This window comes from Anguilla anguilla, chromosome 4 (genome assembly GCF_013347855.1).
Source record: "Anguilla anguilla isolate fAngAng1 chromosome 4, fAngAng1.pri, whole genome shotgun sequence".
In the NCBI taxonomy this organism is placed as follows: Eukaryota; Metazoa; Chordata; class Actinopteri; order Anguilliformes; family Anguillidae; genus Anguilla; species Anguilla anguilla.
In genome coordinates, this window is record NC_049204.1 from 55,551,160 (window position 1) to 55,836,514 (window position 285,355).

The window sequence follows — 285,355 nt, forward strand, 5'->3', positions numbered from 1 at the left end:
TTGTTATAATCATACTTATGGACCTTGTCACTTAAGCAGGTTTCCCAGGTTTGTGTCCTCTTATGTGAATGTGTGTTATTTTTAATGACGCTTCCTAGTATAATAAAACATGTTTGCATAGCTCCATTCTGCCGTATTGTGTGACCGGTGTAATGAGCGCAGCGGAGAGACTGAATGTCCCAGGAATGGCTTTGTCCCGCTGCACGGTCAGCGCTGGACCAGGGTGACTCAGCCCCGTCTCAGACTGCAGGCGCAGCGTCGACGTTTGAGCGTGTGAGGCAGACGCTCTCTGAGGTAACCTCGTTTCTCAGCATTCCAGCTCCCTCAGTCATTAGATCATTCAGGACCACCGCGAAGAATGTTGCCGAAAGCAAAAGAAAGATCCTCCCGGCTCAGCGGTGATCAGGGCCCTTTCTTAGTGACCTGCCTCCGATCATACGTGCAGAATGTCAGTTTAACTCTTGTGTGTGCCTCCTCCCACAGAACTTCGAAATGCTTAACTCCTCTTGTGCAGTTGTTTGCAGTGAAGCACTGGAGATAGTCCGTGTTACCCAGGCCTGGATTGGCCCTTGCGGTTGGCCTTTCTAGGTCACTGCAGCTAGGAGAGGCGCTTCCCTTTTGTTTGCGTGTCGTATGAAAGCACACAGGGCCTAATGTGGGAATTCATCCTCTCAGAATGCGCTTATTGTCCATAACTAGAAGTGGAACCGTTTGCTTTCATTGTTCATGTTTCCTGAGGCCCTTTTGTCTGAACACTGTGATAGTTCAGGAGGTATTTATGGCCCCATTGTTTTTTTAATGAGAGGTTAAAAATATTCTAGGCTGTCTGTTGCAATAGCAGAGTGCCGGTGCTGCTGCCCACACATGCCCAGAGGAAGACAGGAAGCCTTCCATCCGAGTCTGTCAGACCCAATCTGTCATGTGTGCAGTGACATCACTTCACCCTGCCCGATGAGACTCTTATATAAAGGGGGGCCGATGCCTGTCTCTACTGCAGCTCTTGGTGTTCTGGGTCGAGAGGCCCTGTTAATTTTTTCAGCAGGTGAAGCTGAGTGTGAAATGGCTGTTTCACTTCCTCAGAAACGTGTGCAGAGGGGATATGCTGTGGGTTTGTGGTCCGTGCTCTTTAATCGCTCCTGTAATGAGGCGCTCAGTGCCTGCTTCAGGTTCCCGCAGAGCATGGTGGATGTCCCTCGCTGTGGGTGACTGCCTGCAGAGAGCTGCTGAGAGCTGGGAGGGGCGTGGTGGGGCAGGGCGGGGCAGGGCGGGGCTCAGGCTCATAAACCTCAGGGGTCGTGCTTCTGTGGCGAGGAGCATCAGCGCTAATGTAGCACATGTGTGGGGAGGAGTATCAGGGCTAATGTAGCGCATGTGTGGGGAGGAGTATCTGCGCTAATGTAGCGCATGTGTGGTGAGGAGTATCAGTGCTAATGTAGCGCATGTGTGGTGAGGAGTATCTGCGCTAATGTCACGCATGTGTGGGGAGGAGCATCAGCGCTAATGTAGCGCATGTGTGGTGAGGAGTATCTGCGCTAATGTAGTGGTGGTGTGGTGAGGAGTATCTGTGCTAATGTAGCGAATGTGTGGTGAGGAGTATCAGCGCTAATGTAGCGCATGTGTGGTGAGGAGTATCTGTGCTAATGTAGCGCATGTGTGGGGAGGAGTATCTGCGCTAATGTAGCCCGTGTGTGGTGAGGAGTATCTGTGCTAATGTAGCGGTGGTGTGGTGAGGAGTATCTGTGCTAATGTAGCGCATGTGTGGTGAGGAGTATCTGTGCTAATGTAGCGGTGGTGTGGTGAGGAGTATCTGTGCTAATGTAGCGCATGTGTGGTGAGGAGTATCTGCGCTAATGTAGCCCGTGTGTGGTGAGGAGTATCTGCGCTAATGTAGTGAATGTGTGGTGAGGAGTATCTGCGCTAATGTAGCGAATGTGTGGGGAGGAATATCTGCGCTAATGTAGCAGTGGTGTGGTGAGGAGTATCTGCGCTAATGTAGCGCATGTGTGGTGAGGAGTATCTGCGCTAATGTAGCGCATGTGTGGGGAGGAGTATCAGGGCTAATGCAGCGCATGTGTGGTGAGGAGTATCTGTGCTAATGTAGCGGTGGTGTGGGGAGGAGTATCTGCGCTAATGTAGCGAATGTGTGGTGAGGAGTACCTGTGCTAATGTAGCGGTGGTGTGGGGAGGAGTATCTGCGCTAATGTAGCGCATGTGTGGTGAGGAGTATCTGCGCTAATGTAGCGCATGTGTGGTGAGGAGCATCAGCGCTAATGTAGCGAATGTGTGGTGAGGAGTATCTGCACTAATGTAGCGCATGTGTGGTGAGGAGTATCTGCGCTAATGTAGCGCATGTGTGGGGAGGAGTATCTGCGCTAATGTAGCGAATGTGTGGTGAGGAGTATCTGTGCTAATGTAGCGGTGGTGTGGTGAGGAGTATCTGCGCTAATGTAGCGCATGTGTGGGGAGGAGTATCTGCGCTAATGTAGCGAATGTGTGGTGAGGAGTATCTGCGCTAATGTAGCGCATGTGTGGTGAGGAGTATCTGCACTAATGTAGCGCATGTGTGGTGAGGAGTATCTGCGCTAATGTAGCGCATGTGTGGGGAGGAGTATCTGCGCTAATGTAGCGCATGTGTGGGGAGGAGTATCTGCGCTAATGTAGCGAATGTGTGGTGAGGAGTATCTGCGCTAATGTAGCGCGTGTGTGGTGAGGAGTATCTGCGCTAATGTAGCGCATGTGTGGGGAGGAGTATCTGCGCTAATGTAGCGAATGTGTGGTGAGGAGTATCTGCACTAATGTAGCGCATGTGTGGTGAGGAGTATCTGTGCTAATGTCGCGCATGTGTGGTGAGGAGTATCTGCGCTGATGTAGCGCATGTGTGGTGAGGAGCATCAGCGCTAATGTAGCGCATGTGTGGTGAGGAGTATCTGTGCTAATGTAGCGCGTGTGTGGTGAGGAGTATCTGCGCTAATGTAGCGCATGTGGTGAGGAGTATCTGCGCTAATGTAGCGGTGGTGTGGGGAGGAGTATCTGCGCTAATGTAGCGAATGTGTGGTGAGGAGTATCTGCGCTAATGTAGCGCATGTGTGGTGAGGAGTATCTGCGCTAATGTAGCGCATGTGTGGTGAGGAGTATCAGTGCTAATGTAGCGGTGGTGTGGTGAGGAGTATCTGCGCTAATGTAGCGAATGTGTGGTGAGGAGTATCTGCGCTAATGTAGCGGTGGTGTGGGGAGGAGTATCAGTGCTAATGTAGCGCATGTGTGGGGAGGAGTATCAGTGCTAATGTAGTGAATGTGTGGTGAGGAGTATCTGCGCTAATGTAGCCCGTGTGTGGTGAGGAGTATCTGCGCTAATGTAGCGGTGGTGTGGGGAGGAGTATCTGCGCTAATGTAGAGCATGTGTGGGGAGGAGTATCAGTGCTAATGTAGTGAATGTGTGGTGAGGAGTATCAGTGCTAATGTAGAGCACTGCTCTGCACATTCCGACTCTCTTGTTCTATTAAGATCGTTTCATGGAGCAGTGCTGCGTTCCTGATATTTGTTAAAGTGCGAGGGAGATTGTTCATGGACTGGAGATGTTTCCGGAATTGCGTTCAGTCTGTACTTTATACTACATACTACTCCACACCCTTATTATGGAGCTAAAAGAGGAGCAGGGATTAGCAGTGATTTTTGTAAGGAGGCCTGGTGTAATGCAGGTAGTGACAGTGGCAGCAGGGTGCTGGCTGCCTGCTCTGTGGGGTATTTATATTATGTTCTGGCTGGCACATTGTGGCATAGTTGGCAGAACAGGGTGATACAGCGTGTGGCTGAGCTTGGCCTTGTCTGGCCCTGATGAGTGGTCTGGGGAGGGGAGGGGGAGTGGGGTTGGGGGTTGATTGAGGGGGTGCAGAGGTGCTGGTTCAGCTGCCACTGACAGCTGCAGGAGGGACGCTTCTCTGCTGAGGACCAGGGGGGGCCGGGGGTGTCAGGGGGGTCGTACTGAATATCCCCATTGAGCCGCAGCACGGCTGGGAGCAGCTCCACTCTTTCAGCTGTCTGCTGCTGGACCTGTGCCTGCTGCCCGTACGCAAACACCAGGGAGCACCCCCCCCCCGGCCCTGAGCGGCCCCCGCTGTACAGGCAGACACACCAACACACATTTCACATGTACACACACACGCACACACTCTCACACATACATACACACACGCACTCACGCATGCATACACACACGCACACACACTCTCTCACACATATACATACACACACACACTCACACATGCATACACACACACACACATGCTGACATACACTGACACTTACACACACACACACACGTGTGCATGCACACACGCACACAACACACAAACACGCACACACACTCTCTGACGTACACTTACACACGCAGAAAACCTCACACTTTGTGCGGGATGCGCACCCAGCCGCCTCCCGGTGCCACGTCGCCCCAAAGCGCTGCACGGCCGTCTGACTGCTCAACAATGGGAGAGTGAGCGCGGATGTGTTGCCAGCGCGGGAGTGAATGGATTATGGAAATGGGGCAGGAGATGGAGGGAGAGAGCGGTCTTTTGCTCTTTTTCTCTCGTTCTGAAGGGGTGTCACGGGCTCACTGGTTTTTTGTGGTGCTAAACAGGAGGAATGAATTTTAATGTTTATCGGGGAGGTACTTTTCTGTGTCCGTCATCAGGAAGCGTTCCATGGCTGCTGCTCAGTGCGACAGGCAGCCACTGCAGAGATTTCAGTTTGTGTGTGAACTGTGGGAGGAAGCTGCAGTACACACTCTGCAGGAGTAAACCATAACAGCCTAACAGTGGAGTATTTTGAAAGCACTTTGAATGAGAAATTTGAATGCTATAATGAGACACTCAGTATGTCCTTTATGACTTATTACATTACCAGGATGGGAGAAGAATAACAGAAATAACAAAACAGTTTGTAACCCAAGCAGAAACATCTAGCACCAGTAGGCAGGTTTCTTTACTACAGTCTGGCCAACCACTCCATTAAAAACCTGTTTTCCCTGGCGAGGACCTCTTCCTCCCCCCTGTCACTCAGCAAACAGCGCTGGCCTTATTGAGATACAGAGCCAGATGAGTCCGGGAAGGTTTGATTGACTTCCCTTTAACCCTTAAACTAAGTGCGTCTGATTGAATCCCACCCGGGCGTGTTGCGCAACAAGATGAATAATCCTCACCGTAGAATTTAAACACACTTCCTTGTAAAGCCTCATCCACTTAGCAAGAAGAAAAAAAAAACATCCATGGCTTTTTCTTCCTGGCAAAGTGCATTTTATAATGAAGAGTACAGCAGAAACTGCCCAGTAACCACAGGACATGCATTTGGATGTCATCTGCAGTGATGCTGTAGAGTGCTGGTTGAGGGGCCTTGACAGTTTCCCTGCATGACCTGCATGCATGAGAGTGGGATTGCAGGAATGAGTCAGGCACACGCGTCACCGATTCCAGACCATTCTGGGCGGAGGTCTCAAAGGGAGCGCTCTGAAATTCAAATGAAGAAACACCGTTTAAAGAACCCTGTTCTTGGGGATCTACCATCCTGTAGGTTTTCATTTCAGCATTAATTTGGCACTGCTGATTCTACTAATTAGCAGATCAATAAGATCTCTGGCTGTTGAATGGCGTGTGCTTTGTTGGTGGAAAAACTGCAGGATGTTAGGTCTCCTGGAACCGGGTTGGGCAGCCCTGGTCTGGAGTATTGCATCAGTAGGCATGATGGGAATTGATAAACAGCAGTTTTTTGGTTTTGTTTTTGCATTTAGCGTTTTGTTGTTTCTTCCATTATGTAATTCATCAGTTATATAATTTTGGGTGGGGGGGGGGGCAAGGCTGGATTTTAGCGACTGTAATTATGCCATCCATACCTGAAGGAGGAGAGATTACTACATTTAAGCAGCTTAATTTATTTTTTAAAATAACATTGAGGGACATGCATCTTTTTGTAGGATCATCTTCTTATGCTAAACAGCTGTGACAATTCTCAGCTGCATTATTTTAATTAAGCACAATTTCTAAATTCTTGTCTGCGCTTAAAATTGACAACTTGGCTATTTAGTAACATAAAAATCACTATTTCAGTATGAATTGGCAGTTCAGCAAAACATTATTGCTGCTCATTAAACTTTAAAACCGACAATCGATTCTCCAATATGGCTGTGCACTTCTGTATCCGTAATGGTGGTCATTTAGTCTGCTGAGAGGACAGTGACTGTGCAGGAATGGCCTGGTCTTGTTGAGGGGACTGCTGACTGGTCTCTGAAAGGCCCACCTGAAGCTGTCCTCTGTGCCATTTAGGACTGATGGAGATTGGGAAAGACCTCCATGGGGCCCCCATCCGTGTGATTCAGGGCTGGTGGGGATTGGGAAATGCCTCCCCCCCCCCCCCCCCCATGCGTGTTGTTCAGGCGTGCTGGTGGGGATCGGGAAAGACCCTGTGGGTCCCCCATGCTTGTGGTTCAGGGCTGGTGAGGATTGGGTAGGACCCCTGTAGGGCCCCTATGCTTGTGGTTCAGTTCTGGGGGCGATTGGGAAAGGACCCCCCTGCCCCCCATGCATGTCCCTCTGTCCCGGACCCTCCTCTGGGTGGCAGCCAGGCTTGGCACGCTGCAGGCTGCTGTTCATGAAAGAGGCCCAGCCATCTGTTGGCGAGGAGAGGGGGCTGGGGACAGCTGTATAAGAGCGGGGCGGCTCGCACGTTTCCACAGGAGACCGTTCCACACACGCCCTGCTCTCCTCTCTCACCGGGGGGATTTTCAGAGACCTGGGTTGCTGTCTGAGACGTCTGCGTTTGCCCTGGAAATCGTGACTTCTAAAGCCACATCAAAGTCCGTAATGGGAGGGGCTTGGGTAGAGCGGTGCTAATCGGTGGAACTTTTCTTCACCAGCATTTTTTTCCCCCCCCGAATGGGGGTAGGCTTTCACTGCGCACAAAGATCGGTTAGGGGTGGATCTCATTGCCGCTGTGCTGGAGTCGCTGTGTGTTGGAGGGGGAGAGGGCCACACGTTAACAGCCGTGGGGGGAGAAGAGGGACCGGACCCCCACACCGGAAGCTTGTGGATGTACTGGGAGCTGTGGCCGAGCCGGGTGAGCGGGACTCCGCCCCAGTGCATTGTGGGCAGGAGGAAAGGTGGGCTCTGCGTGACGAGTTTGGAGTGGGTTTAGGTCGGATCTGCCTCTCGCATTGTCTGTGTTTCCAGCAGTGTGTGTGTCTGGGTTAGGAGTGGAAAAATAAACCAGGCTGTTGTCATCGCAGTTCCTGCACGCTGTACTGAAGACGACATGTTGATGACAGGTGTTGTTTTTCTTGAGATTTATAGCGCATCCCTCCCTGCTGTCCATATTCGTTTTGTTATTGTGATTGAAGTTCATTTGTGTTTGTTGCCGCATGATTTCTGGCAGGGAGATGGATACGGTGTTTAGCTGTAGGGGGCCCTGCTTATACGGCTTGCCCTCTGGTGATGAGTTTTGGGGAAAATGCTGGGCATGTGTTCATTCCTTTGGCTGGGTGTTCAGCTGTTCAGTTCGGGCTGGGAAATGCAAATGGTCTGAGAAGTGAGAATTGCATTCAAGAAGCGTGTGACCCCTCGCCGTTTGCTGGCGCACTTTGTTTTGCATTTGTGTTTGGGTGAAGAAGCCCTGAGGCGTTAGTCTCCAGTAGAGAATAAGTGTAACTGCTGGAAATGCTGTCCTGGCCCATTAATGTGAATTTATTTGATCTGCACCGCTGATCCAGCCTCTAAGGAACAGCTACGCACAGCTCACAAACGTGCGGACTTCGGTATTTAAAATCAGGCGTGAGGCGGTGTGGCGACGGCGTTTGCCATTTGGTTAGCGGTGTGTGTGTCCCCCCCCCCACCCCCGCCTCTCTCTGTGGACACCCTGCTCTTCACGTGGGCCAGCTCTACCCATGTTTGCCATCCCAGGCTCATCCTGTTGTTGTCTGTTCTGGGTGTAGCCTCTGTGCCTGTTACATAAGCGTCAGGTCAGCTACACCTTCTTCACCCTGAGGTAATCTGAGCTGCCTTTGAAGCAGCGATTCAGAGCTGCAGTAGACCGTCACTGGACCACTGGGCTCCTCTCCACCTCTCTCCTCTCTCTTGAGCCAAAATGGACGTTTTACACGCCGAGCCAGTGATGGGTACGGTAACATTTCTCCCCGCTCGCTTCACCCTCTTTCCCTGTCTGTCTGTGGCTCGTTCTCTATCCCTCGTTCTCTTCTTCTCGTCCGTTCCTTTCCCTCCCCTCTTGCGTTGCCGTGCGCGGAGGTTCACAGCTGCCCAGACTTGCCGCGGACGCAGGCGCCCGGCTGCACGAAAGCCTGTTTGTTGTGGGCGTGGAGCCTACGGCACATTTCCTAACCCTCAGACGGAGCCACTCCCCCGGGCCCCGTAGTCTATATATGCAGGCGGCGCGAAAAGGAGAGTCAGGCAGAAACTTCCTCTTTCGGGTTAGTCACTCGAGAAGGTTTCTCTTTTTCTGTGCCTGGAAGCGAAGGAATTTATCCCAGAAAAATAGAGGGTAGAGGAGCATGTTTTTGCGGACCCTGCTGCCCTCCAGCAGTTTTGAAGAGGAGTGGCTGAGGCTGACCGGTGGCCCCTGTCCCAGGACAGAGGATGCGGAGGGGTACATGTACTCAGGTATCCTGAATTTGTCACGCGGTTGCAGCAGTCTCTTAAATGTGCTCCGGGCAGCTGGGAAATGAAGGGGAGCCGGGGCCTTGCTCTTTACAGTAGTTTAGTGGACAGGGTGTGTTCAGCGATGTGTTCAGCGATGTGCTCAGTGTGTTGACTGGGTTGAGCACATGTCCAGGGGATTTTCATCGGTTGTAAATAAGAGCCAGAACACAATTTGTGTGTCAGGTAAATGGTGGTCCAGAAAGGGAGCTTTTATTTTGTTGAGTTGCGTTACTGCTGGGACAGTTTTCACTCTTCTTCAGGCACTCCAGTGAGATTCATCTCTCTCTCTCTCCCTCTCTCCCTCCCTCTCTCTCTCTCTCTCTCTCTCTCCCTCTCTCCCTCCCTCTCTCTCTCTCTCTCTCTCTCCCCCTCCCTCTCTCTCTCTTTCTGTCCCTCTCTCTCTCTCTCCCTCTCTCTCCCTCTCTCCCTCCCTCTCTCTCTCCCTCCCTCCCCCCCTCTCCCCACAGAAGCGCTGCACCGGCCGTTCGGAGTGGACTCAGCCGCTCTGACCGAGGCGGTGCGCTGGAGCTCCAAGGAGAACCTGCTGGGCGCGGCCGAGAGCGACCCCAACCTCTTCGTTGCACTTTACGACTTCGTCGCCAGCGGCGACAACACGCTGAGCATCACCAAAGGTACGTGCTTTGCCGCGCATCCCTGTGCTTCCCCGCGCGCCCGCGAACGTGATGACGTGGGCGGGGAGCGAGCGCTGAGCCCCCGATGTCGAAACCAACGGCGCCTGCTGCGTCTGACGCCTTTCCGTCCGGCAGTTTATTTCCGAACGGTTTTCTCAACTTTCCTCTCTTCGGCCTCGTTCCCGCTCCTCTTCAAAGGGTTTTAGTTGCCAAAGAGGGGGCTGTGCCTAAAGTAGTACATAGACTTGTTTTTCTCTATTCAAAATAACGACGTTAGAAAGTTATGTAAAACATTGCGTAAATGGTTTAATTACTCAGTACCTGCAGGCCTCCCTCCCCTGCTTTGGCTGTGAGTCACATGGAGTGTGTGCGTGGACGGATCCCCACGCCCTTCCCCATAACGCACTGTAAGACGCGTAATCCTTCCCGCTGCTGTAATACCAGGTGTGCGAACGCAGCGGGGGGGGGGGGTGGGGGGGCGGTCAAGCGGAGGGGAATTAGCCAAGCTCCTGGCCTGAGTCTCGGTGTCGGGTTGGTTGTGTTGCCGGGGAGATGTAATGACCATGGCGTATGACATTTAGCGTTTCCGTTAGCGCTAAAGTGGGCCTGGCTGACTGGTTTCTAAACGCTCGCTCGCTCTGTGTGGATACTGCTCTGAGACATGGCGCTGCCCCTGTGGTACCAGACAGGCCTCTCTCTCTCCCTCTCTCTCTTTCTCTCTCTCTCTCTCTCTCACTCTCACCTCACTCTCACTCTCACCTCACTCTCACTCTCACTCTCCCTCTCTCACTCTCTCACTCTGCCTGTGGGGGTGGGTCACTGGCCGCCCATCAGAGCTGTTGTCTCCCCCAGCGAGCAGGTTGACTGTTCCTGCCTGAAGAGCTCAGTGTCATAGGCTGCCAGGGCTGACTGTTCCTGCCTGAACAGCTCAGTGTCATAGGCTGCCAGGGCTGACTGTTCCTGCCTGAAGAGCTCAGTGTCATAGGCTGCCAGGGCTGACTGTTCCTGCCTGAACAGCTCGCTGTCATAGGCTGCCAGGGCTGACTGTTCCTGCCTGAACAGCTCAGTGTCATAGGCTGCCAGGGCTGACTGTTCCTGCCTGAAGAGCTCAGTGTCATAGGCTGCCAGGGCTGACTGTTCCTGCCTGAACAGCTCACTGTCACAGAGCCGGCTCTCAGGAGACCAGCCTCTCCCGTCTCTCTGCTTTTAGTCAGCAGTTGTGCTGTCCTGAGCCCGGATGAGGTGTTCCTAATGGAGCCTTTTTAGCAGCCACTCATGCGAGCCGCTGCTGATGTCATTGGCGTATAAAGCAGAAGCAGGAATGGCTCTCGCTCCTCCGTACGGTCCGCGCACGCCCGCAGCGAATCCGTGGCGCAGAGTCGCCATCGCAGCCCGTCCCGCTTAAATGCTCAGGTCCAGCGCTAAAGACGCCTCGGTCCCGTGGCCTGACTTGGAGTCTCCCGCCCCCTCTCCCCCAGGCGAGAAGCTGAGGGTGCTGGGCTACAACCAGAATGGGGAGTGGAGCGAGGTGCGCTCCAAGAACGGCCAGGGCTGGGTGCCCAGCAACTACATCACGCCGGTCAACAGCCTGGAGAAGCACAGCTGGTACCACGGGCCGGTGTCCCGGAGCGCCGCCGAGTACCTGCTCAGCAGCCTCATCAACGGCAGCTTCCTGGTGCGCGAGAGCGAGAGCAGCCCGGGCCAGCTGTCCATCTCGCTGCGCTACGAGGGCCGCGTCTACCACTACCGCATCAACACCGCCTCCGACGGCAAGGTGCCTGCCTCACTCACTCTCTCTCTGCTCTCCTCACTCTCTCCTTACTCCCCCTCCCTCTCTCTCTCTCTTGCCCTCTCCTTACTTTTCTTTCACACTGTTTTCCTCTCTCTTTCTCTCCTTACTTCCCCCCTCTCTCTCTCTCTTCCCCCTTCCTCCCCTCTCCCTACTTTCCTTTCTTTACTTCTTCCCCATCTTTGTCTCTCCCCACTTCCCCTTTTCTTTTTTTTCCCCTGTATATCACTTCTTCCGCTCTCTCTCCCTGACAGTGTGATGTTTCCTGTTTCTCCGCCTACTCTCCACTCTCCATCTTACTTTCCATCATTGTCTCTTTCTGTTTCTCACTCATCCTTTTGTCAGTTTATTCCTCCCTCCCTCTTTCTCCTTCACATATTTGAGTCACTGGGCTCCCTTGCGTAGTTTGTCTCTGGCCCTTGTGTAGTTTGTCTCTGACCCTTGTGTAGTTTGTCTCTGACCCTTGTGTAGTTTGTCTCTGACCCTTGTGTAGTTTGTCTCTGGCCCCTCTCTGGCCCTTGTGTAGTTTGTCACTGGTCCTTGTGTAGTTTGTCTCTGACCCTTGTGTAGTTTGTCACTGGTCCTTGTGTAGTTTGTCTCTGACCCCTCTCTGACCGTTGTGTAGTTTGTCACTGGTCCTTGTGTAGTTTGTCACTGACCCTTGTGTAGTTTGTCACTGGCCTGTGTGTAGTTTACCTCTGGCCCCTCTCTGACCCGTATGTAGTTTGTCACTGACCCGTGTGTAGTTTGTCTCTGGCCCCTCTCTGACCCATGTGTAGTTTGTCACTGGCCCTTGTGTAGTTTGTCGCTAACCCCTCTCTGACCTGTGTGTAGTTTGTCGCTGGCCCCTCTCTGACCCGTGTGGCCTCTCCTAGGTGTATGTGACGGCTGAGAGCCGCTTCAGCACCCTGGCGGAGCTGGTGCACCACCATTCCACAGTGGCCGACGGGCTGGTCACCACGCTGCACTACCCCGCCCCCAAGTGCAATAAGCCCACCGTCTACGGGGTCTCGCCCATCCACGACAAGTGGGAGATGGAGCGCACCGACATCACCATGAAGCACAAGCTGGGCGGCGGCCAGTACGGGGAGGTGTACGTCGGGGTCTGGAAGAAGTACAACCTCACCGTCGCCGTGAAGACGCTCAAGGTCAGCCGCCTGACCTTCGCTTGCATGTTTCTATGACCTGACTGTATTCAGTCTGCTCCTCTCTGTCTTTTCAGTGCTCATTCCTGTCAAACAGCTTATGATGTGTAGTGTAATTGAGTTCCGGTACTGAACACATCAAAGGAATTGCAGGCCATCGTTGGCTATTTTGTGGTATTTGGTCTCCACCTAGTGGCCAAAGTGGACATCGCATAAGTGTTTCATGAATGGAAATAGAAATTTGGAGTGAGTGATCTAGAGTGTTTGACATTCAGTAAATGGAAGCCATTAATGATGTCAGTAAAAGAGCGTGTGTGCTAGTTAACCCAAACACTGTTCTTTTCTGCCTGATAGGAGGACACCATGGAAGTGGAGGAGTTTCTGAAAGAAGCCTCTGTGATGAAAGAAGTGAAACATCCCAATCTGGTGCAGCTGTTGGGTGAGTGCCCTGGAACCACACGTTTCCTAGATTCATTGTTCTTGATGTTCCTGTTGCAGTAAAGTTTCTTCCTCATGAATGTAATGTAATATGAGCATGCGACAGTCTGGGTGGTGATGGTAGAAGTGGTGTGTGACTCATCCTTCCCCCCCTCCCCAGGTGTGTGCACACTGGAGCCGCCCTTCTACATTGTGACGGAGTACATGCCGCACGGGAACCTGCTGGACTACCTGCGGGAGTGCGACCGGGAGGAGGTCAACGCCGTGGTGCTGCTCTACATGGCCACTCAGATCTCCTCCGCCATGGAGTACCTGGAGAAGAAGAACTTCATCCACAGGTGAGAGCTGCCATGTTCACACAAGCACATCAGCATGGAAGACATCTCTGCTTTTTAGATGTTAAGTACCTCATGGACCTGGCTTGTAACGCACTCACATACTGGCACATTCACGCACTTACTCATTCACGTTTAGCAGGCTGAAGATTCTCCGCAAGGGGAAGCCATTAGCAGGCAAAGTAACGGGATGCTACATCAGCGCTCTCTCTCTGCCTCCCTCAGAGACCTGGCCGCGAGGAACTGCCTGGTGGGGGAGAATCACGTGGTGAAGGTGGCCGACTTCGGGCTGAGCAGGCTGATGACTGGAGACACCTACACTGCCCACGCCGGGGCCAAGTTCCCCATCAAGTGGACCGCTCCAGAGAGCCTGGCCTACAACACCTTCTCCATCAAGTCCGACGTCTGGGGTAGGAGAACACGGACAGAAGTCCTCACACTTAGTCGCGTGTTTCATGTGTTTCAGAAGCGCATACTCATACACACACATCGTCCCTAGCCAAGGAACTTCATGCTCAGCAGGGCAGCGTTAATATGATCCACATTGCCTGGTTAGGAGTGCTTCCGCGGTGCTTTAGGCAGCTCTGAATGCCGCAGTGAGCGAGTCACATTCGCATCATGACGTGATCCTCTTCTCTTCCCGCCGAAGCTTTCGGGGTGCTGCTTTGGGAGATCGCCACCTACGGCATGTCGCCGTACCCGGGGATAGACCTGTCCCAGGTGTACGACCTGCTGGAGAAGGGCTACCGCATGGAGCAGCCCGAGGGGTGTCCGCCCAAAGTGTACGAGCTGATGAGGGCCTGTGAGTACCGACAGACACACTGCACACACACGCACACTCTCACACAGGCTGGCTGGGCTGGGGAGGCCTAGCTCCTTTACGGCAGTTACTGCTGCTATTATAGCTATCTTAAGTGCTGGTTGTAATATAATATTGGTGAAGCTTGAAATAAAAGTTCTTGAAAAAACTGAATAAAAAGGAGTGAATCCTAAGGTAATTAAATGGAGAGCAGTCCTAAGCTGTTAGTTTCTAACACAGTTTCTAAAGTACATGATTTCTAAAGTACATTCTCTTTGACCTGCTTTTATAGAGCATGGCTTGCCTGCACTGGTTTAGCTCATTTGTGTGTGTATTTCAGGCTGGCAGTGGAGCCCTTTGGATCGACCTTCATTTGCAGAGACGCACCAAGCGTTTGAGACCATGTTCCACGACTCCAGCATCTCTGAAGGTACAGCTTCACTCAGTATTGTTATTCTGCTCCATGCAGCTTGCTTTGCCAGATTTATCTGGATAGATAATTCTGCCACGCATTTTGTAGTAAGCAGTAGCTGAACACACGCATGCATGCACATACGCGCATGCGCACACACACACGTACGCACACACAAACACACACACAGGCTCAGTACAGTGCCACCTGCTGTTAATTGATGATGTCCTTGTCCCCTCCCATGATGTCCCGTGCGTAGAGGTAGCAGAGGAGCTGGGTAAGACGGCGTCTTCCTGCCCTGCCATGCCGGTGCACCCCTTTGGCCCGGACCTGCCCCTGCTGCCCTCCAAGTCCCGCACGCCGAAGAAGCACACCGAGAACAAGGAGAACATCGAGGGGGGGCTGGACGGCAGGCAGGACCCCCCCGGTCACAGCGGCCCCTCAGGTATCCCTGCCCACCGCCTCCGCAGGCTGAAGAGAGTGGCCGCAGTGTTTCTGAATGACCTCCCCTGAGGAGCCCACAGTGCTGATATCACTACAGCTCGCCTCAGCAGTGTCCATAGTGCTGATATCACTACAGCTCACACCAGCAGTGTCCACAGTGCGGATAGCACTACAGCTCGCCTCAGCAGTAGTGTCCACAGTGCTGATATCACTACAGTTCGCCTCAGCAGTGTCCATAGTGCTGATATCACTACAGCTCTTTATCACTACAGCTCGCCTCAGCAGTGTCCACAGTGCTGATATCACTACAGCTCGCCTCAGCAGTGTCCACAGTGCTGATATCACTACATATCACCTCAGCAGTGTCCACGGTGCTGATATCACTACAGCTCTTTATCAGTACAGCTTGCCTCAGCAGTGTCCACAGTGCTGTTAGCACTTCAGCTCGCCTCAGCAGTGTCCACAGCACTGATATCACTACAGCTCGCCTCAGCAGTGCCCACAGTGCTGTTATTACAGTTCGCCTCAGCAGTGTCCACAGCACTGGTACATTATGAGAGTGCGTCATCCACTTTGTAAACATGCATATTTGTGTTCATCCTCAACAATGACAAGAAACCTTCAAGAAACGCCTCTTGTACAGAATTAATGTAAATTTCATGCTTGTATAGTTGTCGCTGGGTGCAATTCAGGCCATCTGTGTTGATCTAAAGTACAAGGACCTTCATGCATCTTTGGTTTTCAGTTATGATTCCAGGTCTGTTCAGATGATTTCTCAAACAGAGGGGGTTTAAACATAATATCCAAATTGCTCTCACTCATAGTGAAGACTACACTTCCCATATCGCCTGCATTGTGGCATGTACCATCCTCATCTGCATATTTGGGTTTTCCCACGCCTTTGTGAATGAATGATTTGCATGCCTGTGTTTGTACAGTAATCTGTTCTTTGAACCGCCTGTAAGGAAGTGATGTAAAGACTGTCACCCCTGCTTGCTGGCTTGTTCCTGCTTGTAGCATGCTGTCCCCTGCACCCCCAAACAGCTTTTTACAAATCCTGTGTACTCATTCATGGATTAAAGTTACTTTCTTGTTCTCATTTCTTTTAAGTATTTATGTATTGTTTCATTTCATTATTATTTATTTACTTTGTTGTTAATGTATTTAATAATCATACATTTTGAATAAATGCCATACGTTTCACTTGTTCAGGTTATATTGAAATTAAGTGTATAAAGTATTCCTTAATTGTCACTACTTTAAATATACTCCATATATTAGGATTCACTCTTGTAGAAAGCACCGGGTCACATGATACGGCTGAAATGCATAAAGGCCAGAGGTTAGGTAAACTGCTTTGGTCAGTCATTGCCTTTTTTTGTCCAGTTTTGTAAAAGAATATAAGAATATTCCTAGTGCTTTGAACCCCCCCCCCCCCCCCCCCCCCCCCCCCCACCATCACATCCACTGATTGTCTGGACAGATTGCGATCTGTTGTGGTCACCAGAGTACTGGCACAGTAAGGAATGGTGTAAAGATTAGAACCTTAACTGAGATAAGAGAATAGATAATCTTTTGACCAAGAGGCCACATCCTACATAATTAAACCTAATTGAACACTTTAGACCTGCTACAGTATTGTGTTACAGTGTAGTGTTACACCACACTTTCGTTCATGCTCCTACATAAAGCATGAAGAAACGAGCTGTGGTGGGCTTTAAGGGTTTCAGGCTCTGATGTGGCTTCTCTGAGAGATTTCATACTGATACAAATCTAGGGCACTGGGGCATAACCTTTAAAGGATTCCCCTCCGCTGCGTTCTGGAGCCATTTTGATTCTTAACCATCTAATAACTGTGACATCATCAATTGCCATTTTACAAAAAGCGTGAAACGACTTGCCAGGTCATGTAGTAGAATCAGAGGTCCTCTGGTTGTTCAACTCCAGGTCTGACATTGGTATATATTCTGTGACCTGTAGGAAAATGATGCCTATATGGGCTGAACGGCCTGTTCTTTTTGTGTATTCTTATGTTCTTATGTAACTGTTCTGTAGCGCATTACTTCCTGTCACAGACGTTATGTGCAGTGATAATGGGGGGAAACGTGAGGCTAGCGTTTTTAAATGGTTCTCTCTGCTGCCCTCTGCTGTCCGCAGGACTGATGAGCAGCCTGCTGGGAGGGGACGCGATGGGAGGCTCCCCAGCCCTGCCCCGCAAGCAGCGGGACAAATCCCCCAGCAGCCTCCTGGAGGAGTCTCAGGAGACCACGTTCACGCGGGACCGCAAGGCCGGCTTCTTCAGCTCCTTCATGAAGAAGAAGTCGTCGTCCTCGTCTTCCTCCTCGCAGCCGCAGCAGAGCCTGCCCACCCCGCCCAAGAGGAGCAGCTCCTTCCGCGAGATGGAGAACCAGCCGCACAAGAAGTACGAGCCCACGGCCGCCTTCGCCGGGTTCGGCTCGCCGGCCCCCTCCCTGCCCCAGGCCGACGGGCTGGGCTTCTCCCCGTCCCACGGGGAGGGGAACCACATCCAGTCGCGCTGCTGCGGGGCCAGCTTCGGACAGAAGGCCTCCTCCAGCTCCGCCTCCACCGGGGCGGCCCCGCCCACAGGCAGCAGCAGCTGGGCGGGGCTGGCCGGGTTCTTCACCCCCCGCCTCATCAAAAAGACCCTGGGGCTGCGGACGGGGAAGTCCTCGGCGGAGGACGGGGGCGGGGGCGGCGGCGGCGGGGGGAAGCCCTTCCCCAGGTCCAACTCCACGTCGTCCATGTCGGCGGGGCTGCCGGACCTGGAGCGCATGGCGCTGACGCTGCCGCGCAACCGCAGCAAGCCGCCGCTGGAGCGCACCGCCTCCACCGCCTCGCAGCCGGAGAACGGGGCGGCGGCGGCGGCGGCGCGCTCCTCCGAGGCGCTCCTGCGCAAGCTGGACGAGGGCACGGCGCAGATCCGCGACCGGCCCAAGGCCAAGCTGCTCCCCCGCAGCGCGGGCGCCGCCGCCGCCACCAGGGCGCCCGGGGTGGGCGGCGAGGCGGAGGGCCAGGAGGGGGCGGGGGTGGCACAGGACAGGCAGGGCTGGTCCTCCCCCTCCAAATCGGCGGGCCAGCAGGGCCCGGCGGCGGCGGGGGCGGGGGCCACCCCGCACAACCACAAGGTGCCGGTGCTGATCTCGCCCACGCTGAAGCACAGCCCCGCCGACGTGCACCTGGTGGGCGTGGACTCCCAGGGCAACCGCTTCAAGCTGCTGTCCGAGCACCAGACGGACCGCGACCGGCCCCGGCTGGTCAAGCCCAAGTGCGCCCCCCCGCCGCCCCCCACCCTGCGCTTCCTGCAGCACCACCCCTCCAACTACAGCGGGGACGGGGCCGAGGAGCAGGGGCCGGTGGAGGTGAACGGCGACGCCCTGAGGAGGCCGGGGAGGGGGCCGGGAGGGGGAGTGGGGGGGGGGAGGGGGGAGACCCTCAGTGCCGCCGCCGCAAGTGCCTCCGCCCCCCTCGGCCCCGTCGTCCTCGCCCGCCAGCGTCGCCACCCCGACCAAGATGGCTAACGGCGCCACGGGCAGCGGCCCGTCCAAGGCGGCGCTGCGGCGGACTCGGCAGCAGGTGGAGCGGCTGCCGCCGGAGAAGGTGAGCAAGGAGGCCCTGCTGGAGTGCGCCGAGGGCCTGAGCAGCGCCCTGCAGGGCAGCGCCGAGCCCTCCTCCAGCAGCCACGTGCTGGACGCCGGCCACCAGCTGCTGGACTACTGCTCGGGCTACGTGGACTGCATCCCCCAGACGCGCAACAAGTTCGCCTTCAGGGAGGCCGTGGGCAAGCTGGAGCTCAGCCTGCAGGAGCTGCGCGCGTCCTCCTCCTCCTCCTCCTCCTCCGGGGGGGGCGGGGGGGCCACCAGCGGCCCGGGACACGGCCCCGCCCTGGACAACTTGCACACCTGCATCAAGGAAATCAGCGACGTGGTGCAGAGGTAGCCGCGGCGGCGGCCTCCCGCCCTTTTTTTTTCGGCTGTCGCGTTTCAAATTTCGGGGCAGAGAACGATCTCAAACGTACCTCAGAAATTCACTACGCATTGTATCACTGTTTACAGCTAACTCTCGTAAATAACCTGCGGGGAGCACAGTTCTTACCTGGCATGAAACGTTTATACCAAACCAGAAGGGGGCGGTCCCTCTTTTCACGAAACACGTCTTTTCTCATAGTGTAACTGACACTGGGTTGTAACACCTTTGGTCATTAGCGGTGTCCTGTCACCGATTGGCTCTAGAGAGCTGGGCCAGCTCCTCGGGCAGGGAAGGCTGTTGGCTGCAACCAACTGGGAGCAACAGTGATTGGCGGAGCAACTGGCAGGAGTCTTTGTCCCACTTCTGGTTTGGTATGACGTGTCATTACACAGCACACGTACACGCCCTCAACCCAACTGGAGTCCCTAACCTCAGACACTGTACACAGGCCCCGCCCCCCACCCCACTACATGTCTTGAACATGCATGAAATATCAGCGTTCGTTCGGTTCAAAGGTGTCGTCTGTCCTGTATAACGGCACTATGTCACTTCCTACTTTCTCAGCAGTTTGCTTTTGTTTTGTTTTGGTTTTTTTTTTATTGCAGAAGTTCTGTACTACACTACCGTATACCATTGTCTGTGGTTCCCCTCAACCTAAAATGTAATTTGCACTTAAAAATCTCAAGACTTGCTGTGGCAAATTATTCTCACACGGGGTGTCACATCACATTTCAATACGGCCTTCACATTTGTATCCATCGTTTTGGACAGTAGAGACTATGTTGCTATTAATTGCATAAAATATCAGTTTAAGATTCTAACAGAAACTCCCTTGCACGTGTGCTGTATGACTTGTTTGTAGAAGCGGTTGATGAAAGCTGAGGGCTTTATTAAAGGTAGAATGGGACACTTGGGCAGGGAGAGTGTTACTGGGGGCGGAGCCAGCTGTGGTTCATCAAGTGTCCTTGAGGGGTGGTCAATGCAGGGCATCCTGTCACGGGTCTAATGTGTCGTAATGCCTGGTGTCTCAAACACAGAAACAACTGTCCTGGGAAAACTGAAGTAGTTGAAACACAAGCTACAGTCCTTCTCTAGCACATTTGCAATTTATGGATTATTTCAGTAGAATGTCTTCATGTATAAACTTGAATTTAATTTTATTTAATTGAAAGCACAGATGTATTTTTCTTTTTTTAAGAAAGACCCTACATTGTTTCATATCATGGTAAAGTACTCGCGATTAAGTTTGCTTTCTTGGCCTCTGTGGGATACTAGGTGTGACGGTGAGAGACTGTGGCTCTGGGTTGCCTGTCACACGGATGAATGTATGCTTTCTTTAAACATGAATGTTGAAGTCATCAACCCGCAGACGGTGTGGACTGAAGTGGCTTATGTGATGAGGTGGTGTTACTTTCTGCCCGTCTTTGTTTTCTATGTCACTGGTCAGCTGAGGTGGTACATCTTTCATTGTAAGAGCCTCTCACTTCTTTCTTTTCTCTTTGTTATCTGAGCGATCTTGGCTCCAACAGAGTAACTGTGCAGATTAATGTTTCCGGAAAATAGCCCTCTTCAGGCTGCGCCACAATTGGGGGGGGGGTACATAAATCAGATTTTCCGAAACATTTGCAGTTGATGGCTTGGAGAAAAGCTCTCTTTTTGTGAAGGAAAAGCACCATGAATCTGGGAATGACCTGCAGGTTCCCTATGATACCTCAGCCTGCAGTGGTGTAAAACCAGGAAATGTTACAGCCACTGTCAAAAACAAATCCTGAAGTGCAGACGTTTCCCCCCTCGGGTGCAGAAGTTGGCCGAAGCACAGTTAAAACACAGCAGTGCATTAGAATGTCTGGCGTTCTAATTTGTCAGCAGGTTCCACGTGCAGTCACATCGAGTCATCCCAGCAGGAAATGGGGTGACATTAAGGCTACCTCGGGCAAGGCCAGCTCCCACTTACAGGAAGGCTGGATAAAAACAAGTCTCTCAGCGCTCAGCTCTTCGGCTAATTTCTAATTACGTAGCCACACATTTCAGTTTTGCATTTCTCAGTTTTGCAACGTGAGGCTGCGTGCGCGCTCTTGTTCGCTGCAGTGCTTCATGAGAGATTTGTGAAAGATAAACCGTCCCTTCATCTCCCCAAAAACTTCGTTCAGTACCACTTTGAGCTGTTTTGCCTGAACGGGCCTGTATTTCTAGCTTTGTCGAATGCATCTCTTATCAAACACATTCTACCAGTCAACTTTTGAAAAGACATGGTAATATTATATGTGGTCGCCTTATGAGAAACCTTTTGAACTAAATAAAATAAGAATGTCATATAAATAAGATGCTTCACTCTGTAGCATTTAATATGTGAAAACACTGCTTCTGACTGGCATGAAGCACCGACATTACATTTCCTATCCTAGCCACACAAGTTTTGGGGGTCTTTCCCCAGGCATCCATTTTAGAATCATGGCCTTACTTTGAAGTCCATTTCGTTTTTTCTCATCTCACGCACAGATCTATTTCCGTAACTAACTCCTAACTCCCATTTCTGCTATCAACACTATGCTGACCACAGGTCCTCACTACGTCTGAAAAAGCAGGATCACACATCTACTTACCTTCTTCAACTAAGTAATTTGGCCAAATCCACAGAAAGTTGTCTCTTTTTTTTTCAATGTGAGATTTCAGAATTATTATTATTTTTACCTACTGGATAAAATGTTGCCCAATGATTCATGGTGCCTTTTGTGAAAGATTTAATGTATTGTGCACTACTCAATTCAGAGACGTTTATAGTTACCCGTTATTGTAAATACTTTTTTGTATCATTGTTTTCAGGAATGACTCACTTTACAATGCGGTTTATGGTCAAATGGAATTTCAGCCCTATGGAATATATTTCTCTTGCCAAGTTCAGTATCTGCCAATTTACTTATCAGTTTTGCCTCTTGTATGAATTGGGTGCTTGTCACATTACATTTCTCTGCAAAGCCAGAGCTTTTGGTTAGCACTGGTGTTTGTGTGACCTGTATGCTTGCGAGAATCAGCATTGCACAACTCCGTGCCATTTCCTATTGTTCGAGTCCCAACACAACACAGAATGTTTTCCATTCTTCTGGCCTGTAGTGTTACTGCAGCTGAATAGCAGGTATTGATTAGATTTTGTGTTTTGCCCATGAGTCACCTGTGCTAGTTGTCTGTGCACATTCTGTCCAAATCTGTCTGATTTGGCTTTTGTATTTTCCATTCAAATCGTTTTTTTTTTTTGTTTTTTTTTTTTTTAAATAATCATCCAAACCTTATTGCTTTTAGTTCATCACTTGTAATAGTCAGACTGCCCTAGCATAGCAACCATTGATTTTCCAAATCATCCAAAACTATCAACAGCTTGTGTATTAATACGCCCAGATTCCTAGAACTGCCTTTTGTTTCTCCATTCAGGGAAATGATGTCAATTAAGTCACACTGTAAAAAGCTTGAAAAGAAGCGACTCCTGTTTCCTCCTTATTTCCTGAGCCAAATGCGGTCTTCCTGCTCACAAAGCCATTCAGACATATCTCAGTCAAGTCAGGTCAGGCTCACAATAAAAGTGTCCAAACATTTCATTTTGGTAATTTTGTATACCAGTGTCCAATTTTTTGCCCAAATTATGTTGTGCATACATTATTTTGTATTTATTTTGTTTTATTTATTATGTTTTATAATCATTTGAAGCCTGGAAGTCACATCCTGGGAAACAGTCTGTCTTTCTTGTATTTTTTTAAGCAGTGCTGAAGAAAATTTTCGTAAGCATCGTTTATACCAAAGGCCACTTCTTCAGTTCTACTAGTGCAATGAAAACCTAAACACTTCTTAACTGTAAATATGTGAATTTTAACAGGGATGAAAAATGGCAGATGTTAACAAATTAACACTATCAGTATTTTTCTTTCTTTTTTTTATTGTGAAATATATATTTTGTGTGTTTCTAATTTAAATCTCACATTGAATAGTGTATTACTGTGAAGTTTTCTTTATCAGTGTTAAAATTGGTGTAAATAATAAATAAAAATGAAAAAAACACCATGGTCTTATGTCTCTGTGCCCTGATCTGATGGGTGTGTCTCATTTTAGAACTGGGGGGGGGGCATCATGACATTTATTGCCAGGATGGAATCTAAGCACAGTTGACTCTTAACTTTTAATGAAATAAATGAAACCAGTTTTTCTACGTATCCTTTGGTATACAGAATTATGAGCTTTACATTCTTTAAAATAAATGAAGAAATGTGCAAGGAATGCAAAAACTTGTTATACAACATAAATATTTTGTTGAAATGTTGAAAAAGTTAAGCAATGTACAGTATCACCATTAACGGTAAAGGTATTCATTATCAGGGTAATGGTACAGTGAAGGCATGTTTTGCATGCATGTCCTTTCCCAAAATGTTTATATGGTCCTTTGACCAGTGTTACAGTCTGCATTTACAGGTCTGTTCGATTACTTTTTAAGTCTGTGGCAAATGGCATTTAATTCAGAGGTTCCAAAACTTGATCCTGGGGCACCCATGTGCATGCTGTTATTCGTTCTAACCACAGTTGCAATCCCCTAATTTTAACAAGCTGTTGTTTTTTTTTATTAGGTGCTTTTCATGTTTAGAAAAATTATTTACCATCTTAAACCACATTGTGCCATATATACTGTAACTTTGCAATGCCATAAAATGCCCGTGTTCATATTTGTGCTTATCTTGCAAACAATTGTGTAAAAACAGGTTAATTATTTTTTACTGATGAAATAAAAGGCTGAGGTCAATCAATAGGCTCCTAGTTAGTTGAACGTGTTCTTTCTTAATTTCTTCCATAAACATATCAACACAATGCAGGTTTGGCTCATTATTTACATCTTTGAATTCTTCATTATCTTCCAGATGGTAAGTTTTAGTGGCCAGGTTTCCACACTCACCAGTTAGGAGCCTATTGATTTGCTTCAGTCCTTAATTTGATCAGTTAAAAATAATTAACCTCTTCATGCAGCTGTTTTAATATAGCACAATAAGCACACATGACCATGGACATTTTATTCTTCATGGCATGCATAACTACAGTATTTCTGACATAATGTGGTTTAAGAGGGTTAGTAATCCCTCTAAGCATGACAAGCACCTAATTAAGAAAAATTAACATCTTTTTGAAACTCTTGGATTGCAATGGTCATGGAACGAAAACCAGCATACATAGGAGTACCCCAGGACCGGATTTGGGAACCACTGGCTACCTATAAATCCAGTTACGGATATTGAACGCTGGCTCACTTAAATCCACATGTAAACCATATCAGAAGACACACTATATCACATGCTATGCATGTCTCATTGTGGTGAAATGCAAGTCGCCTAAGACATTGAAAGCAACGTGAACGTGTGGTAACCAGGTTAGATAAGTTCTTACACCCTTTGTATTTTCTTATCTATCATTTTAAAACTAAGTAAATTATTCCTTAGGGTCCATGGTGCCAACGTTATTTTATTCTCTTCTTTATAAGATTGTGATACATGTAACAAAGTCATGTTTAAATTCGATAAATAAATGTCTTGTACTGTTTCAAGTGCAGTTATCTGAAAGACACGAGATTATGGGTGGGAACCATAGAATAGATCTTAGAGTACTAAACATGTTAATTTCAAAAGTTTCAGAATTCCGTTACGGATCGAAAACTAGGTTATCGCCATCCTGATTTTGACTTTCAGTTAAACCATGTTCATGTGGTCTAGAGCAGTGAGCAATCCCACCCACGTTAACTATTTAAAACTGAACTTGTTATATTACGTGACTGTTTAACCCTGATGCCATAATAGCTGCTCTTTTAACAACAACGTTAATAACTGAAGCCAGAACTCCGTCCTTGCCATTTTCACTCCTCAATCAGAACGAGAAAGGATGACAATGTGTCGACACGTGTAGCACTGCACTATCAAATGCCCAACCCTTGCTCAATGCATGATCGTCCCAGTGCACACTCTGCAAAAACCGTACATGCCAGGAAACTCAGTTAAACAGGACAATAACCTTTTAACAACGCGTTATATTCCTGTTAATTACCTTGCGTAATCTTTAATTTAACTTGTAACATGACGGATATCACACGATTCAGTAGAAGAGCACGCCCCCGAGTTAAACGCGGTGACGCAACATCATATGCTTTTCCCCAGTCACGCTCCTCCTCTTCATACTCTAGCCAAGTGTAAAGATGGCGTCCATTATGGAAGGGCCGCTGAGTAAATGGACTAACGTCATGAAAGGTTGGCAGTACCGTTGGTTCGTTTTGGACTACAACGCTGGATTGTTGTCTTACTATACGGTATGCTCTTTGTGGGAACATGAATGGTCTTAAATCCGAGAGAGGACTGACTGGGTGTGCTCTTCTTATCTGGCGACGCTAGCGGGTTTTGTTTTAGCCGAGTGAAGGGGAGAGGCCTGTTGCCAGGAGTTGGGAATCTTAACTGGCAAATCGGGGCGGGGACTTTTATTGACGCTGATCTTTGCCTATCCTGAACAGAGTTGAAGTCCAGATAGCGAATGAAAATATAGTGTGGGTTGAGCTATGTAGGAATTGTAGTAGGGTTTCTACTTCAACGGGAATGCTGCCTCCTGCTTGATCGGTGTAGCGGACTGGCTAACATTAGCAAAATGTTTCCCATGTACTATTAAACGTTTGCTGCATTTAGGGGTGGTGTCCTGAAACGTGCTCATTTTAAAAAAGGCTATGAGACAAGGAATACAGTTGTTCTGTCTATAGCCTAAAAGATAGCATTTTAACAATGTGCATTAACTGCTACATTGACAACTAAATATATTGACAACTGTCTGCGAATGTTTTCTGTGTTGATTCCTGTTAACGATAGCTAACCTTAGCTAAGTTAGCTAACGTCAAAACACAACCGTCTTTGCTCATAGAACGCTAGGGTAGTTGAGGAGGTATTATAACGTTAGTTGGAGACTCAAATAGTTGCGGTTTACGATTTTGTTTAGTTTAGATTTACCAACGGTTTGTCTTAAACTTTCATTATTTTCATGTTTTAAATCGCTTAAGACCACTGCGTTTCAAACCATACACAGGCGCGGCTGTGTAAGATCAAGAAGCCCCTGTCATCTGACTTTTTGCATTTGGATAGAAATGATAAGGGTGACATCAGCTATAATCTGGCTAAAATACAAATATCTATCTTTCCGAATATGACATTAAATTCAAACTGTACTGTTGTCGGTTATTTTCTTACAAAAATGTATACATTGGACGTCATAAAGCTCGACATACATCCAGTCTGCAAGACTACGAATGCGGTGGACCAAATATTTCGAGAATTGGAACCTCTTTCTAACGTTATCGATACTACTAACGACATCCCTAACGACTATTAGCTTGCTCGTTAACCTAGCTAGCTAGCTAACGGTTGATTACATGAAACACGTTGGTGTCAACTACCTTTACACGGCTTGCCCCGTATAAAAAAATAATGTCCTGAACCAAACGACAATTAGTCTTTAGCCTGTAATCCAACTTCTTTGGTGTACTTTGAAGTATTATAGTTAGTTAGTTATGTTTTTAAATATATTAACTGACAAAGGTAGTACACACCATAAAGGTAGTAACTCAGACTAAATTAGTCTTCCGTTGACGAGCACCTACCACTTTTTGAAACTGAAGAGACTTTTGACATTAACTAGACCTACATACTTCAGCAAGGAGGGACAAACGAGAAGCCAGTCCGATGCAAGCTACAAGTAACATTACACGTTTTGAATTTTTCTATCGCCAATAAATAGATATAACGTTATATATCACATCTCACAGTGCTCTGTGTATCCAGTTTCATCAGACTGGCAGTTTAATTGAGGTGCATCAGCAGGTAGACTGGTACTGAAATTAAGTAATAATAATTCAAGCTAAATTGTGTTTCTTTTAGTTGGCTGTAAGATATATGAGGCATTGTTATCTTAACTTGTGTTCTGCTTTTTAAGTATAAAAGCCCTTTATTCCCCAAATTGGAATGTCCAACACCTTGCCTCTTTGCTACATTGTGCTGCATGCATACCCTCTAAAAGGCTTGCATCCAGCTGCAGCGTCTTTCAAAGCAGCTGCCCACCATCTGAACCAAGAATATTAGTTTTGTTTCTTCCTGTCCTTTGGAAACATTTTTGTGCTATCTGCCTTGTTTTGTTTGAAACTAAAGAACGGGGTTCACCAAATGGGATTTTGTGTGGTGACATGCTCTCCCTTTATTTTTCAGTCCAAAGACAAGATGATGAGGGGTTCACGGAGAGGCTGTGTTCGGCTCAGGGTGAGTTCCTGGACCTTTCTTTCTGACTCCTGTCCTGGAGCATTTCATATGCAGGCAAACTGCAAGTGTATATTTAATGCATTGCTTATTTAGTTGCTGTGAAAATGTTTCAGTTGTGAATGCCTAACCACTAAGTTGGAATGGGAGAATTAGAGCATGTTAACATATGCAGTTCTTACTAGAAGTAGAGTAGACCACCACGGTACAGAACATTGTGTTACATCACGGCAAAACCTGGGACCGGCAGTTCCAGCCTATTTGTCCAATTTAGAATTTTCAAAATCAGATTTCTGAAAACGTCCTTAATCCTTTAAATACATTTCCTTTCAATGCATTTTATATTTCCTCATTGCGTGACACTTTTGACCTTTTGCACTGCATTTTATATTGACATTTTTATGGAAACTAGTCATAAAACATGATGAATGCTTTCTGGGCGTGTTTGATTGCTTTATCTCTTATAAGAGTATTATATCGGCTAATAACTGTTTGGAAGTTTGTTGTAGAATGTGGACATGTTTTTCAGATTTTCCTTTTTCCAACAGTTAAATATCTGTTATCAGTTTGCCACAATAAAACATCATCCTAACCAATGGAATTTAAAGAATGTAGGCCGACAGGTTTAAAGCATGAGTGACCAACTGAAACAATGAGCAACAGACTTGGGCTACATACACATTCACTGACCTCCACAAACAGTTCTTCTGCTGACACAGCTGTTGGCTCAGTATGTATCTAGGTAATAAATTGACAAGTGAATGTGTTTATAGTTAGCTAGTTAGTGCCGTCAGAATCTGTCTCTCCATCTCCCTCTTTCTCTTTCACGCCCATTCCTTTCTACCTATTATGGTACAACCTTTAAATGTTTAGACAAATTTTGTTCGTATGTACAGCCTCTTGAAACATTGGCTATTCAGGCTGCTCTGTAGGTACTGGAAGCGTATTTTCTGCTTTAATCCACTAACCTGCTAATGCCCCTATGCCCACCATTTCTGTTCATTATAAACTTCAGTTCTAGAATCTCCTTCCTCACACACAAACAGTTTTGGTCAACAAGGCTATCATACCAAAATGACGATATTTAAAACCTACTGAAAGTGGAAGATCCCTTTTAATAATAAGAAGAATAATGATCACAATAACAATAATATATTGAAGCTCCTTCCCTATGTTGCCTGATCCGTAGTTGTCAGTAGAAATTGTGTACCAGTAACTTAAATTAGGAATGCTTGATTTAAGACCCAACTTATCTAATTGTTTCTTTGTGATCTGGGGCCTGTATCACTAAACAGGATTACTGAGTTAGGCGGATAACTGCGCTAACACCCAGAACCCCCCCCAAATCTGGAACATGAGGTGAAGTAAAAAGCTGTTTTGAGTTTTACTCGGTGCAGTTATCCAGCTAACTGTGTAATTCTGCTTTGTGATGCAGGTCCCAGGTCTTTGGAGGCAGTGTGTATATAGCCTGCTTTTATGGACTCAAATGTGATGAAATTGATTAGTTCCAAGCTTCCATTTTCCACCCTTGAGTTAACTTACTGTGAATATCCTGAAAGTGAAAAACCGATTATTGAACAGCCGTTCTCATGCCATTCCTCAAAAAGGTTGTGCTTATTTCTCATTCGGTCAGTATCAGAGGCTCCATGTGCTAAAATGTAAGGCCAATGGGCTGCTATTTCAGTTTCAGGAAGGAGAGTTTTACTCACGACATACTGCAATGCAATACCGTCACCCGAGTTGCATACAGTCTTAAGAAATGGCTGAAGGAAACTGAGCTGTGATCATGCACAGTGAAGGTTCTTTTTACCCCCGTCCATCCCTGACCTGTTTTGTCTTATATGATATTCCAACAATGTCATGCGTTGAACACCATTTTATTGCATGGATTTTTTCTTTCTTCTTTACTTTTTAACATTCCTGTTGTACAGTTGTGCCCAGGGACCACAGATGAAATGAACCACTGATCCAACTCTGGTGCAATATCCTGGCTGCAGTAACACCCACTGTCTGTCAAATACGTAAAGAAACAAGGAAATCTTACGAGTAGAGGCACGTATAAAATATTGGCGGGGCTTCAGGAACACAACTTGTAACTCTGAGGCTGTATTTCCATTTCCCTGGTGGGGCACAGCCCCTTGTTCCCTCGAGCAAGGCGCTTACTTGGCCGAAATTACCTCAGTAAATGTCTGTCCGTTTAAATGGATTGTATGCGAAATATTAGCTGCGTAAATCACTCTGTATCAGATAATTTACTAAGTACCTGAGTATAAATGTAAATCAGTTTCTATTGTAAGTGTAACGTCTCCAGAAAGCGGGACAGCCCCTCCAGAGCAGTCAGCGCAACAAAGCCTTATTTACTGGTGAAAACTGAACCATATAAGTAAAAATGTAGTGGGTGGCAACCCCAGCGTGAGGCCAATTGTTAAATAGTATTTTTTCGATGTGATAAATTAGCAGTGTAGCTTCTGAGAGTTTGCTCCACCCTCTTTTGGTTTCCGTTTTGCCCTCCCGCAGTTAGCCTCTCTAGGCTTGGATAAAACAAAGCTCTGCTGAATTATTAGAACCTGTCACTATGTGGTACTAGTGTCTTCCAATATCTTTGCACAGCACTTAATATAACACGGACCAGTAGATGGCAGTATTTTCAGAAAGCCATTCTCAGCCCCACTGTTCCATAGCATAGCATGTACAGCTAAAATAAAATCTGATATTAAATTGCAAAGACAAACAACTAGATCTCATAAAAATGCATTATATATTATAAAAGTATAAGAGATTTTGTAAAAGTACATATACGGTTGCATTTGTAATGTTTCATAATCTTGCTTTTTGTGATGGTCAGGTGATCGGTAGTGGAGTTGCAGAGAGAGTGGAGTGCATTTTCTCTGCTGCTCTGTTGTGTAAACACGGTGTGTGAGTGTGTCCTGAGGGTGACTGCATGCAGGAATGCTGTTGACTAATACCAGCGGTGAAAGGTATCTGCCAGCTGCAAACAGCACTATGCGTGTCTTATGTGGTGCATTTAACTGATACTGAGCAATTGTATTTGGCCTTGATTTGAACGTTTGTTTTTTTGCCTCTGAAGAGTCCCCAGACTCTTAATACATGTGTGTTTGTGTTCATTTTGTTACTTGTGTTTAGACTATTCATGCTTAGATTTATTTATCCCTACCACTCAAATGTATTTGTCTGGCAGGTGTTTCCAGGTGTATTTGCAGGGATTACAGGGTCAGTGCAGCTGGTGCTTTAGCGTAAAGTCTTTGATTTTTTTTCGATGTGCTATGAAAACCTTGCTGGATGTACACGTCACAAAGATATAGGCTACACCCTCGCTCGTGCGTACACACACACACACGAGAACAAACAAGAGCACGCCACCCAGGTACATGCACTCTCAAGTTACTGTGTGAAACGGCACTCCACTACACTTGTTGTTGTAATGCCCAGGGACTGACAGATGGACACAGGTGTGTGTGTGTGCAGTTTCACTGTGCCTGTGCTTAATAAATATCAGTCAGGGTTATGAGTCAGCCCGTAGTCCTGACATTTTCTACTGCTTCCCCTTATTTTCACCTCGAGAGAACACCATTAGCCTATATATCGAGGGCAACGTTACATATTTCTCCTGGCTTTTTAAAAGTATCTAAACTTGCCGGTGCAACGGCAGGCTTTCTGAAAGCGGTTAACTGTGCACATGCGTTTTCGTTTGCCGTGTGGTAACTCTCTAGGCAGTTGGCTCTGCAGTATTTTTTCCCTCCCTGTTCTGCTGCTGGTCCCCCATGGTCGTCTCCCCCTCCCTCCCTCCCTCCCTCCCTCTCTCCCTCCCTCCCTCCCTGCCTCTCCCCCGGCTCCTCCATGTGTGCGGGAGGAGAGAGGGACTGAGAGAGCGAGTGACGTCTCTCTCTGTCTGACGGTCCCCTCTCTCCCGCTTTTGTTTCCAGGGAGCTGTGATAGGTATTGACGACGAGGACGACAGCACTTTCACCATCACGGTGGACCAGAAGACCTTTCATTTTCAAGGTGAGCACGCCTCCCTCCTCTTTCCGTCGTCCTCCCTCACCACGTTCTCTCTCTCTCACTCTCTCTCGCGCTCTCTCCTTCTTTCTCTCTCTCTCTCTCTCTCTCTCTCTCTCTCTCTCCCCCATGCGCGCCTGCTCTCTCTTGCTCTCTTTCTTACCGTTTTTTCTGTCTGTAAAATGAGGATAATGCTGCTGGTGCACCAGCGCACGCACACACTCACGCCGCACACACACACCACACTTTAAACCTGAGGCATTCGCCGTGCTGGTCTCTGGGCAGAAGCGCCTTTTTTTTCAGCTTTTTTTTTTTTTTTTTGATGAGCCACGAAAGATCTCCTCGTTTTGAAGGATTTTTCTCGCCGCGCCGCTGACGGACGGAGCGAGCGGGAACGGGGGCTGCGTTTTTTTTTTTTTTTTTGAAAGCGCGGACGGCCGCGGCTGGTGCTCCCGCACCCTGAGGGACGCTGGGAGCGACGCGGAGCCTCGGCCGCTCTGTGCCCAACGCTCGCTCTGCCGCTCCAGCACCGCCGCCTCGGCGCAGCGGGACCAGCCCCCCCCCCCTCCCCTCCTCCCCTCCCTGCCTCCGCTTAGCCCCCCCTCCTCCGGCAGCGCTGCCAGCTCCAGGAAAGTGATGCATCGTGGGCCGTTCCCGTCCAGGTCTCTAGCCTCCTCCGCTCCGTGGCCACTCCATCCTCACGCGCCCATCTCCCTCCTCACCGCCGCCCGGCTCGCCGGTCGCCCTCCTGCTCCTCCTCCATGCCCTCACCCATTGCTATGTTCCGACACTGTATGGTGTGGCTCTACAGTAGGAAGGGTAAGGCAGTGCACGTACGCATGCTAAGCTGGCTCTCTGTGACCTTTCTGCCGCTGAATCTCTCATGTCTTGTGCTCTTCACAAAAGCTGCCAAGGGGCTCAATGTGAAGCTTCGATTTTTTGTATTTCCTTTTTTTTTTTTAATTTTTAAAAATTGATTAATGCTGTTCCATTTGAGAGCTCTGTGTGTGCATGCACGTGTGTGTGTGTGTGTGTGTGTGTGTGTGTGTGTTTTTACCTATCGAGCCTGCAGTCACTGTTGATGTCTGTGAATATATTTTGTTTGTGCGCTCTGGCACTTGTTGGTAGGAGACACTTAAATTAGAAGCACTAAAGTTGGCGTAGCGTGCTGCGTCCTCTGAATCGAAACAGTCCACCCACCAGTTCCCTCGCGGTGCGTGCAAACGGAGCCGCGGTCGGCGGTCACCAAGCGTGAGGATTTCTGCACGCGCTCCCTCGCACGCCCCGCAAACGAAACTGTCCGGCGAGACGCGCACCTTTTAGCCCGAATCGGCTGGCGCTTACCGCCGCGGGACGCGGACACGCGGAGGCGCGGCTGGCCGGAGCGGGGCGGCGGCGGTGGCGGCGTGTGCGTGGGGTGAGTTTCAGAAGGCCGTCGGCGAGGGCTGCCCGCGGGCGCCAGAGGAGCGCCGTATTTCTATTTGGAGAGCCATCCATTATTCATCAGGCCCCTTTACCGGCAGCGCGGGGAGAGAGAGAGAGAGAGAGAGAGAGAGAGAGAGAGAGAGAGAGAGGGCGCGGGAGCGGGAGGGAGGGAGAGAGAGAGAGAGAGAGAGAGAGGGAGAGAGAGAGAGAGAGAGAGAGAGAGAGAGAGAGGGAAAGAGAAAGAGAGAGAGAGAGAGAGAGAGAGAGAGAGGGAAAGAGAAAGAGAGAGAGAGAGGGCCTGAGAGCCTGCTCTGATCCAGAGCCCTGCCAGCGGCGAGCCTCACTGCGCTAGAGACAGAGACAAAGCCGCCGTGCGCCCTGGGCTCATCAGAGCAGCGTACGGGGGCACGGCTCTGCCAGGGGGGGTCAGGGAGGAGAGGGGTCAGGGAGGGGAGGGGGTCAGGGAGGAGATGGGTCAGGTAGAAGAGGGGGTCAGGGAGAAGCGCTCGCTGAGGGAGGGCGCTCGCTACACACACCGTCTAAATTTGTCCAATAGAGTCGCGTGACGGTCTGCGTGTTCATTATTTCCTCATTGTTTCTGGTTTTTGTTTTCCGGGCGGGCTTTGTGAAGAATAAGGGTAACGCTCGTAGCTACTGTTTAAACAGTGCCAGCGTTGCTTGTGGTTTCTGGTGTGGTTTTACTACGGATAAGAAACCAAGGTACTTAAGCTTAATCTCACCCGTGATATGCTCTGGTTTAGCATCTAATGTTCCCAGTAGTCCATTATTGAATATAGTGTTTGCGTATTGCAGATCTATTTTTAAAAGAAATGAACAAAGATGTATGGTGTGCCGACTATGCATAGCACAGTATGTTAATTCCTATACGATATGTATGATACTGTAAATACCTGTATATACCAGACCGTAATCCTTCCGTGAGCTGAGATTTGGAAGGTAGTTTTTCCTGGGTATGGTGTGTGATAGAGAGAGCGAGAGAGAGAGAGAGAGAGAGAGAGAGAGAGGGAGGAAGGAAGGAGCAGTTGTGCTGTGTCAGGGGACTGAGAGTGATAATGGTGGGGAGCGCTCTGCTTCCTCTGCACTGCCGTTAGCCCTCACCTGCCCCTGGAGACCCGCGGCCCCGCTGCCCCCCTCTCACACGCGCACACACACACACACACACGCACACACACACACACACACACACACGCACACGCAGCTGCAGAATCCAGACCCCCGCGCCTGTCTGCGCTGCGCGCGGCCTGCGGACACCGTGTACCAGGGCAGGGCTCTGTGCACAGTCTGCAGAACGTTCCGCGCTCCCATGATGCACACCGGTGCGCACGCTTGCTTTAAACTCGCCGTCGCTCGAGGTTAGCGAGAAGAGAAAAAAACGCCGAACAGGCTAATGGGATGGAGCGCGACGCTGTGACGCGTGTTATTTATGAACGGGTGATTTCGGAAAGCGGGCGACGGGACGCGAGGGGAAAGATGGACGGTGAGCCGTTTGCGGGGGACGAAAGCGAGAGCTGAAGATGGAAACGGACCAGAATAATAACAGTAAAGAGACGGGCTGCGGCGGGGTGCTCAGCCTGTGCGCCTGCCAGTGCGGTAAGTCCTCACCCTCGCCCCGAGGAAGAGGGATGTGATGCTCGCTCTCCGCTCCCCGCCCTTCCTTTGAGATCGTCAGTAATATGATGCGCTCTGCAAGATGCCTTATTCTGGCGGCGAAGGCTGCAGAATGGGGATTAAGCCTGAGCAGCCGCTACCTTCCTGAGAGGCATTAAGCAGTAATTGGGTTTTATGAATCTGTCTCCTGCTCAATTGCATTTTCCCTCTCTCTGTCTCTGTCTCCCTGTGAGAGCCCCCCCTGTTCTGTCTTCTTGGGGCCTACTTCGCTGCATGCACATATGTGGGGATTCTCACTTGGACTGACTGCAGCCCCCAGTTTTTCACTGCTTTAAAGACCCAGTGCAATCTGAATAATTGTGTATTTATAGTTTCATATAAAGGGTCAAAACAAATAGTATTGTATTAAGCTACTTTATACCTCTGCAATTTCTAATTTTTTAACCTGAGACCAGCATTATTGGTCACTTGGAGATCATTTTTGTTCCATAATTAACCGGCTTGCATTTTCTCCAGTGGGACATGCGGTTGTTTAGTGGACTGCCAATTAGAAGTGAGCATGCACTGAGAACAGACATGTCCTGTCTGGCCTTCAGTGCTCATTCATAGTGGCATGCTTTACATCAAAAGTAAATAGTGATATTTACCTGTTAATAAATTTGGGTAATGGAGGTGATAGTAGTTATACAGTTAAATGTTGTGCATCTTTATCTTGTTGCTTAATGAAATCTTCATATGCAAGAAGAGAGAGGCTAGCACAGGGTCTTTGAGTCTTTACACGTGGAAATATTTCCATGCTGTTCGACAGCTTCTGCGTAGTCTGTGATCCTGTCTTCCAGGTATTTCTAAGCTGGGCCTGGGTTCCTATTTTAATATCACACTTTAGGTGATGAGAATATTAGAAATGGTGTCCCTGTGTAACATCACAGTTTGTTCTCAGTTATTTTTTTAACTTACAGACTGATGAGTTCTCATCTTAAATGTGCTGTACAGTCTGTCAGCTTTACCTGAATTACTCCTATAAGAAAAACATATCTAACGGACTGCAGAATTTCCACAGGACATAAATAAGTGTCTCTCTGAATAAGGTCATCTGCTAAACAGATTGGAGAGTGGGTGGGAGAGCAGACACGCTAACACTTTGACTGGAATTAGAGTTTCCCTGATCTTAGCAGCAGAGGATTGTTCAGTCTTTATGACAATGGGAGGAATAACCGCTCTTTCACGTTTCTTATTGTTCATTGGTGGATTATTCTGTCTCTTTCTCAAACGCACACCTCTGTGAGTGCATTGGTAATGCAAGTAAGGAAGCCATGTTGAATTGACAGGGTCTGTCCACCCAGACCGCCTCCCACGTGACATCGGCCCACGGCAGCGTGAGCTCAGGGGGGAGTGGCCGCGCTTGTTTTGCAGACTGAAAGTCACACGTTCGGGGTACCGCACACGTGCGGCTCGCAGACGCGTGCGAAAGCGTCCAAACGCGCGAACGACGAAAACCAGCTGGCGTTTCTGCGGTTTGCGCTTTTACGTGACGTACCGTGCCGTACGACTCGAGCGAAATCCCGCACGTGTCATGTGACGTCGCGAAAGCGGTACGCTAATGGACTAGCGCTAGCGTGTATGTGACTGTGCCAGAGCGCCGAGGCGCAGTAATAAACAGCTTGGCTACGCGGGGCCGGAGACAGGCGGCTTTAAGAGCAGAGCTGCCCATCGACGCTCGCTCCCTCGCTCTCCTCTCAGCGCTAATGCGCACATTTAGCAGCTGCAGCCCCATTGATTTTGTACAGCCGGGAGGAGCGGCCGTGTGCGCCCGGGCCCGGACTCTGCCTCTGCTTCCAGTTAATGTCTTTAAAAGCGCTGTGTGTTTGTGCTGAGCTGTGACCTGTCTATCATCAGGGAGTCCGCTGCGTTTTCCATTGTAGCTCCCCCCCCCGCCCCCACCCGAAAAAAGGACGTACACAATACACATGCATGCACATCTTTCTCTCTCTCTTTCTCTTTCTTTTTCTCTTTCTGTTTCTCTCTCTCTCTCACTCATACACACATACACTCTCTCTCTCAGACACACACACATTCTGCAAGGTGAAGTATTCGTAAATCTCATGCTGTACAGGCACGTCCTGTGTTATTCAAATCAAACCCATGTTTCTTTGTCAGATGACTTACGACTAACCAACTTTACCGAAGTCATTCTTTTCTGATAAGAATCGCCTATAGCTATAAATATGTCTGCTTGTGTATTCATTTGTCAGTACATTGTGTCAGTGACTCCCTTCCATTCCTTTCATTTTCATTTCTGTTTGTTTCTCAAATTGTGAAATGCTTTACATGCTGTGTTTGTGGACTTTGTTTGCACTGGCCCGGCCCGGCCCCTGGGGATGCTGTCGATCCTTCAGGTTTTGCTCAGGAGAAACCTTCAGCACCTCCCCTCTCCTGCTTGCTCAACCGCTCCGCGCAGAAAAGAGGACATTGCAGCAACGATGCGATAACGCTCTTGAGCAAGAAGCACTGAGCAGGTTTCCCAAACGCTGTGAGCTCTCCTGTTAGTCACCCCTGTGATGAGCTAGCAGCCTGCGCCCTGCTCACTGGTGTGCTTTGTGTGCCTCCCCCCCCTCCCCCCCCCAGCCCGTGATGCAGACGAGAGGGAGAAGTGGATCCATGCCTTAGAGGGGACCATTCTCAGGCACACCCTTCAGCTGCGGGTAAGAGCTGTGTGTTCTCATTGTGTTTTGTAAGTCTCCGTGGCGGCTGTTTTCACTGGGGGCCTGCGCGTGTTTTCGCTCGACTTCCTCGGCCTGCTCGAGCCCATTATCTTGAGAGATGGACGGCAGTTTGGTTAGTCTGCACACACACGCGTGTGTTTGCGCAGGGGTGAGAATGTGTGCATATTCTGGCAGGTGCACATCTGAAAGTGAGCCGCACAGAAACAGCCTTGACAGGGTGGGACGGTTGTGCTTGAAATGTTACTGGCTAAGAGTTGTAAGGGGAAATTAGAAAGTCGATGTCTTGCTGGTCTCATTGGAGTTTAGTCTCAGTTGTACAGTAATAATAAATAAATAAAAAACTTGTTTATATTGAGTCAGAAAGGAGAAGCTGAGTAAAGACTCTTTTTTTTTTTCCTTTTTCCCCAAGTCCATACACGCTGTTTAAAATGCCGGTAAACCCTGTCCAGTGGCACAGCATTCCAGCCTTCATGAGTGAAGGGGTGAAGGATCACCCGAGACCTGCAGGCACTAATATGTGAGAGTGAGAGAGACTGAGAGTGAGAGAGGCGCAAAGTGAACGAGGTGGAGAGTGAGAGAGAGAGAGAGGCGGAGAGTGAGAGAGGTGCAAAGTGAGCAAGGTGGAGAGTGAGACTGTAAGAGAGTGAGACAGACAGAGAGTGAGTGATTTTTTTTCTCCTACTGGATCAGACTTCTTTTTTTTTTTTTAGTTTTTAAAATTATTATTATTTTTTTTAGACTCTTCTTTGCTCTTCCACTTTCGTTTTGAATTCTTCCTCTCTTATCTTTTTTCCCTTCTGTTTCCCTCTGTGCTGTGGTCCCCCTCCCTCTACACCCTTATTTTCCCTCCTCCCTCTCCCCCGCCCTCCATGTAAATAACTGTCTGCCTGCATGTATCCACTTGCAAACACTGAGTAAGCATGTAGTCAGAGGGACATGTGACCCACGACGAATCACAGCACAGCTTACTGCAACAGTCAGCTATCTGCCCAGCCGGTCTATCCAATCAGAGCAGCTGTTGGTGGGTGTCACGCTCTGAAGCTTGTGCTGCTTTTTTTTTTTTTTTTTTTTTTTAAGGAAGTCTCTGTTTCCTCTCGTAAGTGGACCTTGGATTTACTTTGCTCAGCTGATGCGGACTGTTCCGTGTGGCCTAGCAGATCCGCGTCGTTTGAAGCCCCGTTTGTCGAGCAGACCTCGCTGGTCTGCGTGTGGGGGGGGGTGGGGAGAGGACGAGAGAGGCAGGGGTCAGATTTGGCCTGCTCTCCCTGCCGAGGCATGTCCCTCAGAGGTTTGCGCTCTGTAAGTACCACATTGCTGAAGCCATTACTGGGTGATAATGCAGTTTAAATGGGTCACGCTGACTGTAATGCCTGGGGAAAGGGGGGTGGGGGCTGAGATGTAAGCTTTTAGTGTTTATTCCCACTGCCGTGGGGCTCTGTGGGGAGGGGGGAGGGTTAGCAGCTAGCCGCGCGGCTGCTAACGCAGAGAGAAGTGGCTCTTTTGTAGCAGCAGATTGTGACATTTGCTGAAGCGGCAGCCGCCGCCTGCGTGTCCTCTGGGCTTGCAAACTGGTCTGCTGAGGCAGAAAGAGCCCGTCGACAGGAAAATGTGCTTATGTTGACACAACCGGTCAGAGGAGAGGAGAGACGTGTTTCTAATCGGCAGGCTCTTTGTCTCGGCCATTTTTGCAGTTTAGGGTTTATTTAGGGCATTCCTCTGGACCCCTCTGAGACTTTGAGATGGAGACAGAGGTTCTGTTTTATGTCTCTTTTTTTCCCCCGTCTTCTTTGTCTTTTCGTTTTTTTAATATGGGCATTTTGACTCAGAATGTCTGGAATGTTTCCTAATTTCCACGTCCATTTCTCAACCTCAGTCTTTTTTAATGGAAAGCAACAGTCATGTTCATCCATAGCTCCTGAGAAGCTGCTATTTCAGAGAAGCCTTCTGTTTTATACATACCCAGCAAAAGTCCTGTGTCATTCTCTTTTTAAAGAATCTGTATATTGATCTCAGGGGTGGCTTGAGATCATTATGACACACCTCTTAGCGGTCAGGCCACTGTTTGCTGTTTTACTGCTTGGCTGTAACGAGTGTTGTGTTACATTTGAATGTAAATCCACCACAGCCATTTTGCTGCTTTGAGTCCTGTGCCTGTGGGCCATATGGAGCAAGAAGAAACTCGAGACGCCGTTTCCTGTTGACTCGCAACGAATGGCCATTGGTGCAGGTGCTCAGACGCTAACCCCGCTGTACGCTTCGCTACGTACGGCGGCGACTCATCCTCGTGCTGACTTATGCTAACGTGATTAGCGCGCGTCAGCGTTCTGTAGCTGACCACCGTCTCGCCCCCTTGCTCCTCGCGAGCTCAGAACAAATTAGTCCTCAGGTCATTTAACAGCTTAAAAACCCACACGCTATGTAAGCAACATGGCGCTCCACAAAGTGTTGCTCTGCTGTCCTCTGTAGCTGCTGTGGCTTCGTTGTTCTGCTGTGGCTTCACTGTTCTGAGGTATGTCAGAAGTCTCGGTTATATAAAGGTCATTATTGACACCAGGAGTAAATCACGTGCCTCACAGTTGATTAGAGACTGAAATTTATTCAGTTTCATTTCAATTAGAAGACAGTGATAGTACTCGACTCTGATTGTGTTACTTCATGTATTTGGAACACACACACACACACAGTTTATGTACAAGGTACATTTCTGACTGTGCTTGTTACTATAGGAATTATCAACACTGTAAATGCCATTCTGAGAACAGAAGCCAGTTAAATTGCACTAAAAGCAGTCTGAGGGCCATGTTTACTAACGATTTGTGGGTCTAAAATAGACGCTAACGAGACAATGAGCATTTTTCCATATTTGCTAAGTTCTGTACCAGGGGATTGTGCTGGTGAAACAAAAGAAATGCGTCATCCCCAACATTTGCATGTGCGGGTAAATGAGTACGTATTTGCAAAAATATGGCAGGAGAGAATGGAAATGTATGCATATGACCTGCTACCGGTAATTTATCATGGCTGGTGGCCATTGGGGCAAAGGTAATTGCTTCTGTTTTTAACGTCTGCAAAAAAGCAGGTGTTGTACTCTTTCCAGCACAAGTTCAACATGGCCATTCATGAGAGGAAACGTCATCAGTGTGTGTTAGTAGGGGAGAGAGACAGTTTTCGAATTTTGCTCATTGGTTGAGTCATTAGCCGTTTCTATCACATTTACAACTTCATCGAGTTGGATACAATTAAAACCAAGATTGGTATGGACTGTATTAGATGTGCGCAATTGTAGCCGTAAACGAAAACGCCCTACAATGTGCGTATCGCAAGTTTTTCCTGCCGCCGTGGGCTATGCATGGCAAATTGTGGTCACTCACTCACTCAGGGACGACCTTTGAGGGACGTTTTGTGGGACGCATGCGCAGGTGGTGCCAGCTAAAATGTGTCTGCGGAAGTGAGTTGCGCCGTGGGTCTGGACAGGTTACGTGCTTGTTTCTGCACATACTAATGTTAATCAAGTAAACACATTTCCAGTGGTAACATGAGACTAGCCATATCCTCAGATTACGAAGCATTGGGCTGTATTCATGAGAAAACACTGTGCGTAAACATTGGCACACAAGCAACTTACCGTGACATGAGTTGTGGTAACGTCCAAATAGATGAGGAGAGCTGCTTTTGTTTGTTAACACCCGGGTAAGCTTTTACAAAGCAAATAGTCGACCGTACAGACAAATTTAGTCTGTGCTCACTATAAATGCCTGTGACCATGTAGCTGTTTCTTTTCCATTAATCACATTAGGAATCAGAAGATTGTCAGTTGTCAACACAGCAAGCAAATTAGCTGGACACATTTAACATTAAGCACTGAACTAACTTAAAAAGTCAAACATGTTGATGAGTAAAATTAATGTCTTAAATAAGCATTAAACACTATTATAAATGCCTATGGTTTCCATAAAATGACACTACATGTAGAGTAGATGGTTTTAAACACCATCTAGTGTCCCACCATCTAATTTCCAAATCTGAAGCCCTCTCTTTGACCTCCCTGGGTACCAGCCCTCTTGTTTTCTCTTTGGATGACTCACATGGTTTGTCATAGCAACTGAGAAGCGGCGTGACTGTAACAGCTGTTACTTTTATGCAGACGGGGACGTCAGATTTTTTGGTCACCTAGCGTCCATTTCCCGCTAGAACACACTCTGTAAAACCGTACTAACTTCTCAACAACAGATAAAGTTTTTTTAAATGATGCCTTATACCTGAAAATGACTTCCGGAACACATTTCAGGCCGCTCAAAGTTTGTTTTGAAGTATTTCCTGCACTGCTCCGTTCCTTTGGGAGGCTGAATTGCACAGGTACAAACCTGAAATTGTACATTTAGTTGACTGTTTTATCATTTATCAAGCATTACACATACATTTGTGAAATGAGAAAATCTTTTTACAAGACGTGACTCCTTCATCTTTAGGAACAGTTGCCTGTTATAGAAGCTGAGACTGAGACTCTGGAGATAGTTGGCTTTTCACTACAGAATTACATAAAAAACATTTTTTTTTTTTTTTTTAAAGTTTAAAGTTAAAAACCAAATAGTTTTAATATTTGTTTTACTGCTGAGACGTGTCACAAGGTGACAGTGCCTGTTCACTTCGTCCATGGATTCTGACACCTGTCCGAAACCCAACTTTACTAGAGATGGAGCGGAACAAAAATGATGCTTTCCTGCAATGCGCAAGACGCATCTTTAATGCGACAGTGCATTTAACTGAACCGGCTGCGGCTGTGCTCATTTACATAACCAGTCTCCGTAGATACCCTGCTAAACTGAACGCATGCGGCGGTGCAGAATTTTGCGGCACTGACGGTAATTTGCGGCATGCTTGGTAAATATGGCCCGGAAAGTGTTGTGCTTCTGGTCAAGAGAACTCAAGCCAGCTTGTTGTTCGCAACTACCTGATAAACCTATTGCCACATTTTAATTTTCTGAATTTTTTCCGGCTGTCTCTCTTCCAGTGCTTCACAGAAACAACAGTCACAAATAAGTGGCACACAGACTCGTTGGCTGCAGGATTGAGTGATTGTATTGGCCTCTGTAATACTAAATACCAATATTAAAAATATAGCCTACTAAATACTAAAAAAAAAAAAAAAAAAAATGAGAGGAAGTCATCTTTTAAACCTTGTTTTGTAGTGTGATCATAGATCCTAAGTTTTTAACCTTATTTTGTGGTGTGGTTATTGTGCCTAAATTTCATGTCCTTTTTTATCATCCAATCGTAACCGCAGTAGCTCCACCAGAACACTGTGTACAGGGAGGAGAGCAGCTAAAGGCTGTGTGCTTGTGCTGTGTCATGTTAGCAGGTGCTACGCCGCGCGGCGGATGCACTGAATTTATTCAGCGCCGTCTCCGCTTTCCCCTGCCTGCCCCTGCACATCCTCCCCACGCTAAGCCACCCATCGGGGTGTCCCGCCGCGGCGTAGCTCAGAACAGACCCGCCTCAGATACGCACGTACACAGTGTTCAGGCTTAACACCGTTTAAAACAACAGCCTCCTTCATCATGATCTCAGATCCCGACGCATTGATTTGATTTGCAGTGCCCGGGAAGAAGCAAAGCAATTCAATCAGGAGTTCCTGCTTCCTTTTGCTCGCTGCCTGGAATAAATTGAAATGGCTGCTGTCAACATGTACGTTTGCTGGCGAACTCCTACATGAACATGGCCATGTACCTTGAGAGGAAGTAGCTACCGTTAAAACAAAACTTGACTACAACAGCAAGAACTGCTGCTAACTACTGCTGTGATGGTGGCTGTTGTCTACAGTGCCTGGCTAGCTGTGGCATATCAATCTATTTGTACCAGACCTTTTGAGTACAACCGGTAAAGTGAAGGCACTTTCTTTGGCTGTATTTACTTTTGTTCCTCATAATGTGGTTTTAATGGTGCAGCGATGCTGATTAGATTTGTTTGTTCCTTTCAGAAAAGTACATTAGAGGACCTTGATTTGAACTCTTCTCACTCATTCATTGCAATAGATGCACCTAACTGCTTGTGAAATTAAAGAGCTGCACCAGTCTGTTTTCTGTACTTGATTACAAAGTAATTAAAGATGATTGCCTTGGTTTGTTTTGAGTGTTACTCATCTGACTGGCCAGCCAAGGCAAGGTAAATTCTGGCTCGGTTAGAGCTGTTTTATTTTGCTCATTGACTCTTAATTCGGTTGGATGCGTGGATGGGTGTTTGTCGGCTGGCCGTGCGCTTGGCCCGCCTGTTTACCTGGCGGATGCAGGTTTCCATGCAAAGCTGCACCTTTGATCCCAGCGCTCGCATTCTTCGGGACTGGGAGGAAACCCAGACTTTGGTCTCTGCGGTCATTACTTCCTGCTTTAACTTCAGAGCGCTGCTCGCTTCAGAGCCCATGGCTGTTTCTGATGGCTTTTCTTCACCTTCCCTTGAGGCACGCTCCAGCGTCGGCAGGGCCCTCTTCTCAAGCTTCGCAACAGCCAGGGACCGCAGGGAGTTACAGAGAGGGGAGTTTCATCTGCTGTTCACATCCATTTTGGACTCTGTGTGTGTTCTGAATAGTGCTACATTGTTTTCTTGTTGTTGTGTGGAAATAGTTTGTGGATGTTTGAGGTAACTAGTGCTTTTGAGAAGGATTTTGGTTTAAGTTACTTCAGATAGATTGTGTCCGAAAGCAAGTCCATGCAATGTCGTGGTGGTTTGAAAATGTATCTAGGATGTATGTAGAATATTGGACCACATTTGTTTGTATGCGTACATGTGTATGAGTGTTTCTGCGTTGTGGTAAATGTGGCAGTTTGAGTAAATTAATTCAACCTACTGCACTTCCTGTTGGGTTGGATCTGTGTACGCAGTGTGGCATAATGGGTATGGAACTGGTCTTGTAACCTAAAAGGTCACAGGTTCAATTCCTGGGTAGGCCACTGCCGTTGTACCCTTGAGCAAGGTGCCTAACCTGCATTGCTTCAGTATATATCCAGCTGTATAAATGGATGCAATGTAAATGCTATGTAAAAGTTGTGTAAGTTGCTTTGGATAAGTGCGTCTGCTAAATGCCTGTATTGTAATGTAATGAATCGACTCTGTCCAAAACGATGACACTCCTCAGACCTCCCTGCGACCCTTTTGGCAGCACCGCTGCGTGTGCACGTGTTTTAGCGCCTGTACTGTGAGTTTCAGCCGTTCCCTGCTAACAGATTTACCCCATTCTGTTCTTCGTTAAACTGGGTCAAGGACATGGCCGCTTTCAGATGGGTGACCAGGCAAAGCCTTGGGCACTGATTATGAGCAGGGCTGGGTCAGCTGTTCAGTTAACATGTCACAAACACGGTGGCGCTGGACACATCTCGCATACTGTTAGCGGTCGCGTTGACCGCACTGACACTCCCTTTCCAAATTGATTGCAAAACAGGGTAAATGGTTCTGAAGAAATTCGAGTTCCTGTTACGCTCTTTGCGCTCACCTCTTGCACAAATGGTTGTTTTATTTTGATGAAATTGTCGTTCTGGTCGCTTGCTGATGGTAAATTGCAGGCCTGGCACACCTGAAATTGAGGATGCTAGTTTCTATTTACAGAGTTGAACTGTGCTATAAGTCACGACTCGGCACTGGGATTTTGGCGAGACTAATACTGATTTGATGACGCACAGTTTGTACAAAATGGAGCTATGTTGCTTGGGTACTGTGTACCAGGGGAATTTAATGTAATTTCAGAGTTTTCAGGTGCTGGGTGATAATGCAGCAGTGTGGTGAATAGCTAAGACATTTGACTGGATTTGTGGAAATGAGTTTCTGAGTGGGCTCTGCAGTGGTCTACCCTGCTGGACTTGTGCTGAGTACAGTGGGTAGGCCATGTCCAGCACCCAGGCCATGTCATTCCCCTCTCAGTGGGGGTTTTTCTTCTGTGGGACAGCACACAACTGGCCAGAGCGGAAGCGTCCTGGTCTGTAGGATATCCCTTATTCCAGCTCTCTGTGATGACTCTGATTATACGCCTGCTTGGTATTCCAATGAGAAATGGAAAGTAAACAAATGAATAAATGGAAATCTTTCTCTCTGTGTTTCAGGAGGCAGAAACGGGGCTTGTTCCCAGCGTTCAAGATTTCGACAAGAAACTTGCTGAGGCTGACGCCTACTTGCAGATTCTGATTGACCAATTAAAAGTAAGTGCTTAGTTACTGTTTGCAGCTTTGTTGTTAGTTCCACTTATCATCCCTGTGAAAAACATCTGTGTTACATCTCGATAAACCAGGCCTTGGCTTAGTTTACAGGAGCTCCTTTTCAGATTTGTATCGGCTTCAGGAATACGCATCAATCTAGCTGAGCGGCCGCTAACATTAGCGATAACTTTCACACTGTACCCAAATATGAGGGTCTGAAGAGATACTTTCCTTACCCTTGAGGATACTGTATATCCACCAACATCCAATGACAGAGACGGAAACACCCAAATAAGCATGTGGATGTGTGTTCCCTGTTTTAAGCATTACCTGCAAAGAAGAACAAATTTCTTAATCAAACTGGGACATTTAACTCCTCAAAAAAAGTTTGGAAATTTGTGTTTGGTCGATCATATCTCTGTTGTTACTGTATTATTAGCATTGTATCTTATATCATTGGAAAGCCTGTTCATTTCCCTTTACAATGATGTACCATTTGTAAGGATCAGGAACAAACAAGACATGTTGGTAATTTTACGCTTTATTCATTGAACAAACAGTCAGGAGCCTCAGTAGCGGGTGGAAGAACCATACGCAGCCACAACAGCCGGGCACCTCCTCCTCATGCTGGTCACCAGCCTGGTCATGCATTGCTGTCACGCGCAGGTCAGCCAACGGGGTTGAATGGAATGGCCTGCCAACAGCCCAGACCTCAGCCCAACTGAACACTTGTGGGATCAGCTCGGGCGTGCTGTACGTGCTAGTGAGCAACGCAACCACGTTGGCTGACCTGTGACAAATCCTGGTTGAGGAATGGAATGCCATCCCACAGCAACGCGTGACCAGGCTGGTGACCAGCATGAGGAGGAGGTGCCAGGCTGTTGTGGCTGTGTATGGTTCTTCCACCCGCTACTGAGGCTCCTGACTGTTTGTTCAATGAATAAAGCGTAAAATTACCAATATGTCTTGTTTGTTCCTTGTTACTGATAGAGAGTTCAATCATCCAATCCCCCAAACAACTCAAAACAACGGAGTCAATACCAACAGGAGAATACACTGTTTGACATTGGCAGGGAAATTTGCCACATTTCACTTGGGACCCCACCCACATAATCAGCTGTGCTGCTCATCCCACAAATGCATGATCCTTACAAATGGGACATCGTTGTACAGTAACAACAGAGATATGATCGACCAAACACAAATTTCCAAACTTTTTTTGAGGACTTTACTAGTGATATTCTTTTACCATTGAAGGTACCATCATGTCTTTTGAGAGTCCACTACCTGGCAACCTGTCGTAAATGTCTTTGAACAATTGTAGCCGATGATCTATAATTGTATCATCCGCTAAGTTTCACACTTACGCCTGTACCTTTTGTTATAGTAGGCTGTTTATATCTCAGATTGCAAATGTGAAATGGCTATTAGACCCAACTTTTTGCTCACAGATCAATGTTCACAGCAATGATTCCATCCTGGGCCTGAACCAAAATGTCCATTATCAGATCATGTCTCAGTCATTCCCGAATCGGAAGACCCAGCCTGTATATTTAGCTCTGGCTCTGATGTCATAACATCTCCTGCTCTGAACATTTCTCTGTATCTCTCTCTCTCCAACTCTCCCTTCCTTTTCCTTTCTTCCTCTGTCAATCTTACAGCTTTTTGATGAGAAACTTAAGGACTGCAAAGAAGATGAGTCGCGCAGAGTAAGTGGTCCTCTCCTCTCCATGAGATACAGGAGACGTTTTTATCACTGAAAATAAAGGTTAATTGGTAGTATTACAGCTGTGAAATGGTAACGGAGGTTGACGTTACTCTTTACTATAGTGCAGTGTGAGCTGCAGCAGTACAGCAGGTGATGAGGGAGGTGGGCATTGTGGGATTGTTGTGAATGTTCTCTGATTGGTGGGACATGTTTGTGTGGTCTCTAGTGTTTCAGAGAACAAAGCTGTGAGAGGTTCATTGTTCTATAGCCAATGTTTAATGAACAGTGGGGCTGAAGTGGTTGATCGAGGGTGTTTCAGTTCATCAAGAGCCTGTAGAATAGGTGTTTTTAGTCAGATCGGCATGCACCTGCTCCAGATAGAACACGCTCCGTGTGAACAAACAAATGAAGTAATTTGAGTTTAACCTCTGAATGTCCTAGTTCTTATGTGTTCTTTAATTTTTTTTCTTTTGCAGAAAATTGAGAATCTGAAGGAAACGACCTGTGTGAGTTTGATGTACAGTACATTTGCTTCATGTAAGACTTTGTGTGAAGGATTTTGTGTTCACTGAGATGTTTTCTTTCCCCCCCCAGAGTATGGTAGAATCAATCAAGCACTGTATTGTACTGCTGCAGATTGCCAAGGTAAAGACCTTATTTCATTCATTTGCTTGCATGTTGGTGTTTTCTCGCACCTTGCTCATTAAAACACAGAATAGTACTTTGTTTCTGAACAAATGGTTCTTAGCCTCAGCACCCTTTCCTGCCTGTGTCCAATAATTGTCCAAGTTGTTTCTTGGAGTCAGTTTGTCACATGCCTCCAGGGTCCCTTCTTAGCTGTTGAGGAGTGGGTCTCACACATGCACTCAAGAATCCAGGAGCCTAAAATATACTTCCTGTGTCAAAGTTCATCAGCATTAGCCCAAACCGCCGTTTCACACCTCCTGTCAAAAATGTATTTTAAAAACCAGAAACGGTTTGAGACTGTTAGACCGGTGGAAATGTTATCAACAATTGTAAAATTTAACGGTTAATTTATGAAGCAGATAGTAAGACTGAACATCTTGTTTTCCCCCAAGTTATGTCACTACCTTTCATTAACAGATGCATCTTTTCACACAAATGTTTTCTTTTCAAAATTTGAAGGATCAAAGTAACGAACAGCAACACGCAAACGGACTGATAGTAAGTCTTAGCGTTCTCTGAACATAAAAATCACGAAATCAGTAAAAACCTCCATCCTCTTTTCCAACTAATTTTTCCTTGAAAAAAAATCAGTCGTTTTGCAAAAATCTATCCTTGTCTTGTGATTGCCATTGTATAATTACATTTTTTTTCTTCTTTTCACACCTCTTTCCTTTTCTTCAGTTGGTGGAGGAGTCTGTTCTGTAATCTCTGTTGCACTTAGCAACAAGATACTGCAGGTGCTTGGTTTTGCCCCACCTGTCACCCAGGTGTAAATATCAGGTGTAAGGGGTTAAAATTCTACTAATGGGGAGAAGTGAGGCTGTTAAGTGCAGCTGAAAGTATTGCTGCTCTTAAATTGCTTGTATAGTGTTGTTGAAAAGTTTTTTAGTTCCTTATTATGGCTGTAAGGGCACCACCTTTTTAGAAGGTTAAAATGTCACCAGCAGCGCACTACCCCCCCACCACCATCAAATTCCTGAACACGGATTTGGTCAGTGTTAATATCGACGGGTGTTGAGCTCGCAGTGACTAATGGGCGTGTTACCATCTGGTCCAGTAATTAGACTGGAAACTCATTCTGTCTCAGCAGTCTCTTAATGTGGCTCTGAGGAACTCCAGAACACTTAATCTGCAGAAACTCACCCTTAACGGCCGAATACTGAAGACATACAGACATTTAGTCAGATAATGCAAATTAGAAAGAAGTCAGGACAGTGCAGAAGGGTCCCTTTAAATAATCGCTGAATATTTTACCTGCTTGGCCAACTAAGCCAACTGAAATGTTTAGATTCATATTTATATGTATTCCATGCATGACTGATATCTTCAGACCCATGGCTCTCCAGCTGTAGCTGAATCCCTCTCCTTAGTGCACAGTGCATCCATCCATCATGCCTGAGAGAGACCACACCTCCTCTTCCAACTCAACCAAGCCTCAAAAGTCCTTAGAACTGTCCCACACTGCCCATTTTCCAGCAGCTATGGGAAATACAGTATAACAAAACAAAAGCAAGCCTTTCCATTTCTCACTAAACTTCTCATCGGAGAATTTCTCTCCCTTGCTGCATGCCTTTCTCTCTCTCTCTGTATGTTTTTCCTTGGGCACTGACTGTGGTGGGAGGTGTACCTCAGTCTGCCTCAAAGGGCTGTGGGATTATCCGGCCCTGCGCGTTCTGCGCGCTTGCGGCTGCTCGGTCTCTGGCCTCCTCTCACCACGCTGTCACTCCTGCTTTTTGGTGTGCCGTGTAATTGGAATGTGAGAGTCTGGTCAGGTGCTCTTCTCTTTGCCGTCCCTCATGGAGGCTGAGTTACACTGTGCAGTCCTTCTGATGGATTTACTGAGAACACTACAGAGAACAGAAAAGCAGAACCACCATTACAAGTGTTTGACGAGAGGGCATGGCCGTGTGTTCCGTTGAGCTGAGCAGCGGTGGTGCTTTTTGTTCCCCCTGTTTTTGTGTCACTTTAGAGGTAATTGTAGTATTGTTAGCTTGAGGAATGAGGAAGCAGGTACTTCCCTGTGGGAAACACTGGGCTCTGCTCAGTTCTTCTGTTGTGCTGGCAGCAGTTTTATATTTCATTTTGTTCTTTTGTTCGTACAGTAGCGCTTACTCCACCTTAGTTTGGGAGCCATGTTCACATTCACTCTTGTAGGGGTGCAGCGTGGAGGCAGAACTCCCATCAGGCCGTGCGCCTGCCTCCCCCCGTGTCCCCTCTCTATTTTCAGCGCGCTCTTTTTGTCCCCTCTGCAGAGCACTATCAATCCGGTGGATGGGATTTTTCAGCCCAACCCCCTGGAGTCCACTGTAGTCAGCACCATGCCCACCCAGTCCACCCTCCCCACAGGTATGAGCTCCAGTCAGGCTGCTAACAGAACCTTCACTCCCCCCCCCTTGCCTCCGCTACCCGTTCGTGACCTATATGCCGTCTGTCCCAATGCCGGCTTGAGATGATGGGACTCTCAATGAGATTAAAAATCAGTCAAAACGTCATTTGAAATTAAGTTGAAAATGGGTTGAGCAGCCATGGAAGAATCTGGTGCAAACGGTTTTGGTTTTTTTCATGCCCTGTCACAGCCTTTCGTTTCACTGTGTTATCCCTTAATGAGAGGGAGTAATGGTCATGCCACTTTGTGATTGGATAATCGTAACCATGGCTAGGGGGTAGAGCAGCAGCATCCCGCCTGCTGCAACCTGCCTATCTCACTCTGCCGTCTGATCAGCTTAGCGTTTGTGACGCTAATTCGGTGTGTAAATCTGTGTCATCTGACATGTGACTAAGCATCATGGACAGCCTGACACTTTCGTACAGATTTACAGAGAGGGAATGAACTGGGGTTACTGAGAGAACGCAGCCAGACAGTCAGCCAGTTTTTTTCACAAAATATGTTTAAAACATGTTTGTTTTTCTAAATGTGTCCAGATGTTAAGCCCATATTATATAATTGCTGCGTTGGGAAGCTGCATTTTAAATGTATTTTAATGTGACTGATAAAAGAAAGGCTGCTAGTTATTACTGGCTGAAAGTTGATCTTCAGTGCTGGTTCTGAATACTTAATATGTGATGCTGGATCACCTTTCTACTTCCCCTCTGTGTCCTTCTTACAGCGTTTATGGGTAACTAGACTCTGCAATGCAGGACAATCAATATAAATAGCCTCTGAGCGGTGTGTCGGATGGTAGCCCTTTCTGTCGGCTTCCTGTTGCTGCGGATAATGGGATACTATTCTATCCGTTGCTCTAAAACTCTGTTATGGCTTTATCCCATCCCTAACTCTGTTAGGCTGTTCTCCTCGTTTTGTAGCGCAGTAGACGGTGATCTCTCCGTGTCTCCCCGTGTGCAGATAACGCTCAGACATGCAAGGCGGAGCAAAGGCCGTCCTCTCTGCCTGTGGGTCCTGTAACCACGGTGGTGAGCAACCTGCAGACCCCCACGCCCAACAGCACAGGTAGCTGCGCCTGCGCTCCTGTACCCCGTGCCTGCGTTCGGACCTGTGACTCTGCTTTTTTTACGTGAATGTGTGTTGCTGAAAAATGATTCGTTACAATTTGCAGTTTGGTATTTTGCAGACGCTCTTATCCAGAGCAACTTACAAAGTAGCACAGTGTCAGGAGTGAACAGTCAACACTGGCAGGATCAATGATTAACATCCAACTATAGTTATATATAGTGCGTTGACAGAAAAGAATATACTACAGAAACACACGCTTAGTACAAAGCAAAAGGCAAAGTATACATCCAACTTATTACAAAGCTTGCTAGCTTTGTATAATTGGATTGAATTATAGTATCGTTGTAATGTCATGCAGAAATTATTGCAAAAAAGTTATAATGCTGTAATATGAAGACTCTTTCTGGTTTACATGTTAAAATAATCTTACAGTTCGCTTCAAGCTACATTTGGTTTTGCAAAATCAATATACATGTTTTATTTTAAAAATATGTATTTTTAATTAAAAATGGAGGCCAATAGCCATTTGTGGTGAGCTTCATTCTGGGCGTTGAAAGCATTGCTGTATTTATCATTCATGAGTGGTTAGTGTGTATTAGATAAATTAAATTAGAAGAAAGACTGAATTAATTCCAAATGACGGATAGCTTATGTATAATTTAATTGGATATGGCTGTAATATTGTCTGGGGTTTGTTCTCTCCTTGCTTGCATAATCAACAGTAATAAATAAAGAGTGGTAGTATCTGAGAGAGGAAAGCTGAGGGTAAAGAGCAGCGCCCCAAGTGTACTCTCTCTCTTCAGTCATTAGGAATCCTGAAGCTGTTAGGGTGTACGCCCTCTCCGTTTTTGCTGAAGTACTGTAAATAAAAGTGCTTTAGTTTGCAGTAAGGAAACGTGCAGCAGCGAATGTGGCGATACAGGAGGGGAAGAGCAGGGACATGAAACGGGTAAGAGACAGGAATGAGACCTTTACAGTTCAGATGGCGAGGGGAAGCTGAACAAAGCAGGCCAGGTCCTAGTGTGCCTCTCCAGTGTAGGAGGGTGAGTGTGTGATTTCCCTCTCACGTCTGAACAGTAGTGTGCCTCTCCAGTGTAGGAGGGTGAGTGTGTGATTTCCCTCTAACTTATGAACAGTATTGTGGCGCTTCAGTGTAGGAGGGTGAGTGTGTGATTTCCCTCTAACTTATGAACAGTATTGTGGCGCTTCAGTGTAGGAGGGTGAGTGTGTGATTTCCCTCTCACTACTGAACAGTAGAATGGCTCTCCAGTGTAGGAGGGTGAGTGTGTGATTTCCCTCTCACGTCTGAACAGTAGTGTGCCTCTCCAGTGTAGGAGGGTGAGTGTGTGATTTCCCTCTAACTTATGAACAGTATTGTGGCGCTTCAGTGTAGGAGGGTGAGTGTGTGATTTCCCTCAAACTTATGAACAGTATTGTGGCGCTTCAGTGTAGGAGGGTGAGTGTGTGATTTCCCTCTCACTACTGAACAGTAGTGTGGCTCTCCAGTGTAGGAGGGTGAGTGTGTGATTTCCCTCTCACTACTGAACAGTAGAATGGCTTTCCAGTGTAGGAGGGTGAGTGTGTGATTTCCCTCTCTCTTCTGAACAGTAGCGTGGCTCACCAGTGTAGGAGGGTGGGTGTGTGATTTCCCTCTCACATATGAAAAGTAGTGTGGCTGTCCAGTGTAGGAGGGTGTGATTTCCCTCTCACTTCTGAACAGCACTAATGTGAAAGGAAGTGAAATCAATGGAGCAGTGCTGAGGCTGCAGGTTGAAATCAGTATATCAGTATAAATTCAGTACGGGTCCCTTATCTCCGTAAGATTTAGCTCAGTGCTGCTTTGCTGGCAGCTTCAACCAAAGCAGTATTGATAAAACAGTCATGCACAGCATGAAATATACAATATGGAACTGCTATGGCGTATTGTGTGACAGCGCTGCATGTGTCAGCAGAAGGGTGATGTTAATGTGGGGTACTGAAGAGGCTCTCTGCGCGTGTGTTTCAGGAAGCGGGCCCTCGGGGCCCAGCAGCAGCGTTACCTCTCCCAGCCACATAAACCTGTCGTCCAACACCGTGCCCGACTTCTCCTACTCCAGCAGCGAGGACGAGTTCTACGATGCCGACGAGTTCTACCAGAGCAGCACGTCTCCCAAGCACGGCATGGAGTGAGTCGCGCCGTCCCGTCCCCCCCCCCCCCCCGGACGCTAGGGGGCGGGGCCTCTGCCTCCGCCCACGCCCGATTCGGTGGTTGATATTTTTGTGCTGTGTGGAACTTTGTATGGATTTTTTTTTTTTTTTTAACCATACTTTAGCAAGCATTTAAAAGTATTTGTCGAGTTGTAAATCAAGTCAAATGCTGCAGTGGTGCTGTAAGTGTTTGGGAATGTGAAGTGATATTTTATACAATGCTTGTGTGAAGATTAATGGATGAACGGTGCATTGTGTACAGTTTCAATTTTGTCTGAATTTAGGAAGTTGCATGTCTTTGAGCACCTGAACACTCAAGTCTAAAAGTCCTCTGTATATCTGCACTTTCCTTTGCTCTGAGTAATTAGGCTCATTTTAGACATTGATAGTTAGCATGAATGTAATTATTTGTTTGTTTAAACGGTACTTCTTCATGGGCTAAATTTCAGGCCTCCCTCCCTCAGCAGTGTCCCAGACTCATGTCTTCAGTGGTTTAACAGTGGATCAGCTTGTTTTATGGGATCGCTTACTGATTCGATTGGTTGCTTTTTTCAGTTAGTTTTTGTTGCAGAATCACATTCCAGTGGCGTGCAGGCAAAGTCAGATCATTATCATGGAGGACGCTCTTAAGTGTCAAGTTAAAAACTTGATCAGGAAATGGCACAGAGATACAGAGGAACGAGGGGCCAGCTCCCATACAGAGACAGTGTGATTGAGTTTGAGGGCTTTAGCCTCGTGCTGTGATAACGGGTCTGATAAGCCAGCCTCCCTCTCTGCCTCCCTCCCTCCCTCCCTCCCTCCCTCTTCAGTTCCTCCAGGACTGCGGCTGCCGTACCTCACACTGGCGCTGACGCTGCCCTCAAACGGCCAGACACCAACGACTCCCTCAACTCCTCCATGTCCAACGGCACCACCGATGCAGGTACTGTCCATACAGCACCCACACACAACACATGCACAAACCGCACACACACCATTCAACACCCCACACATGCGCACACACGCCACACGCACACACCATTCAACACCCCACACATGCGCACACACACGCCACACGCACACACCATTCCACACCCTGTACATGCACACGTGTGTGCACACATACAACACTCATACACACACACACACACCATTCCACACCCCACACACACACACACACACACACACCGCACATGCACACACAACGCACACTCCATTCCACACGCCACGTAGCACACGCACACACCATTCCACACCCCGCACTTGCACACGTGCACACACATGTACACCACTAAACACGCACATACCAGAACATGCACACGTGTGCACACACACACGTGCACCACACACATCTCACCTGCTCTCACATATACACCAACACATAATCCAGCGCTCTTATAGCATAAGCCACATGCATTTGTTTTTTCTCACACACCTCTTCGCGGTGTCCTGGCTCACTCGTAAAGGTCACAGGGAAGAGGAACTGGGCTGGTTCATGTCCACAGTCACAGCAGCTCCTCTGTGTGAAATGGTATCACTTCAGGTTTCTTTGGAAAGGGGACGTTTCGTGTAAAAGTCCTGCTTCGCTCGGTGCTTTACGTTTGCGCATGAAATACTTCCACTGAAAATGCAATGCCATAACCACACTGGCTGCTATTGGTCACATTTTTTAACTGTTTGTGACCAATCACAAATTTGAATAATTCACAAAGCATTTACCGAGAGGTAAGCAACTGCTTTGAGATTTTTTGTAATAAGAGCTGATAGCTGATTTCATTTTCAGCTGATTGAGTCCCTTTTGTTGTTGAATGGTTAAGTGTGAGTTATCAGCGTTAATATGGCTTTTAGCGTAGCGTACCCTCCCTGGCGCATTTCAGATGTGCTGTTCACACTAGAGTATCACGCCTGGGAATGTGGGCACCAGCACTACCCCTGCAGTGACTGCCTGTGTTAGCGGACGCTGTTTGTCTACTTTGAAGGCCCCATAATTTGTGCTCTACTCGACTATATTTTGTGAATCGTTCTTGCTACCAGCTTTTACAATAATGAAAATGCATCAGTGTCATGTAGGAACAAACAAAGGTCTGGTTTCTTTATCCACTTGATTTACTCCATGCTGTATGTAGTAGTCTTATACGTGCCGGTGGGAGTTTTTGAAGTGTGCAGACTGTGGGCTGATTAGGATAGGGAGACGCATTACACAATCGTCTGTGTGTGCAGTACACACACGAGCCCTGGCACATGATCCTGAGCTCACGTGTGTTGGTCTCACCTGCGTTTGCCCTCGTCACCGACGCCCACTCTGCCGCTGTTCTCAGACCAGTTTGACAGCCACGATGACCGCGACGACGACGGCGAGGGCGAGTCGGTGGAGGAGCACAAGAGCGTCATCATGCACCTGCTGTCCCAGGTGCGCCTGGGCATGGACCTCACCAAGGTAAGCTCCCCCTCCGCACCCCTGCACACTGAGCCTGCACCCCTGCCCGCCTCCGACCTCACCATGGTAACCCCCATCCGCTGTCCTCCGCACTGACCTCGTACCCCTGCCCATCTCTGACCTCACCATGGTAACCCCCTCCACACTGACCCTGCACCCCTGCCCATCTCTGACCTCACCATGGTAACCCCGTCCACACTGACCCTGCACCCCTGCCCATCTCTGACCTCACCATGGTAACCCCGTCCACACTGACCCTGCACCCCTGCCCACCTCTGACCTCACCATGGTAACCCCCTCCACACTGACCTCGCACCCCTGCCTATCTCTGACCTCACCATGGTTACCCCCTCCACACTGACCCTGCACCCCTGCCCACCTCTGACCTCACCATGGTAACCCCCTCCACACTGACCCTGCACCCCTGCCCACCTCTGACCTCACCATGGTAACCCCCTCCACACTGACCCTGCACCCCTGCCCACCTCTGACCTCACCATGGTAACCCCCTCCACACTGACCCTGCACCCCTGCCCACCTCTGACCTTACCAGCCGGAGGTGCTTCTGTTTAGCTTTGCATTTCCTATCTTAATTATATAGATTATTATCAGTATACCCGTAACTGAATGTATGTGAATATGGTACGGTGTTAGATGCACTCGGTCACCTTCATCTTGCCTTTCTTGCTTGTCTCCTGCCCGGTTTGTGTCCTTATATCCTCACCTGTTTTCCGTTTGATCTCGGCCTCAGGTGGTCCTGCCTACGTTCATCTTGGAGAGGAGGTCACTGTTGGAGATGTACGCTGACTTCTTCGCCCACCCGGATTTGTTCGTTAGGTACGGTTTCCATTTTAAGACTAAGATGTTTTTGCTTCTTCATTCTGTATCTCACGTACAGAGAATACTGATGTTGGTTGAGGAATATTAAGAAGCAATAGATGCTACTGTTGCTCTTGTTTGACGGACCCCGTTCTGTCTACCCCAGCATCGCGGACCAGCCGGAGCCCAGGGAGCGCATGGTGCAGGTGGTGAAGTGGTACCTGTCGGCCTTTCACGCGGGTCGGAAAGGGTCCGTGGCCAAGAAGCCCTACAACCCCATCCTGGGAGAGGTGTTCTTCTGCCACTGGGACCTGCCGGCAGAGTCCGAGGAGACGAGCGCAGCGGGGAGTGCAGCGGTGAACACAGCGGGGAGTGCAGCGGTGAACACAGCAGTGAGCGCAGCGGTGAACACAGCGGTGAACACAACGGTGAGCGCATCGGTGAACACAGCGGTGAGCGCAGCGGTTAGTGCAATGGTGAGTGCAGCGATGAGAGTAGTGGTGAGCACAGCGGTCAGTGCAGCGGTGAGTGCAGCGATGAGAGTAGTGGTGAGCACAGCGGTCAGTGCAGCGGTGAGTGCAGCGATGAGCGCAGCGGTGAACACAGCAGTGAGTGCAGCGATGAGCGCAGCGGTGAACACAGCAGTGAGTGCAGCGGTGAACACAGCGGTGAGTACAGCGATGAGAGTAGTGGTGAGTGCAGCGGTGAGTGCAGTGGTGAGTGCAGCGATGAGAGTAGTGGTGAGTGCAGCGGTGAGCGCAGCGATGAGAGTAGCGGTGAGCGCACAGGCCCAGGAGGGTGGGGGAAACACCCAGCTGTCAGCGCGAGAGTAAAAACCCTAAAAACCCAGCAGCCTCAATCAGTCTGTCTCCCTCCCCCTCAGGAGCCGGTGTCAGAGGGCCCGGTGCCCTGGTGTGGGAAGGGCAGCGTGTCCTTCGTAGCAGAGCAGGTCTCGCATCACCCCCCAAGTAAGTGTTCTCCCCCCCCCACCGCCCCAAAAATTCGCGCTTCGCTCCGTCAGCACAGTGCTGTTCACTCACCATAAGCCCTGCCGTCTCTCTCCCTCCTCTGCCAGTATCCGCCTTCTACGCAGAGTGCTTCAGTAAAAAGATCCAGTTCAATGCCCACATCTGGACCAAGTCGAAGTTCTTGGGCATGTCTATTGGGGTCCATAATATCGGCCAGGGTAAGAGACCACCTTGTTTCCTTTTTTTTGCAATTCAGTTACCTTTCATTGAATGCAAAGAAAATATTTTTAAGTCATAAAATGTTCTGACCATATTTAATTACTTCTAAGGCAGTGCATGAGGATGTAGGCTGTAAGCTGTAAGCTGGAACTTGGTTGCTCACTGCCCAGCAGTTTAGTTTCTTGGTGGGTTTCCCTGATTTCCGCTGTGCTGGTCTAGGCCAGCTCTACCCACGTGTGGCTGGTGCCGACCTGCTCATGAGCTGACTGCACTGTCAGTGGAGCCGGAAAGCTGTTTAGCTTCCGTCAGCAACAGTGCTAAACCCTGAGAAACGCATGCAAATAAATCAGAGTAAATTAGCAGATGTAATGGAGCTGCCTTGGGGCAGGGAATCTGTAGACTGTCGGGGGGGGGGCGTCCGCTCATCCTGATCAGGGCACACAGGGCTGTAGTGCAGTGGAGTGCAGTAATAAAACATGCTGCACTGGTTTCAGCTCTACAGTGCTGAAGCAGCACTCCTCCTCCTCCTCCTGAGAGCGTTGGGTAGTCATGGAGATCCCCCCTCCCCCTCCCCGGGTGTTCCTGAGCTCTGAGACTCTCTGTGCCTGTTTCCCCTGCAGGCTGCGTGTCCTGCCTGGAGCACGACGAGCACTACATCCTCACCTTCCCCAACGGCTATGGCAGGTAGGTTCCTCCTCCTCTATCGCTCCACCTGACCGGCAGGCCGTGGGATCGGAAAGGGAGGTGCAGTGACGTCCGTGTGTTCCGCCTTCTCCCCCCCCCCCCCAGGTCAATCCTCACCGTCCCGTGGGTGGAGCTGGGCGGGGAGTGCAACATCTCCTGCTCCAAGTCGGGCTACAGCGCCACCATCACATTCCACACCAAGCCCTTCTACGGCGGGAGGAAGCACAGGATAACGGCGGACATTTTGTAGGTGTCACTCTGCCGAAACATTGCTCGCGAGGTCGTTTCTGTTTAACGTCTCAACGGTTGTTTTTTTTTTTTTTTTTGCGCTCTTGTTAAAATCAGTCGTATTGTAATCAGCATGTTAGCTGAATGAATTTGTGCCCTGTGTTCGGAATTGTGACGATGCAACGCGTTTGCCTGTTTGGCAGTGCTCCCAATGACAAGAAGTCCTTCTGCTCCATCGAGGGAGAGTGGAACGGAGTGATGTACGCCAAATGGGCGTCAGGGGTGAGCTCAGGGCTTTAGAGCCTCTCTACTGTCTTTACCTCTGGCATAAGGTCCACATAATGAACTGCTGTAAAAGTAACAAAAATGAAGTGTAAACTCTAGTTTGGACCGTACTTGAAAATGTGAAGGAAAACATTAAGGCTCATTTCTGTGTGCAGGAGAATTCCTTGTTCATCGACACAAAGAAACTGGGCATCGTGAAGAAGAGGGTGAGGAAGCTGGAGGACCAGCTGGACTATGAATCTCGCCGGTGAGGATGTGTCTTGGCATTACAGGGCTTTGCAGTCAGTGGCTGAAAGAGGTCTGATTTAACTCTGTTTAGTCCTACTTCTCTCTGGAATTTGTCTGAAGAGGGTAATTGGCCGTTGTTTGATTGTGAATCGATCCCTGCTCTCTTCCAGTAACTGCCTCCCTGCTCAGCTTTGGGAACATTCAGAAATGCTCAACAACAAAGTCAAATAAAGGCCAGCCAAGGGCAGTTCTATTCCGCATGAATATAATGAGAGGTGTACTAAAACTAATGAGCAAAGCAAATCGTTTAGAGTCTAATATAAATCATACATTGGTTCAGATATCATTTTATGTATTTATTGATTTGCACAAATGAGCCGCTTTGGTATTAAACATACGGAGTGAAAAGGACTGCTTGAGAGTCAGTTCATACTTTCTGTAACTGCTGGTGTTCAAGCATAATCAGAATTATACATTTCTGTTCATTTTAAGACCTTGGTTTTTTTTTTTTTTGTTACCATGGCTAATTCCGATTGCATACAATGCACTAGGTTCAGCATCACTATGAAGATTCATACAGTCCTGTATTTTTTAAGGTTTTGGGCCTGTTAAGCCCACATCTGAAACAAAAACAGCCAGATGTTGGGACTGCTCTGATGTGGCTGATAGATGTTGGGACTGCTCTGATGTGGCTGATAGATATTGGGACCAACCTGTTGTGACTGTTAGATTTTGGAACTGCCCTGTTGTGGCTATTAGATGTTGGGACTGCCCTGATGTGGCTGATAGATGTTGGGACTGCCCTGATGTGGCTGATAGATATTGGGACTCCCCTGATGTGGCTGATAGATGTTGGGACTCCCCTGATGTGGCTGATAGATGTTGGGACTCCCCTGATGTGGCTGATAGATGTTGGGACTCCCCTGATGTGGCTGATAGATGTTGGGACTCCCCTGATGTGGCTGATAGATGTTGGGACTCCCCTGATGTGGCTGATAGATGTTGGGACTCCCCTGATGTGGCTGATAGATGTTGGGACTCCCCTGATGTGGCTGATAGATATTGGGACTCCCCTGATGTGGCTGATAGATGTTGGGACTCCCCTGATGTGGCTGATAGATGTTGGGACTCCCCTGATGTGGCTGATAGATGTTGGGACTCCCCTGATCTGGCTGTTAAAGGCTGCAGGTTGTCTTTAGTCTCTGCTGTGGAGCTGTCACCATGGCCGCTCACTGCCTCCCTCTCCATCCCTGTCTCAGGCTGTGGAAGGATGTCACCACTAACCTGAAGCTCAGAGACATTGACGCAGCCACAGATGCAAAGCACCGCTTGGAGGAGAAGCAGAGGGCCGAGGCTCGGGAGAGGAAGGAGAACGAGGTCCAGTGGGAGACCAGGGTAAGGACAGGCACATCAAGTTAACAACATTTGCATAACATTAACATTTCGCAATAGTATATCACTCTCGCTGATGTTGTTGCAACCTCAAAGGATGATTTTGGGAGAAGGGAATCTGTGGGTCCTCTGTGCTTAATTAGGGTCAATTGATGTAGATTACTGGGGAGGGGCAATGTGATGATTGACTGGCAGGTAAGCTCTATCGCCCTCTTGCTGAGGGATGACTGAATTGCAGGTGAGAACTTGACTCTGTGTCCCTAGTAAGGTATGCGTGTATAGGTATAGGAACAGCATGAGCGTGAATGTGGGGCAGTTTCGTGTGGTTGAGTAAGCAGTGACTGTGTGTCTGATCCCCGCAGCTGTTCCACGAGGACGGGGAGTGCTGGGTGTACGATGAGCCCCTACTGAAGAGAACGGCAGCACAACGGCACTGAGCATCGCCGAGGACCCCCGGATGCGACACAACAGAGTCTTAATAAGAACTCCTTTACAGACCACTTCTCATCCAAGCCTTTCGATGACCGCTACTAGAATATGTACTCGGCTCTGCATTTTCAAAATAATAAAAAAAAAACTTCTCTAAAAAAAAAAAAACTTCTCCAATATAGTGTTCCGCCGACCCCTCATCCACCACCACCACCTCCACCTCCCCCCCACCCCCCCTTCGGAAACGAGCAAAATAAAAACCGGAGCGGGAGCTCCTCACCAACACGGACAAGCGCCCGCGGCCTCGCGGGGGGGGGGGCGTCCTGAGGGGCTGTTCTTTTCCCCCACAGAGGGGGGGGCGGCGGTGTTTAGATGGAACAAACCTTGAAAACGACAGCGTTCTGTATCTCAGGGAAACCGGGGACTGAGGAATGAAGGCTGGAGCCGCGGGAGTTCGAAGGCCTTATTGGTGGAACCAGAGGGGGGCGGGGGGACAACCTGGCTTGCCTACAGCTTGTTACGGCTGTACATATAAATATATATTTATATATATTATATATATTATTCTTTTGTTCGGTTTCATTATTTTTTTTTTTTCTTTCTTTCTGGCAATAGTAACTGCTGAAGGATATGAATTCACCAGTCACACATCAGGAAGCTTTGTCCCCGTCACTGGGACAGATTGTCCCGTATGTAAACTGGACCTCCCTTTTTCCCCCGTTCAGTCCCAACAGTAATTTCACACGTATGCTGAAGAGAAGCAGAAGACCTGCGCTGGCGAGGTCGACACTATCGAAACACACTCAGCAGTGACAGACGCTGTTCTATTTTCCCACCACCCTTGAGGAACGCAGGCTGTGTGCTCGTGAGCGTGTAGCTGCACAGGGACATCGGAAAGGCTAGGTTTATAGGATCCGGCTTGGTTTGATTCATGAACTGACCTTTTCCGTAGAATTACTGTTTTACGCCATCTAAGCCCGTTGGAAAGCATAGTGGCCTGCAATTTGCCTTCCCGACTTTTGCAGGCTTAGCCAGTGCTTATCCTCAATGGTTAGGACATGCTAATGCTACTGCCTGGGACCTTGAAATTAAAAAAAATTATATATATAAATGTATATTATATATAGTTTTTTGTAACCTCCATGAATCACAATAGCCCTTAATGTCCTTGTGCTGCTCTTCTGGGAGACGTTGCTGAATTGAACCCCATGAGGGGAAAATGGGCTGAACGGTGTGTACAGTTAGCGGGGTGACAAACCTTTTCATCTGAAGGCTTTGGTTCCGTCAGCTCTCTCATTAAATTAGATTATAATCCAGAACTCTAATGTTTAATGAGCTGAAAGGTGCCAAAGTCCTGTACTGGGGAGGATCAGTTGGTTTTATGAGAAGCGGCAATACTCTTTGGTAGTCTTTTAGTGCCGATTACATCTTGGGCACAGAATCTTATAATGAAGACCCAAAAACGATTACCTATTTTGAATCAAATGTTATGAATAGCCAAGCTGGATTTTTCCCCTTCATTTCAGTCTTACATAGGCAATCTATCTTTTCTTGTAATGGAATGGGCAGAGATTGTGAACTAAAGCCATTATATTTTCTTTTTCATGTTGTTTTTTGTAAATGAATATTAAATTGAGGCCTTGCCATTCATTTCAATATCACTTGCTTGGAAAGAGCAGTCAAAATGTATTTTTTATTTTGCATTCTCTTCAAATCATAACCATTGATTGTATCAGATTCTCATGTTCATTGATGCGAAATATTAAACCTCCATAAATTTGTGTTCTGAGTTTGTCTTGTTTAGCACTTTAACAAAACAGTGAGACCATTATACAATATGACTGATGTTTACTTTAAAGGTTATCTTTCATTTATATTTACCCCCCACTCTCACGTCTGCATGCTTCTGCTTGGGCAAATGTGTGGGCCACTGAAATTTAAAGTATTTTTTAAAGTACTCTGCTGTATTGTTAAGACTGCTGCTGGTTCATCCAGTTATGGCGCTGGTCTCATTCTAGTGTATGGATAGGACCCATAGAGCATACATGTAGGAGGGTAGGAGGGGCCAGGCAGGGAAGTAGGCGGGTATTTTTGAAGCAGAAGTCACAAATCTGTAAATGGTTTCTCAAATCTGTAGAATGGATTTGCAAATCTGTAAATGGTTTCATAAATCTGTAGAATGGATTTACAAATCTATAAATGGTTTCATAAATCTGTAGAATGGATTTGCAAATCTGTAAATGGTTTCGCAGCCTAGAAAGTAGCGGGAAATAGCCTCTACTGCGCATGTTGAGTGCAAAAGAGCTTTACTGCCCATTTAATTCAACATAGAAAACCAAGAGGATTGAACAACCAAAGAAAACTTCATCAGTCAGTTTTTTGTGATCATAAATTTCATTATGTGGGGCAGTTTGTGATACGATGGTTGCTTTAGTCCAGACGTTTTGGTACGTATTTATTAAAATGTACATATTTTATTACATATTACATATTTTTACAATCTGTTTTTCATTTGAAACGTAATCATCAATCAGGTTTCAGAGTATCATTGGGGAAGTCTCGTTTCATGTTCTCTCTAATGGGAGCTCCAAAGTATTCCCCTCAGCATGAGCAGTACAGGCGTCCCTCTGGGACCTCACAAGTTTAGGTTAGCTCAGTGGTTTCCAGACTCGTTCCTGGACCCCCCCTGTGCACACTGGCTTTCATTCCAACCCCAATCACAATCCCATAAGTTTAACAAACTGCAATGTTTTTCTTAATTAGGTGCTTTTCATGTTCAGAGGGATTATTTACCCTCTGAAGTCATATTCCCATGTAGATATTGTGCTACACTGCAAACAATTAAAAAGATGTGACTTTTTTGATCAAACAAAAGATAGGGGTAAATAAATAGGCTCCTAATTAGGTTGTTGGACATGTTTAATATCTTTCATAATTCTTTCCTTAAACTTATTAATACGATGCAGGTTTGACTCATCACTTTCCTTGTCATTGGATTCTTCATTATCTTCCAGATGGCCAGGTAGGAGCCTTTTGATTTATCTTTAATTTGAAGTTTTACTTCTTGGTGCAGTTGTTTGCAATATAACACAATAAGCACAATATGAACATGGGAATTTAATTCGTTATGGCATTCATAACTGTTTCTGACTGTTAAATAATAATCCCTCTAAACGTGAAAATCACCAAATTAATAAAAAAATAACAGCTTGTCAAAATTCTGTGATTGTGACTGATTGGAACGAAAACCAGCATACACTGGGGGCTCCAGGACCAAGTTTGGGAACCCCTGGGTTAGTTAAATGAATGTCTGTGATGGGGCCTCACGGTCTGCGATCAAGTCGCGTCTCATCGTACTTTAGCGACCCCTGCTGGTCGATCAGGTGCTGAAACGTCATCCTGTTAAACTGCACGCAAAAACACAGCAATAGTTACACCTGCCATCATATGCGTACTACTGGAGTAAAGGCTTTAACCTTTCGGGTACTGACATGATATTAAAATACTTACAATTGATTAGCTTCTCGGGTGTGTGTTGTAACATACAGGTTTATTTATATCACATTAAACACAAAAAACAATTATAGCATAAAGTAAATGAAAATAGATAGACACATTTCTAAATCATTTATTGTAACCAAGAGTTTATGTGAATTACAAGCTAACGTACAGAAATGGTATATAAATAGCTCGTGTATGTATTCTGCATATTCACTTGGTCTGTCAGCTTTGACCTTGGGACTGCCCTGACGTGAAAAAAGCACCTTGTTGACAGGCATAAACCCAGGCCACTGTTCTCCAGCTTGTCCCTCATGCTAAGATCCCTTGCTGCTTCTCCCTCTCACTGCAGATCATTTTGCAAAATTCTTTGTAAAAAGGAAAACATTTTTCAAGCTTCCTGTTTTACAGCATTCTGGCCTCATCACACTTTTTTCCTCAGTGGTGTTTTCCTCTCTGTCCACCTTCTCACCTGCCACTGATGTCTCCATGCCTCCAACTATTTTTATTTAGTGTATATTTAGTGTATTTTTTAGTGTATCATTAATTAAATTGATGCAGGCTAGTCTATTCACCGACCCCCAACAAATTAGCATAGAAATATTTTTTTTACTCTAAACTAAATGACTCCTGTGTTCTTTTTTTTTTTAACCCAGTTTTTCCACTTGATCTTAAGCTCCCTAAACTCACCTCACAAGAAAGTACAATGCTAGATGCTCCCTTTCCTCAATTAACTAGAAAGAAAAAAAAAACATTACTGTACTGTTTAATTCAGAAATGTCATTCCATCGCCATGTAAACTCAACCAGAATTTCTGTATTTCTGAAGAAAAATAAAGACTCTGCAAACTACACAACCTACTGACCCATCTCCTTAATAAATTCTGATGCCAAACTGTATGCAAAGGTTCTAGCTAACCATATTAAAATGACATGATCAAGCTTGTTATTCATTCCAAACTTGGTTTTATAAAATCTGGTCTTCCATCCAACGTCTGTAGGCTTTTTAAGTGAAGCATGTAAATCAATCAGGATTTCCATTGTAAACATTATTTTTGTTCAATGCTGAGAAGGCTTTTGTTTGACTGGAGTGGGAATGTCTCTGGAGAGATAGAAAGTATACCCAATTTTCTGGAAATTTCACATACTGAGAAATTATCAGGAGGGTTATTGCTACCGATTCTATTTATTTATTTATTTTTGGTCCTTTGTCGCAGGGAGAGGAGAGCCAGGCCGGCAGTGGCAACAGTGCGTAGAGCACAGGTTTGGGTGTAGGACTGGCCCATGGCCTGAATTTTTTTTATTTTAATGCAGACAGCCAGTGAAGGGAACGCAGGAGGGCAGTGACATGGGAAAATTTTCGAAGGTTGAAAATCTGGCAGGCAGCAAAATTCTGGATGAAGGGGCTGTACTGCAGAAGCCCAGCCAGGAGGGAGCTCCAGTACCTCAATCCGGAGGTTACGGGAGCTTGAACCAGGAGCTGGGCAGCATCCTCGGTGAGGAATGGTCTTATTCGGCAGGTGTTGTAGAGTGCAAACCTGCAGGATTGCATTATGAGAGCAATATGGGCCGTGTAAGACTGTGTAGATTCACACCAAGATTCCTGGCGGTCTGGGCAGGAGTCTCTGTGGTGTACTCGATGGTGATGGAGAGGTCCTGCAGAGGGCAGGATTTGGCAAGGGAAAAGAGCAGCCTGGTGTTAAGATTTCACTGGTGAAGGAACATTCAACTAGAGTTGTTTGTAACATTTGATTGTTTTTTTAAAATCATTATTGTGCTTGAATGGGATGTGCCCACACAAGTCAAGAGCGCAGGACACGTGTTAAGTCAAAGGGGTGGACAGTGAGTGACTACATTCAAAAACATCTTGAGAATATTTCCCCAGTTGCCAAAATGAACTTTGATTCCTAACAGGGTGTCAACACCCACCGTTTCCAAACTGGTAACACTGATGTTCGCCGTAAACACTGAGGGTCAACTGCAGTGTTTTTAGCTGGAGTATAAACCCCTAGACCACATAGCTGCATTAAGACTGGAACAGCTCATCTGTGTTTCATATATTTGGATAGTTGTTCCAGTTGTAACAGTTACATTTTTTTTTACATTACATTACAGGCATTTAGCAGACGCTCTTTTCCAGAGCGACGTACAACAAGTGCATCAGTTCTGTGTAGATGTTTAAATCTGCGGTCTAAACTCCAGCCAAACACGCTGCAACTGCCTTTGACATTCTGGGCGAACACAGTTCTCTGCTGCCCCAATCCAGTTTTCACGAGATCAGTTCAATTGTGTGATAGTTAAAAAATCGGACATATTCGCAACCTATTTAGTGTCCCGTTTACGGCGGTAATTCCAGTATCCTCTGCCTTTATGAACAGAGGGTGAATCATGAACCACATCAACATGTACACGAAATGGTTACACAAACTATTCAGTTTTATAAACGTAATTTATATCTTAGGTCATGGTAAAACGTACATTTAGCAACACGCAATAGTTCCACAAAATATCCGCTGGCAAAATCATGTCAGTGCTTAACGTAGCTACGTAATCAGCAAAATTCCTACGTCAGATCCGTATGACGTACCATCACGTGTTCCTATGAACTTTAATGTTTATAGTTTTTTTATTAATTTGTTTGATTTTTATTCAATACGCATATATATTTCTGTGTTCACAGTATACTTAAAAGTTTTTTTTTTAAAAAGGAATTAAGATTGCAAATGTTTCCCATGAGCCAATGCGAGACATTCGAAATGTCTGATCCAGGATCAGTTTATTTGAGTGAAATGCCCACCCCGATTATGCGTTTTCAAAAAGTGCAGCTGATTTACGGTCAGTGCTCGAACATAAATTCTGGCCAATGGCTATCATCGTAGTTGATGAGATTACCCATGAAATTTACAGAGCTTCCTCTCTTCGGCCTCATTCCTTACAGCTTTATGTTAGGGTAAGTCACTAGTCAGTTCTGTTAGCAATGTGCTGACCTGCAATTTCTTGATTTTCTGTTCCTTTCAGGTACATAGTGGGCATTGGAATATATTTAAAGTATGTCTTGAGACATACTGTTTACCTAGCTAGCGATCTTTAAAGAACAATTCTCGGCGGCAGGCTCTTGTTGGGCCCTGTTGTACAGTAAGGGTAAATTGGCTGCCACGTGGGTTGTTAATTTGGTCAAAGTTGCTAGCCCAATGTTGTGGACAACGTTACTTAATTGGTTTCCTTACGTTAGCTCTAGCTAGCTAGCGAATAGGCTGAGTTTATAATGCGCTGATACAAGCTATTTTTCTTTAGGTTCTGCAACGTGTAGTTAGTTGTTGAAGCACGTGTTAACCTTGCTATTATTAGTCTTTTGCTGAGGACAGCAATTGTGCAAGGATGAATGTCAGTATTTATTCAACGTCTAGCGCTCACAGGCGTAAATTTAAAGGTTTTTTGACTGCATGCGAAGTTTAGATGGTTGCAGTACGATGCAAAATTAGAAGATTTTCTGTATGTGAAAGGTGCGTTTTTATTTGTTGCTGTAGTACATGTTATGATTGAGTACCTCATTTTGAAGTATAATTAAGGAAAGGATTTTAGAATAATCAGTGGGCAGAAGGGATCCGATGAGCTTGTTTTGCCATTCTAAAATCTATGTATTTCTATACAATAACTACACTTTTCCCCCCAGACCAAAAATCCCAATGGCACCAACGGATTCAACATTCCAATGGTAATTTAATTTACTTTCTGGCAATTTCATGACTTAAAAGAAACCAGTGTAGTTGCTTTTATTCTCAAAACAAATGCAGTTTCCCCAATCGATTTTTGTCTTTAATTTTACAGGCTGAGCTTTCAAAAAGTAGTCACCATGGAATCCCACAGACCCCCACATGAATGACGGTATGCTGTCATTGTGGCATTGTGTGCAAGTTGGTCTCTGTACCACTTAAACTTGTGCCACAATGATGACCTCTATTTGCTACTCTTGACCAAACAGGATGACGAAACCTGCAACCACCAATTGCAATAAATCTGAGGCACAGAATTTAAGTCACTGAAATGTGTGTAAACTTCTTAATCTAAAGACTTCCTTCTCTGTTTTAGATGGAGAAATGCTGTGTACACACTGCCCAGGTACATTTTTAATTGAATGTATAAATGAGTTTGAGTCGGTCTCTGATTTAACCTCTGTTTTGATGGGCTATACTGTTTATGATGATTGATTTATAAAAAAACAATGGGAATCTCTCTGAAAAAGATGAGGGAGAATTTTTCAACTGAAACAGTGTACCATGTGATTGTTAATGTGGCATCAGTTGCAGCATTGCAATAATGTTAACCTGTTTAACAGCAAATGGCGGTTGTACCTTGCAGACAGACATCAGGAACAGGGAATTTGGGGTAAGTCAGTCTCGTGTTCACCCTGGCAATGAGAGAAACTGAATGATACAATGATGACTGCATAGTTCAGCAGATATCCCATGAAGAACAAATAGCATTGTCTTTCGCTCCTAGCTGATGTATCATCAATTCAAAATGGCAATATTTTGGTTGAGGCTACGGTGCCTAATTCATCTCTCTCTGCAGAGTTCCTGTCGAAGTGCCAGTTCATGGAAGTGCCAGTTCATGCAGCTTCATGTGGCATCAAAAGGTATGTTTTCATCGGTTTGAAGTTTAATACTGTACTGAATGATACAATGATGACTGCATAGTTCAGCAGATATCCCATGAAGAACAAATAGCATTGTCTTTCGCTCCTAGCTGATGTATCATCAATTCAAAATGGCAATATTTTGGTTGAGGCTACGGTGCCTAATTCATCTCTCTCTGCAGAGTTCCTGTCGAAGTGCCAGTTCATGCAGCTTCATGTGGCATCAAAAGGTGTGTTTCCATGTGTTTGAAGTTTAATACTGTACTGAATGATACAATGATGACTGCATAGTTCAGCAGATATCCCATGAAGAACAAATAGCATTGTCTTTCGCTCCTAGCTGATGTATCCAATTAGTGTATTATGCCTGTGCCAATGGTTGTGCCAATGAGGTGCCTGACAATCTCGTCTTTTTCAGCTGCTGCAACATGCTTGCGTGTCTACATCTGCCCTCTGAAAGGTAATTATTTGTGCTGTAAATATGAATATATTGTGATGTGATAGTGATGACAGCATGGTTATGTTGGCATAATGGTTGCTTGAACTTTAGTGGGACAAAACCATTTTAATCCAAAGCTTGTAATTGGACCCCCTGTTATTTGTTGGTGATTTCAAGCATTTGGTACTCAGTGTTCAGTTTAGTTTTTTTATGGAATATTTAAACTGAAAACCTTGTTGCCCTCTAAAGAAATGTACCCAAACACCCTCTGACCTTTGTGATGATCACCTCCACTGACCTCCCCATGGAGTTTGGATATTAGCTCTAACTGAACGGGTCAGGGCTTAAGGCCTTGCCCCTGTGGCTGTGTAATCTTTATTTTGCTAATACATTTCAACACTCCTGGCAGGTGCACTTGTGGATCACAGCCAAGTGGAGTAGTGCAGGATCTAGCATGCTTGTCACACAGGTGAGAGTATACATTGGTGGTGAAAATGTATTTGAACTGGATAGGAACCAGTTTTGGGTTCATGATGTTTCAAATGTCTGATCTGAAAAACAAATGTGGAAACAATTAATACTGAAGAACCCAATGAGGTTCGTTTTTAGTGATTCTTCATGTTCCTGTGGTAACTGACAAAAAAAAACTCTTGTAGGCAACCATGACTGTTGGAGGAAAACCAGAATCTGGGTTCAGAAGGGTAGGTATGAGTACTGGATTTTTCTACATGTAACATGTAATTCATAGATCCTCCACTTTAAGCCTTCAATTTGGATATGTAATTTGGAGTTCGCATTATTCCATTTGATGGGTTTGTATGGGATCCCCCTTTAGAGTATATATGTAGGGACAGTGATGCCAATAGAAACCTATGGGGTACACATCAGGAAGTTCAGTTTTTTTGCTCAACATACATGCTCAGTTATGACCTTGGTCACGTTTAAATCAGGTGTACAACAAGGATAGCGCAGACTTTGGCTAAATTAAATAATGAATAAAAAAATTAATCTTTGTGGTAGGAAAAATATCTTAACAGAAAAATCACTTATTTTTCCAAAGGTAAGGGCCACTTCCTCCCTTGCTCACTTGGGTCATCTTTTTTTCTTTCAGGACAACTGCACAGACACGTACTGGGTTCTGAGGAGCTTCCTGGAAAAGTTTCATTAACAGTATTTCAATGTAAAAATGAAATATTTGCAACTAATTGTGTTTTCAGTTTTTAAAAAAAGACAATTGTTTTGATTAAATAAACAAGTTGGTAATTTGCTGGTCAGTCTTGTGAATTTCATATGGTTCAAATGTTGGTTTTGGGGTGGGAAATTTAGTGACTCTTGTTAAAATACCTTTACATATTGACAATGGGAAGTTATTCCCAATCTCCAATAAGAGAGATGACTCCACTTGCTAGATCATCATTGTTGTAAAATATACCTTGCCCTCAATAGCATAGTACCCTTTGCAGTTTAGTATCTCCTATCTTCAGACAATTAAGACACCCCAACCAGACCTCATAAGCATCCTCTGGTCTATGGGGTGTCCCATCTTTTTGAAGTTTGAGCACCTGGCAGCTGCTTCCTGTTCCTGTGGTTCCACAATCAGTTTGGAAGGCAGCTTCAATGGCTGTGTCCCAATAAAACCCACACATACAGATTGTGCCTCCATGTTTGCTTAAATTATTTTCAAAGGGTTTGTTTATCTAGCTTGAAAGATGCACCTTGATGGCTACACATGAAACAATTGCAACTCCAATTAATCAATGGTCTTGCCTTGCCGTGTAAAAACGCACTTGTAACTCACATTGGCAAAAAGCGTCCCTCAGTCTTGTCCCGCTATCTTGTAATCTAAGAGTGTGCAGCTGGTTCAAAATGACCTAAAACAGATTTTTACGAGTGCTCTTGCAAGAACGAATAATTTACACGCGTTTTGATGGTGAATGTCACGGACCCAATGTTCAGATGATGTTTGGATATTACGGATATGATTGGGACATCAGGATATGACGTAGTTTAAACGAGGAAGGATCGTGAGGTACTCCCTCAATTATGTTTTATGGTGGTTGCGTCGGTGAGCCCCTCGCTTGCTAGATTAGCTTTAATGGACACAGGTGAAAGGTGGTTGTACAGTCGCATTGTCGATAATTCTTAGATTTTCTGTGAAACTGTTCTGATCGTCCAATGATTCTTCTTCGTCTCTTGCCCGTTATTTGGGCTGTTTCTGTAAAAGCAGATTTTTTCCAGTTTGATAGTATTTCAAACGTATCAACATATTATTTTAATTATATTTACTGTAATATTTGGGAGGGGGAGTGTCAACCGAACCAGGATGATGCGACCCAACAAGGTAAGCAGGGCCGTTTTTTATTACCGATTTGATGCGAAAATAGCTGACAGGCTAGCTAGGTAGTTGGCTGAGTAATTCATCTCAAACGTGGTGGATTGTAGATGCAATGGTTTGTTCTTTGGTACGTTTTGTGCCATTGACATTGCAGATTTATGGCCTTACTGCAGTAATAGGTTATAAGGAAAATATAATTTGTTACCCTAACGTCGATATGGGGAAAATATATAGCTACTGTATTAGAAAACCTAAACTGGCCGGTTTCAACTCGTCGTGATGCTGTACCTACAAACTAGCCTACGTTGTAAATCGCCAAGTGCTGTCAATGTATGCACAGATTGCACGCTGATGTGTAAATAATATTAACGCCACGAGCTTTCAAAACGGACATCCCAGGTTAAAAACCATTTGTCATTACACTCAGTAATCAGGAATGAATACATCTCGCAATTTTAGCCCGTCATTACAAGAGAACGTCAATGAAAAATGCGACTAGTAAGTTCAGTACACTATGGCTATTTAAAGCCTTATTATTAAATAATGATGAGATCAGAATCTTCTTTCTGGGTTGTGTTGTGTTGTGATTTTAAAAAATATATTTTTTTATATGTAACACTAACAGTCCGTAACCATTGCTTGAATGTGTGCTGTGTTTTACGTGGGTACATGTGTTCTTTTTAGTGCCTTCTGGGGATTTCTGGTCAGTGTTTCCACAGGACTACATGCGAACTTTATCAGAGTGGTATTGCAGTCTTGGACAGTGCTGTGACACAGGAGACTGTCGGGTTACAAATAATATCACAGGTGTTGTTTCCCCACTTTTAATTTCTACTGTTATCATGTCCCAAATGGATTTTGAAAACCATTAAAGTTGGAATTTTCTGCTACTGGGCATTTCCCTTAGGACATACTGTGTAACGTAAATTCTGAAGTTAAGCAATTAATATCGTCATTATTAGAATGCAGTTGCTCCTGTACTGGAGCAGTAAATTAATTGCAGTTTTGGGACCTAAAAGCCACAGAAATTGCTCTTGGTTAACTAGGTTTCGTAATTGTCACCCATTATGTTCTGTGTTCCTAAATTCAGGACTGGCAAGGGATCTGGAGCTAAGGCTGCATGGGCAGCACCTGGCCCATTCTGTTGTCCTGAAAGCAGTGCAGGGCTTCATCAGCAACCCTGATCCAAACAAGCCCCTCACCCTCTCCTTCCATGGCTGGTCTGGGACTGGCAAGAACTTTGTGGCCCGGCTTGTTGCAGACAATCTGTACCGGGATGGAGTGAAGAGTGAATGCGTGCGCCTGTTCATTGCCCCCTTCCACTTCCCGCACGCCAAGCTGGTGGACGTGTACAAGGTGAGCCCCACTGGCCCAGCTCCCGGCACGCTGTCTCAAGAACGTGTTGTTTACAGTGCTTTTTGGAGAGGAGACGTGGAGGCAAATGTCCAAGCAGTCCACGGCCGAGCCGTGAGGGTACATGACGGTCACTTGGCGCATAATCTATGCGTTGCAAAATTATGCTGACAGTTTGATTGGATTGCACAACTGAACTGGATTCAGTGAGGTATCACTGAACTACACTGTTTGCAAAGCAGATATGACAAAACATGGCAAATGTTAGCTTTGGAGTAAAAAAAAAAAGTTTTTACTGATTTTTACGGGATATTGTGTACTTCATCATCATTTATCATCACAGCAGACAGTTGGCGCATTAGCTAGCTATTCAAATCAGAGCATGCGTGCTTGGGTGGAAACTGAAAGTCTGCATTTAAAACAATTGAAATTAATACGCATTTTAAATAAAGGTATCTTGTGAAGCCGTTTAACAGCTCCAGTATGTATATGGTCACTTCCTTTTCACTGTGTGTGTGTGCTTGTGTGTGCGTGCAGGCGCGTGTGTGTGTGTATATTTGGACGTGAGTTTGTCTGATGCCAGCTGCTATCCCGTGCAGGGCCAGCTGAGGGAGGCAGTCCGTGACACGGTCCTGCGCTGCCAGCAGGCACTCTTCATCTTCGATGAGGCAGAGAAGCTGCACCCTGGGCTTATTGATGCAGTCAAGCCGTACATGGACCACTATGACAATGTGGACGGGGTCAGCTACAGAAGGGCCATCTTCCTCTTCCTCAGGTGAGTGAGGAAGGTGACTGTCCATTTGCAACAGCTTTGTTGAGTGGGGGGCTCAGAGTATAAGGTCCCTACACCCAAGTACAAATGAGGGAAAATTTTAGTGTTTCCTTTATGTTCATATTTACATATGCCAGCTAACACAGCTTGCTTTTTTCTTGTCTTTTTCACATTCAATTAATTTGAAATCACTGAAGAAGTTTGGGTTAAATAATAAGAATAAGAATTGTCTGTTCTAAGGACATTTAAAAACAAAGCACCTTGCTTCAGGTACAACAGCAATGCCTTGTCTTAGAATCAAACCTGCTACCTCTGAGTTGATAGTCCTGTTCTGTAACCACTGTTCTTTCTCTGGGCAGAATGCTTCGATGTGATCGGGTCCCAACTACAAAGTTATCTAAATTTGGGGGTTCATTGAGGCCTAATTGGATTTTGAGCTGAGAGCCTTGTATTAACTAATTTAACGGTGGCATTTTTTCGTAGTAATATTGGCGGGGCAGCTATCAATGACGTGACGCTGGACTTCTGGCACTCGGGGCAGAACCGAGAGGACATTGGAATGGAGGACTTGGAGCACCGGATACGCTCTGAAGCTGTTGAGTCCCAAGGTACTGCACTTAAGGTCACACTGATAAACCTAGTGCATGTGCCAGACCACAGCAATGATTAATTACTGTGTACTCCATGGCCCCAAGACTTTATGTAGGTTGGTAATTGTGTTAATACCCAGTTCTCCTCTCTTGCTGTGCTCTAAGTACTATTTTTGGTTCTCAGGAGGCTTTGCCCAGAGTGAGCTGATGTCCGGTCACCTGATTGACTTCTTTGTGCCCTTCTTACCGCTGGAGTACCGGCATGTCAAGCTCTGTGCCCGCGACGCCTACGCTGCCCGTGGCCTGCAGCCCAGTGAAGCCACGCTGGATGAGGTGGCCAAGGCTATGGTATACGCGCCCAAGGAGGAGAAACTCTTTTCTGTTCAGGGCTGCAAATCCATTCCCCAAAGGATCAATTTCTTCCTGCCCTAAGGAGACAGGTCCAGGCCAGTGACATCACATGATGACTCCCCAGGACGTGAAGGACAGACTTTAAGAGTGGAGGAAGGGGTCGTATCGGACTGCTCTGGTATGCTACATGCCCATGGGGCATGGAATATCTCTCACCTCACTGCATTCTGCTCTGAATTGGTGGTTGGCGGGGAGTCTGGTTCGTCTTTGAGGTGATATTCACCAACCAAACAAAGGGCACTGTGCTGTTAGCAACATTATGTATTTGTTTGCATTATGTATTTGTTTTTTTTCTTTGTTTTAAAGTTTATTTCATATCCAGTCTGCTCACCAGTCGTACATTGATGTGTACTAAAGCAGATTGGTCCAGCTCAGGTCAGTTCTAAAGCCACTTGTAGAACTTAGATTCAGCATCAACAATGGCTTTTTTCCCCTATTATTCCCAGGTACTATTCATGTATTGTCCTATGCGTGACAGTGTACTATTGTATGTTTTAACACATACTGGTTTCACAGATGTAAAAAATGTAAATAATACTTCATGAAACCACTACCAGCTTCTAATGAACTAAAGTTTAGGTCATAAACATTCATTTGTGAAGTGTAGTATGTAGTGTGCACCATGACACTCTTATGCAACGACTGCGTAGATAGGCTGGCGGACTTCAGAAAGTAGTAGTACTACTAACTGGTGCAACATGCATTAGGGGAGAGTACATGCTTGTCTGAACTTTCCCATGTTGATGGATGATGTCAGTGAAGAGTCAGGCTTATCAATATAATTGTCCATTCCAAATAATGAGAAAATGATTTGTTGTAAAGACCCCCTCACACCACCACCATTTACTTTGTATAACACAGCTGCTTGTCCTTTTCTCATTATGGCAATGAATGTGTATGCTGAAAGCATATCACCATTTTTCATGATTGAAGTAGGGGTCTTCAGAACATCCTTTATATAAGGAAGGTTTGAAAGCAATAAGCCTCCCTGTATCTTGATGATGCACATGCAGAAACAATTTATTTTTCTGTTTTTTTATCTTTATATTATGGTTTTTTTTCGAAAAGGTGGTGTGGAGTCTTTTTACCGTGTGTTTGAAAATGCCAGTAGGGATTTATTTGATTGTAGATGTTACATGATCTTTTGACCATAACATGAAGTAGTAGGTTATTTATTATGGGGGTGGCTTTAAGACAGGGCTGCCCAACCCTGTTCCTGGTCCTGTAGATCTACCTGTAGGTGTTAATTTCAAGCCAGATTTGGCACACCTGATTCGACTAATTAGCAGCTCAACAAGATCTTTAACTTCTGAATGAGGTGTGGTTTGTTAGGGTTGGAGTGAACACTTACAGGGCAGTAGATCTCCAGGAACAGGGTTGGGCAGCCCTGGTTTAAGATGCAGATGATGGGCAGAAATGTGGGTTTCAGTGTTGGTGTTCATTTGTAAAAAGCGTTATCCTGAATTTTATTACTTTTTTTTTTTTTACTTTGTCAGTGGAGGAACAGACACTTATTAAACTTAGTGGTTGCCAGTTTTGGAAAGTGGCCCAGGAATATTTTCCCATATTTTAAGCTGTTGACTTTTTTAGTCATTTTATTGTAAACTAGTTTTTTAAATGCATGTTTTAAAATGTCTTTTTTCAGTTGTGATGTGCAGTATATTTTTGCGGAGATGGACACATTTTAAATTTATCATGAAGCTGTACATGGTTTTTTAATACAATTGTTGACTTGCTTTTTTCTCTATCCAAAATTTTTTCTTGAACTAAGCAGGTTATTTCATTCATTCATATTAGACTGTAGTGGGAATAATGGGATTTCATTCCATGACCTGATAAAGCGATCGGTTTACTGTCAAATGTAGGTTCAACTAATTAATTTCTGTTACTGTTTGTTTTTACTTGCACTGTCTCACTGTCGTGTTGTCAGTACTTCCAGCTTGTCTTCATTGGCAGGTTTTGCAGCTTTAAACCTAAATAAGGGCATTCATTGACTGGTGTTGTGCCAACATTTTGATTAAGCAGGCTTTTAAAGATCTAATACATTGGTTAAAATGTTTTTGGGGGGAAATATTCAAACACAAAATCAGTTGCATGACAAGGCTTCAAATGAAGGCCGTGAAAAAACTGCGCTGAACCTCCAGCACTAATGTATGTGTGATGTGCCATTGTTAATACTGTGTTTGTGACGGAGATACAACTTTGTCTTCCAGTGTTGTACCGATTTACATTCAAACTCCACATTCAGTCTACCAGATCAGTAGACACATTTGGGCTGTTTCCTGTTCTCTCTCTGAGCTGTGAAATAATATGATTATCAGAAGGAGCATTGTAATCGAGCATATAAAGTCAGACTGGAAATAATGATTCAAGCATCATCATTGGTTAACTAAGAAATTGTGAATACAGGAATTTTAAATGTGTTGTGTTAACACATTTTATGACCATTGAAAGACCAATGTTCATCAGTTGACCAAGGAAAATATTTGCCTGTGTGTGAAAGAGAAGTTTAATTGTTATGCAATCCACCATCAGCCAAGTTATGTTGTAGAAACCAGTTATTTACAAAGTGTTATTTGTTTAACAGGCGGAAATGTGATAGTTCGGCAGCATTAGGGAACAATGATTCGTCCTGCACTTTTGTGAAGAAGACCCATGATGTATTTTTTCCATTGCATTTTTAGTTGTTTTACATGACACCCTTACTGTTTTGTGACAATTGTTGATGGATTAATTATCACTACTGTATATTATATTTTACCCCTCACTTTTTATTCAAATGAATTAATTTATCATGTTTTCTGATTGATGTAAACCCATTAGCAAGTCTTTCATCATGGAGGAAAGAGACAATTTTGGGTTCCTTTGTTTTAAGCAGCTAGCTAGTTAGTACTATATTTTATTTAAATGTCTTGCTAAGTTTATTACAATGTATGTTAACTAAAAGTATAAATGTTTGTTCTCAATCCAGGTTTCCAGTGATTTTTCATTATGTTTTTTTCCTGGTGGCATTGTTTTATATGGCTGAACCATGATGCCTCAGAACAGTCAGTTGAAGAGTGACCATTGACTAAGTAATTGGCTTACTTTGATTACATCGTTCCAAACAAAAATGTAGCACTTTTTTTTTTTTTAGTTATTCAGTTTTGAGTTATTAGGCAGAAGGTATTTATTGCACTGTCAGTGATGTCAGCATAGCATTATTGGTACAGGCAGTGCTGTGACCACCTATGGCCACAGTGGACTGGCCCTGCATAGGCTGTGGCTGTATCAAACAACTTAGTGGTTTTAGCTTTTAAAACACAACTGTACCTGTTTGTCTACCTTAGAGGTGGGCATAATAATGGGTTTCCTCCAATAATGAAGCAATAGTTAATAAATGAAGTTATTGCTTAGTTAAACATAAGCAATAGACTTAGGAGGAAGCTACTAATACCTTTTCCCACTGTATTCACATGGCTAAAAGGAGAGAGGGTTCAGGATAGAGATGGAATCAGAGTGCAGAAAGGTCCACGGTGGGGAATCAAGCCCCCAGCCACACAGGGAGAATTTTGTAGAAATCTAGAAAAGAACTGTCAGTCGGCTGCCCAACGGGCGGTGTCACACGGTCTCCCTGCTACCGATGCTATTAATTTGAGTTGATTTTAATTAGGGTCCACTTATTAGAATGGAAAGGCTGATCAGTTCAGCACAAAGACCGTACAGAAAATTTTCGGAAAGATTTACAAAGATTGAAAAAGAAATGACTGTTGGAGTGTAATGCTGAATATTACGCTCTCGAAGTTTTTACAGTTTGCGGTTGTTGTACTGTCTGGTTGCCTGCTGAAGGCTTGAGGTAAGATAACAAGTCAAGATTTTGTGAGATTGTATATTTTGCCATTTCCAGGTATGCTTACAGTCTACAATTGCCAAGACTAACATTCAGATATGTAATGTTATATACATGAACCTATATACAAACATGTTTAGGTTTCAGAAAGGGTCAAAGAAAGAGCTTGGTTTTGAGAAAACATCACATTGGGTAAAATCAATTTGAAACAAAAAGTGAAGCAAAAATGCATTTTGCTTTTCCAGCCCACACATACAACAACTAATTTAGAGCAGCCTGAATGCCTAATATATGAATAGTGACCCTTACAGGTCACTGTGTTTTTTTCACTGAACTCTATGATATGCTCAATGATTTTAATGATAGTCTACAACAGATTAATATACACCACTGATGGTCTTCAAAATAGATGTTTGAAAATATTATTATTTTAGGGTACATTTCATATTGTTTTTTTTCCTTTCATATATCTTGGTTATATATTTACAGTTTACAATTTTCTTGGTTTGCAGGTCTTCTTGTGAAAATAAATTTGCCACTGCCAACTATATCCGTCAGATTGATGGTCCACCTAGTCGAATTCATTGAGCTGTCCTGCCAGAACAACTAAAAATTAATTTTGGCATGCCATGCAACTACCTAACCCCTCTAAACGAACCAGAAACCTGATGTCCAACTACTTTTCTCCCTCTCCTCTTTTTCATATGGCACGCTTCTCAATACTACCCAAGAACTGCATTAGGAAATATAATGAAAAGCAGAGAAGCACGTATTCTACCTGAGGGCAGATTAAAACAACTGGGCCTTTGCCATGGGGACCAATATGAAAGGACATACAATGCATTTTAAAAAAAACTATCGTTTAGTATTCATAATATAAATCTATAAGTAATATTTTTACTGATTTCAAATAATAAAAAGTGACAAGATAATTCTTCAGCTAAAATGGACCGTATGCCTAAATTCCTTGTGACATAAAGATCCGACTCCGTGTTTCATTGATACCCTCTTCCGATTTTTTCGCTCTGATTCCAGTTACGTCTGACTCCGGTGCCACGTTTCAGAGCCTCCCCTATATTGCCTAGCGCAACGCAGGATGGACTAGTGGGAACAGAAACATTATGGCTGCCAGTCTTTCCCTGACTCAGGTAACCCGTTTACAAACACGAATATAACGTTCAGAATGTGTCTGGTGACTTGTGTCTTGATGAGAGTTTATCAAGTTCGAAGATTAATGTATCAAGAAAGTTAAAACTGATCGGTACCTCTGTCGATTTGCTTCTTTCTAGAAGTTGTGTGACTGGGAAAAGTTTCTGCTGCATTTCTTTTGGGACTGCGTAAGGGCGTAGTTTGTGTCAATTTAGAGTGGGTGAGAACTTTCTTTTCCTTTTGATTTTGTAAATGTTAACCAGTTACTTGTCGTTGGTTCACTGTATTTTTCCGATTTGGCTTTCTATCTTGCACAAAAAAAGTTGGAGAGTTGGGCGCCTGCAGTGTGCGGCATGTTTTGTTGTGTTGGTGGACTGTCAAGATTGTTTGGCACATTAGCTACAGGATATGACTGGAATACTAACTAGTAGAAGCAAACATATAGGGCTAGCTAACGTCAGCTAGCTATTTACAAAAGTTCCAGAACACGACTTGCTTGTCCATTAACTCGATTCTTTTGAACATATTGGTGCGGAAAGTTAGCTAACATTCGCTAAATATAGCAGTGTATTCTGAGAGACGAGGAAGCACTTGCCAGTTGCACATAACTTATCCACCCAACTTCTAGCTAGCTGCAATGAGTTGGCTGAAGTTAGCGACCGTGCGTCTGTGTATGAATTTCGTAATGACCTGGTGGGGCTAGTGACCTAGCTAATTGGCTAGGTTAACGAAGTTAGCCATCTCGTCAGGCACATGGTACAGTCGGTGGCTAGTTTCATGTTCCGTATTTAGAGGAAGTATTATGAAGCGAACGTTAGCTGTTTTTGGATATTTACTGCACTTGGCAATTCGCTAACATATTTGTGTTGTGTGGCGTAGTATTTGGAAACGAGATGCTTGCAAGCCAATGTGACAGTAGCGTCGCCAACCAAGAGCTTTACGTTTAACGCTATCACCCATAGCAGTTAATTCTTCGACTAACTTACTGACGATGTGTAACCGTAAATAATACCCGAATAGCTACTTAACCTTATTTAACGCCAGCTGGTTGCTACATAGAGCAAACCGTTCGGTTTTGTAACGTGCACGCCTAGTATAAGAAGTTGATGATTTCGCCGAGCTGTAGCTTTGCGATCTCAGTCACCGCTGATTCAGTTTTCTCCCTATTAAGTTGTATTGGCTTATAGCTGTGACTCCGTTGTTAGCGTATACGACCTTAGTGCTGTTATTGTTCAGATTAGCATAATAAAGAAATGCATGTCTGTCTAACATGCAGCCCACTAGGTATACATATAACAGTCACCAAATTCGTATCGATGTAACGTTTGAACATTTGCTGGTTTACTACAACTATCTGGCTGTCTTCTCAAAGCTAAAGTATCCATCTGTCTAACTTGGCCGCACATTTTGTTATCAGTTATTAACATGATGGCTAATAGGAAAGATGGAGCTACAAAGTTATTCAACTGATGGTTGGTGAACAGCGTCCTATATGACGTGCAGTGATGCAGTGTTGTACAGACAGACAACATTGCATAGGTATGTTGTTCAGGACGCCCTACCCTAACAGTCAATGGTTCTTGTGAACACTTTATTTGAACATCATTGATTCTGGTGAACATCATGATGTGCCAGCCATTTTGTCATCTTTTCCGCGAGCATAATATTGGTGCATTCGGCTGTCATATTTACGTGCATAATTGTATATGGAAAGCTAGCTTGTCACCCCAGCTAGCTAGTATTAACTATTATTATTAGCTAGCTATATAAAATAAGGTAAAATACCTAAACGACAAATAAGACAATCGCATGTCTAACTTAGTTAATCAAACTTATATATATATATTACTTGCTGGATTCATTTATTGTGTTCTACAGATAACGCATGCACTGGCCGCGTGTGCACCCAATTAAAATTAAAATAGTTATGCGTTACCATAGGACGACTGCGCAATTTTTTCCCTTGGTTCTAGAGGTTGATGTGGTGCAGCCTTTGAATTAAACATTACTCAGTTTTGCATTGTGGTGCTAGCCTGTAGATTTCATAACCGACTATCATTTAAACAGAAAGAATTGGTTATGTATTTACTACTTGTACCTTACTTCAAAGTAAGGACTAGTCTATGCTAATATTAACAGATTGAAGAGTAGGTTTTTGGAATGGTGTTTTTTTCCCCCTCAAAATTCTAAGTCAGCGTTCTAGAACTCCATTGCTTTCAGTTACCATTAGTGATTGTTACATCAGCATTAAAATGTCACTTTAAGAACATCGGCTTGTAGTGCAGGTGTGACCGGTAGTCTAAATATATTACCTCTATGCTTAAAATGGAAGAACATCTGCAAGGGTGTATAATGAAATCAGAACTGAAATGCAAGAGCAGCTGTAAGGGTGTATAATGAAAGCAGAACCTGTATTTGGGGATAAAAAAAATTAAATGGATGCTTTTCATCAACTGGCTGTTTGTGTGTGCTATAATGACATTTTTAGAAGTTCTGTTAAATCTGAAAGGTGAGGGCATTATATATCTTGCCCTTGACACTGTGAATTGCATTGCCTGTGAGCGTAGGCAATTTGTCAAAGCACTGGACTTAAATTAAATGGATTTGATCCCTTGAGTGTTGTTGTTCTACTATTCACCAGTGAATGTACCTGATTTCCCATATTCTATTGGCAACTTTTTTGTGATGATGACAGATGTAAGGTGGGGTCATGCAAACAAGGTTGCAGATTTGGCGCTGTTGCTGTCTCTTAACGGGTATCAACATTTTATGAACTTGTCCATTGGGACCAAGCTGCTTATCTTTATTAGTGATGGGCTATGTGCTGGTAGATTTCTGGGAAGGGTGTTGAAACCCGTGTTCATTTCATATCATTGTGGACAATGCTAATGCACAGCTGGGCCTGAATAATGATATAAGCTGACAATGACCTTGTTTATTTTCCATACTTGGCTTTTTTTGTGTGTTGCTGTACCAACTGCTCTACAGTTGCTATTGAGAAGTCTTGGCAGCCTGGTAAAGATTATGACGAAGACGGAGAACTTCCCAGAAACGCCAGTGACAACAGTATGTGCTTGAAACCCCGGAGGAGAACGATGGGGAGTGTGTACTGCTGGGCAATTAAAAAGAGGCACAAAGACCTAGTGTTCCGGGTCGTCAGCAGTTCCAGGCACCCAATTGTTTCGCTAGGAAAATGAGGAATGTGATTTAGAGATTCTGAAATAATGAACAGTTTATGATTTTACCCAAGAAAGTAATAATGATGTGAATGAAAAAGGGGTGGGACAAGTATTAATGCCACCAAAATCAGGCACTGGTTGAGAAGCATGTTGTGACTTTTTCTGAGAGAAATATGAAATTTGTTATCTACTTCGATTTATGCAGGATTACCATGGTACACCTGTCAGCTCATGTAAGTAGGATGCCATGTGGAAAGAGGAGTCCCATGCTTTGGTAACAAATGAAATGTACGATTCAGCTCAGCACTATACATCCCCACACTACTGCCAGGAAATATTCTGGCTGCTGCTGTCCATGCTGAGCCCCAGGAAGTAAGCCTCAGGAAATCCAGCTCAACGCAAACAGACACGTTTGGTTCATTTGTTCGTCTTAGGAAGCGAGGGAAACGTCCTTTCTCCTGTCGTCCTGTTCCTTTGCACATGGCTCAGAGAGCGAATGAGCCTCTTTCTCATTCAGATGGAAGGGGATTCTGGGCATTGTCACGTCCGTAACAGATGAACAGAATTGCATTTAAGAGTTGACATCTAGTGATGACCTCGTGATGGGATTTTGAGGTAAAGTGTTTATTTCGAAACATTGAAGTATGAAGTGAAACTACAAAAAAAAAACTGGAGTGCACAGCCCTCCTTCCAAAGCACGGGTTATCCTGCCTGCATCTTATCAGAGTGAATGTTTTGACGGTGACAATTAAAACAAGAACCCGACGGACGCTGCCCAAGGCCTGTTGTTGCTTTGGTGGGTGTTGTTTTTCTGGTGATAGTGACGTTCTAATCACTCATCCCCTTCCTTTGGTGAGGTGCCGCTCAGAGAGCGGGTGAGCCAGGGACAGGACTGTTTCCTGATCTGCTTCCTCCAGTTGCGGCCCTAAAAACAGGCCATAGCGGGGAAAAAAAGTCCCAGAATAAAGTTCCCACTGAAGGTGTTCCCTGCGACATTTATGTCACACAAGCAGAATTTTCTGTCAGTGGTCTGGACAGTAAAGCCACAACCAAATCAGTGAGCTGACTGTGTTTTTGTTTTTGTTTCTTCTCCTTGCATTGGATCATATGTGATATGTTCCAGTCATGCAGTCAGCCAGTGCCAAGTCGTGGAGGCGGTACAGTGAGAGGGGCTCGGGTTTGAGCTAATGGCAGCTGAACACATCACATGCCCTTTGGGACTGCGGAGAGGAAATGAGTTCTGAGTGGAGCGGATTTTTATTTCTATTTTCAAAGCCGAGTGCGGCGACCAGGGCATTTCGTGCAATACTGTGTGTTTGTGACACAGCTGTTTTAAAAACAGTACGGAGCGTTTGTTAGTTTACCTGCTAATGTTTATGTGCTGATCAGCAATTCATCCCATTTGTCACCCAGATATCTTTTTGTTATAATTTGAATTTGTTCTGATATACACAGTAAAATGTAGGCTGTATTTCTGGTACAGTGGGGCCCTGAAACTCCCTGAAGTCAGATCCAGGGTATTGCCTGTCTGAGTGCTCCCATTCCCCCTCAGCTTCGTCCATTTTCGAATTCGTCTTGTTGTAAAAATTCAGATGCATCTGGATTATGTTGAACCCAGCGACGTCCTGCAGAATGACCCATACAGCTGCCCATTTGTTGCAATCCTCGGGCTGTGTGTTCTTCTCATAGCACTGGCTCCTAGAAGGCTTCGCTCTGCGCTCTTTGTCCCTGAAACCTATGCTAATCGGCCATTATCTCCGTAGGCTTGGCCGGATGTCAGTTGAGCAACCACAAAGGTTTTTAGCAGTCGTGAGTCATAAAGTACAGTTCGATACAGCTGCAACATGCTGCGGGAAGAAGTGTAGTGTTTCAGTTAGAAGGGATCCCCTCCCTGGAGTGTGTGTGCTCTGAGATAGGCCAATCGCTGGGAGCAGGCTTGAGCTGCTCTGGCCTGAGCCCACGTTGTGGGTTGTCCTTAACATGTTGCAAGTTTAGGAGCGTATTTATTTCATTTTCTCCCCTTCGTCTCCCTTCTCCCCATTGGTTAATTGTGCTCCTTTGTGTCAGCTGCCCTCACTGTAGGGCACCTGCAGCTGAAGTGCATTCCCACCTTCTCTCCATTCATCTGCAAGGCTCATTTCCAGTCGCACAGGTACACAGAAGAGTTGGTGCTTAGTGACAGGAGGAGGCGTTAACTCAAGTTGACAATAGAACTCTGTCTCTTATTAGTATGCTTAGATATGGAAATAAAAGAATCCCTCTATTACTCCGGTAGGTAGTTTAAAATTATTGCCAGTTAATCTGTGCCTTTGAACAGTATAATGTATTTTATTATGATTATCTCAGTGCCCAGAAGCAGAGGGTGATGTCCTTGTGAATCAGTGCAGGACTAGATATTGTGCGTATGATATTTATGATGAGTACAGTGCCAGCTCCCACTGTAATCACCAGTCTGTCTCCGAGTATATCCTTGTGGGGGCTGTGAAGTGCTAGTGTATCAGGTCTTGAGGTCCTTGAGTTGTGTTTATGCGAGACGCTGCTTTTTAAAAGCGGCGTAACTCATGGTAGAGTGCCATGGAGTGAAACCGCCAGCTGGGCGCACAGGGCTGGTGGTGCACTTCTGCTTTGTGAACGGGGGGTTGCCAGTTAATCGCAGCAGGTTCAATGTGAAGGGGACGTCTTCAGCGCCAGCCCCTCTTAAGATTGCGCTCCGTTTAAAAATGTGTTTCTGTTCTCCCGAGGAGCCTCCTCAGCCTTGCTTTGGAACGTGGCTTGTGTCTGTAGCTGGTTGCCAGATGGTGGTTGTCGTTCTTTTGTGCTTGCGAGCCAGATGTTGCTAGCACGGCCGGCCCCTCTGCAGACCGATTCGTCCAGAAGTGACCCATGTCCAGTTGTTAGCCTACGCCCAAATGACGACAGCATTATTCTTGTGTATTTCCACCATTTAAAATCACCAGGCTTTTAAAATTTATTTAGGTGCTCATGAAAATGTCAGTGATTTATTTTCCTCTGGTTAATGAATGAGGTTTAGTTGGTTCAAATTTTTTGTTAGGATGATTGAGGTGACTAACCCTGGTCTGTGCCAGTTTCAGCTCCTATTGGCTGTTTGGTGTGTACATGGCAGCCCTGCCCAGAGGCCTGCCAGTGCACAGGCAGGGCAGGAAGTGTGAATATATCAGGTGCTCCTTATTCCCCTGGGGACATTAAGATGATGCAATAGGCCTCTGATCTTGTGAAATTATTGGTGAATGCATTCAGCAAGAATGACAACCGCCTGCAGAAATCGTGACGGTCACTTTCAGCATTTGCTAAATGAAACTTGCCTACCAAACAGTGTCATTAAACTTGTTTCTGTCCATCTCCACAGCTTTCAAGTGGAAATCCTGTCTATGACAACTACTATCGACAGGTAAGAATCCTTTCCATCCTGTTTCTGCTTGAAAATATTGCAAACGATGGCGGTAACATTGCGTAGAAACCCATTGAATTAAACTGAAGAGTGGTCTTGGGAGCTGTAGTTTGTAGCATAAATGAGTTACTCCCTGTAACTTCAGCATTTGTTTACCCTTGGAAAGCAGGCTTTTGTCTTCTGCCTTAAAGCTTAAAGCTGTGTTCTGGTATGAGGGAGGAGCCGGTGCGGGCTGCTGGGATGGATGTGTAGAGATCAGCAGTGGTTTTTTTTCTCCTGCTGCACTTTATCATCATAATGGTCGTCATCATCAACCGCACAGCTGAGCCGGCCGCTCTCCTCAGTAATGCGCTCTGCCAGAGAAGCCTCTCTCCATGCATTAATGATGGCTCGGCTAACCCTATTAGTGGAGATGGAGAGCGTTTAAGAGAAGAGCCAGTAAAGTGCTCGCCCCTAGCAGCAATAGCATAGCTGATCGTTTCCTCTGATTCAGTCCCTTGGCCTCTTTTGGAAGGTTTGAGAGGGGAAGCAGGGTTGTGTTTTCACCACCAGTCACATCCTGGCGGTCTTTGCTGGGACCCGGGCTATTGATCTGGGAGTGCAGACGGGCACGTGCTCTAGTCTGAGGCGCGTAATGCCGCTCGCCGCTTCCTGTGAGACGGCAGCTCGGAGGTCTGGCTCACCCACAGACGATGTGGAGGAAGGACGTGTCACGTGCAGCTTAAGGAGCAGACTTGCAGGTGCCTGAGTGGCCAGCAGGGGGGGCTAGAGAGTGCCTACCGCGGAGAGACGCTGCCGCCGATTGTGCGCTGCCCTGTGGGGCTGCAGGTCCGCAGATTGTTCCGGCAAGGTTGGGATTCGGTCCCGGGATCCTGTGCGGTCCGTCCGTCCGCTAGAACACTGCCTTAACCTGCTCAGCCACTCAGCGCCCTAGGAAGAGCAGGGTCGAATGTTCGGTGTTTGAATTTAATGTATTCCTCCAGGTGTCAGCTTCCGTGCTCGTTTTTGTAATCCCTATTTGGGGCAAGCAAGATGTCAGGTTTAAGATTATAGTCCTGGAAGAATTGTGTGTAGATTCAGCTTCATCTGAATCAGCAGTTGGAGCAGTATTTAGATAAATGAGTTCGTGTGCCGGAGCTACTGCTGCATTTTCATATTTGGTCAGGTTGCATAGTCCTCTTAATAGCTTTCTTGGAACAAATGCAGGCCAGGACATGGGTGACCCCCACCAACCCCACCCCCCCGCCATTGGACATTTGTTGTATGGGAGAGACTGCTGGTGAAACCACAGTGAGACTGTGACCCCTGCCAGTGCCCTCTTGATCTGTGTGTGTGTGTGGTAGTGTGTTATTTTAGCATATTTAATGTGTTGTCATGTGACCTTGTGGTTGTTTGTTTATTTTTATGAACCTACAATAACGGATGCATTGAGAGCTTGAGAGTAGCTGTTGTAGGGAAGTAACACAGCTCACTCATCTGCAGCTTTGTGCTTACTGTGTCCTTGCATTGCCCAGGTCTGCTGCTCATGCAAGGACGTGTTCAGAGACCATTCATTTATCAAGTTCTGTGTGGGACTGGAGCAAGGCCTCTTTACAATCAAGATCCTGACTATAAACATGTGATCATAACACCCGTTCCTGGCATACAGCGACGCGAGCGAGCGAGAAAAAGTGATTAAAAGGCATTCGTTTCAATCAGACTATCCTGACCTGCCGCGAGCAACAGCGATGTCGTTCACCCCTCAGATATTCGTTCGCTGTGTCTCTAGATGTGTGAGTTTTCGCGGCCGTGTCCCGCCCCCAAACACTTTTTATTGGCCGAGATCCGCACGCTACTTTGCGCCAGTCTTGCATAGTGGTTTTGAGACATCATAGCAGCTAACACGCTACAGCGCTGTAGGCATAGGATGTTATTTTCATTACGTATGTAGTTGCTAGCTACCATTTATTTGAAATGAGAAGGATTAGCGAAATGTCCAAAAATAGCGTTGTTTACGCCCATAGTTAATTTGATTGGTTCGGGCTAGTCTCGCTGGGACAGGTGACGCTACATATCAGGACAGTTTCACGCGCGATTTCGTCTCCAGTTCGCTCGCTCGCTCGCTGGCTGTCAGGAACCGGTGTAAGCCCTTGCCATGGTTACGGACCGTGTAGCATAAAGAGGAACGCCGTGATATTTAGAGTATTCTCTGCGGTGTTTATGATGGGATGCTTTAATTCGATCCGTGTGCTGATGCTGGCTCTGTCTCCGCCCCTGCAGGTGGACCCGTCTGGCAGCGGACGTGTGGCAGCCGCAGACGCGGCTCTGTTCCTGAAGAAGTCTGGCCTGGCGGACCTGGTGCTGGGCAGGGTAGGTCCCAACAGCCAATCAAACTCTCTGTCATCGCTCCACATATGGTGCCGACTGGCTAGTGGTGTGGGATCCATTTTAACAGTTAAACCTGATGTATGCGTGATCAAGGAGATTTAGCTGGGGCATATTTTTTGTACACATCATTCTCTCTGGTTCAATGTTGAGAGTTGATTCGGTGTAATCGATTTTGTTGCTTTAATGAATGTTTCTGAAATGAGAAAGTTGGCGGTAGGCTTTGTGTGAGAATAAACTCGGTGTGCATCCTCCTTCTTCTTACAGATATGGGATTTGGCAGACGCAGAAAGAAAAGGTTCTTTGAACAAACAGGTAAACGTGGCGAATGACACTCTCAGTGTTTAATGTCCCGTCTAGCTTTTTAAGAATAAATACATTTCAGAGAAAATAGTCTCAATAGTCTCTGTATATAAATAATACTTTTTATTGTCGTCCCCCTTTAGCAATTCTTCATTGCATTGCGATTAGTGGCCTGTGCCCAAAATGGACTGGAGGTGGCGCTGAAGAGTCTCGGCGTGCCCGTTCCTCCGCCCAAGTTTGTGAGTGAAAGTCCGCTCTCTTAGTCGACTGGGGCTCGTACGGTTTCTGATGGCCGTCTGTGTGGCCTGCTCCTTACGTTCTGTCAGATCCAGTCAGGTGCAGCGTCTTCAGTGCGCCGCTCAGCTTAACGACTTCCTCCTCTCTCCTCCTCAGCATGACACGAGCAGTCCTCTGCTCCCCCCGGGGGGGGCGCCCGTCGACGGCCCCTGGATGGTCAAGGTAAGAGAAGTTAGCGTCTGCTGGACGAGCGCCGTCCTGTCGTATTCGTACAAGCCGTGGATTAATGGCGCTGAAACTGAGGGAGCGAATGAGTGTCACAGCTTGAGTCGTGTTAATTTTGCGTTCTCGCCGAAACGCGCTCACTGAAAGGCAGCGCTCATTCTAACGCGTGATTGGAGCAGAGTGCGGCGCTGTAGACCCTGCGGAGCTCCGCCCTGTCTCCCGGGCGTTACCCCCCCCGCCCCCCCAGCGGTTCCTTCGCTACGCGGTGGGCGGGGCTGCTTCGCTACGTGGTGGGCGGGGCTCGTTCGGCGCGCTCGCGCCTCATTCTCGGCCCTTTTGCCTTTCAGTCGGAGGAGAAAATCAAGTACGACCTCATCTTCGAAAGCCTGGCGCCTGTCGGCGGGATGCTGTCGGGGGAGAAGGTCAAGCCGGTGCTGCTGAACTCCAAACTTCCTGTGGACGTCCTGGGGCGGGTAAGGGGAGGGGTGGGGGTGGGGGTTTAGAACATTGCTGTTGTGAGGTCCACTGAAACACTGATGTACAGCTGGGTGTGTGAGTGCTGTGACCTGACCAGACTGATGATTGAACTGTGTAAAATGTGCCCATCTGATTAAACGTGAATTGGACACTGCATCTGAACGCATCGCCCCATCCATACTTGCTTCGAGAATGAGACCTGACAGAGAACAGCCAGCTTTAGGGCATTCTCTGGGATTGCAACACCAGATCACGTGAATTCAGTACAGTACAGTGTAAATACAAGATGACTGAGAGCAGGTGCCTCATGCACAGTGAATAGTCACTATTGGAGTGGTCTCACCTGTGTGATAAGATGCCTAGCAGTGCTCACATCAGTGTTTCCCTGCCTTGTTAATGTTCTGTCTGAAGCAGGCTGCAGCACACTCCCTTCATACTGTCCTTTTCCCTTTACGGTGCTCAGACATTAGATCTGAACAAAGTAAATACTGGGGTCTGCCCTGTTAATGGATTTACGGTTCAATAACAGCGAATGGCCAGCCTTAAGATCTTTGTAATGATACAGAGTTTATTGAGCTCCCTGTCACTTCCTGTCTTGTGCTCTGCTTTGCTGATGGTGCAGTTGGTGTTTTCCTTGGAGTTCCCCGATTGTTAGCATGCCTGGGGGATTCCCCTTGTGGAACCAGCTCAGAGCTTGGAGCCCAATCCAGAACACTGGCATCAGAATGCCTCATTTAAATCAATTTTTGGAATATTCCAGAACTCTTACTTCAAGTTTCTTGCTCATTAAATGTTTTTATTTAGACATTTAAGAAGAGCATTTATTGGCTGCTGGGTGGCTCCTCCTGACACTGCTCTAGTGCACTGATGGGCTTCACTGCCTGGTATTAAATCTGGACGGCGGCAGTGCTGACTGTGGCTGGCAGCACCCCCAGGGCGATGCACAGCAGGCTGTAGTGTTACTCAGGGACAGGAGGATTTCAGTTGACAGGATGGCAGCATCTCATTGCGCAGCAGCACCCCCTGGTGGTCGCTCGAGGCCCCCACAGGTCTGCTGTTAAGCAGTACTTGAAGTGTCTTCCTCCAGCTAGTGTCACCCTGAGTGTGACTTGAGCTGCATTGGGCTGCAGCTGGCGTAGCTCGTATCGGAGGAGAGCTCATGCTTGCCTTTGCCCTCCCACCTCCATAGTGCACAGCTGTGGCAGTGAATGCTAATAAAATGAAATTTAGGTTTTATTTTTTTATTGCTTTGGAATTGGTCACCCATTCTTCCAAGAAAGCAACGGCTTGGTGGGGTTACTCAACTTATTTCATGCTAGGCAGATTTAAGATTGTGTGTACTTTGTCCACAAGAGGGTGATGTTGTGTAGATTAGTAGCTGTGTAATCCCGATGCTATGGTTTGTTCTGCGGTGGTTTTATTTGAAAAATACTACGGTTTTCTTGGTTAAGTTGTCGAGATAAGTCAAATTATTTTGCACTTTGCAGATTTCTGTCCCATTACACCATTGGTTTTAGGAGGCATTTTGGATGTGTTGTGGGATTTTCATAGAAAGAGCGAAAATAAGCAGTCAAAAATACCCACTGTATTGTAATATCATCTCGTCAGTAGTGGAGCGTATTCCCAGACCTGCGTGTTCCCGTCCTCGTCACAGTGCTGGTGTTGTGCGTGCGCGTCTGTCCCTGCGTACCCCATCTCACCCTGGAGACACTGAGCCCGTTGTTGCTCTGTTAATGGTACAGTCACCCTACCCTGGAGGTGCCCATCCCAGAATAACATGTAACCCCATAATGGACAGCTGCTACCAGCAACCACAGAGTATTCACAAGGCTAAAGGTTATTCATAAACACTCTAAATCAATTCTACATGTGACTAAAATTATAAATATGGTTATGTAATACTTTAATGTACAGACTGTACACAGAAAGGACTTGTGTGTTCTTGTGGGGTACAAACTGTAATGGGTTTTTTAAATTTATATCATCGTTACATTTTCTGCTGTGATCCATATTTTCTCACAGATCATGCTGTCTGTTCTTCAGACTGTTCTGAAAAGCTACTCCGAATATGATTGCAACCAGCTAACATGCGAACAAATATTGCTTTGTTTGTAAAGCCTTGAATATGAATAAACCCTACATATACCCTTCATTTTCAAAACCACATTTCTGTTATTTCTTTTGGGTGGGGGGGGGCACATCTCCACCCCCCCTTGCTTGTGAGGTTTGAACTGTATAAGCTGTTCTTTTTAACAACATTTTCCAGACTGAAGAAAAGGGTGGTTTATGTGTGCATACTTCAGTCGTGATGAATATGTTCTTAATCTGAATCTCTACCCGTTCCAGGTTTGGGAGCTGAGTGACATTGACAAAGATGGAATGCTGGACAGAGACGAGTTTGCTGTGGTAAGAGAATTGCTGATCTTCACCGGCAGTACAACGCAGCTCATTTTTCACTTCTGAATGAAGCCCTAATTGGACGTTCATTCACCCGGTTGTCTGTTGCTTTGCTTTTAAAAGCCATTTTTGGCCATTTAGTCTGAAATTAATACTTGCGAAGGGCTTTTGGTTCTATTCCTGGCACGGATTCACTCTCCGGCTGCATTAAGGAAAATGGCCTTCAGCCTATATTTGTAACACATCAATATCTGTGCTTAGTGCTGCCGTCCCACGCGCCTGCTTGCAGGGGCATTAGCACCTTGTTTTGGCTTGGAACCCTGATCTGTCGGATTGAGCACGGCCTGTTTAAACAGGGCTTGAGTTGCGTTGCGTAAACAAGGCTTTCTCTGAGGACAAGGGTGAGTACATAGTTGACAGGAGGGATGTGGGTGAGAGCCTGTCAATGGGGCGGGTGGTGGATCCTCTTGTCCGAGGTGCTGCGTGGAAATCCACCATTTTGTGCTTCTGCATTATAAAATCACGGGAGGGTGGGCTAAGAGCTCTTTGAGAACCCTGCTTGCACGCGCCACGTTTACTTTTAGCAGTCTGTCTTGGATCTGGAGGAATTCACCCTTTCGTAATTTAAGGGCTTCTGGATCATGCCCGTTTGGTCCAGAGGGGAGATCCCGCATAAGATTAAAGAAAGAACTGGATCACTCCGTTCCACCTTAAGAGATTTTAGCCACAGATCACCAGTGCGTCTGTAGGATAGATTGCGGTAAAGCACTTGGTGGACAGATGGAAAGATGGGTAGTATTATCTGAACCACCCAGTGTTTGTCAGCTTGTGTGTTTATGCCAGTGTTGAGGTCAGCTTAGAATGTGAATAGAAATTAAATTAAAGAATTTATAACTAATGGTGTCCTATGAGAGAGTGATTGGATTGCTGTTGAATTTCGTTTGTTGAATTGACTGAAATGAATTACAGTCATAATATCTGACCCCTGACCCCTAACTAACTGACCCCTGCCTTGGTTTGCGGCGTCTTTCCTCCAGGCCATGTACCTTGTGTACCGAGCACTGGAGCAGGAGCAGGTGCCCATGGCGTTGCCCGCCCCGCTGGTGCCCCCGTCCAAGCGGAAGAAGCCGGTCTCGCCTCCCGTGGTGCCCCTGTTGCCCTCGCCCCCCTCCCACAAAGAGGGCCGCTCCTCCCACGGCGGGAGCAAAGTCCAGCCTCCTAAACCCCCGCCCAATCAGGTGAGCCCGGCCGTCTGACGCGCTGAGAGATGCGTTCTCGGTGGCTGCGTGAACGCTGACCTCGCTCCGGTGTGACTGATCTCAGATCAGTCTCTCTACCTGCTCAAAGGCTCCTCCGCTCTGCTCATGCTCACAGGGGTCTCTCTGTCTGTGTTTGGTTTTTTTTGGTGCCAGTGGGTAGTGTCGCCCGTAGACAAGGCCAAGTACGACGACCTGTTCACGAAGACGGACGGCGACATGGACGGCCTGGTGTCGGGGCCTGAGGTGCGAGACATCTTCCTGAAGACCGGCCTTCCGTCTGCCACCCTGGCTCGCATCTGGTACTGCTTACCTGAACACTTCACTATCTTACTCACTCAGTCAGTCAGTCAGTCTCTCAGTCAGTCAGTCAGTCAGTCAGTCAGTCAGTCACTCAGTCAGTCTCTCAGATAATCAGTCAGTCTCTCAGTCAGTCAGTCAGTCACTCAGTCACTCAGTCACTCACTCAGTCAGTCACTCAGTCAGTCAGTCAGTCACTCACTCACTCACTCAGTCAGTCAGTCAGTCTCTCAGTCAGTCAGTCAGTCAGTCAGTCAGTCAGTCAGTCACTCAGTCAGTCTCTCAGATAATCAGTCAGTCTATCAGTCAGTCAGTCAGTCACTCACTCACTCACTCATAGCAGAGGTGCTAATGCTTACCTGTACATTCACTCTCTCTTATTTATTGATAAGCTCACACATGACAGTTGAGGCCTGTACTTGTGAACTGCTGTTGGTGCGTAGTTGGTTATAATCGGTGTATAATTAATTAAGAGCAGGAAGTGGCATGAGATGACTTGGAGTTCCAAATCCCTAACACAGAGATAGGAATATTTGTAAATATTGTCATTATTAGTAATGTACTGTATGTGTTGGCAGAAGGGCATGTTCTCAGTGTGTACGTGTGTGTGTGTGTGTGTGTGTGTGTGTGTGCGCGCGCAGGGAGCTGTGTGACATCAGCGACATGGGGAAGCTGACCCGAGAGCAGTTTGCTCTGGCGCTGCATTTGATCAACCAGAAGCTGAGCAAGGGGCTGGACCCGCCCCAGGCCCTCACTCCCGAAATGATCCCTCCCTCCGACAGGCTAGTGAGACGGCAGGTAAAACCCCGCCCCCAAAACTCCGCACATCCCCAGCCTTCTATAGTAGTGTCCCCCCAGCCTGGGATGTTAAATAGCGCTTTATATCACTGAGATATCCTGACATTGAGAGATTCTATTAACAGGTCTCCTCTATATACATATGTAAATGGGGTGGGAGGGGTGGTTCCTTTTATAACTACGTTAAGTTAGCGCTGGGGGAATTCAGCTGGGGAAGTTGTTTTCTGTCTCCTGGTTTTACTAATTGTGTGCTTCCCTCTCCTGTGGTGTGCGTTTGTGTTTTCTAGCTTGCCGCTGTCTCTGTCTCTCTGACCCTGTCTCTGTGTGCTGTCTCTTTACGTTCTTCCTCATCAGTCATGCATTTTACACAAGGTGGGAATTCCTTGTAGCCGAGGTCTCTCTGAAGTGTCCCTGGCCTTGCAGATCCTATTACCCAACCCCCCCTCCCCACCCCCGCCCCCACGCAGTGTTGGAAGCTTCCGTAGCCTCATCTATTTCTGTGTGTTTGCGATTTCACTGTCAGTCAGAGTGAGTGTCATCCTGCCTAAAGCATCTGGACACCAGCGACTGCGCATGCCTGTGGGGTGGATGCGCATGCCTGCGGGGTGGATGCGCATGCCTGCGGGGTGGATGCGCATGCCTGCGGGGTGGATGCGTGTGCATTTAATAAAGCTGAAAGCTGGCGGCTCATCTGTTGAATTATGTATTTTTGAAGTACGTCTCATTAAATCATTTAAAAGGAAAGTTCACTTTCTCTGGTTTTCTGATGTCTAAGTTTGAGTGTGTTTTTGATTGGCTCTGACAGTTATTGTGTGCAGTGCCAGATGTTTTGGTTATTGACTGAAGTTTCCTCATGCTCTCTTGAGAGATCATCCTATTTAGGCCCTTCTCTAGGGCGTGGATGAGCCCCACTGTCTGGGTTCAGTCGGCCAGGATTGCAGCGTCTTATCGGGGTCATCAGTAACGACTCCCCTTCTGGTTCATTGAGTACTCGCAGTGAAAGGACGTAGCTGGTGATTGGCTGCGTAGGTTACAGCATGAGCAAGGCTGTGTACGATTGGGCGTGCCACACTAGGGTGGAAATGGAGGGAAGCGTAAAAAAATAAAGAAGGCTGATGTGGCACACCTTAGTGGAGTGGTTTCTGAGTCTCCAGCCTGTCCAGTGGTGTCCAGCTACTTTAGTCAGTGTGTGGTATTGTCACCGTCTTCCAGGGTGCTTGTTGCTTCTCTAACCAAGGCTTTCAATGATGAAGTACGCGCTGGATGGTAATGTACACACATTCAGAATGAGTGTGACTGTCGTTTGTGGCGCTTCGTGTTGTGTGTTTGTTTGCTGTGCTGTGTTCATGCGGAAGTATCATTTCACACGTCTTGGTCTGTGTAGATAGTCATGGGCTTATTCTGGGCAGAAATGGGGGGTAAAACATTGGGCCCAGCCTTGCTGGAAAAGTGGCTGCCATGACAATGAGCTGAGCCTAGCCCTGAGTCTCGCTGGCTGCAGCGCCCCCCGCAGCTCAGCGGCGCCTCGTGCGGTCACATGACCGTCAGCCCAGCGCTCATCTCTCTCCGCCGTCTCTCCCGACCCAGAGCAACACGGTGACCGGCCTGTCCGCGGACTTCTCCGCCATCAAGGAGCTGGACACGCTCAGCAACGAGATAGTGGACCTGCAGAGGTGAGTCACGGGGGAGAGGGAAGCTTCTGATTGGGCGGGCTGGGCATGCCCAGCTGGGGTCAAAGGTGCTGTCGGTGAGGACAGCTGACGGGGTACAGGAATGATCTTTTTTTCCGGGACTGTTTGGGAGAGCACGCAGCGTAGCGTGTGGGGTAATGTTCTGGCGAGCAGTGCTGATGGTGGCGTCCTTGCGTGAGGAATGACCGGGGAAAGCAGAGCGAATGGCTGAGAGCACTGGAGGTCCGGCTGAGTGGCTTTATGCCTTTCTCATCGATCGAGTGTTCCTCAGCGTAGACCGAGAAGGGACCCCAGCCCTGCTTTAGAGGGGAAAAGCTTTTTTTATGCATCGTTTATTTATTTATTTAAGCCTGTCTTCAGTTTCAGCGTCCTTCATCTGACCCCTGCTGCCGTATGCTTGCTATTTATATGCACTACTAGGGTGGAGCTTGCCATGTCTGAGACAGTGGTGTGTGTGTGTGTGTTCATCCGAAGGTGATGGAAGCTGCCAGAAGCAGGTGCAGCTCAAGTTGTGAAAGGATGACTCACTGTGTTAACTGTAGAAAATGGTGAAGTCTTTCTGGTAAACAGCGTGGCTGTTCGTACGCACGCACACACACGCTCTCACACACACACACGCTCTCACACTCACACGCACTCACACACACACACACACACACACACACACATATAGCACTTTGAGGCTCAGACTGGGTGCTTTTCTGCACTTTTTCAACTATTTTTAACTGGTTACCGAACCCCAGAACTATGAGGACTGCAGTGAGCTTTATGACAGAGCAGTGAGCCGCAGCTGCGTGACTGCCTTTGCTCAGGTGGTTAGGAGGTGGAGGGGAAGACGGAGCAGGAAGGCGTGTCTCTAATGGCTCGCACCAACCATAAGACGGGCCGTCTCCCCTGAGTGGGTGCGCGGGGGTGTCGAGAGAGAGAGAGCAGACAGTGACACTCTGAGGGGGAACGCCCGCCCGCTCGCTCGCTCGCCCGCCCTCATACACTCATCTGAACGGGGAAACGAGGAGAGAGAGAGCCAGCCAGGGGAGTCTCTAGAGGTTGCCTCTCCACGTGATAAAAGCCACTTGCTACCTCAGTACTGGAGGAGTGAGAGAGAGGGAGGGAGAGGGAGAGAGGGAAAGGGAAAGGGGGAGGAGGCAGTGTTGGTAAGGAAGCTCATGTACACATATGGATACTTGGACGCTTTCTGTGTTTTACCTCTCCTAATCTGAGGGAAAGCACACGCACTGTGTTTCAGTGCCTTGCTCTTTCATCAGCTGTTGTGCTGTAGCCACACGGTCACTCTGAAGAGAGGGAAATTCAGTCCAGCAGAGCGGATTTATCCCGTGTTCTGAGTGAGAGGAGAGGAGAGGAGAGGGGAGCGGGAGGGGGGGGGGTGTTACTGCAAGCGTCCGGACTCGTCCGGAGAGAGAGAGGGAGAGAGAGAGAGAGAGAGCGCGAGAGGGAGAGAGAGAGAGAGATGCAGAGTTAGGATGGGGAACTGCTCGCCGCAAAGATGATGCGCGTTGTGCGGGATTGCTTAAAATCGCCACGACGACGCGAGGCCTCTGGAGAAAGGTAAGGAGCAGCTGGTGTTGGCGGAGGAGAGCCAGGCGCCGCCGCTTTTCCTGCGCACGCTTTCCTGGGGACGGCCGGGTTTACTCCTGAGCGCATCGCGGGGACAAATGCACAGACAGGACGTTTTCACAGCCTCAGGAAACCTTCGCTTCATGCTCCGTTTTCTCATTGGCTGATTCAGCTGGGCTGTTCTTGAATAAGTTAAATAATATTCAGGTTCTACTTAAGAGTTTCAGAGTTACTTGGGCATCTTTGTAGTTATCTTTGGTCTTTGTTTTTTTTTTCCCCTTCTTCTCCCCGCTCGCTGCTCTGCCACAGTCACTCTGCTGCGTTAATTACACGAAACCTGGACCATCTGGGTTTCTGAAGTAATTTTAGCTTCTTTGTGCTGCTCTGGTGTGATGTGTGTTGCTGGTGACAGTGCCTGGAACAGAATGCCTATGGGAGCAGTTGATGGGAAGAGGCCTGTTGTGTGTCTTGCGAGACAGTTTATTAATCTTCATAAAGACAGGAGTTTGAGTGACTGGGAGACAAGGCAGGGCTGATAGACAATGTAATTGTTTGATTTCCCTTTTCTGTCTGTGAAAATCAGCTTTGTATTCGTATCATCTTTAAAGCTGAGCGATTCTTTAGCTGGTACCTTTCTAGGTCATATCTTGGAAGTTCTTAACAGAAATAAATGGCAAAAAGCAAGTTTGGTATGTTGTCAGACATTTCCCATGGGTTTCAGGGAGGACGTGTCTGTCAGCAGACAGTATGAAGGGAGTGAAGATGTGTTTGATTGGCAGCTTGCTGAGACACTAAATGAGCATTTCTTATTTGATCATCCTTCTTCTATGAACTTAATGCTTCTTAGAGACTTGGTGATGTGAGATGCCCTTCTGCCTGCAATATGAATCTTGTCTGTTCATTGCATTTATGAGAGCATTTGTATTCCTTTTCCCTCATTACAATGTATGATTTAGGCTATGTATTCCAAAATCAAGGGTGAACCATTCACTGATCCGTTTTTCCCCTTGTTTTTAATATGTTCTTATTTTTCTTAAGTTTATTTTCGTGTGACTGATTCTGCATTTCTTATAGCTTGGTTGGTGTGGTAGCACGTTGGTTGTTGTTGGAAGGTAAAACGGTTAACAGTGCTGTGTTTACGTCCTTGACTCTGTTTTCTCTGACGTCTCTGGTGTATGACTGGAGAGGGCTCGTCATTCAGTGCTCCATTCGCACCAATCCTGTCACACTCATGCAAATGAATCTCACCTCGTGCGGTTCAAATCTGCTGGGTTTTTTATGCGGTATGCACCACAATAAATGACTGGGGGCAGGGAAAAGAGCTAGCCGTCTTTATATATGACAGACAGAAGGGAAGGACAGATGTGCGGAAAGGCTGAGCCAAAGGTAAATTCTGCCTTGCTGTGAATCAGATGTTCCACGAGAAATATCAAATGCTTTACCATCACTCTGGCACATGGTTAAATTACTTTGTATATGGAACCCATAGTTTACTTGGGCCTTGTCCAGCTAACACTACCAGTAACACTAAACTTTATCACATTGCATTCAGAAATTCAGAATAATGTTACTAGCCTTAAGTTTCCCACAGTGTCTTCATGCACTGAACTGGAGGAACTGTTTTCACAAAGGAGGGTTGGCCTACGGTTCATTAGCTCCAGCCTAAATGAATGTTTGCTGGAGGATTTGTTGTAATTGGGGCATGAGAACCAAGACTGCTGGTAAATAACATGAGCAGTCAAGGGTTAGGGAAAAAAAGATTGTATCTTATAAATGCTCTGACTTCTATTCTGATGAAGCCCAGTGAGTGTTTGGATCGGTGGATTTTTTTAAAAGGGACAGTTAGACTGAATTATTCATTATTCATTTTGAAGGGGCAGTTCAACCAAAAATTAAATTACGGTTACCTCTTACCCGAAGTAGTAGCCTGTCCATCCAGAAAGTTTTGCTTGAGTGGTGGTGACATGGCATTGCAGAATGCAACTATTTGTTGTAGTTTCAGTGTAACAACCTGTTAGCAACTTGCATACTTAAAGCACATAACGGCTTTGAAATTCATGGTTGAGATTAACGGGGGTAATTCAAGTTGTATAACAAAACATGAAACTTGCTTTGACTTCTGTTATACACAGTTGGCGTACTTTGGTAGAAGTTGTTCTCGATGCTACCATGCACAAGTTAAGCGCTGTGGATTTTTGAGAGTAACCAGTCCGTGGAATTACATTTGGTAGGAGATGTTGCTGTTGAATTTTTCAAATGTACATTTTTGGCGCTTAGAGGCCATGCAAAGATGGACCCACAAGGTCAATTTTATCAGCGTGAGGTGCTGTGAATATCTAGAAAACTTAGTCACATTTCAAGTGAAACTATCTGGATGGATAGAGTGTAAGTGGAAACATACCTTAATTTAATTTTTGGGTGAACTGCCCACCTTCATTTTAAAACAGAAAAAAGTGGTCTGCGTGTTAATGGTTGTCTGGTTGTGACAGTGCCGTGACTGATTTGAACAGGTAGTCTTGCCCTGCTGCCAGTGTTTGATTCATTATTAATAGGTTGAAGGATTAATTAACTCTTGGAAAGGGCATTGGTTATCCCTGTTTCATTGTCTTGTTCATCCCGTTTTGTCACATTGAGTTTTCTCCCGAGATTTCTATTCTCCTAAATTTCCTCAGTCTAGTGTTTGTAATTGTAAATATTCTGCAATATCACAAATGGAAGCTTGTGACTAAGGAGTAGATTTTACTGAAAGATTTTATCTACGCTTAAAGTATTATCTTAAATCACCCAGCAGAAGAGCCTTAATCTGTCCTGGCCATTGAGCAAATTGGATTTTTGCTAATAAAGCAGAGGTTAAAGGGTTAAGATTGATCACCACGCCCAAATGCAGCGGTACCGTCCCTGTTCCTACACAAAATCACCTTTCTCTCTGTCCAAGGTCCACGTTTGCAGTGGTTTTTTTCAGCTGGGGGGGGGCATGGTTAGAGGTGCCTCTTGTGCATCACTCCGTCTGCTCTGGTCCTTCTGTCATGCAGAAAGGCTCACTGTTATTTAGAGAAGGGAGGGGGAGGGGGGAGGGGGGAGGGGGGGCACGGCAGACCGAGGGAGGGAGAGACAGGAGATGCAGAACTCGCCCCTCCCCCCATTTTTTCTTCGCTCCCCCTTCTCAGCTCTGCGTCTCTGTGACTCTTCCTTCACGAGAGCCGTCTGAGCATGTGCGGCCCCGCCTCCCTCCCTCCCCCTCCGCTCCTCGGCCACGCCCACAGCAGCAGCAGCAGCCTCCCGGTCGTCTGGCAGCCAGGCAGCATCTGACGGAGACGATGGTGCAGGGCGAGGAGCTGAGGTCTGGGACAGCCGGCGAACGAGGAGGAGGAGGAGGAGGAGGAGGAGGCTGGCCGGCCGTGCCTTCTGTCTCGGCTCTAATTAAATACTCCTGCCTTCTCTGCTGGTCGTCCAGGGAGAAGAGCTCGGTGGAGCAGGAGATCAAAGAGAAGGAGGAGAGCATCCGGCAGAGGAGCAGCGAGGTGCAGGTAAGGCTGCCAACTCCCGTCCGGCGCCCGCGTCCGACCGCGTCCTCCGCGCTCCGTCTCATTGGGCGAACCCGGCTCACGGTTACAGCTGACGTGTGACCGGGCGCATACAAATATTTTTTATTTGCAAATGTCAGACCAATGAAAATGTGCCTGTGAAATGTGGGCTACAGTCCCTCCGGTTCATCACTTACTGTGATGTTTTTTTTTTGTGTGTGTCTGTATTCACGGTAAAATGGATGCCTTTACTGTGCAGAAAGACACATTTTGGTTAGTTTGGAATTTTGTTAGGTAGAACGGTTCACGAGGGGTGGGCCGGTTGTATTTTTCAGGCCAGGACTGGCTAATATCAGCATATATATGGGAACTCTTGCCTTAATGTTCCCACGCAAACCCCTCCAAGGAGCTTGTGTTTATGTTCCGTGACGCAGGGCTGCTCATAATGTGAGAACGGAGAAGTGTCTATGCTTGTCTGTTGGTGTTGTGCTGCTCAGTTTATTTACTGCTTGTGTGTTTGTGCCTCTCTGATGCTGTAGTCCTTTCCTGCAGTAACCTTCTGGCCAAGGGACAGGGTTATTTTTGGTTCTTGTTGATTTTAACTCAGTCTAGGGTACTGGAGCAGAAGATGATTTTTCTCTGGGTTACTGCAAAAGCAACTGAATAATCACATAAAAGCTCATGTGTTTTTTGTGTGAATGTTCTAGAATGCTGTCAGCAGTTGTCCAGTTTTTCAAGGGAAAATAATGTGTGAAGGCTCCTTTTAACCACAAATTATAGATACAATTGTGAATAACAACCCAGGTATTATTTTCAAATGAATTCATTTCTATGTCAGTTTGCAATTGTTTTTATTACTGGGTTAGATGTGATATTTGTAAGAAAGTGAGCTATCTGAATAAGTCAACATTGCTGGCTTGTGTATCAAGTAGATGCCATAGTCCCTATTTGTCATTTTCATTTCTGTTAATAGTTTTATGTAGTCCATTTTTTATGATGAAATCAGGGATGGAAGGAAATTATGGCTAGGGGTAGCATTTTCCATATTTGTGTATCCATAGGTTCTGAATTCTCAAAGGATCTGCATTTAAACGTGTTTGCCTCTAGTGTAAAGATATTAAGTGTTCAGTTAGGAGGAGGGTAGTTCACTTGAAATGCATTAGAGCTTAATATTTACCCTGATCACGGGTATAATATAATATAGTGCAACTTAATGGATTTTTGGGAGCGCCTCAGGAGGACCATAAAGGCCCACGGTTTGACTGCGTTTGACTGAACCAGAAAGAGCTGAGTAACGCTGGGATGGTGTAGTCCGCCCAACCTGGGACAGGGGAAAGCAGAGAGGGTAACGGATAATGAGGAGATCTCAGTGTAGCGAAGGTCCTGGCACGGGATCCTGTGTGGGTTGAGAGTTGGCTGGCCCTGCACACTGCACCACACATCTCACCCAAGGACGGCCTGATTTCATCTCCAGACTCACTCATTAGAGGTGTATTATTAGATATAAGACATTAGATATTATATTAGATTCATTTACTTTACCCACAAATAAATGGATCATTAGTGGGTATAACAAAGAGCAGATGCCTGAATAAGTAAGAGTCGAGCATCTTTGGCATTAGAATTGCAGCCCAGTCATTTTCTTTCTTCGCAATAAATTTAAAGAAGAAGCTTTCAGGATGAAAAGGAATATGCAGTATAGACAAAATGAAATGGATTGAATAACATTGATAAGCAGTCCACTGCAGATACAGACAAAAGGGGATGAGAAATCTAATTCCAAACCATATATTGCCCTGATTTGACAGTTATTATTGATCTTGAGTACATTTGATTTACAGTGCAAGGTGGCATTGTAAGTAGGCTTGTACATTTCTTGGAGAGTTGCATTGCTTGATTCTCATTGCCAGTAGATGAAATGGCGTCCGTATTTCTGTTACCTGCTGTGAGTCATTGTGGGTAAGCAGATGGGGTATATGAGCCTCTTCTAACCACACCTGTCACATTTTCAAAAATTTTTAAATTTCCTATAGCCTTTACACAATTAGATTAAGTATGACTGTCTTGTCTGTCTTTAGAGCAACTCATTTTATTTTACTGCACTTCATGTGTTAAAAGTAGCTTGGAATTGCACAGCACGATAAGCAGAAGCCACATTTTAATAGAAGATTAGCAAAATTGCGTAGGATGGTTAGCAAAATCGCATGATCTAGGTGAAAAGGCTACATAAGATCTTTAAATAATGACAAGTTACTTTTAGAAAATGTTTGGTTTGTCCATTTGTTTGTGAGAACCTGGGCCTAATCTGAATCAGTCTATTCCTTTTTTTTTTACCGTACTGCTGGGATTCAGGTCATTTACGCAGGACCCTGGCTTCAAGATTAGTGCTTTGCGATTTGCCGGTCAGCTAGTTGCTGTTGCTTGCTAAATGTTTGGAAATGTGGCAATTAGAAGTTATCTCACAATCTAATTGAATGCGATTATTCACTGCTTATATATGTGGCAGTTCACCAGAAAGAGTGTTAATTACGTTTTGCAAAGTAACATAGCCCTCTATGTTGAATAAATTTCTATAATTACAGCTAGTAGGCCATTTATAGCAATCGGTATGCCCAAAGAAACATTGTTTACTCTATATCCTTGATTAGCCTATTCACTAAGTGTTTCAAATCTTCCATTACTCTCATTCAAAGGAGTTTTTAAAAAGCAGCATGGTAGGGCTCAACACAAAGAGCAGCAAGATTAACTTTGAGTCAGTGTGAGAGTTTCTGTAATGCAAGTTAATGTTTTTATTCCAACATTAAACCTTTACTTTATAAAATATGTGGGAGCTGCTTTGAGGAGCCAAGTCTTTCAGAAAGGCCCATGATCCAGGGTGTTTTAAAAAAAGATAAAGGAAAAGGAGTTTCCATCACCCTGGCAGTGCTGTTGGAGGCTGTGTGCCTCTTTCACCCCAGAAATGTCCCTGGATTAGTGGCCTCAGGTCTCAGCCGTGACCGAGGCTTCTCTCTGTGAGGACTCTGCTGTGTACCAGGGGGGTTAGAGACAACTGTGGACCAGGTGAGATACACAGGGGGTGGAGACTGCTGTGTTCGCACCTGTCATTCTACATCCTTCCACTTCATGAGCCTCCATGGGATTCACCCGAAAAAGGCAGTTATGCATGAACTCATCATTTATTCATGGTTTCATAATCTCTCCCTTTCTCTAAACAATTTGATGACAAACTTTTCCCCCCGGCCTGCTTTGAATCAGGTTTTGAGGCATACCTGTAAGTATTGTGTTGAACGTCATAGCCTGTGAAGTCTGTCTTTATGATTTTTCACATGCAGTATGACCGTTACTGTAAGTTTAGCATAATAAGGCATCCAGGAGCTGTGAACAGATGGTAGGCTCTTTTTAGTAATGCACAATACTTACCCCTAATGAATCTGTCAGCTGTTTTAATGTCCCCTGTGCATTGGCTGTCATGATGAGACTAAACATTATTCAAGTCCACTCTGAAATTGTAATTTGATCCAAGTCATTTGCATGCAAGAACCGTTTTGAAAAAAAACTTGGGATATTAAGAAACGAATGAATGAGTTGGAGGGGTGAGGAAATGGAGAAGGGACGTGTTGGAACTTCACGTAATTACAGTAATGAAGCAGATGTGTGTAATTGCACATAATCCAATAATTACACAATGTAGTAGACTAAGTACATGGCAGGTATTTAATTTAACCAGAGCCTGTTAAGAACAGTGGTGCTATTGGTATTAACTGCTTGCCATTTTATTTTTTGTTGTGATGCGTTGTTACCCCCTCGGTGGTTATGGCTGCCGCATTTCCTTGTGTTATTCACGTGCCCTGGTTGTATTCGGTGTCTCGGGTTTTTTCCGGAGGCTTCTAACGGTGTGAGGAGCTCTTGTATGGCAGTGACGGTATCCATCTTGAGTACGTCACCGCGCTCCTCCGAGGAGCGGGAGCGAGCGACGAGTCCGGGAGGCGGGTCCGAGAGGCGTCTGGCCCGTGGCGTCGGCTCGCTGACGCACGCCGGGGGTTCGGGCCCTTTGATAGGCGGCCGGGCTGGGCGAATGGGGAGCGCGGAGCTCGTTTCGGTGGCGGTGGTGTGAACCGGAGCTCGTTATTCAGCCCATATTACACGCTCTCAGACGGGAGGCTGAGCGCTTACTGTTAACCATGAATGATTCATTCCGCCTGCAAAGGGGGGAAAAAGTGGTCAATAAACTATTAGCCGGTTAATCATGCGAACCTCGCCGTGCGCGTCTGTGATGAATAATTCAGCGTCCAGGAGGGAGCAGAAGGCTTTTGTCTCAGAGCGCTCTGCTCAGGCTGGGCTGATGAATTGCTTCTATTTTAGTGTCTGACGGTCTCACACAGCGCTCGGGCTGGAGTGGTATCTGAGTTACCGGGAAAAACAGAGCCCAGTCTGCTCCACAGAGCCCAGTCTGCTCCACAGAGCCCAGTCTGCTCCTCTGTATCCAGTCTGCTCCACAGAGCCCAGTCTGCTCCACAGAGCCCAGTCTGCTCCACAGAGCCCAGTCTGCTCCTCAGAGCCCAGTCTGCTCCTCTGTATCCAGTCTGCTCCACAGAGCCCAGTCTGCTCCACAGAGCCCAGTCTGCTCCTCAGAGCCCAGTCTGCTCCACAGAGCCCAGTCTGCTCCTCAGAGCCCAGTCTGCTCCACAGAGCCCAGTCTGCTCCTCAGAGCCCAGTCTGCTCCCTCAGTATCCAGTCTGCTCCACAGAGCCCAGTCTGCTCCTCAGTATCCAGTCTGCTCCACAGAGCCCAGTCTGCTCCACAGAGCCCAGTCTGCTCCTCAGTATCCAGTCTGCTCCTCAGAGCCCAGTCTGCTCCTCAGAGCCCAGTCTGCTCCTCAGTATCCAGTCTGCTCCTCAGAGCCCAGTCTGCTCCTCAGAGCCCAGTCTGCTCCTCAGTATCCAGTCTGCTCCACAGAGCCCAGCCTTTGCTTTTCGTTTCTTCTGTAGCTCAGGCAGGATATTGAGTTTGCTCAGTAACGCCATCCCTCCTGTGGTAGATGTGGAAATCCTGCGTCTCTGTGGACGCGCATTCATTTTCTCACAATCTGTCCTCCCCGTCCTCCCCCCCGTCCCCCCCATCCCCCGGCTTCAGGGCCTTTTTGGGAAACCTTGAATGGATTGATTTCTGCTGCAGAGGCGTTTGACGTCAGGGCCGGGTGACGGCCTCCATCGCTAGCTAGCGAGGAGGCGCTAAGACGAACATTTATTACCCCCCCCTCCCCCCCACCAGGAGAAAGATGTGCTGTCAGCCAGCCAATCCCTGTAAATGTTCATGCCCAGATGAATCATCGGCGGTTTGATTCTGTTCGGGTTTTATCTGGAATATGCTAAAAATAATAACAATAAAGAGCGTGAAGCAGAAGGGCTATAGCATTGTCCAAGCTGCGCTACTGTAAAAATGTTCTTTTACTGGCTTTTTACTAAATGAAGTGCCTGTGTATGGCTATGCTGTGGTGGCTCGTAGCTGTTAGCAGAGCTTTTTGTAGATCAGGGCCTTTGGGTGATTTATATTGCCATGTACTCTCTGTACTCTCTGATGTGGGTCTATGGCTTCTGGCACGAATACACTGTCACAACGGATGCCCGATCGAGAGACAGTTCTTGTCACAACTTTCAGATCTTGCAGGTGTATTGTTGTGTATTTTCATCCTAGTGTGCATTTAAATGTAGTGTGTATGTTTTATTTACATTTGAATACACTATGCATGCATATTTTAGATTTGGTGTGTATTTAAATACACAGTATATTTTAGCTTTAGTGTGTATTTAAATACAGTGTGTATGTTTTGGTTCCATTTAAGTACACTATGTACAGGTTTGGTGTGTATTTGAGCATGTTGAGCCCTTTCCCTGCACACACGGTTCTCTCTGCATACCAGTCCTGTGCTGACTGACGCCTGCGTCTCCCTGTCCAGGACCTGCAGGAGGAGGTGCAGCGGGAGGGCGGGGAGCTCCAGCGGCTGCAGTCTCAGCGCCAGGAGATCCAGGAGGTGCTGGACCAGCTGGATGTGCAGAAGGCCGCTCTGGAGGAGCAGCTGGGACAGATCCGCCAGCAATGCAGCCAGGAGAACCAGACGGTACACTGCCCACCCTGTCGCCCTGGAGACACGCACAGTGACTAGCAGTGCCCACCCAGTCACCATGGAGACACGCACAGTGACTAGCAGTGCCCACCCTGTCGCCTTGGAGACACGCACAGTAACTAGCAGTGCCCACCCAGTCACCATGGAGACACACGCAGTAACTAGCAGTGCCCACCCTGTCGCCCTGGAGACACGCACAGTGACTAGCAGTGCCCACCCAGTCACCATGGAGACACACACAGTAACTAGCAGCGCCCACCCAGTCACCATGGAGACACACACAGTAACTAGCAGTGCCCAGCTCAGCTGTATGAACACACAGCTGATATCTCTTCTTCCTCCCCTCCCTCCCGCCTGCTTCCCCTGTCTCTTCTTCCTCCCCTCCCTCCCTCCCTCCTGTTTCCCCTCTCTCCTCTTCCTCTACTCCCTCCCTCCCTCCTGTTTCCCCTCTCTCCTCTTCCTCCCCTCCCTCCCTCCCTCCTGTTTCCCCCTCTCCTCTTCCTCCCCTCCCTCCCTCCCTCCCTCCTGTTTCCCCTCTCTCCTCTTCCTCCCCTCCCTCCTGTTTCCCCTCTCTCCCCTCCCTCTCTCCCTCCCCGGGGCGCGCAGATCGCCTCCCTGCAGGCGGAGCATGTGGAGCAGGAGCAGAAGATCGTGGAGTACGAGGAGGAGCTGGTGCGGGCGCAGGAGGAGCTGCGGCGGCTGCAGCAGGAGGCCACGCGCATGCAGGAGAAGGTGGAGGCCACGCGCGCTCAGCTCAGCCCGCTGCAGGCCTCTGTGAAGGACTCCTACACAGAGGTCTCTCAGGTGGGTGTGCCTGTGCAGTCCCGTCATTAGTGTGGAGGGTCATTAAAACTGCACCTGTTGGCTCCCTGCCCTTCTCGTTCTCAGTGGACATTAATAAACGGTGTATGTGGCGGGGAGAGTCTAGGCAGCCATGGTTCTCCTCCAAAACGCGTGGTGTCGCACGCCTGCTTGATGAGTCTTCCAGCTGCTCTATTGTGGTACAGTCTGGCGGCTCTGTCGTGGTACAGTGTGGCAGCACTGCTGTGTCTGTGGTGCAGGTGCAGCAGAAGCTGAGTGACCTGCGGGTGGAGGACAGGGACGTCACCATGCAGCTCGGCTGGCAGAAGCACCTTCTGGAGGAGCCAGTGCTGGTCAACGGTGCTACGGAGGAGGCCCACGCGCAGAGCCCAGAGAAACCGGCAGAACAGCCACCAGAACAGCCACAGGAGCAGCTGCTGGAGCTACAGCCGGAGCAGCTGCTGGAGCAGCCGCTGGAGCTGCAGCCGGAGCAGCCGCTGGAGCTGCAGCCGGAGCAGCCGCAGGAGCAGCCGCAGGAGCAGCAGCAGCAGCAGCAGCAGCAGGAAGAGGGGGAAAGTCCCAAGCCTCCTGTGGAACAGGAACTTGTCCCTGTCGTAGAAGAGGATCTGTATTGCAGTGCTCCTCCAATTGCCTGGCCTCAGGACATCCTGGTGAGCACACAGAACCACAGACGCACTCAGGACATCCTGGTGAGCACACAGAACCACAGACACACTCAGGACACCCTGGCGAGCACACAGAACCACAGACACACTCAGGACATACTGGTGAGCACACAGAACCACAGACACACTCAGGACACCCTGGCGAGCACACAGAACCACAGACGCACTCAGGACATACTGGTGAGCACACAGAACTACAGACACACCCAGGACATCCTGGTGAGCACACAGAACCACAGACACACCCAGGACACCCTGGCGAGCACACAGAACCACAGACGCACTCAGGACATACTGGTGAGCACACAGAACCACAGACACACTCAGGACATCCTGGTGAACACACAGAACCACAGACACACTCAGGACATCCTGGTGAACACACAGAACTACAGACACGCTGACGGATGTGACGTAAATGTAGAGACAGAAAGCTGTAATGGGTTTTCTCTAAAAATAAAATGGAAAATGTCTCCCATTGTTTAATGACTGCTCTGCAGTGTGTGTTTTAACTAGTTTCCATTCTCTCTCTATGTCAGGAAAGCGGCAGTTCATCCTCTATAGCTGAAATCTCACCGGAGGTCAAAGAAGAGAAGGAAGAGTCACCCAAAGCCAGCACCCCTAAGGTAAGCCCCTTTACCTCAGACAAACCCCGATCAGCATCACTGCCTCTGACCCGATGAGCTCCTTACACGGACGCCATTGACTGGAGCACAAATGAGCAGCACTGATTCTCTCCTCCTCCTCCACAGCTAGTGGGGTCCCCAGAGCCAGAGAAGGGCCCTGAGCCAGAGCCGGCCCAGCCCCCGCAGACCAGCCCGCCCACCGTCCCCGGGCTGGACTTCTTCCAGGCGGACCCTTTCACCGACCGTACGTGTCTCAGCCCCGGCCTCTGGAGACCGGCCTCGGGTCATTTTTATCTCCGTTTGCGGGTGTGTTCAAAACTCATTCTTTGTTTGCAACCGTTACAGACGATCCATTCAAAGATGACCCATTTGCGAAAGTGGATGTCTCGGGTGAGTCGATTTCTCCTGTTTGTAGAAATGAATGAAATCGGCACTGAAATTGTGTATGGTAATGTAAATTTGCTGTAACTGCTTATAATAGCCCATGGGACATTCCAGGAGTTACGAAGGTAGACATGTTGTAGTTGATCAAGTTGTATTCCATCGTTGGAGTCGTGGCAGTGTTGTGAATGCTTTGTTTCATGTCTAAGCACAGTGACAGTACCCTGTTATGGGCAGTGCTTATGCTGTGCCTGTAATGTAACTAACTGTCACCACTTTGCGGATCATTTCTATCACTATTCCCCTCTTTCATGCTACACATACCTCCTGTGCCTCTCATGTTACATGTACCTCCATCCAGCACTTATTGTACTTTGTATCATTGTCTTGATGTTGTAGCTTGTAATGCCTCCTAGTTAGAATTGGCATAGGTCAGGTCAGAGTAAACTGAACTGGCCTTTAATGTGTTCATCGCTATGAATGACTGTGCAAAATGAGTACTGTACCTGTTGCATCCTCTCTGTACATGCTCTGTGCCATCGTCATTTTTGAACATTTTTCACACATGTGACGACCCCCTACTCTGCTGCCTGTGCTGCTCGTTGTGGTATTTTTCACAAATTGGACACATCCAACATTTCTGCATGCCCTCAGCACACCAGAAACCAATTCACTAATCAGCTCTCGCTGATGCACAGGCCAACTCCCATGCCAAATCAAGGAGGCCAAGTGAATAACCAAATGCAAATCAATGCAGACATTTCCAAGTTTACCTGAACCAATTAGTCAAAACCAGACCAAACTTTATCATTTTTAACCCACAGACAAACCTAACGGTGCTGTGTTTTGTAGTTGTTCCAGTGACCTTTTGGTATGCACTTATTGTATGTCGCTTTGGATAAAAGCGTCTGCCAAATGAATGTAATGTGGTGTAATGTGATGTAATGTAATGTGATGTAATGTTCTCTCAGACCCTTTTGGAGGGGACCCCTTCAAGGGCACGGACCCCTTTGCCGCAGATTCCTTCTTCAAGCAGCCGTCTGGCGACCCCTTCACCTCCGCCGACCCCTTCGGCGGCACCGCCAGTCCCCCCGATCCCGACCTGTTCAGCGGGCCGCTCAGCAACGCCGCCGGGCCGGACCCCTTCGCCTCCAGCCTGGACAGCCTGGCCGGGGGCGACCCGTTCGGCGGCAAGGCCAACAGCGCCGGCAAACCCGACCCCTTCGCCGCCAAAACCGCCGACGCGGCCGACGCCGACCCCTTCGCCTCCGCTGCCGGCCCGATGGGCGGCCCTGACCCCTTCTCCTCCTCCTCCCCTCCCGGTCTGGACGGGCCCACGGTCAGTCCCGCTGCTGCCCCGCCCGCCAAAATGCTTTACAGGGTGGAGGTGACTCACCTAAGCTTGTGTTCATCTTGAGATGGCGGTGATGTTTTCATTTTCTGTAAGCTCATCTCTTGAGAAATCACAGAACTGAGATCAGTAATCAGTGCCTCTTGAATTCTAAAAATAACCATTACAGTTCACCTTGCCTTTTTATGCTGCCACTTCATGTTTTTGATTGAAGTGTATGAATCAGCAGAGCAGAAGGTTTCAGTCATTACACATCCCTGTTGATATTACGTTATAACTACTCTTTTTCAAAGCTGTGCAAGGCTGTTTGTGTTGAGGTTTTAAAGGTAGTTGCCTAACGTTTGGAGTGTTTCTTGTTCTCAGAAGGATCTGGGTTCGGTGGCGAATGACCCGTTCGCTCCTGGAGGTACTGCAGTGAACGTGAGCTCTGACCAAGGTAAGATCAGCAATGCGATGACTCCTGCTGGACAGAAGTGGTACTGCAGGGACTGATTTTGTTATGGGTACTGTGAAAGTTGGAGCAGTGCTAACAGCCTTCTCGTTATAGCGGACCCCTTTGCTGCCGTGTTTGGAAACGAAACCTTTGGAGGAGGATTTGCCGACTTCAGCGCCCTGTCAAAGGTAAAATAGCGAGGGGGCTCAAGTTGCTCAAGAGCTGGCTTACGGAAGCGGGGTTGGCTGGTGCTCTGGGAGCTGGATTTACGAGCGCACTTGAAGACTTTAGCCCCACGTTACAAATTGACGTTTATCCCTTGAGCAAGACAAGTTCCCAGATGCACAAATGCGTATAGCAAAGCTCGACCCAGGCATTTCTAATTGAGTGTCGAGTGTAACGTTGTAAACGCGCCGAGCAGAGCTTTAAATAAAACGGCGCGTGTGATGCAGAGGGGACTGGCTGGGAGTGTGACTTCTGTCTGCTTCGCAGTCAAACGGCGCCGACCCCTTCAGCCCCTCTCCCGCGCTGAGCAACAAGAATCTGTTTAAGGAGGACAGCCAGTCGGGCGGCGCCCCCGACGTGCCCCCTGCCCTGCCCCCCAAGACTGGCACTCCCACCCGGCCGCCCCCTCCCCCTCCTGGTGAGTCCCGTCGCGTGGAGGCCGAAAAACAGGACTGCTGCGCGTTACCGATCTCTCCCCGTTAGGGCACTGCTGGATCTACTGTGCCTGAGTCCCTCTGGAGCCTCTCTGCCCTGTACTCAGGGAGGCTGGGATATTAGTTCTGTACTTTAGTGGTTGAAGTCCAGCTTTGTGCACGTAGAAGATGAGTTCAGTGCTTTTAAGGCTCAGGCCGCTGTTTGCCTCCTCTCCTCTTGTTCCTGAAACTCTGAACTGATCCCCTCCGACACTTAGGACTCTGCATCGTCAGTGAGCTCTCCAAAAGAGAAACTCTGCATAATTAATAATTATCATGCCAACGTATATGCTAACCTGAAAGTCCACTTTCTAAATGAGAGATGATTTTATTTAGCTTCCCGTTTGAAACCCTTAGTAAAAATGTCTGTGCTGTTGACTAGTCTTCAGATGTCAGCTATTCTAATTCCCTCTAGTTCTTACTATTTTGATGTGACATGTCTACCTGCTTAATGTTCCCATGTAGTAACCACATTGTATCTTCAAACACACATTTAAATAGCTGCTAATGTTACTGACAAAGCTGCCAACATCATAGCCACTGTGAAATATTGTGATTTGTCTTATTGCGTGTTTTGGTGTAGGCAAACGGTCCACCATTTCTAGATCAGAGTCGTCTGACTCTTTCCACCGGAGGGCGCCCTTCTTGCCCCAGGGCCCGGGGGACGTCCCCTCCCAGCCGGCCAAGGACGCCGCCCCGGACCCCTTCGCCCCGTCCTCGCCTCAGCAGCCTTTACGGGACCCCGACAGATTTGCCAGCTTTGACAAAGTGAGCTCCTCCCCTGCCCCCTCCCCCCCTCCCCAGACCCAATAGCAGCGCCACTGGCCACTCCCACCAAAAGGCAGTCTCAGCCACGCCTCCATCCATAGCCAAGTTCAAATCCCCAAATCAGTGGGCGTCCTTAAGCACGTATGTCTGTAAGCAAGGTCCGCACCGCTATTTTTTCCTCAGTGAATTCGTTGATTCTTTTTCTTAATTTATCTTGTATTTTTATTTTCTTGATGTAAATAAGTGTAAACCTTGCACACTTCTGGAAAACTGTCTTTAGTGGAATTTTTTTCAAAAGGCAGCCTGACCTTAGGTTTGCAGCTGAAAAAGCCTTTTTTCGTCATGTTTTTCCATTTGCATAGATACGTTTTTAAAGGAATGCAGTATGTTACTTGGAGCACTTGTAAAGCAGTAAATTGCACTAAAGAAGAGCCTTTTTATTGTTGGACTGCAGTACCCATAAGCACACGAGGAGCACTGATTTCCCTCCCCGAGGCCCTGTTGGCCTCATTGGCCCTGATGGTTTGCCGTTGGCTGTGGGTGGAAAGGCTGGGCTGCTTGCTATTGGCTCGCACTCTTTCCGAAAGTGCCGTTTCCACGGCGTCCCGTGCCTGGAAAAGAGACTTGTCCAAAATCCGCACCTCACTTCAGCCTGTGTTCACCTGCCCCACAGTCCTGCACGCACTAACTGCACTGCACGTCCCGTGTGTCCCCCCCCCTCCCCTCCCCTCCACACACACTGACCCACTCACCGCCCCCACCCCCCCTCCAGTCACCATTCCGTTTCACAGGCTGCCTCCCTCGTCTCTCTCATGCATGGGACATGTGGAGGCTCTCCTGTAATGCCTAAACGTACCCTTAAGCACGCTGAATAAATGGCCAGGTTCAGAGGAGTCATCACCGGGGGCTACATTCGGATCTGTAACACAGGTCCTTCTCCAGACCACGTCTCGTTTCTCTGTGTGTGTATGTGAGCGAGAAAGCTGTATTATCTGTTACCACAGTCGGCTGGCGGTTAATAGACCCTTCTTCTGTGTAAGAATCTGATGGTCATGTGATTAAAATGACGTTCTCAGAGGGCTTTTGAAACTTTGTAACATTTGATTATCAGTATCGTCAGCAGTTTTACCGAGTCTGCTTCATAGCTGAATCACTTTGTCTTTTTTTCACAATCACACTTCATTCATCTGTCACTTCATGTGAATAACTGCATGTAAAAGTGGGCTGGCATCACTCCTCAGTGTGGGTCAACGAAAGCATTCACACGCTGAAACAGCAGTACAGAACCTGAGCTCGTTTCTGAATCAAAAATGATCGTGCTGTGCACCTATTTGGGGCACTTTTTCCGAGAATCATGGTTGGATAATTGAAATACGCTATTAAACAGGTGTCAGTGCAATGCACGGTGTAATTGAAACAGTGTCATTGGACTCAAGTCTTACTAAAACAAAGACTCTTCAGGTGCTCCGGGTTCCGAAGGAAGAGCCCAAGTGACGGTGGGTCAGTGCTTCTCCCCAGCTAAGGGTGTATGCCAGCCGTGTCTCTCCCTGTTTGATCTGCTGATTCTTCCACCTGTGAGCAAGGCTTTCAAAGACAGACTCCCCCATTCCCCTGAGTAAAAGCACAACAGAAACACACATCTCTCTCTCCACACGTTGTTTAGTTCTCACATCATGCACTCTGGCTTTGCCCTCCCCTACAACTTCACTGCAGAGAACTGCCCAGAAAGTACCCACTCAGTCTGTGTGCAGTGCCTTTCATCCACTGTAAAAGCCACTGTGTGAGTCTCTAGCTGTGCATTGTTCAGTGCTACCCTCTGCCCCCTCTAGTTCCATGTGGTCTTGGAAGCTTAAATATATTAGTTACTGCACTCCCTGTGCCACGCCCCCCTTTAAAATGCACAAACTATACTTATGCATCTGATTTTTTTTTGCAGTTGTGTCTCAGTCTTGTATCAATGAATGTCTTCTGATGTGAAGCTCTGTCATTATGATTTTGTTTGTGTCCATGCTGTTATGAATCAACTGTCTGAATCCCACGGTGTGTCTTTGTTCTTTTTTTATTTCAACCTCACCCTCCTGTTCTCGTTTTCCTGCATGCGTGTTCTGTGTTTGTAGGAAATGACTGCGATTGTGAAAAGATTTGCGGTACCGATTGCAGGTCTGGCTAAAGCGGTGAATGGGTTGAGTTGTTGGTTTAACCGCCTTGCCTGTGGTGATAGGTTTTCCAGCACTCTGTGTTACTCAAAAGACTCTCCACCTCCACGTCATACCACTGTACTGTGCAGTGCTGGCCCCTGTGTAAATTAGGACAGTATGTACTTCCACTTGGTCCCTAAGAGGTCATAACACAAAATGCAGGGATGAAAATAGATTTATGATTCAAGCAATGCCATTATAAATTTAACTTCTTATTACACAACATGATTGAATTTCCGTTTCAGTACATTTCAACAAATAATTATATCTTTGGGAGTCTGACCACCAAAGCAAATAGACAGTGCACATTCACACAGAAGCCAGAGAGCGTGTGTGTGTGTGTGTGTGTGTGTGTGTGTGCGCGCGCGCGCGCCTGTGTGCGTGCGTGCAGGTGTGTGTGTGCCTGTGGGCTGTCGTGTTTCAGTTGGAATATTGTTTCTGTGATGCACTGGCAGAAGCAATGATAACAAAAAACTGTGGTAATACCAGAATTTGATCATTTATTCCCTTGACTCTTTGTCACCAATTCTGATTGCTACTGCAATTCGCATAGTGATGTGCATGGATATATATGCGTAACATATTAACCTTTGGAGGTTAGCATCGCTAGTGCCTGACTTAGAGAGTCTAAAATGAACACTCAAAAGGCTGTCGACTACAATACCACCGTAATGCAAGTACACTTCGGAAATTAATTCAATTATGGGTCTCCTGTACATTATTTGTCTTCCAAATACAGTGAGCAGTGAGACTATTAATAGAGGAATATTAATAATGTTTTCCATGGTGCACAAGTTTTACATACAAATAACAGAAGCAAACTCTAGTAAGTAACATTGCATGAAGGACATATGGAAATGATGCTATTAATGCAACTTCTCTTGTACAATAAATATTAGTTAAAAATATTCAAATATTCATGTGGTAAAAACAGCGTTACTTACATTTTGAGTAAGCCAGTTGCTATACTTAACTATTTGTAGTGAAAAACTGCAGTGCAGGCCAAAAAGTGTGCATATATATAGTGTGTGTGTGTGTGTGTGTGTGTGTGTGTGTGTGTGTACATGCCAAAAGTATTAGGCCACCTGTAGGTTTAAAAAAAAAAAAAAAAAAAACCTTTTAGCAGAAGGGTTCAGAAGAATTCAATTAATGTATGCTTATTTATAGAAACAAGCCAAAGTACAAACTTTTTTTCAATTTCTACCTTCAATAACAAAAAAAGAATTTGTTTTACATAAAAGTTATCTTAGACACAGACTTCCTTGAAATAGCCCCCTTTGGCTTTAATTACTGTTTAATTCATTTTGCAAAGTGGGACGTGGAGAGGTAGTCCAATACCTGGGTAGCCTAATACCTTCAGCCTGTAGTGCAAGTAAAATAGGCACTAAAGTTGAAGGAAATATGGCAAAGAAGGAGTTCGGCTTAGATGTGCCAGGCTATCTAAACATAGTGGCAAGAAGGTTATTTGCAGTGAGGAATTGCAAAGCTTAAGATTTCCAGACACAGTGTTCAGTACACACTGAGAAGGTTCCAGCTGGTGGGCAGTAATTTTAACAGGAGAAGACCAGGAAGATCAAGGGCAGAATTCAATAAATGCACATATTAACTGAATTCTTCTCTACGTTAGGTTCTTTAAAAAAAAAATAAAAAAATTTGCATATATATCCTGCACATCAGGAATGCCTAGCAGAAGAGTAAGAGTAAGGATCAGCTTTCTAGAAAGATCACGGCTGGGGTTTTAACCCTGTGAAGAGGCCCCGCTGAGCGTTTGGTGTTTGTTTCGGGAATGCGGTCTCCCCCCGGTGACGTGTGTGGGGTGAGGTCTGACGGGGGCTGTGGTTGTGTTTGTGTGTGGAGCAGTACCCCACAGAGGAGGACATGATTGAGTGGGCCAAGCGGGAGAGCGAGCGGGAGGAGAGGGAGCGCCTCGCTCGCCTGACGCAGCAGGAGCAGGAGGACCTGGAGCTGGCCATCGCCCTCAGCAAGTCGGAGCTCTCCTGAGGCCGGCTGGGGCCTCCTCTGTGCCCGCGCTCGCCACAGGAGGAAGGAGGGGGCAAAAAACTGAACTGAAGGGCCAGCCCCCTGGGAACATTTCAAAACCACCGAGCATCGCCATCAGCCGTCATCGTACACGCTCCTGAGTCCTCCACGGCCGTGTCCTGGCTGCCACGTTTCGATTTTTCAGTTCTGTACAAATACTCGATTATTTTTAATGTAGAATAGGTGCAGAACTGGAACTCCTAAATTGGTACAGGGCAGGTATGGAGTGGTGAAATGGCAGGTGCCTGTTTCAGAATGGATTTGAATGTTTGTCTCGCCTTCCTGGCGTATGGACAGAGGGAACCGCCAGTGCATGTCTGCGTCCTCGTCTCCCAATTCCAACCCTACCTTTACCGTTCTGCCAGTGACTAGCCAGCACAAACTGGGGCAGTCGTATCGTTTGGTTTTGCTTCCTTCTCCTGCCCCCGAGGTCTCCATCAGCCCTCGGTGTATTGCCCTCCATTCTGCACACACTTACGGACTCTCCAGCCTCCCCGTTTCCATCGCCTCCGCGCTGTCCCTGTGGACGCCCGGCTCGCCGCTGCTGTGTGATTTCAGGATTTCGTCGTTACCAGAATGCAGGTTATGCCGACCGGCTGCCTCCGATCCCTCATCCGGCAGCCAGTGCCCGGGGCGTTTTAAAAGGACGTTGTCTTTGAAGATTTACTTGAAATGGGGGGGGGGGGATGAGCCCATCTCCCAGTTATTCTCTCCCTGTACGTACACCAGAGATCCGTGATGTGCCGTGGAAGCAGGTGATGGTCACGTGGTGCTTAAAGTACAGAGCTCTTAGCCGATGGCCAATAACGTTAGAGGAAGCAGATGGAATCGTGGGTAATTAGTCAGGGCCTTACAGTAGCAAACCAGTTGCACAGTGGCCACTGATTTTATTCAGTGAGATGTGGTTAATAATCGAAATGTCATCTCTACGGGAGTCTTGGTTTTAATTTCCCTCGGTGATATATGAAATTGCAGAATGCATCAGTGTACGACTGTATTGTCATTTATTAATCTTGCCGTCATGTTCCTTATGCTTGAACATAAACTGCTATCAGTAGATGGCATATAGTGCGGATGCTCAGTCTGAAAGGAAAGGTATTGAACCGAGTGTGAGGTCAGTCATTTAGGAGTGGTCCGCGTGTAGACATGGATTCGGCGGTGATTCCAACAGAATAATTGTATTATAAAAACGGGGTATTCCCCGTTTCCTCCATGTTGAAAATAAAACGCGCCGCGCTCTGACACAACGAACTGATTTCATAAGTACGAAATGCAGTGTTGGTGAAACGCCTAGCAGAAGATGGAGGAAACCCATAACGGCAACATGTAGTTATTGTACCTGTGTATCATAGGGGCCCGACTCCGACACTCCTGTGTAAAGTGGACGTGCTCCAGGGGAGTGCCATCTGTTTGAAGTGGACGTTGCTACTGTATGCCAGCTGCCCTGTGCAGTGCATTTCGCTTCCTCTTGATTGTATTGGAACGTATAACCCCAGTTTATATCATGCTCAGCTGCTTGGCTTTTTGTGAGAACGACTGCTTTTCCCTTTTACCGCTTTACTCAACCTGCCTTTTCACACGTGCCAAAAAGAGACCACTGTAGGGAAGAACCTTCATGAACGTATGTTTATATATATCTGCGCATTTAAGAAAGCTCTTTCTTCTTCCTGGCACAAAGCTTGTTATTGTTTTGTGCTTCTGTGGTCCACCCGCATGAAATTCTATCTCCAGTTTCTAAATGGCTTTTTTTTTAAATGCCATGCAGAAGTAGAAGAACCACTAGTTAAGATTTTTGTTTTGAAATTTGTGCCCGGAGAGATTTGTTAATTGGATTTTCTGTTTGTACATTTTATATGTGCAGGTAGTTGCATCTGGTTTGTCTGGCTGTATAAACAACACATTGTAAACTAGTTAACACCCCATTTACTATTGTTGAATTAAAAGTATGTTGGACACTTTAATATTTGGGGAAAGAGACTTGCTACTCTTATTTAAATAGTGTGAAGACAATGAAATGCAGTATATTTTTATTTGGATGTCATTTGCAGTAAATCTTGAAAGATGTCTTACTAGTTGTTGAGATTCTCTGAATTTTATCGTTTATAAAACTGGATTCAGGAGTTAAAGGGTGAGTACTGAGTCTGAAATGTTTCCAGAATCTCATTTATGGGTGAGAAAGATTCCCTTTGTCCTTACTGGATTATTTTCTGGGACATATCCTTCATGTCCCAATTCCCAGGTTAAACCATGCTTATGTTACTTCAAAACCAAACCTACATAATTCCGATTTGACTTCCTTTTTATCGAGGTTTGATTATCTTGGTCTATGCCTTATTGCAGTTACCATGCCTATACACAACCAGTTTTCTTCGCCTAACACTTCACTGAGGTACAGCAGTCAGCAGAGGGTAACAGACCATTCTAAAAGCAGTTTGCGTTTGCTTCTTGCTCTAGCTTTGTAAAGCTCTGAAGTTCTGATGTTTTATGCGTTTCTTTGAACGCGAGCAATGCCATGGCGGGTGACTACCTGCTTGTGGAGTCTGAAGTGACTGTGAAAAGTGTCCTTTGTCTTTTGCACAAAGACTGCTGCTGACTGTGAACTCGTCATCATTTCAGTTTTCCTTCTGTCCTGTAACGTGTGGTCGCGGAGGAGCGAGTACGGACGGCAACCTTTCGAACAAATGCATTTTAAAAAGTATTTATTAGCGACTTTTTTGGAAAAAAAAAAAAAAAAACAAGCAGGCGTGTTTGGGTATTATGTGGAGAAGAAGGTAAATTTGAACCTGTCACTCATGAATTGGGGCACAACTGTGAAAGTCAATCCATTGATGACTGTGGAGTTGTGTAAAGGAACGGCCAGCTATGTATTCAAGTCATATCTCAGTGCAGGCGATATCCCTACCTCCCAATATGCCATTAAAATCTTATTTTCAAACCTCTTGCTTTTAATTGGGAGGGGGTCATCAGTGACTAAGCATGGCATTTATCTAGGTTTCTGGAGCAGTTGCCCCCCAAAGACATCTCTGCTCCTGGTATATACAGCAGGGACTCCATGCTCCACCCAGGAGCTGCTGTTCTCTCCCTCTTCCCTCTGCTCACCTTGTGTTAAGTGTTGCTGTTTATTATTGCTCATCTAACATGTATAAACTTTACACTCATTAAATCAAAAAACCACTGATGTATGTAGGCTATATCTATATAGACTTTTTAAATCTGGCTAATTTTATTTTTTATTTGTAACTTCAAATATATTCCCTTAATGATGGGAGTCGTTGTTTAATTATTCTGCATTATAACCTGTAATTAAAAAAGGGTAAATAAATGTAAAATATGAACATTCTGTGCTCTGTCATTGTTTATTAAAATTGTTTATTGTGCGTGTTTCCTCTGTTGTATGCTTCTCTATAGGCTATTGTGTATATAATGACAACATTGCTACTTTGAAAAGGTAATATAGTTTTTTTTTAAGATTTGTGAAATAATGTACTAAATCATGATTGTCAGTATTATTTGGTTATAAATTAAATGTCCGTTTTGTTCAGTGCAAGTTTTTGTATGCAACACGTTGTTGGATACCCGAGGTAACTATTTTGCAGTAGGCCGATACTGTAAAACCTTAGGGAAATCTAATTTTCCCCCAAACCAATGTGAAATAGATCGCTTAAAACGGAGGGCGCTAAGACCTTTTGATTGCTAGAGGGAAATGTGCTTTACATTAAAAGAAACTCACAATAGCGCTGGAAACCTCGCACACCTTTTTTGGGAATAGGGAGGAGTATCTCCGGGCAAGATCTGTGGATACTGTACTTTACGCCTCGCTGTCACGCGCTCACCTGCGCGCATGTCCACTGGTTAAACGTTGCACAGTACATTAATCGGATATTCCACTATCTTTCGCCCAGTCTTGTGGAATGAGTTTCATCGCTAGTTGGAGACGCAGTCTTAAGAGAGATGAACGCAACAGGTAAGGTCTTTCGTTTAACAAATCATGACGATTTTTTAGTGTGCGATGTTACAGAAGGCATTGCACTCGAATTTGGCGTGCGTGGTTATTCACATGCTTCATCGGCTTTCGGGCTGGGACTGGTCGAACATTAATCAAATTTATTCTGACAACTGAAATACTATTTCTTCTTTTTCTTATGCTTTCGATGAGTGTTCTCTGAAGACCAGCGAAAGCATTTTATACTGAGAATGGAGTTTATGTTCTTGACGTGGTATATTGCTATTGATTCATTTAGTGTGAATACCTGATTTGCGCTTATAATTTGATATGGAGGCGTGTAATTGACATCTAAAACCTTTGGAACACTTACCCTTATTTTAAAATGGAGGAGTGAAAAGTGGAATTTCTCCAAATTATGCCCACACATGTAAGCTGAATGCCTCTTGCTTAACTACTAGCAGTGAGAAAGGACATGTGTTTCCTCCAAATCACTTCATTTTATTATCAATTCATTTCTTGCACTTTCCTACTGTAAGGGTCTTTGTCATTAACAGTGTGTTCCAATCAGTGATGTACACATGTTTATTTCATAATCTTGTTGACCTCACATCTGTGGAAAGAGAAAATAAATGTACTCAGTATTGTGACTATAGGCCAATTGTTTTTATGCAGCTATAATTAGGGTTTACATACAGTAAGCCAATGTGAAATGTACTAAAATGAAACTGAGTTTGTACTAAATGTATTAAAATGCAACTGAGTCTGTTAGGGATGTAACACAAAATACCTTGCACCATTCAAGGTTTTGTTTAAGAACTGAATAAGTAAACAAAATAGATATTTGGATTCTGCATTGTAGCCACTGTATTCAGTATTCGCTTCTCACTGTTTACCTAAACATGGAAATGGACACATGTAGAATGGTGCTCTCCTCCATTCCTTCACACAGACTACTGTTCTCTATAGCGTGTTATCTGTGTCAGGACATCTGCCGGTCCGTGGGGCTCGGGTATCATACATGCTTCTCCCTTTGATCAGTATCTCTGTGAAATGGATGCTTCAGTTTCCTCATCTTGTTTCAGGTTGCAGCTACCAGGCAACAGCCATGAACCTAAAGTCACAGCACCCTCATTCATGTAAGTATCTTTTGGGCCATTAATCATATGTCTATGATTAATACACACATTTCTGTTGAGAAGGCAAATAACCCCTTTTCAGTTGGTTGAGCCATATGATCTGCTTCTTCCCGGCTCTTTTCAGCCAGGCTTTGTATGTTGTCTGTGCTGGTAACCTCAAAGCAACGTTTCTGGGAAATGCACATTCAACACAGAAGTGCTGATGTGGTGTCTGTGTGTACCGTGGAGGGTTTTGCAGATACGTGTCATCTTTAGCATTCTCTGCAGTGGAGCCCTCAGTGTAGAAAATATATGGGCATGTTCACTGCTCCCATGCTTACATTACAGGAAGAGGATGGCAGTGTTATCTTGTGGTGAAGGGAAATTAATGATGGTTGCAGTCGGAGGGGGGCATCAGCAGCCTGCTGGTCTGAATATCAATAATTCACGGACAGCCATTCTGGGAAAGAAGCGATCAAAATGCCAAGTGAAGCTAGAGGAGGGGACACAGACCTGTATGGATGACCCACAACTTCACCGGTGCCTAAACTGGTTTATACAAAAAATAACAAATCTAAAAAATAATTCCGCACGCTGCTGGGTCTCTCGTCCACTTCAAGCTCTGTTCTACCGGCAGGGTAGTCTCGTAAGGAATCCAAACTGTGCTGAGTCTAGCTATGACCAGCAGCATTGCAGGGAGTTGCGTAAATGGCCACAGTCTTGCCTGGAGAGGGAGAGATCGTAGCAGATGGAGCATTTGTGTCTCATTCTGCTGCACCAGAGATGCCCTCTGGCCAGCCAGATTCCTACAGTCTGCTTGCACAAGCTACACATAGTGTCCTCCTGCCAGTGAGTGTTTGCATGAGCTTCCTGGTGGTCTGCAGTCTGAAAAGAACACACATCATGGCTTCACATTTTGAAGGAGCGCACACTTGTCTGCACTCTTCAAAGAGATCGAGAGTTTGCAGCAGTGCCTGCTCATCTGACAATTTTGGATAAAACTGGGGTAAATAGTCATTTTCAAACCATTCTCTACCATTTGTACTGGTCAATTATACTGTGCTCTTGGGTCACTACTATGCTAGTTGCACATGGGAAAGCTGGTAACAAATGAAGGAGATGCTATTCTCTCAATAAGCACAACTGGTGACCCAGAGGGGCCTAGCAAATCCCCAGGAGGCATTGGGTGAGGGGTAATTAAGAAAACCTGGCTGTCTTATGCCCTCCTTGCCTCGGTGGGATAAAACCAATCATATCCTGTCACTGTTGACTCCCTGGCATCGTCTCGATTTAAACTAGTGATGTCTTTACCCTTTTCTCACTGTGCCACCCAGAAACCTCCAAACAGTGGCCAAACCAGTGATAGAACATTTCAACTTAATGCCTTACCCAACAGCTTTTCTGAGATCATACATAATGGGACGCTGCGCTGGAGCTCAGCCAGCACTGGAGCACGGAACCTCTGACAGCTGCCCAGGTGCAAAGCGTTCCGCCAATTTCATTTCCACCAGTCTCCTGGACTACCGGGCTTCCTTTTGCTGAGTGATTTATGATTTCTCGTGTTGCTGCAGTTCCAGTAGCTGAGTATGTGAACTGCGACAAATAAAAAGTCATTGAATTGATAAATTGCGCATGTACTTTTTTGTATTAAATTGGTTTAATCAAAAAGAATCTAGCCATGCTATAAACACTCTGCACATATCCGCACATAAATATTAGAACTCTTCAAGTAGGAGTACTCTCACTCCCGAATGTTAAAACATTTTCATTATCAGTAATGGACTTAGAACTGTTTAGTGTAACACTTTAAATGGTTTTTCCCAACCCAAAGTGCTTCACTTAAAATAACTTAAAGTCTATAAAATAGAGAAATAAAATGGGAGTAAAAACAGACACAACAAAGAAGCCAATACACAATGAAAGGGAAAATGTACAAACAATTAAAGATAAAATATGCTAAAGACCTATATAAAAGCCATGATAGAATAAGTCTAATTAAAAGTCATCGTAAAATATGTTTTCAGTTGTTTTTTAAGATGCCAACTAAAGCTGTAAATTGATAAACTGTGGGAGACTCTTATTGTGCTATAAAAATGAAATACTGCGTCTCCACTTTGCTTAAGCTTTAGCAAGTTTTTAGACATGCGCTCTATGATGTCTGATAGGCAGTTAAATAGTGGTTGAAAAATCACTGTTATCGTGTGCTACTACAACCCCAATTATCTGTATTCAGTGGTGGCTGAAAAGGTCATTCTCCCTAATTAAATAAAGTATGTAATATCTTTATCAGAGGTGGGACTCCCCACCACGATTGCGACATCTGAATTTATTTCTCGTGGGATATGCATCTCATAGTCTTTGCTCTTAAAAAATATAAAAATGAACCCAGATATTACTTTCAAAGAGTAAATAAACCGGAAATCTTCACATATTCCAATACATATAAAAATAAGCACAGGCAGCAAAAGCGTATCATTAAGTTTACCCTTATATCTTTCTTTACAATATTGTTTTGTTTCCTTTAAAATAAACTGCATGTCAGCATATGGTTTTGTGTTTTAAATACATCAGTTTCATAATATATGTACCGCCATTTTATTTTTCAATTGCAAATAAAATTTGCACAAAAGTTATTAACTAGTGCTTTTTTCATGGCCTGCATGGTGGTTAATATGATGATTACGCTAGCATTGCCCCTGATATTAAATCTGGGCCTTCTCACTAGTCTACCATCACTGCAGTTTTGTAGGTATGCAAGGATATGCCAACTCTCTTCTGCAATAATCACCGAAAGAGTGGTCATCCTGTTGTTACTGGATGCATTCTTCTTTGTATTTTAATAGTGCAGACATTTTAACAACTTAATGCAAACCCTCCCCTTAAATTCCACAAAGAAGCCACAGTCAGATAGACTAGAATTGTTTCCAGGGTTAAATGACACCATTTGGGAAATGCTTACCGTACTTTCAGAAAAATGCCTATCCACAGCCCTGGAGAAGATATGTTACTTAACTGGCTTAATATGCTCAAATCCCTACCTATAATCCTGTCACTGTCAAAAAATGTAATTCAAAATATTTTAAGATTTTTTTATTTATTTCAGGGGAGCATTAAACAGTGTTGTGTTTATTGTTAATGCAAGCTGAGGTTTGGGTTTAGTAACGGTACACACTGCTGTTCTGTTGAGACTTCACTGTGTTTATCTTGCCTTTCTTCCTGATGTGGGGAAATTTTATCCGCGGATCAATCAGAGGGATGGTTTCCTTTGTATCTCAGACTTTAATGGTTGCAGATTGAGCCGAATTACTGGTAAATACCTATCCCATTCATCTGCAGCATATTTGTTCGTCGCAGTTCTGTGAATGGGGCACTGTTCTTCTGTTCTGGCTGCAGTGACGAATCCGAGTCACCGCAGGCAAAAACAGAGGAAAGGAGAAAAAGCAGGACTGTACCTTTTCACTCTACGAGTGTCCCATTCAGAGCACTTGCAGATTTGTTTTATTGCGTTCTTGCTTGCCTACCGTCTCTTTTGTGTTTCGGCCGCAATTCCACGTTGGGGTAGAGAGCTTAGTTGATCCGCTGCTCCAGGAGGCACTAACGCCAGTGCTTATCATATAAAAAACATGGGGCTGGAGTCTGTGGGAATACGGCTAGCTCTGCTAGCGTGCCGCCCAATCAGAGAGGAGACTGTAGCATGCAGCGTGCAGCGTGAGCTCAGTGACTGGGAGAGGAGGGAGTGCAGGGAGTAGGAGGACTGAGTGCTCAGGACTGAGGAGTTTTAAGGAGCGAGGGGGAGATAAAATGTTTGGTTTTTCCTCCGTGTGATAGTCATCCCAGTCTTATTAGGGCTCTGTTTCTCCTCCCCTCTTTCCTGTCTGCCTGACTGACTGACTGCTGCTGCTGCTGTTTCCACTGGTGCTGCTGCCTGAGGGAAAGACGTACTGCACTACAGGAAGGGCCTGAGCAGCTCTGTGTGCCTTTGGGCTTGCTGTCTCTCCCTCCCTCTCTCTCTCTCTCTCTGGCTGTCTCTCCCTCTCTCGCTCTCGCTGTGTCTCTCTAACGCGTTACCAGATGAAAATGTCAGTGGAAGCAGAAACTCTGTCGAACGGGTAAGAGAGCTGAAGGGGGGCTGCAGTGCTGCGTCTGTGTGGAATTTGGAAATCGAGTTGGCGTCTCTCTCTCTCTCTGGTCTGCGTGTGGGTCTGTCACTTCTGCACATTTTCTGTTGAAAAATCTTTAGACCTGAAAGTCGGTAACCACTGAAACTGGACAAACGCTCAGATGGTATTTATAGTGATAGCACTGTATATGTCTTTAATATGTTTGTGGTACTGTATATGAGTTTTTTGTTGATGTTCTTTGCTTTGGTTTCGGCTGTGATTGTGGTGCAGCATACAGTATTGAAATGCTTGCCAGTCTGTGACACATCATTTTTGAAATGATCTAGTGGTGGGGGTGCTAGCTACAAGAAAAGTGTACGAGAAGCTGTCTTGTTTTGTTTGTATACATTATGTGTTTTTTCTGGAGAGGTCTGCTCATCAGTAGGAGTAATGATCTGTGCAAGAGGCCCTCCTGAGAAATGTGTCCGTCTGAACTGCTGACTTCTATAAATGTATGCTTTAATTTAGTGCATGCTATGCATTCCCTTTGAAATTTAATGCAGTCCAGTGTGTGCTAGTCAGGGGATTTTATATGTGAATATATTTCCATTGCTCTTTTATTATTCTGTTAGCCATTAAGTGAATGATTCCTGTTGTTTCCTCATTGCAGCACTGTGTCAACAAGAAAGTTTTATACGATGGTCAGTCAAGCCTTTCATTGAAATCTGTCGGTGATCAGGGTGCAAATATAGTCCAGTAAAGCCAGCGCTCCATGTGATTACAGGCATGTCATTTGGCAATTTGTGATGTAATGGTATATCTCAGCACTGTTTTTGAATTCAATAAGGAATGTACCGTTTTCACAAAGCTGCCGGTATAATGACAGTAGCTACCGACAGGAAACTCAGCAGAGCTCATCTGGAAGTGAATTCATATGTAGGCCTATGTGTGTGTGATGACTGTGCACTTTTACATCTATTACCATGGAAACATATCGCCCTGTTATGATCGTTGATAGGTAACTGTCCTTTCGCGGTGGCATGATTTCCGCTCACTCTCTTATGTATGAGGTGTGCAAGCTAACTCAAGGCCTGCTTGACACACGGCCTGTAGTTCAGTCAGCCCGGGCCTGCGAATGAGTCTAATACTCATATTTATTATCCGCGTAATGCTAACGCGCTCAACTGTGCTAAAGTGCAGCGCTGTGTGCATTTTGTGTTGTTAGTTGTGTGGTCATCCATTTGTCATTAGTCACTGAGGGAACAATCAGTCTAGGAGAGACACAGTGTTCTTGTTCAGGATGATCTAAAATGGTGTGATTGCAAATTCTCAGGTTTTGCAAGCAAGGGCATTTTTTTTTAAACCCTCGACCCCCTCAATCGAGTTCTACTTGGGCTAGCATAAAGAAAGCCTCTGTATGGTAAATGTGCTGGAATGTAAAGAGATGGCTCTCATCAAGTCACCCCTCTTGCAACAATTCTCCTCGGCTGTGAGGCCACCAGTCTACATTGTGGGGCAGCTGGAGCATGCTCAGTAGGCCCGTCTTTCGTTTGTATGGAAAATAACGCTCAACTCTTTGCTCTTTACTCTCTGTGGAAGTATTTTGCATGACGCAGTCATACCTTGCACTACACAGCTGTTTTTCATCACTAAATGCTTATGAAACTTAAATCATTAAGTTCCCCCCTTCTGGAAGTGCATACCGCTTTATGGTGTTTAGATTCAACTGGAACAGAGTGATATAACACTTGTATTTACAAATATGCTGTCACATTGATTCCATATTTGTTTGATGTGAGGCATAGCAGTCATGTCTGAAGTAGATATCCGATTGACATTTAATTTCAAAGATGCCAGTGGTGCAGGCTCCCATGACTCAGCTAGCTGAGGTGCTCATCGCAAATGCAGGCTGGATCTATGGTCTCTTGGCTTCGTCATTAGCTGACGATGACAGGAGTCCACATGCTGTTGGCTAATTACATTATCAAACATAGTGGTTTTAAGTCAGCCATAGTTACTCAGGTTATTGTTGTATTAGCTCCTAATGTGTCAGGTGTCCATTTGTCTACCCTCTATCGTCTTTCATCAATGAGAGATACATCTCCACATCAGTGCTGGCTTTCCCATGGTACCGTCTGGCCTGTAGAGTGTAAAAATATCCACTTCAACCACAGTGCTCCTTGTGTGGACATGAATTGCACAGAAAAAATAAATGCATCTATTATACATATATACAATGTGACTTATGACCATTATGTTAAACCACAGTCCCGATGGTTCGGGTATGTTGAACAGTATGTTATGTATGTTACAGTGTGTTGTTTATGTTATTTATTATTTCATACACTAAGAGAAAACAGTGATGTCTCTCATGATGCATAAGAAATGCAAGCGTGAGTGAAGGATAAATTGCCTCTGAAGAAAGGAAGGGAGTGATATAAGCGATTACATTAAACATTAAAGCGACGCAATTAAGTCAGAGAATGGTTAGATACTGCGTTTCCGAAAATTATCAGTAGGTCGTTGGAGTGTGCAGCCATCGGGGGGCCATGGAGGAGGTGGGTTTTGATGAACAGAACATTTGGAGGAGATTTTGGCTACCCAGGGAGCTGGGATACTGCAGCAAAGAACTGTGTTCATTTTATGCGGTTTTCTTTCTTTTTTTAAAGCTGTGCTATTTGCGGATGCTACAGCACTAAGCATTCTGCCTTTGTAATCCATCTCTCTATTTTGGTTCCCCTTTTACTTCCTGTCTTTCTGTGTATATTTTTAAATAGGTATGGTGACACAGCAGTCTTGAATACTTGCACAGCACTTCAAATCCATGAATTGAAGCTCATAAATTACAAAACAAAAACAGTAACATACGAATGACTATCAATGAAACTGCAACGATTCTTTGTAGAATGTAGAGTAGTTTCTGTTACTTTATTCATGATGTTCGTAGCGGTCAGGAAGAGTAAATCACAAAGTCCTCTGAGCATTAGCAGAGAACTGGGCCTGTATTTTCTGTATTTGTAAATCAGTGTGAGTTATGATCTAGGACCAGGCCTGCCTATGTGCTCATAATGGATAGGTCTGGGATATGGACGAATGAAAGCTGCAGTCCTGTGCTGAGAGTCTTTATGAATTGTGAATACATGCTGTGGCCTGCTTCCCAATTGAAGTGTTGGATTGATTTTTGGGATAAATGACTTTAATCACTGCCCATTAAATCTCTTAATTCTCTCTCCCTCTGTCTCTGTCTCTCTCTCTCTCTCTCTCTCTCTCTCTCTCTCTCTCTCCCCTCTCTCTCTCTCTCTTTCTCTCTCCCTCCCGCTCTCTCTCTCCCCCCTCTCTTTCTGTGTGTCTGTCTCTCTCTCTCTCTCTCTCTCTCTCTCTCTCAGGTCACACAGGTCAGACCTCTCTGTTGCCCTTGACGACTGCATGGCAGCTCTGGACCTGTTCTTGCAGAATGAGTTTGAGGAGGCCCTCTCGAGACTCCGATGCAGGTGAGATCACTGGCGGTGTCATGTGACCCAGCGTGGGCTGCACTGAACTGTAATCTCGCCTGCTTTCCTCGGTCCGCTCCTCCTTCTAGGTTTTTCTTTTAATATTGCCCTCACATATCGCTTCATCAGGTTTCGCTGCCTTTCTTTTTTCATTTGTTCCTCATTTCCCTGTCTTTCTCAACCCTTTTAAATCTCTTCTCGTTTTTTGCCACTCCCCATGTCCCAGTTTTTCCCTGTCTCGCGTTTCATACGCCTTCTCCCTTGCACAATGAAACCATGGTCCTTAATCCCTCTCAGGTTTGCCGTCTCCACAGATCTGACTTTGCCCAACATAGTAGCCCACATATGAAATGGGAGAGGGTAATCTTTCCAAATCTCCTGTCTCCCCACCCACTCCGCCCTGCTGTCCTGGAGCGGAGGCTCCCCCACCCCCCCCAAGCTCTAATCCACACCAACAGTGTCACAGCGATAGAGTGCGAGCACTGCCATCCACATGCCTGTCAGTGTCTGCCACTGGCTTTTTGAAACATACTGTTTTTGTGAAGAGGTGCCAGTCAGGGACTCCACACCCACTCACCACAGGCTCTGAGTTTCTCCACACTCGCGTGTAGGAGAAGCTTTGCAGGATGTGATGTTTGGTACAGTTCATTTAAGAAAAGGCTAATCCTAAGTCTCTTTACTGCAACATTACCCCAGATTCTCTACAACACACACAATGCCGATGGTGTTTAGTGTGTTAGTGCTGTATAAGATGCATTTTTCCTCATAACAGCATTTATGTTGTATATTTTTGTTGTACTTGTTCAGTCTCTCTTCTGTCTAAAACAATGTAACATTGTGCATGGCCATTCATATTTTATTATGTCCAAGAAATCATTTTGTGGAAGGAATGCTTTGTCCATAATGAGCACTGAACATTTTACATAAGTTAAAGGTACACAAAATGGCAGTGCTTTTCCTTGTGGGGTCTTGGTCTGATAAGGAGCTGAAGCAACCTCCCTGGTTGGAGTTTGTTGAGACTTTCTGTGCACTATGTTGGGTAATAGTTATGTTGGTTCAGATCAGTATCAACATCAAACATGGATTTTGTAATCGTGAAAACAGTGTGGACAGACCAGATATGAATGTGGTGATTCTGTAATGTAATGATTCTGTGTTTACCCCATTACAAACATGAATACATAAATCCTGTTAGTGAGAAGGTTATGATTTTGTGATTTGCAATAAAAGGTGAGGGCGGAATTGTACAATGAGAACAACATAAAACCTTCTTTTCAAGCAGGGTTAGCTCAAGCATAGCCTCAGTGATTCGACAGAATATGTAGCTGTGTGTCAGTGCCACAGAAGCTCATTGGTCCGCATGAGAGTGAGGTCATACAATGGGGACACTGCCTCAAACTGCCACAAGTTGCAAATTACAGGCACTTGTTTTTGTCTTCACTGTAACTACCTTTACCTTAACCAATGGGAAATAAGTAGTCCCATGATCGGTACATTTTGTGAGCCCTTTTGGCAATTCCTTTCAAGTTGAAACAAATCTTGAATATAATTTAAATGATAAATGTCGCCTAAAGTTCTCTGCTGCTTAAATTTCCATGAATTCTTAATAAAGTCTGTTATTGTAATAGTTTCCATTGTAATGTGTGTAATCCTATGTTCCACTCAAGGATTTTAATCAAGTCCCTTAATTGAAAACACAACAAATTCACACACAAAGGATATGTGTACTGTACAGCATATCTGTGCAGTTCTCCTGGGTCTTTCATAAAGGTGCTGTGTCTTGCAGTGGATTTGATTAGATGTACCCATGATGGCAATTATGCTACAGGCTATCACACCACTACGCCTGATTTAGTCTCCACAACAGAAGGCAACAACGGGCACAAGCGGCTCAGTTCTTAGCCTGCCATTACCCATGACCTGATCTTTCTTCCCGGGAGTTCCCCAAAATGGGATTAGGAGTTTTGGAGTTTCCCTTTATAGCAGCCCTGATCCATTAAAATCTTTTATCAGTTTACATGAGTGACAGTAAAATTTGATTACATCTCGCCTGTTCACTTTATTTGATTTTGCGCTTACTCTTATATTTCATAAAGGTACATACAAAAAATGCCTACCCACTGTAGTTTGCTGTTCCACTTTTACTGCTTGTCAGTTAGAAGGGGTGATGATTTGTTATCAAATGAGAACACAGGCACTGATTTTCAAGGAATTTCAGATATTTCAATATTTTAACAACGTGTTTAAATGAACAGATGGAATTGCAGGCTGTTTTCAGGGGAAACACGCTCCCTCGACAGTGGTGTGTTGGTATTTTAGGCATTGTCAGTACAACTGGAATGCCAGTCACAAAGACATACAACGTACTGATGCGGCGTTCAAGCTGTGGTTGTGGTGGAACCTACTGGGAACCAGTCAACCCAGCACTCTTGGCAGTAGAATGTTTGACCTCCAGTGTGATATTCTGGAATATGGCAGTGTTTCCTTAGCAACTGCACATAATTAATTCTGTGATAATATTGCAGATGTAGACTTCAGTGGTCAGATGAGTTTTATCAGATCTTTTCCGGCAGGATTTTTTCTCATACTTTTTTTTTTCTTTGTTCAATTTTGAATGATTTGTTTTTTTGTTATTTTTTATGCTTTGTCCAAAGCGAAAGTAAAGAACCTCGGGTGAAACTGATTAACAGAACATTTCTCCTCTTGATTTGTCCCACAGAACCAAGGACAGCATGTACCACGCCCTCACATACGCCACTATTCTCGAGATGCGGGCGATGATGACCTTCGACCCAGAGGACATATTGGCGGCTGGAAACACCATGAAAGATGCCCAGGCAGTCTGCCAGCGGTAGGCACTGGCCTTGTCTTGTGATTCCTCACATTCAGTTTTCACCACTGAACATTTTCTAACGTTTTGCAGCCTGTATTGATTTGAGGTAAGCCCCGTTAGACGCAGGAAGCTGTCCTTAAATCGGCGCGCTCCCTCAGTGTGCGGCGCACGCTGTGAGTCATCGCGGTGCGTGTGCGGACCCAGCCGCAGTGGCGCCGGCTCTCACGGCGCGGGGGAATTTCACAGCCGCGTGCGAGAGTGCGGCGTGGAGGATGTGCAAAACCCCGCCGCCGCCCCCCGGGCTTCACGCGCGGACTCTCCCGGCCCCGCCCCGCCCTGCCGTGTCACCCCACCCCGGGGGCGGGGCCCGCCCGGGGCAGGATCACATGGGGCGGCTGCCTGTTCCTCGCCGGGCCTGCTCTTCACATGACCCTGTTTAAATCAATTAGACCCTCCGCGCTTCATTTCCTGCGCTGTGGAATGAAGGCTGGGTGGCATCTTTTCCCACTGAAAGTCCGCTTTTAATGATGCGCAGTACATTTGTAAATGGTCCATTGAATTTGGAAAGATTTTAGTCTCATAGTACTACTTGACACTTAAAAATAGGTGATGCAGGCTATGATTCTTTTATTGTTTATGTAGAAGCAGCACCCTGCTTCCACCTTTCTAAGTTAGACATGTTACGCTGTAAAACCAGCAACCAGCGTATCCGTGAATGATCTCTATATGTGTATTTGCAGATCATATATTTCTCATTTTTACTCTGGTACTAGGAGCCTGCACACGGTGTTTCCCCTGCAGTTTCGGTACGAATAGCTTGCTCATGGTAATGAGGAACTATATGCACTTTCAGATTCCGCAAGAAGTCCTCCTTCAACAGCCTGATAAACAGAACTTTCACTGAAGGTCAGTGCAATTGAGACATCAGGTTTACCTCTCTGCCCCAACTGATGCTTGTGTGATGCAAATTGTGTTGTGCAAATTCACAAAATCTTGTCTGTTCTTTCTCCACCTTGTGTCAGCTCAGCATCTCTTCATCTTATATTCCTGTATCAATCATGCTTAATGCAATGCTGGTTGTAAAGTATATCAAGTATAATTTGAGAATGTGGTTCTTGTTTGTAGATCTATTGTGCAGCTCCCAGTTGTAGTTTGATGATGTCGGAAAGGTAACTGTGCTATAATTCTCACCTCAGAGGAGCTCCACGCCGAGGTGTGCTATGCAGAATGTCTCCTGCAGAGGGCAGCGCTCACCTTCCTTCAGGTAAACCACCTTCACAGCTGTCTGTGCCCTATCCGCTGTATTGAAATCAACCTCTGTCTCTCTCCTTTTGCACCTGGCTATGTAAAAAAACAGCAGGAATGTAATCAAGCACTGTTTCATGATTTTTGTGTGTCTGCATTTTTTTGTGTGCACTTATTTTCATGATTTTCAAATCTACACTAGTATATATATGTCCCTTGAACCAAGCAGCCTCATATTTATTTTTCTGACTGTTCTTACAGGATGAAAATATGATCAGTTTCATCAAAGGAGGCATTAAAGTGAGGAACAGCTACCAGACATACAAGTAAGCACTGCAGACCACACCTGTCTGTTTCTGCCGCCCAGCAGTGCTCGATGGGGCTAAAATCATGTCTTTCTCCGTGTTTCAGAGAGCTACACACTGTCCTGCAGTCAGCTAGCTACGTCCATGGCGACAATCACTGTCACTTTGAAGGAGGTGTCAACCTTGGAGTGGGAGCCTTCAATCTAGTGAGAATTAAGCCTTTTATTTGTTTAGATACCGTAATACACTACGTTCTTTGTGTAGCCATTATTCTTATTTTTTATTAAATCATCATCTTGTACAATATGTCATTCATTCGTTATTATCAGCTACCTATGCGCAAGCATGCTGCCTGAAAAATATGCAGTGGGGTGATGTTGGTAAATTGAATTAGACGACCAATAATCTGTCCCGTTTTCCTTATCTACCACGTGTGCCATGCTGGATTCTTGTATAGAGCATTGTCGCCATTCATTCTAATGTATGCCTAATCGGTGACATCTTCTATGTCTTAGGACCACTACACACAACACATTCATCCCATTCATAATTATCTATAGAAAGCTCTCTGTGACATAGCAACGGGTTACATTGTTCAAAATTTCAATAGATAATAGCGCTGTATGTTCTTAGTGTTTCCCGTTTTCTAAAGTGGCCAGTGTTGTTGAAATCCCAGAATCCTCTGGTTATCCCCTTCCCTCACACTCTCTTTCCTCAGATGCTGTCTATGCTTCCCACCCGAATCCTCAGGCTGCTGGAGTTTGTGGGGTTTTCTGGCAACAAGGTGAGGTTTTGTGACCGTGTACTGTCTCCTGCTTAGGGGAACAGTGTAGTGCTGTGTGGTGTGTGAGCACTGAGTGTGTCGCTATGCAGTGTGTAAGTGCTGAGTGTGTTGGTGTGTGGTGTGTAAGTGCTGAGTGTGTTACTGTGTGGTGTGTAAGTGCTGAATGTGTCGGTGTGTGGTGTGTAAGTGCTGAGTGTGTCGGTGTATGGTGTGTAAGTGCTGAATGTGTCGGTGTGCGATGTGTAAGTGCTGAGTGTGTTGCTGTGCAGTGCGTTAGCGCTTAGTGTGTTGTGTCCCTCCAGGACTTTGGCCTGGAGCAGCTGCAGGAAGGCTGCTCCACCCAAACCTTCAGGGCTTTCCTCTGCAACATGCTGCTGCTCTGCTACCACACCTTCATGAGCTTCATCCTGGGTGGGTGAGATGCAGCGGGTGCTGCTCCTGTTCTCCACTTTCCTCAGTGCCCCCCTGGATTCCACTCCCCCTCCCCCCACAGAAAAAAATTAGGACAGGTGTAAAGTCTCCAAGACACCACATGCCTTTGAATTGCTGCTGTTTTTACTGCAAGCCTGCAGAATAGCAGTGTCACCATGCCAGCTCCCCACTGGATACCTGTTTCCTCTCTCTGTACAGGTACAGGGGAAGGGGATGTGGTGGATGCAGAGAAGCTACTGCAGCCCTATCTCAAGCAGTATCCGAAGGTAAAACGGGTCTTAATGTTTATGGAGCAAAAGACAGCATGACTAATTATATGTCAAACAGGTTCTGTGGAAATAAGTATTTAAATATTTTCAAATCAATTTTATTTGTATAGCGCTTTTTGCAGAGAACTGTCAGAAAGAGTCTATAGAGTAACAAAAGAAAAATCAGGCAAAAACCAGACCTGAACCCCCAAAATGCAAGCAAGGGGGAAATTCCATAGTGGGCAGAAAAACACTCAAATGAGAAAAAACACCTCAAAGGGGAGAAATCTTGGGAAGAACCTGGATACAGAGGGGGAGCCCATCCTCCCCTGGCCTGCCCGGTGTAAAATAAGGGTAGAATGGATGGTAACACAAATGTAACGATGGATCTATCACATTTTAAATGTGTTTTATAAAGACATATTTGGGCGCATTTCTTCAGTAGGGACAAAAAGCATACAAGCTGGCACCTTCATGTTTCACGTGTCGGTGTTTTCCCAGGGAGCCATCTTCTTGTTCTTTGCTGGGCGAATTGAGGAGATCAAAGGAAACCTGGATGCTGTGAGTGTTTTTTTTGTTTGTTGCAGAATTATTATTAATGTTGTAGCTTAACAATCCTCTCTGACACCTGTAACCAGTTTTTATTGATACAACTACTGCCTGTGTGTATCTAGGCACGTTTACATGAAATACATTTTTTATCTTTGTATGGGGTTATGTGCTTTGTGATTTTGTGCATTAGTTTCTTCAAAAATTTAAGTGTGCGTGCGTGTGTGTGTGTGCATGTGTGCATGTGTGCGTGTGTGTGTGTATGCGTGCGTGCGTGTGTGTGTGTATGTGTGTTTGTGCATGTGTGTGCGTTTGTACGTGTCTGTGTGTGCGTTCGTGTGTGTGTGTTCCAGGCTATTGGTCGTTTTGAGGAGTGCTGTGAAGCTCAGCAGCACTGGAAGCAGTTCCATCACATGTGCTACTGGGAGCTGATGTGGTGCTTCACCTATAAGAGGCACTGGAAGATGGCTTACTTCTACGCCGACTTGCTCAGCAAGGAGAATACCTGGTCCAAGGTGAGGGCATGGCAAGGCCTCATGCTGTGCTTTAATGTCCTTCAGAAAAAAGACAAAACTTTAAGTATGACACTTCTCCAGCCATAGCAGGTGTTTAAGCATATGCTACGCACTATGTAACAAAAAGGAATGCAAACTTGACTTCAAATAGTGTAAATAATTGTAAAAAAAAAAAATTGGCTAAATCATGATTAGAAACACCCAACACATGTTGGCAACAGCTGCCTTTATCAGGGTTCAAACGAAAGCAAACATGCACAGGTGCAGTGCACTTGTAATCAAGATCAGCAAGCCAGAAGTTCAGTCCATTTAACAGTACGGTCAATAAAGCAGCCATGTGTGGATAGATACGTACATACAGAAGATACATACATTTAGACAAAATGCCATTGTGCTTCTTTGTTGACTGTGCTGTTAAAGGGACTGAACACCTGGTCTGCAGGTGGTCTGATTACATGCACCTGTGCATGCTTTAGCTATACAATAAAGGCTTTTTAGTTTTCTTTTTGGTCTTTTCTTCTATGTGTGCAATATATTCATAATTATAAAACCACAGTTGTGCCCTGTGCAGTCTTCTATGTGTAATCATTTTATTATATGCAGTTATGAAATGTACGTTTTATAGATTTGAATGTTTTTCCTCGAGTGATTTTACTGTGATAAAATTGTCTCCAAATGTTGAACTCAATGGTGACAATGAATAGAAGCCAAACACAAGCGGTGTTGCTGTCAGAAATGACTGTTTCAGGGGTTCAGAAGGAAGCTGCCTCCATTTTGGGAGTGTTACATTACATTACATTACATTATATTCCAAGCATTTAGCAGACGCCCTAATCCAAAGCGATTTATACAACTTTTACATAGCGTTTGCATTTAATCCATTTATACAGCTGGATATTTACCGAAGCAATGTAGGTTAAGCACCTCGCTCAAGGGTACAATGCCAGTCTCCTACTCAGGAATCAATCCTGCAACCTTTAGGTTACCACGCCATCTCCCTACCCATTAGACCAGTACATGTCTAACATTGGTCTTCGTGCAGAAGCGGGTTTCTGTTTCGTTTTTGCGGCCCGTGTGAGACGAGCTGTGTTGTCCCGCCTCAGGCTACGTACGCCTACATGAAGGGAGCCTACCTCAGCATGCTGAGCAGGGAGGAGCGCCAGCCTTTCGGAGAGAGCGAGGTGGCGCTTTTCAGGTAAGACACAACGCAGCCCCCAGGGACAGAACCAGACCTGGGTTAAAATACATACTGGTTTTGGATTCAAATACTTTGCTACGCTTTACTGATCTTGTGTGGTGTATTGCAACCAATTAAATACTCTCAAAAAGTGCAAACCCCGCCTTCTGGTCATATTGGCAGGCTCAGTTACACCAGGCAAGATCAATAGAGCACAGAAAAGTATTTGAATCCAAAACACAACACGTATTTGACCCAGGTCTGGTTCACTGTGTACTTACGTCTGGCTTCTGAGCGCGAGCGAATGGCCTTTTTGTGTTTCTTGCAGGCAGGTGCCCGGGCTGAAGCAGAAAATAGCCGGGAAGTCTCTGCCGACCGAGAAGTTCGCCATTCGAAAAGCTCGCCGATACTTCGCTGAGAGCCCTCTGCCCCTCCCTGTACCCCCTCTGGTCAGTTTTGCCTAAATGAAGGTGCTGTGCATTGGAAAATTGCTGCAACAAATTACAAATCACTTTGAATTGAACAGTCAACCAGTGCTTTACACTGTTGGATGATTTGCTTTATTTTTTAGCAGGACAGGATATTGATATGTTATTTGTAAACAAACACCAACCACCTTAAACAGCCACCATATTCCATTGCATATCACACGTTAGGTACTGTTTGAGATAAATGCCAGTGAGATCCAGTCGATGCATGCACAGCTGTAGGGATAAAGCAGCAGTTGTGTGTCTCTCATGTGCTGCAGGAGATGATGTACATCTGGAATGGGTACACGGTGATCGGGAAGCACAGGGACCTGACTGAGGGGATGCTGAAGACCCTGGACGAGGCCCAGAAAAGGCTGGATCAAAACCCAAGTAATGACTAAGACCCAGGAGAGCCACCTTTGCTGTTTCAACAGCGCCCTGCTTATCCAACTGATTTAATTCATTTTCTAAGTGAAGGCCACTATGGATGACCATAGCCATTCATCAACTTCACATTTCCGCCAGGTGTCACCTGTTAGCGAGTGAATTAGTGATTGAGTATGAGTCTGTGTGTGTACGTGCGCATGCGTGTGTGTTTGCATGCATGCGTGTGTGTGTCTGCATGCGTGCGTGTATGACGTTCAGGGCATCTGCGTGTCTGTGCCCTTTTGCCCTTAGTGTCTGTGCCCTTTGGACCTTAGTGTCTGTGCCCTTTTGCCCGTAGTGTCTGTGCCCTTTTGCCCTTAGTGTCTGTGCCCTTTTGCCCTTAGTGTCTGTGCCCTTTGGACCTTAGTGTCTGTGCTCTTTGGCCCTTAGTGTCTGTGTATGTCTGTCTCTGTCTCCCTGTATGACCTGTGCACATGTTCTCTTCCTTAGAGACAGAGTTCTCCATAGATGACCAGTGCCTGGTGAGCCTGCTGAAGGGCCTGTGTCTTAAGCACCTAGGACACAGGGAGGAGGCTGAGCACTACTTCACCCTTATTGTCTGCAAGTGAGTGGCCCTCTTTTTGGCTATAAAGCCAATGGGACAAAGAGAAAGAGACCTCTCATAAGTGATGGTCTCTGAATTCTTTAGCGGTAGATGAACCATCTTGTCACATTTTGCAGTAGGTACAATCTGTTGAAAAAGATGTGCATTTGTTAAATAAATGTAGTAATGTTTTGGTTTGCTCATAGTATGCTCAACCAGACTGTTTGTTAACAGCTGTATTGTTTCCATACGCGACCGTCACAACAGCTCAGTGCCTGATTGCTGTGCCTGTCTTTTCACACTTGGCAGTGAAACGCAGATTAAGTATGATCACTACTTGGTGCCCAACGCGCTGCTGGAACACGGCCTGCTGTGCCTGGAGCAGGGGCGGAGCGAGGAGGCCGTCAGTCTGCTGGAGGCCGCCAAGTGAGTGACTCCGCCCTTACAGAGCTGGGCCCACTTTATGTCCTCATCTGGTCTCAATAGCTCATTCTGACTGTGCGTGTGTCTGTATAGACATTACATTACATTACATTGCAGGCATTTGGCTTACACAATTTTTTATATAGCATTTACATAGCACACATGGCATCCATTTTATACAGCTTTTATACTGAAGCAATGCAGGTTAATTTCCTTGCTCAGGGGTCCAATGGCAGTGCCCTACCCAGGAATCAAACTTATGTTCCCAGTTCCTTACCCACTATGCTACACTGCCGCCGTAGCCATATCTCGCTCTGACTGTGTGTGTGTGTCTCTACAGCTCGCTCTGACTGTGTGTGTGTGTGTGTGTCTCTACAGCTCGCTCTGACTGTGTGTGTGTGTGTGTCTCTACAGCTCGCTCTGACTGTGTGTGTGTGTGTCTCTACAGCTCGCTCTGACTGTGTGTGTGTGTGTGTGTCTCTACAGCTCGCTCTGACTGTGTGTGTGTGTGTGTCTCTACAGCTCGCTCTGACTGTGTGTGTGTGTGTGTGTCTCTACAGCTCGCTCTGACTGTGTGTGTGTGTGTGTCTCTACAGCTCGCTCTGACTGTGTGTGTGTGTGTGTCTCTACAGCTCGCTCTGACTGTGTGTGTGTGTGTGTGTCTCTACAGCTCGCTCTGACTGTGTGTGTGTGTGTGTGTCTCTACAGCTCGCTCTGACTGTGTGTGTGTGTGTGTGTGTCTCTACAGCTCGCTCTGACTGTGTGTGTGTGTGTGTGTCTCTACAGCTCGCTCTGACTGTGTGTGTGTGTGTGTCTCTACAGCTCGCTCTGACTGTGTGTGTGTGTCTCTACAGCTCGCTCTGACTGTGTGTGTGTGTGTGTCTCTACAGCTCGCTCTGACTGTGTGTGTGTGTGTGTCTCTACAGCTCGCTCTGACTGTGTGTGTGTGTGTGTGTCTCTACAGCTCGCTCTGACTGTGTGTGTGTGTGTGTGTCTCTACAGCTCGCTCTGACTGTGTGTGTGTGTGTGTGTCTCTACAGCTCGCTCTGACTGTGTGTGTGTGTGTGTCTCTACAGCTCGCTCTGACTGTGTGTGTGTGTGTGTGTCTCTACAGCTCGCTCTGACTGTGTGTGTGTGTGTGTGTCTCTACAGCTCGCTCTGACTGTGTGTGTGTGTGTGTCTCTACAGCTCGCTCTGACTGTGTGTGTGTGTGTGTGTCTCTACAGCTCGCTCTGACTGTGTGTGTGTGTGTGTGTCTCTACAGCTCGCTCTGACTGTGTGTGTGTGTGTGTGTCTCTACAGCTCGCTCTGACTGTGTGTGTGTGTGTGTGTCTCTACAGCTCGCTCTGACTGTGTGTGTGTCTCTACAGCTCGCTCTGACTGTGTGTGTGTGTGTGTGTCTCTACAGCTCGCTCTGACTGTGTGTGTGTGTGTGTGTCTCTACAGCTCGCTCTGACTGTGTGTGTGTGTCTCTACAGCTCGCTCTGACTGTGTGTGTGTCTCTACAGCTCGCTCTGACTGTGTGTGTGTGTCTCTACAGCTCGCTCTGACTGTGTGTGTGTGTGTGTGTGTGTCTCTACAGCTCGCTCTGACTGTGTGTGTGTGTGTGTGTCTCTACAGCTCGCTCTGACTGTGTGTGTGTGTGTGTGTCTCTACAGCTCGCTCTGACTGTGTGTGTGTGTGTGTGTCTCTACAGCTCGCTCTGACTGTGTGTGTGTGTGTGTCTCTCTACAGCTCGCTCTGACTGTGTGTGTGTGTCTCTACAGCTCGCTCTGACTGTGTGTGTGTGTGTGTGTGTGTCTCTACAGCTCGCTCTGACTGTGTGTGTGTGTGTGTGTCTCTACAGCTCGCTCTGACTGTGTGTGTGTGTGTGTGTCTCTACAGCTCGCTCTGACTGTGTGTGTGTGTGTGTGTCTCTACAGCTCGCTCTGACTGTGTGTGTGTGTGTGTGTCTCTACAGCTCGCTCTGACTGTGTGTGTGTGTGTGTGTGTCTCTACAGCTCGCTCTGACTGTGTGTGTGTGTGTGTCTCTCTACAGCTCGCTCTGACTGTGTGTGTGTGTCTCTACAGCTCGCTCTGACTGTGTGTGTGTGTGTGTGTGTGTCTCTACAGCTCGCTCTGACTGTGTGTGTGTGTGTGTGTCTCTACAGCTCGCTCTGACTGTGTGTGTGTGTGTGTGTGTCTCTACAGCTCGCTCTGACTGTGTGTGTGTGTGTGTGTGTCTCTACAGCTCGCTCTGACTGTGTGTGTGTGTGTGTGTGTCTCTACAGCTCGCTCTGACTGTGTGTGTGTGTGTGTGTGTCTCTACAGCTCGCTCTGACTGTGTGTGTGTGTGTGTGTCTCTACAGCTCGCTCTGACTTGCATAATGAAAATGTGATTGCATGAAAAACCAAACCCTATGTTATGTCCCTCTTTTTTTGTATTTTCAGGCATAATTATAAGAATTACTCTATGGAGTCCCGGACACATTTCCGAATACAGGCTGCTTTGCACAAGGCCCAGGCCACGGAGGAAAATGGAGTCCACTGTGTGACATCCAGCCCATAGCTGGGGGTACTGGAACAGAACTGCCACTGTGCAGGACTCAGTCCTGGAGAGCAGGGATGGACCACACAGGGGCACTGAGCCAAAACACACTTATCTGAGCGACTGGCCTCACTTAGAGCGGTCAGGAAGCCATGTGCTGACAAACACACACACACGAACGTGCACACGCACACGGACACACACACACACTCACGTACTCACGCACACAGGCGCATGCACACACACACACACACACACACACACACACACACACTCACGTACTCATGCACACAGGCGCATGCACACGCACACACAAACACACACACACACGAACGTGCACACGGACACACACACACAAACACACACACACAAAAACGTGCACACGCACACGGAGACACACACACACACTCACGCGCACACACATACACTTACATACTCACGCACACACGCATGTGCAAGCACGCACACATACACACACACTCACACAAACGTGCACAGTCTCACACACACACACACAAACGTGCACATGCACACGGACACACACACACACACACACACACTCACGCACACACGTACATGCACACACACTCACACACACACACTCATGCACACACACTCACGCACACACACGCGCACACACACACACACACACACACACACATACACACTCCCTCTCACACACACACACACACACACACATGCTAACTTTTACAGACCTTTTTAAAAGGTTTCTGTGGCTCATGTGAGTGATGCATCCCCACTGGTTTTGCCCTCTGTGACCAAAAACACTGCGGCCAACCCACAAAAATATCTGGCTGGGAGTGCCCTACTAAACAAGATCAGAACTCCATTTTTGTCTTATTGTTTTGTCTCTGTTTAAGAATATAACAAAATATAAATCATAGAATAAAAAAGTTAAATAAGGTGCCAGTGTTAACCAGATGGATAGCATTTTGACAAGAGGCCTAAGATCCTGAAGTAGGGTTGTGTTCTTCAGGGAACAGTGCCATGAAATATTTCATTATAAAGACCGATGCTCTTTTTAAATGTTGTGTTTCAGGTAGCAAGATTATTAGCAATATTAGAATGGATGCCACAATATTGTAAATTACTATAGATGAAGATTTATATTTAGAAGTCAATTAAGGAGTACCTGCTTTACAAATGCTGGCCTTAAAAACATAAACCTGTGTACATCCATAACTCATAGTAAATATCTGTAAATTAATTTGATTTTACATAAAAAGACAATGCAAAATCAATTATAAGAGGGTTATTCAGAGTTTGGTTATTTAACTAGCTGGCTACATTTTTAAATCCCCCAAAATAAACTAAAAAATGTATCCCAAAAGAGCCACACTTGCAGTACATTTAAAGAAATATACAGGTAACGTCCTATAATAGAGATAATGGCAAGAAGCATATCAGTGCTTTTAATAGTAAATTGCATATTACATTTGATATGACTGACACTGGTTGCATACTTCTGTGATAACCCCACCTCCTCAAACACTACAGTTGTAGGCAGATATGAACCCTGTCACACTATGCTCCAATTAAGTCTAGAGTACCACAACAGATGGCCATCCAACAGATTTAAAAAATCCTCTGTGTCTTTCATATTTAAACCGTTTGTCAGTTTGCCCATACTGAGGTCCAGTTTATAAGCTGTGGTGTAGTTGATTCTAATTAGGTCATGTTAAATACTTTGGTATCTGCATTGGAATGTGTGCATGGCAAATGTGTGCTTCAGAGCACTACTTCTACTCTGACTCCATTTTCTGGAAATGGTCAACCCACAACCTTGCTTCATTTGTATATAGTCGACACTGGCATCTGAACATATCTGAACTCTGCACTGCACAGGTATTCAAGTGGAAATGGCATAATACAGGGTTTTGTTTTGTTTTGTTTTAGATCTATATCCATTGATTGACTAAAGTGGTACCCTTTAAATTGTCCAGTTTTATATGGACAAATCCATGTGTCTTTTAGAAAGGCAGTCTCTCTCCTTTTGACACAATCAATGTGGTAGTTTATCTCAAACAAGGATTCTTTAATACTACATATAGGAAGGCCAGGTGCATAATTCAGCCCTGTGTAACTGAGGCATTGATGATGTAATGCATGGGGCCCTGAAATCACCTGTCCCCTCAAGCTTCTGTTTTTGTGTTACTTCTGAACCCATATCTTTTCACCACTAAGTCTACTACAGTAGGAAATATACCTGAGCACCTTTTATGGATTACAGCAGTTCAGCTGAAATATGGCACACTTGAAGTGTCTCTTGGCTCTCTATTTACCAGCATTTCACAAACACACCAGGGATAAACTCAATTGTGAGGGATCAAAGCTTTGTTAATGTGGATGCATTTCGGGTGGTATGGTAATTTATAAAACATCATTATTATTACGTTTTTCAGGGTCAATGATGCCCTAATTAATGATGCATTTAATTTTATTTGCGGATACAGGGAAATATTATCCAACACTATAAGATTAAGAAATATGCCAAATAATGTGATTACTACATTTTTTTTAAATAAATAAAATGCAGGTCAAACAGTGTAGGAATAAAAGACTAATCCAAGGCTTGGATACCACCATTGTAATGCCTACTGGCATAACATTGCCTGTGATAATACTTTTTCTGTAATGCTAACATGTATGACTAGTATGATTGCTGTAATCATACATGTTAGCATGATTAAGACAATGTTATGTATTACGCTACCTCAGTGCTCAGATACATTAATTATATTGTGCCTCCCACATGATATGGTTTATCCCTTTGCTATTCAGAAATATTCTGTGGACTATTATTTCTTTAAGGTGTGCTGTTATGGATATTGCAAGTTATTTACAATGGCAAAGGCATGTGCGTATGTCCAGGCACTGCAAATGCGCAAAACATCCTAAATGACACATTTTCTAGATAAATAATCTCAAGAACACATGGAGTAGAAGCACTTGACGAACGGTCAGTTAGGAAGATGTTTTCCCTCAAAGTGCTGAGGCCGAGGTAACACTATATAAATTATTTCAAAAGCATCTATTTTAAAAGCATCAGCTGTTTTGTTCTGCCCAGAATTGTACTTTTCTAATGGCTAAATTGATTTATGGAGTAAAAAAGATCCTGTAGGCACTGTGACATCAAGGTCAGCATATTCTATGTTTGGGACATGGCTGCTGTGCTGTTTAACATTCCTTTGTAAATACTAAATGTTTTTTTTTTGTTTTTATTTAAGATTAAATGATAAAAAGAAGTATCACATCACTTTCTCCGTCTTGCATTTTCCTTATGTGACAGCTGTTGCTGTCATAACTTGTTGTTATGATGGCAGGTAATACATGCACTCTTATTTTTCACTAATTATTGCCCCTGTTGCATTAATTGCATACCTGAAAGAAGATATGCATTAATGAATTCATGTTTACATATAATTAGTGTTTCCATGTTTTCGTCTCAATGTGTATAAAACACATTTAAATTAAATGCTCAAAATTATTATGGTTCCTGCACACTATTACCTTCCTGTAATGCAGTGCCTTCAGGTATTCACTCTCCATTGATTATGATTATCATTTTACTGTGTAGCAAAGTCAAATTTCAATATATTTAAATTGAATTTTTTTCTACTCCTATGTAACTCTATAATCTCAAGAGGAAATAAAGTGTTTAGATGTCTTCAGAATTATATTAAAAATGAGAACCTGAAAATTACTTAATTTATAAGTATTCACCCCCTTGTACAAACATAAATTGGACCAGGTTTATTCCTTTTTTTGAGAGAGAGAGATTACATTAAATATGTAAATGAATTCCACCCATTTTGATTATTGACCCACCTGTGTTCAGTTGCATGATTGCAGAATAGATATCACAAACTTTGTGCTGTCTTGTGAGTGAAAGATCAAATCAATCATGCTGTCATGAGGACCAAGGAACTGCCTTTGGAGCTCCTTTGAGATCAAGTTGTTAAGCGACAGAAAGCTGGAGAAGATTACAAAAAGATTGGCAAAGCTTTGAACCTTCCTAGAAGCACTGTCGTCTGTTGTAACAAACTGGAAACATATGGCTGTGACTAAAGCAAAGACTCCTGTTCCAACAGGACAACGAGCCAAAGCACTCAGCAAAAACTACAGAGAAATTGCTTCAAAACAAGATGTTCAGTATTCTGAGAGCTCTAAATGCTCAGAAGCTTAAAAGCTCAAACAGACATACACAAGAAGATTCAGAGCTGTCATTGCTGCAATGGTCCTATCCACATAATATGCTTAACAAAAGCATATGTCAATACATTACAATTTTAAGGCATAATAGGCCAAAATGTGAGGAAGTTCAGTAGAAGTGAATACTTTTCTGAAGGCAGTGTATCTCCAGGATCAAACAGATGCGTTGTAGGGCCACAGACAAGCTTCTGTTCAATAAACATGCTGTGCTAGCCTCTTCATTCAACAGAAATGCTGTGACAACATATTCAGTCAATACTGTCTGTCTGGGTGGGATGTCCAACAACAATACAGCCTCACCTGGCAGCAGCCCAGTAACGAATTCGTGTGTGTATCTCTATGTATTTTTGGTATATTTTTCCCCAGTGGAGAAATTAAAATGTGGTTTTTGTCAGTGTTGCATGTTGAAATCCTGACCATTCCACAACGCTTGAGGGCGCTGTTTCAAGTTTTACGGTTATTGAATAATTTACTTACATCGAAATGTAATGTTATCCAAGGCGCCTTATTATAAAACTAACATTTGTAAACAACCCGTGTATGCATCTGGATAAACTGAAACAATTCATATCACACAAATGTATCACAGCAAAGTTTCACCCAGAATATGTTCTACCACTATAATTTCAAAATGCTATCTATATGTCAGAAGTTGGTTCGCCTTTTGCAATTATGAACGTCATATACAAACACGCTACAATACGCACATTTACCGACGAACTGACATAACAGAGACCTAAACATATTTTACATTGCGGGGGAGTAGAGTGACATTACAATGTGCATATGTTACAGCCACTGTAGATGCAATATTAATTCTTAAATTATATTAACTTTTTACAGTAATTATACCACCCATGTGATGCGACATAGCCTATGCAGCATATTAAACCGTATGGTTTTTGAGTAAAGTTTTCGGCTGAGCGGAGTATACGCCCAAACCGAAATGGTATGGTATCCGCCTTGCGTAGTACATCATTCAGGTAGTGACGTTGTGCTCATATCTCCAGCAGCTGCTGAATTGTCTACGGGCGGAAAAAGAAAATAAACCTTTAAAAACGATAATAGTAAAAGTAACTGGCACCAAGGGGCTCTAAATTCATATACAAATGTTGGAAAAGTTGCAGTTAAGAGTCTCTGAGGGCACAACCTGAAATCGCCGTGAGACGTTCCTTACAAGGCTGTCACTTGCTCTGGTTCTTTGTGTTGAGATGGTTTGTTTGTGTTGACGAGAACAGCTCCTGGGGTTTCCTGCAATGCATGGGGGAGTCAATTAGTTTGGTTTCGCTTAGGAAGGTCTCGGTTTGGAGGTAAAGGCGAGTTCGGCTGCAGAACCCGTAGCTTAACCACACGATATTAAGAGGGGGTTTAAAGAGGAGATGGGCAATTGTTTGAAATCTCCGACGTCGGATGATATCTCTTTGCTGCATGAATCCCAGTCGGACAGAGCTAGTTATGGTGACGGGACAGACCCGGACCAGGAGCCACCACCGCCATACCAGGTGAGTAATTGATTATAACAATTTAAAGATATTTAAAATTGTATAGCCGACAGCCCCGTGACAATTACTGGATTATCTTAACTGGCGTTGTGTAACAAAAATGAATCGGGGAAAATGGGCTCGTTGACGTAGGCTACACAACTAGCTCACTGGAGCAATGAAGTAGACGGCAATCAGTTTTCCATGGGATTCCAAGGGATTATTTTTGGCTGCATTCCCACTTTGTTCAGGGCAGCAAACATGTATTTATTTATGTATACCGTCCCTTTGTAAGTGGTGTTTATCTTCAAATGGAGGAGAATTACGTCGAAACGAACACAAGTTAAGGTTCTGACGCTTGTGGACGATTTTTTGAAATTCGGGTTTCTGACCATATGTCACATGTAAAGAATGGCTTTCAGCTGCTATTGTTAAGTAGCTAGCCTTAGACATTTTTCGGGGAAATAGGCCTTAACGGAGGTTTCGAATTCACGATTATAGCCTAGGCTACTTTGTTTCAAAGCCGCTTAACCAGTCCCACGTCTAAGTTCCAAGTCTGAAGCAGGAATTTTTAAGTAGGACAATGGGTATCGGCTGCTCTTTGTCATTGTTTTAATGTTTTTTTCTTTTCATGAAGAGGATGCACAGCGCTATTCGCTGAATTAAAGTATTCAGCTCGGCTATACCGTGACTAGTTGCCTATATTGTAGGCATGATTTATGATCATCACGATCTGATACAAGCTACTAAAATTACTGGCCTACAGTTAGTTGTTGTATGTCTACTGAAAGTATCGTCCAAGTTCAAGGCACTGAAACTCAGTAACTTAAGTGTTCAGACCAGAGTTTGGAGAGATTGTGACAGCGGATATGGGCCTAAATGAGTATAAGCGATAGACTACTGATTAAATGAGAAGATACCACCGTCATTGCCTTCTGAGAACACAGCCACCCGTAAATCACTCGTGGGTATAGTAGTCAATAATTTTATTGTCTTGGCTTTCAACTGGTTGCGACAAAAGTTCACCTAAACTTTGACCCCTATTTGAAAGATGAGAATTCGCCGGTGATGATGATGATGATTTTTTTTTTGTAGGTCTCCTTATTTATCTTGTGTAGTAACAGATCCTGCTGTAGGATGCAACTATAATATTATTAGACCTCTTTCAGTTGAGAGAGCTGAGTCCTGATTGGAACTATTTGTCATAATTAACTCTAAGGATGCAATTGTTTATTATTACATTTTATGTGGAAATGAGCTTCCAGTTCTGCTAAAATTGTTGTCATTGTCTCTGTCCGTGTCTTCAAGTTTCTCAGTATGGTTTGAAATGGCTGTATGAGTTACAGGTCTTTTATTTAAGGGGAATGTTCATTGATGCATTTTCTGTAACTTTCTTTAGGATGCAAATAATGTTTTACAGGCCCTGTAACTAGTTTAAATAAAGAATAAATAAAATAATTAAAACTTATAGTAATTCATTTCTTGAAAAAGTGAAACAAATAACTGACATAAAATTGGTTTCTCCCACCCATGATCAGAATTAGAGCTTCAGTGGTTATTTTGCAGACATTTAAAAGTGAGTATAGTATCTATAGTCAATATAGTAAAATTCATATTTTAAGGAAACATTTAAAAAATAAATCTGGGACCTGGTTTGAAAGGCCTGCTCATTACAAATTCCCACTGTAATACTTTGTGAATTGTTCATTAACAAAGCATCATATGAATTTTCCCTTGGTTCTTTGCAAGCCTCTTTATGAGCATTTTAGAATGTACTTCCTTTTTAGTTAGTTCTCATTGCTTTTGTTGCTGTTCACTTAATGTTGGGAATTTCCCAGTCAGTGTGTATGCTTGTTGAAGGGGAGGGTCTTAAAGCACTCTGTCATTGGTGGTTAGGTCACTATTGGAGTCTTGCCACAATTCCTGAGCTGAAAGAAAAAAATAAGGGTAATTGCAATAGAGATAATAGTGTGTATGTTGGCCCTGTCTAATGTCTTTCCTTTCACCTGGCCTCAGGCTCTTTCTATCCGGTTAACAGGCTTTTCCTGGAGAAATGCTGTCATCAATTCCTCAGGAAGCCCTCGCTCTGAGCTGAGTGTAGTTTCGTCTCTTGAGCACTTTTATTTTCTAGTCCAGTTTAGTCTAGTCTAGTCTGGGTTCTCTGAGCCTTGTTTGGTAGATGACATTAACCACTCTCTGATTTGCTTTAGCATTTAAGTTTCTCATGGTATCCACATTTACCAGTGTTATTCATTCACATCATCCTAGCCTTAGGTAAGGGGGTGTTTCCTTTTGTGTTTTCTGACATAAAAACATACTTTTCTCACTGAGAGGCAGCAGTATGAATTGGAATTGTGAAACTGTGCTGTGAGTTCCCTTTCCTTGCCTGTGGTATGATTTGTAAGCTGACTGTTGTAGGGTGTTTTGTAGAGTCCCCCTGTACCCCCTCCCCGTCTAAACTTACATCATCCAGCAAAACAAGCCATGCCCATGAGAGCTGCCTTCTGAAACCTCCAGCAGTGGGGATAATACATTCAGTGCCACATGCTCAAGTGCTCGTACACACAGACACAGATGCACGCACACACACGCACACACACACACGCGTTCACAATCGGCAGCAGCAGTTGGATTATGCTTGTGGTGTGCACTGCATCAGCATGACGGCCGAGGGAGGGATTAGACCCAGTGTGAGTAACGTGGGGCTGGGCAGATAGGGAGCACGCCTGGACTGTGATCAGCGCAGAGCAGCCCACCAGCAGCTGATCCTGGACTGTGATCAGCGCAGAGCAGCCCACCAGCAGCTGATCCTGGACTGTGATCAGTGCAGAGCAGCCCACCAGCAGCTGATCCTGGACTGTGATCAGCGCAGAGCAGCCCACCAGCAGCTGATCCTGGACTGTGATCAGCGCAGAGCAGCCCACCAGCAGCTGATCCTGGACTGTGATCAGTGCAGAGCAGCCCACCAGCAGCTGATCCTGGACTGTGATCAGCGCAGAGCAGCCCACCAGCAGCTGATCCTGGACTGTGATCAGCGCAGAGCAGCCCACCAGCAGCTGATCCTGGACTGTGATCAGTGCCAAGCAGCCCACACCAGCAGCTGATCCTGGACTGTGATCAGTGCAGAGCAGACCACCAGTAGCTGATCCTGGATTGTGATCAGCGCAGAGCAGCCCATCAGCAGCTGATTCTGGACTGTGATCAGCACAGAGCAGCCCATCAGCTACTGATCCTGGACTGTGATCAGCACAGAACAGCCCACCAGCAGATGCAGGGATCAGCAGCATGCCGCTGCTGAGGAAATAGGCAGTGGGGTTGTGGAATTGGTTGGAATAACAATGCACATGGTTCATAAGTGAAGAATGACGACTGCATAGTCGGGGTAGACGCTAGGCGCTAAGAAAAGGAATATCCCAGCATTCCCATAATGAGTATAGGTAGCATTTGTCATAATATTGTTTACTTGTCTTATTGATATTCTGCTTACTGTAGGTGTCATTAGAGAAGGTGATTTGATTCTGACATCAAATTTGAAATAAACACAATTTTTGAGTTGGGTCTCGTGCTGAGTAAAGAAATATGTCATACTCGTAAGTGCTAATGCCGCATGTATTGAGATGCCTGATCTGAACTTATCACAATATTCCCAATATCCTTAAAGCCATATTGTACATTAAGTGGCAGCGCTCTGTCATTCCTTTGCATTCGTTTAGCAGACTCCCTTATCCAGAGCGACTCACGGAGAGAACAAACACAAGTGCGTTCACCTGAGTCACACAGAATCAATGTGTGTCACCTGCCCTCGCCGGTTTCTGCAAAACAGGAACGGTTACTGACGTGGCATTACTTGGCAGATCGTATACGAGTTCTTCTGGTCACGCGGCATGGCATTAACGTGTGCCCGAGAGACACGACGCGCTGTAGCGCGGCGGCGGGCTCTGAGGATGAAGAGCGTAATCCGTTTGATGACTCGCCGCGCGGCGTCAGGCTCAACCGAGCCGGCCACGGGCTCCCCCTGCGGTGCGGGGCTCTGTGTGTGGGTACAGCGGTGGGGTAAAAGCAAGTTCAAAATGGCAGAATCAGAGTGTTAATAAAAAAAGGGGAAGTTTCGCGCCCTGAAAAACCTCACGCATTCGTGGAATGTACTGGAAAGTGCAGAGTGTGCTTTTTTTTTTGCGGTGTTTCCTCATCCTTCATAGTTACTGCACACAAACTTGCAAAACAAAACCAAATGACTGAACGGAGAATCTGTTGTCGAATTTGCTTGTGTTGGTTGCGGGTTGGCGCCTACTTTCAGAAGGGGCGATATTCAGTCAAGATGCACATTTAGCAGTCGTGTGCATTCACATCAGCAGGTCTTCCTTCTCACAGGGAATAGTGCTTTGGATTGTCCAGATTGACCTTTCAAGTAGTGCCATCTGTCCCGTGCAGGTAAAGAGCCGGGAGTATTAAACTGATTGATCAGCAACACTAAAAATGCCTCTGTAATCTTTTCCCCATCCTCCCTCTGGATCATGCCATTTTCTGCTGACCGTAGGCAAACTGCGGGGGGGGGGGGGGGGGGGGGGGCGTTTTTCCTCTCTCTCTTTCTGGGCAGTCCTGAGCGCGTGGAGCGCAGGAAGGGGTCACCGTGTGAGAGTGGAGGGCGGCTCGGGCCACCGAGTCCTCACTCCCAGACCCGGCAGCTGCGGCGTGTCGAGCACCGGCCGGACAGCTGTGCCTCCCGTCGGATTTTTTTCCGATTCTCAAGAAGCCCGTTTGAGAAGGAGGGAGAAGCAGGGCGCGGGGAGGAAAGGCACGCTTCGCGGCCCAAATTATTTTCAGCCCTTAAACATTCCAGAAGGGCTTGCCAGGAATGCTCCGGTCTCCTCTGTTCTTCTGGAATCTTAAGAGCTGCTGTGCATCGGACACGTTCTTTTGAGCCGCTTCAGAAGCGTCTTCACGTTTTACTACATTCTGGCTTTGTGTTGACTTTATTTTTTTTGTTGTTGTGAAAACTAGCACAAATTCTTTGAAAGGACAGCCTGCTAGTTCAAAAATTATAGAGTGAGATGCTGTTCCCCTACTCTTGGAGAAAGTGCCAGGTTATTTTGGGAAAGAGGGGGCGGTTTGTAAATTGGACTGCTGATTGCACCATGCATATTTGTGCAGGGAGACCTACCCTGCTGTGTAGACCTTGTGATTATAAGCTCCGTGCCAGCGCGCATGAGTCGGCCCTTTCTGGGCTCTGGCTGACACGCTGTCTGCGGTCTGAGCTGCTCAGCATCGCCCCCTTCAGCTGCGGCTGTGGAACTGCAGCAGGAGACGGGCACTCTGGAAGAAGCATGGCAGGGTGGGTTATCATCAAAAGAGCTGTCTGACATGTTTACCCTCCTGGTGCCAGTGCTCGTGTTCTGATCCCTGTGATTGGTTGGTTGCATCTCACCATCTCGGCCTGTACTTCCTGTTTTTCCACATGCCAGTCATATGCTGGGCAAATCAGTTATAGCCCTGATAGTAGTTACTGGGCAAACTCTGTTGTATAGAGTAAATGGGGATACTCATGCACATGTACAAGCAGATAAGATTTCATATCAATGCTCACTCCTTACTTGCTCACCCTATAAAGAGGAATGTGTTCTATTAGTACTGTACAGGCAGTGGTGAATGGAGGAGTGTGTGTTAGACAGTGGGAGGTAGACGGGGGGGGGGGGGGGGGGGGGGGGGGGGGGGGGGGGGCGTCGCTGTTATTGCTTTACAGGCTGTTTGTGTGCGGGAGGAAGGGTGCTGGACCTGACGCGTGGTTTGGAAAGCAGCTGGTCGGAGTGCTGACTCATGTCCCAGTGGCTGGGTGGGAGAGATAAGCCTGCGCGCCGGAGTGACCGTGCTGCGAGAGGGACGACGCGATTGGCTGGAAGTTAGGGCCGCCATTATCGCGCTGCGTGGCCCGACGAAATCCGCCGGCCGTTTTTGTCCCGTCTGTCCCGGGCCGGGGTTATTTCGTGTGTCGGGCTTTGTCTCGACGCCGAGCCCATTGTGCAGCTGTCAGGGTGTTTGATGGTGCGGCTCGGAGGCATAAAGGCTGGGCAGGCATGAAAAGCACGTCTCTTCCTGGCAGCGCGGAGCGGGCAGCGCCGCCGTGGACTGCAACCAAACGGCATTCCTGTCCTCGGATTTCTCACAGGCCTGCGGGGGGGGGGGGCTGTTAGGCTAGGTGAAGAACACAGCCGTGTATCAGACGCGCTGCCGGGGAGGGGGGGGGGGTGGTGAGTGGTTGGGAAGGCGCGTGAGGAGAGCCCCCCCACCCCCCCGTGAGCCCTCCCGGAGAGAGGGAAACGTGTAAGGAGACTCTGAGGGGGGCCACTGGCTGTGTGCCCGGGTTATTAACATGCGCTTACCACAGACCCTCGCATGCCACCGGCTGCCATCCGGCTCGGAGTCGGCTAGCCGTGTAAACAAACGCAGCTGCTTAGTTCCGGCTTGGAACCGATTCGGCGGTCACACCCCCGATCCGTCCCAGGGGGTCTTTTAATAACGCGGTGACCCTCCTGCCCGGCTTGGGCGACGACAGACGAGCAGCTGTTGACCGAAAGGTCATAGGTCGGCGCTACTCGTGCCCTCAGTTTAATACAGGAGAGTGCGAGAACTCTTTTTTTCCCGGTGACGGCTTCCCGATTACCCGCCAGGCCTGTTTGTCTCGGCGCAGTCCCTCAGGGCCTGATGCCGGCCTTACCTGACAGGCGTTTCCATGGCAGCGCCCTGAGATGGATAGCGGCTCTGGCGATGTGTTCATTTTAAAGGCGCCGGTCTTCGCCGTTTGTTTAGGCCCTTCCTTCCTTCCTCTGCGTTCGTGACTCTTTTCGGTCGTGAACGTCCAGCGAAACGGAGCCGTAGTAAATTTCGTAACGGACGCTGAATTTGAACAGAGGAGGCCGTGTCCCTGAAAAGCGACGCTGCGTTCGGCCGTGCGGCCCGGCCCTCCCCGGAGAGAGCGCTCGCCACGCGCGGCGTCACACAGAGACCACTACTCACCTCTGTCCGGGAAGAGCTGGCGTCACTGCGCCACGAGCCGCGAGCAGGGCCCAGCTTCTCCAGCACTGGATGATGTCATTCCAGGGGAAACGGAGGCGTCTTGTGGAATTCGGTGAAAGTGAACGCTTGGTCCTCCTTTGCTTTCATTTTTTTGCCACAGCTGCATCCACTGTGAACGCTCACACACGTCCTCTCGCTTGTCGCCTTGTTTTTATGCCGTGTCCCCGTTTTCTCCTGCTGTTCGGCCGCCGCTGTCGGCTCGCTGACGGGAGAGCTCTCCTCCGGAGCACGTGATGTGAGCTGCCGGTGTGGCTCGCCGAGACGCTGCGCGGAGTCGGAGGAAGACGCTTCGCATGTCACAGTCGTCACGGTCGCCCTGGGCTTCCCGAAACCCTCCAATCCCAGAGCGAGGCTAGAGCCGGCAGTGCGTCGCCCTGCTGGGGCTGCCAGCCGCAGTCGGCACAGCCGCCGTTCAGATTTAATACCAGACCGTGGGACACAGCCAGGCGCTAGAACAGTACCTTAACCGGACGAGCCACCCAGCAGCACCAGTCATGGCTTCTGAACAGATGCGCCAGCTGTTTTGAAAAGTTTACTTATAACAGCAGATTTGTGCTGATTACAGGGAACTGAAAGGTCCCGATTCACAGTTCTGCTCGTGAGATTTGGGGATTCGCCCTGAAGAGGTCTCCTGTTTCTGGCACAGGGGGAGATGAAGCCGTCCTGGCAACAATAGCCTGTTTAAATAAGCCTCGGGTCCAGCTTTACTCTCAGTCTCTAAATGCTGTTTTGCCTTTTGACAGTTGCCAGGTATTGAGCTCATGTTCCTGTGGAGTTCACACCATAAGCTTCGCATTTACCTCTGTTTACTGCTAAATATAAAAGGGCTCTTTTGACTGGCACAGTGTTTTCAGTTCACTAACAGTTTTGGTCTGAATTTTTGCTCACTGGTGTTTTTTGTTTTAGTGCCATGTTTCTCTGGTAGATAAACACTACTGGTACAGAGTGTCATATCTGTTTGTTTAGGTATGTTCTTGGTTTGTGGTTGTGTGCACTTCCTTGTTTGTGTAACCTTCTCTCTCACATTTGTGCCTTGCCCCTGCACAAAATGGCTCCAGAGCAGGGCAGGGGTGGCACCTGCTTGCTGTAGCTGGGTGGGAATGCTTTACTTGTGTCAGAAATGTTCAAAAATGAGGACATTTGTGAGCATTCACAGTGGATACAGCTGTGGTAAAAAATAAACTGTTTGGTTAAGACTCAAATGCAAATATGAAGTGACATGATTCGTTACTGCATTTTATGCTGTTGAAACAAATATATTGTCAGTGTTTTCATACTTATCCTTTGGTTTTAAAAAATCTAATTTCCAGTGATAATTGTTTGGGGAGTTTCAATACCCTTGGCTGATTTGCAAAATAGCACCACAAAATGCATGCTAAGCATTTTTTCAGCAGCCAACATTTTGTCCTTTGAAAAGCATACCTGCTGAATATGGGTTTTTTTTCTCATTCATTTGAAGCACAACATGCTCTGGTTTCTGTGGCTTTTTTCTGCTTTGTAGCTTAAAATGTCTGTCGGAGGGGAGTGCATCTGGTATGTTAAAATATGGAGGTCGACCGGTGGTTAGATGCTCAGTGAAATGTAATCAGTTCACCCCACAACAAAGAAATTATGCATATGTGTGTCTGTCTGTGTCTGTGTATGTTTTTGTGTATGTGTGTGTGAGAGAGAGAGAGACAGAGGAGTTTCTTTATTGTGGGGTGGCTATTTACTAAATTACACTGAGCATCTTACTACCTTTTTGCGTAATAATGACAGTTGTAATAAAGATGACATTTGAAGGAGAGTGATTGAATTGGTGGTCAAAAAGGAAGTAAAGAAAGGGTAGTGCCTCACACACAGACAGGGCAGTGCCTCACACACAGACAGGGTAGTGCTTGTGACACAGGCAGGGTAGGTTACCGGCTAATGGAGTTCACTGCGGCTGGTCTGCCATAAAGGAACAGCAGAGTGGAGCCCGGAGTAGCAGGCAGCTTGGATGTCGGAGCACAAGCTTGAGTTACCTCACTGGCTGCTTGCGGCTAGCTTTGCCAAGCCAGGAATGCACAGTCATTCTTCAAGTGGCCTTTTTGCTTGATGGCCGGCGGGAACGTGTAAGATGTTGACAGTTGTGGATGTATTTGGGCATACGTCATCCCTCCATTTCCAAATACCAGGAAAAAAGCTTTTCTTTACCACGCCCTTTCCAAATAAGAAATGATAAATGAGAATGTTTTCTCTGTTGATCTGTATTTAACAAGTTCACATTGTGATATTATTTGGCACACACTGTCCCAGCTGTGACTTTTAAAATAATGTGCAAATCCTTTTTTCCGGTTCCCTTCGGAATAGTGTATCCCTTATGTAAATGAGGGCATCTCTGTTAATGTGTTTGCCTGTAGTGTGAGAATGGTCAAGTCCTAGAGTTAGAGCAGCCCTCAGGCACTCTGTGGTGGAGGCTGTGCTGTAGCCCTGCGGTGGAGGCTGTGCTGTAGCCCTGCGGTGGAGGCTGTGCTGTAGCCCTGCAGTGGAGGCTGTGCTGTAGCCCTGCAGTGGAGGCTGTGCTGTAGTAGCCCTGCAGTGGAGGCTGTGCTGTAGCCCTGCAGTGGAGGCTGTGCTGTAGTAGCCCTGCGGTGGAGGCTGTGCTGTAGCCCTGCGGTGGAGGCTGTGCTGTAGTAGCCCTGCGGTGGAGGCTGTGCTGTAGCCCTGCGGTGGAGGCTGTGCTGTAGCCCTGCGGTGGCTCTGTGGCTCTGGCTCTGTGCCAGAGGCTTTCAGGAGGAGCAGGAGGGCAGACAGCCGGCCAGCTGATCCTGCCATTGACTGTGTCTGAGGAGTCTGCAGGGGCGGGATCTCTCTCTCTCTCTCTCTGTCACTGTCTCTCTCTCTAACTTTGTCTCCCTCTCTATCACTCTCTCTTTCTCTTTGTCTCTATCTTTCTCTCCCTATGTCTCTCTCTCCCTCTGTCACTCTCTCTCTCTCTCTGTCTTTCTCTCTCTTTGTCTCTCAATGTCTCTGTCATCACTGTCACTCTCTCTCTCTCTGTCTGTCACTGTCACTCTCTCTCTCTCTGTCTGTCACTGTCACTCTCTCTCTCTGCCTCTCTCTGTCACTCTCTCTCTCTCTCTCTCTCCCTCCCTCCCTTCCTCTCTCTCTCTCCCTCCCTCTCCCTCCCTCTCTCTGGCGGTGTGTTTAGTCTGCTGTGAGCCTGAGGCCTGGCTGCTCACGCTGTTCTTTCAGTCTCTCCAGGGCACACGGTCTGCAGTACAGACCGTATTCAACATAAATCCCATCAGTGAGCAGGTCTGGGGTTTGTAAATGCCACAGGAGTGCTCTGCGGGCACGGTGTGCTCTAATGCAACAACTCGTTTCTGAGGCTCAACATGCAAATGAATTTGCTCAGTGTGATGTGTGGTTTTGGTACTGTGAAGTGTCATGATTACAGTGGCTGGGTGACCCCCTAGCTTTGTTCTGTGCGTCTCCAAAGTCAAAGAATCAGCAGGATTAAGTGATTTTAGGAGCGGTGGGTCTGGAATGACTTGTGGGAAACGGGAGAGGAGACGAGGGCGGTGTCGGGGAGCTATCGCTTTCCTTTCCTCTGTCGCCTGGCAGTGTTCCTGCAGCCGGACAGGATCATCGTACCTGGCTAAACCCCCAGGACACACGCAGCTATTGCCGGGCCTCCCTGTAGCTACAACCGGGCCTCCCTGTAGCTGTGCCTCCCTGTAGCTACAACCGGGCCTCCCTGTAGCTGGGCCTCCCTGTAGCTGGGCCTCCCTGCTGAGCCGAGCCTCAGTTGCACAGAGCAGCTCGGGCAGGCAGCTACGCAGAGAGGCCCGGGCAGGCAGCTGCTCAGAGAGGCCCAGGCAGGCAGCTGCGCAGAGAGGCCCGGACAGGCAGCTGCGCGGAGAGGCCTGGGCACTAAGCCTCTACCGTGTCGCACCTGACGTCAGCCTCTGAAGGCGAGCCGGGCCCTGACCCATATCCGCTGGAGCTCATTAGAGCTGCGCGGCGCAGGGAGCCACTGTAACGCATTCAGAGCGCAGGGTTTCACAGCGCAGGGTTTCACAGCGCTGCTTAACAGCCTGCGTCTCCCCGGCCCTTTAAGAATACGGAAACCAGAAAGGGTTGCTTCTGTTTCCCGCCACTTCCCGTGCGGAGATGTGGCGGTCCTTTTGTTGGGTTTCACAGCCGCCCTGCTGACCCGAGACCAGTTTGCAGCTGAGTCCTGAAAACAGCTGCATCACGGAGGCGAGGTATATTCTGGCATTAATGTCAGTGTTGGGTGTCTGAGCTCATGAGGTGACTGCAGCTCCACTGGGCCGCTGTTATCTCTAAACCCTGTGCAGTCAGAGCTTCAAAACACCCTTAAACACAGGCCGCCTTATTATCGCTGTGCCTGAGCAGGGTTAGGGTATGGTGTTGATGTATGTTTATACAGGGGAGGAGTCTTAATGTCGCTTCACAATAAGCTGACTGCAGTGAGGTTATGCCACTTATGTCACTGAACTTGTTTTGACGTTCAGCGGTAGGTGGGTATGCCCCTTTGTGCATGAGAGAGAGAACCATTCGGCTAAACCTGCTTCGCAGAAACTGTGCCCAGTTTTGGAGTAAATCCATGTGATTTTGCAAAGGTCTTCAGTGTGCTGAGTTCTGTCTGAAAAGTGCTGACGCAGCAGTGGTTGTGCAAGCCAAAAGCTAGCCCAGGCTAATCTTTAGCCAGAGCTTAGCAGACTTTCTGAACTGCTATCAGGAGTAACAGCATTATTCACAGATACATGTATCTTGAGTTGGAAGTGCGTGTTTGTGTGAGCATGTGTGCGTGCATGTTTGGCTAATGGGTTGCAAAGTTTAACACCTCAAAACAAATCAAACCAATGCTTGAAAAGTTTGTTTTTCCCCCCAGTGGTCAGTGAGCCAAAATGACAAATATAATTTTGAGTTTTAAAATCTTAAATTGACGGTAGCTTACCATATCTTCTCATTTGTGTATGTATATAAATTTACTAATGCTTTTAACGCACATCAAGGCCACTGTGGCAAGACAGCAGGTAGAGAACAGCCAGACACAACTGCTTCCCGATACTGCCCCAGTGAGGTCATCACAATCTGCTTCTTATTACACTGGGAATTATGGGAAATATTCTGAGCAGTCTGCTAAGTGCATAAAATGTGAATGTGCAGTGATAAGGAGGATTTTTATGAAGGGCTGAAAAAATGTAGGTAAGGAAATTTTAGAATACAGCAAAAAGTACGACATCCAGAACATTACAAGTGCTGCATGATGTCCATTTTACTTCCTTTTTTCAACACTATTTCTTTTTTTTGTAATCAACACTTTTTCACAAATATGAGGAAACAAAACCACAGGGGATACTCAAAGGTAAATAAAATACACGCACAAATAAAAACAGAACGCTATGAAAAGACGTATAATCACAGTCCCCCCCAAGTCACAGGAAAGACACTAGTAATGTCCATTTTACTTTAATTCATATGTATACCGGACGCTGTTGAAAGGTTGGGCGTAATGAGAAACCAATTGGAGGAAATGCTTGTCTGAGGATCTCACATGCAAAATGTTTCGAATATTTCCCCCCTTGAATCACCCACTCTATATTAGTACTGAGTGTTCTCGCACAGTAAAGTCTCTAATCAGCAACTGTGCTGGGGGGTAGACGTTTATTTCAAAGGAGCCATTGTCTGTTGGGAAAGTTGACTATTTTCATTATTTTGTACCCAATAACTTGATTTTTTTTTTTCAACAGAACTGTTATGTGTTGATGAAATCATGCCACCTAGTGGACATTGAGTTCAACAGCTTATCTGCAGCTGAACAAGTCTCAACATGTTTTTACTGTAGCGATTCAATTAAACTTCTGACCCAGTAAAAGTAAGACAGAAAGGGCAAGAGAACCATTGTTCTTTGTGTGTTAGGTGTTGCGTAGTTCAGGTGGCCTCTTGTTCTGAAGTAACCACAGGCATTTCACAACGCGGGTCTTTTCGCTAATCCCGTAAGGCGGTGAGGAAACCGCTCTCGGCTGGTGCAACGAGCGCCAGAGCCGCGTTCTGAGCCGGACTTCCTGTTTCTGTGCTCAGGAGCAGATCCAGGTGCCCGTGTACCACCCCACGCCCAGCCAGGCCCGGCTGGCCACGCAGCTGACGGAGGAGGAGCAGGTGCGCATCGCCCAGCGCATCGGCCTCATCCAGCACCTGCCCAAGGGCGTGTACGACGCCGGCAGGGACGGCTCCGAGAAGAAGATCCGAGAGTGAGCGCCGGCGGCTAGCTCCCCACGCGCGCGCGCACGCACACGCACACATACATACATACAAACCTGCACACACGTACATATACACACGCACACATGCACGCACGCACACACACACGTACGCACACGCACGCACACACACACACACACACACACACACACATGTACATATACATACATACAAACCCGCACGCACACACGTACACATACATACATACAAACCCACACACACATGTACATATACATACATACAAACCCACACACACATGTACATATACATACATACAAACACACACAAGCACACGCATACATATACATGCATACAAACTCACACACGCATTTATGCAGACATAAAACCACACACACTCAAGCGCGTATGTGCACATGGAACCACACACAAACACACAGACATACACACACACACACACACACGTACATATACATACATACAAGCACGCAGCACACGCACACACACAGATATGTGAGCTGAGGCAGTAGGATGCATATACTGCTCACACATTGCTGTGCCTTCCAGTGCAGAGAACCAGCCCAGTACAGTCTGTGCCTGTGTGTGTGTCCCTCTCTCTTACTCTCCTCTGGGAGCATTGGGCTGTTTTGACCAATCAGATAATCAGATTTAAAAAATGAATCCCTGTAGAGGATTTGCAGGGTCTGTATGAAACCTCAATTAATTTTTTCTACCTGATTGTGTCCAAGTCTATTGTCTTAAGCAGTGGTTCTCAACCCGCTCCTCAGATACCCCCAGCCTATTTGATGAATTGCACCTCAAGCACACCTGATGCAGCTAATCAAGCCCTTGGTTTTGTTTAAGGTGTGTTTGCCTTGATTAGTCATATCAGGTGTGGTTGAGGTGAAACGCATCAAATACCTGGATTCAGCTTTCGGTGCCCAGGGAACCACTGGTCTAACGATAGCCCTGCGGCCTCCTTTCTGTGGAATGCGGTGATGCTAGCGCCCCCCCGGTGGGCTAATGTGTGCCTCCTCTAACCCCCCCCCCCCGTTTCCCCTGTGCAGGTGTGTGATCTGTATGATGGACTTTGTGTACGGGGACCCCATCCGGTTCCTGCCCTGCATGCACATCTACCACATGGACTGCATAGACGACTGGCTCATGCGCTCCTTCACCTGTCCGTCCTGCATGGAGCCCGTGGATGCTGCTCTGCTCTCTTCCTATGAGACCAACTGACCCCGCCCCTGCCGCCGCCGCCGCCGCCCCCACCCCTGCCTGCTTCTGTGGGCCTCCTCCCTGCTGGCACCTCCACACACGCAGAGCCCTCCCCCCCCGCTGTCTCTGACGCCTCCTCCTCTGCGACAGCGCTGGGCCGGAGAGGCAGGGGCTCTGGCGCTGATGACGGGGGGGGGGGGGTCTCTGAGGTCCCCACCTCCCCCCTCGTGGACGGCGGGAGAAACGGGCCTCCCGTCTCCTGCGCGGGCCTTGCTGGCCAGGGAAGCCTGCAGGAGAGAGAGGCCCCACGACCGGGCGCCGCACTTCACCAAAAAAACAGACCTCCTGATGCCCCATCGATTGTGCTGCCCGGCAACGGCGTACGGAGGGAAGCCGCAAGCAGCCCGACGGACGGACCCCTGGGAATTGGATCAATCCGAAAGGGGAATCGCCTTGCGTGGAACGGGAGTCTCTTGTCCTGGGAGAAGATGGATTCCACACCACCAGGGAGGAGGGAGTTGACTCTTTGTTTAAGGTCTGCTTGTTCTCAACAGAGGGGGGACCTCTGTTCCAATCAGTCTGTGAAAGGGCTCATTCGATTCCATTGAATTTCAGGCGGGGGGGGGGGGGGGGGGGAAGCAGACATGCCTGTACTACCCATGCAAATGCACATTAAAAACACACACCTAGGAACTTGCACTTCAGTACGGGGCATAATGGAAAATATTTATGTCTGTATAACTGCATTTGAATTGCAAAATACATTTACCTGTATACCTTATAGCTTTGAAATATTTTTCTAACCACACAGATTGTCTAAACTCAAGATGCTTATGGCCATTCGGCTGAAGTGGTGGCTGAATCTGTGCCGCGTGAGTGTGTGGCTCCCAGTGCTGTGTGAACAGTACCCAGGACTCCTTTTCATGTCAAGTTCTTTTTTTTTTTCTTTTTTCTTTCTTTAAAAAAAAAAAAAAATGGAGTCTGAGGTCAGAGGTTTGCACTTTCTCATTGTTTGACGAATGAACTGGTCACTGATGGTGTCCAGAAGCCCTTCCGCTCCACCGACACTGATCTCCGAGGGGCCGGACATTCCCTGTTTGGATGTACGCTAGAGCCTCCATTACAGCCAGTCAGAGTTTTCAGTCTGTCCGTTCTGAATGAACCCTGCCCTCCTTTCGTTCCTATTCTTCACTGTTGTCACCTTCTCCTTTCCTCCTGGCTTTACAGTGCTTGTTGGGCCTTGTTCAACATGCACTTTGCGGTGGGAAAGGGTCACTTTTTAAAGAAGAAGAATGTCTGAGTCTATTCTGGCCTGAGCCTGATTGCGTCTGTCGCAGTCCTAAGCTCATCACACCTCATTGTGCTTCGTAATGTGTTGGTGGCCCTGGATTCAGTGGAAATTTGCTCTAGAGCTGATATTGGTAATTCCAGTAAAACATTTACACAGTGAGGGTTCAGATATGAGTGTGCAAACCGCTGCCCTGACTTTCGCTATTTGTCTGCAATATTGCGAGTGTGTGTGTGTGTGTGTGTGTGTTTGCGTGTGCACTTTAAAAAAAAAAAAAAAAAAAAAAAAAAAAGAGAACTTGTAAATAGATATTTTTTTTGTTTCCAGTGGTTACCTTTTTCTTTTAAATGCACTCAAATAACCTTAAAAATGATTGAAGGATTTCAAAAAAAATGATTGCATTTCGCTGTAGACATTAATTTTATGTAAGGTCTTCTATAAGGTTCTAGGAAATCTGAAACATGCAAATTAGTAATGACACATTCATGCTCCTCTTGAGGTTAGGACAAAAATAATCCTGCTCTATTTTTCCAAGCAATTAGAGGGTGTATGTTCATTTTTTGCCCAAATATGTTTACCTGTTGTAACGGTGTTGTGGTGGATTTCCCCTCTTCTTTATACCTAGGGTATAATGAAATGTAGTGGCCCATTAAATCTCGAGCGTTTAACAATACACAATATAAGAAAAGTGTGACATCACTCTTTCATTGCATTAGCCTTTTTCTGAAACACTGCTTTTTGATTTCATTTTTCAAGGTATTGTTATGAGTGACAGCTTGGTAGCAGTTGTAGTTCCCGCCCATGTGGGGAAAAAGAAAAACATTTGGGCGTAGTCCACCTTGTGAAGTGTGTTTGGTCTTTCTAAATGAATGTCATGGCATGCAAGTGTGTCGATTTCACAATGAAGCCAGTGGAAAGTATGCCTTGGTTTCAACCGTTTGGGAAACTTTCTTTTGATTTTCTGGAATTTTTTGAAACGATGGCTGTCGGTGTAGTTAATGACGCGGCAAGTTTAGAAAACAAAGAAAATACGCAATCTGTTTCCTTCCTTGTTCTATGTGATGGACTGTACTAAAACATGAGATTATTTCTACTTGCTTATATTAAAATGAACCTATGTGCCCTGTTATCTTAAAAATATTTATGAAAGCACAAACAAAGCATAAAAACATACTATATATTTTTTTTTCTTATTCACCTGATATTATTTAAAGTAGAGCCTTTTTACTTTGTCACGCTGGCATTTTCACCCTCTAATTTGGTGTTTAAGAACTACACTTGCTTATAAGCAGTAATGAGTTGTGTCCATGTGTGTCGCACAGCCTCTCTCTTGCATCTCAGCAGGTTTGAGCTGCTGTTTCCCTCTAAGAGCTGGAAGGAAAATGGCTGAATCCAGTACCCCGAGTCTCCAGTCAGCCGTGGGGGAGCCCTGGGCGAGGTGTTGCTCCGTGATGTCGGAGCGTGGGTGGTAGTGGCACTCGACGGTAGTATTGGAGAAGTACATTTTTGCATGCCGATTTGTTGTTTTCTTCTCTCCGTTTCAAAATGGCCGCCGTCTTTCGGTCGTGTGAGACTGGAGGGATTCAATTGGGTCCCAGGCTGGCTCAGGATTCTTTTCTAGCTGGTTGTGATCAGAGGACAGTGGGCAAGCATAGTCAGAGGGTAACCTGTTAGACATTGATACATAACAGACATTGGATTCTATGTGTGGAAAACTGAGAAAATGAAAGGTCTCGTTTTTTGAACGGACCCTCCGCAACTTACAGCAGCATTCAGTACAGGGTTGCAATGCAAAAATTAGAAGATGTGTGTAGGGTATGTTTGTATGTATGTATTTGTGTGTGATTCAAGTTCCAATGCCTGTTTAATATGGGCTGTACAAAACAAAACAAAATGCCCATACTTACTGGGTGTGTTCTTTGCAATTATTAGATGGTCTTGATCCATATGTATGTGTGACAGTGAGAAATATCTGTATGCTGTAAGTATGTATATACGTATGATATGTACTTCAGGCTTAGCATAAATAAATAGAAACTATGCTATGAAATCTGTTGTGTGTATTATCTTTTCAGATGGGCTCTGTTTCACAGCACACACAGTGGTATGAATGTGTATCACCACCTAGCGTGTGTGTGTGTATATATATATACATATACACACACAGACAGGTGACAAATTAAAGGAAGAACCTGAATAAATGAGTGGAGAAACATGATGAATGTAGATGCCATGATGCAATTAAGCAATGAACACCCTATCATGCCCTCTGGCATGTATGAAAATGCTGAGCAGGCCCAGTTGACCTCAATTTTGGATCAAGATGGCAAGAGGAAAAGATCTGCGACTTTGAAAGAGGGTTCATTATTGGGGCACAGGTGGCAGGAGATTCAGTCACAAAGACTGCTCAACTGACTAGTGTTTTAATAGGAATGGTGACTAAATTGACATCTCCATTTAGATCTATGGGAAAGACATTGGTAAATAGGGTTGGAAATTGTGGTCGAAAGGCGCACATTCGATGATCGTGATGCTTGTGCATTAGTGCGATATGTAAGGTAAAAGCAGAAGGGTAACTCAGGTGACTGAGAATGTCAATGCAGGATGTGGTCAGACTAGAACAGGGCGTCAACAACTACATAGAGAGGGATATTATGGTAGGGTTGCAGTGTCCCCATTACAAAGACAAATGCACATTTGAGTTCAGTGCAAAAACCATAGGCACTGGTCTACAGAGATGTGTAAAAAAGTGTTATGGTCAGATGAGTCTCATCCCTCACCATATTCTCGACAAGTGGACGAGAGCATGTGTGGTGTACACAAAGAGAATGGTACAGGTCTGAATGCTTGACCCCTACAGGGAGGGGGATCGGTGACTCTGCTGAGCTGTGGGGGATTTTCCTGACATGGTTTGGGACCACTTGTCCCCTTTGAGGGAAGGGTCACTGCAAGTCAATATAGGGTTATTCTGAGTCATCACCTTTATACTATGATGAAACTATCTAACTATAGCTATTTCTGTCCTGATGGAAGATGGTCTCTTCCAGGAATACAATGCCCCCATCCTCAGGGCACCGAGTGGTCACCGAATGGTTTGATGAGTATGAAATGATGTGAATCATATGCTATGGCTTTTGCAATCACCAGATCTAAACCCAATTGAACACCTATGGGAGATTTTGGACCAACGTATTAGACAGCGGTCTCCACCACCATCTTCGAAACACTAAACGAGGGAGTATCTTTTAGAAGAATGATGTCTCATCCCTCCAGTGGAGTTCCAGAGGCTTGAAGATAAGACACTTTATGTTGGTTTTTCCTTTAATTTGTCACCTGTCTGTATATATACATAGACAAGGTGAATGCTTGTCTTTTTCATAAGGAATATAAAATCTGGTGATGTCATACAAGGATAATGATTTGTGACTACATGACCAGGCATTGTGCTGTGCATGATTTTAATAGAATAGTAAAGGAAGTGAACAAAATATGAATTTTTTGAGACTTAAAAAATTGCTGAATTGGATAACTAAAGGAGTAACTAGAAAGGGAAAATTATTGGTTGCCACTTTTTGAATGTATGAGATATAAAATGCCTGGTACCACCTTTTTGCACTACATATTGAAATTAAAACAATCAAAACTATCCCAAAACCATGACTGATGTAGTCTTTGGAAGTCATCAGTCTTTGTATGTTAATGTTCATGTCCTTGGTTAACTTCACATATTTCAATGATAATCATAGCACTACATATGTGTACTAACTATGCAAATAAAGCATGCAACGAAAAAGGTTACCATGTTGCAGCAGGCTTTGGTAAGTTGTAATGGCTAACAGCTTTGGATTGTAATAGCCAATGACTGCCACAAGATGGTACAGTATTTCCAATGAACTTTGAATTTTATCCGTCACACCAGGTAGTATGCCATACTAGCCCAAATTCTGCTGCATCTTGTTTTATGTTGACATGGTAATTGGTAGTTTGTATATTGTTTACATTATTAGTCTCATGGTGCTCTACCTCTGAAAGTTGGCCTGTGCAAATATCTGCATTACTCTGTGCTGTTATATTACACTGGTTTCAGGTAACTCATGCTTGAGGTTGAATAAGGTCTGAGTAGATGCTGACAAATGCAGTCCTTGGAAACATTCATTTCTTATATTAAACTGTCTGCTTACACCTTCATTGTGTACTTTTATGGCACATCCTTTGCAGCAGCATGAGTACAAAACTCTGTAGACATACACAACATTTTAAGATAGGGGCTTTTTCATCAGCATAGGTTAAATGCCCTTAAAACCATTTTCCTTTTTATCTGGAATGTAGTTACTGATGCTGTAACATGCTGCTTCTCTGATCCTGAGAATATTCAACAAAATGGCTTCCCACAACAGTGACAACAAAGTGGAGCGAGGAGAAGCCAGGCAGTATCTAGGAAACCAGACCTCAGACTGAGGGCACTACTCTGTCACTCAGTCCAACCAAAACACATCGCGACTGAAATTAGACACTCTAAACTCCAGCTTCTGTAGTTAATCAAGGTTGCTGTTAAACTTTTCTGGGCTCTACAAATCACTCCATTTCCCCCAACAAATTACCATGTAGCCATAATTAGTGTTCAGAGGTTAAAACATGGAAAAGGAGCTGAACTGCAGCACACTGCTGTGTGTGAGAGACTTACTTCATTCAGCTGGGCAGAGCAGAGTACACAGTCAAGTGTAAATGCTATCAGGCTCTCTAATCTTCCCCATCACATCACAAATTCTGTGCCGTTCAAATGCCAATCCATGGACCGCTTATCCATACGCAGCAAAATGTATCTGGGCATGTTTATGTACTAGTGTGAATCTGTGTGAATGCAAGGTAACTTCTGTGAGTGTGCAGGAACAATGGTTTCCCCAGATGCAGAAAGTACAGTCATCAGGGATCACACAGAGCAGGTCTGTGGGAGGAATCCAGTGGGCCACGGCTATTTTACAGAGTCTATTGGCTAAATCTATGTATTGGCAAATCCTCCTGACTCAACCCTGTGGTCAGAAACAGAGTCAGAGGGGACTGGTGAAGGTCATTGTGAAGAAATGAAATGAAATGCTTTGCTAATGTCTGTGGTTTGCATCATCTTATGTTCATTCCCTTGAATAAGGATAATTGCAAGGTTACCTACATTCATAGTTGGCAGTTAGTTCAAATTCTTTTCTCTTACAGACCCAGCTTAATAGATCAAGGTTCATTGTGGTACAGAGCTTTTCTATCAATACATTTTATCTCCACATTAATATGTTCAGTTCTTGCTCATGTGAAGTTTCAGTTTCAGATTTGCTGGTTAGGTTTTCAGTGCTAATATTTTAAACCGTCAATGGTGGCTGTGAATGTTTATTATGTGCTGCAGTGCCAGAAATGGGCAATGGCACGTGAATCAAAATATCTGTGTAGGTTTTGCATTGTCTTGGAATTCAAAAGTTGGTCATGAAACAAAAATGGTAATTGATGAAGAGGCAAGTTTAACCCTCCATGGAAAAACCCATGACATGCAATGTATAGTTTGTATGTAAATGAGTTCTGGTTTGATTACAGAAATCTCCAGAAATCAGCTATTGCTAATTACAGTTGGCTTCCACCGATTCGTGTCTTTTCATGCACTACCCTCTCATAACAGAGGCTAAACTGGTACATATTTAGACAAGCTTTATGCCATATAATAAAAAGCTTTTTCACTTTTTTTGGCCCAGGAGGAATGGGGTGACCAGCCTGCAGTGAATGGAGGGGTTTATAGGGGATTATTTGGTCTTTCATGGAATGCTAGGGCAAGCACATTTAAAATTTCGTAAGTTAAGACCTTTGGTCTACAATCAGCACAGAACTTAGAGCCAACCAGTGAAGTGATTTCAAAATCGGACTAATGTGGTTACTACCATGAGATTTGTACTAATGCAAGGGTGATGAGTGTAAACAATATACATGTAGGTGATATGTATGGTATGTTTTTTTACACCAATAAAGAATAAATGCATTCTTCAGAAGGTAAACATATGGCACCTTTATTATTATGTTAATTATCTCTTTCCTTGTAGTTGCTCAGTTTTGATGAAAGGTTAACATTATGAACTTTGAAAAGTCTGACTGGAAAGAGCAATATGACACAAACTCTTTAAACACAATATGAATTAACCTGTGCATTAAGCTGACATTATCTTTACTAAATATTTCTAGAGAACCATACGCAAACTTAAATTTGCAAACATAAATTGCTCTTTCTGATGAAAATTGAAGTATTCGACATCAGCAGTTTTATTTCAGCTGATGATATTTGTAGCCATTGGTTGAATGTTATTAACAATATAAGTCCCAGCAAAAAAGTTGAAATATTGTCCGTTTTTAGATCATAGGGCTTGGTAACAACTGTGCACTTATGTAAGTCACGTTGGATAGGAGTGTCTGCTAAATGCCGGAATGTAAATATAACAATGATCCAGTTAGAGGAGACTACGAGAATGACACTAAAACCTTTGAGATATTGTCATGGGTATTTTAGCCAAAATATTATTTTAAGCCAGTCTTGCTGCATCAGGCATCATGCAGAACCTTCATAAAGTCATTTTATCCCTGCAAGTCTCTGGCTGGAGTTAATAAAACATCGGTTTTACAACATTTAGAAAGTCATAAATTGCAGTAGCTATTCATAAACAAGTCACAAGTTGTAAAGCATCCAAAATTGGCTATTGCAAAAGATAGGTAATTGAAAGGTTTTTGTCTAATGATGCCCCAGGTTTGTAAATACAGATTTTCAAAATGTCTTATGAAAAGTAAGTTATTAAATCAAATAAAGAAATTCTTTCTCTTACAAACTTTATTGCCATATTTCCAGGAGCTGCATTTGAGTCATTGCTAATGGCCCTGATCTGCAGTCTCTCCACATCACCTACACCACTGGTAACCAGCCCTGTTCCTGGAGATCTACCATCCTGTAGGTTTTCATTTCAACCCTAATTTGGCACTCTTGCTTCCACTAATTCGCCGCTCAATGAAATCTGAATGATGTTTGCTTTGTTAGGGTTGGAGTGAAAACATACAGGACAGTAGATCTCTGGGAACAGGGCTGGTTACCACTGGTCTATAGTAATATCTGTGGTCATCCTTGGAAATTGTTTTAGCTGTCACCTCGTGGAACTGGATAGTTAATCTTTGTGGCAGGATGAGTGGACAGCACAGCACAGCTTGTGGAGACAGACTGTCTGGACGGTGGGGAACTCCTTTTCTGAAACAAAACACAGGTGAGCAAAAAAATTACATTTTTAATTGCTGAGAGTACATAAGAGATCCAATCTCTCTGCTAGCGCTGAGGCTAGAAACCGCTTGTGGCAGCACGCACCTAATTTGTTACATGCAATTACTATGTCTCCCAATTGACCATGCTCAATTTCTAAGACATTTGCTGATGAATGCTTGTCCCAGTGCACACTTCAGTATATTATTCTTTTCGGGCATAGCTAGCACAGAAATGAATAATAATAATAATAATAATAATAATTGTTATTATTATTATTATTATTATTATTATTATTGATGTTTTTGGCATAATAACATGTATTGTTGTTACTTCCCTATCAAGGTTGGTTTCATATGACTACCATTTCCTTGGAAATTAACACTATTTGAAATACCGGTTGTTATAGTGTAATTACAGGTATTTGTGCTGCCTAAGTATTTGAACTGCTTAATATGAGATCAATTTCAGTAATTGTGTGCAGAAACCATTGATCTACCTGTCCTGTGCACACAGGAAAACGTATCCTGCACTATTTTGTAATCCTGAATAGTAGCATAAAAATGTTGCCTATTATGAGAGTATTACAAGTGCTTATGAAGGTTTTTGGATGGGGCGCATAGAGAAACCAAAGCTACAAGGACCTCAAACATGTTGAGCTCAGTTATGCACTGCTGTATTCATCACAATGAGAGCTAATGCAGTAACCTGAGAAGTCCCAAAAATATAAATGGGCAGTTTTAAATCAAAAATGAATTATGTGGGCTCTGCTTAAGAGTATAGCCTTCTCATTTTTCCATTACTGAAAAAGAATCAGTAGTACTGTTGAACTAATATCCGTCTCCAGCTAGTTAATACAAAAGACTTACTCTATAATAGGGTGTGTCTGCTCGGAGTGAATTTATGTAACGGCCAATGGACAGAATGGCAGTACGCTATCTATTTGTTTGTTAAGCTACCAATAATAGGAATTGTCATAGACCTAATGGACTATTCAGTGTTAGCTGGGGAAGCCCTTGGCTACTCAAGCCCACCCTACCCCAATGGGACTAATCCAACTGTATGCACAGATGGAAGGTCCAGGTTTAGAAAGCTAAAGTACGCCCCAGTTTTGTTTGTTCCAATCACCTGTATTTGTCAATAAGCATAATTCATCAGCCAGGAGGTAGAAGTAATTATTGAAATCAGTTGACTTTCAATCAGTTGGAGTTCATGGGTTGAAGAAACACGTGGCAAGACTTTTACTTTCTGATCCCTGGACTTTCCACCTCTGATCGTATGCCACCGCTATGTACTGGCACAATTGTAACATGTTACCCTGGTGTAGAATGGACAGGGGAATAGAATGGAAAAAGTGGTTCACTACAGGAGTGCAGATTCGCTATAACTGCAGCTGTACAACATGAGGACTATGAAAATGAAACCAGCTTCTGTGAGCAATAAGCAGAAGAAACTGGATCAGGTCTAGAAGAGGTGCAATGCTAATGCCACAAAGAGGGAAGTGAAATTTTTTTTAACTGGGCCTATCAAAATCTATTCTCTGTCTCAATGAGGCACTTGTTCTTATTGCAGTGATATGGCCTAAGGCCAGTGATGACTATGTCTGAGAGAGCTGTGGGGTAATGTATAACTGGCCTTAGTGTCACCTATGACAGGAGGGTGTCCCACACATCATCACACAAAAGTGACTCCTTTGGTTAATGGGACACCTGCAGTCTGCCTGCACTGCTGTGGCATCACAAACTGCAGCATTTCAGCAGGTAGACAAAGGGTGAAGTAAAAAGAAGTTACATTAACTTGACAAAATTCTTCAGATGTGTGCAAGTGTGAGCCCTACTGAATGAGGGTGTACACTGCAGTAATGGGACATGCAAAACATCCCTTCTTACTTTAACATCATTTGGCTCTTATCCAGAACAACTTAACAAAAAGTTATTTGAATTTGAGTATGACAAAATAACTTTGCATCCCTGTATTGGTGAACAAAAAGCCATTGATTTAAAGAACTACTGTGCACACAAAATAAGTTTAAAAAGAAATATAAGCATAAGTTTTTGTAAAAGGTTAACTTTTATTGAGGATAAATGCTGGGTAGTTCAATGTTTATTCCAAACTTTCTCAGAATGAATAGTCTTCAGCCTGTGGCTGTGACTCTGCTGATCTGATGGCAGTGAACCCAAACTGTGGCAGGAAAATAGGCCCACAGCATAACAAGGCCAATGGACACCCTCACTGTAGGGGTCAAGCATTCAAGCCTGTACTGTTCTCTTGGTGTATGCCATACATGCACTCACCCACTTGTTGAGAATATGATGATGGATGACTCATCTGGCCATAAAACTTTTTTTTCCCCCACATCTTCGTAGACCAGTGCCTATGGTTTTCTCAAATGTGCATTCGTCTTTGTAATAAGGACACTGCAACCCTCTTTGCTGACAGTCTGACCACGTCCTGCATTCACATTCTCAGTCACCTGAGGAAGAGTTGCTTTTCTGCTTTTCTTTACACATTGCACTAATGCACAAGCATCACAGTCATCGAATGTGTGAAATTTCAGTCATATCAGTCAGAAATGGTGACATCACCAAGAAAGCTATTGTAGCAGGCTGTCCCATGTTGCCAAGAGGCCTGCCTTTTGGTGCTGTGCTGTGCTGGGGAGTGGCTGACAAGGCTTCAGTTCTCACATTTGACAAGTGAGCAGTTCACCTCTTTGAAAATCCCTTGTTCATATTAAACACTGCCCAATTTTGTTCAGACTGAAAACTTTGGTGGTACACTCTTCAGTATGCATGGCGGTACCTGCTCCCAAGTGCACCAGTACTTACTAGTGTGTAAATCCGCTTTCATTTGCGAGCTGCAAGAAGTCTGTCGGAAGTGGGCAGATAAGATGCCCATGCCTCCATGTAAAAGAATGGTTTAGGTCTATAATGTGTACCTGAATAACACCAAGAACAATTAGAAGTTTTGAAGTGTGTGGCTGATGCATCATGAACTGTTCCAGAAATCAAGTATGCCAGGCTAAATACGCATAGAAAATATCCAGGTGTGTTTTTGTACACTTCAGATGACAGAAAAAATTTTCATGCATTAGCTCATCCATACTTGTTGAAAAGTCCTGGTTATGAGGTGATAATCACACAAATTCAGCCAAAAAAGAATGTGATAAAGCAATGCAATTATCAAAAAATTTTGTAAAATTACTCAACTCATTATTTTTTCGCAGAATAGGCTACATGACAATACATATTACTGAGATACTGATGACCAAAACTATTTCAGGAAGTTAAATATACTCAATATAGAGGTCAACGTTAATAGCAAATTGCGCTCCAAATGCGAATGTTTGTTCGTTCTGCACGCTCACATACTTAGTACACACTAGTATGTATGGAAGAATGTACTACAAAGTGAAGTATTGGGTTGTACGCATACTTTAACTAACATGCGCTGAAGAACAATGTTTTTCTAAAAACGTTGTCTTACATCGTCATGAATCTGACTTGATACAATCATTTTTGTTAGCACAGCTTAATGCTGTCACAAAGAAATCACGCAGGTTAGCAAGGCTAGAAATACATTGACTTGTTTTTCCTCGTTCAGTTAGTGTCAAACGTAAGGTTAGTCTATAGTTATCTTTTAAGAGGCACGACACCCTTACCACCGAATTTATAATTATGTCTGGAGTCTTCCCTAAACTGTTTTATCAGACATCAGCGTGTTTCGTAGGCTGCGATTACAGTTTAACTCACAGAGCTCAACGAGTTAACATTAGGCTACGTTTATTAAAACTTTAAGGCTATTGACAAATCACGCACGTGAACCCAAATAGCGCATAGCCTATATAAATGGTAATGGTGTTACTTGTATTATTCATTATCCTCTGCATGAAAAATGATGTACCCAAAACGCCCGTGAAGATCAATCGATGTCTCTTGCAAAAAAAGAAGAAAAAAAAGAGCCTACTTTCCGGTTAGAAGTACAGGGAGAGACATTAATGATCGGAATGTAAATCGAATCAAAACTATCGGGTAGGACAAATTCGTGGGTTGTTTTTTTTAAGTTTAGACTTAACTACTGACTAAATAAAACATGCACGTGCTCCCTCTAAAAACTTAACAAAAAGATTAACACGTGTTTTAGCCTACAGCATCATGATAGCCTTCAGTAACCAGGAAGAAGATTTATTACAAAACCATCGCTTACAAATAGCCTACATTGCAGGCTACCCAAAATATATTGTAATAAACTTCACCTATTTAGTGTACTTTAATGATATATTTCCCTCTGTGTCGTATAGTGGCTTATAACATATTTGATATTTAGCCCGGGTAATAGGCAGTGATCGGTGTTTATTTCAGAATTTGAAGTCCTGAACTAATGACTGCTATTCATTCTCATTCTAACGGATTGTGCTTTGCTCGGGCTTTCTTTCGATTTTAGTATTATTTCCGGAATTGTTCAACACGGAGGTTTATTGTCCTCCTTGGACTGTCAGGTTGTTTCAACAAATTATTTAAATGTTTGGCAATATCCAACTGTTGCTGAGTAAAAAAGGAGTATGTTTTATCACCTTGTTGTAGGCTACCATATATTGTTTGTAACCATTATAATTTCCTTAATATTAATGAGCTTGGTTTGAAATTGAAATGGGCTTCTATAGGCTATCACAATTGTCTACAATATTTTGCCAGTACGCTCCTTTTCGAAGTGAAACCTGCACCAGTCGACTGGAAGTCACTGGCAAGGGACATTCTGAAGTAATACCTTCAGAATTACTGACACGTAATGAAAAAAATGTAGTTTATTACTTTGAATGTGGAGTCCAGTGTGATGCGTTTTAAATTGAAAAGCCGTTCGGCTTTCTTATGAAACGGGCATTGAAAGCGACAATTAACTGAAAATGAGCACTGCTTGTTTTATTTGTATATTATACAGGGTTTGTGTGTATATGTCATTGTCTACAATAAAAGGTCACTTTAGCTATGCAAATAGCCAACAAGGAATGCACATATCCCCCCCCCATGTCTTCATACATTATAGTTCAGTAGAAACAGCCAAGATGACACATTTCAAAACAGATAACTAGAACTAGACCATCGGACTAGGCAGCAAGGCGTCTGAAATTTAGACATTTGTTCCTGTTGGACTTTTCTTGCGCATATTCTAACAAAGAACTGTATTTAGCCTCAGAGCAAATTAAGCTAAACATATGTTTGTTTGTTTATGATTCAAAATGACTGATTATTTCTTGTGGACATTTATTTGTTCTGAAGGGCGGTGGTGATTAAAAATATTTTTCATATTCATTATTTTATATGAGCTCTGCAGAACGAGTTAATTGGTGAAAATATAAAAAACAATCAGTGATGGGAAAGGAAAGGACAGAACCTAAAATATATATTTTTACGAAATCTTTATTTTTCTGCAAACACATGACACCACTCAGTTAGGCAGGCGTGGGCGCGCAGACACATCACAGTCTACAGTAAAGTTGTGTTTTTAAAATGCTACCGATCCTGACGCACATTTGATAGGAACGTCAGTACACACACGCTGGCACATTAAACAGCAGTCTTTTGTCTTTGGTGAAAAGTACAATAATAATCACATTAACTGTTAATACACCCAAAACGCATGCCTTCACATTTCAGTACAAACAAAAATAAACTTTACATCATATACGTACACTCACATATAAAGTGCAACTGGAAATTACGAAATACGAAAAAGTTAATTGTTTCCGCAGTAACGTTAAGGCAGGATAAACAAATAAATGACATTTTTAAACATCTTGACAATGAAACTGGCAATTTTAACTAGCGGTTTAATTAAATTTAATTTAAAGCTGTGCAGTAATGTTTCACAGCGGGGAAACATTCGTTTTTTTTCTTTTACACTAATTTACATGTTTAGCGCTTATGCAAGACTATGTATCCCAACAGATACACCAGTTCTCTTCCATGATGACCTTGAAATTAGAATTAGAAGGCGTGCTAGTGTAATGTTTAGCGCTGTTTCCCAGTATTCTCCGATTATACTTACAGACACAAATGTAGGTTATAATGTAACAACGCAGTAAAATGCCCAGTGTCTATTCAACATTAGTCCAACACACTGCAAGTTAACTGATCAGTGAGCATTTTACTGTAATATATATAATATTTTTTGTAAAAAAAAAAAAAAAAAAAGAACCTACAAAAGCTGCCAGATTCTTTCTACAATTAAACAATTGCTAGGATGACATCCCAATAACGATTTGATAGGCCAATAGCTATTTTAGGCTCATGCGGACGTACCGACTTCCTAAAGAACACCGTGAAAACATTCACATTAATAAATGTTTCATTGGGTAAGTTCCTGAACAATTTGTCAATAAACCAATTGCCTAAAATCTGGGCAGTAAAGCCCTCAGACATTTGTTTATTTCTTACCACAATTCTGTTAATTGTGATGTAAATAGTATTGATGCAGCATATATTTTCTGTGAGTGGTAGGTCTACAATATAGGATTTGGAAGACAATCTCAATGACCGCTCTTCCATTTCTTCATCATCTTACGGGCGCTGATTGAGCAGAGAACACAATGCGCAGGTGGTGGTACGATGCAACATATAGCAATTAAGCCTGTGTTTAACCACCTCATATACATATCAAACAAAACATCAAACACAATACGATTCAAATAAAAAAATAAAAAGCCCAAAACACACATTTCATTCTATAGAATGCATATATGCTTGGATCCGTTGTGCAGTTGACACTCTGCTACGCATTATGGCCAAATCATATGCAGTGTGGCCTCCGCGGTTCCGTCGCATGGGCTCCGCGGTAGGCTGAATCAATAATTCAACAACGTCCAAGTTCCCTTCTCTAGCGGCTAGGTGCAATGGCAGGTTTCCCTCATTGTCCTGAATATTGACATCGGCGCCATGATTCACAAGCACTTGCAGCGTGTCAGCATAGCCATCCCGAGCAGCGTCGTGAAGTACCGTTAGACCTCCCACGGGATCGCGCACATTAGGATCCGCTTTGGCTTGCAGCAACGCCAGAGCTATGGCCGGGTTACCCAGTTTCATCACCTGAAAGCAGAGTGCAAAAAAAGCATAAAACAAACAAAAAAATTGAATACCCATTTCATAATATAATTTAATAACTGGAACACATGAATCATTCCAAACAAAAAGGCTTTCCGGTCTTGGAGTTCTATTTTAAGTCTGCTGCACTTTTGACCACACTGCCCTCTGTCATCGGGAAAACCAATTTACAACGCAGGCTAATCTTCTATATAATTCTTATCTACAGGCCTATCATACTGGCAAGTACTTTTAAGATAAAATCCAATAAACATACAATATATCATTTCATGATAATAAGCTGCTTTAAAATAAATAAAATATTTGCACCTTATTTTGCATTTGTACTATGTTTATGATTTAGGGCTACATTCAAAACCATTATCTGCTAAAGAACAAAGCTATAGCCTAATTATTGCAGTTGTCATTGCTCATTGATAAAATTAAACACTTGTTAGGATAATTCCTGTGTGCTGGTTTTCATGTCTTATTTCATAATTATTAGCAACACCCTAGACAGAAATATAATTTTAAAAATAAAATTGGCCTTAACAGTATCCATTTTTAAATTATGGATTTACAGCTTCCAATAAATTCAAAACAATATTAGTTTTTGAAGGGTATATATTTATTTATTTACGTGAGAACTTGTCACAGTACATTATATTTTCTCCTTTTGCGCTGTTTCCAAGACCCATAGATTTTAGTGGACTAAGAAAATAGCATATGTGTGCATGTAAATGGTCGAGAGTAAAGGCCTCAAGTTTTTTTGGGGGGGCAAATCTTATAAAACTTGGAGACATCACCATGGGTATGACATTAATAAAAATAAATTTAGAATCATTATGTAAGAATGTATGCAATACTAATGTCCCTTAAATTTATATACAGACCACATTATTATTTCTTTGAACACATGCCTAAATCTTGACAAAATGTTTAAATTCCCCTTTGTGAAAGCTGCATTTGCTTCTCTACAACCAAATTAACCATTTTTATTAAAACTAGATTCAACATGTGGGATTCGCCTTTGCGGCTCACATAACTCTTTAGTTCATTAACGGATGGATGAGGGCAAGCATTCCTAATCACATGATTATTTTTATTTGTAGGCAGCACTTCAAATAAGACAAAATAATTAACATTACATATATTTAAACATGTATCAATTCGCTGAGGCAAAATTTATATCTAATGCACACAATCAGCTATTAAGCATCCAGGCTCTTTAATAAGGCATGCGTATATTTGTCATGGCAGTGTACAAGATCATAATCTAGTAGTATAACCCCTAAGACACATCAAATTGCCAGATGCATTATTTTCGACAAAGAATAGGTTATAGGAATAGTTCTTTTCTGCAACAATTGTCAATTAAAATTTTATATAATGGCATTATTACAGAGTGTACCACTCGCTATGCACTTTGGTGATGGTAGCATCTCAAATCTTATTAAAAGTCAGTTTTTGTACTAAAAATTAGGCAAAACTGTAACTGTAATCATGTCAGTCTAGTTCTATTCAATTAACAATTCTGCAGGTGTGTCATCACCATGTTTTGTTTATCTGAACACACAGTGAAATACTAATGTGTGTATATATATATAATAACTCAAAAGTATATGCATGTATGTATGTATATATATATATATATATATAATAACTCAAAAGTATATGTATGTATATATATATAATAACTCAAAAAAAAAATATATATATATATACTTTTGAGTTATTAAAATGTTTTAATTTTTTCCCTTTTCAAAAAGCGTCCTGTGGAAAAACATAAATTCTCCAGTCTATCAGAATTTATGTCTCATTTATTTCATTTTCAATACATAGTTTCACAGTGATTCATTTGGCTTGAACTGGTGTTCTGAGAGTACTGATATTGGTAAGCTCTAATACTGACAATCTTGATTATCAATATTAAAACCTTAAATATTAGATTATCTAATATTTAAAGTTATATTGATAACCTGTTATTACTAAGAATAAAAACAAAAATAAGTTCCAATCAGTGTGACTTTTTGTTATTTGATGGAAATAGACAACAGAATATTACTACCTTTACGAATTAACATATGTGTGTTGTATAGATGAATTTTAACTTTATATTTACATTACACTATTTTGTCAGTTGTGAGCAAGGCCTATTTATTCATTTAGGTTTCATTGGCCAACCACAGAAAACCCATTACTCAATCCAACATAAGACAAACTAGTCGTATTACTATAGAAATGTAAAAAATACATTAATTTCAAGAATACAGAAATTTCACGAATAGATTTATTTGTTTTTCATTAGATTTTCATTTGTAGGCCATGTAAGACTCATTCTTTAAAGATATTACTGACGCACTGAGTAAGAAACAAAATGGCTTTACATGTAGGCTATTCTGACCATGAAAGGGAAATTTCTATACACGTGGTGCCCCATAACATAGGTTTTCACGAAGAAAATGAATTGGCGTGTACTATGCAGCCTACAGCCCGCTAACAGATTCCTCAAAACCACAACATTATTTGAAGTAATGGTGCCGTTATCGTTTTCACACTACTGTCATTCCTGAAGAGGGCTAAATGCAAATTAAGGGTATTCATTTGTTACACTTATAATTGCCTGCCTACATTGAAAATAAAAAAGATGATAAAACAGGCATAGGTCACCTGCAATACCGACTAAAGAGAACAGGGATGAAACCGCCTGTTTAAATTTGATCAACATTCAATTGCGGAGTACCTCGTGAAACAGTTACTTTAAACAAACGACGTAAATCCCTAAAAGAAACTTCAATATCTACAATACGTTATTAATAACGGACGCATTTACATTTGGTAACTTACACAAGCATTAGACAATGAGATCATCCCTTACAAAATACTAATAAAATAATAGTTCAGTGAACCATAAAGTGAACACTTAGGTGTCAAGAGGACAAGCAATACCAACCTGTAACGCGGTTCTGCCGAACTCATTCCTCTCATTAACATCTGCCCCGTTTTGCAAAAAGACTTGAAGTTCTGTCAAGTCTCCTCTTGCAGATGCACTGGTCAGCCTATTTGCTCCCGATGGATCGGCCATTCTTTGCGGAAACAAACGATTGAGAAAATAATGTCCTCAAGGTAGCGAAAAACGTAGGTGTTAACTGTAACGGTTTTTACTCGCTTGTTGGGGTGGTAAACCTATATGGTGACGAATCACGAGCAAGCAGTCTTGTTAAAAAAAAAAGGCTAACTTACTTAGCTGTAAGAGTAACGTGGGCCGTGCCTGGGTCCGCCCTCCGTTTTTAACACCATCCCACTATACAGTCCGCATCAGATCGGAGAACAGGGATGTCACGCCATCTCCAACCAAATGGTACATAATTTATTTCATCATCTTCACTGCAAATCTCTAACTTCATTGAGATGTCCTGGCCTCTTCTTGTGGACTTAAGTTGAGAAAATTCAAAGACAGCTAACTGCTACACTGACGCAGGATGCCGTCCAGTACTTGCATCATTGATGTTTCTTCATGTTTCTCCCGTTTGCTTGATTCGCTTCAGTTGTTAAAGATTGACCCAGCCACTCATTACGCTGTTAAAAATAAACCGAAATTGGGTATATGTAACGTTAGGCAAGTGATTCACTGAATGAGATACTTCGTCCAATAGAAAAACATTGAAACCATAAAGCAAACACGTTTACACCCGTTTGCAGTAAACCCCCAAAAAGTTACCATTCATCTGTGCGATGGGAACCAGACAAGACTAAAGTCGAGAGCTTGACCTAAGTAGCATATCGTTGGCTACATTATCTCCTCGAACCACAAGGTCTCATAATTCCAGTTCGAAACGAGCTTTTGCATCCATGGCAAGTAGTCTTTGGCTATATCATTTCTCTTCTTCAACCAAAAAAATGCGAGTATGCAGGTGCAATTCATATTTCAGTCACTAGCACTAGTCTAGCTAACTGAATTCAAAAAGCAACCAGTTAAAAATAGTATGCCCAACAGCAGCTGGTGTCCGTTTATCATTGTCGTTTCGTGGACTCTCGTTGGGCAGGTTGTAGCGTCGTTTTATACTGTTGGTCTGAACGCAAATCAGGGGCTGAAAAAAACAAGGGAAAATAGTCTGATTCTGTTTAGCGACTGGCCATATCCAATGACATTTTAAAGGATGTGTTTTCAAAGTTTTATGCAAACTTCCCGCCCATTTCTCAACTGAAAAAATAGAGGCAGCTATACTGGAGACCCGGCGTCCAGCTTGCTTTGCTCATTAAATGATGAGAAGCTGTTTATTTTCGGTTAAAACAGAACAAACACTGCGCGGTCATACCTTCACAAAGATTTTGGCAGGGCAATAGCATCGTATTCCACCCCTAGATCACTCTCCTTTCTTCCAATATAGCGAGCTGTTTTAACCAGTGGTCTGGAATATACAGTTTTACCAGTGACTGCTACATTTGCGATGTAACAGTATGAAATATTTTAAAACAATTAGCCAGCAGAGCACAAAATCTTCAGCGCAGCATTTACGATCCGTTTAAATGCACTTAGGTTTAGTTAATTATTTGACATACAAGCTTTCGCGAAATTAACTATTAGACTGCACAAACTAGAATGACAATATGGTATTCTAGATATATCGATACTATCGCTATGGTTTGTCATTAGGCTAGGACATTAGGCTATGTATTTTATCCTTACCGTCAGCTAGCCTACGCGCCGTCCTCTTCACACATCTGATTGGGTGGTAGCCTGTTCGGTTATTTTTTTGAAAGAGAAAAAAAGTCTGTTGCTGCTCATTGGCATCACTCATTTTTGAAATGAGGGAACAAGTAAGCTAACACACACGCCCACACACAGTAAGCTAACAGACTAGAGGCGGGACTCCATATATTGAGTTTTGCTGACGAGAGCTAGCTAGCGGGCTGTGTAACGTTAGCTTTCAGCCACTCGTTTCCCTCACTGGCCGGGTGTGCGTGACTGACTGGGCGAAGACAAATTACGATAAATAAGCAAGTCTATCTAGGCTTGTCCCAGAAAAAATGAATAGTGTTGCACTTTGCGAAAGCTTGACAAGTTTTACACTGAAGGGTGTAGAAAGCTACTGTAAAACAGACATACAACAGTAAAGTGACAAACTATAAATTATGTTTCCATACAATATTCTGTTTTAAAAATAGCAGGTGCAAAAGCACTGAGCTGTAGCATACAATTCATACTTCAAATGGAGACTTGGTGAGACCACGCCGCGCGTGCGCAACCATAGCCTTCATATGTAGGCGCACACCTGGCCTGCTCATGCACGCACTCAGAAATGCACACGGAAGAACACACTGCAGTACGCTAGACATTGTGATCAAAATGTAATTACATTGCATAAGTGAAAACGCATTTTTAAAGTCAACGAACAGTTTCCACATGTGATCCAGAAATAGAAAACCACCACTCTCGAAGAGGCTATATTTTAGGCTATTGACAGCATGCAAAATAGGCTAAGTAAGCCAATGGACATTTCGGCTATGCAACTATCATCAACATTGAACAAGCAAAGATTCATTTTTTTCCTTAGTTATAAGGGAAAAATCTAAAACGAATAGATTGCAGCACCGGTTTAACACTTTCTCTTAAACATTCAATTTTGTCAGTTTCTTCAACATTCTGCGTTGAAGAAACTGACTTAACTGCCTAATCAGTTTCAATGCTTTGGTTCATTATTACTAGAACCAAGTCAGTATACATTATTATTAGACAAAACTAATATTTCCCCCCATTAAATACAAGTAAAACAGCATGCTCAACACTAATGCATTATTCCAGCATATAATAATTCATACATCAAAGACGATGTGATTTAAACATGATGGATAAACTGGCACTAGTACTCACAAATGTCACAGAAAACAAAGACAAATGTATTAAAGCAAACCCCCTAACTGCTCCCCATTAAGGCCTCTAGGTCTCACTGGCTGCGTCTCAAACGGCAAAAATGCTGCCTTCAGTTTGAGACTGTCTGCAGACTATGAATGCAAAATGCTCTCTTCCCCAGTTTCCACCTGTGGGAACTGTATGAATGTTTAATATTGGATAATCATGTACACCTCATAAAACCCGCATTTTCACACTTTGTTGTTGTTATAGGGTTGATCTATCAGTTATTTTGGCCGTTCTACTACTTTTACTACTACTACTACTACTTCTACTACACTTTATTATGGATTATGTTATTTGCATTGTAGTTGTTAGGGTTTCCACATTAACCATATAAACTTATGATACAAGTATTTTCGCGTTTTCCGTTGAAATGATTGAATCGTTTTCAAAGACTCTCACAATCCGACCAATTGGAAAATTATGGCCTAAAGCATCCCTTTGTCTTTGTCACTTTTGACTGAGAGCATGATATTGTTATTAGACTGTTAGGCCTTCTGTATCTCTGCATATTATAACATGATATGTTGGCAGATTTGATTTAGTTGTAACGCTATCTCCCAATATGGGTTACCAGTGGTTCCCAAACATGGATTGTGAGGGGAGTGTAAATTGGACGTGAGATACGAAAAGTGAGACGTGAGAAAAAAAAGTTGCTATATATTTATTATAGCCTACATACCTTAGCTTCCACACCAGCCATAGAAAACACGACAATAGTTACATGCAAGTAGTTACAATGTAGTTTACATGTTAATGTGTTGTCATAATGTTAAAACGACTGAATTCGGGCTACATTAAAGTTAGGTCACATAAAATGGGTCGTTCGTTCATTAAGTTTAGGATCTAATGTGTTAGACAATGCACTGGCCATATTTTAGAAACACAAAGGCTGTTCGCTTGTATAATTCTAAACGCGCTGATATTGTTTATGCGTTTGTGCAAACAAACAAGCTGAGAAACCCCGATCAACTAACGTTATATGTATGTAGCGCGCTGGCTTCTGTAACTGTATTGCTTTTAATAGCCGTTGTACCACTGAACTGTTGGTTGTACCACTTTAAGAGTACAAACTTGGGAAAACATTCGTCTGCCCATTGTGCGACACTGTTTTGCGATTGCCGTAAAGCAATACATAAAAAGTGACGTTAACACAGAGCTGAAACCCTGAAAGATACAGACCACGGCACAAAGTACAACGTTTGCACTTTTAGTACCCGCGTAATCCTAGACTTTGGGCTCGGGCATCTTTTTTTGTGAATTTCCGACGATATTTTATATATGAAACCCTAGTCCCCTGCTTGCTTCTTAGAGAGCGACAGAGTGAGGTAGGGAGAGAGAGAGTGAGTAAACGACAGAGCTTGAGCTAGCCAGAGTTAGCCAGTCACTGCAATGGCCTCCGATACTAGCGGTAGCAACATGGACAGAGAAATTATTCTGGCTGACTTTCAGGTGGGTTTTTCTTCCAGCGGAAATTCAAACATTGTTTGAAATTCCTGTTGCCACGTCCAAACACCACGTCCATTATGATAAAGCCCATGCCAGGGTGCCCAGTTGGCTAAAACAGTTATCGTTAGTTTGAGAGGATGAGATGCTCTGGTTATGTAGATAGCTTAGCTACCCAGCTAGCGAGCTGTAAGAAGCGAAACCTGGTAGGCTGTTATCTGGTTAGCTAGCTGTATTTTAAGTTAACCTCGCAGACACGGGCAGATTTAAAAAAAGTGAATACATGATCGCACTAATGGGCAGCTGGGTAGCATTTTAAGGCCAAAATGTATTTCTGAATGCTAATATGAAAATACGTTACTGTAGGCTAACGTTAGTTCATGGACGTCTGGCTTGCTAGCTGTCCAAAATTAATAACATGGTCGTTGCTATTCATGGAAATGCATGTTTGTTTACAGTGAACTCCGCTTGCTTGGTGTCGTGTGAACCTCGCATTTGAGGCTAACTGGCTAGCAGTTTGAATGTGGTATGGATATATTTTGTCAACAGCCCCCGAAACCATCAGAACTCGAATTGGTATTATCGATAGGTGCCTAGCTAGCACGCTAATAAGGTTTATGTAGCTTTAAAACAACGTAGAACAAATGGCAATGGCACAATGGACGCACACTTTGTCATAATTTATGTTTAGCATGCTAGCTAAAGTTCATATCATTCTGCCATCATTGCTGTTGAATATACGGTACTTCAAAAATAAATGCGTTTAGGTGTGGTTGAGATGTTAAATATCTGGCAGCAAGCGTTGTTTTAATTTTGCTTATGTGACTGCACATGACACCATTAACTGGCGTTACACTCTAATGTTTGGTAAGGAAATATCTTACCTTTTCTTTAATTTTGTTTCAATAATTAAAATCTGACCCAGTACCAACGATTTTAAGGGGGAAAATCATAACAAATGTTATGGCAGGTGCACTTGTATTACAGTCAATTACTGGACACTTTTCTTATGGTCTTCCTTAATAATGCTCATCATAAGGCCCATCGTGACGTTTAAAATAACTCATAGGCAAACATTTTTGATGTTTTGGAATACGGTTAATTTTGAACGCTGTCTTATTTAACTTGCAATCGGCAGTTTGTTAGCTCAAGTTCAGAAAAATATAGTTATCCTCAGCTTTGTGATTGCATAGCATCATGGAGAGTATTGACACCTTAGAGTGTTCTAGCCATTTCATAGGCCAAAAGAACCAGCTGAGTCAGATGTTGACATTATTACCTCTCTGTGTGGCTTTTGAATACCAAGTCTTTGAACGTACAGTTTTTTTTTTTTGCATATCATCAGACATTTACAAAAGAGCTGTGTTGATAAATACACAGTGTCCACTATGCAATGATGATTGAAGTGGCGATTGCATTCCTGATGGCCTAAAAACCAGATACTGTGTGTTGTTTTAAAGCAATGCTCCATGCAATACAGGAAAATACCAGTCTTGTACAATTAAAAATGCCTGGTTGTATAGTTTGGGCTAGATCTGTCCCCCATCCCCCACAAAATTTAATTGTTATTGTTTGGGCTTGCTGCTCTTATTGGATGTTTTCAGTGTTCAGTTTATTTTTGAAACTAGTTTTTTACTCTGAACTTCTCTTGAAATGTAGGCTAATGTATTCAAACTTGGTAATGTCTTACGGCAATAAACATGTAAAATTCTGACAGTGTTTTGTATCAATTGACACAGTATGCAGTTGGAGTGAATGGACTTTTGAGGCTGTTATTGATCTCTGATTTTCCTCTTGTCATATCTGTGGATTCCCATGCTGATGCTGATGTCAAGGAAGTTTTTATGCGAGTATAGTGCAAATGTACATTTTTTTCTTCCGAGACATGTAGCTTTTAAACTTGGTTGGACATGAGTAAGATCAGTGGCTGACCATGTATAAAAAATGTCAGTTACTCATAAGAATCATGTTACAGGTGAGACTTAGTCCACTAAATGTGGCACATAAGGTTGTTGTCAGGTTATTCAGAGTAACTTTTAGCAGAGGCAGACCAGTGCTTAGGAGTGGCTTTTATGTTATCTTTATGACTTTGATAGATGCCATAAAATACAGATGGTAATCACTATAGCTTACGTGAGGATTTATTAAGAGCTGTATCAGAATAAGATAATTGGATTGTCTGACCTCAACTGTGAAAAGAACAATTGCAATGATAGAAGTAATATGAACTTGTTGTCTGCATAAGAAGCTATGCATGTTGACAGTGTAGTGCCTCTTTCTATTAACGTATGCATCTTCGTCCTCTCATCCGATTGTCACTGTTTGGGTGCTTCCTGTTGTAACAGTGCAAGGATGTGCTACTCTAATAATATTACTGCTTTTTTGCTGAAGTAACTCATATCTCACAAGATTTGCTTGAGCCGTAGGTCTTACTCTCTTTGAGTGAACTGTAGTATCCCACCAGTGCAAGAGTGAATATAGTCTCTGTGCCCACTCCTGAGATCAATCAAGTAAAAGCAAGTATGAAACTAAGTCTGTACTAATTGCCACAGCAAAGTACTGCAAATCAGTAGAATGAAAAGTAAATGTGAATGAGTACACCAAAAGGAAAAACCAGTTTGCTGCATTTTTTGCATTTACTATTGCATTTTAATACAGATCAGCCATATTAAAGCTATTCCAGCTAGTACTGCATAAACCTTTTCATTAAGCAGAAACAACATCCATTGATATATGTAGGCAGCTGGTCAGATTTGTTGTATTTGTTGCTTTTTTCCTCAATGTGAAAATGTTGATATTTGAATCCGTGGTTTGGTTGTTACTTCTTTGACCAAAGGCACACCTTACTGGCATAAACTATTTCAATTATAAGGAAGTCAAGTTACACAGTAGCTTTAATTGCTTGCACTGTTTTCAGTGTATTCATTCTGGGCGTCCATTTTGTTCTTTTATCGTGACTGTATTACTATTTCTCTTTATTGCTTCACAGAGTGGATTTGATATCAGTGAAGCAAAATGCTTTGGAAATGTGTATTGCTAAAATGTCCACAATACATTATCTCATGATCATATCTGTGCTCCCATCTTATGCTGAAACATTTTTAAAATACTGGTCGTACATTGTGCATTTAACCTGTTTTCTCATTCATAGGCATGCACTGGGATTGACAACATTGCTGAAGCAATTGCCCTTCTAGAACTGAACAACTGGGATTTAGTGGTAAGTTCAGTTTGCCCTACTTTCTGGCTGAAAAATATGAGAGGTGGTCATAGAAAATGTGACAAACATGAAAACACAAAGTGCAAAAGGAATTTCTTATATGGAATACAGCTGATGTAAATGTTGCCTTATCAACTGAATTGCATTTATTGGCAGTTAAGTAGGATCAGTAATTCATTGAAGTCTAGAACCCCCACCTGTTCATTGTGATGTAGATAGATATTGTCAACTGTATGTGCATGTATGTGGCATAAAAACACAATTGTCTAATAATTATTGAATATTCAGACTAATATGTAAACAAAATATTATGGAAGACCAATCTACTTTTAATTTGACATTGATTTTAAATTAATTCCGATTTAATGACAAAATGTGGTCATCATTTCCTCTGAGAATAATGAGCTACTAGGAGTATATCCAAACCCAAATACCATATTTGGAATTGTGTAAATAATGTGTTGTTTACAGACATTTTTCCTTCTGTTTTAAAGCAAAGCCTGCCTGTTAAGACTTGTATGGCTTAGTGTGCTGTAAATGCCCTCAACTATGGAAATACGTTGTAAAAACCACACAAAAGATTTCAGTTATATTTCAGTTATTTAAAACAAAAACCTCAGCCTTTAATACACATCGACCTATGGAGGTCATTGTTGTTTTAGACGGGCAATGCACTTTGTCCGGCAGTTACGGTTATTAGTAGTGAAAAATATCAATACAATGCCACAATATTTGGATATCTGTGAATAGGATGGATTCAGTAAACATCTTGGTGTATCAGCACGCATTCTCATTTTGGGATTATGCATTTGAAGGGGGTATTATCACCGGTTTAAGCTCATATCGTAAAGTTATTGATCCACGTAGTATATATATACGATGTGGATCAATAACATTACGCCAGTCAAATTAATGGGTATGATGACACGTATCAGTTACACCAAAAGCGATAGCTTGATCCATATGGTCAAGAGACTTGGAACAGCTCATTACAACACGCAACTTTTCCATCTCTTGTTGTGTTGCCATAAGCGAGCAGTCGCCGCACAGACACCATCTCTGGTCTTATGCCCTACTCTCGTCTCCTCCGATCTTCATCGTTTTGATTTAGGCTATTTGTTGTGAGCTGTCCTCGGCACTTTCCTGCCGAGTAATGTCTGGCTCGAATCAAGAAGGCTGAACATAAGACATTCAGCGCTGCTCAATGGACAAGAGCAGTGGATCGGGGACCATTTAACGCAATAACAATGACGACCTACAAGTTGAAGGATTCAAATAAAAATAAAAAATAACTACAATCTTCCATGTGGTTTTAATAACATATTTATATAATTGCAGGCATTTACACCATATTAAGGCCTACAATTCTTAACAGGCGGGGTTCCCTTTAAGAAAAAGTCTCCCAGTGATATTTGGAAGGTTTTTGTTTTTCCTATTTGTTGGTAAGTCATGAAAATTTCGTGTAGCTACAGGAAAGAAGTAGCTTTCACACAAAAAAGTTAACGTTAAATGGAACCCAGCCACACTCTCCAATGATAAAAAAACGGTAAATTCTTGACTCTCTCTGTAACTGCATGATAGGCCCGTCTAAAATTGGCTAGTTCTGAAGGAATGGTATAGTGGAGAGACAACAACAGTTTTCTCATTTTAAACTAATTTTAACGTATTTCTGAACACATTGATCCGATCACTGATGACATGTCTCTTAGGGTATGGCAATAATTGTCCCTTGCTTGCTTTGAGCTTGCAGTTCTCCCTGTGTATCCTAATGCTGGTTTTGGTTAGTAGATTCCAGTTTCTTTGTAATTGACACACAAGCTACAGTCTTTATGACGTTAAATCAGCCTACAGTTTGTAATAGTTTTGTTTTTGAAAATTCCAGAAGCATAGCATTTTTTTGCTCGTAGTTGTCAACTATCCTGCTGATTGGTCTTTCCTTATCGGCTTGCATAAGCCATAGGAAATAATTCCAACCAAAAATAAGAATGAATGTCATTTTTCTAAAGCAATCGGGGAATGTGCACTTGTACAATATGTGGGGGCATTACCTTGCTTTTGGGGTATATTTAAAGATATTTTCTTGCTTCTTGCTTGCTTTGAAACCCTGAATGCCCAAATAGTAGTTATTGTAAAACTGGCAGTTCCACAAGCTGCCTGCACCAATTGAAAACATACACTTCAACTGAAATAATATTGACTTGATTTATGTTATATGCTTTAATTGAATACAAACACAACATTTCATCTTCAGGTCGGGGTGTAATTCATTAGTACTTGTAAAATGTTGCACTCTGATCTCGGCTTCCTGAAATGGACTCCTGATAAGCTAAGAGTCCTGGCAGATGAAGCTGCTGATAGTGGTGCCTGGTGAGGCGGTGCTCTCTGCAACCACCGGAACCACAGGACAGCAGCGTCTGTAGGCTTTGAAGGGCCTGTGGCCTGATGGCTGAGTAGGTTCTCTTAAAAAAGAATGAATTTCACATTGTGAAATCTAATGGCATGGATTCCTAAATAGATCTGTGTGATTCTGGTCCAAGATAATGTATTTAGCTTTCATTTCCATTACATTACGTTTATTTGGCAGACGCTTTTATCCAAAGTGCATTTCATGGCCATAGACAACTGCTAAACACAGGTTCAGTAAGGTACAATACTGATTTTGTACAGCTATTTCTAGCCAAGACACAGTTTAGTTCACACAGTGAACACTATTCAGACCTAACCTCTGCAAAGCCAACTAGGCAGAAGAATAAGCTACAGTATTAGGACAAATACAAATTACCAAAAAGTGCTGGGATGGGGCAACATGTAACAAGTGTCATGAAAAAGGGGGCCTACAAGCATTAAAGGCCCCCAGTTATTTTTTTCAGGTTTTATTAACTGCTTAGATGCTTGCATTGTCTAATGTATCCCAGTTATGCTAGCAAAAATATGAAATCTGTATAGCATGAAATATTACCACATTTTGCTCTCAGAAAAAAATCACTGGTCAAAACATGGCAGTTACATTTGGCTACAGATTTGATGTAGATTCTGGATTGCAGCCGAAGCAGCCAATCATCTTTGACCTACTATTTGCATAAAAACTTGCACGTGCCTTGAGTGGCAGCATCACATTATGAATTGGCTTCCTGTAAAAACACTGAGTAAGCAAAATGTCAGTGTCATTATTTGCCATGTTAGGTGTACTGTTACTGGTTGCTGGACAGCTAACAGCACATTACCCAGCCTCCAAAGGAAGAGAGCATAAGGAGCGGTTAGCCACAATTTATATTTGAGGGGAACCTCCTGACAAAGTGAGGCCCCCTTTGCTGGTGTGGTCTAGTCATTTCACAGCAGAGTGTTTCCTAAACGAAGCACAGTACAATGGGAGGGGATCTGGGTAGAATTTGTGCCGGACAATTTAAACGCTGTGTTTTTAACTTTTAGAGCTGGAATTTTGTATGTGTATGTGTGTGTAGGGGGGCTCTCTTGTCATTCCCTGTCAGGTAACCAATCAAGGCAGAGCATTTGGAAGAAAATATGCAATACCCACCCAAGATGGCCTGTTCAGCTTGTAGGGAGAGAAACTCACTAGATTTTTATTATTTATTAAAAAAAAAAAAAAAAAAAAAAAAAAAAATGCTTTAATATTTTTTTGTTAACAAAAAAAAAACCTAAAATACCAGTTTGGTTGAATAATATAAAATAGTAGAACAATAGAATAATGGGGACCTTGTTTATTTGTCCTAATTATGGTGACGTTGTCTAAAGTCTCCAAGTAGAAAAAGGGAATCGGGAATATCCAGATGTAGAAGTGTGACTCTTTCAGTTTAGATTTCAAGTGACAAGTTCAAGGAACTATGAAACGGGACTTCTGCTGATTTTTCTTCTTTCGCAGAGCAAGTCTTTATCTCGAAAAGGCTTCTATATTTAGCCACGGGCAGTTCTTGCTCTGGCAGTTGCTCAAAGCAGGCGCACACGCCGAGCACAAGCAGCGGTTTGGCGCACCTGTAAATGTGATGACTTGCAGTTCCTTTGCAGCGCCGTTAGCTCGAGCGATATTTACGAACGGGCCTCTGTCAGAGGACCCCGACGTGCTCTTTTCTCCTTGCACACGGTGCCCTGGCTCAGCACCTGCTTAAACTGTTTGCCGGCCAACCAGAAAAATATACAGTTGGACACAGACCCAACGCAAAAATCTGTTTACAACCGCTTGTTTGCACAACCTGAAGTTGAGCCGAGCGGCTTTGATTGAGTGCTTGATTTTTCAAAGTTTGGCGACACTGTCGGTGACCTATGGAGTGGCTGGTGTCCCTAACGAGGACTGATGAACGGATCGCCAGCACGCTTGGATCTCTCTCCCTCTGTTGTCCCCCGTTCGATTTTCTTTGTTTCATGAGAACTTATTTTTCCATTCTCATTTTGTCATGCTTTTCACTGCAAAGCAATTTCTCTGCCAGTAACTCTATATTTAGCGTTGGCCATCCGGAGCATTTTGTTGCCTGGGCTCCTCACATTTTGGCATACATTTCTTTGGGGGGATTTTCAGATATGCGTGATTAAAATTACTGTTAAATTTCTCCGTTTTCAGTGAAACAGTTTTTCTGTTGACTGATGACCTTGTAGCAAAGGTCAATTGAAATTGAGCACCACAGCTTAACAAAAAATCATTCAGAGCTGCGTTTGGTGCAGAGCCATGTGTGGGACCTCGTTCTACTTGTAATAAACGGAACTTCAAAGCAGCACTTAAATACGAAATTCCGCATATCCTCAAATCATTTCTGGCAAGTTGCCAGACGAGTGGAGTTCGGAGTTGTCTTTCTAAATTCAGCCCCGCCCTAGACTCTGTAGGGCATATATGTTTAAAAATTTTGCTTTTACCGTATCAACATTGGGTGTAGTCCTCAGAATTTTGATTCATTAAAGAATATCCCTTACTCAGGTGACTTTTCGGAAGGGCGTAAGCTGGGTAAGTAATGGGAGCGCTCAACACATAGTTGCACATCCGGTATGTAGCCTAACTGAATTTCATAGAATCAGACCGTGAGACAGAATCCAGACAGATGATTCCATGCATGACGCGTCATCTTCAGTTTATTTGTTCTAGTTTTATGTCTTCCGGTGGGGATGAAGCGCCTCTGAAGTGTGGCTTTACGTTTGGCCTCCTAGGTGGAACGAACTGTGGGAACCACATTGCTATTGAGGTGGTGTCAGTTATAACGTATTACTAGAGGTGTCCAGCTGCCATGTTGGACATGACGAAATGGCAGTGCATTTGGTGTCATTTGATGATGGTTGGTGAGATGCTTCCGTTTGCTGCTGACTCTCCTGTAACGTGCAGATTGCCGTGTGGAAAATAAATGCTGACTTGCAGGTGGGTGCATCAAAAATGTTCAGTGGGAAGCATAGTGGTAGCTTTAAATGTGTAATGAGGTAAGTATTCTGAATTAGGGGTCAAATAGTAAAATAAGTACATCCCCAATGACAAAAAACGTGTATAGCCAAATGAAGTGTCAAGCTGTTTACTCATGGGTTGGGTGTTTGGTATGGGTCCCTACCAGTGTGCCTGATCTGTTTCAGATGTCTCATGGGAAATTGGGATGGGGTGTACTACTTCGTTTACTGATAAAAATGTGTCTGTTTAGGATATAAATAATAAAAAATATCGCAAGTATTGAAATAAAAATATAAAAAAACACAATGTATCCATCTAAACCCAGCAATATACATAAAATATCAAAAACAATATACAGGGTGTGAACAATCCTCAACTTGGTACAATTTTCAAAGCATACAGGTAACTAGGACATTGTTGCTGGCCAAGATGGACTTAATATGCCGAATCATTGAATATGAGACGCATATTAATATATACGTATATTAATCTGTAGATTAACTGATGCATTTTATCCCCAGTGGGGAAATTTGGGGGAGAATTTACTATTCAGTTGCTCTCGAAGGCTTTGATGTTTGGCGATGGTGATCTGCATCTCCGTGTCATCGTCTGGGCACCGGTGCCCACTCTGGCCTGTTTGGAATCCTTCACATAGTTCTCCCATGGAGACGAAAGGAGATAAAAAAGAAAACAAGCGGCCCACCTCGCCACATTCCACCCGAGAATAACATCCGCTCTGTGCTGGCCGCCCATCGGGATAACCGTAACTCCGCTCGGTCCGGGGCGCGGTTCGCGGGTAACAGAGGAGCACTGTCCCCAGACCCCCGAAACCGCCGAAATTAAACGTTTCTGTCCCTTTGTGAAGTTGTGAGATGGTGTAAACTGTAGTAACGGAGGTGGAGGCCCAGATAACGGTTCCTCCGTGGGCTGGCTGACTGACTGCCAGCTTGTTCGCAAGAATTTGAGCCGCGGGTCAGCAAGTTCACCTATGAAATGTTCCAGTAAATGTTGCTTTGTAAAACAGGCTCGTAGTATTCACTCTTTTGTGTGACTCTTGTCCTTGTCCCCTGAGTGACTGTGTCACTTGATGTAACTGTCCACAGGTTATACACATGGGAACATTGCATATTTTATGGCATGTCATGTCTTTGCATTTTCATTAATTGCTTGTGTGTGTGTTCACTATCAGTGTACATGTGTAAGATTTATTTTGTCTTTCTACAGGCTGCAATCAATGGTGTGATTCCACAGGAAAATGGCATCTTGCAAAGGTAACCTTCATTTAACCAGAACCACATCCATATAAGATGTGGAGCTTCTTGTCCAAAATATGGAGAGAAAAATAAAAAAACAAGTACTGTATTCTATGTGTTTCTATCAGTGACAGTAATCCCTTACTGAAGTATGAAGTGATGTGTGCTTTCGAACTTTGCAAGAATTAAAGGGTTAAGGCTGGGTGTTATACTGACATGTGGCGTATTAGAAATTTCTTTTTCCTTTAATCATACCTGATGTGGTAGGGAACATTTAAACTTAAGAGACCACCTAAAATACTTCCGGGACAAAAAAACATCACCATTGACATCACGGAACTGAATGAGAATTTTTTGTTTTGGCTGTGTACTTCAGCACATTGGGTTTAAAAAATGTAGGTGAGGTTAGTGTGGTCTGTCAGCCTTAATTTAAAGGTATTTACATGCATAACGGGTAAGCCATGTCCGCTTTTTAATGTATAGGCCCTCCATTTTATGGGACCAAAAGTAATTGGACATTTGGCCGTTTCTTGGCCAGCTCTGCGTTGTTCGTAATTAGTTCATGCACAAGAGACCTAACAGAAGGTCTAGAGTTTATTCTAGGTGTGGCATTAACATTTGGAATCTGTTGCTGTTGTCTCTTAACATGAGGACCAAAGAGGTGTCAGTGCCAGTAAAGCAGACCATCAGGTGGTGGAAAGCTCTGAATAAATCAATAAGACGTAGCTAAAAATCTTGTGTGCGACAAAATCAGCTCTTTGTTACTTTAAAAAGTATAAACGCACTGGTGAGCTCAGGCATAGCAAGCAACCTGGCAGATCACTGCAGAATACTGTAGTGGATGATTAAAGAATACTTTCATTTGTGAAGAAAAACCCCTTTTCAACAGGTCAAGAGCACTTTTTAGGATGTGGGCATGTATGTGCCAAAAACTAAAACGAAAGAGAAGCCAACATCAGAATAACCTCAGTGGGTTCACTGCAAGATGCAAACCGTTGGTAAGCCCCAAGAACAGGACGGCCAGGTTAGAGTTTGCTAAGAAGTACAGTATAGAAACAGCGGTCCGGAACAAACTCTTATGGACAGATCAAATGAGATTAAGTGATTAACCTGTACCAACGTGATGGGCAGAGAATAGTGTGGAGAAAGAAAGGAACTGCTCATGATCCAAAGCACCCACTCATCTATGACCATGGTGGTATGGATTGGGCATGTATGGCTGCCACTGGAACTGGCTCAGTTGTCTTCATTGATGATGTGACTGCTGATGGCAGCAGCAGGATGCCGAAGTGTACAGAAACCTCCCTGCTCAGATACAGCCAAATGCCCCATTGTTGCAACTCACCTTGCAACAATGACCCCAAACCCAAAAGGAAGAGCCTGTCCTGAATCCAGTTGAACATGTGTTTCACTTGATGAATACAAAACGGAAGACAAAATCCCCCCAGACACAAACAGGAACTGACGGTGGCTGCAGTACAGGCCTGGCAGAGCTTCAGCAGGGGAGATACCCTGTGTCTGGTTACGTCTATGGGTCACCAACTTCTGGTAGTCATTGAATGCCAAGGATTTGCCACCACTTACTAAAGCGAGTAACCAAATACTAAATATGATGACTATTTCAGATTATGATGATTTGTCCACTGACTTTTGATCCCCTAAAATGGGGGATTATGTCTAAACGGGCTGTATTTCCTGTGCGGATCACTGGATATGGATGTAAATACCCTTCAATTAAAGCTGACAGTCTCCACTCGAAAGCCATTTTCATTGTTTTATTTGAAAGCCAATGTGCTGGGGTACAGAGCCAAAACAACAAACATGGTGTCTCTGTTCAAATACTTTTGGAACACACTAAAATTGTGTAAGTGCCCCAAATAATTTTTCTTTTAACTGTAGTTATATTAAAGTGGTTTTAATGCACAATAATTATGTGATGTTCTCATAATTAAAATGCTTAATATTCAAATGTCATTTAATGAATTATAACTGTTTTGTGCAAGATATGACATGCAACTTTGGTCTTGTATTAACATGGTCTTATTATTGCCTTCATTCTTGAAAATAAATGATGTTAATGAACAAGGGACGAATTGCTAATAGGAAATGCTTGTGTTAGTCAAAATGTCTTATTTTTGTACATTTTTAGGAAGCCCTCATGTAAATGTAAAAAAATTGAACAAACTGCAAACACAGCTACCGGTACCTTTTCCTAAATGGGCTAACAGGCTAATCGTAATTGATTTAAGCTACCGTAGCAGGAGAGTGATGTAGGCATTTCTGTGGTAATAAGCAGTTCTACAATTTGCGGCGTAACTGTTATTTTGATTGTGACAAAATAGGTGGGAGGAGTAAAGAAAACGCCCAGGAGAAAATTGCAACATTTTACAAAAAACAAAAAACAAAATTTAAACTCTTGCTGATTGGGGGAAAAGTCCTCAGAGGTTCTTTGTGTCCTTTGTGCCGTTGTCCAAATGTTTTTTTTTTTTTTTTTGTTTTTTTTTTTTTTTAACGGTCAGTATTCATTAATATACTGAGCTAAGAAGAAATACATTCAGGCCATGCACGTTCTGTTAAACGGTCTGTTTTGTGTGTGCAAGGCCTTTGGGAGTGAGAACATGGTTTTCGTAAAGGCGCATAATTATGAATGGGGCCTGGCAGAGTAGCCTCCACACATCCTATTTACAAAGCAGCTGGCTTCAGGCCCCTCTTGTAGGATGGCATTTTGCACAAAACGGCACCCAGCGAGGTGATCCTGGCCAACTCCAGGCCCGCTTGGAGGCTGTTGTCCGTTCCGCGCTAGGCCTTGGATGGGTAGAGAGCGCCATCTAGAAGCATTTCCTGGAACAGCTCTTTCCCTGCTGGAATATGTAACCTCCATGTGTCCGTGTTAATGACAAATACATTAGTGGTACCCTGTGAAATCAGGAGAGAATATACAGGCTTTTGAAAAAGATCCAGTTTGGGTCATGTAGATAATAACAATATTTGTCATATTATACAAAACATAATTTTTCATAACAATTTAAGTTATTGTTGTATTGTTTCAAATTGTTTTGTAAATTGTTCTGACAGTTTTACTTTCTTTTGTAAATTGTTCTGGCCGTTTTACAGTATTTTATAAAACAATACTACTAATTTTGGTCCTCCTGGTTTCTTGGCTCTTCGCTGTTAGTGAAACATTGCTCTTTTGACAAACAGATTGCTCTCTTACGTTTCCATTCAAACTTGTCATGATTGTTTACCTTTTCGGCATTAAGAACAGCACCTGTTTACTTTGTATAGCCTGGTAATAAATGACTTAAAAATAATTGTCCCTTTCAACAAATCTGTATGCAGTTGTATTAGGGTCTTCAATTATGCATTGCTCAATTATTGATTGTACAAATGTTTGCAGTATGCCTGCAGCAAATTGCTCTATCCCTTGACTGCTGATGATTATTTTAAATAGCGACTCAAGCAGGGTTAATGTCAGTCTCAGATCCTTGTTATTTATACTTCATTAAAATGTACGTCAGATTGCTTCATCCAGGTGAAGGTTTTCAGGTTCATGGTGGCTAGCTTCTGCCATGCTGCCATTTTGAAATGCTCATTTTACATAATATGATGAGGGCTTGCGCTGTGAGGCATGCTATTGGTGAACTATTGGCATTATGTAATGGGACAGTGGATAATATTATCTTAGCCGTACGTTGGTTATGTCGCACGTTACGTAGCTGTTTTAAAGATGCGGCCTCTGTCTCAGTCAGTTTTGGAAAGCGCCCTCGTGACCTTCTCGCGGGCTTTCCCGTCCGTGGTTACGTAGGTGATCTGTTCGGTTGCTAAATTTGGGTGAAAATGGCCGAGTGGCTGCTTCAGTGGCGCTGCGCTGTCTGCGATTAAATGGCGTAATTGATTGCCATTAATAATTCGCCCTCTCCGTGCGGCATTCCCCAGATCTGTGCAGCTAAGTTCGAAAAGGTCTTTTGGTTAAAGAAGTTGCCCAGATTATAACATCTCTGTCTATTTCTAGAGGAAGATTGTGTATGGCGCTGCTCCAAGATCTTAAATGTAAAACCTAGTCTGTCCTGCTGAGGCGTGCATTGTCTTTGTAAAGCCTATGTTAATAGTTAGCTGTAAGCGGTGGTGCCATGATTACTAGTGTGGGCAGGTGGTATCGGCTCACTCCCTTGAAACAGAAAAAAAGAACGCTGTTTTATAAATCAGTACAGTTTTATATTTTATAAATATCATTTCGTAATAATTGGTATGTTAGAAAAGTAGGTTAATGTATTATGAGTAATGTAGCTGCCTTTCTGAGATGTTTTCGTTTGAGCCATTTAGCACAGTCAAACTGAAAATGAGAGGCTGCTCTGGGTTCTTGGAATGCGTTGCCGGAACGCTTCCTCAGATGAAGAGTGCTGGTGTGAACGCATGCCGCTCATTATTCTGAAGGCTGGGTGCTGAGTTTATTGAGGTTTTCAGTGAGTCATTACTGTACCCTCGGTTGTGATTTCGTGAGTTCGGTGTATTCGTAGACACGCTATTTGAATATTGCTGAGAATTTCTCTATGCTCTTTTAATCAGTAAACAAAGCAAACTATTTTGGGGTGTTTTTCCCAAGAGTCAAAATATCAATTTGGTATCTAATAGTTTTTAAAATGATTTCTGCCCTGTCATTCATTTCAGTACTGCTTCATGAAATATTTGTAATCATGCAATATTGTAATATTCCGAATTCCAGTTCATAATATTTAGAATAAATAATTTGTGAGTATTTTAAAATTTTTTATTATTTGCATTGTGAAAAATCTGCTGCCGTCTGCACACTGCTCGCTGCCGCCTGCACGCTGCTCACCGGCGTCTGCACGCTGCTCGCTGCCGCCTGCACGCTGCTCACCGGCGTCTGCACGCTGCTCGCTGCCGTCTGCACACTGCTCGCTGCCGCCTGCACGCTGCTCGCCGCCGTCTGCATGCTGCTCATTTCCCATCTGCACGCTGCTCACTGCCGTCTGCACGCTGCTCGCCGCCGTCTGCATGCTGCTCATTTCCCATCTGCACGCTGCTTACTGCCGTCTGCACACTGCTCACTGCCGCCTGCACGCTGCTCGCCGCCGTCTGCATGCTGCTCATTTCCCATCTGCACGCTGCTCACTGCCGTCTGCACGCTGCTCGCCGCCGTCTGCATGCTGCTCATTTCCCATCTGCACGCTGCTTACTGCCGTCTGCACACTGCTCACTGCCGTCTGCACGCTGCTCACTCTCGTCTGCACGCTGCTCACTGCCGTCTGCATGCTGCTCACTGCCGTCTGCACGCTGCTCACTCTCATCTGCACGCTGCTCACTGCCATCTGCTCACTGCCATCTGCACGCTGCTCACCACTGTCTGCACGCTGCTCACCACTGTCTGCACGCTGCTCACTGCCGTCTGCACGCTGCTCACTGCCGTCTGCACGCTGCTCACCGCCGTCTGCACGCTGCTCACCACTGTCTGCACGCTGCTCACTGCCGTCTGCACGCTGCTCACTGCCGTCTGCACGCTGCTCTCTGCCGCCTGCACGCTGCTCACTGCCGCCTGCACACTGCTCACTGCCATCTGCACACTGCTCTCTGCCACCTGCACACTGCTCACTGCCGTCTGCACACTGCTCACTGCCGTCTGCACGCTGCTCGCTGCCATCTGCACACTGCTCACTCTCGTCTGCACGCTGCTCACCACTGTCTGCATGCTGCTCACTGCTGTCTGCCCGCTGCCCTCTGCACGGTGCAGTCTGCAGTGAGCCCCAGCAGCACAGGAGGAGAAGAGGGGCTTTCCGATCTCTCCACTGACTGTGAAAGCCACCCTTGCTCACAGTGTTTACGGGTATTGTAATGCTCACAGGATTCTTCAGACAGCCCAAGCTGTCGCTGTGCAGCTTGCTTTCTGCAGTCTAAGTTTAGCCTGCATCGCTGGCATCCCCGTTCTGCTGCAGCAGTTGTATTGTGCATTTTTTGAGAACGGTCAAGATGACTGCGTGCTGAAGTGTTTTGTGGAGAATGTGGAGATCTGTAAAGAAAATGGTTTGTGTTGAGCTCCCTTCATCTGTTTTCCACTGCATGTAAATCAGGGTATATTCTGACCACAGGTTTTAAATATACCCTTAAGCGTAATATACGTGTAAGTATGAGTTTTGAGTGTTAATGTACGGGAAGCTCGGGCGAGGCCGGCGGCAGGAAGTACCGAACGTGCCGACGGTGGATCACGGGTCTCAGCCTCACCTGTTGCCAGCTGTTCTTTCGGCGATAGCGTCACCGCTACGACTGTTATTATTTCAAAGGGCCGTTTGTTCTGGCTGTACGGGTTTCGCAGGGTGCCCTCAGAGCCCAACGTCTTTAACCTTTCCGCTGTTGTGGTGAGGTGTGGGGTAAATGCGGGTCTTTGTGCGGGCCCTTGGCGTCCCGCTCCCTCTCCCGGCGCGATTTGCGCTGACCCCCCCCCCCCCCCCCCCCCCTTGAGAAGAGAGGCCCTTTGTGTGGCCCGGCCGAGAGAAAAGACATTATTTACTGCGGCGTGGGCCGGGGGGCGCGCTGGAGAATGCGGCCCCCAGACGCGGAGAAGGGAGAGACGTTTTTGTGTCCCCCTCAGCGCTCCTGCGCGCAGAGAAGGGCGACTCTTTTCATTTCCCTTCCCTCTGCGGCGAACAATCGGCCGTCTGTGGGGCCCGGCCCGTATCGCGCCGGGCGTAGAGCCTGTTTACACTGACTCTGAAACTGTTTGTGTTGCTGCTGCTCCTCCTTTCCCTGCCGCTGCCGGATGGGGCTGTGGATCTTTTTTTAATTTGCGCGTGCTTGCGTGCGCGCGCGCGTGTGTGTGTGTGTGTGCACGCGCGTGTGTGTGTGTACGTACGTGTGTGTGCGCGCGTGTGCGCGCTTCACAATGTGAACAGATTAAGCTTATTTAAACAATTTTCTTTTCGTTCTGCTTGCAAACAGAAAGTTCAGTTGAATTGGAAAAACCTTGCTACTGAATGATACAGAAAAATACAGTATTTTGCATATTGCTAATTTGGCTAATTAATTCTAATTTCACCTAGTTTTAAAAATTATTATTTAAAAGCAGCCTTCATGCGTGGACATAACAATTGCTTGCCAATATAGTACTTAATTATAAAAAATAAAATGTATAATAAATAAAATAGCAACAATTTTATAAACACACAAGTACTACGTCTGTACTGTACTGAGGTGTGAATCTTGACTCATCTGTGTACTGGGAGCCTGACTGAAGCCATCTTAGGAAGCGGTAAATTTCGTATTTGACTCATTAGATTGTATTGGAAAGGCCTCAAGACAGGCCTGAAAGTGAAAGCAGTGGGGCTGCATGAATATGACTTTTCTGTGCCATAAACAAAGGCTTAACAGTGGAGTAGAAATAAATATGAAAATAGAAATTTCAAAAGAAAAGCTTTTTAAGTGAATGGGTGTACTCAAAAAGGACAGAAGGAATTATTTTGCTCTGGAACAAGTGCCTGTATAAAAACTCTCTGCCAGTCCATTTGTGTGTTTCAGTCAACTTAACACCATGACTATAGGCCATAAAATAACCAGAGTTACTACATATTGACGGTGAGAAGGAACCCGTTTAGAAGAATTTTCATCTGTTTGTTGGGTATTATGTCCAACCTAAAGCATTGACCTTTGGGGCGGTGATGTTCCCAGTGGTCCTGAATTGTTTCCCATCTGCTAGCTGCGTTTAAATGGGTGTGCCGTTGTTCTGGGAAGGTGTGTTTGTGTAACTGGGCGTGGCATTGCCCATGGGCGAAGCTAAATGCATTTTTTCCCCCTGCTGCAGCGTTTGGAGCAGGGTGTTTTGTGTTCCCAGTCCCCCTGCTGCAGCGTTTGGAGCAGGGTGTTTTGTGTTCCCAGTTCCCCTGCTGTAGCGTTTGGAGCAGGGTGTGTTGTGTTCCCCCTGCTGCAGCGTTTGGAGCAGGGTGTGTTGTGTTCCCAGTCCCCCTGCTGCAGCGTTTGGAGCAGGGTGTGTTGTGTTCCCCCTCCTGTAGCGTTTGGAGCAGGGTGCTTTGTGTTCCCGGTCCCCCTGCTGCGGTGCTGATGTTCTGTGTGTTTGTGTCCCCTGTGCAGCAGCTTTCCCAGCGAGGCGACCCAGGCCAGCCTGTTCGGGCCACACAGCCAGCCAGCGGCGGCAGCAGCAGCAGCAGCAGCAGCAGCCACGGCGACGACAGCAGCAACGGCGGCGGCGGCAGCAGCGGCAGCGGCGCCTCCTTCCTCCTCGTCCTCCTCCTCCTCCCCGCCGCCGTCGTCGTCCTCCTCCTCGTCCTCGGCGTTCTGCCCCGTCCTGCCGTCGCGGCACATCGTGGAGCGGCAGCCGCGGATGCTCAACTTCCGCGTGGAGTACCGGCAGCGCTCCGTGGAGGTGGTGCTGGACGAGGCCAGCACTGTGGGTGAGGACGCTGCCGCCCTTCGCTGATGTCATGCCTCATCGTCCTCCTCCTCTTCGTCCCCAGCTTTGAATGGCCAGTCGTGTGTTTTGAATGAATGAATGAATGAATGAATGAAACACTGCATTGATATAGCACTTTTCCGAATGCTCAAAGTGCTTTACAGTGGTGAGTGGATACTCGCCTCACCCACCACCACTGTGTAGCACCCACCTGGGTGATGCACAGCAGCCATTTTGTGCCAGAACGCTCACCACACATTAGCTAAGGTGGAGAGAGAGAGAACTTTTTTTTTAGCTGATTAAATCAGGGGGATGATAAGGTAGCAAGTTTGAGAGACCCAGGTTGGGAATTTAGCCAGGACACCGGGGAACCCCCTACTCTTTGCGACAAGTGTCATGGGATCTTTAATGACCACAGTGAGTCAGGACCTCGGATGGGATGGCTCATAGCGCCATCTACTACGATTGATGAGGAAGAGCGCAGAACAGCTCTTCTCCACAGCACGAGGCCAGTCGCCGCTTGGGGCCCCAGGCCATGGGGCCCGTCTGTGTTCTAGAACAACGTCCTTGCACCATGAGCCACCCAGCACCCCTTCGCTTATTATGCTCATGCCAAGGCTTGCGTCCCAGCGGTCTGTATGCTTAAGTCTTTTTTTTTTACATCCTGACCGCGTCGCTGCAGTTGGTAGAAATGGTTTTATTATGCCTCCGCGTCAGCACAGTCATGGCCGGAGGCATTATGTTCTCGGGTTGTCCGTCCGTCCCTCCGTCCGTCTGTCCCGATTCTCGTGAATGCGATATCTCAGGATTGCCTTGAGGGAATTTCTTAAAATTTGGCAGAAATGTCCACTTGGACTAAAGGATGAACTGATTAGATTTTGGTGGTCAAAGGTCAAGGTCACTGTGACCTCACGTCCATCCCATTCTCTCTTGACGCGATGAGGAACGCCTTGAGGGAATTTCTTCAAATTTGGCACACACGTCCACTTGGACTCAAGGATGAACTGATTAGATTTTGGTGGTCAAAGGTCAAGGTCACTGTGGACTCAGAAAACACATTTTTGGCCATAACTCAAGAATTCATACGCTAATTATGACAAAGTTTCACACAAATGTCTAATAGGATAAAATGATGAAGTGATGACATTTTATATCCAAACTGGCTACTGGTTGGCGGAGGCATACAACCGCGTGGCGGTATTTCTAGTTGCTCTACTGTTGTTGCAGGTAGAAGTGTCAGCTACATTGGCTGGCAGAAAAAAACTGTGGTTGGCTGTCAGCAAGATTGGTGCAGTGATTAAAATTTTTAAAGATTTATTTCAATAGCTGTGTTTTCCACCAGAGCGAAAAGAATCGTTATCTCATTCTGCGTCTTTCAGGTGCTCTTTTTCGGGTCCTGTGTTCATGATGAAAGGCCAGTATATCGTATATGTTGTACAAATGTTGACCCTAAATCCATTGCACTCATTGTATCTGCAGATCTGGGCAGGTGTAGTGTGTAAGTAAGGTAAGTATAAGAAAACTCTATTCCTGGAAAGTCTACCCTGTGCAATAAAGCATGCCTGTGGTCCTACTCTGAAAGGTTTGCAGAAGTCAGATTAAAGACAGCTGGTTATCCTTGCTTCTCAGAATAGTTGTCTATGCAGAAATGTGGTTTTTCTAATGAACTTGTCATGTCACTTCTGAGTAATTTTCAGTGGTGCTATTCATCTTGTTGTTGTTAACCACATAATTGTAAACAGGTGTTTTATCTGAATAGCTCTGCATGGAAACTTTATTCTTGATAACAGACCCTGTGAGCTTTGCTAAATGAGTAATGCATTGTTACCAGCTCTTGGGGGCCAGTCTACTTTTTAAACTGCAAGTGGCCAGTTTAAAAAAAATAAATAAAAAAAACTTCATGGTAAATGGACTGCATTTATATAGCACTTTTATCCAAAGCGCTTTACAATTGATGCCTCTCATTCACCCAGTCACCCATTCACACACACACACTCACACACCAATGGTGAAAGGCTGCCATGCAAGGTACCAATCAGCTCATTGGGAGCAATTAGGGGCTAGGTGTCTTGCTCAGGGACACTTCGACACACCCGAAGGGCGGGGGATCGAACCGGCAACCCTCCGACTGCCAGACAACCGCTCTTACCACCTGAGCTGTGTCGCCCTTGATTGTCGCCCTTCATTAGACAAAGTCTGGTGTTCCTAACTTCTGCTGAATCAAATTATTAATATCATGTGTAGTACTGTTTAATTGGCCAAGTTTGCAACTGGCCAGTGTGAGAAAAGCATTGGGAAATGGATGGAATTCATGACTGAAATGGCAGATTTAAAATATTAACACCTCTACTAGTGAGACAAATGCAACTTTGTTGCTAAGACACTATAAATCCTTAGCATGGTCCTCCTGATGTGATAATGCAAACAATAAAACGGACTGATATGTTGGTCACCAGTCGGCACCCTGAGCCGACCAGAGGAGGATGGCTTTCCCGCTTGAGCCTGCTTCCTTCCGAGGGTTCTTCCCATCTGCCACGGGAAGTGTTTCCTGGCCTTAGGCTTGCTCCTGTGAGGGTTTAGGCCAGGGTTGTCTGTAAAGCGTATTGTGACAACTGCTGTAAAATGTGCTATACAAAAAAAAAATGATTGATTGATAATGAGTCAGGGTTTTGAGTGCAATACCTGCCAGGTCCTCTCCCGCCATCTTCAGGCAAAAGGCTGAACTGCAGCGGTGGCGATGTGGGGGAGAAGCCTGGTTAATCTGTCCTGTGTGTGCTTTTTTTCAACAGGAGATATGAAGCAGATTCTGGAAACAGAGTTACAGGTCCCTGTGTCAAAGATGCAACTAAAAGGCTGGAAGAGTGGGGATGTGTCTGACAGTGTGAGTTTTCCGTGTCTGTCTGAGGTCAGGGCTGTCAAATACCGACCGTTTTCTGTTGCCTGCTACTTTTCTTCAGGTTTATTTCACCAGTTCTTTTACGGTCACTTTGGCATTTATTTTCTGTATGTATCACAATAAATTGCTTCAGCATTGAAGTGCAGCTCAAATGTATTTACTGATATTTAAATGCTGTGGAGTGTCTGCTGAATTCTAATGTGGGAGTCTGGACTGGCCGTTTTGCATAATGGATAGGGACCTGGAATTGCAACTTAAAGGTTATAGGTTCGATTCCCAGGTCGGGCACTGCCCTCGTACCCTTGAGCAAGGTACCGCAGTCAAATTGTTTCAGTAAGAAAATTATATATGAACGAATCGTACCTAAAGTATACGGGCTGTCTCAGTCACATGTACATAAATGTGAGTGTAATGTGGTCTTCTCTCCAGACCGTTCTGCGAAGTTTACACTTGCCCAAGAACAACAGCCTGTACGTCCTCACTCCAGACATCGCCCCCACCGCCAGCACCAGCCAGAACAGGTCAGTCTGCCTCCTCCTCCTCCTCCTCAGGCCCCAGCCAGCGCACTTCTGTCCCCCGTCCCGCCTGATACCAAGTTTCCAGCCAAGTGTTTCGCAAATGTTACACAAATTTCCGAGAAGTCGGCAAAAGAAAATGGCAATCGGTCTGCGTTTCCATGAACTATTGTTGTGCTGAAGAGGGCACAAAGAAATTGCGTAATCAAAAGAGTGCCAGCCAAACACAGTTATGGACAGTTAGGGCGGCTGTGTAGTGTAATGGGTAAGGAACTCCTCTTGTAACCTGAAGGACACAGGTTTGATTCCCGGGTATGACACTGCCGTTGTACCCTTGAGGTACTTAACATGCGTTGTTTCAGTATATATCCAGCTGTATAAATGGATGCAATGTAAATGCTATGTCAGAGTTGTGAAAGTCTCTCTGGATAAGAGCGTCTGCTAAATGCCTGTAATGTAATGTAACTTGGCAAGACACACTCGGTCTGGGGAGGGTGATCAGAGCAACCATCGCTCAGTTATACGAGGCTGTATTACGTGCAGCCCAGAGACGTTGTAGAGGGCGTGCGATGGTCTATTTAGTGACATTTTTTGGACTTTCTGGAGCAGAAGCATGCGTCTTAGGCCCCCGTCATAATTGATTTGACAAATCTGTTTCTATCACCCTTTATCGCATCTTATGCTTACGGATATGCTAACTTTTACACATCAGCAGAGCGTAAAAACCTTTTGACAATGGCATTTCTTTAGAATTTCAGGAAGTTTCCACTCCGGTTTACTTTTGCGCAGAATGAAAATTCGCATTAAAACTGGCGGATGGAAACTTTAGTATTGAATCCTCTCATCTGTCTGTTAAGTGAGGAAATGGACACAAGTACGATGAGGCTCGTTTAGGTACAGCCTTGAATTCTGGATCATGATTTATTATGGAAGGCAGTGACAATGTGACTTCCATGGCTGGTAAGGAAACCACAGCTGCACCACTTCAGTACCACTTCCTGCTTTGGATAGCTTCCGAAACGTTCCATCAACTGCTTGTGTGCACCTCAAAAATGTTAAAATAGAAACTTAGATTTATAGACTCATGCTTTTGCACCTTGCTTTGTTGACTAACATTCATCTCACTCTCCGCTGCTCCTTGTGGCTACAGGTATATTTTTTGACGGTTTTCTTTTTTGGCGTAGCTTGACGAACAGAGAATTAAATATAGAGAACACAAATCAGATAATTGAATTTATTCAGCACCTTTGGTGTTACTCCACAATGCAAGTTGTACATAAAAGGCATAAGTAATGTTAGTGGGATTAAAATAGGACCATTTGCCAACTGTGAAATAAGATAGGTCTGTATGTGTCTGGCCTGATGCATGGTGTTGGTTCCACCAGCATTTAAAGTGAAAGGTAAATGTTTGAGCATGCCAGGCCCAGCCAACTGATTAGGCCACTTGCATCTTGGAAATATGTGTGTGTAAAATGTGATTTTGTTTTACTGCTTATCACCAGCAGAGGGAGCCTGGTAATTCTTTAGGCTCGTAGTTCCCACTCTCAGTCCTGCGTGTGCTGGTTTTCGTTCCAACCACAGTTGCTATCCCAGAATTTTAGCAAGCTGTTAATTTTTCTTAATTAGGTGCTTTTTATGTGTTGAGGACTCATTTACCCTTTTAATCCAAATTATGCCAGAAACAGTTTTGCATGCCTTGGAAGAATATAATTCCCATGGTCATATTTTGCTTACTGTGCTATAACAATTACATATAAATTGGTCATTTTTATCAAATGTAAGACTGAGGATAATCAATTGGCTCCTAATTAGGTTGCGGGGCATGTTTAATTTATTAACACAATGCAGGTTTGGCTCGCTCATTGTTGTTTTCTTTGTCTTTAATTCTTCATTATTTTCCAAATGGTATTTTTGGTGGCCAGGTGTCCACACTTTCGCTAATTGGTGTCACCAACTTCGCCGATAGTTAAAAAGGATTAAGCTCTTTTTATGCAATTGTTTGTTATATAGCGCAATGAGCGCAATATGAATGTGGGAATTCTATTCTTCATGGCATGCATAGACAGTGTGGTATAAGAGGGTTATTAATCCCTCTAAACATGAAAAGCACCTAATTAAGAAAAAATGAGCAGCTTGTTAAAATTATGGGATTGTGATTGGGGTAGGACTGAAAGCCAGCATACACAGGGTGGCCTGAGGAACGAGTTTGGGAACTACGGCTCTTGGCTAAAGACCACCGCACACACTTTAGCTTAGGTTTAGAACTCCTACATTTTGGAAGTTTAATCGAAAAGTGACATGACGTTCATTTGTTTGGGCGATGGGTATTGCTTCTACTAGCATGTTTGGATTAAAAATGATTTACTCCTGCTGTGAGGTAGTGTACAATACTGATACATTTTAAAGTCTGAAAGCTGTGGTGTCTGCATGAACACTAGGTGGCAGTGTGTCTTTATTTGTGAGTTGTCTTGATACAAACCCAGAGTCTTGCAGTAATATATGTAGAATACATGGACTTTCTATTTGGAGTACAATTGAATTGTTTAAGCATAAGTTACAGTAAAGCTGTGTATCTGCTGTTGTGTCTTTGCTAAGTCTGTCAGTAGTCTTGCATATTGAATTTACCCCATTGTGTTCTCTGTATGTAATTTGCCGGTTGGTATACAAAGTTTTGCTTTTTTTTCACAAGAAATTTTCATCTTTCAATATTCACTTTTATATGTTTAACTATTATACCATTCGTTGTGGATATTTGGTAGTGCCTTCTTGGTCTGGTTGTCTTAGTTTCATTTCTAACTTCTAGGTTCTGCCCTATAAAGATTTATTACAAACAGGAGTAGTGTCATTTTAGTCAGTGTAAGGATGATGTGCCTTGTGAACAAATGCATTTGATTAATTAGTGAGTTTTGAGTTTGAATTTTCAATTAGGTGAGTTTTCAGGTAACGCCTGTGTTGGGAAAAGACTGCCCCTTGAAAGACAAGACAAGGGCAGTGATGTTGTGCTGCAGTTTGGGCAGTACTGGGCCCAACCGTTTACCTAACCCGGAGGTTTGAGGCAGGAACACGAACCAAGCACATCGAAAAAGACAGATGGGGGGGGGGGAAGAAGAGAAGAAAGAAAGCGAAGCCGTAATGCCTTATTAGCCAAGAAGTGGTTTTAAACGCGGGCTGGGTCATTTCTAACAAGTTGGGATGTGTGGTGTCTAATTATGTGTGTTGATTAAGACTGCTGTTGAGCCCTGTGGGGAGCTGAACTAATGCAGCCAGCCTCTGTGTTTCAGCTGGGGAGGAAGAGCCAGCGATGCAGGCCCTGTACACTGAGGAGTGGGGGGGGGGGGGGGGGGACAACATTTTTATTGTTGCCATCATCTACGTTGTTGAAAGTATTTAGATCTTAGTCCAGTCTTTTATTTTTTGAAACTATGACACCTGAAAAAGGATGGATATTATTGATTCACAGCCTCCTTCTTGCTAACAAAACTGAAGTACCAACTGAAATGTCTTCGTTGTGTAAGGGTTTGGACCATTTGCTATGTCTGTAGCTCAGGTTCAAAAAAAGATGGAATTTGCACCTATTAGGTAGCGTGTCCATTTATACCACTTGATGTGGTTTCATAAAAATGAATGAAATTAAATGCTTTCTAAGGTCCCTCAGTCAGGTCGTGAAATTCAAATGATGATTCAACCTTAAGACCAAGGAGCTTAAAGGATGTGGTGGTAATAAGACACTGATCAAAAGATATAAAAAAAAAACTTTCAGTCACTAAATATTCCTTTGGGCATAGTCAAGCCTGTCATTTTAAAAGGGGGGTTCATGTATTGACTCTTTTTTTTACCTACCGTCTCAGGCCTGAGTTTGCTTGTGTTGTGATGGTAGCCGGTGAAGGTTTTACTGTGACACTCTTAATGGCCCTGCTCTCTGCTGTCTCTTTAAGCTGCATAATGCCCCATTTTACGCAAGTGCTATATATCTAATTTCCAGTGTTAGTGGCTCATTATCCCCAGTGAACTATCCGAGCGGCGGTGTGGGGGAACAGGCGCGGGGTGTCTTGTGACCTTGTTGTCATCTTTCCTGGCGGATGGCGGTGACAGCTCGCTCTACACGGAGGAGGACCTCCTGCGGGGGCGAGCGGGGCGAACTGTTATCTGTCGTTTAAAAATAACCTCCGCGCCGTTCTTAGAAAGCTGCCATTCCGTGGCTGAAAAAGAAAAAAGGCCCCCTTCCCGTGGATTTTTAGATGGGGATATAAATATCAGCGGGCGAAAGAGCCCGGCCTGACGATCACGGGGTCAATCGCAGGCGTCCTGAACCGCGAGGAACGCGTCGGAGGCGTGTCCAGAGCGCCTACTGTGTATCTGTGCTTCCACATGAACAAAAAGCAGCACGTCATAGCTGCACGCTTGTTAAAATATAGCTATGTTTAACGTTTTCTTGCAGTGCGTCTTTTATAGTAATTCAATCATAGCTTGCTCTGATTGAGCAACTTTAAAATCACGAATAAGGTCATGATTTTTAACAAATTTGAATTCAGCTGGATATGAAATTATTAGATATGAACATTGTATTAAAGTGACTGCCAAAAAACTGGAAGCTAATGGAAATCTTTTATGTAATGCAGTCTGTCGGTCTCCAGGTGTTGTCCCTTCTTCAAATGAAGCCAAAGTCTAAGGAATGCACCCAGCTCAATTAGGCCAGTTGGTACTTATGGCTAGTCCAGCCCAATTGAAGTGAATGGGCATCGTGCAGCCAACAGGTGGCTAAATGCATAATTTCATCAAAATGTATTCACCTGACTTTCAAACCTCAAGTAACTGAGTTGAAGAGCTGCTGTTGTCAGTGGAAGTTCTCCACTTAACTGCTGGGGGAGGAATTCTCATCTTTCCGATCGCAAATGCAAAACAAGATGGCGACGTGAGCGTCGCCTAGCCAGATGCACGCCAACGTTCTCTTACACACTCTGGTTCTGTGGTGTAGGCTAAACGCTACACCTGCTTCTCACACAGCCTGCTGATTCAGTTCTGTTTTATTTGCATGGCGTGTTTTTACAGAGAACTGTCGCGAGGACGCTTTACTGAGTAGCAAGGCAAGAGACTCAGAGCTGAAAGAGCAAACAGAACATACACCACGCCTGAACCCCCAAATAGCAAGCGCATGAGGTAAAAGAAACTCCCAGTGGGGAGAAAACCCTCAAACGGTGTCGAGAAAAAACTCCCCAAGTCCCTTCCCAGTCTATCCACCTCCCATTTCTCCAGAGTGTTTAAAGCTGGCTAGCGAAGAACAAGTCATCAGCTCAGTTATAAATAGTGAGAAAAAGATACTTGAGGTTTTCTTCTACAAGCTTAAAAAAAGGGTTGTATGCTCATGATTATAGTGTATCTAGATGTGGGTTATTACATTACATTACGTTTTATTTGGCAGGCACTTTTATCCAACGCAACGTGCAGTAAGTGCATACCGAAGGTTATTGGAACGACAGTCAGTGTACTGATGCACCCAGGGTGGGGGTGATTTCTACCATAGAATTTCAAGAGCTCTTTTCATTGCCAGAGTTAAACAATTTCACGGTCGTTCTAGAAAAGAATAAGTGTCTGTTTTGCATTTGGGTATTAGAGCGCGTGTGCTTGAAGCGTGTTCTTCTGCCAGGCAAGCTGTTTGTGCAGCTCTTCGGAGCGTTTGATGCCTTCTTCCCCCTCGGAAAGCTTCTGCTGGAGAGGAGCATTGTGGGTACTGTTTCGGGGCCGGCGGCGAATCGGGTCCCTCTGCTGTAGTCGGGCTCGGCGTTTGAAAACGGGACAGAACTTAACAAAATAAAAGCCGCCGTTGGCAATTAAGCGCGACGCGCGTCTCTGCACACCTAAACCAAACAGACTCATCAGACTGTTCTCCCCGTTTCCGTGCCCACTCATTCTAATCCACTGTTTGATTATAAATAAATTGGAGGCTTTTGAGACTTTGTGAGGAGTCCTCCGTCCAAGGTAGTTACAGAAATCCACTCTAAACCAAACTGTTTTTTTTCCTCTTCCCTTTTCCTCCCCCGCCCCAGCGTTGACTGATTCCTTATATAACATGGTATGCAGAAAACCCTAATCTCTCGCATAAATAATAGAAGGTGATGAATAATTTAATATGTATAATCTATTTCTATTGCTTCCCGGGTGTCTGTTTACTTAAGGTTATTTTAATTTGAACCCAGACTTTAAAATACAAATGAGTCATTACACATTTGGTATTTATTTCATCTTTTTTTTTTTTCTCTCCTCTCTTCACGCTCTCTCTCTTCGCCTGAGCCTGTTATCTCCTCTGAGATACAGTTCAGGCTCTGTCGCAGATGCAGGCGGGCTGTTGGCAAACCGAGCACTGGAAACTATTAACAATTAATATGCTGATTAGTCTTGAGACAAAATAGCCGACCGAAGTGAGCCTGCTAATGGAAGGCGGCCATGTTGCAATGAGCAGTGCAGAAGTTGAGTCAGAAAGCACAGTGCAGAGGATAGCAAGGTTAGAGCACGCGACCATCAATCCGGTGGACCTATGCAGACCGTACGCTGGGTACATATCAGGCAGGTTGCTGTGATATGAGTTTAGCAGTTGAACTCTGCATGGAAATGAGATATTTGTGCTATTTCTGGCAGGAGTAGTTTAATAGGTTTTGGCTCGGCTGTCTGCTCTGGGACACAGTGTGAGACGCGAGGCTTATCTCAGAATGAAACCAATCTGTTGTGACTGCTCTGTTTTTCAAATGGCTTGTTTTTTTTATCTGTAAAGCGAAGTGACATTTTATAGCGAGCGCCACATGCCAATTTTAGCCCTGGGATAAATTTGGCAGACCCAGGTGTTGTACAGGTTATGTTGAATGACGGATGAATTTGGGACACGTTACCCATTTAACAAGAGGTGAAGCCTCCGCGCGTCTCAGAACTCCCCCGAAAATGCACGATGGCTCTGCAGGTTTCAGAAAGCGCTCACAGTAATAATGAAAATGACACTAATGCGCACAAATGTCTGTTAAATAATGATCGAGAAGCAAAAGTCCAAGCAGTGTCTCGTTAAAAGCCCATTGTCTGCATGAAGAACACTGTCCATACAAGTGTTTTCCCCCGGCTCTCCATCTTCAGAGAAGATCTGGGTAAATGGGATAATAAGATAATGCATTGGGATAAGAGAAGGGATAATAAATCTCTACATGCCTTTGGTAAAATGTTCTGCATATCAATACGAAAATTGTTGTGATCTGTTATACTAGTCGAGTGAATGTTTTCCGCGGTAATACTTTGAGCCAGGAAGTAATTTTTGCCCGTCTTCAGCTGTTCTGTCTCACTGTCTTTCGTGTTTGGCTCTGGGTCCTCAGACAACACACGGACAGATTGTTCTCTGTTTATAAATACTGACCCTGTTGTCACTGACATCAAATGTAATTGTGCGAGTCTTAAGTTTTGCGGTGAAGTGCAGATTATCGAAGCTTTCAAACGCATACGTTTGAAGAACTCGGGAAAATTAACCTAAGAATTATGGTATGGGGAATAGCCAGGTTTTTACTGTTTGTCAGATGATGCATTAGTACAATAATTGAGGGGCAAAAGTCGTCAATTCAGGGGCCAGATGCTTCCTTCCCATCCCAAAAATGTGGACCCCGCCCCTCAGTAATTCTACTGCATTATGGGATTTTTCCACCCCCCAAAAGGAAACATTTCTCATTGTGTCTACTCCAGGCTGACGAACAGCTTTCCTCCAGTGATAACTTTAGCTCTTGCAGCCCTGTCTATTAGCAACAGCTTGGATTGTGCACAAACAAATCATTTCAATTTCAGATCTCTATTCATGAGACCTGGAAGCCCCCCCCCCACCTCCCCCCTCGCCCCACCCCGCCCGCCCGCCACCGTCTCTTCCCCGTCACATCTGCACCTCCTCAGCCCCACACATTTCCAATTTCCCCTCTTAGCTACAACAAACACTACATTTACATATTGATTTCATAGTTTTAGTCAATGTAAATATGCTGTCATTACAGTAAATTTGGGCTTCTGTTAACATAAGCTTGTCCAAATCTCCTCAGCTTAGCGCCGCGATTGCATAATTAATGCGCGTAGTACATATTAATTCAGACTCTCTCCCCGCTCTCCCGCCTCTGATTTCCGCTCTGGTTAATTGACAGGCGCTGGCTGTGGTAGCTTCTCTCTCTCTCTCTCTCTCTCGCCCCGTGTACGCGCTGAGAGGGGTGCTAGCGCAGGGCACCTCTTCACCTCTGCGTTTCGTGTGCTGAGTGTCCTCAGCTGAACACCCCTGTGTGAAGCGCGGTCTGAGCGCCGCAGGGCTTCCAGGTCGCGCCTTTAAGCCGGGAGTCAGGTGCGCGCTCTCGTAGCCGCCGTCGCCCCGGTTACGCCGGCGGCGGCGGCTCCCGTTTTCCACCCTTTAACATCTCTGCCATCCCCCCCCCCCCCCCCCCCCCCCCCCCCCCCACCCCCGGCGCGTGTAGTGCTGCTCCAAAGCAGGAACCCCGACAACAGATCGATAGCCACCCCAGGAGGGCCATCTGTTGTCGGTGTGTTTGTGTGTGAAGGAGGGGGAGGGGGAGGGGCGGGGGGTGGGGTGTGTGAAATGGCCGCTCGCGTGCCCTGCCCTCCGGCCCGGTCACCCCCGCGCGGGCGCGGCGCTAGCGGACGAGCCGCGCGGGCTGCTCGGGCGTGTCGGGACACAGCCGGCTGAGCCCCCGGGGAGGGGGGCGGGGATGCGGGGGGGCAGAGGGACATCTCCACGGGGACGCCCGCGGGACGAGTCGCGGCACGCTCGCACCACTTGACTCTGACGCCTTGTTTTTCTCCGCATCCCCCTCCCCACCCCCCACCCCCCGTCAGCTCTCTGCAGGAGTCCTTAAATCAGAACTACCTGCTGGTCATCAACCACAGAGAGGCGCAGCGGGACTACAGCCTCAACTTCCCGGGAAGCAGAACCATCCAGGAGGTGAGCCGCCTGCCGCCGCCCCCCAGGGCGCTAACTGTCCTCTTAGACACATTCGACCCTGCTGTGTAATCCTCCTCCACCTCAGCTGTGAACACCGGCCACAAGCGCTTACTCATCATGTTTAATCACCAGAAGGTTCATACCTGCTCCTGCTCCTTCAAAGGCACACGCTTCTGTATTTTATTTTTGTTAATACAGTTTTCGTACTACAACTTGAGTGGCTTTAGAAATACATTGTGTACACTTGAGTTCTCACAGCTCTGTTCACTGAATTGAAACGATGCAATAGAAGCCTGTGCTAGTGGGTTGTTCCTGTCCCCTCCCACTTTCCTCCTCTCCCAGTGAAAGTCTGGCCAAAACAAAGGGACCATTAGCCAATTGTGTGCAATCAAAATCAAATAGTTACCTTCTTCCGCATTGTACACAAAGGATTGGCTCTCATTTGCTGTAAGCCCTTTCTTCAAATGTTTGATCGCTCCGATTTGCTTTATAGTTTCGAAAACCAATTTTCAAAAATATACTTTTTATCACTGGCTTGGTTTGTAACAGGTTTGCCGTAATATTGTGTTGTAGACGGATTTAGGACACGGGGCGCTCTTTCTCCTCCTCACATGTTTGGTATAATATGCTCATGGCGCTGTAGCACATGTTCTGCATGGCTGCTTCAGCCTGCAGTAAGCGGACCGGGAGAGAGCTGGTGTCGCAAGGTATTCCTTCCCTCTGCCACTTCCCCCTTCTGGATTATCCGTCGAGCACACAGAGCCACAGGCTTCTAAACGGCCCAAATGCTGTTTGATCTGAGGACAAATTGGCCTTTGCGGAGAGTGGGATGGGGTGGGAGGGGGCGGGGGGGGAGGGGGCACTTAATTTCTCCTGCTGAATTTAAACACTGGATTTGGGAGCGGATGAAATATTCATAGATGCCGGGGACACACAGGCGGCCTGTTTGCCCTGCATTCATTACTGTGTCTGCTCCAGGCCCGGCCTCGCCCAGGCCGCTCGGGCCCCAGGCTGAGGCAAACAGGCCCTTGTTTGGCGGCAGCAAGCTGTCGCTCCGCTCCGCGCGCAGAGCGCCCTCTCCGCCCTTTTCCTCCGAGGGCGGGCTCTCGCCAGGCACCGTCTCTAAACGCCGCGGGATTTTCATTAAACTTTGGGGGTCGGCGTGACTCGGGGATTGACACTCTGCTGTCGAAACCCCAGCCTCTCTCCCCCACCCCCACCCCCCCCACCGCCCCCAGCCCCACGCCATCGCCGGTACCGTGAGCAGGAGGATTTAAAGTGGCCTCATTAATTATTCACAGCGGGCGGTCTGCTCCATGTTAAGTGTAACAAGCTCCCCACGGATTGACAGCGGCGCTTGCTCTGTGCGGGTTAAAGTGGGGTCACGTGACTCAAAACAGGCCAGGGAACCCCGCTGCCCTCGCCGCCAATTTATTTTGGCCTCCGTTGCCCTGCGAGGAGATCCGCGAGGACGCGGTTCGAGGTTCGACGTAATGAACGGCGCCGTCGTGTGCCGGTGTGCAGTGTGGTGGCGTCGCGGGGTCGCTCGCCTGGACGAGCCGCTGGTCAGTCCTTAACGGGAGACGTTGCCATGACTACAGGTAACATGAGCAGCAGCCATTCATATTCAGAGATGATGTCATTACAGACTGGCACAGCCTACAGCTGGAAGTGGCTTTCCATGTTAGACATGGTGTTTCAGGTGAAATACATTTAATGTAGCTATGTACTGAATCATGTTTATACATTATAAAGTTCAGTTTTAGGCACTCTTTCCTCACTGCAGACAGTCATGCCATGTAGGTTATTGTCCTCAGTCTGAGCCTGTGTCCCAGCCTGGTCCACACAGAGCAGTTGAAATTCCCCCCTTTCGGGGCGGTGGGCTCTGATTGGCTGCCGGGGTCCCCGCTCTCTCCCCGCGCTCCGCGGCTCTGCCTGGACGACGCCGGTGACCATTACTGTAATCAGCGTACTTGACGGGTTTGTAATGGTGCTAATTGAAGAGATTAATACGCCAGCGGCGGGCGGCGGTGGCCTCGCCCCTACCCAAGCAGATGGTTCTGATGAGCGCCCACTGTGATCCTTAAGTGTTTCTGCTGGGATTACAAAAAACCTGGGGAGGGGGTCCCTGTCGTGAGCGGGGCCAGGAGCGCCGGCGGGGTGGGGGATGTGGGGCTGGCGGGGGGGCGTGGGGGCGGAGAGGGGATGGGTGGGGGAGCTGGAGTGGGGACAAAGAGGAATCAAACAGGCCCCGGTGTCCTTGTGCACGCTCGTCTTAAGGCATTCTGCCCCCCCCCCCCCCCCCAAAAGAGAAAGTGAGCCCCTGCCCCTTACGCACTGTCCCGCAGGACAACGCCGCCCTGTGCACGTATGTGCGTGTGCGCATGTACATACGCGTGCGCGCAGCTTCCTTATCAGCGCTCTGCTGCTTCTGATCTGCTTCTGACACTGCCTTTATCTTGTGTCGTGTGTGTAAAAAAGCAGCTCAAAGGATAAGCAGGGAAAAATGTGTTGAGTCTTTTGGGGGAGGCGGTGAGCGGGTTCCAGGAAGGCGGGACCCAAGTCTACGGCGGCGGCGCTTTTTAAAGCGCTCCCATTGAGCCGCGGCGGCGGTGCCCGCGGCCACGTACGGCGGCCAGCGCGGAGCGCCCCCCCCCCCCACCCGCCCACCCCCCTTCCCCCCCACCCTCCTTTTGTCTTAGAGGAAGATCAGCCGGCGCTTTGGGCCTGTGCATATGAATGGAGGGGGAGCCCTGTCCCCCCTGTTTGTCTTTGCCAAAGGCTCTGGCTGCGCCCGTCGGCTCCCAGGGAACGGCCCGGCCGCTCCCCGCTCCCCGCTCCCCTCTCTCTCCCCTCTCTCCCCTCTCTCCCTCTCTCCCCTCTCTCCCCTGCTCCCCTCTCTCTCCCCTCTCTCTCCCCTGCTCGCCCCTCTCTCCCCTCTCTCCCCTCTCGCCCCTCTCTCCCCGCGGCTCCCCGGGCCCCCGCGCTTTGGCCGCCATCGGCATTCCCCCGGCCAAATCTGCCGGGCACGCTAAGCCGCAGAGCAAATGTTTGCCAGGAAAGCGGCGGGCAGAATGGGGGGCGGCCGCTGGGGCCGACGCGTCCGTGACCAGACGAGTCGTCCGGGGGATTTCTCCCCGTCCCCCCCGTCCCCCCGTACCTCCCCCCCCCTCCCCGCGTTTCTTACCCCGCAGCTGGAGAGACCAACGCTGGACAACAACAACACAAAAAAAAGAGAAAGAAAGGAAGATAGAAAGGAAAGGGAGGAGAGATGGAGGGAGAGGTGCTTGTGGGCGAAAGGCATCTGCTGCTGGTGAGGTTGTGACTGTTTAACGGCAACCTTTTCTCCACTTTGATTTTAGCCCTGCCAGGGATTACCGGGCATCTGGAAAGACCGAGTCATTAATGCATCCAGCTTATGTCCTCGCAGCCCGTGCCACACGCACACACACACACGCACACACACACACACACAACGTTTGCGTCGAGCTCGGTCGGACGGAGGCCCCGTCCGACCGAGTGTTCTGTGTTTTAACTCCAACATTCAACCGATTCTTTCCAGGTCTGCTGAAGTATCATCTTAATTCCTGGTACATTTGCCAGGGCTTGATGTAACATACTGTGTATTTTTAGTTACCTTTAAAAAAAAAAAAAAAAAAAAAAAACGAAATATATATGTATTGCTAATTACTCACTGCCATATTAGAGACGGTTTGTTATAATAGATGGACAGAGTGGGGAATTTTGGATCTGCATTCATAGCTACTGATAGGCATATGAAAGGTGCTTGCCTGCCCAGGCTCTGGTCCTGAGGCTGTCTCTTCCTCTGTCCAACAGGGGGCAGCATGAGATAGCTGGCTGCTTCTTTTTGTGGAATGGAGAGGTGTACTCTGTTTTAGCCACCTTGTGCCTCTTGAAATGGAGAAAATGTGTAGCCGAGTGGGAAAATGAATGTTTTAGAAATGTGTATGATGTGCGCTTATGGTGCTATGCTTGAAAGTAAAATATAGGAACCCGGCCTTCCCTTCTCAGGTAGCCCTTAGTGGAGTAGTACTCTTTGTTTTTCAGTCTTAGGCATTTACCCAAATTAAAAAAATCTGAAGCAGATGGAAATGACAACTTTTCAAAGCAGAGCTGATTTCGGATTTAAATGCAACCGACTGTGTTTCAGTGGAACACACGACTCTTGTAAGTTGGAGGATGCAAGATATTCTCACTTCAAGACCTTCAACAGTTCGCAATTGCGGATTAGGCATAGTTTTTATGCTAACTATATGGCAGCACGAAAGGAATCATGGCTTGAAACCTTTAGTGGTAAATGTAACCACAGATTGTATTTGGTCTCCGTGAATTTTGTGTATAGGTTTGCGGTGAGGGTTTCATTACATTTTCTGATTCCTGTAGATCCTTGTGAAACTTTTGTCTTTCTCCCCTGTTCTCCTCCTCTTCAGTCGATCATGTGATCTGTGGGTATTTTGGCACTCACTCACATTAATTAGGCTCTCTGCGGCGGGCACCATTTTTAGGGGTTGAGATGGGATCGGAGCTTCATGAAAAGTTAATGTTGATTTTATTTTTTTTGCGGATTCCTATAATGACAGGATGGCTGTCCCCCTCTCCCTCTGCTGATGACGCTGATAATGAGAGGACGCGGCCCGTGAGAGCGTACGGGCGTCGGCGCTCATTACTCATTCATAATTCACGCCGCGTTCTCGTCCCCGCGGATTCTGTTTGTGGAGCGCCTCGTCACCGAAGGCTTCGGTCGTATATTTAGCTGTTCCAACTTAGCGACTTCAAATATGATTGTTTTTACGGACGTGCGTGCTTGTTGCATTCCTACAAATGTCGCAGGACGGGTCTGGAAGTAAAATGGCGCGTTTCTGTGGCTCTGTAGACCCTGGAAGGGACCGAACCTTTTGTGCTCAGTCCCGCAGAATATGAAGGCTCACTGTCGTAAAGGTTCACCAGCAGAGCTGCTTGCTCTCTGAAGCCTGGTAATTCTCTGGAGTTTAATTATGAAATGCAGTTGGAAGGAGGGACATCGGAGGGAGCGGGCGGCTTTGGAATCGGTGAACCTCTGACGGCAGCTTCCAGCAGGACCCTCTGCTTGGCATTCGTTTCTTGTTTCTCTGGGGGTGCCGCGACCTTTGACCCCCGGCTCTTCATTACAGACGGGCGCTGGTGTTTACGGCCGGCCTAGCGGTCAGCTCACCGCGGCGAAATCCCTGTAGCCATCTGGTCAAACACAGATATTACAGTCTGTAATAACATTGGACACCTCGGCTGACCCCCGCTCACTTCATAAAGGCAGTGTGTGTGTGTGTGCGCGTGAGAGAGAGAGAGTGATGGAGTGATACAGAAGAGAATGGGCTCTGCTGTCCTTCAGATGGGAGAAACAAGGAATCAATATGAGTCTAATGTGCGGCATTCCCCCACAGTGGGCTTGTGTCTGCTCTGACCCGGCCCTTTAGCCTCCTTTCACTAGCGCCCTCTCCCCTCCCGCTGGACACAAACGCAGTATTATAACACAGCACTTTTACCGACCAGTCGGCCTTTGCTGCCGAACATTGGAGAAGAAATTGGGTTTCCTCTCAGGCAGCTTGACCCATGGGGCTCCCAAGGGGCGCAGCTAGATAAAGCACCAGCCCTCAGTGCAACGCGGTCTATAATCTCACCCTTACCGTGCCAGTGCTGACTGTGCATGCAGCTACATAAAGCATAAATGGTCTTGCCATTGCCCAGGGATGGAGAGCTCTGGTAAGCGAGGTATGTCCCAGCTCATTGCTCTGCGGTGAGGAATAGGGACCCTGTGCTGCTGGAGTTAAGTTACTGTCTCCTCTGTGATTGGTCGCCTGCACCCGCTGCATAAGCCATGCAATACCTGCTGGTCAACTTTGTTGTGAAAATAAACAGCGGAAGACCGGTTTTTGTTTATGTAGACGATGCTGCATTTGCAGAGTCGGCCTACAATTACGAGTGGCCATTCAAATTTGAGTTAAATTAAAAATACAGATAGAAATGCACTGTAGTTCTGAAAAAGTCAATCGAGTGAACTTCCTGGATATTTTGTCCTCATTGTAATAATGGAGCCTTTTGCTGTGAGTGACTGTTTATATGAATTGTTCTGCTCTTTATTGAAATAATGGAGTGTATTTACTCTGTGTTTATAATGTTAGTAATCTGTAGATTACCTCTGGGGCTTCAGGTGCAATAAAAGTGCGGTGCTCAGGACCGGCTCCCCAGCCCCGTGCTCTCCTGATTCCTGATACCTGGAGCAGATCTGCTAAGCTATGAGGTGCAGAGGGCACAGACTCGCTGAGCCGCTTGTGTTTGGCGTTTGGTCCTGCAGTCAGAAGTGAAGGGTTCGCCGCTGTTTCCCCCTGTGTTTTACCAGCACAGCTTGGCACAGGCGGTCACCGGCTCCCTGCCCCCGCGTCCCCGAGCCCTCCGCTCTGCCGCTGCTGTGCCAATACCCCCCCCCCCCCCGGTCTGCGATAATGGGTTCAGGGTCTGGCCGAAATGGCCCGAGGAGAACGGAGTCGCCCCACCCCGCACCTTCCAGCTGTGGGAACGCTGGACAGTCACTCCTCGCTCTCTTCACCTGTCTCTGTTTCTGTATCTTTCCGGGCTTTTCTACCTTCTACACGGCGATGGCTCCTCGGACGAGGCCCGGGGACCCGTGTTCCTCCTCGGCGTGCTGGACGAGACGGGGGGGTGGGGGGGGGATTTGCCTGTGTGTACGAGGGAGATTTCCAGCACAATGGCCAGTTTGCTCTGCCTCGGTACCCCCCACCCCCCCCAGCGGGGGCAGCGCATTCTGCGGGGGTAATGCGCTAGAATCGGGGCGGCGGCCGGCGCAGACGCCGCCCGCTTTGATCACCCGGGCCCCGCGCACATCGGCCTGGCGTGGCGTGGTGGAGCGGCGGGGCGAGGGGGAGAGGGGCGCGCGGGACGCCCTCTAAAAGCACGCGGTGTTGTCAAGTGCAGATGCACGGCGCCTGAATGGGAGAAGAGAAATACTGTTCATTTCAGAGCGTGGGCCTGTTGTTCCTGGGCATTAAGTGTGGCATCCACGGAATGCAAATAACACGGGGCTCCTTCTCTACCCCCCTTCCTCGCATGCCCTCTACCCCTGCGCTCTTATTGGCTGCCCGGTGGAGAACTCCTCATGTCTCTGCGCCCTGCTGCGGCTTCTGATGTTTTTACATTTTTTTATTTTTATACCGATCCTCTGTGAAGTGTAAAGGTCCCTCACTGTGGGATCCGTCTTTATTGGGTCTTAAAGCTACTGTTGTGATCTTTTGTTGTTTGTTATTTGGCCTTTTGTTCTTTCTATTTTTTTTTTTAGCTGAAAAACATTTTTTTCATGAAAAAAAATGTAAGTCTGGTGATGCTCAGCTGCGATTCTCTTGTTGACAGGAAGTGATGAAAAAATAAATTGTCTTGTATATAACATGACAGACTAACGGTCTCGATTCCTCTGATGCGTCTTATCTCCCCCCCCTCCCCCAGGTGAAACGGAACATATCGGACCTGACAAACATCCCCGTGCGGCACCAACAGTGGGAGGGCTGGCCTGCTTCTGCCGGCGACGATTCGGTGAGGAGAACCGACGCGGAGCACGGCGAACACGCGTCACATTTTAACCGGGAGCGCTCCTCTGTGCTCTGTTCGTTAGCCTAGTCGCCCATTCACATTAACGGAGCTATTTTAACAGGAAGCGCTCCTCTGTGCTCTGTTCGTTAGCCTGATCGCCCATTCACATTAACGGAGCTGACATCCGGTCCTACAAGTCCTGTACATCTCAATGGGAATGTTTCTCATTCAGCCTGCATAACTTTGATATAGTTTTTGGATGGTGTGGTTTCCTCCAGTTTCAGTGTCAGAATGTTTGAGCACCAGGTTTTGGAAAGGCCTGTAGGCTCATGGAACTGTAGGCTCATGGAACCAGAATGCCATTTTACTTTTAGATTTCTTCTCTTTTCTGAGAGCTGTGCGCTCGCAGCTGTAGCGACACGATGCTAATGAAAACAGTCTGCTCAGCCTCACTCCGAGGAGAACGTGTTTATTTAGACTGGGAATCGCAGAACCGAAAACCTTTCTGCGGATTTCATATGAGGGAAGGTCATGGCGCAGATGGTTTCTAAAAAAGAATGAGTTTCACTTGTCAGACTGGAGCATCTTGTAATTGTTATTCTTTGTATTATATGTTATCCTTTTGGCATTGAGTCACCGTCGTGTGGAGAAACCGTCTACAGTGTGGGCTGTGAACAGAAATCCCCCTGGCGTGATGGAGATCCACAGGTGCAGTGCACAGATCAGGGCCCATGTGGTGTAGCTCTGCGCTGGTGTGCTGCAGTATTTTGAGCGCTGTGGAGACGCTCATTTTCGCTAACTGCATTTAAAAGTGACGTGGGATCTCGGATCCCTTTCTTCTCCCGAATTCCCTGATTTAATTCACACTTGACCTGATCTGCGCAGACGATATGAGTGCACAACATGGCCTCTTCAGCGTGAGTAAAGTACAGCTGCGGAAGAGTTTGAGCTTCTTTCCGGAAGGTTCATGATGCCATTTGCACTCTACCAGGTGCTAACCTGTTGGCCAACAAAGAAAACGCACATTAACTAGACTTCCCCAGACCCTGCCAAACTGCTGCCAAAATATTAATGGAGCACATCTGCCAATGCCCTTTATTATCACAGAGTAAAACGGGTTTATTGAACACAAAACTTTTCCTGAAATTTTACATTTCTTTTTAGATTAGATTAGATTAGATTCAAATTTATTGTCATTGCACCGAGTACACGTACTGAGACAACGAAATGCAGTTAGCATCTAACCAGAAGTGCAAAAGAAGCAGTAAGGTGTATGTACATATGTATAATATAAATATAGAATATGGAATATGAAAAGCTAAGGTATATACAGTATGAATGCAGGTATACATATGCTTATTGAAACAAAAAAGGTGTAGGACAGTACATGTACTGGGCTCCCATGTCAATTAAATCAGTTGATTAACCAGTTAAGTCATCTCACCTGGTTTTTTGGGTCTGAACTGGTTGGTGTTTTAACTGTATCTGCCCCCATCACCCAATTTTCTCCTTCATGGGGACATTAGCTCCTCTTGTACATTGGCTGCTGTTCCCAGTGACTGTGCCCAAAACAGCCAGGCAGCGTAATGATGATGTTCAGAGGGTCCTCAGTGTGAGCCCTGAGGAACTCCTTACCCCCCTCCTCTGTAGAAAGTCCTGACTGTAGTTATTGGATGGATCATTATGCTCTGCTAGTTATGGGCAAAGGGCCAGCATTCTACATGGGATGAATCGATGGGTTTGTTCCATCTGGTGTCCCCTCCAAATGGCGGCCTTCCATACAGGCCTTTTAAAATGTGTTCCCCTCTGGAAGGCATGAGTTTATGAATCCACACATGAAAAACATCATTCCTGTGATGTTTTTTGTTCTCTTAGGTCTTACTATGGGTTAGATTGAATGTAGCAGTGGCACCCTATATTTTTCCATTGGCTAAGTAAAGCTATTAAAGCTATTTTCATTAGCTTAAACACTTTCGCTTTAAGAGAGTGAATCGAGTTTTGGCACATACATTTATTTGGCTCAATACAAAAGTTTTATTTTTGGCACATGCATTGAGGAAATGGCACTGTTTATATTTATTATGTATGGGTGTGTGTGTGTATGTGTGCATGTGTAAATATATATGTATATGTATGTATTTGTTTATATATATGTAAATATATATGAAAATATACATATGAGTTTATATATATATATATATATATATATATATATATATATATGTATATATATATATAATGTATGCATGTGTATATGTGTATATATATATTTTTTTTTTTTACTGGATATTGTCACACAGTCAGAATAATACACAAGCTGCGCTCACCAGAAGCCAGACCAGACCCTGCAGTCTGCTTTAGAGATCACCCCTTGGATCTCCCATACGTGTGGCAGGCCACGGCCCGCTCCTGGGGGTGCCGCGCGCCCGTGCTTGGCGGGAGGAGATATTAAAAGCAGCGGCTCCTCGCCATATAAAGGCCCGCTTTCAGCCCTGCCTTTTTATTGAAGCGTCTCCCGGCCTCGCGGACACGGCCTGGCGTCGCCAGCCAAGCTGTTTCAGCGCATATCTCATTAACCTCGCCGCCTCTCCCGGGATCTGTACCAATAAACATTGAAGGCCCGGCTTAAAATTACATTTTCCGGGAGTCAGAATCGATGGCCGCTCTGCCCCGCCGTCATTATTCCTGCCCGTCTCCTTCACTGCGCTTTCCATTCCACTTAATATGTGGGGGGGGGGGGGGGGGGGAGAATCAAATCTCCCCAAGCTTCGCTTCTTACATTTTAATGACCATACATTTATACAATGCGGAGATCAATTTCAAATAAAAGCAAGTGGGGTTTATTGCCGGTCAGGTCATTTAATAATAAAAGAAAATATTGATAATGATTAAATTCTCCGAGACCAATGGCGGAGTCCGCCTTCCTGGTAAAACGGCGGTGTTTGAGAAACATAATTGTTAATATTAATAGGCAAAAGAGGGGCTCTGTCTCTGGCTAGATTGGGGGTCACGCAGAATATACAAAGAGTGACAGGCAGCCGGCCTGACTGATAGGACTCCGCTCCTTCAGCACTGTCCCGTTCCTGTGACTACATTTCCTTAAAGGGCATTTTGGGAAAACCATGTCTCTGACTGGGAATTAGACCGGAATTTGAGTTCAGGAGCGCGAGAGTGTCGATTGACGAGTAGAAGCGGCCGTGTTGGTAGTTTGTTCAAAGCGTTTATGAAAGTACAGCGACGCACGCTCTCTTGCGCCGAAAGCCTTTGTTATTGCAGGGCACTGGATCAATTAGCAGGTCTGCGCTAACTCTGAGTAGGAAGTGTTTAGCGTTGTGTTTGGCGGCGCTGTATCCACAGGACATTAGCACTCCCCCGCCGCGGTGGTTTATTTCGGGGCTGCGGCGTGCGGAGGGGGTGCGGTAACGGAACGGGAGCCCCACCGTCGGCGCCCGGGCCGCGGCGTAGCGGCCGGCGGGAGAGCTAGCTAGCGACGGGCGCGCACGCAAAACCAGCGGGCGCTCCGCCCCTTCCTCACACCGCCGCCGCCGCCTCGCACCGCCGTCCTCCGTCCTCCAATTACCAGCTCAGCCTGCTCGCGCTCGGGCTCGGGCTCGGCATAATGTGCTACGGCTAGCCGAGCCTGAAAATAAACTCTCAGTTTTTCGCGACGCAGAAACCCCGCGTGCGATCGCCTCCGTCGCGTTTCCGCTCGCGGTCCGCCGCGCTCGAACGGCGGCTCGTCGGCGGGCGGCTCTCGCCGGCCCGCTCCTGCGCGCGCTGTCAGGCGGCGCGACTGTAAGACGTGTCAAACGGATTGCCATGAATATAAATAAGGGATTACTCGCAAACAAGCCTGTAATTGCGGTGAAACCGAGAAAGTTTGCGCTCGTTTGACAGCCGGCACGCTCATATTTTTTTTTCTGCTCGTCAGGAAGCGGTGTGCGGTTCATTAAGACCCGTTCACTAATCACAGACTCGGGCGATGAAACTGTTTCCTCGTGACACGCGAGGGGTGTGGGCTTTTTTCGCGGCGAGAGGAGATCGATCCTCTTCATTGCCCGCTTATTGCTTCCCTGTGCCGGCGGGTCCGTGAGCGCCTGCGTGGCGTCGGGGAGGGAGGAAGCTCCGGCCTTGCAGCTCTGAGTGACGGGGACTCACGGTCCCTGTGGGAGTGATTGACAGACTCTGGAACATCCTTATTAGACTCTTTCCCCCATAATTGCTGACATTTATCCAGTGTTTCAGGGTGTTTGCTAATGTATTAATGCGGCCGGTCTCCGAGGGGCCCGCTCGCCGCTCCTCGGCCTCCGGCTCTTATGGATTCTCAAGTTAGCGGGCCGCCGCCGGCTTATTGGGCCTGCCGGTTGCCGTAGCGACAGGGCTCAGCGATAAGCCTCGACAGAGCCCCCCGTGTGATTGCTCTCTTCAGGTGACATTCAGCGGGGAGTCTGAGTGAGAGGTGTCCTCTTCTCTCTCTCTCTCTCTCTCTCTCTCTCTCTCTCTGCATGCGGGGAGGGTGCGTTTGCTCTGCCTCCCCCCCTCTCCCCCCACCTCACGTAAAAGCAGACTTCTGATACATTAATGTAGGGTAGGAGCTGCTGTATTTATCTGCTCAGACTGCTGCATAGGCCGTGCTGTTACCCCCTCCTCTCCAAATATCTCCCGTTCGGCGCTCGCTTGTTTGGAGTGCGGTGTAACGGGTGTGGCTTCGCAGTCCGCAGAGTTGTGTTCGCAAAGTTAGCGGCGCGTTCCCTTTTACAAGCGCCTTTTCAGGGGGAGGCAGGGGGGGAAGGGTGGGGCTCGTGTGCGAGGGCCTACCCGTGCTCCTGTGTGCAGGACCCCTGATCCTAATCAGGAGTGACATGTCTGCGGCGGGGCGAAGGACCAACCTGAAAGGGACCAACAGGTGTTTAGGGTGGGGCTCCGCTCTTCCTTTCTTCTCCTGCTCCTTTATTTTCCCTTTCTCGGGCTCTGTTGTCCCCCTCTCCCATCAAAGAGTTGTGGAACACGGTGGCGCGGGGGCTCAGGGTGCCGTCGGCGCAGCTGTCGCCGGTAATTATCTCACAGCCGCAGCCGGGGACCCAATCCAAACACTGACCCCGCCGGAGAAAGAGAGGGAGAGAGCGGGAGCGCCGCCGCCGCCCCGCGCTTCAATGCAAGTGTTAATTAAAAGGATCCAAAAAAGAGGAGCCCGTCCTTTGTGGCGGGGCAGAGGAGAGGGTCGCAGGGTGGGGATGGGGGGGGGGGGCTTGACCTCTTCCCTCGTCCCCCGCGGCGTCCCGGTGGAGCGCTTGTCCCGGGACGTTCCGGGAAGGGGAAGGTCAAAGCATTGGATGTGCGCTGAACTTTATATTTCATTCTCATACATCCTAATGGCCCTCCCCCCCCGCTCTCTGTTCCCCCCCCATTGACAGGGGAAGTGATAAACTTTATTTATACACTTATTAGGGCCTGGAAGGGAAGCCCCTTATTGTCCAGGGGTCCTGGTGTCTCTCCGTGGGGCTGGATTGGGGAGAGGGGAGAGAACAGAGCAGGGCATTCCCTCACTTCTCAGAGGGCACGTCTGATCCAGCCGCAAACACTTCTGCCTGATTACCTCTACTCCGCCTGTGACAGTTTTTGGAAGCGAAACCTCTGATTTTTTTATTGTCTCATTTCTCGGTTTAAACCTTTTATATTTAGATACTTTTCTGTTTCTTTTATTTGAAAAAGTTTTTCTCTTGAATTGTTCTCTCCGTCTCTCGTGCTCTTGTCAGTGGGTCTTTGTTGAGGGTCTGATCTAAGGGAGACAGGACAGTTAAGGGATTACAGGCATGGACTAAAACTAGGGGTCCAGTTCTTAACTGTTGAGTTCAGGCAGGATTGCCGTTGGGTTCACTATTAAGGGCCGGTTATGCTTCCCCTTCACAGCTACTGCAGTCATGGCCATGTTAAGCGTATCAACACTTTTCTAGTTTGCGAGTCTGAACCTTGTTCTAGATTATATCAAAGTGTAAAGCGTGACCAAAGCACAACTGATAATTGATTCACAATGGTGTTGATAAAATCATAACTAGAACTGACCCATGCCTGCTGTTGTGGCTAGATTCTGATCTCTCTGTGTTGAATGGAGCGCAAACAGGCTTCTCTGACCTCATGCTCCTGGCAGTAATTTACACATGTGCAGGTGGTAGGCGGCCATTTTGGCTCCACTAAACTGTCGGCTGCGTTTTAAATTGAGCCTGCAAACTGCAGTACCCTGACCATCTCAAAACAAACAGTCAGACATTGTGCTGTTCGACCGCGCGAAGAATTGAGTCAGTTTGCCATTGTGTAACGCGAAACAGTGCAGCACGTTCAGGGTTATGCAAGGATACCTTTCTCCCCCCTGCATGATAACGTCTGGCCAGATTTGAGGAGCTGGAACAATGCGAGGCAATCCTGCTAAGTGTTTCTCCCCAGGTGACGCAGCGCACTTCAGCCGCCCTCGACATCAGGCGGTACCTGAGCACTCTCTCGCTGCAAAGTCGCTTTTAATTAGCTGCGAAAGGCAAGGAGCGCTCATCTCAAAATGCGGAGGGGCGGAGGCACCATGTGGTGCGCGCAGCTCACGGATTTGTAGCCAGAATGCCAGTACTGTAGTGGAGATCGCCGGGCGAATTTACTGTCTTTATTTCCCTGTTGTTCGTGCTGTTTGAGGGGGTGGGTCTGTCTGCAGTGCTCTGCTGTTGCTCTGCGCAGAGAGATGCAATATGCTGCTGTGCTCTCCGGCTCCGTGGGGATGGCTGGGCTTGTTTCTCCTTGCGGTCTGACTGTTTCTGCGGCAGAAAGTACGACTGGCCGGGCCCCCTTTCCAACCTCGTTCCAATAAATCTTGTGCCTCAGATCTAGCTATTCCCACATGGAGAAACGCGTCAAAACTTTTGTGGATTAAAGCGTACGCTGTGTCATACGCTTACGGCGGCTTATTAGTTTCCCCTCCCGACGGTCAGAACCGTCTGCGGGATTCCTCGCCGTCTTCAACCCGAAACGCGACTTCCGAAACGCCGCCGCCGCCGCCGCCGTTTGCGATGCCGACGATAAGCGACGGAGGGTCTTGTTATTTAGCGGAGTCTTTTTAGCGATGAGCGAATGCCCGCGCCGCGTGTAGCCTCTCCCGCTGTGCCGCGTGTTTGTGTACGGGCGTCGGTGGGAACGCGGCGGCTTTTGATAGGCCGGTGTTTACGCCGCGGACGAGGCAGCGCGCTTCGAGAGGCGCGGAGCTCCCGCAGTCAGGCCGCCTTTGAAACCCGACTGGCGTTTCATGTAAGCGGGCCCCTCATTCAACAATTACCAAGCGCTCTTTGTCGGCCCCGGCGCTGCACAATGGCAAAGATTACAGCCCCATGCTGGTGGCTGTCAGGGCCTTTCCCTTTATCTGCGTCCGTGTCAGTCACGCTGCCGCTCGTTTGAAACCGCTCCTGAATGCCACAGTAGCATATATTGATATTTTTTTTCCCTCCATCCCCCCCCACCCCCCCCAGTCAAAATTGTTTGCATTCCTATTTTCGAAATGCCTTTTTTGAGGAAATGTTATTTGGGTGACATTAAGTGAGAGTGATTGTACTGTCTTTGAGATGGTACTTGAGTGTTTTCCCCTTTCAGACTGAAGTGGGTGGGAGTCCCAGCGCTGTGTTGGGGTCCACTGGGCCCGTGGGCACCGCGGTTCACTGGGCGGCTGGCACGCGGGTAGCGGGTAGTGGGTAGTGGGTAGCGGCACTGCCCACTCCAAAGGGACTGTGGCGGAATCGCGTCCACGCGATAGCCAGCCCTGGGTATTTATAGGGCTCTGCGGCTGTGCCAGGCCCCTGCCACGCTGCGGGGGCGGTGGGCGGGGTGGGGTGGCATGAGCCGACAGAGCAGTGCCCCCCAGCTCCAGCCGCTGGCTCCGGGGACCGAAGCGGGGACAGACTGCTTTTAATGAGTCCCTTCAGTGCTCACGCAGGGTGACATTTCCAGGTCCTGTTTGAGTTAATTAGCTTTGCTCTACACAAGCCATGCAGGTGTGTCACTCCAGAGACTCCCAGAGCAAGGTGGGAAAGTTCTCCTCTCAATTCTGTAAATAGGGCTTTTTCTGATGATCGGTGTCAGCATAGCTTTAATTGCAAAATTAAAACCTCTTTGCTTTTGCTGTAATTGCATTGCAGTGGTATTGACCTCGGGTTGTGTAAGCCTATCTGTGGAGCATCTGGAAGTTACAGATTGGCTGTAGCAAGTTTTAGCCAGTGTTACACTATAGGTTGGTGGTTGAGTTTGCTTTAATCATTGCCTGCAGTTAGTCACACCTGCACAAGGTCAAAATTTTTCCCCTAATGTTGGTTGGACTCTTCTTCTTCTTCTCTTGTATCTTTGTGTCGACATGGTCAGGCTCATAACACAGACAGAAAGGTTGTGAGCCTAACAAATTGAGGTGAGCTCAACAATAAAGGTGCTGCCTATTAATGCTGAAGATGACTCTTTGAATTTTCTCTCACGCTTGTCACCGCAGCTGATGGCTCTTTCTGCAGAAGTCTGGCGGTGATATTGTCAGTCGTCTCGGATCAGGGTCAGCGCTGGAGTGTGAGGCGGCTTGGATGCGGCTCGCGCTGACAGTGTAGCCGTCGGCCCCGGGGGGAGCTGGTGTGAGTGACGTGTTTGTTCTCCCCCAGGTGACGCTCGCCGCCTCGGGGATCAGCTACCCCTGCCATCACCTCAGCGTGTGCCGGAGGTTCTCCCCAGCCAACACCCGGGAGCAGTTTGAGGAGGTAGAGTCCGCTCCAAAACCCCCCCGCCCCCCCATTCAGTGACATGAAGGGAGTAGCTCAGACAGTGATACGTAAATATAAGCAGTCAAGCTTCTAGAAAAGTGTATTTGATTGCCCCCCCCCAAATATGCAAACTGTGTGTATTGTCCGGTTCTCCAAACATATTAATATTTTAAAAAATAGATATGCGATAGATAATGAATAGATCCCCTGAAAGAATTTTAGAGCTGTTCTCACAAGTACACTTGAAACATCTTATATAGGTTTTATTTAATCTTCTGGTTTTCTATTGATCGATTTCTACTTTCTGTATATTGAAATATTATCGGTACCATGTTCTCACCATGAAATGGCCTTAGATGCCAACATGGCTCTAAATAAAATTTAAAAAAAAGATAATGAATAGATAATGAGAAGAACAGGCCTTTCAGCCCATCTAGCCTCCCTGTTTGCCTATAAAATATAGTATCCAGGCCTCCGTCAAGCCTGTACTTGACTACCCCTATGGTCTCTGCTTCTACTCCATGGCCTGGGAAACGCATGTAAAGAAATGCCTCCTGATATAGCTGTGGAATATACCTCTGTAGCTACCTTTAGATTCTTAGAAATTAGATTGCCATTGTTCGAGGGCAGAGGGAGTTCATGTTAAATTGTTGCGTTATTCACCGTTTCCTCCTTGAGAAGGATTTTCTGTTTCTGCCTCCTCACTGAACACCGAATCAGTCCAGAGTATCTGCGTTGGCTGGTTCGTTTGGGGTGTCATCACAGAAAGTCTCTATGGAGCCAGCCGTAATTGAACTCTTTTTCTTTGGAAGCCTCTAACTTACCAGAAAGAAGGCAGAACATCCTTAGATCAGCCTTCCCGCTCTGTATTCTGACACATTTCTGGAAGGTTGTCATGTTTTTGTCATTTAAAATTGGGCTGTTGATGTAAATTCCACCGAAGAGCACTTTAATAATAACCAGTTCTGTAGCTTTGTGGTTGGCATGCCCTTGCCGAATGACACTTAAGTAATAAATAAATAATGAATGGTTTGAGGTAGTGACCCTGCTATTCATTGGAATCTTAACTGGTGGTTATATAGGTAATGTTACAGAAATGTTTTAAAAACCTGTCTTAAGTCACTTTTACTTTATATTGTATTGTTGAGCACCGAAGATGTCTCATCCAGAAAGTGTAATGAAACCTCTTCATGTTGTGTGTTGTGTGTCTGCAGTGCACAGATGTTCACATGGTAAGCGACAGTGAAGGGGATGATTTTGAAGATGCTTCAGAATTTGGGGTGGACGAGGCAGAAATGTTCGGCATGGGGACGTCGGGGTGTCGAAAGTCTCCCATGAGTAAGTCCTCTCAGATGATTCCCTTTACCTTTGATATGGTTCCTGGTTTCATTTGGCCCTTAATATTGTAATTTTTTTTTCATGCCTTTTTTTCCTTTGTGTCTTCCCTCAGTGCCCGAGAACACAGAGAACGAGGGAGATGCCTTACTGCACTTTACTGCTGAATTTTCAACAAGGTGAGTTCAGTCTGCGACCTGAAGCCCGGACACGTTGAGGTTGTGCGTTACACGCTGAAGGGATATTGTGCTGAGCGCTCACGGGTCTCTTGTTCTGCCTCTCCTGTGTGTTCGTGCGGCAGATATGGAGACTGCCATCCGGTCTTCTTCATCGGCTCTCTGGAGGCGGCGTCTCAAGAGGCCTTCTATGGCAAAGCCAGGGATGTGAGTAGCCTTTTTCAGTTTGTGTGAATGTGAATCTGTACACACTTATCAAGCTTTACTTGCAGCCTTTCTTTCCATCTCCTGAGTGCCCAGCTGAAAATATCCCATTATGGTCACATCCCCTGTCGGATAGCTCACTCTATAGCGCCTCTCTGCACACAGGCACCAGCCGCCACTGCTTTTCCACCAATCAACCACCATTTCATCTCAAGGAACCATTGAGGACGAATCCTCATTTACGATGGCGTCGAGTAACAGAGGTTGAAACGGCAAAACAAATAATGTTTCAGCACCTGTAGATTTCCTGGGATCGATGGCACAGAGAGCATCAGAGACCTAACTGAGGCTAATGAGGGACAGACGTAGGTTGCGGGTAGATGTAGTACCACCTACATTTTCCGTATGGGGTGTAGGGTTTGCTTCACTTTTCTCTGTGCGCTCTGCTAGCTTAGCTGTGCTCAGTGCCTCAGAGGGCTGCCGGTCTGGCGCAGCTGGTGTGGGGAGATCTCAGGCTCCCATTGGAGGGGAGCTGCAGCTGAACCTCGGGGATGGCGGGTGAGGCAGGGCGTGTCACACAGGGAAGATCCCACCTTACGTGCATCAGTTAGCAGCAGAGGTGGAAAATCCAGGTTCGGAAAGTAAGGAGTCCTCCCCGGTATTTTGTTCTAATCACCTGGATTTGCTAATTGGCACAATCCTTCAGCCAGGAGGTAGGACTAATTAGTGAAATCAGCTGGCTGAGTTCGTGGGTGGAAGAAGCGCATGGCAGCACTTTTACTTTCTGACCCCTGGACTTTCCGCTTCTGGTTAGAAGTTTAACCCTCGAAGGACATACAGTGTGTATTTGCCATGAATTTGTGTATGCGATCATGCATAGGAGTGGGTGTACACACGTCTGTGTGAGTGCACCGTGCAAGCAGGATTATGTACTGCACACGCGTATGTGCATATGCGTGCAGGCATGATTATGTACTGCACACGTGCGTGTGCGTGTGTGTGCGTGTGTGTGTGTGTGTGTGTGTGTGTGTGTGTGTATTTGTGTGCATGCATGTGCATGTGTGTGCGTGCGCGTGTGTGTGCGCGTGCGCATGTGTGTGCGTGTGTATATGTGTGTGTGTGTGTGTGTGTGCGCGTGTGCATGTGTGTGTGTGTGCGTATATGTGTCTGTGTGTGTGTGTGTGTGCGTATATGTGTCTGTGTGTGTGTGTGTGTGCGCATGTGCGTGCGCGTGTATGTACATGTGTGTGTGTGTGTGTGCGTATATGTGTGTGCGTGTGTATATGTGTGTGTGCGTATATGTGTGTGCGTGTATATATATGTGTGTGTGTATATATGTATATGTGTGTGTGCGTGTGCGTATATATGTGTCTGTGTGTGTGCGCGCGCTCAGGCCCAGTCCTGAAAGAGAGCTGTGATTCCTGGCACTCCTCCTCTGCTGTCCCTGCCAGTGTTGGTGTTGTGATTTACATCACCGCACAGCCAGCTCCAAATACCCGATTCCTGACATAGCCATTGTAATTCCTCTCATCCTCTGCATATTTCCGCCTTTCGTGCTGGTTGTGTGTGTAAATCATGTATTCATGCGCAGAAGCCCTGGATGTTTCTTTCCATTTAAAGATCCCACTGTTATTTCAGAGGACCTTCTAGCCAAGTAATTACCTTCCAGGCATGTAGATAAAAAATGCATAGTGATGCTATTGCAAATATTTGCACATATATATATATATATATAGTTTGATAATATGCATCTACCATGCAGATGAAATTATGTGTAATAATAAGCGAATGCATACACTTTTGTGTGTGCTTGTGTATGTTTGAGCTTGTGTGTGTGTGTGTGTGTGTGTGTGTGTGTATTCTTTTCAGCTCATGAGTTGAAATTGCCATTGCAGTTGCTCCTGTTGCCACGGCCCCAAGTGCATTTCAGTATCCCCTCACAACATCTGATGCCTTATTTTTAGCTTGTTTTCATTATTGTCTTCCTCTTTGTCCTTATATGGAGGCTTGTATCAACTGACAGCTTGTGTGGATTACGGTCTTATTAGAATGGGAAGAAGCGGCAAGATGTTTGGAGGGTTTCAGACTGCGAGGCGAAGGCTGCGCTGGCCCCTTGCCTGTCTCCCAGCTGATATCTCCTCCCCTAAGCCAGCGCAATATGGCCTCTCCTCCCGCTGGATGTCTTCTCTTGTTGTGCTCTGTGACTGTAGATTGAATGAAATGTTCAATGAAAATAAAACAATATGGAAGGACAGGCAGCTGAAGAGCCCCCCCCCCCCCCCGTCCCCCTGCCCCACACACACCCCCTCCTCTCTTTCCTTCTCTCTCCTCCCCTCTCTTTCCTTCTCCTTCCCTCTCTTTCCCTCCCCTGCATTTTTTGCGATGAGATGACACTCGGAAGAAGCCGATTCTCCGATTCCCGCCTCAAGTGGCGGTGGGGTGACATTAAGCAGCGACCCTGCCCGCCGCCGCCGCCGCCGCCATCGCCATCACAACGCCCTCTTGAAGAAATTGTCCTAAGTCCCTCGCTCTTGTCGCCCGGCCCGGCTGCTCATTAAGTGGTTATTGGAAGTGGTGCGGGGTTCACGGGGGGGATTTCGTGGAGGGCCCTTCTCCTGCCCCCGGAGGCTCTGGGGGCTAATCGCTAAGTAAAACACTACATTTGATGAAGTGTTTCTGGAGGCGGACGGACGCGCTCAATCCGCCCTTAATGAAAACGCCGCGAGGTCTTTGAGCCCTCCGAGGGGATCAGTGCTAAAGCCCCCCGCCCCCCCCCCCCCCCCGCGCTGGCCACCCATCCCCGCCAGCGCCCTCTCAATCCCCCTAACGTGCCAGTTAATCGCAGTAACCCCGCTCTCTCGCTCCCACAAGGGGCACATCAAAATTCATAGCTCCTCTGGGGGAGGGTCCCCCCCTCCCCCGATCGCTCCCCCCTTATAGAGCGAGCGAAGGTGGCAGCGGAGAAATCGATACCTCAGGTGGAGAGATAAGCACTCTCCGTCCTTCATCCCTCTCTCTCTGAAGCGCTTAATCTCCCGCTGATGTCTCCAGCTCTTTGGCTCTGCGCGCTGACAGCTGAACGTGTGTGGCAGTTGACAAATGAGTTCAGCGGAACTGTCGCAGTTTGGTTCTGCTGAGTCATCACATCATTTGACATTTTTTGGCATAAATATCTCATTCAGAATTACGACCAATCTGCATTCCATTAAGGAAAGAGCTCTTAAACTGATAAATGGGGGGTAGGGGGTTATTTTATTTTGTATATGAAAATAACTGTGATATTTTGGTTTCATTATGGATTTAATTATCGCAAGCAGTGACATTTTTCACAAAGCCTCCATTCTGTGTCTATGTCCAGAAATACACATTGTGTCAGATATTCTGGCCAGCCATTCATACCCTTGGCCACAATGAATCAAAATATGATAAATCTTGTTTGAATGTACATCTGTAAATTCTGGCTGTACATCTACAATTACATACATTTTCAATCAGAAATGATTCACTGATGCTGATTGGTCCTTGGCTTATGATTAAACACATATAATATTAGCTGGCCTTTCTTATTTATTTTCATTTGTATCAAAAGATTGATGAGTAGTAGTGTGTCGGTCTCGTTAATGTGCTGTGTTGTGGCTTTTCATGTTCAGGATAGAAGCAGACAATCAGGTTTGTGCAGTGCTCTCATGCAGTGCAACACAGACCCTGGGAATACAGTAGTGGCTTTGCACACACTCAAACTCAGTTGTGTGAGAGCAGTAGTTATGCACTTATTGTACGTCGCTTTGGATAAAAGCATCTGCCAATTGAATGTAATGCAGTAGCATTGGGATATTATTGTGCTGGGTACTATATGCTCCTGCCAGTACCCTTCTTGCAAATCCATTTCAGCATTAAAATAATTTAATGATCCAAGTGTTTTCCACAGGAAGACTAGAGATATCATCCATTCAGTTCCCTACAGTGATGTAAGTGCCAGCTGCAAGGTCTAGGAAGTTTCTATAGTGTGAGAGACATTTGACCAACCTGCTAGGTTTTATGGGAAAAAAGCTGAAGTTGAAACTGTATGAGCGTTGGAGGGTGAATCTGATCTGCGGGGATAATTGTTGTGTTGTTAGACCTGGGCTGCTGGCCAACTCCTGTTTTAAAGAAGCCATGGCATGTGACACTTGGGAATCCGTGGATATGTTGAATAGTTCGTGTTGGCACATAACATTTATTTGAAGTGTGAATGGCCCAATGAACTTGTATGTGTTTAGAATATGTGAAGAAGGTGGATTTCATTGAAAGTGCTCACATTTAGAGCTGCCATCTTTTTTGGAAGCTTATGTGCATTCATGTAAGAATAGACTTCCAGTGGAAAAGGTCCACAGTGGGCTGGTCTAGTGTAGCTGGAGAAGAGCTCCAGGGGGCCCTCAGGATTCAGGCATGTAATGGCAAAGCTTGCACAGGAAGCACAGGGCTGCAGGTGAAAGGTGTGGATATGTTGATGCCACTATTATTCAGACCACACTACTGATAGCCCTGTAACTCAAATAAGCCCCTGCATTTAATAAGTGCATAATTCCTTTCAGTTTCCTTTCAGATTCATTTCAGTTAATCAGGTAGGAAAACGAAAGCGCAAGTTGCAGCTTTATTTGAACTAGAATTGGTAAACAGTCCCATTCATTCCTCCCATTAATTCTTTTTTGATGTTCATATAATTAGTTATCTTTCTTCCGTTTGGGAGAGAGGCTGATGGAAGTCAAACCTTTGATCCCTCTTCTGATACTTTCTCTTTTTTTGTTCTGAGCGTATGAGCGAAAATATGGCTTGCCATTTAGTGTGCACATTAGGACATATTTGACTCTTGCCAGTTGTGGCAGTTTTGCCTTGTTTGGTGCAGTTTCTCCTTGATTGGTGCAGTTTCTCCTTGTTTGGTGCAGTTTCTCCTTGTTTGGGGCAGTTTTGCCTTGTTTGGGGCAGTTTTGCCTTGTTTGGTGCAGTTTTGCCTTATTTGGTGCAGTTTTTCCTTGTTTGGGGCAGTTTTGCCTTGTTTGGGGCAGTTTTGCCTTGTTTGGTGCAGTTTCTCCTTGTTTGGGGCAGTTTTGCCTTGTTTGGGGCAGTTTTGCCTTGTTTGGTGCAGTTTTGCCTTATTTGGTGCAGTTTTTCCTTGTTTGGGGCAGTTTTGCCTTGTTTGGGGCAGTTTTGCCTTGTTTGGTACAGTTTTGCCTTGTTTGGGGCAGTTTTGCCTTGTCTGGGGCAGTTTTGCCTTGTTTGGTGCAGTTTTGCCTTGTTTGGTGCAGTTTTTCCTTGTTTGGGGCAGTTTCTCCTTGTTTGGTGCAGTTTTTCCTTGTTTGGGGCAGTTTCTCCTTGTTTGGTGCAGTTTTGCCTTGTTTGGTGCAGTTTTTCCTTGTTTGGGGCAGTTTTGCCTTGTTTGGTGCAGTTTTGCCTTGTTTGGTGCAGTTTTTCCTTGTTTGGGGCAGTTTCTCCTTGTTTGGGGCAGTTTCTCCTTGTTTGCTGCTGTAATATCACAGGCTTCATACTGAAATAGTCATGTAGTATCAGTATTTTAAATATTGGATGGGTCTCCTTATCTACAGGCTCAAGTGTACAGTGTACATTTTCTTTGTAGTCTGCGTTTTCGAAATATTTAGTCAAAATTACCTTTTTAACTCCTGTGATAAGTCAAAAAATTTTGTTGGCTCTTTCTTCCTGTCCTGAACTTACGTTTGAGTTTTTAACACTCAAACTGAGTGACACGAGTCATGAAAGCGGTGTCCGATTTATTTTAACGCCATTGCTGGGGAATTAGTATTCTCAGTGACCGGACTCCGGGGTGGCAGTAATCTGAGCTCTTCATTTTAAACTGTTTGCTTTTCTAGAGGCTGCTCGGAGCGATCCCATTCACGGGGTCCCTCTGTTCCCCAAACATGCTCCATAATTAAAAAGGTCCTTCGGCAACACAAATACATAAACTGAGTGTTCCTCTAATTAAAAACGCGCCTCGTCAGAGGCCATATATGGAAATGTGTTTACGGTGGCTCTTTATTATCTGGCAGGTGTATTTTCGTATTTGCCCCCCCCCCCCCCCCCCCCCCCCCACCCCCAAAGACGCGCGGGGTGCTGCTGGATCACGCTCGCATAACAAAACGTCGCGTAAATAAGAAGTCCCAGGCGCGAGGGATAACGAGGGGTAGGGGGGGGAGATGAGAACGTTTGTGCGTTTCTAACCCGATGTGTTTGGATTCGTCCCCGGCCTCCGCTGTCAGTTTGGCGCTGGAGGCTTGTTTCTGTTCAGCTGCGAGCTGAACACCTGTGGGGCAGCCCTCGCGCTCATGTTGCACATAATCGCACGTTCTCAGCCGACGACACAAAACCGGCCGGATGTTGGTGCAAAGTTTTTTTTTCCCATTGTTTTTTTTTTTCTTTCTCTTATTTCTTCTTGCCTTTTCCTCCGTTTCCCAGAACACTGTTTCTGGTTCATGGAGTTGGAGAGAAAGTGACAGGGCCCCTGGCAAGTAAGCTTTGCCTGATGGAGCGTACCCCCAAAATCACAGTCCTCAACTTAGTTTATGATTAAGCAGAACTGCACTGCACACCCAATCAGGTCTGTGGGGCTTCTGAAAGGATTTTGGTCTCGATATGTTGAAATCAACAAGTGACAGCACAGACTCGGTCATAGTGGGGGTTTCGTACTGTAGAAGACAGCACTGGCTCTGAGGAACATGGCTGTGTTGTTTACTGGATTTCTTAAACGCAGCTGAAATTTGCTGTTGGTGTGACAGTCCTGTAGGAATTTGGGGTGCTCTGTGGCTCACAGTCTTGCACCGTTCATGTTTACCTTAATCTAAGGGCAGTGACCGCGCCTTTAAAGCTGGTCATCGGCTCGGTTTCTGACTCAGGGCGGACCTGGTACTTTTTAGGATTCCGTTCCTCTTGTGCTTGAAGTCAGCCTTCCAGTCAGCGCAGTGGAAACTCGGATAAAGGGAACAGTGATACTCTAGGCTATGGAGTTAGGAAGAAGGGTGTTTGTGCGTGTTGGGGTCTGCTCAGCAGAACCACAGAAGTGAACATTTTTGGAAGCTCGGAGTAAAAAGGGGGCCTCGCCATGTAGACAAATCTCACTTTACCACTGAAGAATGTGTGTGTGTGTGTGTGTGTGTGCGTGTGTGTGCGTGTGTGTGCGTGTGTGTGCGTGTGTGTGTGTGTGTGTGTGTGTGTGTGTGTGTGTGCGTGTGTGTGTGTGTGTGTGTGTGTGTGAGTGTGTGTGTGTGTGTGTGAGAGAGAGAGAGAGAGAGAGAGATTTTTTTTCTCTCTCGGTAAAGAAAAGTTCTCCCCTCTTCAGGCTGCATTTGCTTGTCTTCTCAGCGTGAGTGTTTAATCTTTTCAGGGTGTTCAATTGGGCCACTGAATGAGCCCCGAGCTCTCTCCTGCGCCGAGCCGCGGAGCTTATTCTAAACCTCTAATCGCTGAGCAAACACAGCAGTGCTCTCCCACTCCTTTTCTGCACAGGCCACAATATAGCACTACTTTTTTTTTTTTTTTCCCCTCCTCTCTCCTCTCTCTCTCCTTCACTTTCACTTACTTTTCTCCGTACTTTTTTTTTTTTTTTTTTTTTTTTTTGTTTTTGGTCTTAAAAGTGGAGAGTGAAGCCGCGGCGGCGCACCCCCTCCTCGCGTTATTAAAGGGAAGCAGAGAGAGAGAGAGAGAGAGAGAGAGGGGTGAAGAGACCGCTCCGTAATTTACTGGGTTTTATTTACTACATCATCCAAATAACCTTTTCTGCGTGCGTGTTTGTTTTTTAATTAGTTGTCAGTCTTGAGAATCTCTGGCTCATACGGCGGCGCAAATATCCCCCCAGATTTAGAGCTCCGTCAATATTGTGGGCCCCCGCTGCTAACCTGCGCAGGCAGAGGGGCGCTGGCATTTGATGCAAAATAAATAAACCGAATTGTTCCTTTTGTTTTTTCATTGGCCGCCTCAAAGAAAGTTTTATTTGCTCCCTGTTCGTTTATTGCGCGCCGTGTTTGCTCTCCGCCGCGCCGGCCTTGCGAGGGTGGCCCGCTCCCTCCTGCAGATGCTCGGCTCGGTAGGCAGGAAGGGAAGCGCTCCGGCCCCGCAGACTCTCCCTTTATTGATTAGGCAGCAGCGGAGGCTGCTTTCTTACCCGCAGATGTAAAACCAACCCTAGTCTTCCCTCCCCGTGAGTCTTAAGTCTGCGGCTCAGGGCTGAGTGCGGCCCTCTTCCGCCGGTGGTGAGTCCTTCTCTCATCCCCTCCTCCTCCTTCCTCCCCGCGCCGTCCTCCTCCTCCTCCTCCTCCTCGCTGAATTGCGTTCTCCTTGTCTCTCGATCCGCAGAGAAAGCTGCTGGCCATCTACCTCCACAATGACGAGAGCGTGCTCACCAACGTCTTCTGCTCCCAAATGATGTGCGCAGAGTCCATAGTCTCCTATCTCAGCCAGAACTTCATCACCTGGGCCTGGGACGTCACTAAGGAAGCTAACAAAGCCAGGTACGCCCGTGAAGCATGTTTACATCCCTACGAGCACCACCCGTCTCACATACAACTGACGTAAGCAGAAAGAGAGGCTAGCTTAGCTGATGTTTAATATATACCACGCCATGCTAGTAAGGTCATGTGGTGGGTTGTGCTAATGTCATGTATATTCAAGATGAGCATTTGGCACTATGTATTCTTGAGAAACATAGCCATCTTGCTGGCTCAGTAGTTAGTATGAAGAGCTATTTAGTTTAAACTTGCGTTCACTCACTTGAGCTTAAAATTGACTCAGGGTGAAATATGCGAATGAAAACATCCTGACCTGAGACAGAGCATAATAATTGAGCAGGAACTATATTTGTGCGCTCATGAATTGGCCATGATCCAGAAATGGGCCAGCTCACCACATGGCCCCTCTTCAGCAGGTCCCCGATTCCGCACAGTCCCAAAATTACCCCGTGCTAATTGGGCCATCTCAGCCCAAGAGGAGTACTCAACAGAAAGTAGTAATAATAATAAATGTTCTTAAAAATGCTTGGTAAATATCTTTGGCTACTTGGCACTAACCTAACAAAATAAGATTGCTCTTCTTTCAGGTTGCTTGAAAAAGTACTTGACTTAATTGCTTGTAGCTTTTTTAATAGTAGATATCTTTTTTGTAGTAGAAATGAGGTAAAAATTTAGTAGAAGTCACCAACTACATTACATTAAATTACATTACATTACAGGCATTTAGCAGATACTCGTATCCAGAGTGACTTACACATTTACACTGACTTACACTTTTTCATAGAATTGAACTAGTCTGCTTTGTTGTCAAACCTGTTTATCAGTTTGCAAGCACACTTTGTTGGCTATAAAATGTGAAGAGTGTTCACATTTTGACAGTGTACTAGGAAAAGAATATACTTCATTTTGCTTTTGTTTGCATGTAGGATTCCATAAAGTGCAGAAACATTCCCTCAGACTGATTCAAAGGTGAACAAATTACTGGTGCTGCTACGTGGCCTGAAATGCTAGTAATGGAACAGGACTGATTATTTCACTGGCCTTTTCAGTCAACAAATTTTCAGCCTTAGAAATAAGTTTCCATTCACTTCCTTGAGTCACTTCCATTAGGAGTTCAGCAAAACTGCGGAGGATAAAGTTCAGTGCCCGTTTGCTGCAGCTTTTCTTTGTACCAGCCTCAAACATTCGGCGCTCTGAAACTCCTCCAAATCGGAGTAATTTTGTCCGGTTTTCTGAACCCTGAGAGCCACAGAAACGTGCGTGAGGCTCAGGCTTGTCAAGCGAGAGTAGATGATATCTTAATCGAGGAAATTTCGGCACCCCCGTCACCCCCGGTCTCTCTAACCCGAGCATCTCTGGCCACGTAGGAGGGGGGGGGGTGAACACATACCCATGACAAAAGCAGTTGTGTTTGCGGAATGAGGCCCCCATTGAACAATCCTTTCTAATCTGCGTGAATGGAGGGCCAATTATACACGGAGCCCCCGAGTGGAGCGCGCCTCCGAGAATATCTTCATTTTGTTTGGGCCCGAGCGTGACTGCGACTCCGTCCATATGTCATCCGCTGCAGTTGCACACACCCAACAGCAGGTTCTGGATTCAGTGCATTTACTGTTCCCAGGAAGTCAAAAGTGGTGGGGTTTTAGCATGAGGGGGGGGGGAAGGGGGGGGAAAGGGGGGGGGGGGGTGTTCAGAGCCTGGGAGATTGTGGGGATTTGGGGAGAGCTGGTGTGGAGATGCTAATTGATCAGAGCCCCCTCCCCGCCCCCCCCTCCAGATTCCTCCCTAAGTGCGCCCGTTTCCTGGCAGGTATTTTCCCTGACCCTGGCAGTGCCTATCCACTCTCACAAGCCCCTCAACTCTTGACCCCAAACCGGTCTCACCCCCCTACGCCCCCCCCCTCCGCCCCGGTGCAGCAGGGGCATAATGGAGCGGCAGCCCAGGTGTGAGCGCTCGGCTGAGGGGCCAGACAGGGCCCTCCTCCCGCGGGGGAGAGGGGGACCCGGCCGGTAGCCAGATGGAGGTTTGATTGGGCCCAGCAGCAGCCCTGGCTCCAGGGCAGGCTAAAGGCTTTTCCTTCCACTACGCTACACCACTAAGCCCACCCCCTGGAAGGAGGCGTTTAAGAAAGACGGGGGGAGAGTTTCAGACACTGACCCCGCTCCTTTTTTTATTTCCTTTTAGGATATTCTGCCCCCTCATTCCTCTCCCTTTCTCCCTTTTGCTTTTTGCTTTTTGCCCCAGCTGAGCCATTTTATTGCAGATTAAAGGCGGGCAACATCTGGAGCTTTTCAGAATTTTTCGCTGCTACACACACACACGCACACACGCGCGCACACACACACGCTGTCACATTCTCACGCTCTCAGGTTGAGGCTGACTGACTGCTGATTGGTATTAGTCACAGTGGTTGTGCAGAACGTGTCCTGGCTCCTAGGGCTTTTTTTTTTTTTTCCCAAGGAATCTGCCGGACTGCATTGTTTGGCTCGCACTATTTTAAATAGCTCGAGCGAGTACACTTCATACCGCATCAGAAATAGTGTGCGCTCCTGTCAACCGTGATTGACACTGACGTTATTTTAAAATACTTCAGACAAAGGACACTGTCCGTGGGAAGTATGGAAAGAATTTGAAAATGAATACAGTATGACATTAATTTCATTTGAGGGTTGCACATTAATCAGTGTTGTCAATTTAAAGTGTTAAGGCTGTGGCTTTTGTGCATCTTACCAGAATACTCCCTATTGTGTATACTGTATACAGTTACTTTGTACTGTACTGTGCACTCTGGTGGAAAGAAGGAATTCCACATTGAACATTTTAACTAATGTAAAGTGCATTACCATTACCCTGTAACGTGGAATTTAAATGCAAAAGGGAGTTGTATTTTTATTACCGGTGCATCTAGCACATTAATAAGTAACCTTTTCATGGAATGCCTGAGGCCTTTATTTGATCCACAACATGTCCGGACAGAAATCGAGTGCGCAGTATTTGTGGCAAAGTATCTTTTTTTTTTGACGTTCCGTGGAGACAGTTCTCCGCATGGTTGAACAATGGACAGCGATTGCTGGAAGGTGTTCAGTGAGGTTTGTGGAGTACTGAAGCAGTCCATTTAGATCATGCCAATCACTCTGCTACCGTCTGGGGAAGCATTAACATTTTCACATCTGGAGCGGAGGATGGCCGTGAGGAGAATCTCATTCGCTCTTCTCGTTAAAAAACCACTAGTGCACACGGTGTGTGTGAGAAACCATCCTGAACCTAAACTCAGCTTGCGACTTTTTAAGTTTTATTTGAAAAAAACTCCTGTGGAATCCATCAATGGGGAGTGTCACTTGAACACACGTCTTATGATTTATTCATTTAATTTATTTTTTATTTTTTGCTAGTGTAAATTTTTAATTAGAGCTATAATGAATAAGCATCAACTGATTTAGACTGTCCTTTTTTGCGGTGTTTCTTAACGGCTTGGAAACATGCAGCTGTTGATTTGAAACGAGCTATGTAATCTTCTCCTCCTGTGGGTGGCTTTTGATCTGGTAGAGATCATTGTTTAGAGCCAACTGGCCTGCTGGAGGGTGAATTGGGGGTGATATGCATGTTAAGTTATAAAAGCCATTATTTAGGCTTCAGAATATACACTACATTTCCAAAAGCTTGTGGACACCCCTTCTAATTTGTGGTTTTGGCTATTTCAGCCACACCCATTGCTAACAGGTGCATAAAATCAAGAATACAGCCATGCAATCTCCATTGACAAACACTGGCAGTAGAATGGGTCGTACTGAAGAGCTCAGTGACTTCCAACGTGGCACTGTCATAAGATGCCACCTTTCTAACAAGTCAGTTTGTCAAATTTCTGCCCTGCTAGAGCTGCCCTAGTCAACAGCTGGTGCTTTTATTATGAAGTGGAAATTTATAGGAGCAACAACACCTCAGCCGAGAAGCGGTAGGCCTCACAAGCTCACGGAACGAGACCGCTGAGTGCTGAAGCATGTGGCACGTAAAAATCACTCACTACAGAATTCCACACTATCTCTGGAAACAATGTCAGCACATGAACTGTTTGTCAACAGTTTCACGAAATGGGTTTCCATGGCCGAGCAGCTGTACCCAAGCCTAAGATCACCATGCACAATGCCAAGCGTTGGCTGTAGTGGTGTGAAGCACACCGTTGGACTCTGGAGCAGTGAGAATGTGGTCTCCAGGGTGATGAATCACACTTCACTATCTGGCAGTGTGACAGATGAATCTGGGTTTGTCGGAATGCAGTCTCAACTAATCATGGTCTGGGGCTGTTTTTCATGGTTTTTATGGTTCTAGGCCCTTTAGTTCCTGCGAAGGAAAATCTTTATGCTACAGCATACAGTGACATTCTAGAGAATTGTGTGCTTCCAGCTGTTTGGGGAAGGCCCTTTTCTGTTTCAGCATGACAGTGCCTCCATGCACAAACCAAGGTCCATATAGAAATGATTTGCTGAGTCTGGTGGGGAAGAATTTTACTGGCCTGCACAGAGCCCTGACCTCTACCCCATCAAACACCTTTGGGATGAGTTGAAATGCCGACTGCGAGCCAGGCCTTATCGCCCAACATCAGTGCCCGACCTCACTAATGCTCTTGTGGCCGAATGTAAGTGAATCCCTGCCGCCATGTTCCCAAATCTACTGGAAAGCCTTCCCAGAAGAGTGGAGGCTGTTACAGCTGCAAAGGGGGGGTCCAACTCCATATTAATGCCCTTGGTTTCAGAATGTTCAGTAAGTACATAAGGGTATGGTGTTCAGGTGTCCACATACTTTTGGAAATGTTGTGTACATGTGTGTATATAGAAAATCCAAACTGGCGGCATCTTTATTAGAAGCAGTGCTTGTGTTGGCCAGTTCATAAGAATGCCAACATCTAATTAAATATGCACTACATTTTGTGTGCGTATGTGTGTGTATATAAATATATAACATAAAATAAATAATATATTGTATATAAAAACCAGCTTGGATACACGCTGCTTCTGATAAAGATGCAAGTTGTGTATTTGTTCTTATGTAGGTTCAGATTTGGACCTGGTAAGAAACCTGGTGCTCTGGTGTTTTCGCCATGTGGCCGTAGCTCTCTCTCTCTTTTCTTCCTGAGACGAGGGTGTTGAGGAGAGGCGAGCCTCACATAATGGGGTTGGGTTTCACTGCAGCCCGTGGCGATTGTTCTCGCGTCCTGTGTGAGTGGTTGGAATTAGCTCCCTGCGTTATTGTTTACGGCCAGCCCCGGCCAGGCCTGTTTCCAGCCCTCTGCACCCAGGGCCCGGCGTAGAACACAGGGCTCCACTGTCCTCCCCGGCCTCTCTGGGAGAGGGGGGCGTGTCCTCAAATATCAGGTGCTTAATTGGACACCCCTTTATCCTCTGCACTCGAGTCGCCTCCAGAACGTGATGCACGTTTATTTTTCCACGTGCGCCGTTCGTAAAAGGCGGACTGTGCCAGGTAGTCCCGTAGCACGGGGAGTCCAAGGCTGTGCCGATGCCCAGGTAGGGAGGGTTTGACTCCGCAGGGCTCTCCTTGTCATTGCGTGACATTGGTGACTCTGTTGATTGGTTGTGTCATCCTCACACAGTATCAATAAGTTGGCCGACAGCATGTGTTTTAGAGGTGGCTTTTGGGCAGTCCAAAAACTAGGGGGGGGGGGGGGGATAAACCACCAGGGATGAAAATCCCATCTGTTAACCTGGCTCATTGAGGTGCATAAAATGAGTCTTTACTCAATCCTGGACCAGCTCTCGCTGTGACGGCGAGCTTCCTGCGGGGGGGAACCGCTGTACGACTGGATTCCGGAGTCGACGGCGGGGTCTGGGTGGTTTAATAATGCATTCTGAAGGCCGGACTCCATGGAAAAGGACAAGCGTTTGCGGATTGGCGCGGTGCAGTGGCCACCCGGTCGGCGTCTGGCAGCCCCCAATTCATTCCTAATGAGGAGCCCGACTGCAGCGCCCTCTCCTCGCTCCACTCATCCCGCCTCAGACTACTTTCTCCACTGACCCGTCATGCTCGACCCATTCCATTCCACTACTTTTTTATTTTTTTTTTTATCAGCCAGTTATTAAAACAGATCTTATTAAAATGAGAAACTAATCTATATTTGCATTCGGTCTATGGCAATTCATTAATATTATGACATTTACGGTGAGCTCTGAGGGGTCCGCCCGCTACCCTTTTCCTCCAGCGAAATGTTAATTTAAAGTTCTGTCTTTGTAATGGAATAAGAAATCCTCTCTGCCCTATCAATTCATCATGTCTGGTGAGGAATACTAATTCCGCTCCTGCCCTTGTTTAGAAGGACATCGGCGAGAGCGGAGCGCGGAATGGGTTTTAAAGTCCCGCACGTTGTGAACGGGGTGGTGTTTTTGGGCAGCGGTGACCGTCTGAATGCCCCCCCCCCCCCCCCTTCTGTGCAGACTGCTGACCATGTGCACGAGGCTCTTCGGCAGCGTGGTGGCACAGACCATCCGAACGTACAAGACCGACCAGTTCCCCCTCCTGCTCATCGTCATGGGCAAGAGGGCGTCCAACGAAGTCTTAAACGTCATCCAAGGTAAGGACGGGGGCTGGCCGACGGGCCTTGGGTAGCTGCGGCGATAGTGTCGATTGTACCCAAGCGCAGCCCGGGCTGTTTCTCCTGGTCACGGTTTGTCAAACCGCCTTCGACAGAACTCTTAGTTTACCGTCATTGGACTCATTCATGCATTCTTTCATCCCTAAATCTTTATTCTTGTCGTTGTTTTGAGTGACTTTGCCGATCCGCTCTGTGTGTCTGTCTGCAGGAAACACGACGGTGGACGAGCTGATGATGAGGCTCATGGGGGCGATGGAGATATTCACTGCCCAGCAACAGGAGGACATCAAGGACGAGGTGAGGGGAGGGGAACCCCGGGGGAGGGCCTGGAGACCTGAGGAGGGACAATGTCACGCACTGAATCCCCAAAACTGGGTGTGGCCCGAATCTTCAAAGGACACCCGTGAAAACCCACTTAAACCGTACACATTCCACACAGGCTATAGACAGCACACTTTCCCCGTTATTTTTATTTTTGCAGCCGTACGCTCTGCGTGCCAGGCAGGCCCGCTCAGTCAGATCAGATCTGCTCGCGGCCGTGTGTTGTGCTGCGCGCTTCCCTGTCGGGATTCTCCGCGCCTCGCCGCCGTGCGGCTGAATGGCGGGTAATCCACGGCGTCGCTACAGTACGCCGGGGAACAGACCGCCGCACGCTGAGAAGGCGAGAGCTTTGTGGCCGCCGCCGCCGCCGCCGCCGAACTGGATGGACAGGGGGAGAAAAAAAAAACAAATGCGTTCTGAAAAAAAAAAAAAAGAGCATTGTGAGTCCGGTGGAAAGAGTTGCTTTGTCTGAGGAGGTGGGAGAAAAGCACAACCGTGTTCCCGATTCTCTCCTCGCCTCTCTCTCTCTCTCTCTCTCTCTCTCTCTCTCTCTCTCGCGCTCTCTCTCAGAGGTCCCGGACAATGCGAGCAGGATGCGGATTCCGGTTCTTTCTACCCCTCTCTTTCTCCCAGGCCCCTTTGAGCCAACAGAAACTGTGAACACAGAACAATCCCGCGGCCCCCGCTCCATTTATCGCAGCAGCCAGATAAAATGGAGACAGTGTATCTTTCGTGTAAATATGGGAATCCCGAAAGCTTAGCGAACAGAATAGGGCGCGGCTCTCGTGAGGAAACGCGCCACATCAAAAGGAGGCCATTCTGCACAGTGCCCAAATGAACTCTTTCAATTTCATGCAGGAGGGCTGTTAAAGGGGCAATTGTTAGGATACAGAGGTATTTCATTCATGTATTTATTTAGCCTTTCAAAATTTGTCTGTGAGCTCATGTGAAAGGTGCTTGTCTTTTAAAATGTGTGCAACCTGCTGTTCTCTCCTTTGAATATCCACAGGTAACATCATCCAGTTTTGTTTTGCGTTTTTTTTTTTTTTTTTGGGTTGAAAAAAGTTCCGCTTCAGAATAAGAGAAAATACAACTGAGAAATACTGAGTCATATTTTTTTAAGCTTATAATTTGATTTAAATATTTTCTAGTTGGCTCTTTGCATAACAGAGTATTTCAGTTAAACTGAAGTACAAGTAACATCTGCATGGTGGGGAAATCCAAATAGGTCATTGCTCTGGCCTTCCTCAAATGGAAATTAAGATCTGATGCAGGCCAAGGGAGCTAATCTTTCATATTTCAGTAATAAACTTATTTCCCCTCAGATTTTATCTGTGTGCACTATTATTCTTTAGGGTAGCAGCTTGGCTTAGTTGTTGTACTGGCTTTCCCTGTATAACTGATTGTGTATGCCCTGGCTGTCTGTACACACACAAATTAACACTATTGAATGTGTTCCTGTGTTCACCCCAGAAAACTGTGGTCACCAAGGCCTCACAGTTTAAAAATGTGAAGATTGAAACGGTTCCCTTTCTGGCCACCCACTGCTGAATGTCCTTTTGGGCCTGAAAACTGAAAAGTTTTTTGGCCATTTGTGTTGTGCCCTGGCATTCTACAAGTTGCCATGCCTGTCACTCTCTTTGGGCTCCTTCTGGTTAATCGCACCCCATTATTCAAGTCACTTTCAATGGAATAACAGGTCCTCTGGAGCTCAGTCATCTGTGCTGTACGCGGAGTGTCTTGATGGTACAGTTATCCCAAGACTGTCAGTGTGTTTCAACATTCAGTCGTGGGAAATTGTGAGAAATGCGCATAGATTGCTTGAAGGCTTAGAGGCAGATTTTTAGTGATTGGATGCAAGGTGACATCTGAGTCATTCTGGTATGGATACTTTTCCAACAGTAGTGACTGCAGTCAGATGCCCGGTCTTCCAGAAAATAACAAAAAGCATTAACAGTGAAAGGTAACAAGAAGAATCTGTACCTTGACAATCATTTGTCATTGTGTCATCAATGACAGTCCTGTCATGTCAGACCATTGCAGAGTATGGTGTAGTATGAGTCTTGCATTTGGTCTTAGAGTTACTGATTGATGTATTGCTGTTTTAACTTAAAGAAAAGCAGCACTTTACTTTGTCAACATTGTCATTACTGTATTTATATATTGATAATTATTTTTTTACTTACGTGATTATTACAGTTGCTTTTATATGCAGTGTGGACCCTATTGTGTGTGTGCAGGCAGGCTGAGCCTATGTCAGATGTCTCACTAGCACAGAGCAGGTTCCACAAGTCCAGGTTTTTTTTTTTTAAGTGTTCACAATTCAAATAATTACAGTGGAAATGAAGGAAATGTGATGTGACTAAGGCGCATATCTGACATTTGAAGGAACAAATTGCAGCGGTGTGGTAACGTACTGAATGCTCTTGTTGGTGAACCACCGGAATTCAGGACCGCATCCCAGAAATGTCAAGTTGTATCCTGTCTCAGGTGTTAATTGAACATATCTAACTTTTTTATGCCTGGAGACTTTAATTTACTCTTTACAATTTTGCTCTCGCTCGGAGTAGGGTGTTACAATTAATACATCAGAGGCTTGGCTCTTGTTCCAGAACGTACTGTTGTTCCGCAGCGTCGGTACCGTTTGTCTTTTCAAAGTAATGAGCCTCGGAGGTCTGGAATGTGACCGTATGCCGTGTGCAGAAACCTCAGTGGACGTAGGCGTCGGCGAATTCGCTGCGTCGCACCCCCGTGCCGTGGACGGCCCTCGCCATGACTCAGACACTCGTCCCCCCCACCCCCCCCCCCCCCCCCCCCCGTCTGCGTTGGCCACGACCGCACTGACCTCCCTCTCGCCCTGTCTGTGACTCTCGCACTCGTCAGTCACCACAGACAGCTGCCCAGACCGCAGCTGCATTCCTCAGCAACTGACATGCCTGCAAGCCATAAACAGGCCTGGGGAGAAAGTTTTCACACTTGATTTGAGCAGATTTGATGGCTCCAGCGATGCCTCTCTTAGTCTGTTGAAGTATTTCGGTTCACATTAGCTTTTTTTCTTTCCTAATGGGAATATGTTCAGGCTAATGCTTTTTAGGGGTTTAAGTGGGCTGTACATCGTCGTGTGTTTAAGTGCACTTCTCAGACGCTTTAATTTGTTTTATGGAAGTGCTAGTCGAGCCCCTAACCACGGGGAACAGCGTCTAATGAACATGAAGATTTTTTTAATTGCTGTGCTATAATTAAAAAAAAAAGGATGATTCTGAAAATTGAATAGAGAGGAGGACGAGGGTGGGAACATACGACTGGCCTTCCCTACTGTGCATGCTGAGCTTCAGTACGCTGTTGGAAGGGAGTGTGGTTCAGATTCGGTCTGTGGAGAAACGTTTTCTCCGTGCGTATTTCTAACGCTTCGTGACACGCTGTCGTGAATACGGAGCGCACGCTTTGCTAAACCGTCTCTCTTCAAACTCTCGCCGTGAGAAAAGTGGGCGAAACGTTGACGTACAGTGTCACGAAAACAAAGGCCTCTCGACACATGTATTTATCTTTGAGGTGCTACCCTTGTCAAGAAGACTTTGTTACACAACATCGCACCTAATTGTTTTGGCCACTTTTCAGAATTTACCGACGAGACGGGTTGGTGAAGCGTATTCGCTAAAGCTCTCCAGAGCCCTTTATGAGAGTTCATATTCAGAAGTTTCCGGTACTACGGTTTGTTGTGGATGTGGGGAGAGATGTTGCCATCCTATTCAATTTACGGTAGTGCACTTTTTGAGACTGAGAATAAGTATACATTTTCCTTTTGACTTCCCCCACTTACTCTGTCAGTGGCTTTACCTTCGCTGTGTTTCGCATGCGTCACAGCACGCAACCCGGGATTCAGGAAAGTCCTCCAAGCATGAAGACAAATGCCAGTCCCTGACTGCACAACACAAGCTGTTCTTTTTCTCTCCCATAGAAACCCTCTCTCCCGTTGCAGGTGCAGAAGGAGCACACTGCCTGCGGACAAACAGGCACTTGGACTAGAATAAATGGCAGTTAGCCTTGAAGAAGTTCTCAAACTATGAACTTAAGCATCAGATTCCGTCATTATAATCATTCCTGTTTTCGTCCCTATGCCTGTCCGCTTCCTGACCAGTTGATGTGTGTTGTGGATTGTTGTTGCTTTTGTCTGGTAATGTGTCTGTGTCTGTCTCACCTCGGCATTGTTGCTCATTCCTGCCTCTCTCGCCTCCCTCAGGACGAACGTGAAGCCAGAGAGATGGTGAAGAGGGAGCAGGACGAGGCCTACCGCTTGTCTTTAGAAGCCGATCGCAAAAAGGTGCGTTTCACGGGATATCTCAAACGGCATTTTTCCCCTCAAAGGTTACTCTGGTAACCAGAGGTGGTTCCTCTGACCCCGGCCCTTCCTGCCAGTGCTGCCCCAAAGTGCGCTGGTCCAGGAGCCCGGGCCTGCAAACACAGCCCTGATCCCGTACACCGCCGATAAGACCACAAAATCAATACAGCAGACACCCAGTGAGTTCTAGTGTTAAAGTTCCCAGTTTGCCTTTCATCCGGGCTGACTGTCCCTTCCCACAGGCCTTTGCGTGCGCCGCTGGCGCGGACGGCTCGGGTGTGGAGGGTAACGGTGTTGTGTTGTGTCTTGCAGAGAGAAGCGCAGGAGAGAGAGGAGGCCGAGCAGGTTCGTCTGGAGCAGATCCGGAAAGAGCAGGAGGAGGAGCGCGAGGTGAGGAGGAGAAGTTTTTTGTTTGTTTCAGATGTGCAATTTCAAGGTGCATTTCTTTGGTTCGCGTTTTGCACGTTCAGAAGTCATTGTTTGAATATGCAGGCCTAATTTTAATCGGGGGGAAATGTGGGTGTACCAGCCCCAGAGCGGGGCCTAACTCTCTCTCTCTCTCCGGAGCGTCCCGTCGGCAGGCCCGCGGGGCTGTGTGGGATTTGTCGTTGTGCAGAAGCGGGGGGAGAAGAACACGATACAGCAGCAGGAACAGAGAGCGGAGAATGCGCTCTAATCTCCGGACTGAACGCCGACTCCTGTTCCGCTCTCTCTCGCAGCGGCGCCATTACCGCCATTATCCTTCCCGCGCTCCCAAACCCGCAAGCTCCTTTTAAAAACCAAATAAACACTGGGACGGCAACAAAGGCGCACGTTGCTCCACGCACAAAGGGAGAGCATTATCGAAACTGGAAAGCCGTGGCTGTTCAGTCTGCAATTATATCTCCTTTTCTTCTGATTATTGGGTATTTGCTCGGTGGCGAACTCCATAGCGACTGGATCAGGTGAAGCTGCGGTCTCAGATGATTTGTCACATTAGTTAAACAGCCCTTGGACAAAAGGCCCTGGCTGGCTTTAATTATATCACTGCGCAGTGCTCTCGGCCTCATTGCCATGGCTTCCCGTTCGCCAACAATGGCCCTGCCGTGAGCAACAGTGTAGATATTCTGAAACACAATACCCCACAATGCCCTCGCTCCCGTCCGAACGCACAGTGTATGCCTCCGTGACCTCCTGTGGGCTTACCTGACAATGCTGAGCTGCTCGCTCTGGGGGCGGGGGGCGGGGGGGGGGGGGGTCAGGAGAGCGAACACGCATGTGAGAGGTGTGGGGGTAATTGTTTACGGGGACCTGCCTGTTTTTGGTCGGGTGGCCGGCTCTCCGCCGGTTTCGCCCGTGAGCCGGCCGGCGCTGTTTGTCATGCGCGAGGAGTCCTGTCACGTGTGGAAGCTGTTTGTAGAAACTGCTTCTCGGGAGTGTTTGTGTTTCTTTTCTTTTCTTCTTCTTCCCTGTTTGTTTGTTTTTTTTAATGATGCTCCACTCGCAGGGCTGTGGTTTGACGGAGGAGGGCTGGGTTCCTGGTGTCGGTAATGAACCTTTGGGGACCTGAGGGGCCTCCACACACACACACACACACACACACACACACACCTCGGGCGGAGCTTGGAAAACAACCCAAAGGAAAAGCTGGCTGACTGCAACACAGTGTACAGTACAATGCAAAAACATCAGCGTAATTTCATACGGGTTCGTTCGGAAAACAAGTCACACGGCATGAGGTCAGAGAGCTGAAGCTCCGCCTTACGGACCGACCGGTCAGTCAGACGGGACGTGAACCTGGAAGCAAGCGCACACAATTACACCTTCTCAAGCACCTCATTACGGGGTATACATAAGGCAGGTCCTCTTTGTTACTGCCAGTCAGGCGGAAACAATGAGCATTAAACAGTGAAGCCACACTTTCCGTTGATTAGCATAAGTAAATAATGCACATGCACCTGTCCCTCTGTGACCGCGTGTTGGGTCTGGCGAGTTGGGCACAAGTTTCCAAGGAAGCTGGCATAATGGAACACAAACAACTGTAACCTGCCTTCTCCTGCACTACGGAGCGAAGCCTTTAAATGAACTGCTTTCTTATTTAGCAGTTAGTTTATGGAGCCACAGTGCAGTGCATCGGCTGTGCTGCTGCTCCCTCTCAGTGTTCTCTCTGCAGTCTTATGATGCAGCGAGACCCATTTGTAGCTGTGAACCTGCAGCTCTGCCCTGTACCCTTCTGAGGCTTTCTCTTTCAGTTGTTCTCGGTTGCTCTGTAATCGACCTTCAGATGACGTACTTCAGTAATATGGGTTCTGTGTAATTTTGTTTTTTTTTTCAGACGGGTGGCTTTTTTGCCAGCAGGTGTTAGCTGTAGACTGGTCATTTGCTGCATCTTGTTGTGCCTCATGATCTGGAAAGTGGACATATGACCTGTGGTGTTCTCATGAGCTCTGCGGTTATGTTGCCTTTTATTGTTGGTTCTACTTTGTGAAACTATTTTATTGCTGGATAAATTTTGACCTTTTAAATGAACAAAGCAGGAGTCGTTTTAGTAACCGTTCCAATGAATCATTCAATGTAACCTGAGTTCTTTCAAAGTTGTCTTTCAGATGTTTCCGAGCTCACGACCAACACCCATTACTGATGTGTTTGTATCTCTTATGTTCTACTGTATTTTGAAAGTTCAGTATATATATATATACATACGGGTTTGTTCGCAGTAAATGGACGAAGCCTTTCGCTATTGTGTGGACAGGAAGCTGCTCATTGTCCGGGCCGCGCAGGTACGGCCATTAGACGTGCGTAAATAATGCACCTGTTAAATGGCTCTCCCGCGCGCTGTAAGCCAATCCGCACAAGTGACATTCACAGCTTTATTTGACGATCTGTGCGAACGCAGACGGCACAATGTGCCTTTTGGACCGGCCCTATTGAAGAGAGAGAGAGAGAGAGCAGAGCTTTAGTGATATTTAGCCCGTGGCCCTGGGGCCCGGTGCGCTGCGGGCGGGTTGGCGGGACGGGGTGGGGGGGTGGGGTTGGGGGGGGGGGGGCATTGTGTGGAGCCGCATGGCGTGTGCGGAGGGACAGCTGTTGGGAGTCATTGAGCGCAGCGTCTCCCTGCCCGCCAGAAGAATGGCCTGTTTCTCCCGCATTGTGCGCGAGTAAACAAGGCAACATGATGTCCCCACACCTGGAGCCCGGCCAGCGCGGGCCGGCCCCGCTCGCTTCGCCCCGCTCGCTCGCCCCGCCGCGACAACGCCCCCGGCAACAAAGCCCCGGCGCGGAGCCGTACAGTAGGGGAAAAATGGGGGGGGGGCGGGGGGGGGAGCGCGGCCTGTGATTCGCCGTCTTTTGTGCCGGGGCGGTGGATGAAAGGGAGGCCGGGCCATGGGAGTTTTTATCGCTGGCGTGGAGAGGAGGAGAGGAGAGGAGGAGAGGAGAGGAGGAGAGGAGAAGGAGGTGGTGGTCGGGGGGAGTTAACGGAGCCAGCCTTGGCCCCCGTCAGGTGCACACGCCTCTCCGGCCGTTCAGTGTGTGCATGTGTGTGTGGGTGTGTGTGTGTATGTGTGTGCGCATGCTGGTCTGTGTGTGTGCGTGCGCGTGCGTGTGTTTGTGAGTATATGTGGGTGTGCGTGTACGGGTGTGTATGTGTGCGAGTGTATGTGTGTGTATGTGTGTGCGCATGCAGGTGTGTGTGTGTGTGTGTGTTTGTGTGTATATGTGGGTGTGCATGTACAGGTGTGTGTGTGTGTGTATGTGTATGTGTGTGCGCATGCAGCTGTGCGTGTGTTTGTGAGTATATGTTGGTGTGCGTGTGCGGGTGTGTGTGAGTGTGTATGTGTGTGCGCGTGCTGGTGTGCGTGTGTTTGTGAGTATATGTGGGTGTGCGTGTGCGGGTGTGTGCGTTTGTTTGTGTGTGCGAGTGTATGTGTGTGTATGTGTGTGTGTGTGTGTATGTGTGCGAGTGTGTGTATGTGTGTGCGCATGCAGGTGTGTTTGTGTGTATGTGTGGGTGTGTGTGTGTGCATATGTGTGTGTGTGTGTATGCGTGTGTGTGTGTGTGTGTATGCGTGTGTGTATGTGTGCATATGTGTGTGTGTGTATGTGTGTGCGAGTGTGTATGTGTGTGTGTGTGTGTATGCGTGTGTGTGTGTATGTATGTGTGGCTGTGCATGTGTGGGTGTGTGCACGTGTTTGTGTGCGGGTGTGTATGTGTGCATATGTGTGTGTGTGTATGCGTGTGTGTGTGTGTGTGTGTATCGTCTGTGTGTGTGTATTCCTGTGGTGAAAAGGTGCTTGCTCTGTATGAGGAGCGGGGGCCCGTGTGCGCGTGTGGCTTCTCAGACGCGGCGGCCCGTGCTGGGGAGGGGCTCCCGGAGGACCCTTTATGCCGTCCCACCCGGGGGAGCGGGGCGGGCGGGCGCCGGGGGGGCCCCGGGGGGGCTCCGGGGGGGGGCTCCCGACACACGGGCACACAAAGACGGGAGCTGCTAATGAGCTACTGTTGTACACTTTTATGAAATATAATTGCATTATGGTCGGTAAATAAAGCTGCCATGTGTTGTCACAGCATATGCTGCCGACTGTCAAAACAGGAACAACAAGCTTTAGGTGAAAACCACAGAGGACCAGTTGGTTCTGCGCCGTGACATTGGAGATTTGATTAATTCCCCTGCAGTTGAGGATCATGATGCCCTTTTTTTTTTTGTTTTTTTTTTTTGTTGCAGTTATTGTGAATAAGCTGTGTATTTAGGAGTGAAAAAGGAACCTTTGTCTGTGTCTTTTTGATGCTTTATGAGCGTGTGGATAAAGAGCAGGCAGCAGGTAAAGCATCATTATGAATGGCACATAAAGAGCACACCTTTACTGGGGTAGGTGTGTTTTATTCTATTGCGTTTTTATTTTTGGTCAGTATAAAAATCACTGCAAATCAACAATGGCGCTCCCTTATTGTTTGAAGCCCCCGCCATGTTATCCACATTGTAAAAGGCTGTTTATTGCACATTTACGTCACTGTTCAGTTGATCGTTTGCAGTTTGTTTCTTACACAAAGTGTAAAATTTAGCTCTACTGTAGATGTGTTGTGGTATTAATAAGCGTGTTGTATGAGCCTAGAGTGGAGCTCAGTTTCCTCACGCGTGGCGGTCTGTGCCCCCCCCCCCCCTGCCCCCCCCCAGGCCATCCGGCTGTCCCTGGAGCAGACCCTGCCCCCGGAGCCGGAGGAGGAGGGCGGCGCGGCGGTCAGCAAGCTGCGCGTGCGCACGCCCAGCGGGGAGTTCCTGGAGCGCCGCTTCCTGGGGAGCTGCACGCTGCAGGTGCTCTTCCACTTCGTGGCCTCCAAGGGCTACCCCTGCGACGAGTTCAAGCTGCTCACCACCTTCCCCCGCAGAAACGTGAGTGCGCCCCCCCCCTTCCCCTCCGAGCGCTAACGCACGCACTAGCACACACACACACAGCAGCACACGCACTCTCTCCCTGGTCCTGTCCATCGCGCTAGCACACGCACACACAAGCTCTCCCTGGTCCTGTCCATCGCACTACCACACACACACACACACTAGCACACACACGCTCTCCCTGGTCCTGTCCATCGCACTAGCACACACACACTAGCACATGCATGCTCTCCCTGGTCCTGTCCATCGCACTACCACACACACACACACACTAGCACACACACGCTCTCCCTGGTCCTGTCCATCGCACTAGCACACACACACTAGCACATGCATGCTCTCCCTGGTCCTGTCCATCGCACTACCACACACACACACACACTAGCACACACACGCTCTCCCTGGTCCTGTCCATCGCACTAGCACACACACACTAGCACATGCATGCTCTCCCTGGTCCTGTCCATCGCACTAGCACACACACACTAGCACATGCATGCTCTCCCTGGCCATGTTCAGAGCCGCCGTCTGAGTTCACAACGCATGTTTGCTTCGTCTCTGTGGCTCACCCATCTCTGTCATTGGCCAAGGAGACCAGAGTCACGTGACTGCCTGCCTCTAAGTCACACTAAATTGTCATTATGCCAGTCATGTATTCTGTGGTCATGTTATGAAGATGTTCACCACTCCTCAGGTCATTCTTCAGCAGCTCGTTTTCCAATAGCCAAAGTTGAGCCGGGGGCTAATGGATATCTACAACATGCATACGTTAGACTCTGTGTCTACAATCAGTTTAATACACAATACACCCTGAAGCCTTTTGGTGATATAGTTACTCCTGCTAACTGAGGATTAGGACGATGCAGTGTAGTGATCAGAATTCTCGCATTCGTGTGAATGGCCCATCCTTGTAATGGATCTGTATTAGCACACAAAGGCACAGGCCAGTCTGTGCTTGTGTCTTTGTGTGTTTTCTGAGAAGTGGTCACCAGGTCCCCTCGTAGTGAACCACTCTGTTGCAAAACAATCCCCGGCAATTTGCAGAACAGCCTGTTCCGTGATCTCTCAATGTATCTCTGCTGGAAAATATACCTAGTAATAATTGGGTTGTTAATCCCACTGTGTGAGCGGCTAGAGTTTGTTGCTCCTCCTCGTCCCCTGTGTCTGGATAGTGTGACTGCAGGGATAGTCAGAGGCTTGCAGTTTAATTAAAAGCCATGGCAGGCTAATGAGAACCTTTTTCTACTGTGTGTGCATGTTTTTTTTTTTTTTATTCTATCCACAAGTGCATTTATAATTTGGTGAATAGTAATTAGGTTCCCTGTATGCACAAAAGAGCACTGGTTACTTAAGATACTGTCAGCAGTGTTCTGCTTGGCTCCACTGCACCTTGGCAACACTGGAGTTATCACAGTAATTAGAGACAGGGTTGGTAAGCTCTGTGGCAGGTAGCTAATGAGCTTCATTTTTAACTACCTGGTTAATTAGACTTGTGGAAACAAATATGGGATTTCTATTAATCAGGACGAGTGCACAGGCCTGCCCAGGCAGCCCACCACTGTGGTCTATGGGGAGCGGACGCACGCACACATGACCACGGCATGCGCTCTCTCTCACACACACACACTCACACTCACACTCACACTCACACTCACACACACACACACACACACACACACTCACACTCTCACTCACACACATACACACACACACTCACACACATACACACACACGCACACTCACACACACACACACACACACACATGCACACACACACACACACACACTCACACACACTCGCACGCGCACACTCACGCACACACACACACACACACACACACACACACACACTCACACACACAGTGTGCTCATGCACAGATGAACACATCGTGCTCACCGAAACACGCACACAAACTGACACCATGCATATTGTTACAACCAGTTCACTGGCCTTTTGGTGGGACTGTCCACCCAGACCCCAGAAGGGGTGCAGCCCCCCAGCAAAGACACACTAAAGGAAATGCCCCTCTGCAAGGCATTCACAATTCAGAACATACAAAAGGGTATGTACCCTCTGATAGACCTCTGATGTACCACCTATAGTCATTCTTCCACACGATAAACAACTGAATATGAGAGGCTGTCTTTAATGAGCAAGACGCTCACTATTCAAGCAAAGATCAAAAAGTGCTTCTGCCATGAGGACCAGTTTTTTTTTCTTTCGGTCTTTGAATGCCACTAGCCTTGCATCTCGGTTCCAAGTGAAACTCTAGAGGCGGGAGTTTAATGGCAGCCGGTGTTTGTGCCCAGTCTAATCCTCTCGCGCTCACATCTAATTAAACCCCAAACTCAGCACTGCGCCGTCACATCCAGAGTCTCCCAGCGTTTCTGTGGAAGGATTAGCGGATATACCACTATTGCATTTGTAATTTCTCCGCAAATGTTTAAGCCAAATCTTTTCCTCTCCCGCATTAAAACCGAAGATAATTTGCCAGAGATCTGCGGTTAAGGAAATAATTAAAACAGACGGGGAGAGGGGAAAAGAATACTTTTGTTTCCGCGGGCGGGCTGGGGAGTCGGGGGGGAAGATGTCCGAGCCGCTCTCTCTTTCCTGCGCTGACACGTCCGCGCGTCGCTGGTTTTCACCGGGCGCAGAGCGACGCCCTTCCTGCCGCCCCGCTGGCGCGTTTTAGCGGGCTCGCTCGCGTCCCCCGCGCTCGGTCCGCACGGCGCGTCCTTTTCTGATCTGTGGTCAGTGCCTGAATGGCTGCGAGCCATCGCAAGCAAACCAGTGACCGCAGAGGACACAGACCATTATGCACCAAATCTCCCCGAGGACTGGCCACAGAGGAAGCTGATACACTATAAAAATAGCCTGTGATAAATTGCAGTGTATTCATCCCGTACAGCTGGGTAGCCTGTTTGTCACTGCAAAAGAAAATATACAGCCTTGTACCAAGCATATAACTGCAAGGAAACCCCAATAAAGAGAGTATACACAGCTTACTTTGCTGCTGTGCTTTGCATCCACAGCATTGGCGTATTTCTATTAGCGATACGCAACGCTGCTGCAGCCAGTCACAACACCTTGTGCCTATGTGAGTATTATACCCTGCAGGTTTTTAAAGATATTATTAGTAGCTGCTAATAGTGCGTTTTATCCCCGCATTGTTTAATAATTCATGGGCCCAATCGCTTCGCTAGTTCATTATCTAAATATAACCGCACCGTGCCGCTGGAGAATTAGGACTGCTGGAGTTTTCCTGCTGATTGTTAGGCCAGACCTGGAGAATAAAAAGTCAGTAACACCAACCATTTATGCTGCCTTAGTGTTTGTTTTTTTTAACCATACACCTGATCGTATTCACATTCAGTGATATAGCATTAACCATTTCAATCTGAATACAAAATGAGGATTGCAGGGTAGAACGTTTGGTATTTTTAAATATCAGTTTATTTGATATTTTTAAATGCTTATACAGTTCTCACAGGAACATCTGTAGTTAACAGATTTCTTTGTGTGACTAGATTTTCTTTCTTTTTAGATTATTTTCCTTGAAATCTTTTTTCAAAATGAATATCCTGTAAGCCCATTTGTGAAGTCATTAAAAAAAAAAAATAGCATTGATAGTGTGTTATGTTTTAAAAAGGCCTGTGATTTCTGAACTCTTAGAAAATAGATCTGGAAGGCAGCCTTTTTATCTCAAAGCAGGCTTTTAATTAAGAAACCGTGTTTTGGATAATCATTGTCGATTTACTGCCGGGGACACAAACGCGGCGACGTCTCCCCGCCCCCACCCCCTCCAGGTGAAAAGCAGCAGCGATAACCACATCAAGCGGCTCTCTCACACACACACACACACACGCACACGCACACACACACACACACACACACACACACACACACACACACACCCTCTGCTCGGCGCTGCAGCGCGGCGGCCTAGCGCCCCGGCGGCCTAGCGCCCCGGCTCAGGAGCACACGGCCCGCGCTGCTCTGTTTGTGTTGGCGGTGTTTTTGTGCCGCGCGCGGAACACTGGTGTGACCCGATTGCCCTGATTGCCTCTCCGCTTCGGGGGAAGCTAAAAAACCTGCTCTGCGCTCCCCCCCTGGGACAGCAGCCCCCCGTTCCCCCGACCGCCCGCCTCCCTGCCTGCCTGCTCCCCCCACCCCCCCCCTCCCCCGCCCCCCCCGCCCCCCCCCCCCCCCGGCCCTCCCCCCCCGGGCTCGACTGCGCGCTTTGAAGTGGTCTGTTCACGCCCCTGCTCTCTGTGCTGTCATCGTTTCTGCTAGCAGATAATGATCTCCCACTGCTTTAGTAATTGGCCAAATAAACACTTGACAACATAACTTTAAATCAGACAAGCCATTTGGTTTTAATTAACGTGGAAACTAAATGGCTTCATTAAAAATGTTATTTCAGCTCAACATTTGCCAATGTTTGGAGTTGCACCTTTTATATTTTTGCTGTATTGCCTTTTAATATTATTCATACGTTTTATTTTCGCCATGTTCAGATTGGTTGGCTTAATTGTGTTTTTTATTTGAAGCGCTAATTGCACTATATTGAATGTTGTCGCATCCTTTGGGGACGGGGGGACACTTGCACATACATTTTTACATTGCTTGCGGCCAGGTAGTGCTTATTTTACACGTGTAGTTCAGCATGGTGGAGCGATGCACACCTTGTGCAGCTGACACGAGCAGGCTGCAGGTAGCTGATTGTTAGAGGGGTTGCCTCTGTTGGGGGAGTACCACGGTGATTGGAACCCTCCCTCCCTGGGAGACGTAAAGAGCAGTTGTTCTTTATCCCAGGGGACCCCCAGCTACCGTCTGCGCCGCCATTGTCAGGGCTCTGTTCCGGTGTCCCCGTCTCTCCACGGAGATGCAGTGCCTTAGCTGGATAAGTCGCTGTTCTCCAACACAGATGCTCTTTGAACACAACAAGGAGATATACTGACGATTGGTTTTGGTGTCATTAGAAAAGGCCACGTTTCTGGGGTCTCTGGTAAATGGCTGCAGTCACTGTCTCCTCCCTCTTTCTTCTGTGGTGAATATGTGGATTAGCTGTTGCGTTAGAGTTGTGCATGTTTTTTGCACCGATAAAGAAAGCTCTAGTTTCCACATGGAGTCGGAAAACTAGATCAAGCGTGGCGCGTATTGAACAAAACACCCAGATTGGAGATGTGTTTCTTCAGAACTAGGTGCCAGTTGGATTTAAATTGCCTCCAGCCCTTTCTAAGCTTCTGAAAAGTATATTAATTCACTGCGGTTCATAGTGATATCTGGGATATGACAGGATAGCTTCATATTCTTATGTAGGCATTTTGAATCTTACCCGGTTTTATGGTACTGTCGGGACTGGAGATCACCCAACATTTCAATAAAGAAATAAAGGTTAGCATGCGCTTAAGGAGCTTTGGGTCTCGTTTGGAATCGGGAGGAGATGGATTTTTTTCAGGTAGATATAAATCAAGGTTCCGTTCGTAGTTTTTTAGCATCGGAGCAGCGATGTGTCATGTACTGTCGGAGCACAGTGAACCGCGGAAGGAAATCAAATTTTTGATATTTCGTTTTCTTTGTTTTAGCCGACGTTTCGGCTTTCATTAACGAAATGAGTTCTGTGTTTGTGTTTCATCAGACTCGGACACGGGCGTAAGGCCCTTTTTATACCTTCTCTAGCCTCACCTGTATTGTCCCTGCGTTCCTGGGTAGAGCTTCCAGACTCGATCCGTTTTTATTCCCTGGCATTAGGCTGGGGGAAGCAGTCTGAAGGTTAGGTGTTACCAGAGGGCAAAGAATGATGGGAAGCGATGGAGGAGGGAGAGCGTGGAGGAAAACAACAGCTTTGTTTGTTGACAGATGCTTCTGCGCTTACAGTTTGTTAATTGGATAACAGTGTAAACAATCACCGATGGTCCTCGTCTCCTGTGTCAGTGTGACACCTTGTTTCCGTCTTTTTTAGGGGAGAGCGGCGATAGGCGGCCCCCCCTCGCCCCGCGCGCGCACACACACACACACACACACACACACACACACACTCAGCCCCGCGGTCTTTGCACCCTCCGCCGCTCTCCGTGCGGGCGGTACCCGCCGCTGGGCCGCGGCGGCCCGCCGGGCTCATTAGCGTCGCTAGCGTCTGCCAAGCGCTAACGCTAACGCGACTGCGGCGGCGGCGGCGGCGAGAAGCCACGCACCCACGCGTCTTGTTTGCAAAACACCGTGATGTCATTTGTTAGCACTCCGCCTCGCCCTCAGCTGCTCCAGGCGCGGGTTCGCGACACCCTCTCCCCACGCGGTCCCACGCCCGAGGGTCGCGCCGCGAAGGGAAGCGGCCCCTAATTGCATGCAAATCACTCTCTGCCGCCGAGGAGCAGACCTGCTCTCTTAGGTGTGCCTCCCCCCCCCCCGCACCCCAAACCCAACCCCCCACCCCCCCTCGTCTCCGGGGACGGGCGGGCGCTTTTGACGACCCGTCGCTCGGCTCTGACTGTTCCGGCACATTTTCACGGCTGGCCTATTTTTATTATGTTTCCAACCTCCTCCTCGCCGGCGTCTGTTGTGATGTTATCTGTCCCGGCTTTGACATTTGCAGTTTGGGTATTGCGATTATTTGTCTGCGCTGGTACCGGTGCGGGGCACCCTCCTCTCTCCTGCTTCTCGGCAGTTTAATTAGATTTTTTGAAGACATTTGATTTTATTTTGATATTTTTACATTGTTTGGCTTTGGTCCCCTTTGAAATTACTTTTTTTGAAGTTAATTTATTACCAGTCTGTAGGTTACAAATTGGAGGTTTGAAGTGTCATTTGAAGCCAGTCCACTGAGATGACTGTTCTGTAGGTGTTTATCTGGAGCGGTTTTGTGACCCTTAGAATCCGCTTGCAGTAGAACCTCGGGGTGCTGAATACACCGGTGAAGCTGCCACGTTATTGTACAGTTGGTATAAACGCTATTTTTAGGAGAAACCGAACGTCTGATGTTCGACCAAAGTCATTCCTGTTCCCAGACATGGCTGATATGGCGTTCCATTGGCCGGATATAGCTCAGACAGGGTGAGTCAGAGAAGCGCACAGACGCTAACCCCAAACTGAGACGTTGAGAAGTGGAATTCCGTCTCATTGGTGGCCGGTGGTAGTACTTCGCTTACAGCCGATTATACTTTCAGATCAGTCAATTAATTATATTAATTGATGCTAAATTTATGCAGTACCTATGAAATTTAACGGGTGTTATTCATTTGATGGATTCAATCCAGCGAGGGTTATTCTGTTAATGTTTACATTGACCGAGCTGAGAATGGAATTGCCCCCAGCCTTGTTGGTGACACACGGGGCGATGGAATGAGGGAGGTTGTGGGAGTGACGTCGCTGGGCAGTGTTGATTAAATTTGCGGTCACTGTCTGTTAAATGCAACTCAATGTTGAGTTTATCGAGCAAAGTAATTTTTTTTTCCTTTTGATTGCATCATCACAACCCCCCATTTGCCCTTTGATCTTGTTCAGCCATTCCCTTTCAGTGTTCAGTCTGGGGGGGGTGGTGGGCTGACACCAACTGATCCATCTATTGAGCTCATTTTCTGTACTTTTTTCAGTGACCCGCGGGTGGGGGGGGGGGGCGGGGGGGGGGGGGGGGAACGTGACAGTGACCGTCAGCGGCTAGGTCGCTAATCACAGCGCTGCTGATCATAATAGGAAGGCTAATCGGTGCCTGTCACCCACAGCTAGCAGATAAGCCTCCGTGGGCCCCCCCCCCCTCCAGAGCGCCGCGCGGAGGACACAGGTGTTGGGCCGCGGCCTATGTAACGCGACACCGCGGCGATTACCAGCCTTTAGCCAGGGGGCGGGCCCTGCTAGCACTGAGCAAATTAAGCCCCCGGGTTCGTCGATAAAGGCGACGCAACTGTCCTCGCACACGGGTGGCGGCGTGAGTGCAATTATGAAAAGAAAATGATACGCACTCGTGTTTTTTTTTCTCTCTGATGTCTAAAGTTAAACTGTGCTAATAACCATTAGTACGGTTCGTCACTTTTGTGAGTCATAAGATTAGTTGGAGCAGAACATCAGCTAAATGCAGTACCTCGATGTAATGTGGATGTAGTACGGTGCAGTCTTTCTGCAGGCTCAGCCCGGTATGGGAAGTGCTCTTGATGGAGTGCCTGTGTGACTGGGTACAGCTGAAGGTGTCCTGTGGTGTGTGTGTGTGTGTGTGGACACAGGAAGGAGTGTGCGGTGTCTGTGGGGGGGGGGGGGGGGGGGGGCCGCGGCTCCAGTGTGCGGCTCCGTAGGCTTCAGCGGACCCGGCCCGCTCCCCCAGCGGTGGGGGCCTCCCGGACAGGGCTGTTATGGTTGGAGCAGGGCCTAGCGAAAGCAAATCTGATCAATCTCTCTGGGACTCTGGCCCCTGTTATCTCGATGTGATTTTGTCAGATTAGTGTCCTACAACCCCTGCTTTTCCACATAGATGTTAGTAAAACATACTTTTGCATGAGTACATGCCCCCTCCCCCCCCCCCCCCCCCCCAAAAAAAAACTCTGAATGACATTTTTGCCTAAAATAAATACTGTTATTTTAATTATGTCTGAGGTCAACGGTCAGTTTGCTGACACACTCAGCTGGGGTGATTTAAGCCTGGAGGACTTCTATGGTAGTAGTCTGATAGCAGGACAGTGTCTCACACAGTTACACAATGCTGCAGTCACAGGACATACTGCTGTAGTTAAGCGATTGGCCCAGTGGTTTTTATTTATTTATTTATTTTATTTATTTATTTTTTTTTAACCTGCACAGTCAGGTACGCTTCGTGTGTGTGGGTAAAAGCTACAAAACTACTGACTAAGGACATTGGCCTTTCTGATATGACGGTGACATCAGTAAACCCCCCCCTCCCCCCCCACCCCGTGTTGTTCTCCTCCTCCTCAGATCTCCCAGATGGACCCGGCGTGGACTTTACTGGAGGCCAAGCTGTTCCCTCAGGAGACTCTCTTCCTGGAGGCCAAGGAGTAGGACTGAGGAGCCGCAGAGGGACAGGCTGGAGGAGCAGCGAAGAGCTGCAGCATCGCCCCCGTCTGTCCGGAGACACACACACACACACACACACACACACACACACACACACACACACACGTGCGTCATACAGTACATCACACACGCGTATACGCCGACATGCATGCACACGGTCTCTCACATGTACTCACATGTCAGAAACACCCGCCTCACCTAATCGCCGTGTCATGATCTTCTCTGTCCACAAGTTACGGGAAAAAAAAGAAAAAGTAAATAAAATTAAAAAATTAAAAAAAACAGAGAAGTAGAACACCGTCATGGATAAGGACTTTCGACAAAAAAAGCTTCATTTTAGACATGTTTTTGTGTGTAAAGATGAGGAAAGACTTCCTGGAGAACGCTGGACTCTCTCCGTTCCCCTCAATTCTGAATCCCCCAATCCCACAGTCCTCACCCCCCCCCCCCCCCCCGTCCCCAACGCCCATCATGTGACGGAATAGCTCCATCACACCAAGCCATTACGGCTTGACCCCCTCCCCGCTCCCCCCAAAAAAATATCCCAAACTGATTATTCTGCTTTTAATTTACGCCCCTCCACAACCACCTGTTTCCTCTGTTTATTTTTTCTTGATCCTTTTTGAGTTAATGCTGTATTAGTTTTAGTTTGATATACAGTATATAAAATATATATAAAATGTATTTGCCTGAGCCAGAACTCTCTTCAAACACACATGCATGCAAACAGGTTACTTGTTTTAAATTCAAGCTTTTTATCATAATGAACATTTTTTCTAATTTATGTGTAAGTCTCAATAGAGACTCAACAGAACTGTCCCAGTTCTACCCTGAGGAATTCAGTGTTATTTTTTGTGGTAGAGCTGGGTTCGGTATTCAAACAAGAGAATTTATTTCTGCCTTTCAGATTATGTTAATATTTTTCACAGAATAGTGACCTTTGTTATTGAATATTTATTTTTGAATCTTCCTACCCCCTTTGCCCCTTGAAAATGGGTTTACTAATTCTCATAATTTAAAGAAAAAAAAAATCCCTTCTTTTATGATGTGTGCATTAGCAATTTTTTTATTTATAATTTTCTTTCACCAATGCTGTGATTGTTTATTTAATCGATTACCTGGAGTGAGATATTGCGGACTCTCAGAGTGCGAACATTAAACTGCTCAGGATTCTTCAGTGGCCTGTGGGATACTTCATCTAGATTTCAGGATTTCTCTCTGAAGTTGAGATGAATTGGGTCTTTATGTATTTCAACGCAAGCACATCTTTTTTTATTGCCACTTGGCTTGTTGGACTCTGTAAACACAGGTAGTCCTCTGTAGGCTTGGGGAACATGATTGGTGATGCTTAGGGGAAGAATTAGCCATTGTTTGAATGGGCTGGGTGGCCTTATGGACATCATGAATATCTTCAGTCCCTGTGCTGAAGATCGGGGTTCGATGGCAGTACATAGGGCAAAGGTAAATATTGCACGTTATGTTGGCTGAGGGCTATGATGTAATTCATAATCTAAATCTGGACTGAGCTTGAGGTGTGTTTGTAATCTCATGCAGTTTTTCTCAAATCAAAATTACTTTTATGTTTTTGTTCAAGGGGTTTATCTCAAAAGTCTTTCCTGCTGGGACGAAAGAATCACCATCTCAGGTGTAATCTGCTCACATCGTTAGTTCTGCTGTCTCTACTGCCAGCCCAGTCCAATTTAGTGTGTGATACTGGGCAACTCTGACTCACCTTGAGTGATATTGACTGATAACATCAAAAGCAGTCTTGCCGATCATCACCTGTAGAATGTTTGTGTTAAATAGACCATATTCAAATTATTTTTTCATTAGTTGAGCCTGTTTTATTTCTCGATTGTCATCTGTGACTCTTCTCTTGGTCGTCTCAGCGCAATTATAAATGAGGTATCCCATCTGTGGCTGTCCTATTTGGGTTTTACGCAGGATTGTAAAACACAAAGCAATACCAACAGGGCTGGTGTCAGAGCTTTGCTCTGCGGATCAGTTATTCATTTGTGAACTGTGGCAGGGAATAGGCTACAGAAGCCTGGTTGATTGTCTACTGGAGGGAGCTACACATGCGACCCAGCCACATGCCAGCAGTGTAATCAACTGCGGCCAGAATTCATCCATTGTGCTGGTAAAGAAGGGGGCGGTGGTGTGTCGCAAGGGCACTGTGTATACAAGGTGTTATTGACAGTGCCCTTGTGACCTCACAGGTTCTCCTCATCCTATTGAGATGCAGTGTAAACGCATGGTGTAAAATGGTGCGCCCCACTGTATCAATGATGGTTGGCATCGTCGCCGGAGAGAAACGTGTTTGTGTGGAAACTCTGCTTCGTCGCCTTGCTTTGCGGCAGTGTTTTCCAGGCATCTTTTGGCATTATCTGCAACAAAGGCTAATTTTCCCACTTCAGTGATGGGCTTTAGAAGCTTATCTCTCCATCTGCATTCGGGTTCCTTTTAAAGAAAAGCACAAGGCTCTAGGAAGGCACAGTAGGCTGAGAAATGTGCTTACATTTTCACAAAGGACTTAGTAACCCATATTAAAACTCAACTGCCTCTTCTGTTTTGTTTCCAGCAGATGTTTGGGGATAAATTGTTGAGGAGGTATGGAATGAAAAGTTCATCAGATACATAAACTCGTGAAATGAATTAACCCTGAAAACCTTGTACTTTTAATGCGATTTGGATGGTGAAGTGGGGGAGCGGCGTCAACCTGAAGAAAGAATGGTTTTCACATGCACTTACGTTCCTGCTTGAAGGCCCTGCTAACCAAATGGTGGATCATCAGTAAAAAATGAGCAGGAATGCGAAGCAGAAACTCAAGGTCTAATCTCCCTGTCAGTGTGCACATCTGACCTCCGTTTAAATGGGAAAAAAATCTGTCCATCCCCAGGGTAAAATTCACTCTTCTGCAACATTAAAACACAACCGCTTACCTGTTTCTCACGCAAAGACTTAGCATTTTTAATGTGTTCACACATGAGACACTGTGCCCTGTGAAACCATGCGTCTCAGTCCCTCCCGGCAACTTCCTGACACGCCTAGCAGCATGCTGCTTCACATAAGAACTGCACAGCCATATAAATATAATGATTTTATTTCCTTCTGCATGTGGCTGGAGTTGCCCCAGTAGTTGGAGTTATTGGAGTTTACCATGTCACTTTGCTAGGTTTACAAAGACATAGTGTGAAATTACGCTTAAGTGGCTAACAGATTTGTTGTCCTTAGTCTGGGCAACCAAGCCCTTTATGTTTTTGTATATGTATGTAGGAGTTGTAACTGAAGCTTCACACGTTTCCCCCATCGCCAGATTCTGCCAGTAGCTGTTTTAATACTTTCTGAATTGAAATGACAAACTCTGGACTGTAACAAACCCATTGCTGCCACTCGCACAGTTTCAGGGTAGATATCCATCAATGGCTATCATAATTATTTAAGTACTGTCAGCTATTGGCTTCTAAAAATGTATTTCTACTAGTAAGCAGTGGAGAAATGCAAAGTGACACAAACGACTACCATTGATCAGGAGAGTGCTTTTGGGACGGGGGTTAGGGTTAGGGTTGCGGCTGCCATAGGCCCAAAAAGTCCGTCATGAGTCTAATGACACAACGTCGTCTTCACAGCACCAGTCTGCATCTGAAGCCAAGGGCCGGGTGACAAGAACGGGACTCTGTGTTGAGGGTAGGGAAGGGTGTGGTGTTGCTGGCCTTTGGTGAAAGGTAGCCTGTCCCTGGAGGCTATATCCCTCAGGGAGGTATGGTGGATGTGCGTCTCCTGCAATGCACTACATTACAGTTTCAATCACTCTGTGATTCACTAACAGGCTCTATTGTACAAAGGCAACTTCTGATGATGAGTCGGTCGGAAATTGCAGGTTTATCATCATGACGAATTTCACCTCGCCTGATGCAACTTGTCACTTATTCTGTGAGACCTGTGGGCATGAGCTGAGGTAAGTGAAAGATCGAAAGTTTGTACTGTACTGTTTTTTACACACTGGTTAGGTTTAGAAATTGATAAAAGTACTTTTCAGGGATTTAGAAAAGTCTTTCACTTAAAGTTTATTATAACGGCTCATCATTGCCAATTAAAGTCTAATATAAAATAATTATCTTTAAAATCACATCTGGAGATCAGCATTAGTCATACTGATGCTTTTTTTTGGGTGAGAAGTTTTTATTTTTTTAATTTTTTTTTAATTATGAAACTAAGTCAGCCAGCAAGTTTCATACTCATGAATGTCCATCATCTAGGGTGAATTCATAATGTTGACAGCTCATTATGAAGAAATGATTCATCACTTCTCACGATTCTGAATGTATTGTACATGTAAATGTCTTCCTACTTAAGCTTGTTAGTGCTCACTTTTATTGCCCTGTAAGCAAGTGTGATACTGTAGACATTGGCTGTTTTGACAGCCGTCACTGTGATAGTATCGATTTGAGAACCAGTATTGCATTAGTGTAGGTATTTGCCTCACAGTTATCTGCTTCATTTAAATTACCAAAGTGCTTCGTTTATTTTTTTATTTATTTTTTGATTCTGGCCAAGATGGCTTTGTTGGGTTAGGAGAAACTTGCATTTGGGCCCATTTGACTGTATTGCAAATGGTTTGGAACGGTTTCATATTTACAGGAGCTTCTGTGGTTTGACATTGTTAAGCTGAAGCTGTGGCTGTAGTTTCTTTGGTCAAATGATACTGAGGAGCTGGTAGAAAGATGGAGAAATCACCAGTATCGCTTTCAGTGAATGCTATAGCTAACTTTGAAATCCTGACACAAACTTTCTACTAATTTTGAACTTAATTAAATGTAAATAGCTGAAAATAGCCTATTATGATTCAGAGATTGTTGATTGACATGTCAGACAAAAACAGCCGTTTTACTGAAAACTTTCTCGGGGCATCACATCTTTTCTAATGTATGTTCTGGTTCTACAGATAAATCGGTGTGTTTGATGGTATGTCCAGTAGTTTCCCTACAGTTGCTTATGCAAGGATCAGCGTAGCTGGAGAACTCCACAAATGTCTTAAGAGGCACTGGTGAGTCTTTGTGGCAAAGATTGCGTGCACACAATGCAGCTTTACTGAAACAATATTATGTTATTTCCTTTTTTTCCCCCTTTGAAATTTGCAAGGTCACGCAGCTGCCCTGTGCATTGCCATCAGACTTTGGACGTCTCAATCAGTGCCTTTTTATCCACGCTAGCTGTCACTCATGGGTCCCCTCTTCACAGGCCAAACCAAGTGTTGTTAAGGCCCGCATTTTGAGTGTTGGGCTGTCTGACAATGGGGTTATTCTGTGGTTTCCTCTGACACAGATTCAGCAGTGGCAACATCAGGTGGTGACTTGATTCCTTAATAACAAAGGGGAAGCGTTCAATAATGTTTAACCAGTCCCTCTCGGGTCAAGAATGTTGGCCCCTGGTGAGAGAACAGAATTCCTGACGCAAGTGATCTGTCCTTTGAAGGGTGTTCTGATCCCTCGGCATCAAGCTTTTTAAATCCACTCACCCAGCGCTGGTAGAATCTCAGACTAAACTAACCTGGGAGGTCACTCAAAGTTTACTTTCTCAGAGACGCGGGCACCGAGAGACACCGCCAAAGAAACAGAATCTATACGGCTTAAACATTTGGGCACAAAAGGGGGCTCATTTCTCTCTGAGTTTCTCATTCAAAACAGGGGGAAGGGGGGGAAGGGGGGTTTGGTGGTCTTGAAAAACTTATTTCAAAAATAACTTTCTTAAAATTAGTCAAAGGCTTTATAGTTCTAAATGGAACAGGGTGCTATTAGAGGAAGCTCTCAAGCCTGAAAAATGGTCTCTGCGTGTTTGAATGCCTTGTTTCACTGCTGTGTGATTAACTTGGCTTTTTTCTTATTGCCCCTGGTGTCAGCACTGAGCAAAATTAAGATGATTCATTTCCATATGTGCGCATTATGGGCAGTCTTGTGCCCCCCTGGTGTAAAGCCGTTTAGTTTATCCGTGCAAGGGCGACCATACCGAGCGCAAACGGGAGAAACATCATGCGAGTACGTACTGAGAGTTTGATGGTTTTAATTCAGAATAATTAAGGCTGTAATATTATTTGTCTTAATTTACACACTTTTTTCAAACGCACAAAATCCTACGTGTGTGTGTGTTTATTTAATTTGGCTAAATAATTTTTATTACGTTGAGTAGGCCTAGTTCCTGAATCGAACAGATTACGAAACACTGTTTTAACATAATTTTTTCAATAATGAGTATTGTATTTGTCCGTTTTATCGACTCTTTGATCTAATTACAAGCTCGTATTCCATTTGTACAACTATTAATTGTCATCCCACGACAAAGTATGACCCAGAAACGGCAATAATCTCGCATTGTAAAATTAACAATTCGGAGAAAGTAGTGCCCTGCTGCAAATATAATCGGTCGATATCTGTATTTGTGCAAAACTCATCTATCCACTACAGTTCATGGGGCACGATATTGAAGGGCCCTAATTCTGACTTCCGTTGCAGTAGCCTACCATACTTTTAAAACCATTAAACGTATCCATGCTAACATTAGCTGCGATGTGTCCGCGCTTCTCGAATTCGCGGACTTAAAATAGGCCTACTTGCAAAATGTAACTTGTGAACACTTCGTCAGTTGCAGTGTGTTAATGCCGAATGTGCACAGAACTTCGTGATCAAAATGCGGGGTTAGTTTTGCTTTCCCTACTGATGCCGTTTATTTATTTATTTATTATTTTTTTACAGCTAGACCTACACAGTCCTTCCCCTACGTACCATCCTCTCTTATAAGGAGCCTGCGGGTGTCCTTTAGGGTATGTTGTCCGTTTAATAATGTAGCCTACCATACACACGGGGTAGCTACGAATTGTGTAGCTAATTATAATTTCAAAATTCAATCTAATCTATGTTGTTATGGAAAAGGAATACACATACCTTCATATCATAAAGCTATTAAAACGAGCAAATGTCGAAATATGTCGATGTTTTTTCTTTCATAATTAAAAAAAAAAAAAAAAGATCTTATGCACTCAAAAAGTTCTGATGCGTAGATAAAGTAGGCCTCTAAGGTTTTCAGCACAAACGCTGTGTTGAAACTACACAATTTGGCATAAAAATGTTCCCCTTTTAATTATACGCCTACATTATTTACATTATAAATTATTTACTTTTTTGAAAACCAAAACCTATATGATTTTACTTTTCTCTGTATGTTGCAGGAGGTTTTGTCCTTTGGTGTGTTAACCTTTATGATAGGTTAATAGGCGAGTAAATCGTTTTTCCCTTTGACGTGATTTAGTTCAGATAACGCTAATGTCTCAGTGGCCTTGTTGCCCAAAAATCACTAAATATCCGAAGTTAATTGATATACATTTTGAAATATTTTGTCTTTTGGAATACATGTCGTGTTTTCGTATCCTAAATTGAGGCGTGTGTAGTTTATTTCATGTCAATGCAGTTTAATTACACCGTTTTAAAAATATCACGTGACGGGACAATGTAAAATGTATTATTATTATTATTATTATACATTTAAATATATATAGAAAATATAAATGTATTATAAATGCAAAACCTAATATTGCAGTAAAGCATAAAAACATGCTGATGAAAAAACATGTAACGGCCAAAAAAAAGTCTACAGGCCTCCATATTATGTAGCCTAACCGAAAAGTCCATACGTGGTTACTTTGGATAGAAGTAGGCCTTCAAGTAATCCTAAATCTAAAAACGGTTCATAGCCTAGGCTACTTAAACACTAACGTAAACAAAATTCGATTCGATATGTATACACTTCTAATGTTGAACAGTTAAATGTTTGTTAAACTATTAATGTTTTTAAAATTTTTGTTGGGAGTTTGTAGTCTAAATCTATATAGGGCTGCATAGAGGGAGTGCAAATATCCTACATGAACAATATATGCATGACATTTCACTGTCTGTAACGTTAAGTTTTGAACTAAACAAGTCGGCAATGGATTTTTGCGTTTATTGACTCGAAATTGTTACTAGCTATACATATTAACAGGCTAAATAATCAGAGGTGATAAAATTTCGCTACATTACGTGTTTTGGATATTTCTAATATTAATTAATATAATTGTAAATATAGTTATATTATACATGTGATATCTACGATATTTGCAATCTGTGATTCAATAGGCTTTAGGAATTAAACAAGTGCTTGATATAATGTGAAATATTAGCCTACAAAACGAAAACATTTGGGACAGCAATAATTTAATGCGCTCTAGCAAATTTAAGACCACAGACCGTAAACTGCACTAAATTGATCATTAGTAATTCATAGAGTTCATATTGAACAAAATTGACGGTTTAGTCCCAGCTCTGTACTATATTTTTATATTTTCTTTGCTTTAAACAGTCAAAAACTTTTGCTGTTTAGATTTTGTTGGCTTGTTGCACACCTAACATTAATTGCTATTATTCAATTAAATTTAAAAAACATAGTCTTTATAAAAATACAGTAACTTGGACTAATAAACTACAAGTTTGCAACTGCATAAGCTTCATAATTTGATGTAAACTCCTGAGCAACAGGAATGATGGTGAAACGTCTGAGTAGTAAATAGGCTATCTGTTAGAATGTTTACATGGATAAATTTTGCTGAAAAAAACGTTTTGTGTTTATAGAGAGCAGCTAGGTTTCGCATGACTTGCAAGTTTGCAACAGTAGTTGAGAAAGTATTATTCCAGTTAATTGTAGTAATACCCTATTGTAGTAGGCCTACATATTTCTGCTTCTGTTATACGCACTTGGGACTACTGTACAGAATATTGTTCATAGAAATCGATTATTATTTTTGTTTGTGTGCACACTTGTTCTTGGCTTCTTAAAAATCTATTTTTTAATTCATTCCTGCCTTTGAAGAGATGAGAACGTGTGTAACTGTGTTTGTTTATAATACTAATCAGCCTTTTCTGCCAGAAGTAGAGCTCTCATGCAGATACCCTATAGGCTATGCAACGAGTAATGCTATAATAATAATAATAATAATAATAATGTCCTTTTAATGTGAGTGAACCATCATCTGGATCTGGTGAGTGAATATGGTGCAGTATGAACGGAAATGGTAAATATGTCTAATACATTTTACGATTGTTATAATATTGAATATTCATGTATTTACCATGACCCCTCCCTTCAATTCCTATCTTTTAAAATCTGCTGAAGGAAAAAAACGTAAAGCTATGGTATTCGGATTATCATGCTCTGGAATAAAGCATTAAATGGGGCTAAGGGAGTTTCAATGGGAGCAGTGGCGTGCGAACTGAAGTAGAGTAATTATTGCTTCATAATTGTGTTCTTTTTCTTTTTTTAACACCATCTAGCAGGAGAGCCACACTTGGAATCGAAGCGGTTGTGACATTTAGGAGGCCAGTCTTTGTGCTGAACACTTCAAGTTTAAAAAACAAGGCCGATTGAAGCGGAGGAGCTCAAAGCGGAGCCCATTGTAGAGCAACACATTGAGTTTTGATTTGGGACAATGGTGTTTCTCAAATTTCTTGCAAAAACCTATACTCCATCTGTGATCTCAATGCAGGCTCTTTCTTAAGCCACTTTCTTTTCTGTGCGATTCTTTGGTAAAGGAGGCAGATGTAGGGGGATGGAGCCTGCATTTTAATTGCCCGGTGTATACCTGAAGGCGCACGCACGCACGCATGCACGCAGGCACACACCAATGCATCAGTTCTTTTATGTGCACAGTTCTGCACGAATGAAAAAATATATGAACATAGAAACTGTTAGCATAAATAATATCTTGCACCTCACCCCATATTATGTTAGCCTTACTTCATATGTAGCCTATCCTATAATAATAAAATTATAAGGAATATTTTATTATTATTATTATTATTATTATTATTATTATTATTATTATTATTATTATTATTAATAATAATAATAATAATAATAATATAATAATGTAATAATGCTAGGTTCAGTATTATTATTATCATTATAATTGTCATTTTTATTAATGTCATTGTCAGTAGTAGTTGTCGTGTTCGTCCTTTTTTATTTTTTGTACTTTTAATAAATTGTCATGGCAATTTTTATTTATTTATAACTAAATTGCGAATGAAACCTTAAATTAGGACCCTTCTTATTCATCGTAAACTTTCTCTCGTTCTATTCGCAGGCCATTTAACCTTCAATGAGGTGATCAACACTGCCAGCTAGTCTAATCCACGCCTCAGGGGCTGCAGAAACGAACTGGGCTAAATAAAGATGGACATTTTAAAGCACAGAAACATCCATACAATAGCTGTGGGAATTAGGAGCGCAAGGCTGTTTGTTTCTTGTCCGTCCTTGGTAATATCCCAAGTAGAAATAAGAGCATCATTATACGGGCGCTGCAAGTGAAGGACTCTCAGGTTGAAGTGGTTGTTGATCTTGCAAACATCGCCTCTCCTGTCGCTCGTCCTCAGTTGAACACCTGATTATTATTATTTTTTTAATCACAGCAATAGCAATGGTTTCGAAGCCATTTTTAAAAAAAATTCTGCTGTAACTAAGATTATGTTGCACGTGTCCACCTTCCAGTTCAGTCAGAAATATTTTTCCCCTAGTGTTTTGCTACAAAGGGTTGTATCGCTGCGTTTACAAACTCCGTCAGTTGGATGCATGTTAAAATAACGAAAACAAAATATATTAAGAAGGCCATTCTTCGGACGTTTTCATGGAAAACCTATCCGTAAATGACCTTTACACAGGAAACCGTGGAAGTTTTTGCTATATTCTGCAGAAACATAGTTGCGTGTATATGGGAAAAAAATGGCTACGCGTTTGTCATTCTCAAATATAACTGGTTTTCGTCACAGCTAGAGCTCCGTAGTTTTGGTACACATCTTTATTTTACATTTACAATGGTCTGAGTGTAGACTACTGTAGCATACAGGAAATTAATATTTCATTGAAATCCCTTTCGTCCCATTCTTGTTTAATTTGGCTCTTTAAAGAAGCAACAGGTTTCCTTGAGATAAAACTAAAATGATTATTTTTCAAATCTTACAGTGTGTGTATGCGCGCAAGTGTTATGAACAAAAGCAACTTTGGAGTAACAAATAAAAGCTTATTTTGAGCAGTTGTTTTAAGGCTTTGTTATCTGCCTTCGGGGGGATGCTTCCATTCGCTAAAGAGTTCTTCATCACAGGAGCTTTTCATGTGAACTAGAGGTTAACAACCTAATGAGCACTTGGTGAAGAGCTGAAGCGTGTAAAGAGGCACTGGTTTTTCCCAAATCATGCGCTGCTTGGGTACCCTTGTATCTGCTACTCTAACCTCTGTAGCGCTTAATAGACTCGGCGATTTCAGCGGGAGCCCCCGGGAGGCAATCGGGTCCAGCCGTGTTCAGGCGGGGCAACAGCAGCCAGAAAGGTCGCTAGAATACCTCACCAGGGTGCTGGAGGAGCAGAAACATGCTGCTACATATGTTGGGTCAAGCGTCCCTTTTGTGAAGATCTAAAAAGGTGTAAAAACTCAGTCATCTGTCGCATTTTTAAAGAAGTGAAAGCATTGCATGGTTTTTTTTTTTTTTTTTTTTTTTTGCATAGGTCTAATGAACTGTTAAAAGAATGTCGAATTTCAAAAGTGCCCTTAGTCACTTTTAATTGTTCATCGGCATTTAATTGGAAATTACAGAGGACCTAATTAAAAGTGGCTAATTATTTAGGATTGAATGGGGAGAGAAATGCATTAACACCGCTAGTGCTTAGTTTTAAGAAGTTTCATATTTTATGCAGTAATGGTTAGGCAAACTGAAATTAATTTATGTGTAAAAAATATAACACTTGTTATATAACTAACATTTTTCTTCCCCTTGCACTTGGGTCGAAATATTGTGCAGTAAATATAAAATGGCTTAGGTAAAACGGGCTGCTTGCCCAGGATTTACACTGAAATTAACCGAAATTGTTTCTCTAAGCTAACCTAAAATTTCATATATCTTTATTTTATATATCAAATTTGGAAATAAATAACCAATAAAATACAATTATCTTTCAAACGTTAAAATCTGCTTCCTCTTTAGCTATGCGTTGAGTGGGAACTAAATATTTTCAAAATTACAGGCTACAATCGATATCTGTCCGTTACAGGCTTTGTATAAAGAATATTGGTCACGGCACAACTTTGTGTATGCTGTGCCTACGTGTGGGTTCATAATGAACATTTTCATTCGTGTGAGATCGCTGCCGAGATAATTACTTTGAATGTCAAAAAGATTTAGTTTAATATCATCTCTATTAGTCTGTTGGTTAGGTAATTAAAGGTGCAGATGAAAGCAGCGGGGGGAAACAGATGGCATTTGCTTACTGTGATTCAGTATGTAAACAATTGAAAGTCAGCGGCAAGACCGCTTGGAAACGCAGGAAAACGGGGAACAGAAAGAAGCGTTCACATCAGAAGTAAAGGGTACTCGACAAGTCAGCTAAATGTGAGAAGGTGCGCGAGGTCAGTCGATCGGGAATAGAGGGTGGATTGACTGTTGTGAAATATTTTTTTTTAAACAGCCCTGCAATTAAGCATTTTATATATAAATGAGACTGAGTGAAGGAATCGTTCATTTATTAGTAGGTGAAAGGCTTGGCCAAATATTTTCCCCTTTGAAATTGCTCAATTTTTGTCGTTGATGTGTTTGTTTTGGGTGACGTGGGTGAGACTTAACAGTGATCGGCACACGCCCTGCTCTTTTCCGTCAAATAAACAATTGCAAGCTGATGAAGAACGCTTTTATTGGTACTGTGGCAACGTACGCAAACCGTCCACTACCGTCAAACTGAAAACACCAAATTGTATAGCCTATATATATATATACACACACACACACACACATACAGAGATAGATAGATGGATATCTCACGATTGACAAGACGAGTACACAAATAAGCTGCTCAGAATTCAGTTGCCTCCTTGACGTTCCTACCAGGACACTTGACCTGACAGCAATACCCAAGACCTGACCTTCAAAATATGAGAGTCTATTTCTGTCAGTCACAGCGCAAAATGCATTACAGTATTACATGAAACCATAGTGACCGTAGTGCAAGTATTTCTGGAATTAGCCAAAACGAAATTCCTTATAAATAAATGAAGACTATGGTTTTCACGCCTGTCCATCCGTCAAGTTAGTTTAGAAATAAGTGGCAACATGACGGGGTTTTGTTTAGATCTTGACATGCAGACACAAATACAAAACGTTTAGGATTAAGGATTAACGTTATATCAATGCAACAGATATATCTGTCTTTATAGTCCTCTTTACCTCTATGTCCGCAAAGGCATGGTAGTAGTTCGGGCGGAGGCGAAGCTTGGCTGCTGTCTCAAAATACAAATATGGAACAAACATGTCAAACTCATTTAAGGGACATGGACGTGCATTAAAGTTGCAATAAAGCGTACTGTTTGCATTGCACGAGTGCATTGTGATGTACGAATCCACTCAAATTAAACCATTTTAGTCATTTCACGTGACTCAGAAACAATAACTGCTTCTGGCCGGACGTTAAATGCCAAAAAGGCGTTGCTGCTCGGGAAGTGAATTTATTCTTTGTCAGTTTGAATTTGAAGCGCTGGAAATGATTTGAACACAGAAACTTATATGAACAAGTTCCTATACACCTTTAATATTTACTATTTTATTCTATCATCAGCTTCAAGAAAACTGAATAGGTCATAGGCTCCTTTTGTCGAAGTTGTTTTCATAAAATAATTTCATCACAATTAGACCGTAACACCCTTTGGTAAAATATTTTATTCTCTTAATATTGCAGATCTAACATCAGTATTGGTATGTAATTAAAATTATACAAACATACTTCTGTATGGACACGGAGTGCTAAATTACCCAAGTCATGAAATCGAACGTGTTAATTTAGCAAAATACTTACAAAAAAAAAAAAAAAACACACACATGCACACACACACTCAAAACCCAGACCATAAGGATAAAATAGTCGTAATACATATTTATTTGAAAAGTTGTGAATATCCACGGGCGTTGTACAGTCTTCAAATAGGAAAACGAAGAAAATTAAAAGAATGCGTCCTTTTTCTGAGGTGTTTGTGACATATGTCTGCGTGATGTTGGTTATCAGATAAATCGCACTCTGAGCCGTTGCGCAAAGCAGTTATTGTACGGCGATCGCTAAAGATAACAGACTTTAAAAACAGAACTTACAGACACGGATTTTGTCTGGCAATGTGTTTTTACAGGATCATTTCGACATACAAAGGCAGATGAAAATATCTAATCGCAATATAAACTGTTGACAGTTTTGTTTTTAAAGCTAGTTTCACTGATAACGTGCATAACGTGCATGTTCACTGACTAGTAGGCTATATCATGCGTAAATATTTATTATACGTAGGCCTATACTTGATACTAATTTAAGATAATGTAGCATCATACAATTAATGAGCTAAACGAACAATTGTCACGTGCAATTGCAGAATAATCGAAACGATTTTCAAATTTTGAACTATTTTATCGTTTTAGTATTGTTTTTCACAACTGTATATTCAGAGAAACATGTTTAGCAGAAAGGATGCAGCACTTATCAAATAGGCTAAATAATGTACGTTTGCTTTTTGTAAGTAGTGAATGATGCGTTCAAAAAAGCACGAAGCCTAGACAAACTGTGCAAATCACTTAAATTCGCGCGATTCATCTGATATATAAAATGTGACCGCATTACTTACACTGGCAACAGTTTCATTTTCTCACAGCTGACTGTAAATACTGAAGGATATGCTCATATTGTACTACTTGTTCTACAGACCGCAGGAAAACGTTCATTTAGACCGTATTTAATTTATAAGTATAATTTGTTCTTATAAAGTCAGAAAAGTGCGAAAATGGCAGATTTCTAACACATTTATATTTAGTGTATTTGTAACTTACCTTTTTATTTTACAGACTTCTTGGCCGATGATGACGTCACCAAGACCTTTAATCGCATCCCACATAACTAAATGAAGGGCACATTTAAATAATAAGAAATGACATTTTATATTCCAAAATGTACTGTTCACATATCAAATATATACGTGGATATATCGCGTGGAAATGCAACATGGATACTTGTCACTGCAAAAAATAAAACAAAGAAATATTAAATTATTAACCCTGTTCAGCCACCAATAGTTACAGCTATATATTTGTCAATTAAATCATCACAAATACAGGGGACATTAAATTACTTTGCCAGATAATATATTGTTTATTTATTTGCAGAATTATTATTATCATATAAATGTAAGTTCGCTATTATAAGTAATATCTTTTTTGCTCTGCAGGATCTCCTCCAGATTTTAAACACTTGTTGTTTGAGAAAGAACTCAGGTGGACACAGTTGAAAAAAGGGACAAGCCAATCAGATTGCACCTTCCCCTTTTGGCCAATGACAGGCGCCACATTGTTGTCAAATTTGTCTAATGAAAACGTAGGAGCAACAATAGAGAGAGAGAGAGATCTGTATCTAGTGGCAATCATTCGAGTTAGTTAGTGTCTCACGCTGGTGCCAGTAACAACTTCAACTCTTTTTGGTGAAATTAAGTTAAACGGGTCTTACTATTTTCTCATTGATCAGGCGACAGACCTTGGATTTTGATTTTTATAGTTTGGCATTCCAAGACTATCTGAACTTTTCCTTCCTAACAATCCTCGTTTTTTCCCCACTTGTTTCTCATTTTTGGACCAATTGTTTTGGTGAACCGTAGCAGAATTTTAAAGGATAAACTATATTACCAAAGAAGAATTCGATGGACAAAACACAGGCGTATGAAGATTCTGTAACTAACAGTATGGGGAGGAATGCTTGATTTTGTATTAAAAAATTGTAGGTGTACACCGTACAATAAATCATAGACACGATCTCATTCTAAAAGTTGCAGCTTAGACAACCTATTGCGTACCATAAGAACCCGATGTTCCTCTTCTACAAACTCCTTCTAAATTGCCTTCTAAATTAAGTTTGAATACGTACCGTAGGATCAGAAAGGATCTCTTGATGATATATTTAATTTTACGTCAACGTGGCGTCAAGAAACAAATGCGTTAAAAATTTCTTCCGAATTTCACACTTCAACGTACGAAGTTGAGACTGAGGGGAAGGAAGTTGTAGTTAGCTTGTTAGAAGTATATACAAATATTAAAGAGGACATGGATATGAGATCAGACATCTCTACAGCCCCATCAGGATCCCAGGTCCACCCTGGAGCTGCTGCCTCCATCCCAGTTTCTATGGCCAGCAGCCTTCTCCGGGGTCCCCCGTTGCTCCTCCGCGCCACGGAGAAGTATCCCCGCACTCCCAAGTGCGCTCGGTGCAGGAACCACGGTGTAGTGTCAGCGCTGAAGGGGCACAAGCGTTACTGCCGTTGGAAGGACTGCATGTGTGCCAAGTGCACACTGATCGCTGAAAGGCAGCGCGTGATGGCCGCACAAGTGGCCCTGCGCAGGCAGCAGGCTCAGGAGGAGAACGAAGCGCGAGAGCTACAGCTCCTGTACGGCACAGCGGAGGGTCTAGCACTGGCGGCTGCCAATGGTATTATTCCACCTCGCCAAAACTATGAGGTCTTTGGATCTGTGAGCAACGAATCTAACTCTGGTAAGCAAATCTTATATTCAGGAA

The 285,355-nt window shown here is 45.6% G+C and overlaps 9 protein-coding genes, 1 long non-coding RNA gene and 5 other non-coding genes across 26 annotated transcripts in view; 14 read left to right on the forward strand and 1 right to left on the reverse strand.

Annotated features, from left to right (window-relative positions):
* Positions 1–6,732: 6,732 nt before the first annotated feature.
* abl2 (c-abl oncogene 2, non-receptor tyrosine kinase) lies at positions 6,733–22,536 on the forward strand. The gene is given in 12 exon segments (XM_035415436.1): positions 6,733–7,144; positions 9,161–9,325; positions 10,804–11,099; positions 11,990–12,262; positions 12,614–12,698; positions 12,858–13,035; positions 13,258–13,442; positions 13,682–13,834; positions 14,172–14,261; positions 14,503–14,688; positions 16,845–18,091; positions 18,093–22,536. Coding segments are annotated over 12 exon segments (3,480 nt in total). The 5' UTR covers positions 6,733–7,074; the 3' UTR covers positions 18,645–22,536.
* A 2,317-nt stretch (positions 22,537–24,853) lies between these two features.
* osbpl9 (oxysterol binding protein-like 9) lies at positions 24,854–62,433 on the forward strand. Of its 5 annotated transcripts, none has more exons than XM_035413857.1 (24): positions 24,854–24,999; positions 26,930–26,980; positions 30,922–31,000; positions 36,674–36,750; positions 44,859–44,954; positions 46,613–46,660; positions 47,136–47,165; positions 47,254–47,304; positions 47,806–47,844; positions 49,599–49,692; positions 50,690–50,794; positions 52,803–52,962; positions 53,794–53,906; positions 55,282–55,400; positions 56,152–56,237; positions 56,386–56,647; positions 57,103–57,187; positions 57,295–57,405; positions 58,027–58,090; positions 58,196–58,336; positions 58,522–58,600; positions 58,759–58,850; positions 60,091–60,226; positions 60,586–62,433. In XM_035413857.1, exons 1-24 carry the CDS (start codon positions 24,889–24,891, stop codon positions 60,658–60,660), a joined length of 2,304 nt encoding a protein of 767 aa, XP_035269748.1. In that variant the 5' UTR covers positions 24,854–24,888; the 3' UTR covers positions 60,661–62,433. The 5 variants fall into 5 exon arrangements, with proteins under 5 accessions (XP_035269748.1, XP_035269749.1, XP_035269751.1 ...); XM_035413858.1 differs by having other exon boundaries at positions 56,386–56,635; XM_035413860.1 differs by having other exon boundaries at positions 56,386–56,611.
* A 4,568-nt stretch (positions 62,434–67,001) lies between these two features.
* On the forward strand, positions 67,002–70,446 carry LOC118224916. Of its 4 annotated transcripts, none has more exons than XR_004764719.1 (11): positions 67,002–67,099; positions 67,823–67,864; positions 67,978–68,034; positions 68,239–68,268; positions 68,486–68,535; positions 68,722–68,785; positions 68,968–69,015; positions 69,204–69,245; positions 69,634–69,693; positions 69,881–69,925; positions 70,336–70,446. It is a non-coding gene; the product is annotated as an uncharacterized LOC118224916 (long non-coding RNA). The 4 variants fall into 4 exon arrangements; XR_004764720.1 differs by lacking the exon at positions 67,002–67,099 and adding an exon at positions 67,143–67,167; XR_004764722.1 differs by lacking the exon at positions 68,968–69,015.
* On the forward strand, positions 68,339–68,422 carry LOC118226641. Its single transcript, XR_004765071.1, has one exon. It is a non-coding gene; the product is annotated as a small nucleolar RNA SNORD79 (small nucleolar RNA).
* Positions 68,578–68,661, forward strand: LOC118226645. The gene has a single exon (XR_004765075.1). It is a non-coding gene; the product is annotated as a small nucleolar RNA snR60/Z15/Z230/Z193/J17 (small nucleolar RNA).
* Positions 68,824–68,907, forward strand: LOC118226646. Its single transcript, XR_004765076.1, has one exon. It is a non-coding gene; the product is annotated as a small nucleolar RNA snR60/Z15/Z230/Z193/J17 (small nucleolar RNA).
* Positions 69,054–69,137, forward strand: LOC118226647. Its single transcript, XR_004765077.1, has one exon. It is a non-coding gene; the product is annotated as a small nucleolar RNA snR60/Z15/Z230/Z193/J17 (small nucleolar RNA).
* LOC118226633 lies at positions 69,747–69,812 on the forward strand. Its single transcript, XR_004765064.1, has one exon. It is a non-coding gene; the product is annotated as a small nucleolar RNA SNORD78 (small nucleolar RNA).
* A 707-nt stretch (positions 70,447–71,153) lies between the features above and the next one.
* On the forward strand, positions 71,154–77,651 carry tor3a (torsin family 3, member A). Its single transcript, XM_035416277.1, has 6 exons — positions 71,154–71,565; positions 72,244–72,366; positions 72,650–72,915; positions 73,512–73,687; positions 74,168–74,292; positions 74,459–77,651. The coding sequence occupies exons 1-6, from the start codon at positions 71,400–71,402 to the stop codon at positions 74,704–74,706; spliced, it is 1,104 nt and encodes a 367-aa protein (XP_035272168.1). The 5' UTR covers positions 71,154–71,399; the 3' UTR covers positions 74,707–77,651.
* Positions 77,652–79,568: 1,917 nt separating this feature from the next.
* On the forward strand, positions 79,569–120,881 carry eps15 (epidermal growth factor receptor pathway substrate 15). Its single transcript, XM_035412323.1, has 25 exons — positions 79,569–79,662; positions 86,210–86,251; positions 88,511–88,600; positions 88,883–88,930; positions 89,062–89,157; positions 89,312–89,377; positions 89,728–89,853; positions 92,204–92,263; positions 93,292–93,492; positions 93,667–93,812; positions 94,452–94,608; positions 96,196–96,281; positions 101,329–101,401; positions 107,355–107,516; positions 108,129–108,326; positions 108,584–108,994; positions 109,549–109,635; positions 109,762–109,879; positions 109,981–110,025; positions 110,988–111,355; positions 111,731–111,803; positions 111,915–111,988; positions 112,293–112,443; positions 113,082–113,266; positions 117,325–120,881. The coding sequence occupies exons 1-25, from the start codon at positions 79,636–79,638 to the stop codon at positions 117,463–117,465; spliced, it is 3,231 nt and encodes a 1,076-aa protein (XP_035268214.1). The 5' UTR covers positions 79,569–79,635; the 3' UTR covers positions 117,466–120,881.
* Positions 120,882–121,295: 414 nt separating this feature from the next.
* Positions 121,296–142,856, forward strand: ttc39a (tetratricopeptide repeat domain 39A). 2 transcript variants are annotated; one of them, XM_035412324.1, is made up of 19 exons: positions 121,296–121,468; positions 122,533–122,586; positions 130,052–130,156; positions 132,876–133,007; positions 133,843–133,895; positions 134,186–134,253; positions 134,496–134,560; positions 134,646–134,745; positions 135,258–135,323; positions 135,626–135,734; positions 135,954–136,021; positions 136,505–136,564; positions 136,906–137,067; positions 138,171–138,262; positions 138,573–138,693; positions 138,993–139,104; positions 139,591–139,705; positions 139,994–140,110; positions 142,538–142,856. In XM_035412324.1, the coding sequence occupies exons 1-19, from the start codon at positions 121,416–121,418 to the stop codon at positions 142,653–142,655; spliced, it is 1,770 nt and encodes a 589-aa protein (XP_035268215.1). In that variant the 5' UTR covers positions 121,296–121,415; the 3' UTR covers positions 142,656–142,856. The 2 variants fall into 2 exon arrangements, with proteins under 2 accessions (XP_035268215.1, XP_035268216.1); XM_035412325.1 differs by lacking the exons at positions 121,296–121,468; positions 122,533–122,586 and adding an exon at positions 126,013–126,674.
* Positions 142,857–147,837: 4,981 nt separating this feature from the next.
* Positions 147,838–166,188, forward strand: rnf11b (ring finger protein 11b). 2 transcript variants are annotated; one of them, XM_035414063.1, is made up of 3 exons: positions 147,838–148,369; positions 161,495–161,664; positions 162,700–166,188. In XM_035414063.1, exons 1-3 carry the CDS (start codon positions 148,247–148,249, stop codon positions 162,869–162,871), a joined length of 465 nt encoding a protein of 154 aa, XP_035269954.1. In that variant the 5' UTR covers positions 147,838–148,246; the 3' UTR covers positions 162,872–166,188. The 2 variants fall into 2 exon arrangements, with proteins under 2 accessions (XP_035269954.1, XP_035269955.1); XM_035414064.1 differs by lacking the exon at positions 147,838–148,369 and adding an exon at positions 158,543–160,778.
* A 10,613-nt stretch (positions 166,189–176,801) lies between these two features.
* On the reverse strand, positions 176,802–183,389 carry cdkn2c (cyclin-dependent kinase inhibitor 2C (p18, inhibits CDK4)). 2 transcript variants are annotated; one of them, XM_035412453.1, is made up of 4 exons: positions 183,169–183,389; positions 181,722–182,569; positions 181,432–181,564; positions 176,802–178,484 (listed from the first exon to the last, which is right to left on the reverse strand). In XM_035412453.1, exons 3-4 carry the CDS (start codon positions 181,561–181,563, stop codon positions 178,119–178,121), a joined length of 498 nt encoding a protein of 165 aa, XP_035268344.1. In that variant the 5' UTR covers position 181,564; positions 181,722–182,569; positions 183,169–183,389; the 3' UTR covers positions 176,802–178,118. The 2 variants fall into 2 exon arrangements, with proteins under 2 accessions (XP_035268344.1, XP_035268343.1); XM_035412452.1 differs by lacking the exon at positions 183,169–183,389 and adding an exon at positions 182,798–183,148 and having other exon boundaries at positions 181,432–182,569.
* A 2,134-nt stretch (positions 183,390–185,523) lies between these two features.
* Positions 185,524–269,874, forward strand: faf1 (Fas (TNFRSF6) associated factor 1). Of its 2 annotated transcripts, none has more exons than XM_035414832.1 (19): positions 185,524–185,847; positions 188,993–189,061; positions 195,663–195,709; positions 203,789–204,108; positions 206,897–206,988; positions 207,433–207,524; positions 216,372–216,477; positions 223,990–224,076; positions 232,740–232,835; positions 234,053–234,176; positions 234,289–234,352; positions 234,475–234,556; positions 242,894–243,048; positions 249,489–249,625; positions 249,855–249,943; positions 254,208–254,288; positions 254,619–254,696; positions 259,460–259,675; positions 268,599–269,874. In XM_035414832.1, the coding sequence occupies exons 1-19, from the start codon at positions 185,788–185,790 to the stop codon at positions 268,680–268,682; spliced, it is 2,079 nt and encodes a 692-aa protein (XP_035270723.1). In that variant the 5' UTR covers positions 185,524–185,787; the 3' UTR covers positions 268,683–269,874. The 2 variants fall into 2 exon arrangements, with proteins under 2 accessions (XP_035270723.1, XP_035270724.1); XM_035414833.1 differs by having other exon boundaries at positions 203,792–204,108.
* Positions 269,875–284,020: 14,146 nt separating this feature from the next.
* dmrta2 (DMRT-like family A2) overlaps positions 284,021–285,355 on the forward strand; it is a 3,669-nt gene continuing 2,334 nt past the window's right edge. Inside the window, exon 1 of the mRNA XM_035412741.1 lies at positions 284,021–285,331. Coding sequence (XP_035268632.1) covers positions 284,887–285,331 — 445 coding nt within the window. The 5' untranslated portion in view covers positions 284,021–284,886. The remainder of the gene's footprint in view (positions 285,332–285,355) is intronic.

Bases quoted from the DNA above. Each gene is read 5' to 3' on its own strand.
- osbpl9 (XM_035413857.1), top strand. From the start codon at position 24,889: ATGGCGTCCATTATGGAAGGGCCGCTGAGTAAATGGACTAACGTCATG. The intron at 56,648-57,102 runs GTGAGCGCATCG...CCTCCCCCTCAG, and splicing joins ACACAGCGGTGAACACAACG to GAGCCGGTGTCAGAGGGCCC. The intron at 57,406-58,026 runs GTAAGAGACCAC...TTTCCCCTGCAG, and splicing joins GGTCCATAATATCGGCCAGG to GCTGCGTGTCCTGCCTGGAG.
- tor3a (XM_035416277.1), top strand. From the start codon at position 71,400: ATGATTCTTCTTCGTCTCTTGCCCGTTATTTGGGCTGTTTCTGTAAAA. The intron at 73,688-74,167 runs GTGAGTGAGGAA...ATTTTTTCGTAG, and splicing joins GCCATCTTCCTCTTCCTCAG to TAATATTGGCGGGGCAGCTA. The intron at 74,293-74,458 runs GTACTGCACTTA...TTTGGTTCTCAG, and splicing joins TGAAGCTGTTGAGTCCCAAG to GAGGCTTTGCCCAGAGTGAG.
- eps15 (XM_035412323.1), top strand. From the start codon at position 79,636: ATGGCTGCCAGTCTTTCCCTGACTCAG. The intron at 111,356-111,730 runs GTCAGTCCCGCT...TCTTGTTCTCAG, and splicing joins CCGGTCTGGACGGGCCCACG to AAGGATCTGGGTTCGGTGGC. The intron at 111,804-111,914 runs GTAAGATCAGCA...TTCTCGTTATAG, and splicing joins GAACGTGAGCTCTGACCAAG to CGGACCCCTTTGCTGCCGTG.
- ttc39a (XM_035412324.1), top strand. From the start codon at position 121,416: ATGAGTTTCATCGCTAGTTGGAGACGCAGTCTTAAGAGAGATGAACGC. The intron at 138,694-138,992 runs GTCAGTTTTGCC...CATGTGCTGCAG, and splicing joins CCCTCCCTGTACCCCCTCTG to GAGATGATGTACATCTGGAA. The intron at 139,105-139,590 runs GTAATGACTAAG...TCTCTTCCTTAG, and splicing joins AAGGCTGGATCAAAACCCAA to AGACAGAGTTCTCCATAGAT.
- rnf11b (XM_035414063.1), top strand. From the start codon at position 148,247: ATGGGCAATTGTTTGAAATCTCCGACGTCGGATGATATCTCTTTGCTG. The intron at 148,370-161,494 runs GTGAGTAATTGA...TTCTGTGCTCAG, and splicing joins AGCCACCACCGCCATACCAG to GAGCAGATCCAGGTGCCCGT. The intron at 161,665-162,699 runs GTGAGCGCCGGC...TCCCCTGTGCAG, and splicing joins TCCGAGAAGAAGATCCGAGA to GTGTGTGATCTGTATGATGG.
- cdkn2c (XM_035412453.1), bottom strand. From the start codon at position 181,563: ATGGCCGATCCATCGGGAGCAAATAGGCTGACCAGTGCATCTGCAAGA. The intron at 178,485-181,431 runs GTTGGTATTGCT...CTCTGCTTTCAG, and splicing joins TCGGCAGAACCGCGTTACAG to GTGATGAAACTGGGTAACCC.
- faf1 (XM_035414832.1), top strand. From the start codon at position 185,788: ATGGCCTCCGATACTAGCGGTAGCAACATGGACAGAGAAATTATTCTG. The intron at 224,077-232,739 runs GTGAGGAGAACC...GTTCTCCCCCAG, and splicing joins CTTCTGCCGGCGACGATTCG to GTGACGCTCGCCGCCTCGGG. The intron at 243,049-249,488 runs GTACGCCCGTGA...CCTTCTGTGCAG, and splicing joins AAGGAAGCTAACAAAGCCAG to ACTGCTGACCATGTGCACGA.